This window comes from Ostrinia nubilalis, chromosome 14, assembly GCF_963855985.1.
Source record: "Ostrinia nubilalis chromosome 14, ilOstNubi1.1, whole genome shotgun sequence".
NCBI lineage: Eukaryota > Metazoa > Arthropoda > Insecta > Lepidoptera > Crambidae > Ostrinia > Ostrinia nubilalis.
The window spans coordinates 5,038,644-5,313,330 of record NC_087101.1 but is presented as its reverse complement, the minus strand read 5'-3'; the positions used below and the strand labels follow the sequence as shown (position 1 = coordinate 5,313,330).

The following is a 274,687-nucleotide window of genomic DNA, read 5'->3' as shown; positions in this document are numbered from 1 at the left end:
GTGAGACTGACGCAAGATCCGCGTCTTCTCCGCAGATAAATAAATAAATAAATAAATAAAAATCATTTATTGTTTCCCACAACCAAAATTTAAAAGTTACAATTAAAATTAAAACTAGAGTAAATTAAATACAGGAAACAAAAGGCCATGAGGTTCAGCTCAAGCTGCCTCGAGAGCAAGTCCCGGGCTGCGCTGTTTTTCAACCTTGCCCAGCTCTCTGAAGGTGACAGTTGGAGCAATTCGAAATGGTGCTAGCTGACACAAAACTATGCATCACTGTGACCGTGTTTGCCTGTGTGTGTGTGTGTGTGTTTGTGTGTGTGTGTGTGTGTGCAATATATGATACGAACCTACATTGTGAAGAATTGACTCAGGGCTATGTCTTTGAGGTATCTAGGAGGCCTCTTATTATTTTATTTTTTATTTTTTGTTGCTTTCTTTTTGTTGTTTAAATTCAAAGTTGTAATTAGGTACTATATTATGTTATTGTATTGTGTAAAGTTCACGGGTTGCTTACATTATAATATTATGCATGCTGTGGTTATCGTTTGTGTGGGAGCAGTTAGCTAGAGACCTTTGGCTTAATTTTCAACCGACTTCAAAAAAGGAGGAGGTTCTCAATTCGACCCGTATGTTTTTTTTTTTCTATGTTTGTTACGCGATAACTCCGCCAATTATGAACCGATTTGAACAAATCTTTTTTCGGCGTATAGGTCCCATTTAAATTTAATAATAGAAAAAACAACCCCCAAGGGTGGAAAATTGGGGATGAACTTTTTTATACGCAATATCTCCGCCGATTATAAATCAATTTGAACGATTATTTTTTTGTTGAATAGGTATTATCAAAAGGGTGGTTTCATGCGAATTTGAAGAAAATATTTCACCCCCAAGGGTGGAAAATTGGGGATGAACTTTTTTATACGCAATATTTTTAATTTTTAGTTTTTTTTTGTGTTCACGCATTTGAAGTCGGTTTTATTTTTTTAAAAGTTATTTAATTGTGTTTAATACTGTATCTCATGTTAATAGCCCAATAAAATAAATAAATAAATAAGTATGATTGCTTCAAATTCTCCGCAGCCAGCTGCCGCTTTAATAATGCTGTCTTATATTTCATCTTGAATGCTTGGTCAGACATTTTAATCCTAAGAGGTGGAGGTAAATCATTCCATATTTTGGCTGCATTGAACTTGAAATTCATTCATTAATTTAATCCTTCGTTAAGATCTAGTATCAAAGCCGAAGCTCTCATTGCAATTATTTAGTTTTGCCGTTCATCTGCATTATTATTTTCAGTAAGGAACGCCCTTTTCTTTTTTTCCACAGATTTTCGCATCATACCGGCGGCGCCAACTGCAAGCGCGACAGCCGTCAGTCCCCTGCCCAGTGGATTAAGTCACGACTTCATGTAGTTATTATTTATTTATTGTACATAGCTTAATTAGTAAGGATAGTAATCAATTTATTGTTTCATTCATAAATAAATAAATTATTTCATCTAAAACTCTGATCTACATAAATAAATTCATCACTGACAATACCTCACTCCCTGAGTACATTTTAATCCAATTGTTCGCTCAGAGTTTTCACATCTACACTTTGTCTTTCCTTTCATTATCTCTTAGCTCTATAGCCATCTCATCACAGTTTTCACTACCATAATAATATACAGTGTGAGTCACGTTAAAGTGTACATATGAAAATAGATGAAACTAGACCCATTTTTATCGACAAAAAAGAGGTCAAAAAATTTTTGAGATTTTTTTTTTAATTTTTTATAGAATTTTTTTTCTTCCAATTACTTATTATAAAGAAAACGGAATAACTTTTAAACTAAGCGGTATATCCTGATAAAATAAAAACAGTAATAATGCTAAATAACAGGCGATACTAAAAAAATACATAAAATACACAAAAAAGGCCAACAAATAATAAAAAATGATACTTTTTGAAAAAAATCGGCTTTTAAATTCGTGTTTTTTTGGTTACTTGATAAATTTCTCCAAAAAATGCCCCTATAACAGGTGGTTTTTATTACTTTGTATTATTCTCTATCGTATTAGCTTTGTAAAACCAAAAATCACATGTCTCTATCCCTATCACAACATTTGCTACGATCGTTTGAACAAAGGCCTGCCACAACATTATTCTCCGCTACAGGTAGACAATTTTAATTTTAACTAAAATGGTTATTTTACTTCGAAATATTTTGTTTTTATTTGAAATCTAACTTGTCTTTATCAAAATTACAAATCTAGAGCCATTTTCAGTTTCGTTGTTAACGAAGCGTTGAATGGCGCGCCCGGAGAGGCTTAGTGCAAACGATCATTGCAAACGTTGTGATAGGGATAGAGACATGCGTTTTTTGGTTTTACGAAGGTAATACGATAGAGAATAATACAAAGTAATAAAAACCACCGGTTATAGGGGCATTTTTTGGAGAAATTGATCAAATAACCAAAAAAACACGATTTTAAAAGCAGATTTTTTCAAAAAGTATCATTTTTTATTATTTGTTGGCCTTTTTTGTGTATTTTATGTATTTTTTTAGTATTGCCTGTTATTAAGCATTATTACTGTTTTTATTTTATCAGGATATACCGCTTAGTTTAAAAGTTATTACGTTTTCTTTACAATAAGTAATTGGAAGAAAAAAAATTCTATAAAAAAATTAAAAAAAATCTCAAAAATTTTTTGACCTCTTTTTTGTCGATAAAAATAGGTCTAGTTTCATCTATTTTCATATGTACACTTTAACGTGACTCACACTGTATATGGTATATTATACTCGTAGTCGTAGCAGAGAGCGAATAAAATCCAAGAAGGTAATAGGTACTTCTTACAAAATTTTATAACAAGGAAATCAGTGTCCAAATCACCGCCTACTCGATCAATTGGGACAAATTGTCCCGGCCTTGCGACTTATTTGATCTCCATTGGAATTTGCGCCCATTGCGTAGTGACCTTCAAATATTGTGACCTACGCTTGGAAATGGGTTCCCGTTGGCTTCTTTCATTTGAGACCGTAGTAGTCTAATGCCCGTTATCACCATCAATCCTTAATTTTAAGTGATTGATGGTAAACACATAACAGGAATTTTGTTATCTTAGGGGTCACTTAAAAATTAGAGATTGATGGTGAAAACGGGCATCAGTTTCTAGTCCAATTCAACATTATTGGTTGGATTGGAGCACCCAGCAACGTTTCTCAGATATGGGCGATGGTATAAAATATAGATATAGGCGTTTATGGGATATCTACTGACAACATGATCACATGGTGTAAAAATAATAAAAATAGCAGTCAAAAATAAACAATTAACTAGGTAATTGATAAAAATATATATTATAACTATTTACCTAGGTTTCACAGAAAGACTGTCAGGCGATCGTCTCGTGGCCAATAATACTTATTTTCAGCAAATATTATGGTTAACTGATTCACAAGTTATAAGTAAACAATAATCTGCAATTTCTTTTATTTATCAGTAACCCAAGTCCACCTTGTAACCTATAATGGTACAAAGTAAATATAAACTTAGACCATTTCATTGCACATTTACCTACTTAATCGTTAGCGACAGCTTTAAATCAATTAGGTACTTGTGTCAGTAAGCGGTTCATTTAATTCAGTAATTACTAAATTGAGTGCATTGAATATTCATTTCCTAATTTACTATCTTATCATAATATCTATCTTTAGAATCTATATAGAATAAATACTTGACAATTTAATGCAATGACGATACAATTTTATTTAATTGATACAGCTCTCTTATTTACTTATATATTTTACTTTATTTGGGATAACAAACAATTGCGCAATATTGCAAATACAACTACTGAACATAAATAAACTTATAAAAACTCTAAAATTTAGGATGGCTGTAAAGTAGCACCCAATGTACGCCAATGTATCCTATTTATTATAACTTATTACTAATGAATGTTATAAATTTTCTTTAACACTACTATTTATGTTTGCTTAGTTACTCCTGTTGAATTCAAATGCTCATAACTTAATTCTCCAAATCTTTTCAGCTACGTATATTAAATAGTTGTTCCAGTTCGTCATTAGGTAAGTATATCTGCAACATTAACCCTACGGAAGCGACACTACTTTGGCTAATAAACAATTCAACTATTCGATCCCAGCGATCCACTCCACACATCCTGCTCTCCTGAACAACCGCGAGTGACACCCCGACACCTATCCTATTACCATTTAGTGTCACGCACTCTGGCCGATCGGATCTTGATTCCTGCAGGACTGCTCCCAGTGACACTTTATAATCTTGAGTGCTACAGAACTGCTCCCAGTGACACGTTAAAATCTTGATTGCTACAGGATTCTGTTCCCAGTGAAAAGTTATAATTTACCGAAACAGTTTTATTTTGATTCCTACAGGACTTTGTAACACGTTAGAATCTTAAGTGCTACAGAACTCTGCTCTCAATAAAACGTTCGTTATAATATTCCGATAGTTTCAAAAAGTTCTCACGCCAAATTAAAAAGTTTTCTAAGCTTAAAAGCTTCCAGTGTACGCAGAAGGACTGTGCTCCCAGTGACAGGTTAGAATTTTTCGAAAGTTTCAACGCTGTAGTGAAACAGTTTCCTAAGCTTAAAAGCCTCCGGAGTGACGTGGTACCTAACTGTTGATGAAGTTGGTGGAAATCGTTTGTTCCGGAGTGTTCCAGGAAATATCTGCATCGGGATTCGAAGGTGGAATAGTGTGGTGAATCAATCACGTGGTTTCAGGTAGGACTTTTTCCGTAATTTTTTTTTGCAATGCCCTGAACTAAAATTATTACTATTGACAGTTTTTCCTACAATGGAGTTGTAAATTATCTAAGTTATTATAAAAAATACCTGTAAAAAGTAAGTAAATAATGAATTCGTTCGTAAGGAACCATATAAATATTTTTAAAGTCTAAAGTCGAGTCATAGATTTTAATTTATTTATTTATTATGGTATACCAACAACATTACATACAAAGTAATTACATGAAAATCTTACATATAGAAGTTTAGTGAATTACTTTAAGATAATTAATACTATTTCCAGAAAAATAGAAAATTAAATTTGTATTGCTTATCTGTAATTTTTTGGCTCAACTGTGTGATTAGCTTCAATCAAACGCAAAGCTATTACAAGTAGGTAGATAGATATTATGTATACCAACACGTTTGTGTTCGAGTATTTTTTAATATCTTAAAAGAAAAAATAATAATGGGTGTATTGATGTAGTACTAGACACTTACTCAACTCATGAGTAAGTACCTAATCCCAACTATAATATTATAAATGCGAAAGTAACTCTGTCTGTCTGTCTGTCTGTCTGTCTGTCTGTCTGTCTGTTACGCTTTCCCGCTTAAACCTCGCAACCGATTTTGATGAAATTTGGCATAGAGATAGTTTGAGTCCCGGGAAAGAACATAGGATAGTTTTTATCCCGGTTTTTGAAACAGGGACGCGCGCGATAAAGTTTTTCTGTGACAGACAAAATTCCACGCGGGCGAAGCCGCGGGCGGAAAGCTAGTTACTTTATAAAAATCGACGTTTTGCATTTTGAAAGGCGAAATAAACCAAATGTCGAGGCCAAATTCTAGATTACATACATTTTAGTTGACTCGGTTAAATGCATTTACATAGCATTGTCACGTAGCTTTTATTTATTTTATTTTAGACTTTAATGACAAAGTTCGATAATTAGAAATCTTCGAATTTTTGCTAACCTTACTTTACAACATCCTGTATGAAAATCTAAATATAAGTATATAACTCAAAGGTGATTGACTGACTGACTGACTCATTGACTGACTGACTGACTGACTGACTGACTGACTGACTGACTGACTGACTGATATAGTGATCTATCAACGCACAGCCCAAACTACTGGACGGATCGGGCTGTTAATTTGGCATGCAGGTAGATGTTATGTACGTCTTCCGCTAAGAAAGGATTTTACGAAACTCCACCCCTAAGAGGGTAAACCGGAATCCACGCGTAAGTCGCGGGCGGCCGCTAGTTGTAAGATAAGATTAAGAAGCATTTTGGCCAGCAGAACAAAACTTCTTAAAATGTTGATTACTTAATGTACCTTATAGTAGTTTTAATTAATAATTACAATATCCGAACTAAATAGTATTTGAATTTGTATCTAGCTTTTCCGACATTATTGTATAGTACCTACTTGTAAGGATACTAAGTAATTACGATATCCTACCATATGCGATGTACGCGGAGTCAGGAAATCCTTCATAGAACTATCGATTCCATAATATAAATCAATAGCTTTGTTCCGCATAAATCCCGAGTATGTACAGTCAGTATCGAAATGTGGTAGGTATATAGATAAAGACAACTAGGATATTGACCATTCCTTAGGTAACACATAACGTACCTACACACAGGCTCCTACATTTGAGCTTAATCCTTCACGTATTTTCGGGTGGTTTTATCAGCTGCATTCACTTCTACAGCTTCTCATTATGAAAAATATAGTAATTAAGTACCTTATTATGCTTTTTTGTAGTGACAACTGATGGACAAATCGAAAATATGGTCATTTTTTTGTCCACAACGAGGAAGCTCTTGGCCTGTATCTCACCTGATGGTAAGTGATGATCAGGCCGAAGGTGGAGGCGAGCTTCACACGGAATCCTCAACCACGGAGGAACTGGCTATCTTACCTCTAACTGCTGGAACCCAACAATGCTGTTGACATTGTTGTTATGGCGACAGATTTAGGTAAGATGGTGGTTTGGTGGTAGCTAGCCAGGCGGACTTAGAACAAGCCCTACCACCAACCACACCGAACAGAAAAATCTGCCCCCACTGGGAATCGAACCCGGGACCTCTGCGTCTGAAGCAGGTGGTCTTACCACTAGACCACAGTGGCGGTTATTAATGTAGAGATCAATATTTTCGGCTTCGAAAGCAGCGCTTTCGCATGCTAATGTAGTCAGTATCATAGATCATGGCAACTGGCTTCGGCCTAGGTCAATAAATACTATGTATTCCGTGGGCAGAGCTCACTAGCTACCTACATAATGATATAGGAAACAATATGTCAATATACGATTAATTTTACCTAACATGTTCAAAATTGTTTACTTATAAGTGGTGACAGGCATTGAAGTGTCATTGACTCTACGTCTAGTTATACCTACTCGTACCGTAGATAATTGTCGATTAAGGATCTTAATTGAATGTTTCTCAAAGTTTAAAATGTTGATAGAACTATCTTGCTTGGTAGAGCAATATAGGATTAGTCTTAGGCTTACTTTTGATAAAAACTTTACCTGGAGGATGAAGAATGTAATCTAAGATGAAGCAAATACATCAATCCAGAAGATGTATATTCGTTCGTGTCTTGGGTCTTCAATAGATGTACCAACACATTCGGAAGCACTTATGTGTGTAGAAAATTGCACATCTTTTCCATATTGTGTGATCTCTTTACTATTTATGTAAGCTGTAATATTTTTGACATCAGAATCTCTAAGGTTTTGACATAGTTCTGACATAGGTCGAGTGACCGATACACAAAAGGTTGGGCATCTCTGCGTTTAGCAGTCGTGCCCATGGCGGCATTGGCCTGTCAGGCTTTCTTAGGAAGTTGTCTATTGTCATCAGACGGAAACTAACTTACTATCAGCATAGGAAGCCGAGACCACCTAGACTTTATAGTCTTAGTTATCTGATGGTAAAGTACATTCCCATTTCTGATTGATATATTGATTTAATCGCTGGCAACTGCATTAAAAAGAGCCTTTTACTTCGTAAATCTATCTACCACATAACTACACACATAACTACTTACATATAATATTTATAGTTCTTGCAACTCACGAAGGCGAGTATGAGCTTTAGTTGTGTGTGTATGTGTAAATGCAAATAATGATTTTGTAACGTCTATCAAAACTTTTGAAAAACGAACAGTAGCGAGCCACCACACATGTAGGTAAAGCTCACGGAAAACAGAGACTGATCCTGAAAACAGTTTACCAAGATTTAGCCTCAAACTGATGTACCCTGAAATTAAAAATAAACAATGTTGTAACTGTGCGTGTGCTAATGAATCGATGTTAATTAATTAAGCGGTAATTAGCACCTTCATATCTGATCGATTAAGCATGTGAGGACTTGATAAATCGATCGTTATGTCGGTCAAGAACACTGAAGACACAAAGAAAATTGATGTTTACTTAATTTTATTGTCTTAATCTTAATTTTTTCTGTACAGAAGTATAGAAAAAAATGAGGTTTTTGAATTCAGACACGATTTTTTAAACTTTACTGTAATAATGTACCTTATAGGTAGTCTACACATCAAACTCGCCGACATAAGTCGTTGACTTTTGACCATGTTGTCAAAAGTCATAGATACAAGTCGTCGACATGATCCTTTTGAAATGAAACCGCTATAGTGCTTAGTGTCTAGAGTCCATTAACCTACAGATTATAATCTATCTCGTATACTGTGAAATATTGCATGTGTATAATAATAATCAACTTGCTCATATTATAGGTAAAGTAAGATTTATTAGATATGTCGTCACTCTTACACGCACGACGAGCATTTGAGATGTGATTCTAAACGTGTGGACTGGTATAAAAAGTCTTACTTCCGTTGTTGACTGACCGATCAAAATGTTATGATAAATGTTTGAATTTATAATCAACGTACCAATTTTGGTAAGTTGACGTTGGTAACGTAGTGATCACACATCAACAAGCATTTACCATTCGCCTATTTTAATTTTTTCACAATTTGATTAGCCACTTAGTACCTAACTAGTCCAAAAGCTAATTCAAACTAAACACTCATTTCATTTCAAAAACCTTGAACGGTTTAATTTTTCATTGTCTCCCAGAGAAATTACATTGGCGTCCACGTAATTATTTTCATTCATAAATGTGGCGTGATTACCCTTAGTTACATAATTAGTTACCACCATCCATCGTAAGCAGACACCGATAAATGATATTTTTTATATTATTCAGTAAGTACTTCTTACAAAATAATTAAAACAGACAGTCTCTTCAAACAGGGTATACCTAAATGCAATTGGGAGAAAATCAGGCGGTAAAACCACTTGCCCTGGGTTCTATTTGGGACAAAATTTCTGATCGGTTTGAAAAAGAAACGGAGTACATAGCCGTATATTATCATTGAATAAATACTAGTACTAAGTAGGTCTACAAAATAAAAAGTGAAAAATATCGAGTTCATTGTGTACCTACATTAATCACAGCTTAAGCTTACAATTTATGACTTTACAATAATAGTTGTTTCTCTTCGTGATAGCATTTAGCGTAATCGAGCAATCACATTCTGAGTGGAGTTTGTGCCACAAGTTTGGATATTTTAGAAGTTTAGAAACCAATAGTTACAACAAACATATTAGAGGGGTCAGTGCTTGAAAGTTTATGTAAAAAAAAATTGTTAAACAAGGAAACGAAACATAATATTAGCAACATTGGCAACCTCACATGGCATAGAGGTACAGTCAGTAGAAAAACATCTGTTATTATAATAGTATAAAGTAATAAATGATGGTCAGTCAGCTCTACTACCAAAATATGCCACGAGAATTAATAAACCGCTAAATATTCACAAATAAATCATAGTTTAAGAAAGTGCTATTAATAAGATAACGGTAAATTACATCCTGAAACAATTTATATTAAATGTAACAAAGAGTTACATACACGTGTAGTTCTACTTTATTAATTTAAGAAACAAACTACCTATCCGGTTTTGAATTACGGCTCCGCATTCCGTTTTTTTGCACTGACGTAGGTACAATCACCCACTGTTCAAATTACAAAAGCAACTGATAGACACTGCATTTGTGTCAATCAGAGTAGGTACGGTTACCAATTAGTAGCAATTCGCATAAGCGAATCGGTAGTTGATAGGTATTAATATTTCTGTTGTGTGTGTTTTTTGTTTGAATGTAATGCACTTGCTCACGCACACAATGTTAAAGTAACTGCACAAAATATGCATCACTTTGATGACACATACGAAAAGTTATTGGGGTTCTGCATCTGAAAACTAAAAAGGTCATTCCCCTGTCTCCGTGTTCGTTGGTTTTTCAAGAAAACTAAAAAAGGGAATAAAAACCTATAGGATACTAGGTGCTTCTTGTTTACTTACCTTGCTAGAAACATGAAAAATCTATCAAAATTCATTTAATACATATCCAGGAATTTATAAACTTAACTTTGTTTTTAAATAGATACCTAATGGATTTGAAAAGTAGAGATGATGTTTTAAGCCTTTAGTTTAAGGTAATGTAGGTTAGGAAGAGTGGTAAAAAAGAGTAATGTATCTACCTGATAATATGATGAATGAATACAGAACCCAGTGATGCACGAGTCCCACTCACACTTTGCTAGAGAATTAATAAGCTTTGTAAGCAATACCCAACGCTCCACATAGACATGGAACATTGCTTAGTATGTACTACTAATTACAGTAATGCCACTGCTTAAGTTAGTTTAAGTCGCATTCAAGTAGTGTTAGGCTGCCCAAGTTACAAATACATTTTCTACTTTAATTTCGTCATCGTCATTTAATTGGCGCAGCCGGTAGGATTCTTGTAGTCGGGTTCGCGATTTTTCCAAGTCTCGAAAATAAACTTTGTACACTTCGCAACGCAACGTCTGTTTCAACGAAACTTAGATCGCTGAATCAAATAATCACGTCAAGGGACACAGTAGGTGAAATTAAGCACATCATGGGAAGAACTGCGGGTTTGTGAGTGTAAAACGTAAAACTTTTAACTTTCCTGTATCCTGTGAGAAGATAAACGGAAACTCTCTCAGTAAAAGTAACTCTACATTAAACAACAGGCTCCTGAAAAGCAGTTGCTTTTCTTCAGGCTCTTGATGCTACAAGTGAAGTCAAGATCGAAAAAATAAGAGTCCAGCTCATCACCGACAACCAATGGATGCTGTTCTGCAAGACAAACACAATAAATGTCACGATGAAACTGGAAACACACTACACGGCACATTAATCCTGTCACGAGGCCAGAACTGCGAAATACAATAGATCTTCTTCGCAGTCGTTTCGCCAGAGAGCTCGTATCGTGCTTACGTTGAGGCCACCACGATTGTAAAAGATACAGGTCTCCGCACAATCTCCCGCCATCTCTCCCTGTTGGCGGACTGCCTGATGCCATAAGAACGCGGTTTCGTACTGTGGATTTCACTTGGTCAGTCATAGGTGACCTGCTACATGATACTATAAAAATGGCTCTACAATCTACATTATCATCTCTGATAAATGCATCAACTAGCAGAACTACAACCAGAATTGGACAAGGAGCAACCTCGTTGGACATAACATGGACCTCAGAGACATAAGTGCAGTGTTAAGTGACGTAGGAATGGACTACCGTGATGACAATAGTTTCAGTGTTACCACTAATATAATAAGTATAATTGTATGCACATGTGTAGTTGTAAGGCCTCAGCCTCGAACTTAGCGGGCAGCGGGGCGGCGGCGGCGGCGGCGCGGGAGCGGCAGGATCTTATGCGTAAAATCAAATAGACCGGTTCTCGAAAACAGCGGCGCGGCAGCGGCGCCGGAGCGGGCAACGAGCGGGCAGCGGCGAGGGAGCGGGCAACGAGCGGGCAGCGCACTCCTTCTTTTGCCCACAATAAATCGAGCGTTAGGAATAAATTTGAATCGAAATAAAATTGTCGCCGTTGTTCAGTTTCATTTCGTTTGCGAATAAAAACAAATATCTCGACAACACAACCCCGAACACAACACTTCGCCGCTAAAGCGCCGCGCGAGCTGCCCGCTTGTTTCGAGAACGGGTCTGCGTTGCCCGCCCCGCTCCAGCGCCGCCGCCGCTCCCGCCCCGCTGCCCGCTAAGTTCGAGGCTGAGGCCTAAGTCATACTTACTATATTTTTTATTAATTAATTGAATTTTCATAAGACTACAGCTGTGTTGCCCTTAGGTAAATTCCTCAGTTCTGGACGAGCTACGATGGACAAGACAATTTGGTAGGTGGACAAATGTTACTAACTTTAATTTATTGACCTGTTACTTCTAAGATCATTGTTACCAACCCTACTAACATAGTCTCTAAGAACAAATTGTAACTAATCAAAATATGGACTGCATTTTTTGACAATAAAATTATTTTATTTTATTTTATTATTAAAATGTATTTTATTTGTTGATAAAAATAATAGACAAAAGAATGAAATCAATTGCCAATAGGAACCATAATTGTTATGAATGTTGTTATTTACGAGTATTTTCATAGTTATGTATTATTATTCTTTTTTAAATGGGGGAGTATTGTGCCGGGTGTCTAAATACTAAAATCATAATTATTAGAATAAGTAAATAAGACATGTAGAAATTGAATAAGTAGTATATAAGCTAGAATTAGAATAGGTAGGTAATTAATTTGAAATCCTAGAAATATCGTCTCATTTCGCACCATATCCATTCGTGGTTATACGTAGTATGAATACATACTTAATAAATTAATAAATTATAGTAATTATACTAGTGCATAAGTTAATTTAAGTTGAATTAATTGTAGTTGTGTAAAATTGTAAGTTGTAAATTGTGTTTTAATCATTGTCTCTGCATATTTTTTAAATTATCTTGATCACGTTCAGTGTCAGCAGATTTACCACATAGGCTGGGTTGCACCAACTTACTTTAACTTTGACAAACGTCAAAAATCTGTATTCATAAAGCACCGGTTATCGTCAAAGTTACCGTTAAAGTTAGGTGGTGCAACTCAGCCATAGTGTTAAAATGCTGTGACGTTATTTATCTTTAATCTCCTTAGGGCCGATTTTTCAATCGTCGGATAACTTATAACTGAAGAATAAGTTTGACAAATTGACAGTTTCAGAATGGGAAATATGTCAAAATGACAAGTTTATTCTTCAGTTAAAAGTTATCCAACGATTGAAAAATCAGCCCTTTCTTAGTGTAATCTGAGGTGGAATTGTGTAAAGCAATCGTAATCATTTGACAGTTCATAACGTACGATAAAGTCAGTTATACAAAGCGTTTCACAGAATAATCGTACGTTATGAACTGTCAAATGATAACGATTGCTTTACACAATTCCACCTCAGACTAATTACAACTTTTGTCTCACTTATACGTTCCCCTACTTGTTGTGTACAAATTGGTGACCCCAATAAAATATTTTTAACTTCAATTTTGTCGTTGTTCTTTAATGAACCCGTGTTCGCGATTGAAAAATCCGCCAGATGGCGGGACGTGGATGTAGGGTCTGACTGCTGCGTGATTGGTGGATTCATGCAGCATTTGGACCTCGCGTCTGCGTATTGCCATCTGGCGGATTTTTTAATTAACCCTCATTACCTAAGAATAAATTGTGCACGTGCAATTGCATACTCTATTTTTTGATGCAATTCAAAATGAGTGGGTGATAGGTAAATGAGAGCAATTAAAAATCTATAGCGCTATCAATGTTTTAAAAAAGGAAATGCTATAGGTACTGTCCTTGTTTTAATGCCGTATCCTGTTATTTGCAATGATTATTTTTTTTAATGTTCTCTATCTATTCAAAATTGCAATTGAAAATTATAGAGTGCATGCAAATTTACATACAGAGTGCTTGAGAGAACATGTAGGTAGGTTAACAAAGGTGGTTTAGGTTATAAAAAATATGACATTAAAAACATAATAGAGTAGGTATACCTACGAGTATTCAAAGAGTTCTCCCATAGAATAAATTTTCAATTTCAATGCAAGTAATAAAACTGTAAATAAATGCAGTTGCTTGAAAACTAATTGAGTTTTAGAATCCTCTTTACTTTTTTCTTTGGAATTTTATTATGGTGTTAAATGAATTATGACAAAAACTATGAAAAAGCTGAAAGTATGATCGTGAGTTTTATTTTTGATGGCTAGAAATTTGCATACTTCTGTGCCAGATTACTTACAAGGATCCTGATAAATATCTTTTTACATTTTTGTTTAGGTTTTTACATAGGTACCAATTAATGTCGACAAAAATATTAAACATCCTGTATAGGTCCCGTCAGCGCTTTTATATTATTAGCGATGCCTTTTTGTCTTACTTTCATAAATATTTTGCTGTTTCATGTTTACGAACTACACTCGGCGTCAAACAAATCGCACCTCCCGCGACAATAACTGAAGATTTTCTTCTGACACAATCATAGTGTTCCACTAATATTGGTGTTCTTTGAAACCCCAATAAACTTTTTTTTTTTTTTAACAATTAACAGTTACCATAAATGTGACTTGAAAAAAGCCAATGTTAGGGCTTACCTCTGGGACCAATTTTTGTGGTTATGAAACCAAATAATGATCTCACGTGCCCTCTTTAACAGATGGATAGCGATTAATCCCAATTTAACAGTTTTATAACCACAAAAGTTGGCTTTAAGAAGACACTAGATCCTTCTAAAGACATATTTTTGGGATAAAAATCATTCCTTCAATGAAGTTTAGAACTAGGCTTTCTATCGAATTATATCGAATCTAATTTTTTAGAGACCTAGGATGCTTTGAAAAAGTCGTCTTCTGTCTTATTCCTTCCCTCTAAAAAACGCCTGTGCGATCTGGTAAAAGAGTGCATTTTCCGATACATAGATTCTGTCTGGGTTCGATTGCTAGACAAAATAAGACACACAAAATCCAACAGTCAACTTTGCATTATTATTACTAGTTTCAAAAACTCCTACACATCACAATTATAACTTTATGAATAAGCAATATAGCAGTTTTTCAAAAAGCATTTCAAAGTTCATTCACTATTCAAACATTGTGCTCGTAATTAACAAAATTGTTTCAAACGTCATTTAATCGGTCATTTAACCAATTTGCATGATTGATTGATAGTTTATTTCCTAAGCTGCATTTGAATGTTCTTAAAAAGGCAATTAAAAGTTTGCAAGTTTTTTTTGCAATGCATCTAGCACCGCAAACATTACATTTAATCGTACGAGTATTATAATTCATTTTTTGGGGTTCCGTGAAACACAGAATACAAGGATTTTAATTATTAGATAAAAAAAAGAAAGGCACATGTAGACATGGAGAGCAAAACAATCACAGCAAAATTTAATTTGCTATTATTAAAAAGACGTCATCATTAATTAATTAATTAATACTCTGAAATGTAGAGTGTCGTAGAACATACATAAATACCTAAGTACTTGGCATTGATTTTAAAATAAAAAAGCTTTTTTACGTCTTATAAACTAATTCAAAACTTAGTCTCATTAGACATTATTTTGAAAATTATTTAAATTAATATGTAGGTAATTGCTATACTGCAATTACATATTAATTAAGCCTTGGAGGAGGCCTTTGTCCAGCAGTGGGCGTCATTTGGCTGAATCGAACGACGAAAACGAGATTTGGGTACATCGAGCATTCTTAAAAAATGTAGTTCCCAAAATCAGTAGAGTGGTATGATCAACTTAATTATTCTGTGGTATGATCTCAAATATTGTCAGCAAGGAAGTTAAGTATTATTATTTATCACTAGGTTATCCTTAGAATTTTTAATTTGATATTTTAGATTATGTTCGCAATTTATAATGTAGGAGGTACCTAACTAATTATTATTGTTGTACCAACTGTTGACATTTTGATAGTGTCGTGACATTTTGAGTCTTGTTTTTCGATGCAAAATTTTAACTAACAACCAAACCAATCACCTCCAGATAAGCGGTAGCTACACATAACACATTTTTTTTTCTACACTTATGTTTAGACTGATTCCTTTCAGGTGGTAACTTAAAACTATTATTGTCAAATCTCGATTATACCGAAAAGTTACAAAGCAGTAATATTCCTTCCTTACCCTTGATACCAAACTATGAGCTGCCAATGCTGTCATAGAGATCTCAAGCTGCCAACCGGGCACTGGAAATCATTGGGGAAGGTCTATGTTCAGCAGTGGATGTCCTGTGACTGTGATGATGATGATGATGGCTTAGTAGCTGCAACGGTTTACCTATACGAGTATGCCTTCATATTATTTGTTTTCAAACAATAATAACGCATTGAAATTGCCTTGAAGTGGGCATGCTCTTGAATCTTTTACGAGTAAGTCATGTCTGATAAGATAGATGGACGAGTTCCGTAAATGATTCACATAGTCAGACATCTGGTGTCTGCCACCAGGGTTGCTACAACACTCTACACACGACTTCGTGACTAACTATAGTTACACTATGTCTAGATCTAACTGGCTAATTATCAGAACAAACCTTGAATACTGGTTACCAGCTGTTTGCTATCTCTGCAAATCGTTGGAACATTTCTACCGGCACGTATTCTGAAACAGTGTGCAAAATTCATTCCAAACTTAAGCTTATGTGTCTAGCAACACAATTTAATATTTCCTTCTGTGTAAATTCACACTTAAGCTTAATTTTGTGATACTTTTTAATTAAACCACAATAAAACCAAAGGTGGAAGCGAGCTTCACTCGGAATTCCACCAGAGAATAACTACTAACATTGTAGGAACGGCGATAAACTTAAGTGGTACTTAGCCAGCCAGGCGGACTTAGAACAAGCTAAAAACACCGAGCAGAAAATCTTGCCCCCACTGAAAATCGAACGAAGGATCTCTGGATTAGAGCCAGGCAGTCTTACCACTAGATCACAGAGGCGGTCAATACAGGTGTTAGAAGTATTGAATACTGAAATTAATTAAATTAAAGTGGTTTTAGTTGTTCCATTCCATCGAGTGGTCGCGGTAGTGTCAATTATGCTCCGGCGCAGCGCATTGAGTTGAAACTACTAATCAAATATGACGTTAAATGGCTCGTTCAAATTTCAATTACCTACCAAATAGATCACAATCTAGCTAGAAAAAGTTTTAAGACAAAGTAAAGACAGGAGATAAGATTTTTTTGGAATTATTCTATTATGATCTGATACTTATCTTAAATTCAATGCTACTCGCAGATTATGACTATTTACGCCGAAAAAAGAATAAACTAGAGCTAACATTCTTTAAAAAGTAGAAAACTTACCTGCGTGTAACATCGTATCAGCATCATTAGAGTTTTGTACCTACTTATAATAGCTGACGAACTTTAGCATTGGTTTAAGCAACCGTTTATGTAAAAACCTTAATATTAAGGCACTAAAAATGTAGAAATGCATACGAATACCTACAACAAAGAAAGTGCCTACATTTTAGCTTTTACCCACCTGCATCCGAAAACTGCGCTCCAAAATGATTTACAATCAGTAGGGACGTTTTCAAATAAGTAGTGGGGTGTTTTCACTGCTGGGTGGATACTCCCCAAGCGAGTATAGAAATGAAACGACTAAGATCTACGAAAAGAAAGAGATGGCAGGAATTATTCAAATTAATCTGCATTTATAAAAAAGGTTTATTTGGATAGATGGATAGAAAGTTTTTATTTGCCTCAAAACAGGTTAATTCATTTTATTTTATTTATTGGGACCATTAACAAGAATCATTGCAACTAAAAAAGGTAAGTATCTAATCTAAGTTAAGCTTTTCTCTTTCAGGTTACCTTTTTTGGCGCATTTCTGTATAGTTCCAATATACTGAACTGTCCTATCCATGACATTGACAGCGGGGCGCGTCAATACCGGATCGCTGGTTCCGATTTTTGCCATGTTGGAAACCATATAGTTGAACGATGGTAGCGCCCCCTTGTCATTGAGTTTGGTGGGACAGTTCAGCGTGGGTCATCTATAAGTACGCATAAGAGTACGCGCGTCATTGTGTTTTTGCCAGACACGCCTGTCACCTGTACCTAATAAGCTCTTTTAGAATAAAATAAGCGTGATACGCCTACAATGCTTCAGAGAACGCTCACGTCCACGCGAATACGCTTTGTTCAAGCGTGAAATATAGCGCGCGTGTAAGCAAATGCAAAAACGCGCCGAAAAACTTTAAAACAATAGTCATAAATCAATGGACTTCAAGAAAGAAAGAATCCTTATAAATAAGTACAGACCAGTACTTACCGTATACATAAACTTGTTTTTAAATAGCTTCACCAGGTTTTGCCTGCTTTGCAACTCTACAAAAGTAGAAATAAAAGCTGAATGCATTCAAAATACTAATTTACCCTTCTTAAGACTTTAAAATAAGGCATAAGTATTAAATAATACTTGAATATATTGCATGTAACCAACAGAAAGTTTTATTATTTTATCGCATAAAACACTTTTCAGGGCTTCGCAGCTCCACCCCGTGGGGGATGAAAATGGCCAGGGGTGGCACGCTGCAGCGGGCACTCTGAAAGCCGCTAAATAAAGCAACACGAGCCTCAGAGTACTTTCAGGGTTGTCAAAAGGTGAAAGTTATCTTATAGATTAAATACAAATTAATGCTGGCAAATAAATAAAATAAAATATCACCCAAAGCATTGTACCGTCGATAGGTATATACTCAACGAAACTTTCGCGTTGCATGATATAACTAATTTAAACAGATTTTAACGCGATAAACGGTTACTCGTAGGTGAAATATTACCGGTATTTGCCTGACGTTTCGACTGGGTTGCACTGTAAGGCTCAAAAACTGAACTCCGACAAACGTTACTTCGACATTACGTTACTCCGACACTACTGAATATCGACATGACTTTACTTCGACACTACACTACTTAGACAAAGGCGAATATCCTTTGTCGGAGTAGTGTAGTGTCGTGGGCTCAAAAACTGAACTCCGACAAACGTTACTTCGACATTACGTTACTCCGACACTACGGCTCAAAAACTGAACTCCGACAAACGTTACTTCGACATTACGTTACTCCGACACTACTGAATATCGACATGACGGCTCCCGACATGACTTTACTTCGACACTACACTACTTAGACAAAGGCGAATATCCTTTGTCGGAGTCATGTCGATATTCAGAAATGTCGGAGTAACGTAATGTCGAAGTAAAGTTTGTCGGAGTTTACTTAGGTAGCCGTTGATTGTACAGTACCTATGTACTGTACATATTACTCTATAGTAAATGGAATTCAATTTACACTCCGATTAATGATAGATCGCCCGGTGCTTTGTCCTGCTGGAAGCTCTTCTGGAAGGACTGGTCTTTTGTTCTAAACGTCCTGCCAGAAGATTATCGCAAGTCCTGCCCGCAGTACGCAATTTGTACGTGTTTGCTTGCTGGTCCTTCCAGCAGTACGGTGACCTTCAAATTTGAACTCATCCTCACCAGAAGTAGTAAACACTTGGTTAGTGTTTATTAAATAAAAAGTCATGTCGTAGAATCATTTTGTTTAACCAGTATTTTACTTTTCTTAATATATTATAAACTTGTTTATCTTCTTTCAACTTAACTAATAGGAACTATAATAAGGAATTTTAAATTAATTACTTTGGTACGTCACTTTGTATTAGAAATTACACCTATCACTTACAAATACACTACAAATTAAAAACAAAAACAAGAAATAAATTATAAATGTTTGATTAGGCTGGAATACTTCACATTCATTATAATATTATCGCCAAAATGTTGCCGACTCCACGCCCGGCGCGTCAAAATGTGTCGCGCGAGCGCGAACGCGCTGCCCCCGTGTATACTCGTGCGCCATCGGGCTCCGACTAACGGTTAGTCGCGTTTTTCGATCTTGGGCACTATTGGGTGAAAGAGAGAGAAACACTCTATTTTTTTGTGTAAATTTGAAATTTGTACAATGTATACTTACGAAACTGTGATCTTTTAATTTTGCGTCCTACCGGAAGTACTTTAAGTCCTGCTGGCAGGACTCCGGGCGATCTATCATTAAAGTTGAGCATAGCACTTAATTTAATACAGGCTAGTTTGTTTACAGTTAGTACATATGATTATACTCCACTGAACTCTGGTTCCATGTTTTTAACTATACCCGAAACATTAAACTAAATAAGTAGAGGAATTCATTAACCCAAGCCTTGCCAGGATTATTCTGGCTCAGACTTTTTATTTTTTCGTAGACTGAAAATCGTATACCTACCTACTCATAAGCAAAATATGAATCAGTACACCTTAAGTACTCTACCAAATTTTATAAAAAATACAGCAATATTTTTGCAACGATTTGTTTGTGACCACCAAAAACTGCCTTGTTAAGATAAGTTGACAGCCCTACGGAGCCGTGTTTATTAACCGTGTATCTAGTAAGCACGTGTGCCTTTCAGAGCAGTTTCAGTTAATTGAAACTCTACTTTTTGTCGATGACGTCAATGTGGGTAGTTCTTTATTTCTATAGTATTAGTAAAGGATACTTATTTTTGAAGCAATAGAATGAGGACCACAGCATCTTCTTATTCCTGGATGTTACTGGCAATTAAGGCTCCGGCACTCGCAACTGGCGCCAACTTGTGAAGAAAAATAAAATATACTAGGTACCACCACGAATCAGTTGACATTTTACTTTAGCAATACGAGTAACTTAGGCTGGGTTGCACCATCTTACTTTAACTTTGACAAACGTCAAAAATCTGTCAAACTCCATACAAAAAGCACCGGTTATCGTCATAGTTACTGTCAAAGTTAGGTGGTGCAACTCAGCCTTAGTAATCTGTACTTTAGCTATCAATCAAAGCCCGCGCTCGAGCTAAATCGTTCGTTTGTTCGTTTCAGCCGAATGACGTCCACAGCTGGACAAAGGCCTTAAATTGTATGTCAAAGACAGAGAATAAGAATGTATTCTTTTTAGAAAAGTTGTGTTTGCTATTATTATAGTAAATGGCGTCAAAAATAAACTCTGTTAGTTATTTATTTACATTGTAGAAGAAAACATTTTTGAAGTGGCCAGGCGCTTAACATTAACGCCAAAAACAGGATATTATTATAATCAAAACATTATTATTAATTGGTATTATTCATACCTAATACTCGTATAAAAAATTTCCGCCTACGTTATTCTCAATTTGGCCCTAAGGTTGACTGGAGGAGAATGCTGACTGGCATTAAGTCCGCCTTATGTACAGTGATATGTTCATATACCTAAGTTCTAAATAAATAAAAACGCCTAAGAAATCTTATAAAGTTTCGTATGCGATTAGAATTCGTATGCTATAAAAAAATATTTTAATAACAACGTCTTATCAGTGACTGACGTATTACATAACAGGCTCGTTTAATAGTATAATGACTTACCCGCAAAGTAATTAATTCATTGATTGCATATTCCTAGATTCTTACGAACGTAATATTCCATCAAGCGATTATATTACAAGACAGTGGTTGTCGTTAAAAAAAACCCAGCAGTCAAGCATAACTTGCCCAATTTGCTTTACATAGAAACGCAAATGAATGGAAACATCTTAATGTTTATTAAAAAGGTACAATACCTATTATTATTACATAATAAATAACTGGAAGTATTTAGATATTACAACATAAGAATCACAATAATATTGAACATACCCACAATTTCTAAAAATAGAAAACACAATAAGTTATACTGGTTATACTGACTGATTCCATTTGTTTAAAAATCTTTTAATTTTTACATACTTCATTTTCAGCAGTTTTCATGAATTTATTTATTATTTTCTAAGTAAATAACATACTTAGCCATGTTTATAATGTTTATTTCATGTTCCATCCTGTATTTTCTTTTTAATTAGGTATGTAAGGGCTGTGGGTCTAGACAAAGTGCAAATTATAATCGCAAACCAGTCGCAAAGTGGTCGAAAAGCCCCTTTTTTGTATGGAGTTTTGACGGATTCGATTTTCGATTCGATCAAAAAGTGCGTTTTGTCTAGGGCCTCTGATTTTTCAATCATTAGATATGACTTTTGACTGAAGAATAAACTTGTCATTTTGACTTTTAATTTCCCATATTGACACTGCCAATGTGACAAACTTATTCTTCAGTTATAAGTTAGGTAGGTATCAGACGATTGAAAAATCAGCCCTATCAATTACCTAATTAGGTACCTCATTCAAGCCAAGGAAAATACTATGGATATGCGGTGCCAAAAAGGCAGACAAAGCACTGACGCTGATTTTCAGCGGATGTAGGTATAGCTAGGTACTGTCTAACTTGGTAGATAATTTAAATGAGTGCAAGACAAACAGCATGCGTAGAAAATAATAATATTTGAATTAAAACGATCATAGCTTTAGTCATCAAAACACCATGATCATGAATATTCTAGATCTACGCAGATGCCACGGGCCCCGTTGCAGTAAATGCCACTGTTAAATTGATGACGATGATGCTCAGCATCTTTATGACGTTGTTTGCAATTAAAACTATGCATAAGGTGACACTCATGCGCACTCTAATAGAGTATTTGTCACACGACTGAAATAATGTTACGACTCAGTGTTTATTTCAGTAATCTACCGCGCAATATACTTACAAAACTACACAAATTGTAGGATTCTCTTACATCTAAATCTAATTGAAATTTTGATTTCAGGATTTTGTTCTAGATGCAAGGCATCTATCTATTTATATCAGCCTTTGGGGTCGCCATCGAACATAGGCCTCCTCTTCAACCCTCCACCGACTTCTGTCCCTGGCCACACGCATCCAGTTCACTCCAGCCTGCTGCCGGATATCGTCTGTCCATCGTTTAGGCGGTCTTCCCCTGCCGCTGGTGTTGTTGCGGGGTCTCCACTCCAGGGTCTTTCTGGCCCAGCGATCTTGAATCATCTGTGCAATGTGCTCTGCCCATCTCCATTTACGGGTCTCAATCTCTTCCACCACGTCGCTGATCCTCGTCTTTTCTCTGATCCACTCGTTCCTTTTGTGATCTTGTAGGGAGACGCCAAGCATCTGTCTTTCCATTGCTCGTTGTGCAACTCCGAGTCGCACAACGATGCAAGGCATAAGTCGGCATAAAAAATATAGAGCACTAAGATCACTGACCTAAATGTCTTTCTCTCCAAATTCTCTCTCCAAGGTCTTCAAAGCACGTAAAATAGGTATTAGGGCTCTCTTTATTCTATAATAGATCACATTTGAACCATTCAAGTTATATTATGATGTGATCTAGAACAAATAAGTACGAGTATAATAGAGACTTACTTGTATTAACTAATTTGCAAACTGAATTCAAGTAATTCCTAAAAACAAAAATTGGACCCACAAAACGACTTTCCCTCATATTAACGAATCCTTCATCCCTATTTAAAATGGACCATATTTTCAATAGAAATTCAAGATAAGTAATAATCTAAAGTTCAAAATGCAAAGTTCCGGACTTGTCGGTATTAATTCAATAAAATACAAAACAAATGACGCAGATAATCGTATGCAATAACTATGCGTCCAACTTACATCCTAGTGGGTTTTTAACGCTCTACCTCCGTTATATGGAGAGTGTAAATGTTTGCACACAGTTTTTAAAAAAAATCTAACTGTCAAAAGAAAATTGAAAGTATGTGTAAACTCTGTATTTGATGAAATAAACGATATTAATAAACTTAAGTGCAGATTTATAATTGTAACAACGGATTGTTTTCTGCGATAAAAAGATGTCTTTTTTCAACGTTCTTTTTATAGATTTTTTATTATTTACGCTTATAATAAAATTATTATCTCTTGTGACAGCAAAAAATCCGTTGTATGACAATAGAGCTCTGAACCTATCGTTGTTTAGGTTTGTTAAACTCGTGTATTAGTGAAATGCGACCTAAATCCATGTTTATCATTTCTTTACATCACTATGTAAAGAAACGATAAAACATACTTTAAAGATAATAAACTGAAAACTGCAGTAAATATTTAAGTCTGCAATTTTTAATTTTTTCTCGACCATTCTAGAAGTATATTTTTCTTTTCTATTTCGCATATTACCTACTTAGCATATGAAAACTACTTGTTTAAAAGGAGTTAATGAAGCGAAGAGCAATATAATACAAGGATCACCATGAATACTAAGTAAGTATGACTATGACAAACAACCATTGTCAATTAACAAATTCAAACAACTAGTAATAACCCGTATCTACTGACAGTATTGAGCTGAAAGTCTAGATATACGTACATGATTAGAACATTTATCTAGCAGTTAAAGCAAGACGCATACATACTTATCCCTACTAATATTAGAAATGCGAAAGTAACTCTGTATGTCTGTCTGTGTCGCTTTCACGCCTAAACCACTGAACCGATTTTGATGAATTGAGTTAGTTTGAGTCCCGGGAAAGGACATAGGATAGTTTTTGTCCCGGTTTTTTCAGGAAAAAATTCACGCGGTCGAAGGCTGGGTTGCACCATCTGACACAAACGTCAAAAATCTGTCAAACTCCATACAAAAAACATGTCGTAGTCAAATTAAGGTGCTGCAACTCAGCCTGAATCTTCTTGTTTAAATTAATAGGATCTTAGGATTCTCTCAAAAAATCATAAAATACAAGTTATCGATTGTAGAGCACGTTATTGTTGCATGCAATGTTTGTATTGCTTTTGTTTGAGAGAATCCATTAAAACCTAGGTAATAAAACGTTTTTATTATTTTTCTTAACTCGAAATATCGGAAACTCGGTCGGTAGTAAAAAATTCTTTCCGTGGTTGAAATCTAGGTTTAGATTCAAAGGTTTTATTGTTAGTCGGTAGTTTAAAATACCTAAATACCTAATAGTTTTATAAAATTTATTTAAAAAATATTCTGATGATGATGAACAGATGATGAGGACAAAATTGCAGATGAACATGGAGCAATAAAGAATTTGAATTTGAACAAGACCTAATTTCATAGAATCTTCCATTATTAATTTGCTTCTTATCAAGACACAAGTATACCTACTTACCTACTAGTTGTACGATGTGGTGTTCGAAAGGGAAGGCGCGGGGGCGCGTTTCTATCGACAGTGTATCAACGCTTTATATAAAACGAAAACGTGCGCTATTTCGCAACCATTCAAAGTCGGAATCTCGACGCGGTCCTACCGGCACGCGGGAGAGCCGTTTCTGAACGCACCCGATTTTTCGCGCGAAAAGTGACAGAGCGTTTGTTTTTCTTTTTTCAAAATGGCTGTCGCTAGTGCCAGGAATATTGTGAACCTGAAGGAGGGCCACTTCAGTCACGAAAATGCGCGGATTGAAAAATATACGGTGGGTACCCTTTGATTTTTTTTTAAACTGGACATGGATAAAAAAAAATACTATAAGGAGTTTGAAAATCCTCTAAACACGATTAAACAAAGAAAGTTAAATAACGGAATTATCATGAGATGAATAACTGCACCAAGATCACTTATCTCCGTGTAGTTTATAGTTCAACTATTATCGTAGTTGCAAATTTTGCACAGTAAATGACACTATGTTATGTTATGTAATTATTAACATAATTATTATTATCTCTAATTTATTCACCGTATGTATACCTAGCCATTATTTCGATATAAAAATTTTATTTTCTTAATTCTTCTTGGTTTATTTATTTAATTATTTTTGCTATTTAAACATTCATTAAAATCAATCTAAGTATACAATCTAATGAAAATTAAAGAAAGGGAGCTTTTCAATTCACAATTACGACATTCTTCTCCGTGAAAATAGTTATACTGAAAATGAAAATGCATTTCCCTTCCATTGCTCGATACAATGAATATTTATTTTCTTATCATGTTTCCAGAACATTAGAGTTTATATTGATGCCCTTCCATTTAAAACGAAGTAAGACTTGATTGTGAAAATTATAGGAGTTTTCATCGCATAATTTCATTCAACAAAAAAAATTACTTACTTCAATATTTCTCGAATTTATTTTTTTATATTTTGTTTAATTTTAAAAACTAAATATTGTATGACGCCATAGTCTCGAAAAATGCACATAAAAAGTCGGCTATTACATACAAGACTTATCTATTTCATAAGTAAAGTATAATTAGGTATTCTTCGCTTAACCCAAACAGGATTTTCAAAATCTAATTGACATCAGATTCGCACATTGTTTGAATACAAAACGCTCCAGTCCCGATCATTTAGACTAATCTGACCTAGACCTAAATGCATACACCTACAAGGATGGTCTTTAATTTGGAAATGGTAACACGTAGACCCATTACGCATTTTTCTGCGAATTGTAATAGATTCTAACCAAAACGTTTTCTTGCGTCGACCGAGTTTTCTCCTGCGTGCATTTCGATCTGTTACAAATAATCTTTATGATAAACATTTTATTTCTGACTAAAATTATATGTTTTACTTCAGAAATTGTTGAATTTCCATCCCCCTTTTCAGGTATATAATGTTTTATTTTCTTGACAAAACGTTAAAAATACTTCATGAATTAATTCAGGCAATGTCGTATTTTAATCGTGTTTTACTCATAGAAGGTAACTTGTCATCAGAAATACATACAGTATTTCGCTCTTTAAAATAGTTTAATTCAAAATTATCAACATTTTAGCTAAATCTTATTTGAAAACTCGATTATCTAATGTAAAAATAATTATTATCATTATTATTAAATAGCATCAATAAAATGGCATAATCATATAAAATTTACATCGGTTTATGTCACGTTGTAGATGCAAATTGAATTCAATTAAATATGAACTTACAATTAAAAAAGTTAATCTTGAATACTCATAATAAATTTTAACACAGTAATCGTAATAAACATCGCTTATTATATACCTACCTAAATTGTTCCAAAGAAGGGTTTAAATTACTAGATAAATCTTATCTAATTCATAACTGAAAAGAATTCCGAATTTTTCACGAACTTTTCCTTGCTTCATCTCGTTATAAGTTAGAGTACTTAGGTAACTTTAGGAAGTTATTTTTAAACGGTTGTTGGCTCTAAATTTAACATTTAATACTTACCTAGTACGAGTTAAATTCTTAATTATAACACTTATAAGGTCTTCAAGTATAAATAATACACTCTTGAAAGTAATAATAATAATATACTCTTGAAACAAATAATATACTCTTGTCTGTTGTTTTCACGTCTAAAAAGCTTTCGCTAATTGACAAAATTAACTATGTAGGGTACTTACCTACTTCTTAAAAACACACTTCATTCTAACCCTGAAAAACGAATTCGTTTTCAATTTACAGTAAGATTTTATTATTGTAGTTTTGAAATCGCGTTCGAAAACTGGTGGACCTACGCGATAGATCAATTAAATGATACATTTGAATCAATATTTAATTTTACGATGACCAATATCATTATAATTGGAACATAAAAACCGAACTCTACAGGTCTGTGAACTGGGCATCACTAATTTGGTTTTGGTAATAAATTATGTAACACTGATTGCGGTTTGATTAATTACCTAAATAGTGATTTTACGGCCATTAATAACTTCATTCATTCATAAACAAAATGTGTCACATGCCAGGAAGTACCTGGATGCGCACAGCGCAGGAGCGGTCCTTGTGGAAATCCTTGAGGGAGGCCTTTGTCCAGCAGTGGACGTCTTTAAGCTGAAACGAACTAACGAACGAAAATTTTAGTAATACTAAAGTAAACATCAATTTCCATAATACACAGCCTACGGTGCCTACAGGCAACTCCTGAAAATACCTACTGCTATTTCTAATACTCGTAATATTGAGTGCAAACAATTCTCATTCTTTTATTTACGTCGGTAGTAGCGAATTTTATAAACACCCTATTATACAGTGTGAGTCACGTTAAAGTGTACATATGAAAATAGATGAAACTAGACCTATTTTTATCGACAAAAAATAGGTAAAAAAAAATTTATGATTTTTTTTTTAATTTTTTATAGAATTTTTTTTCTTCCAATTACTTATTCTAAAGAAAACGTAATAACTTTTAAACTAATAGGTCTATCCTGATAAAATAAAAAACAGTAATAATGCTAAATAACGGGCGATACTAAAACAATACATAAAATACACAAAAAATGCCAACAAATAATAAAAAATGATACTTTATGAAAAAAATCTGCTTAAAAATTCGTATTTTTTTGGTTATTTGATAAATTTCTCCAAAAAATGCCCCTATAACAGATGATTTTTATTACTTTTTATTATTCTCTATCGTATTACTTTTGTAAAACTAAAAATCGCATGTCTCTATCCCTATCACAACATTTGCTATGATCGTTTGAACAAAGGCCTGCCACCACATTTTTCTCCGCTACAGGTAGAGACAATTTTAATTTTAACTAAAATGCTTATTTTACTTCGAAATCTTTTGTTTTTATTTGAAATCTAACTTGTCTTTATCAAAATTACAAATCTAGAGTCACTTTCAGTTTCGTTGTTAACGAAGCGTTGAATGGCGCGCCCGGAGAGGCAGAGTTCAAACGATCATTGCAAACGTTGTGATAGGGATAGAGACATGCGATTTTTCGTTTTACAAAAGTAATACGATAGAGAATAATAAAAAGTAATAAAAACCACCTGTTATAGGGGCATTTTTTGGAGAAATTTATCAAATAACCAAAAAATACGAATTTTTAAGGAGATTTTTTTCAAAAGTATCATTTTTTATTATTTGTTGGCATTTTCTGGGTATTTCATGTATTTTTTTAGTATTGCCTGTTATTTAGCATTATTACTGTTTTTCTTTTATCAGGATATACCGCTTAGTTTAAAAGTTATTACGTTTTCTTTACAATAAGTAATTGGAAGAAAAAAAATTCTATAAAAATTAAAAAAAAAAACTCAAAAATTTTTTGACCTCTTTTTTATCGATAAAAATAGGTCTAGTTTCATATATTTTCATATGTACACTTTAACGTGACTCACACTGTATTAATGTATCATCTCTGTTTAAAAGATCATAATAGAAATAATTATAGGAGAAAAACAGTCACACAATAACAATGGGACTTAATTTGCTGTTAACGAGTACTTACCTACTTTCATGAGTTGTTTTGACGTCTAGCTAAATTAAATTAATGATTTAGTCGAGAAAATAAAAACATCGCAAGCGACTTAAACAAGTTGTTTTATAGATGAAGTTTATGAAAGACATAAACAAAATATTCTACATTTATTACAATGACCTAAATACTTCATTACAGAGAACCTAATCCGATATCTGTTCATTAATTGTGAACATTCAAGTGATTAGTCATTTAATCGTTGCGTTGGTTAATCAAAGCGTTGGATGCTGCAAAACATAACTGACTAAATACACGGTTAAAATTTGTATTAAAATGAAGAAAAACATTTATGTGATAAAAACTAACTAGGAATAAATAAACACTCACAGGACTCTACAAAAATACCATCGATATCCAACCCTAAAATTATCTATTCAAGTTTTGCTAAGAAATTTCTAGAAAATAATTTCAGGTTTAATAAAATTAGCATTGATGTGATGCCCAATCGAATAAAAACTATGGTTCATTTGGTGTACAGCATCTCTATCTATACTTATAATAAATCTGTAGAGAGGTCAATTCTGTACATGAAATATATTTTCAAAATAACTATCAGGGGGTGATTAGTGATCGATACTGATGCCAAAAATGCAATCAGTAAAATTTTTGTCTGTCTGTCTGTCTGTCTGTCTGTCTGTCTGTCTGTATGTTCCTTATAGAAACAAAAACTACTCGACGGATTTTAACGAAACTTGGTACAATTATTCTTCATACTCCTGGGCAGGTTATAGGATACTTAGGAATTCCCACGGGAACGGGAATCAGCGGGAAAATCCTTTTGTATGAAAAATCTAAACCGCTTAAGTTAGACGCTTGAAATTTGGCATGCAGGTACTTCAGTAAACTTAAAGCTTAGTTACAACAGGATATTGCAAAATTCCCACGGGAACGGGAGTTAGCGGGAAAAAAAATTGTATGAAAAATCTAAACCGCTTAAGTTAGACGCTTGAATTTTGGCATGCAGGTACCTTAGTAAACTTAAAGCTTAGTTACAACAGGATATTGCAAAATTCCCACGGGGACGGGAGTTAGCGGGAAAAAACATTTGTATGAAAAATCTAAACCGCGTAAGATAGACGCTTGAAATTTGGCATGCAGGTACCTTAGTAAACTTAAAGCTTAGTTACAACAGGATATTGCAAAATTCCCACGGGAACGGGAGTTAGCGGGAAAAAACATTTGTATGAAAAAATCTGAACCGCGTAAGATAGATGAAGGGGGGGTAAAACGAGATCCACGCGTACGAAGTCGCGGGCGGCCGCTAGTACTTACATAAATACTTAGAAGACAACTACTCGTACTTGTACTATCTTTTTATTTAATTGAAAATGTTTATTTGATTTTTACGCGTTACTTTGGGTACTTTTGTTAGATCACAAGATTTCATCTAAAGATCCATTTTACAGAGTTTTGAGTTACTTAACTCTTAGCCAACAAATAGAGTCTATTGACACGAAAAAAAAATGTGCAATTATTTGTAGATAAGTATGTATGAATACCTACATACATTCAATGTTGCATCGTGACCTCTCTCGATTCAAGTTCAAGTTTAAAGTCAAATCCGCGCCACTTCCACGCCGGCGGGCGTTCGACTCGGTTTTTGCATAACAATAACGTCCTTCATTTGTTTCATTTTTTTCAATCTAATTTTGAGTGACATGAAACCTGCTTTAATGTCTTTTTTTTTCTCTTTATGGTTTTTGCATAACAGTAACGTCCTTCATTTGTTTTATTCTAATTGTGAGTGACAAGAAGCCTGCTTTAAATGTCTTTTTTTTTTCTCTTTATTGTCGTATACTTTTTGGCAAGGAAGGATTTTGGAAAATATTTATCTTTAAAAAAAAAGATTTTCGAAAGATAAAGAAAAAGATTGTAATCTTACAATAATATTGAAGCATTAGAACTCCAATTCGCATACGATTTGCGTACTATAAGATTAATGCAGATTCGTGATTGCAATTGGAATGCATTTATACGTCTCCAGGACTCGAACCGAAGACGGCTTTGTAGACCAGGCGGCCGTCAAAATACATTCTAATGAGCTTAGGGTTGCCAGGTGTCCGGTATTAGCCGGACATGTTTGGCTTTTTACAGTCTTGTCCAGCCTGTCCGGCTTTTTATTTGGCTGCCGCGAAAGTCGAGTCACAGAATAATATGAAACGCACGCATCAGTATGTTGGGCAACCGATGATGATAGTACTCACACGTGAGCACCGTGACACCTTACATCGTAATTGCACATTGTCATTGTCACATGTCCGGCTTTTAGGGTAAAATGTCCGGTCAAATGAAGCACAGAGTCCGGCTTTTGTGTTTTTGGACCTGGCAACCCTAAACGAGCTCGCCGTGACTGGCATCCTTTCAAAATGCTAGACATTTGTCTTGGTGCATTGATAAAGGCGCCTAATTGTTATAATGGTTCACTTCCTTAAGCTTAGTAATTGTAGTCTTTTTTTATCGCTAAAGTAGTTGATGAAAAGTATAATGTCAGACTTAATGTTCGTCCTTTAGTAAATAAACTACCTATGTAAATTAGTAAATATCCTCGTACCTAACTCGTATTTTACTAATTTACATAAATAGTTTATTAAGCGCGCAGTAAACTTTCAAAACTTTGGTTTCGCGGTTACGAACTTTTGACAAATCCTTAGTGGATTTGGATAATTCATTATTGATGATTGTATAGACCTATATCAACAAAGTGCACTAAGTCTTTATATTAGTTGAAATGCAGTACCTACATTTTTAATTCGCTAGACTTAAGATAGACAGATAGGAGATAAGAAATCTACTACACTAAGCTGCTCGTACTTCCTTCCTATCGCAATTCGCAGCATTGTTCATAAGGCTCACATTTAGCACATAGCGAAATCAAATTGTCACCCGCTTCCTACTCTAGTCGGCCTCGCTCCAGCTCAGATCTGATCAACATCGTGATTCACGGATCCGCAATGGATATGATGACGTAGACAGATAGACATAGAGACCGCAACTTCTCAGAATGACGTCCGGTTGTGTTTCAGGATCAAGACTGACAGTTTCCCATTTTTTGTTGCCACCACGCCTTATGTAATACGGATAATAATTTGCATTGTATTTCAAGATCAGTTAAATGCTTTAATTAGTTTTTGTCGACACTTTTTCTAAGATTTGGATCGGAAAAAGCGGGATCCGGTTCATTAACATTTCAGCCAAAGGCTTTCTTATGTCCCTCAAGCCACGCCACAAAGCGCGATCTCTATATTTTTATCTAACTTTTCTTGTCGAAAGTAAATTAATCAAAAACCTGCCTAATATAAAAATGTTGCTTCTTCCAAATAGATATATGATCAATATACATAGTTATCTACTTGAATAGCTCATACTACTGCATCTATACACAGCTCTTGCTTATAGTCCCGAAGTCCCCAAGGTTTTCGGGCATTTTAGGCGCCGCCCAGGCGGGCGCCGTGCCGCCCTAGGTGGCCATGGCATATCGGCCCATCCCATTATTTGCTATTAAACATTATTATCGTTACATCTAATCTTTGTTTTGTTGACAAATATATTTTTTGATTCAATTATTTTATAGATGAATTTATTTAACTTCTGCATTCTGTTTACAAACACATTCTTCTGAATAAAACCCCAATAATTTTATATTTTCTAGTCACGTGTATGTGCAGTAACTATTAACACTGTGAACATCTAATTGCTACGATTTAATTACCATAAATACTTGCTAACATCGTATTTTCATTTAAAAACATACTATTTAAAATATTTTATGTTTCCCTCTCATAATTTGATGATTTCAAAAATTAAAATGGATTATTTAATGCGTAACCAGTAACAATGTTTATTGTTTTGCTCTTGAATATGTATTAGCAAGTTCTTGTGTATGGTCTATGTGACCCTGGTCATAGCTTAGTAATCAGAGGTCACTTGATATTGCAATAAGTGATGAATTACTGTAACAACAATAATGCTATCAATTACGCTATACATCTATATCAAATAAACATGTATAGTACTTATCACGATATAACAACTATATTAAGATCAATATGTCTCGTACATAAGTATGGATATTAATATTATTACGCTTTATGTCCTTTATGTGACTTTGCCCGCTCTAAAAGACTAGAAAAATGCAATAAGGAATTTTGGAACTAATAATGGCTAACGATTGTTATGTTCTCCAAATAAAACATTAAGCTTTTTATTGGCATTTTAATTTAGAATACTTTAGATAGTGGCGTAGCCTGCATTTAATTAAATAATACAGGATCACGACTCTACATCGTGCATCGTAGAGAAAAGACCTTCACCTTTAAATTTAATTTGCAATACAGTTCATTTGAATGTTACGTTACTTTCATTAAAAAAAAAATAGATGGAATTATGAATATACCTGCATCATCATATTCATCATCATAATTTCAGCCATAAGACATCCACTGCTGAACATAGGCCTCCCCCAATAATTTTCACAATGGCCAGTTGATTCCTGCATCCAGCGCCTTTCTGCTACCTTTATGAGGTCGTCGGTCCACCTGTATCGGACGTACCGGAAATCCCAGCATAGGATGGGTAGGTTACCTAGCTATAAGTACCTTCATAGGTATTTTTCATGGGAGTTCTTTATTGTTAATTAACTTTTTTACGAATAGACAATAAAAATTGAGGTCATAGCCTGGTGTCAGATTTTATGAGCCACTATTGACGTCCGACACGTTTTTATTTAATGGACACAACATAACACGAATATCGTTACAACCTAGGAATCAAACCCAGAACCTACAAACGCAGAGAAAATTCATTTTTTTATCACTTGTTTTGTACGATGAAACGTTTTGTATGATGTTCAATCAAACAATAGATGACGAAGGGATTTTAATCGACTACACGTGCCATTCATCTATTAAGGAGATTTATTTTGACAATTGATTGATATATTTCACCAACAAACATACAAGTTTGAATCGTCATAATTATTATTAGCATTCGTAAGTAATTACGGAAGATAATTATCATGATAAGACGCGCGGCCGGTGAGGGGACCTCGCTCACGTTCAATACCAAGGTCCGGGGTTCAACGATCGCCTTTCGCTCGAGTTACCGGCAACTTTTGCTTTTGTTTGTTTTTGTAAATCACCGGCCAGTTCTAGTGACATACTTCTCGTATGTTAATGTTTTTTTTTTCATTCAAAATGCAGCTTTGAATTTGGAACGCTGCGACACCTTGAAGGTCGATTTTCTTTTGTTTTTGCTCATTTGTTTTTCGCTGGACGTCTCTTGTTTTAAAAAGATTGCCTAAAGCTGTTTATAGATGCAACTATTGACCACTATGCTTGGTGCAACCTTGCATTCAACGAATTTTCCAGATGGCCAAGATGGCAAATAATCTGTATTGACAGACAACCAATCAAGTTTTACGACTAGGTATGCAAAAAATTTAAAACAATTAAATTTTTTGCACTGTCGTAGAACTTGATAGCATCTTGAAATGCAGTTTGTCATTTGTTGCACAATGAATACATAGCATGTACCTACTTAGTCTTGGAGTTACTAGATAGATCTCTATGGCCAACCCGGAAAATAAATAGTTTTCAAATTAGCCGTGGTATTGCTTAAAAAGCTTTAGAATACGTTTTCGTGAAAGTTTAGTAGATTTATTTTTACGCGAATAATAAATTCATATGAACGGACTGTAACTAAAACTATTATTATTTTAATTACTAAACACCACTCAAATACATAATCTGCATAAGTCTAGTGCCAATAAAACGACAGTAAAATATGTACTTTTGTTATCTTTTATGTATATTGCACTCATATTGTTTACTTACATATTTAAATTTATACCACCTAACTGCATAATGTACTAGAGTGAAACCTGTTCTTTTATATTTAAAATTCACTTCTTTTTGGGCTGTTAAAGACCATAAAATAAATGAGATACCTAAATAAATAATAAGGCGCAAATTAAGAACATTAATGCAATAATAATTTTCCTGGTTTTATTTCTATAGACAATAAATAAAGCTGACTTTAGACTGTGTTTTGACTATATTTAGCTCAGGTAGTAAATTGAGACGCATTTAAGTTTAGTTTTTTTTATATCTTGTAAAAACAATATAACTTAATTTACATACTTAGCACTTTTTAATACAAACGGTCAATATTTTATAATTTTTATGTGTCCAATTAGAATGTCGTTAAATCATTCCTATTACTCTATCGTTTATTATGCAAACTCTACTTATAAGTGCGCGTACGCATAGCAAAATCGTGACATTTATCGCTGCACTTGATAGTTGTACACTTCCTAGGCGTATAAATAATAACGACCTCATATAACTTATCTTGAGTAGATGCTGAATAAAGAACAAGGACAAGTCCTGTAAAAAAATGTATCTTCCGGGTCTAATGTAAAAAAGAGCTTTCTACGCTCGATCTTAAAAGTACTACAGCGACATTCTGCCACACACAATATTTATTTCAGTAGATATCTTATGAACTCTAGTGATTCGTGCTCTTAAAGAAACATGAAAGTTTATTTCACCGCTGAAAATTCAGATAATTTTATTACCGACGGCACGGCACGTTCAGTTATACATTGTGGCATCTTTACATAGTTGTAACAGTGGCAATTTTGCAACAAAAATAAATAGTCGTCTCGACATGGACAGTATTACAGACTTTTTAAATTTTGTTGCAAAGATGAAACTTAATATATTGTACAAAAGATGTCACAGTATTAAACTTGACGTGCTGTCGTCTGTCCATTTGCCTTGAAATCGTTATGCGCCGGCGCAACATAGTCTGTTGTCTTTATAACAAGTCGCGGAAAACAATCAAGTTATAATAGTCGTAGTTAGTCTCAGTTAAACATAATCCGAATTGCTAACATGCAATTTTTACATTTCAAACTGTATGACATAGTAATGCAACTATTTGAACGCGGTAAATATGTTAAACCGATAGTTGTATGTTTCCTAAATCATTTATTATTAAGTTGTAGTTGAAAACTGATTAAGAAACATTTTATGAAAACTGCAAAACTGCCTGAAAAAATGTTCCAATACAAAATCTATGCAAATATTGTGTTTGAAAGTAAGCTCATCCATCTTAAACCTAAGAATCCATTTATTAATCTGACCTTTAGAATTTGTTCCAAAAATCACCATATCGTCATTTGTAAAAAACACTGTAAATGTTGTTTCATGAACAATGAAGCGACTAAGGATTACTTCACCTTATGTACGACCGTAGAGCATCTTATGCAGTTCTAATAGGTAGGTACCTACTATTTAGCAAGAAAAAATTCGTTCGTTCGTTCCTTCGTTTGTTTCAGCCGAAAGACTAGACGTCCACTAATGGACAAAGGCCGCCGCCAAGGTTTTCCACAAAGAAAGAAAGTACAATGTGTGCATGTTGCTCACAGAATGCAACAATTAGCCATATCAGATTTTTTCTACCGCAAACGCCTACCAGTTGGATTGGTCACTGTATGCCTACTTCTGGTTTTTAACTATAGCTATATCTATTTACAATTTAAACGATAACCTATTTTAATATCTCGTATTAGATCACTATGTCCTTGCCCAGGTACATTCTTAGTCGCTAAATGTTACTATCTTATACGAACAACTAATGAATAACTTAAATTACGAGTATTTTCTTTCATTTTGAAAATACCTTTAAACCTTTACCTGGCAGAATTCTTGCCACCATATTTTGAGCCTTATTGAGAAAACATAAGGTACAAAACTAATGAAAAATATTTTTCTCTATACCAGTTAAAGGGTTAAGTTACCCTTGTTCTCGTAAAGGAGACTACATAACAGGTCTCTCATAGTCTTTTTACCTTACTAGGACTTCAGGACAAACATTTGGCAAAAGCTGAAGCACAGCGGCAACAAACTCTGTCACCATTTACTTATGTGCTAGAAATAAAACTTATCTAAGACAAATTGTGTGATAATCCTAATCATCAAAGTATCTTTTCTTAAAGGTTTTAAACCTTTGTTTGTCACCTGTCATCCGCTTTGCAATGGAGGGAAGTCGAAACTTAATTTCGAACTCCTCCTATGTTCTTCTGATTAATTTCGTTGCGGGTCCAATGACAGTTTAACTTTCCCCCGGGACAAACTTGACCTTCATTGGTTGGGTTTTTATGGCGATCAAGCTGTAGATCCTGGCTACACAGGAGTTGCAGTGGTGGGAACGAGAGGTGGGAATAGTCCCGTAATCATCAAAGTACCACAATTTGCTCATCCAAAGGATACCTACTCTTGGTAAAAGAGTGTTAAATATTGTGCAACGTACTTGACCGATTTGAACATAAACGCAATTATTAAATCGGTATTGATCACCATCGTCTAATTGAGCCTAGGTTTGCTTATTAGATCAAGAGACATTTCATGACACTTACTATCACGAAAATTAAGCACGCTTACCATTGAGCTGTCGCTTGCAATAATTAATCCTGTTGATTCATTATTAACGTATTTTTTTAAATAATAACGAGCTAATTGTTTCTTGAAGAGATAATTTATCGGTAATTGTTTTTGGAACGTGCCGTCAATTGTTTAGCGCGTTTGTTCGCACTTCGAATTGTGTTATTTGACGATGACGAAGGATTTTATGCAATTAATCACAATTACACTCCGTTTAAGCACAAAAGTATCGAAGAAAACAAGTGCTCGTGACTTTATTGGTTGTAATAACCATGAGAATGCATCAGATTCTGAAGCGAGGATGGTGTTCGGTATTGAACTATATAGTCGGCCGTTTGGTGTAGTGGTTCGAAACGGACTACTATTCCGGAGGTAGCGGGTTCGATTCCCGCACAGTACAAACATTTGTGTGCATGAACATATTTGTTTGTATTGGACTGGGTGTTTTCTATGTATAATAAGTATGTATTTACAAAAAAAAAAAAAAGTATTTAAGTATGTTTATATCCGTTGTCTAGTACCCATAGTACAAGCTTTGCTTAGTTTGGGACTAGAAGCGCAGTGTAAATGTCCAAGGATATTTATTATTATTATTTATTTATTTATATATGTTTTAATATGTAAAAATGTTGAATGAACTACAACTAGTAGGTACTAGACTAGATAATTATAATATAATAACGTTGAGAACAGTATTGAAAAGAACACGCGCATTAAAGACCTAGCTAAATGAATTTATAATCTCAGAAACATAAACAAGCGGGAAAATATGTTTCAACTAGCATATAAAATGATTTTCTTTTCAATTCTATGCAATTCTGATACCTACTTCCATATTGAACTATTAATTAATTAAATTATAACACTGGTATCGAAACAGGAAAAATATTGTTGTCATCTATTATTGTCATTTTGTGTCCTACATTCATGTCAAGAGCAAGGACATCATCATGAGGTCTGCACTAGGTCAGCAATGTCAGCATAATTGAATCCAGTGCTTACAAGTTCTATATTTATTAGGGGACAACTTGTAAAATTGTAATTTTATAGCCAGTCGTGACTATTATGGCGTTTAGGCCAATCACAATGGATAAAGCACCAAGTACGTATTAGTAAATCTTAGGCAAAATATCTATTTAATGCAAAACTTAATTTATTTATGAGACTTTGTCCACACTGTTATCGTGATTGGTCCAATTGCAGTAGCTAGACTTAAGATTTTAAAGGGTCAAACCTATTAAAGGCAGAACTTTTATTATTGCGTTTCTTAAAAAGTGTAGGTACAGTATACTTCCAAAACATTTAGTTGGATACTTGTAGCTTTAATATCCAGTTCTTAGTATCCTTATGCATTCACTTTGCTGAGATGTGATAAACGGGATCGTGATTTTTCGACGGTAAATAAGGTGTAAGATGATTGCTAAATATACATAACTTGATACTTAATTAGTAGATACAGTTCTGTATGAATCTAACAAAGATCTATAATGATGTAATGATGATAGAACATGTTGTTTAAAAAAAAATGTCCTGAAACAATGCATTTTGTGTAGAACTAAACAATGCATGAGCTAACAATAACAAAATGTTTTCGATGGCAACAGACTACTGATTTGCTATAAATAAGAAAATCGGCGAAGCGTTTACGCTTACCAACATTTCGTGGAATCGATCTCATTTACCTTAAAAAGCAAGTCAATGAGCTCTCATTACAATTTGTGAAAATTTCATTAAAAGGTACCATAAAAGTTTCAGCTGAAAACACAAATAAAATGGCGTACAACTTACGTAACAATAGTGATTGAGTTTCTTGCGCTGCTGCTTCTCAGCACTGGCCCATTTATTGTCCCGAAGCAGTGGTAGGGTTAATATTGGGACGTGTATTGTGCCTTTTAAAAGCCTATTTGCAAAAATAAATGAGTTTTATGAGTTTTACATCTCTATTAGATACACTTTATAAAAATTATCAATAAGGTTTTTGGAAATCGAATTGTCTACAGACTTTATCTCAGATCATTTATTGCGTCTATCACTTTACCACCTGGAAAAGAGACTACTTAATTAGATCTGAAATTCTGTATTCGACTGAAACTGTCAATGTGGTACCATACATACAAATGAATAGACTAGACAAAGCCTCTAATCTCAGATAAAAACCCACCTACCGCAACTTCGCAAGTTTTTTCCATGAATTAATTCATAATAGGTTGATAATAGTTTAATCACTGTGTTCTAGCCCTACGCACAGCCGGACAAGATAACATTTACATTGTGTTCAAGGTGAACCAAGCGGATATGCTTGACGGAGGCTAAGTCCTAGGCTGGGACCATTCCTAACCTAGATAGGAATAAGAGCGGGGAGCGGGTTACATTGTGCCATAGTTGCAGCGAATTCAGTAGCATTAGTCGACGCGCATTATCCGTAAACGAACAAACTATAGTCGCTGACATAGCCCGACGGATTAGCAAGCTGAAGTGGCAATGGGCAGGGCACATAGTACGAAGAACTGACGAGCGATGGGGCAGCAAGGTTCTGGAGTGGAGGCCGCGTACCGGAAAACGCGGCGTGGGACGTCCACCCACAAGGTGGATCAACGACATCATAAAGATAGCAGAAAGGCGCTGGACGCAGGCCGCTACCAATCGATCAACATGGAAAGCATTGGGGGAGGCCTCAGATCATAGAAGGGAATAGATGTGAAACGGGGGCGTGGCGCGTGTCTCCGCGATATGCCCAGAAACGAACATCGGCCGCGTAGCTAGGTTAGTCGCGATTCAGTCGTACTAAGGAAATGTTCTCCGATATTTTGGATAATGCGTCGTTACGTGCAATAAAGCAAGTGAAACGAAGAACTACAGGAACAATGGAGTCATTTACTACATGTAAGTATTGCAAATCCATTGGTATTTTGGTTATAAATAAAAAAAACTTAACATTTTTACGAACGAATTCAGTGCCGTAACAGTTACTGCGATATCGAAATCAGTGGTGATAAAAATTCTAACACACTTGTACATTGACGATTTAGTTAGCAACCACTTTATGTCATGCTTAACTACTGCTCAATGTATTTAATTTCTTCCGATATCCACTGTCGTGTGAAAATACACAGTACGGCCGCATGTGCCGGTCGTATCATAGTGCCGTGCTCGTGTTCTAATGCGGTTTCCTATTATCGATAAATAGAAGTAAATTATAATTTTCTATTTTGTAATTTTAAATAAAAATGATGTGTTACTTGCGATTATAAGATTTTACAAAAAAAATAATAACAGTAGAAGTAATTAGTAACTGTCAACTATGTAATTACTGTAAGAGCTAGTTGAAAGCCTAATATAGGCATTATTTTTGATAAACATATGCGGTACGCAGATCGCCATAATTAAAAAGTAAATGCGTGATAGTAGTTAATAATAACGTATAATAATAAAAAGGTTTTCATACATAAGCATTTTGTTAAACCAGTTTCGAGCCTTGCCCCTAGCGATTTAAAGTATCGATATCTTGTCGACTCCATTTTATCTTTGTTCTCTCACTAGTTTTCAAAGTGTGCGTCACGTCACGCGGCTATTGATTGGCCATAGGCACGCCTTCTGGCCAATCACAGCACTTTTAAGCCGGTTGCACATGTTGTCGTAAACTCTCAGTCGCTTTGTTTTTACGCAGTTGAATGTGTGTGTGGGAGCTGTGGTGGGGGAAATGTGGGGACACTGGTTCTCGTTGTAGTTACGTGCGACTTCATATCTATTCTCTTTCTATGATCTGAGGGGGAGGCCTATGTTCAGCGGTGGACGTCCTACGGCTGAAATGATGATGATGATGAGTCGACGCGCGTCTGTCTAAACTTAGCCTCATATTCGAGGGTAGATCGTCATCATATCAACCATAGGACGTCCACTGCTGAACATATGCCTCCCCCAATGATTTCCACAATGACCGGTTGGTAGCGGCCTACATCCAGCACCTTATGAGGCTACCTTTATGAGGTCGGTAGATATGTGCCGTGGATTGCACCTCAAGACTACTTGTACATGTTCATTAAAATCTTATTGATACTTAATGTTATCGTTCCTTATATTATACCAGCTACGTTCTGAATAGTAAAAATTCTATAAACGTGGGGTCTGCCTGTCATCGCCATTATCGGGAACCTCTTCTAATTTACCAGAAACAAACAGGGGATCAATGGAGGAATCTGATTTAATAATTACAATTGGTAGATCATTGGATTGGCTGTCTAAGGATTTTGGCAATGAACTAGGTAGGTATAGGTACTATAGGAGCCGAAGCCTATCAAATGTCATAAAACTCCTATCAATTATGCTATAAAATGTGAACCTTCTGTCTGTTCCTGCATTGTAATCTTGTGGCTTGTAATGTTTTCTGCGGTTTAATCAATCAATCATCATCTAGATGTGGCAACAATACAAGTACATCGAGGAGGACGAAGTCATGGCGAAACAACAAGCTAGGTAAATTAATATGAATTAAAGCATGATGTACAGACAGCATGAAAAGTAATGCAAACGGAATATAGCAAACATCTCTTATCTTATGGAAATACATAAAAATTATTAGTAAACTTGATGGAAAAGTCGCCCTTGTTACTTCGGATGGGTCAATGAAATTTTAATATCTGCAAATGTTTTATTCTACTTTTTTGCTGTCTGTACCTAAATCGATAAAAATAAGAAGATAATATTGGATATTAGGAATGTAAATTTCTTGAATACTCTTAATTATTTGTTTAAGGTAAGTTTTTTAAGTCATTTCAACAAAAAAAAACTTCCACAAGTATCTATTTTTAAACATTTTTTGCTTTAGTTTTAATCTAAAAAAGATCATGACACTCTAAATATATCTACTGAACTTTATGGAACCTTTAAATGACCGTGATAAGGTGCAGACTAATGGCGTCGCTTATTTACGTATTATTACCTAAAAATATATTTTTGTGGAAACAAGTTTGCCTTAGAGGGCGAAGAGGCTACAAAAAAGTATAGTTCCATAGTCATACCAATATCGGAAATGCAAAAGTAGCTGTTTGTTACGTATTTGCCCTGAAACTACTCATCAAATTTAAATGAAAGTTACAGAGAGACCCAGGGATAGAAATATACTCGAGTTATTAAAATTTCTTAGCGATTAGAGTCGCTTCTCATCCAGTGTCTAAGTAGCTCAGATTTCCATCTGTCGCCCGGCAAGCGAAAGGTCGTGGGTTCTATTCCCGCCTTAGGCAGTGCGGTTGTTTATTCTGAATACAAGAGTTGTTATCCTGGTTTTTGAAAGAGGGACATGCGCAAGTGTCCTCCTATGTGTCTTAAGTGTCAAGGGAGGCCTTGATATGATATAACCCTTAGTAACCTTTTTCGACATCTGGGAGAGCATAACCAATTGCGTAAGCTCGAAATCAAACTCTAGCTCACACTGAAATTAGTATTAGTACCTAGTAAGTATCTGAACCACTAAGCATAAGACAACATACAAATAATGTGGGTACAATAATAAAATCACACGATAATATCTCGCGACTAGTTTACGATCTTCTTCCTATTAGATATTATTGCATATTTGTAACAAACAGATAATATGCATCGCGATAACTGCAGTTGTATTGCAATTCAAACGAATAGACGACATAAAATTTATATTACATTACGTTGACTAGACTCAATAAAGTTATTTACATTTTTCTGGTGTTGAATTTCAATGATGCAGCTGTACAGTGAAACAATTGAAGACTCCATTAGATCAGGAGGTATAGTTAGTGTTGAGTCATTAAAGACAGGACAGTGTGTGTTAAATTAAGAACGTTGTTAGGAAAGAGTAATAAATATAATTATTTCTACCATTAGAATGGTTAAATATTAAGCCTGAAAAAAATATTTTCTTTCATGATATCAGAACTGAAAAATTTTTGTTTTGTATTTGAGTAAAAGTCAAACATTTTACCTGTATTGCAGTTATAAGCAAAACCTAGGTACCTATGCATTTTGTTTAAGAAAATCAATCTTATCTCGTTATACATAGTATAACATTGTTGTCAGGTAGGCTATGGTTTGTTTTAAATAGTAAGTAGGTAAATAGTGTTCCATCATGTCGACTACAAGGACGTTAAGCGTTTCAAGAGTTCTTGTAGAGTTCCTTAATAGTCATAGTAACTATTAAGCTGTAAAGTTTAAGAAAACGAAGAAAAATAAACCTTACCTGGACTAAATAAAGTGTAAATTTGCAGTTGGCGGACGAGCTCCCGGCCCAGCTGTCGGAGCTGGGGCTGCGCCCCCGAGCGATGGCCAAGCCCTCCTTCACAGTCCGCACCCTCACCAAAGACGATGAAGAGAGGGCCCTCAAGTTCTTGAGAAGGTATGTTTCTAAACTCAACTCCGTATAAAATAACCTGGTTTCTGCATTGAGATTTTTAGCTTGTAATCAAAATGCGGAAATCTTTTCATTAGTAATATTATAAATGCGAAAGTAACTCTGTCTGTCTGTGTCGCTTTCACGCCTAAACCTCTGAACAGATTTTGATGTAATTTGGCATAGAGATAGATAATTTGAGTCCCGAGAAAGGACATAGGATAGTTTTTATCCCGGTTTTTAAATCGACGCCACCCGATAAAGTTTTTCTATGATATACAAAATGTCACGAGTGCGAAGCCGCGGGCGGAAAGCTTTTTTTTTAATGGCAACCAAACCTCTCTGGGAGGTTTATTTCTGCCAATGTCGAGTGAAAATTGATATAGTTATCAATAGAACGTTGGTGTTTCAGTTCTATTGATTTTTCATGGATTCCGTGGAGTTAAGTATGCCCGTAAGCAGGTTTTAAGACGCCACCGGGTCCAAAGCGGGTTGTTCATACGACAACCCACTCGACACTCGATGCGCGCTCAAATTCGTCGGAAAGCTTAGTAGGTATTAAATAAATCCTTGAGTGGAAGATGAGCACGCTCAAGACATATATCTCAATTCAGAAACCGGGCCAATATAATTGAATTTTACTTCGTTTCGTCAAATCCACCACCATGATCATGATCAAGTGGTTACTGAATCACATTGACTCTCCCATGTGTGACTCAAATTGGAAATTCACTTTATGGAATTTTTCGTTAAGTTTAAATCAACTCTAAAACCGAGTTCGTCCTCCAAAAAAGTGCACTAAAAAGTGGATAAACCTGTATTCAAACACAGGTATTAAATTTATTTATTCTTGATGATAACATTGAATTGACCTTACATAGTAAGAATCAAAGTAGCTGGTATAATGCCTTCTAAAGAAACCAGAAACGTGCTTTTTATCTTTGGTACCTACAATAAAAGGTTAAAAAGGGCCAAAGTTTATACAATAAACTATTTTCAAAGTTCACTAAACAACCTCGCACGACAAAAGTTGTCATCGTGGTCATTTTATTACTTAACAAAGTACCTACGAAGTGATAAAAATTTCAAATTCACCTCATTTTATGACTGAGCTTCAAGGTAAAGCAAAATGTCATAGAAAGGTCCAAACAAAAGTCCGGCTTCTCCTGTCCTGTGATTACCTACTAGTAAGCAAAGTAAAGCACTTAATAAATGACTCACAAGGAAGTTACGCGTCTTTTCTTTAAATTAAGTATAATAAATGAATAAGAAACACTACACTCAGCGACTTCAAATGATTTTGTTTACTTTTTTTACTACTGGAAATTAGAAGGGCAGTTGATGCCTAGGAAAATCTTTCCAAAGCAACAAAAAAATGCGACCAGCTGAATTTTCATTATTTCAAAGTTTTTTACTTACAATTCACTCTAATTGGTATAGAGCCAAATAAAGTTTGATATCAACTTGGACTTCATTGATTTTCATCATATATTTTTCGCTTTTCACCAGGTTTTTCTTCCGAGACGAGCCCATGAACCAGGCTGTGAACCTCCTGGAGACTCCTGACTCCAGATGCCCAGAGCTGGAGGAGTACTCCGCCAGTTCCATCGACCAGGGCAACTCCGTGGTGGCCGTGGACGAAGCAGGAGAATTCGTGGGGCTGATCATCAACGGAATCGTTAACAGAGAGGTGAACATTAGCATATAGTTCTTGCAACTCACGAAGGCGAGTGAGCTTTACTTGTGTGTGTACGTGTAGGTATGCACATAATTTAACGAAGTGTAATGCCTATCAAAACTTTGAAAAACGAACAGTAGCGAGCCACCACACAAATGTAAAGCTCACTCGACTTCGTGAATTACAACAAATATACCTAGTAGGTAATACCTAGTAGTAACTACTAGTCCAAAAAGTCCAAAGCAAAAAGTGCACATTAGCCTAAAATATGTTGTATTTTTTTATGGGACAGGAGGCAAACGAGCAGTTACCTACACATTAGCATAAAAATATGTTGACAATGCCTGTGTAAGTTTTTTTAAATAAAAACTCATTTAAATGACACCAAGGATACAGCAATTTAAAATTAAAAAAATAAAAAGCAAAAAATATGTAAGTACAATTTAAATAAACAATTATAAGGCAAAAATAGTAGGTAGCTCTACCTTTTTTATTCCAATTTGGAAACCTCTAGCGTGTCCTTGTGAAGCAATCAAGTTTCAAGATGGAAAGATCTCGATTCAAGATTGATCGATATTGCTTCCTTTCAAAAAGTTACTGCTTGTTATAACATTACAATGTATTCAGTTAGATATATCTAACTGAATACATTCAGGGTGAGACTTCAAGTGATTGGAAGTTGCAGGTACCGATACGTGGATTATAGATCGAGAAACCTCTTATAAGATATATCATAGCGTAATTGAATTGCAATTTAATTGTCTGTATTCACTTCCGTGCAGGTGTGCTTGAGCCACTGTTGGCATAGGCTCTGATTTTTAATTACACTTGATCACTTGGTTTAGTCACGCTGTAGTAAATAAGTTTCAAGTATGGCTGGTGATTAGTACCTATACCTACTAGGGCAGGCTGCCGACTCATTGTGGTCTGAAGTCTAAGTACTAGAAAATTCTAAGCTTCTCTATCTTGTAAACTTTCTTGTGTACCTATCTACTGTCCTTTAACTGTGATTTTAGTGAAATATGAATAGGAAAATTAGAATACAATGAAATGTATTTTAGACTAGAGACTGATGAAGACACGTTTTAAACAGTTACAATGTGATCACTGTACTTATCTAACTAGTAAGATCATTTTTCTCTGCTCTCCTCTAGACAAAGTTACCTTCGTGACAGATTAAAATTTTGTGATCGTTACACGAAGCAAAGCACTTAACTATCTACAAAAAATATAGCGATCATTGCAACAATATTATTATTATGTAGTACCTACTCGTATTTATGTGAGCTTAGGTTTAAATCTAGCCTAGCTGACTAACTGTCAGAAATCTGTTTAAGTTAAAAATAAATAATTGCTAAGAAATAAGTAATTACGATACTGATAAGTATTGAAGTCATGTTAATAAATTAATATTTTTTGTTTAAAAAACAATCCGTAATTAACAATTCCGTGGATACAACCAAGAACTATCGACAAAAAGCTGTATGAAAAACGAATAACAGTAGTACCTAATTCAAACAAAAAAACCCGTACAAAACGGCTCCTGGTGTTGACTTAATATGATTTATAACGAGAGCTTGAATACAACTTGTAAAATTAACCGTATGATCAATGGACAAGAGAAACAGCTATTATTAATCAAGTTATGTGATTAAAATATTTGTTCCTTCGTACATTAGTCGAAACGTTAGATATTTGGAAGATTATAAAACGTCCTTCGAAACCACCAGCCTGAAACTCGTAACAGCGTTTTTCACAACATACCTACTTACTTCTAGACTGAGAATTATTGTGAGTAAGTACCTATAGTGTTGGTACGGGCAAGAGCTGTAAAGAAATCTGTGGTTCCTATGGGGCTATCATCTACCACACACAACCATAAATCTCATGATACATAGATAAAAAATTGTTCCCGGGTGATCCAGATCGGGCGGCTAGTCTTATAACGTATAATAAACGAGCTAGCTAATATGTTGATATTGTCTTCTAAGTTGCTTAATTGCTGACACTCTATAACCATGGTGGCTATAAATAATTCTCCATTGTTGTGTTAACAATAACGACTGAAAACCCGTTTTTACAACAGTGCAACAAAGTTTAATCTCGCTTGGCGAACAAAAGATAATAAATGCAATTGCAGTGGACGCACGTGTCTCGGTATACAAATGACAAAGAAACAGTAGGTATTTCTCTAAAACTGTATTTTGAAACTAAATTCCAAGCTCAATTTAATAAAATTGATTGAAACTTGTTCATAAATAGGTAAATGTAGTTTCCGAAATAAGTAAATTACTTAAGTATAGTGTGAATGTAGCAAATTGAACATGCTGAATCACATTACAATTGGCATTTTGCTCCTCTTTTATTTGAAACATAATTATCGTTAGCACGTTTTATAAAATGAAGCAAACGACCAGAAATAAACTGTACTTACCAAACTCACTTAATCCAATAACAATAGGAAAGCTTTAAAGCTTTATGTCGCTGAATAATTCAGTTGTAACCTTGAAAAAATATCAGCCCAAATACGAGGACACTTCTTACAAAGAAATCGAGATTATCCTGCTTTCTGTACCTGACGGGAAATCAATACGTAACAATAACATGGCACACAAAGCCCTATTCGAGGAAAGCTTCAATTTGACGACGAAAGATATTGAGGTAAAAGAAAATGTAATATTAAAGCTTTTTCACTTTCAACCATACTATTGTTATTTGAAGAAAAGGGAATAAAAGAAGCGTACGAAGGTTACATTATAAACTGAAAAGAAAACCCGGAAGTAGGTAACAAAGCAAAAAAACTCATTTATTTTTGCAAAACGTGTTGATAAAACTATAGGCATAAAACCATAATAAAATTATGCCTAATGTTACGATAAGTTCGTTAACAAAATCTTAATCTAAAAACCATGCCTAGAATGCGAACAATAGGTAGTTAATAGTGTTTTGAAAATAAAATAAAATTACCTACTTTCATTAAACTTATTCTGATACTAGCGGCCGCCCGCGACTTCGTACGCGTGGATCCCGTTTTACCCCCTTCATCTATCTAACGCGGTTTAGATTTTTTCATACAAATGTTTTTTCCCGCTAACTCCCGTTCCCGTGGGAATTTTGCAATATCCTGTTGTAACTAAGCTATTAATTTACTAAGATAGGTACCTACATGCCAAATTTCAAGCGTCTAACTTAAGCGGTTTAGATTTTTCATACAAAAGGATTTTCCCGCTAATTCCTGTTCCCGTGGGAATTCCTAAGTATACTATAACCTGCCCAGGAGTATGAAGAATAATTGTACCAAGTTTCGTTAAAATCCGTCAAGTAGTTTTTCAAGTTCTATAAGGAACATACACAGACAGACAGACAGACAGACAGACAGACAGACAGACAAAAAATTTACTGGTTGCATTTTCGGCATCAGTATCGATCACTAATCACCCCCTGATAGTTATTTTGAAAATATATTTCATGTACAGAATTGACCTCTCTACAGATTTATTATAAGTGTAGATGAAATTCAACACCTAATAACCTCATTTTTCAATTACTATAAACCATATTCCCGACAATATTAATAAGTCTTTTCTTGAAATTAAAAAAAGTAATGACTATTATTGAGCAATTTAGTTCCACGAGGGAAAATTATTCAATCAGGAAAATTACCCAAGGATCAAAAGGAAGGTGTCACGGTTGACTAACTGATCTGCTCCAATGCTCTGCACCATAATACCCATGATATCTTACTCAGCACTTATTACAGGAAACGTAAAAACCAAAACAAACTGGTGATTGACAGAAAAGTACAGTCAGTTAATGACTGATTTAACACAGCTCAAACGTATTTTTCACTTAAAATAGGCGAAAATTTGTTGTTCCAGCGTCTCTCAGTATGTTCTTGCAAATCACGAAGGCGAGTGAGCTTTACTTGTGTGCGTACGAGTACATATACATAACGCTAGTGTCAAAACTTTTGAAAAACTAACAGTAGCGAGCCACCACACATGTAAATCTCACTCGCCATGTGTCTGGGTGGACTTGTAGGGCCCAAAAAGTAAGGAGCACATGTAAGGATCCCAATTTTTTATTTATTTATTGATGTACATTAAATGGTGTAGCTTTTAGTTAAAAACTTTTCTTAATGGTCATGTTTCTTACAGGATGTGGACTACTCAGACAAATCCGAGGATTGCCCCAACCCGAAGTTCAGGCGGATCCTCCAGGTGCTGGGACACCTGGACAGGGAAGCCAAGATCTGGGAGAAGCTGCCAGAAAGCTGCCAGAAGGTCATGGAGGTCAGGATCGCGTCTACCGACTCCTCTTGGAGGGGGAGAGGACTGATGAGGGTGCTTTGCGAGGAATCTGAGTAAGTTTTTTTTAAGCTCTTTCTTTGCTTTCTTTCAAGCCGACGTTGTAAGCGACATAATGCAACGCCAGCTGGGGTCGCGGTTTGAAATCCGGTGGGGATTTTTTTTAAGTGACATCTGTTATGAAACCTCAATGTAGAAGCTCTACTTATTATAAAACCACAGTAAAACTAGGTGTTGGGTGTGATATTGGGTGTGATATTTACAAATATCATAACTTTCTAGGTTTGTTTGATTCTCTTACCAAGTTTTAAGCTTTGTTCGAGTTGTGCGTTAGAAAAAAACAATAATTATAAAATAAAATAATTTGCAACAAATTATTATTTTATAACACTCAGTCATTTTTAAAAAAAATATTTCGTTTTCGTGCCTTGACAACATCATTGTCAATGATTATAATGGCAGAGACATTTTTTTTTCAATGACAAAAAAGCAGACTGAGTATGCCGAATCAAGACCGATACTGATACTCAACAAAAAGTTATGTAATAGATATAATTAACAATATCGATTGTTGTATGAACCAGTAAGTTCAATTCCTGCATGCATATAAAAAAAATTGATTGACTTTAGTTCCAGGAAATATCAAATAGTGCAAAAACCAGGCACGTGGGTAATGTGATCTGGAAATCAAAAGCATTATATTTAAATAACAATATTCAATAGCTTTAAAAGTGACATGTAGAGTTCGATTCGATTTAAGATCCGTGATCGCTCTCTTACATCGTTATACATCTCAAACTTGTAATGAACAAAAAAGTGCATTATTCAAACAAGTTACACTGGTAGGTTAAAAACGTTAGGACTTAGGTACACCCGTGTGCATTAAAGTATGGATTTAAACTCTACAATAAATAAATAAACAGCATTGATCCTAAACTTTTACATAATTAAATTTCGAATTTATTAGGTTTTCGCTGATCTTTAATTTTGAACGTATGTAATTGCAAGTGGTTATTATGATGATGCTTTATCATGTGATGCAATTTTATCTTATCCATATAAATATTTGCTTTGTATTAATTAATTTACTTTTGCTTTTTCTCTTGTTATGTTAGCGGTATGTCACTAAATGTGATGTGACATATTATTAGTCTCTTAGCAATACATTAAAATAATTAAATGAATATTTTTTGCAGACCTTGACAACATTTATATTGCAGCCGTAATAATAAGCAACTTACTTATTCATTGCTCTGTAAACTAGAGTTCGCAAAAGCTTTTAATTGCTCGTATAATAAAGCGAATGTGGTTATAAAACAAAGGCGCTTAAATCTAATTTATTTTTGCAAAAAAAATATGACATTACATAGGCATTCCTAATAGTCTTAGTACGCTAGGAAATGATAATTATTTTTTACTCGTAGATCGTCTTTAGTTTGACTTTACGAACGCCAGAAAAAGATTTCTTAAAAACATAAAAACAAATGAATAAATAATATAAGTAATGACAGATGAGGACGAAAAAAATCCACGTAGGTATCTCCAAAATTATCATACCTCAAATAGGCGCTGAAAATAACTCGGAATAAATAAAAAGGAAAATAAAAAAGTTACGATCGCATAACACACATAAATTAACATACTAATGGCAATAAGTAGTGCAAGAACTCCAAATCCTACTAGTTTTAGTACTTATTGCAAAAAATAAATAGACCACCGGTTGTTAACTGAAATTATTTCGCAAAAAAACAATTTCAATTAGTCTAATTTACCTATAACAGTTTTCCGCTAGGAAACTAGGCCTACGAGTAGGTACCAGTTCTTTTGTTGAATTAAAGGAAATGATTAAGTATCATCCAAAATTCAAAGTAACCTGTACCTTAAGTTATAGAATTGCATAACCAAATTTAATTTTTCATCTATTCATAATTAATTGATATCGTAAAGTTAGTACTTCAAATAAATTGGGAAAGCTCCTCGTTGTTTTGAACTGTGACCAAAAAGCCGAGACTTTTGTAGACCATTTTTCCAAACTACACTTAAATAAAACCTAAATGGCTTAATTTATCAGCGTCCAAGCATTGTGGGAACGTTCGGCTCAAAGCTGTACTGCACATTGTTCTGTGACAACAAAATGATCTTAATGAAGACGCGTATTATTATGCAACTGTTGCAATCGCAGTTACGACGTCCCGCGCAATACTGCGACTGAAGGTCTTAATACTCTTAATTCAACGAGTGTGCATCAAAAGACTTGACTCTTATGTCTTTAGGAACAAGGTACTATGTGTGCATCAACTGGCATCAACTTATGAAAAACCATGCAATAGTAGTTAGAGTTATGCTATCTCAATCTATACCTACTTATAATTATAAGTATAGATTGAGATAGCATAACTCTGTAGAGAGGTCAATTCTGTACATTAAATATATTTTCAAAATAACTATCAGGGGGTGATTAGTGATCGATACTGATGCCAAAAATGCAATCAGTAAAAATTTTGTCTGTCTGTCTGTCTGTCTGTCTGTCTGTCTGTATGTTCCTTATAGAAACAAAAACTACTCGACGGATTTTAACGAAACTTGGTACAATTATTCTTCATACTCCTGGGCAGGTTATAGGATACTTAGGAATTCCCACGGGAATGGGAATTAGCGGGAAAATCGTTTTGTATGAAAAATCTGAACCGCTTAAGTTAGACGCTTGAAATTCGGCATGCAGGTACCTTAGTAAACTTAAAGCTTAGTTACAACAGGATATTGCAAAATTACCACGGGAACGGGAGTTAGTGGGAAAAAACATTTGTATGAAAAATCTAAACCGCTTAAGTTAGAAGCTTGAAATTTTGCATGCAGGTACCTTAGTAAACTTGAAGCTTATTTACAACAGGATATTGCAAAATTCCCACGGGCACGGGAGTTAGCGGAAAAAAACATTTGTATGAAAAAATCTAAACCGCGTAAGATAGATGAAGGGGGTCAAACGGGATCCACGCGTACGAAGTCGCGGGTGGCCGCTAGTCTACAATAATATTTGCCTCTGAAACGATAAGGAATTAGATCATGGTTTATCAAGATCTTGTTAATTCGCAAACATTTACAACAATACATAATAAACAGTTGTTTATTTCAGTTAGTGACATAACTTAATCCTACCTACTATACCGTGAAGTCTACCTAATTGCCACTGTCAATGGAAGAAACATAGATAAGTGGACTCTTTTTAGGAAAGCAATCCCTGCTTTCCTAAAATGGTATGGTAAAAAATTATAACTAGGTAATAATATACCTAATGGACAATTAAATGCACGTTTAAGAACGGTTATAAGTAGTAGATAAGTGTTTATTATAATTATCTAGGCCTACTAGTATGATAACTAGGCGCTCGCGCTTGGGTGCAATTTTCTTTAATTTTACGGAGTAAATGAGCTTCATAATTAAATTAGTTGTTAGGGTAACAAGTGTAACAACACTTGAGGATAAATTAAATTATGGCAATTTAGATATTAGTTGCAGCCTGCTGTTGTGTCAACTAGGTAATCACGCAAAATAAAACTAGGTATACCTGCGCCATTATACACATTCATCAATGGAACTTTTTTTTTTAAATACTAAGTAATAGAGAGGTGGCAACCGAAAAAAAGCATTCCAATTTTTGTTTCTAAATTAAAAAGAAAATAATAAATAAGGAGATGGCAAACGAAAAAAAAGAAACTCGATTTTTCTTTCCAAATGAAACACCAAGTTGCGCTGCCCTGAAAATAGGTAATAACAGTTGTGAGGTATTAAAAAGGTTGATTAGATATCAATAGAAGAAGAACAATGCTAATATTATATGACCAGCAAATATGACCCATAGTCATCACGGAACAGGCTGTGTAACTGGTGTAACCCAATATTAGTGACGGCACAATGCTCTCAAGGAAGTCCAAATTATTTTGAAGCCTTTGTTTGAAACGTCATGTCAACTTTTAATGCACATTCTAACTTCAAGCCCGCGATGATATGATTATTTTGTAATTGCTTCCTACTGGTTGTCATTCAGTTTAGTTTACACGGATTGTCGTCAAATGCGGAAGAGTGCATTGTTTTATTCGACCATTATTTTTGAACGTCACAAAAAATTAAATTACTGCTTGACAACATAAAACGGTCACCCGAAATAGTTAATTAAAGCACAAAAATTTATTTTAAACATAATAATAAAAGTATGCACTGTTTTTATATTTAGACTAGCTTTCCGCCCGCGGCTTCGCCCTCGTGGAATTGTATCTGTCACAGAAAAACTTTATCGCGCCCCTGTTTCAAAAACCGGGATAAAAACTATCCCATGTCCTTTCCCGGGACTCAAACTATCTCTATGCCAAATTTCATCAAAATCGGCTCAGTGGTTTAGGCGTGAAAGCGAGACAGACAGATAGACAGTTACTTTCGCATTTATAATATTAGTATAGATAGCCAAAAAATCTCACTGTAATAAGACATTTGATGCGATTTGATATGATCAACTTTTTATAGAATTCATTTAATAGTTTTATTAGATGTCTATTGTATAAAGTCTATCGAAAGTTTTTGCTATTAGTCTAGTAGACTAGTTTTATTTAAATACAAGCTTTTGTCCGCGTCTTCACCCGCGTGAAATTTAGTTTGTCACATAAGTATCATCATAAATTATAGCCTATATGTTACTATAATAATACTGTAGTTTCATCAAAATCTGTTTAGTAGTTTTTGCGTGAAAGAGTAACAAACATGTTAACATCCAGCCATCCATACTTACAAACTTTCGCATTTATAATAAGTAAGAAGTAGGATGACCTTGGTTTATTCTAGACTAGACGATTGTTTTTTTTTTTGCTTCACATAGGTAATCCTCTATATAAAAAGCGAAAGGTGACGGACTGACTGACTCACTCATCACGAAATCTCAGAAACCACAAGTGCTAGGAGTCTCAAAATTCAATGGGAGTTCATTTTAGAACGTAGGTGCTTATTGAGCACCTACGTTCTAAAATGAACTCCCATCCAATGCAGGCAAACTTTACATGTTTCATAATCTTGGCACCGACTCCAGAAGTATCAATCATGGTATACCTACATAAATATTAATAATTCGTCCTAATAAATAAGTAGGTAATTAGTAATTATTTTTCTACGTTTTAGTGTAGGTTTTTTGGAGTCGGTTTTATTTTTTTTTATAAAATTTTCGAAGTAAGAAAACAATTCCATTTTCTTGCAGCATTCAAAGCGATGGCACTATACGTTGATCACTAAAAAGCATTAGGGACTTACTTTTTGAAGAAGTAAGTGGCTACTTTAAAGTAGAGTCAAGTCATGTGGAATTGTGGAACTTACGTATGATTAAGGTAGATTCACAAATAAATCACGCGGAATTTATACCTCATTTTCCGACTAATCACATTTACAAAAAAATACCATAATCATATTCACACTTACCTTTCCAGGCGTATAGCAAGAGCAGAAGGTGCAGGGGCTATGCGCATGGACACCACTTCTGCCTACTCCGCCGCAGCCGCCCAGAGGCTCGGCTACAGACCAGTGTACGAGGTGGCTTATGCTGAGCTGCCCTACGCGCCGCAGCCGCCCGCCCCACATGAAGTCGCCAAAGTATACATCAAAGAGCTGTGAAGTAAGTCTACCTAATATACAAGAAATGTATTTGTTTCAATGGTAACGTCAAGTTTGTACGAGGTGGCTTATGCTGAGCTGCCCTACGCGCCGCAGCCGCCCGCCCCTCATGAGATCGCCAAAGTATACATCAAAGAGCTGTGAAGTAAGTCTACAAAACTAGAAATGTATTTCACTCTCTTGTGGCGTTCATATTGTTGGCATACGACGAGTTGTCGTACGCGCCGCAGCCGCCCGCCCCTCATGAGATCGCCAAAGTATACATCAAAGAGCTAAGAAGTAAGTCTACAAAACTAGAAATGTATTTGACTCTCTTGTGGCGTTCACATTGTTGGCATACCCTGACCTTTGTTTGTCACCTGTCATCCGCTTTGCAAAAGAACCTTAACTTCGAACTTCTATGTTCTTCTGATTAATTTCGTTGCGGGTCCAATGACAGTTTAACTTTCCCCCGGGACAAACTTGACCTTCACTGGTTGGGTTTTTATTGGCGGTCAACCTAGATCCTGGCTACACAGAAGTTGCAGTGGTGGGAAAAGAGATGGGAATAGTCCGCCCGCACCGTATGATATCGCCAAAGTATACATCAAGAGCTGTGAGAGGCGCTGGATGCAGGCCGCTACGAACCGTGCGATGTGGAAGTCATTGGGGGAGGCCTATGTTCAGCAGTGGAAGTCCTATCTATGGCTGAAATGATGATGATGATGATGATGATGATTTGACTCTATCGTAGGGTTAAAGTAGCACGCTGAGTTGCTGAGTTGTCATAATAAATCTGTACTGCACTGCACAACAAAACGCTCCCTGTCCAATTTACACTCCAGTGTAGTGGAGGATTGGGGGAGGTTTTAAAGAGGAAATAAGTTTCCCCGATGGTTGTTAATTAAGGCGATTAGAGTCCTCAATCCGCGTCAAATGGGCATTTTGTAAAGCCTACTCCTCTTTTACTGCTGGACAGAAATAGTTGAAAAAAATATATGTTATACAACAGTTCAAGGACTACATTTGTGACGTTTGAATTTTCGCTACGTCTCTTTGTTTTGGATTAAAAAAATAAATACGGGACATCGATTTTTTACTTAAATTCCCTACTCCTCCAAAACGGCTATGTTAATTTAAAAGATTTTTGCACGAATAGATTAGGAATTCTTTAATCTTTAAATGACACGTTGCGTTTTTCAATCGAACATTACTTTCATTCATAAATTTTACTTTTGATAAATTCCGAACGTTTTGCTGTTGAGGGGGCCTTCGCGGGGTGCGGGCGGCAGTCGGCCGCTGGCCTTCAGACGGGGAGGTTGTGTTACTCGCTGCAAACTGACATTAGCGATCAAAATGAATTTTTTCTTCGGCTGAGTTGCACCACCTGACGTGACCTAACTTTGACCGTAGCTTTGGCGATAACCGGTGTGTTTTTGTATGGAGTTTGACAGATTTTTTACTTTTGTCAAATTTAAAATAAGATGGTGCAACCTAGTCTGTTTGACAATAGTTTTTATGTCAGAGTTGTTCATAGAGCACATTCAGTCAGACGATACGATTGAATTAAGGCATGCTCGGACGCTATTATCTACCTAAATAGAATCTATTAGTGTAAAAAAATCGACTCCAAAAAAAAACGGCACTAGATTAGTAAACGTTGAAAAAATATTCCGTTATTTATTTACTAGGCCTTTGCAATCAGTATCCAAATTAGGAGCGAGTCAGAATCAGTAACTTAATCGATTTACGTGAAGAAAACAATTTATATTTTTCATACTTAGGCTCGGCGCAAATGGGCCATTTAGAATTAGATTTTCAATTTGTTTCTTCGCGAAAATACCACAGTTAAAAAAATAAGATTATTTGGTATTGATAAATTGTTCTATAGAGCTTATTAAAAAACGTGGATACTGATTACAAATGCCCGTATATCATGATTGATATTTTTGGAGTCGGTGACAGCCTACCTTTTGGTGATTCGTTTTGGAGTTGGTTTTAATTTTTGGTGAAAATTAATTTATTTCATGCCTTTAGTAGACTATAGGTACTCAATAGACCTTGTTGTTGCCACTGAAGGTGCATAGGTACACAGTACACTGATACCATATTTTTCATGTTAAGTAAGTGCAAATAAACTTCCCTAAATTACCTAACCATGAAACGTACCTATAGGCTATAATAATTAAAAAATTTCGTCATTAAAAACTGAAATCCTCTTATAAGATGATGAATTTTGGGAGCATGTCATGAAACTAAAATTATTAGCATACAAAAACTTGTTTTTAAAAAAAAAAGGTTTTTTCTTTTAATTTATTTTTTTATTTATGATGCGGAATTGGCTGCAGCGTAGTTGCAAAGATTTTTCGTTATGTAGCTCGTAATAATTTCGAAAAATAGGGAAGTTTCCTGGGTAAAGCAAGAGTTTGAATTAGTCCGTCGGTCAACTTACCAAAAAAATACTTTAAATGTATTTTTCACTTTTTTAAACTTATGAAAATTTAAAGAGATATAGCGCGCCAAAGTTCAGAAGAGGCCCATGACGTTAAGGCGTGCTTAAAATTGTTGCGATTTGTGACGTCACGAGAATTTCATCGCATCATAACTTCGTAATTACTTGTTTGTTGACAAATGAAAATATCCCGTGTCCAATATTTTTTGATAGTGTAATTGATGGACTAAAAGTGTTTTTTTAAGAAACTAGCCTATTCCTACGGCCACATTCCAGCTCCATCATCAGACCCTGTTTGCCTTTGAGAATTGAAGTAGGAAGGTACTCGTGATTTTTAAAGTAGCTTACTTACATAATATTACTTACTTACATTTATATAAATAAATAAATACAAAACAAACGAGCCTAAACTCGATGGAATCGTTTAATCCCGGAGTTGCTATGGGGCATGGGGCCACTGGCATTCCAGCTCTATCATCAGATCGACTCCATGTCATCACAATATTGCATTGTCATCCGAATTACATGTATATCCAAAATTTTAACTCGGTCAGTTGTTGAAGGATTTCTAATAAAAAGACGAGATTAAACACATTTTCAGTTTTATTCTTCATAAGTGACACAAAGAGAATGACAATAGACAAAAGCAGAAACATTTGCTTTTTTAAACCATAGACAATACTACTATGTGTTCTAATACCTACAGTTGTCGTCAGGAAGTTGGTCTAACAAATTCAGCTTGCAAGATTCCACCCGAAGTTACCTACATATTACATGTTTAAACGAGAACGGCTGAACCGACAAAAACATTAGAAAATTTACGAAAAAATAAAAAAATAAAAATATCCCGTACAAAATGTTCATGGATTGTGTTATTTTTATTAAATACCTTTACGCCTGAGTTAAACACCGACATCAAGGTTCATAAATTCAAGTTTGAATTAATAGGCAGTAATGTGATGAAAAAAGAGCTTCTATTCTGTATCTACCTATGCCCGTGTAATTTTGATCGGTGTCAAATCGGAGTTTTCGTGCGGGGTGCGCGGGTGTTTCGCGCGGCGTGAAGGTCAAACGCCCAAGGTCATTGAGGACTCTAATCGCCTTAAGTAATTAGTCGAGCGATATACCTAGGTACTCGTAACTGTCGTAACATAGTGGTAGAGCCGCCCGCACTGATATTTAAAATACGAGTAGGTATTCAATAATACTGATAATACCTATTTATTTATGTAAATTAGTATTGACCTTATTAGTATCTTTAACTAGAGCAATTTATTGTCATGTACTTATATTATTATGATATGATGATAATCAAAACCTCCTGCTTTCAAGATTAATTGTCTGAGCTTAACTGTTGTAGTAGAGCCCTGAATCTACATCACATTTTGCCCTATAGTACCTACTTATATTGATAACTTACGATTTTTTGAGATATTGACGTATTTTTTCTTTTGTTTCAGAAATTAAAAACTACTACGTAGTCTCACCTACCATATAATATTATTACTGTAATATTGTAGCATTGTAGGAAGCACTAAGTATATTAGAGTTGGAAGCAGGTACTTTTTGGCTTTGAATCTAATCTTAAAGATGTTATTTGTATATTGTGTGATACCAAATTATTTAAAGTGGTGATAATTTATTGTAAATGTACAAATTCACAAACCATAGGTTTGAAACATTGTGATAACGTAACAAAATTATTCGAAAAATAATAAAAAATGGTATTTATATCAGTTATATCACCTATTTAATTGCATTAGAAATGTAATTGTATTCCTCTAATGAAGTAAAATGGTTGACTGAATATTTGGTATATTATCCTTAAAATTTAAACAAAAAGGAAAAAGGATATTGCCCTAATATCAACCTATATTACTATGATTACTTTCGCGTAATTAATGAATAATTTTCTTCAACATCTTGATAAATACTAAAAATAATAAATCAAATAATAACCAGTGAAAAATAGAAAATCAAGTAGATACACAAAATCATAATATCGATAACCTTTATAACGCCTACTTATTTTGAAACGAAGCAATCGCTGCTTCGCAATATTGCTAACAAAATACTGTAAGTAAACTTGGAAGCGTAAAACCACTTATTTTTACCTATTGTATTAGTGTGATGTGTAGTTCCTTATTGTTAAGTATTATTTAGTTGTGATAATAGATACTGTAAGCTGAATATTCTGAAAGAATTCATCAAGAATTTATGCGTGTACCTACTCGTACATATTTGGCGATGCAAAACAAAGTCAATTGTGAAAGTCAATGTAATTTGATCATTAAACTATGTGAAGTAGATTGCATTTTTTATTTATTGTCCCTACCCTACATAACTACTTACCTACCCTACATATAATTTGTTAAATTAACTTATAAAAAACACTAACCCATGTGCTTTAACTTACATATAAACACAGATAAACATTACTTTACTTTACTTTACATATTATATTTTAAGAACTAGGCTTGATACATAAATTAGACCTGTCTATTACAGTCGCTATAATTCATATTCTTCTGACTTAATTTTACACTACAATCGCAGGTTAACTTTGTACATACAGATATCTATCTTCTGTAGGTAGGTAGACCATTAATTAACATAATATAGCAGCAGTGCTAATAAATAAGTGGCTACGTAATAATCCAACAGTTTAACTACTCAATTCCCTGCAAATAATAACAATCACAGAGTCGCTGACAGTTAAATTTTACCTTTTATAAATAACGTAATCAATAGTATTAGTCAGGTAATCGTGTCTGGAGACTACATAATATAATCTACGCAATTTTACAGCGTTATGTAATGTGATCTGGGGGCACGGCAGTGCCTCCACCAAGTCGAGCAAAAAAGCGGCACGGCCGTACCATCCTTTTCTCGAAGCAATTCAGGCCATTTTCGACCCCCTGTAACTTCGTTGTGGATAAAACTAGAAGACTGAATTTTCAGTAACCATGCAGGCATTGTAAAGACACGGTATATTTCAAATTTCATTCAATTTGAACCAGTAGTTTAAGAATTATAACGGGTCAAAGTTTCTTAATTTTGTCACTCACTGACTGACTCACCGATCATCAAAACTCTAAGGCACTTCTAGCAGACCTAGAAGCTTCAAATTTGGAATATAAGTAGTGTTTGGTGTAGGAATCAAGGAAAAACTAAAATATTTGGGGGCACGGTAGTGCAACCGCCAAGTCGAGTGAAATTTTTCAATTTCAGTCCAGTTTTCTAGATACATAACTGCTGTCTACAAAATACAAAAAGAAATGAGATCCCATCAAAAACAATACTTGTCAAAAAAACCAAGTCTCGCACATGTCTCGCAACTAAGTTGTTCTACGGTAAAAAGTTGTGAGATCCATGTAATACCAAGTCCAGGCCAGGAAATCTTTAACGTTTTACATAAATTGTTGACTTGGCCATCGCACTAAATAATTTAATTTACACGTGTTTTCATGCGATGGCCAAGTCAACAATTTATGTAAAACGTTAAAGATTTCCTGGCCTGGACTTGGTATTACATGGATCTCACAACTTTTTACCGTAGAACAACTGAGTTGCGAGACTTGGTTTTTATGACAAGTATTGTTTTTGATGGGTAGACTTTATACAAGTAGGTAAATAATCTTTAAGTAGATATCTGTGAACTGATTTCAATATTTGTGAAGAATGAAGATTATGAAGCCCACTTTTCTACTAGGTATTATGCATGCATAATAAATCGATTGAAATATTTTTTTATAACTGACTGACTGAATGCCCGTTTTCACCACCAATCCCTAATTTTTAAGTGACCCCTTTAAAAACCAAATGCGTGTTAAATGTTACCATAGGGGTTACTAAAAATTAGGGATAGATGGTAAAAACGGGCATAAGTAAACTTTATCTGCGGAATATTATATCTAAAGACCTAAAACTATGATTTGGCACATTAAATAACGTCAAATCAGTAAATTGAATATTATGCTGTATTTTACGGTGACTACGCCTACGTGTGCAATCTACTGAATTTATAAATTAAGCCTGTAAACCGCCATGTTTGAAACAAATAAACACTACTTTGCACAAGCTACAAATTAACGAAATTTCCTTAAAGATGAGGAAAATGACTGAATTTACAACACATTTTCAAACATGGGCTTCATCTTGTATAGGTACTTAAATTATAAAAATAAACTCTGTCATTACACCAACCAAACACACCAGTTAGGTAGGCACTCATAAGTAGGTAAGTATTTCTACTAATTACATATTATGTTATTGTTTGCCCTCTTTCCTGGGTGTTTTTACATTGATAGCCTAAGTAAATTTTGCCCGAGCAATATTTAAGGCGAAACAATGTATTATTTTTATTATGACAAGTTTGACCAAACTACATTAAATAGGTTTTAAAAGGCATCATGATGATGTTAAAGAACAGTAGGGCGGGCTTTAGTTTTATTTCGAGGTTTGATTAGGTGTATTTGGGTTACAGATGATATTATTATATTGATTTTCATAAAACTATCTTGCAAGGTAGGCTCTCTTTCTCTACTATAGGTACCTAATTGGCTAAATGCATCGCACTGAAAAATATGGAAGTAATGATAAGTAAGCAGCATATTTTTGTCTCAACCCTCTCCCACATTGACAGATCAACACATAGAGTAGTTCTTTACAATCAAATACTATTATCACACTAGTGGGTGTGACCACACGGCACAAAACAATACGCGTGAACATGTGTTTGATTCGCAGTCATTCGCCTTATATAAATAATGTAGTATTTTTATCTTTCACCGTTATTGAGTATACCTACCTACTTATGTAAATGCGCGAGCGCCGCGCTCAAACATTAGTTGCCCAAGCGCATGTCAAACGTACGAAACGTATTATCGATTTTTATCCGCCGAATTTTAGAATCAATCCGTTTTAAGTGTTAAAAACATAACAGGTAAGTCTTTAAAAAAGATTTTATAGTGCAAGAGACAGAAACAGGATAAGTCAAGCTTTTAAAGTAAGTAATTGTTAGTTATCTTTTTATTTAAAATTTCAAATTGTATTGTTTTTATCGCAAGAACCGGTTATTCTAGCGGCGTCTTTACTGACATCTCAATGTAAACATGCCAACAAATGTTCTCATTCATAGTTTTGAGGTTTCCCAAAGTTACTGTAAATAAGTAAAGGATTTTTAAGCTACAACCAAAACTAGTTTTTAATACCTTACATAATCATAGCATAAGGTTTTTTGGTGGGAACTAGTAGACGCGATAGGAATTGTAAGTGTGGCATGATAGTTTCGGTTTATCATCATAAACATCTTCCACGAGTAGGTATTTATTGATTTGTATTCAATACTTACATCTACAGATAAACCAAATCGTTATGGTAAACAAATCAATATTGATGTGGTGAACCTAGTTACAAGTTATCATTCTATCTTTAGATTTCCCAGTAAATGGACATACGTAATGTAAATAATTTACTATAATATTAAAATAAGCTAGTATTTATATCATACTCCACGATAAATACTTAACAACATGTAAGTATTTGAATATATTACTTTACAGCAATTAAAGCCATAAAAATTAACATACTTTACGTTCTTTGACGGTTTCCTTGTGACATATTAATTGGTTCTTCAAATGTTATTGTTGTAGAGATACAAAAGCAAAATGACGGAAGAAGCAAGCAAGACGTATACCATTCATCCAGTCGTCAAAGAAGATACTGACAGTGTTATGGATTTGCTAAAACGGTTGGTATGTTTATCGTAACTTCATATTATTATAACCTACCTAAATATTTGAGTTTTTATTTCTTCACGAAGTTCAATTGTTTACTGACTGCTTCTTGACCACAGCGTTGTCTGTGTAAACTTTCTGTCACAGAAGATTTTCGCGCCTCAAGAATTTTAATATTGCCTATTTTAAGAATTTTGGTGATGACGATCATCATTATCTCAGGTAACCAAAATTGAGGTTTACTTGCTTCTAAAAATAATTTATCTGAAATTTCACATAACTCAAAACATTGAGGCCTCAATACGTAAAGAGGCGCCAACACAAAAACAACGATGCGGTCGACGGTCGACCACAAAATTGCGTACTATATGATTACGTTAATGATATTTCCGTTAATTAATTTCAGGACGTTTTACACAAAGGAACCGCTAAACGAGGCCGTGGAGCTTTGGAGCGAGAACAATCCATGTCCTGAACTGGATGAATACTGCATACATTCCCTCCTGGAAGGCCTGTCTTTCAAGGCAGTGGACCCACAGGGGAATATAGTCGGCGTCACCATTAGTGGAATACTCCCTTTGAAAGAGGTACTATTATTAAGATGAAATGGGCAGCACATAAGACTAAAAATAGTGTTGTGTATTATAGGTGCATATAAGATGGATGCTACAATGTTTAGCAAGAATCTTGCTAAATGCATTACAATGTCGTCTTTACAGACATAGGCTCCATTTTCAGTTCCTTATTGAATGTCTTTGTAATTTCGCATGCATTTTACACATTTGACATATTTCGACAAAGCGAAAACGCGAGTTACTCCGTTTGGTTCAGCTCTGTAAAAAAAAGAATACGCACTCTAAGACCATAAAGTCGAATTCGTATTAGTCAATACCACATAATTGTTTCCTCCATTGTCCAGGAAGAAGGCAACGCCATTCTAACGCAAGCAAAAAACTGCAAAAACCCCAAGTTCCAAAGGATCCTGTACATCCTAGCAGCGCGTGAGGAAGGGACCAAGCTTTGGGAGAAGTTCCCGCAAGAAGAGAGGCTGGTGGAGATCAAAGTGGCAGCCACAGATCCCAACTGGACCAGGCGGGGGATCATGAACAAATTGGTGCACGAAACTGAGTAAGTGGCACGACATAAATTCATTGCAAAATGATTCTTATTTACTGTAGCATTATTACCAATTTATTATCCTGCAATTTTAAGGACAGTTTTAATCAGATTTTACAAACATTTGAACCAATGTTTGACGAAATGAAACAAGAGAACAACTCACAAACCTAGCATTTTAGTACAAACGTCACGCAAGTGTAGCGAATGAAAGAAAATGCGCACAAGACAGTAATTGTAGCGCTTGTCTTTTTTACACTCACGTGTCTGTGTCACACTTACGGCCGAATACTGAAACGCCATTTAAATATTTGACGGCTTCTCAAATAGTTAAGCAGCTCCTAAACTTACATTTCGCATACTCCAAACAATATCTGAGCAGCTCTCAATTTTTAAGCACCTCTCAAATTAAGTTGCACTTAAACGCCACTCAAATGAATTTTCGCATACTGAAACGCCATTCAACGCTAAGCATTACTCAAACAACTGTCAAATCGTCTTAAGCAGCTGTTAAATTTGAGAGTGCTTCGGCCGAATACTGAAACGCCATTTAAATATTTGACGGCTTCTCAAATAGTTAAGCAGCTCCTAAACTTACATTTCGCATACTCAAAACAATATCTGAGCAGTTCTCAATTTGTAAGCACCTCTCAAATTAAGTTGCACTTAAACGCCACTCAAATGAATTTTCGCATACTGAAACGCCATTCAACGCTAAGCATTACTCAAACAACTGTCAAATCGTCTTAAGCAGCTGTTAAATTTGAGAGTGCTTGCCCGGTATCTTAAATCCTATTCTTATACCTAAATCGACCTAAATAGTGGTAAATAATGTGTGTCATCGTTATCATTTCTTTCGAGCCTTGAGGAAATACCTAGATCTAATCGCAGGAACGCAATTAGAGGTGGGCGCCACGCCGGCGCGCCGCCGCCGCCGCGAATTTTTTCACGCCGCCGCCGCCGACGACCAGCTGTCGGCGCGCCGATACTGATACTGTACAAACTATTTGCAATTTATTCCTCTCCTATACTGTACTAATTTGTGTTTCAAACGCAGAAGAACTATTTTTTTATTGAGTTGAGCGGCTATTCTAGTTCAATAAAGTCCTAGCATAACTGCGACCGGTACCGATCTATTGTGATCGCCACTATTTTTCTTAAGAGTTCGCCTCCGAGTCCTGCATCCATTAGGAATTGCAGTATCTTTTGGGGGGCGATATGTTTTACATCTTGTTGGCTTAGGATGTGTTTGCCCAGATGTAAGCTCCGCTTGCGCATCAAAGGTCCGCAGTCCGTGAGAATGTGTAGTGGCGTTTCATCTGCCTCTTGGCACATCCTGCACGTTCTTGATTCGGACAGTCCCATAGTGGACAAGTGCTTGTTTAAGCTGCAGTGTCCAGTGAGGGCTCGAACTAAGATAAGCATTTTGATCCTACTCAGTCCTATGATCTGCTTAGAGCATTTTCGGTCACAGGCTTTTATAAGAGCTTTAGAATGAGTTAATCCTGGCGTATCTGACCATGCCTTAAAGGATTTGTTTAAATAGATGTTCTCCAGGGTCATTCGAGCGAGACTTTTGGAAATGCCACAAAAGGGTTCTGGACCATCTCAGCGTTACTCTGTTACGTTTTCCTAGGGTATTCAGTCGACTCATGCAGTTTTCTACCAACTTTGAGGTGATTAAGATGGAGTTTAAGGTAAATCATATTATAACAGAAGAACTAACTATAATATTTATTCTTTAATGCCATATAAATTCGTACACAAGGCGAACTTAATGCCGTTGATATACTAATAAATTGATTGAATAACTTAATACTAACTATATTAACAGTTAATCAAGTACATTATTCAAGTTACTGCTTGGTCTAGTAAATAATTTATCGCGAGAGGCGCCGGTCACTCTTGCTGTCAAGAAAAAAATACCCGTCTTCATCTGGCAGATAACCCACACTATGGATAATTTAAGCGAATCACTCACACAGAGATTGGCAAATATGTCTCGGAATGCAAATGGGAACCACAACCTCTGGAAGGCAACAAAGTACCTCCCTCAAAGTGTTCTCCGCTTATTAGATCCGGTAATACATGAGTGGCGAGTGCGAACTGTCAAGAAAAATCTCAGACTTTTGCTACATGACAAGCCGGTTTATTTAAACCCATTGACACGGATAATCCCCTACTACCCTATACCTTAAAAACCTTCCCATTGTGATTTGAGAGGGCGGGCTCATTTTGCATCTTTTCGTATGCTACTTCTGGACATTTTTGTACTTGACTATCTGAGGAGTTGACCGCCATGTTTCCGCTTACCCTCCTCAAGTTCAAAGTAGAAGATTGATTCCTACTACGCTAATAAATTGAGGACGAAAGACGCAGGAGGAAAAATGACTGACATAGCCCACAGAATCGCTAAAATCAAGTGGCAGTGGGCGGGGCACATATCTCGTAGAGCTGATGGCCGCTGGGGCAGTAAAGTTTTTGTGTGGCGACCACGAGCCGGAAGACGTAGCGTGGGCAGGCCTCCCACTAGGTGGACCGACGATTTGGGGAAGGTCGCAAGAAGTGCATGGATGCGTGCGGCGCAGGACGTCTTTCGGCTGAAACGAAAGAACTAACGCTAAGAGAGATGGCTAAGCTAAAGAAATAGCCAAAATGGACCCTCGTAAAGCACTTGCATTTGATCTGATCAACATGAAGTCCATGGTCTTGACAATGACCACACTGAGTGAGAAGAACCTCGCAAGTCTCTTAACTTTGGAAATGATCCATAAGGCTGGCAAGTCGCTTAACGAATTCTCTTATCGCTCAATTAATCTGACATTTGTATAGTTAAAATTATGGAAAAGGATCATTCTTGCTCGTTTATTCCCTTGCGACCCATGTAATATAGTATACCCGACCATAAATTTTGGCAGAAACCATACTAACCATAATCAGTACAATGTTTGGAAAAGAAAGAATCCTGTACGTCTGCTTTCGTTGCGGCTTCAGCTGGGTTTATCATAAAGAACTACTCTATGAAATTAAAAAGTACCTTCTAGCACACTTCTACTACCTGCTGATGGATTCTTATCTCAGTGACAGACAGTTTTAAATCAAACTCGGTGACAAAATCTTCTCTTTTTAGCTGCAGAGCTGGAGTACCCCAGGACTCTGTACTTGGTCCGATACTCTATAACATCTACTAGTAAAGTAGCCCAGACACCAGAAAGCTGCGGCATTCCTCAAATGTAACTGTGATCTTAAAGTGACTAGACTGTTGCAAAGTCAGCTGCTTGGCTGACCAAGTGGCGCATGTAATTAAGCCCCGAAGTCTCACCATATTATCATTTAAGACGTGAAACTTATCCTCCGGCCAATCTAGACCTCGACACATTGCTGCAATCAACCTGCATTAAAATCCTGGACCGTAGGATGACATGGAAAGAACATAAATATAAATAAAACAGAACTGAATATAATATCGATACCTCTGGGCTCAAAGGTCGTAAAGGACAAAGTACGACTTTTTAGGAGAAGCAAAAAACGATTTTTTATTTTTTTATTCGACAATAACTTTTTTGTTTTTTGAGCTATTAAAATATGACCTAAGAAGAAAGTGCTTAGAATTCACAGCATTTTCCGAGGAAGTGAATTTTCTGAGATAGATTTCCTTTACGCCCTCAAAATTACAATAAAAAGACCTTTACACCCCTCAAATATTCGTCCTAGGCAAGTTACTCAGGGCGTAAGTCTATTTTTATTTTACGAAACTACAAAATCAAGGTAATAAAGGACAATTTACAGAGTTTTATAGGTTTTCATAGGTCGTAACGGAACACCCAGGTAAGGTATTATGCAAGGGCAAATTGATAATTTAGCTTAAATATTTAATGTTTTATGGTATTTGATATGTAATATACCATTTCTTCACATATCTTTAATGAATTATAGTATTTTAAATGAAATCAAATGATTTTTCGTGGCTTCATAATTTAATGCACACAATTTATGAAACTATTATTTAAGCAAGCAGAAGTTTTGATATCTTCGAACTAGAAGATACCATTTCCGATATAAGAGCGATTTTAGAAAATAAATATTATGACGTTTTTAAATAAAACTTCATAATAATGTCTACTTTACACGAAAATCCGAAACCAATTTAATTTTATTTATTTATTTAATCATTATTATTGTTTCGAAAAACTACAAATGGCGGACTTAATTCTATAGGGCAGTCTGTCAACCAGTTGACCTTATGATAATGCAGATAGGATAGAATTATTAAAGACAAACGAAAACCAAATTATGATTATTCTAAATTCTAAATAGATTAAACATTGTTATTCATAATAGCTTGAAATTATGTCGTTGTACTTGGTACAAAAGTAGAAATGTTAGGTAAGTAAGATTACAAGTAGAAAGTTTTTCATTCCAGTAAAGTATATCCACTTACTTTACTCTTACATAATACAGTTTTTAAAAGCCAATTATTTTTAATATAAAAATAACTATAACTTCGAAAAAAGTGCATTCACGCTTTTTAGTTCATTAAGTCTCAACTGACACTATAGTACATATCGTCACCGTCGTGGCAGAATTAAATAACTGACACTTTTGGCAAAAACCACTTTTTCCACTTTTTGTATAGTAGAAAGTGTTACCTATATTTTGGTCTTACTCTCGTGGCAATATCTATGATATTTCCAAAGATATCTTCAGTTGAGTGAAACTGTTGACCATAAATTACAACTCTATTTGTTGTAGAATTTACGTGGCAAAACTGAATAAGTGACTTTATTTAATTCTGCCACAACTCACTGCGAAACATTGCTTCAAAATACTTGTACTAAGAAAGTCAATAAGTGACTTTATTTAATTCTGCCACAACTCGATCCGAAACATTTCTTCAAAATACTCGTAAAATTGTGTTTTTGATTTATTTCATTTTTGTAACATTACTTTAAATGTTACTTTTAATTTCAATGTTCATTACTCAGATGTTGAATCTGGATAGTTACCTTCATCATCATCATCATTTCAGCCTTATAGGACGTCCACTGCCGAACATAGGCCTCCCCCAATGATTTCCAATATGACCGGCTGGTAGTGGTCTGCATCCAGTGCTTTCCTGCTACCTTTATGAAGTCCACGTTGTGCTTTCCGGTACGTGCCCTCCTCTCCAGAACCTTCTATTTCTCAGTTCTGCCTATTATTTGCCCTGTCTATTGTACAGAAAAACCGAGCATAACCCTCTTCAAAGCACGCTGTGCAACTTTGAGCTTATTTATAAACCCTATAGTAAGAAAGTCGCGTTCTCGAGCCGTATATCATCAATGGTAAAACACATACAGATTGTAGATTTTCGTCTTTAGGCACTGAGATATTTTGGACGAAAGGATGTTGTGTAGTTTCCCGAACGCTGCCCAGCCAAGTTGGATTCGACCTCTTTCTCTACCTAGCTGAAACGTTTGTCCGAGGTAGACATACTTGTCAACAATCTCGAGATTCGAGCTCCTAACCGAAACTGGGTAGGGCGCAACATAGACATTCGACAAAAGCTTCGTTTTTCCATGTTGTTCACCCGAAGGTCTACCTTTTGGGAGATTAAGGTCATCGTGCATTGTGCCGAGGTCTCCCACTGATTTTGCCATGACCACACGATATCGTCGGCAAACCGAAGGTGAGTGATGTACTCGTCGTTGATGTTTATGCCGGATCTTTTCTAATCAAGGAGTTTGAAAGCGTCTTCCAATGCAGCGGTGAATAGTTTCGAAGATCCGGAGATATAACATCTCCCTCATGCCTCGCTGCAGAGGAATCGCCCTCGTACTCCACTCCTGTACTCGGACCAACATGGTGGCGTTTCTGTACAAGCACTTCAGCACCTCGATATGTACCGATACTTTTCAGAAACCGGCTTGTTCGGAAGGCTGGAAGTCATCGAACCTACGCGCGAGATCATTCGTGACAACTTTCGAAAACAGCTTGTAGACATGACTCAGAAGCGAGATGGGTCAGTAATTCTTCAGCAAGGTTTTATCCCCTTTCTTGAAGAAGAGTACCACCACGCTTCTGTTCCGTGCCTCTGGCGTTGTTCCCTGGAGTAAGACGAAGTTAAATAGTCTCTGAAGGACTTGACTTCAATGTCGATGTTCCACCCGCGTTCAGAAGCTCCGAGGTTATTCCGTCATCACCGGTGCCTTGTTGTTCTTTAGGTGTTTGCGAGCCATCCTAATCTCGTATAGGCTGATAATGCTGATATCCACAATATCTTCGTCGAGGTATATAGCTGTCCATAAAACTTTTCAATCTCACCCAGAACCTCGGCTTTTGTTGACGTTAAACTATCTTCCGCAGTCTTCAGCTTCGTCAGCTAGCTTCGACCAATAGAGTTGTCTCTTGCGAACACTTTCGAGCCTTGGTTCCGCTCTATCGCCTCTTTAATACTATTTGTATTAAAGTTGCGAACATCATGTCGCAAGGACTTCCATATCTGTCTATTGAGCTGCCGATGTGCTTTAGCGTCAACGGAGATCTGCAGTGACATTGAACGTCGTTCTGCTATGACGTTGAGGGTAAGGGATCCCTATGGATCCCTAGGGAGAGATCCCTATTACAGTTTTATTGTTTTTGGATTATTTTAATTTTGATATTCATTTCGATGTTGGTTCTTTCAATTTAATTTCAATGTTATAGGAATCTGATGTTGATGGTTACCATACCAATTTGTTAAACATTTATAGGTATTAAATAAGTAGGTATGTTCTAGTATTATTTAACAATTTTACAGATTTTGACTAAAATCGCAATAACAAAACAAATAAAATAAAATGAATAAATTAACATTTAGGTCAATAAAAGTGTGGCAAAATTAAACAAGTGTACTTATTCAATAGAAATATTCGTTTTTGTAATACCTTGGTTGTGGTAAAACTAAATAAGTGACATACAAAAACTAAATAACTGCAACTTTGTTGTAAAATACGGTTGTGGCAAAACTAAATAATTACATTTTTATTTTTTTTATTTAAAATAATACAAAGTAACACCATCGAAGAATATTAAATTAATAAAGGTAAATTGCTGTATAAAATATCAAAAGACCGACAGTAAAAAAAATTTACCCTTAAAAGTTATCGTCATTTTTAACGAAAAAAAACACAAAAACGTGAATATCTCGCAACTTTGGTTTTGTCAGTTATTTAATTCTGCCACGACGGTGACGATATTTTCCCATGTTAAACGTAAATATTTTTCCTACTAGTTATACTTTATTAGCTGATCCAAATAACTTTAGAAACTAGACTTATTTATTATAATTGTTACAGTCAAAACTCAAAAGAACGTTAGTCAAAATTACTAGGAAATCATTAAAAACAATTTTTGTAAAGCGTAGCATTTGTGTGATTTATGCATACAAAACATACAGTCATGCACTCGAAAAAACATAACCCTCCTTCTGCAGTCGTGTAATAATGACACCTTATGGTACTACAGCAAGGTGACTTCTTTATCTCATCTAGCTTTTTCATTTTTCAAATTTGTATGATGACTATTCTAACTTAATTAAGTAATACTTTATTTTATAGCATTTTTTCATTTTGTTAAATCATCTTTTAATTATCTTTTACCTGAAAAATACCTAATTTCGTCAAATATGAGAAATAATAAAAAGCATCATTACTTTACCCGATGTGGATAGATGTCATCATTTTTAAATGTACAAATCACATAATCGTTATTCGTTACACTCTAAAATAGTTTTATTACATATTTTTGATGATTTTTTAGTTCTTTCGTTTGTTCTAAACGCACATACTTAAATACAATTAGAAACGTGTATAAAATTTACCTACTCAGTTGTTTTAATATCCTCTCTTTGTAGATTTTTAAAATATTTGTTTAGATAATCTAAGGGCGTAAAGGACAAATTATTTAGACTTTGGTATGAAAATTTGGGTTGTATAGGACAATAGATTATACTACATGTACATTATACGCCCAAAAATTTGTGTTTACTTGTTCTTTACTACCATGCTAACTGTACTAAAAAATCAAATGGTATTTACATCCCAATTTTCACGATGAATTCTGTTTAGCTTATCAAATATGATGGGTCGTAAAGGCACTTTTTTTGAGAATTTCGACAAACTAAATATACAGATCGATAGAGAATTAAATTCTGAGTACAACTGTATAAAAAACTCATTTTCGGTATTTTGTCCTTTACGACCTTTGAGCCCAGAGGTATCGATATTCCACCGACAGTCAGCTAATCCAACATTAACTATGTGCCTCCAAAGAGCTCAAAAATACATGTTAAAGGTACTTTTATCGGCACATTGTTACGCTCGCCTTTAGGAAGTACACGAGAACCTAATCTCAGCCAAACCCGCTATCCAAATATCAAAGTACCTATCTATGATCAAGAGAGCTAATTTACTAGGGTAAACCATTGCTCTAGTGGCTCAAACCCCAACCAACTGCAAATCAACTGATTAGTCTTGACGACAGATACTAAAAAAACCGGATTTAAAAAAAAACTTAATGAACAAAGGTCAAACAAGGTCACGCCGCCGACGCCGCCGCCGCCGAGGTCAAAAAGTCGGCGCGCCGCCGCCGGCCAATTTTATATCGGCGCCCACCTCTAAACGCAATAAGGCTGAACGCTATTGAAAAATATTATTATAATGACATGCAATTCCGAGCGAGGTTCCGCGTCTCTAAAGAAACGGTGTTGTTTCTGGATTCATAATTTGGAAGCTCTTTGAAACCCCTCACCAAACGCCATACAACCAGTGGACCAAATACTTATTATAACCCTACTGTTCTACGCAACGGGAAGTTATGAACGTGTACTAGGTGATATCTTCCACATCTAACAACCAACTGTGCATCGTATAGTGCACGAAGTAACAACCAAAATAGCTGCTATGAAACCGCAATACATAAACATGCCTATTTCTGAGGAATAAGGGGACATCGCTTAAGTAGCAGCATTTCCAAGAGTTGTTGATTTGTCAATTTGATGCTCTGTCAACAATGATAAATGTCAATTGTGGTTACGTTTCGGTCCACGATCGCCACTTAATAGATTTCAACAATAAAAAGTATCACCTTTAAAATTATTTTTTTAATTAAATAAAAATGCAAGCATTAATTTTTTTATATGACAAAACGAGATTTATATATAATAGAAACTAAAAATAAACTGTTCTATGTTAAGTTGATTGAGTATATTTCCATAAAAGACAATACATAAACAAACGATGCTGCGTGTAATGGATAAAAAACGCAAAGTTATCATTTGTGTAAATGAAAACATACTTTTTTTGGTAAATGTTGCCATTATGTAAACATTTGAGAGCTGCTTAGCTGATCACGGCTTCAAATCCGTTGAGTGGCGTTTGAGAATACCATTTAAAATTGAAGGATACCTAAATTTAGGAGCCCGTCAGCTGAGTGAAAGATTTGAGTAGCGTTTCAGTATTCGGCCGCTTGCCCGGTATCTTAAATCCTATTCTTATACCTAAATCGACCTAAATAGTGGTAAATAATGTGTGTCATCGTTATAATTTCTTTCGAGCCTCGAGGAAATACCTAGATCTAATCGCAGGAACGCAATAAGGCTGAACGCTATTGAAAAATATTATTATAATGACATGCAATTCCGAGCGAGGTTCCGCGTCTCTAAAGAAACGGTGTTGTTTCTGGATTCATAATTTGGAAGCTCTTTGAAACCCCTCACCAAACACCATACAACCAGTGGACCAAATACTTATTATAACCCTACTGTTCTACGCAACGGGAAGTTATGAACGTGTACTAGGTGATATCTTCCACATCTAACAGTCAACTGTGCATCGTATAGTGCACGAAGTAACAACCAAAATAGCTTGAATAGCTTCTATGAAATCGCAATACATAAACATGCCTATTTCTGAGGATTAAGGGGACATCGCATAGCAGCATTTCCAAGAGTTGTTGATTTGTCAATTTGATGCTCTGTCAACAATGATAAATGTCAATTGTGGTTACGTTTCGGTCCACGATCGCCACTTAATAGATTTCAACAATAAAAAGTATCACCTTTAAAATTATTTTTTTAATTAAATAAAAATACAAGCATAATTTTTTTTATATGACAAAACGAGATTTATATACAGGGTGTTAGGTAAATGGGTATATGAGCCGACACTAGCCCATGTTAACATGGGCATATAAATGGTGTGGTGAAGTCAGAAATTTGATATCATCATTTTAATTTTTTTAATTTTCATACAAAATAAATTTTATAAAATCCGATTTGTATGAAAATTAAAATAATTAAAATGAAGATATCAATTTTCTGACTTCACCATACCATTTATATGCCCATGTTAACATGGGCTAGTGTCGGCTCATATACCCATTTACCTAACACCCTGTATAATAGAAACTAAAAATAAACTGTTCTATGTTAAGTTCATTGAGTATATTTCCAGAAAATACAATACATAACCAAACGATGCTGCGTGTAATGGATAAAAAACGTAAAGTTATCATTTGTGTAAATGAAAACATACTTTTTTTGGTAAATGTTGCCATTATGTAAACATTTGAGAGCTGCTTAGCTGATCACGGCTTCAAATCCGTTGAGTGGCGTTTGAGAATACCATTTAAAATTGAAGGATACTTAAATTTAGGAGCCCGTCAGCTGAGTGAAAGATTTGAGTAGCGTTTCAGTATTCGGCCGTTATAAATGCTAAAATATCTTGGGAAATATAAAATACAAACAGAAATATTATGTAAAGTATATCGACACTTCAAACAGACAAGTGCATAGATAAACAATCCTTGATAGGTAGGTACACTACGATACGAGTTGCCTGAGGAACTATCATGTAGATTACGTCGAAATAAAATGAGACAACATCATTCATTTCAGCCAAATAACGCCTACAGCTGGACAAAGGCCTCCCCCAAGGATTTTCATAACGACGACCGGTCCTGCTCACATTCAGGTGCTTCCCAAGACCTTCACCAGATCTCTGGTCCAACTAGTGGACTATATACCACGTCTTCTGGTCCGGGATCGCCACTCGAATTTTCTGTCCCAGTGGCCATCCATCAGCTCTACAAGCTATATGCAGAGTAAATACTGACAAAATTTAGCGCGGATTAGCGGGGTGTTGCGCCGAATTTTGTCAGTGTGTGCGTGCGCGCCGCGTACCTATTGGCACGCTCACATACAAACCGCGCTCGGTGCGTTTCTATGAAGATGTCCTACTCATTTGTATTTACTCTGCTATATGCCCCGCCAATGAAGAATGTTCACTAATTTTGTTTTTTAGCTTTCTGTATTCTCTGTTAAAAATAAAAAATACACGTGAAAGAATTATTTCGATACGTCAATTAGTTTCCAAGATATTGAATTTTAAAAGTGCGGGCGGCGGCCGGCCCGCCATTTTATGCGCGTGACGTCATATTACAACGACTGGCTCATATTTGTATGGGTGGAATCTTGCAAACTGAATTAAGACCCACTTCCAGGCAACCGATTAAGCTGAAATTTCGCAAACACATGTGATTTGGATGACCATGCAATATTATGATGACATGGAGCTGATCTGATGATGGAGCTGGAAGGTGGCCATAGGAACTCTATAATAAAACGACTTAAATGCATCGAGTTTGGGCTCGTTCGTTTTGTATTGATGAGTATTTTAATTCTATATAGTAATCGGGGTCTAATGATGGAGCTGGAAGGTAATTCGCAATAAAACGACACAATCGCATCAAGTTTGGGTTTGGTTCAATTTTAATTTCTGTGATGGGTCTGGGTGTTAATATGTATAATAAGTTTGTATTTACAAAAAAATAATATTTAAGTATGTTTATATCCGTTTTCTAGTGAGCGGACGCTGTGAATGTACGTCACACGGGGTCACGTGACCGTCGGCGGGACTCAATATTTAAGCGAACTTTGAATGCCTATAAAATCATAACTACTGGGTATTTTTGAATGAAATAAAAACTAATGTATTTGTAAATGTAAAAGCTTAACTGTAACATAGGTTTCAAGTGATTTTGCATACCTAGTAACATTCTCACTGATCAATGATCATTATGCTTTCAGAATAGCAACAAAGCAACTTGGCATCCGCCTACTACGGCTTGACACATCCAGTGCCTACTCAGCCAAGTCAGCCGAAAGGCAGGGCTTCACGTGCCTCTACAAAAGGCTCTACACGGACATCAAGAAAGACGGCCAGCCCCTGATTGTGCCGAAACCGCCGCACGTCGACGACCGAGTGCACATAAAGATATTGTCGAATGGAAAATAATGAACGACTAAAGTTTTAAGCACCTACAATTTGGCGTCTTTTTTTTGCATACCAAATTAGCATGGGCGTATCTTATCTTATCTTATTTTAGGGCCGCGCATGGGCGCAGTGCACGTCGACCCATTGGGATCTTTTGTGCTTCCCTATACCTTTATCCCCCCTCATCCGCAAAGATCCTATCCATATAGTGGATCAAGTGCTTGGGTGAGAAGGACCTATATTCTTCTGGTGTCGGATAAGCCGACCCATTCTAGTTCTAGCTAGCGCGTCACATTCGCAGAGTAGGTGTTTCATGGACTCCGCATGTTCTCCACATGCTCGACAGCTGTCATAGTGTCATCCGTAGTTAGGCCCATTTTGTGGAGCATGTGGTTTGTAGTGTAGTGTCCTGTTAGCGCACCCGTGATCACTCGGGCTTGCCTTCTGTTTCCATTGAGTATCACTTCAATGACGGCCGATGGGGCAGCAAGGTTCTGGAGTGGAGGCCGCGTACCGGAAAACGCAGCGTGAGACGTCCACCCACAAGGTGGACCGACGACATCATAAAAGTAGCAGGAAAGCGCTGGACGCAAGCTGCTACCAACCGGGCAACATGGAAAGCATTGGGGAGGCCTATGTTCAGCAGTGGATGTTCTATGGCTGAGATGATTATGATGATGATGATGATGTATCACTTCAATACAAGAACCTTCTTCACTAAACTCTCATAAAACCGATAATAAATAACGCAACCAACAATGCAAGGCTGTGGACTAAATGAATGGAGCGCCATAATGATCAGTTTGCATTGCTGCATTTTGTGTTCTTTAACCGAATTTGCAAAGTTAAGAATTAAATGCTGCCCAAGTATTACCAACAATCTTAAAACTTTAATGATCCTGTTATTTTTTTATTCTTCTAGCTAGCTAATGATCCTGTTATTAACTAATGTCTTTTTCAGTAGGTTTTTTTTTTAAATCTCCGGAGTATAGTTTACGAAAGATAAAAAGAAACATATGTAGGTAATGTCTATCTACTTTTAGTGAAACAAAACATAAATAATTCATTTTAATGTTACGTTACGTTCAAAAATATACAAGATTCGAATAACAACGGATTGGCTCAATATCACGTTTGTCAATTTAAATACCATCTTTGATACGAGTATGCTCCTCGGTTGTCCTGTAAAAAAATATATTATGTAGGATTCTAACTTTGACAAAGGAGACTAAGTACTACGCTACTTGTAATAAAGTTGGAATTCCCACCTCCATAAAACTTCTGTGCGAGTTACACGACATTTCGTCCGCTGTCATCTCCTTTATTCCAAACTCATTGAGCAGATTCTCAGCTGCATCTCTATAAATATAAAGTCCATATTAGATTAACGCTTAGATAGGCTTCCATGCATCGCAGCAAAGCCGAATACAACCCGATTGAATTAACTGTGCATCTCGCTGAAATGCGACTCTCCCTCGCACTCACTCGCACACCGTTCACCGTTCACCCCGTCCGACCAGAGCGTCTATGTGACGTCACGGCTGCCAGGTACGCAGTAACTCGATCGGATTGTAACGTATAATAGCGGCAAATAGCATTAAATGGAGGCACTTCCAAGGGATGCGTTTTTCGTATCCCTTGTCAAAATTGCAGCATTTTAGCAGGCAGCAGCGAATAAATTAAGGGAAAAATATTTAAGTAAGTACCTACCACGCCGCAATTTAAGTTAACTTGCCAAGTAAAGATCACGATGTTTAAAGTAACAGTTAAGCTTCAACCACACCAACGCGGCAACGCGTGCAAATCGCCATCGCCGGCGCGATCATAGGCCAATGACAGGTCGCGCGGACGGCGATTTGCACGCGATGGTGTGGTTGAAGCTATATTTATACTCATGGGGTGAGCTGTTTCTACAAAGAAAATTAACACTAATACTTACTGATAAATTTTATTAAAATCTCAATAGTCAACATATCAAAATTTTTATTTACAACTGCGAGGTAGCTATAAAAATAAATAATATACTCTACAGAATCAATTGTTCGAGTCAAAAGATTTACTTATGATTAATATGTAACAACTTTTACTCTATATTTACAAAATATCACTGTAGGTATTTATTGACCAGATCTACTAAATTAAATAACTTCATTATTATATTATGAACTCAAATATCTACTTTTATGACTTTAATAAATACAGGGAGACACATTTTGTTTTACTATTGATTACTGAATATGAACCAAAAAGAATTCAAAAACTAATGAACACACTTCACAGTCTACCTACAAAACCATAAAATGGACAACAAACTAAACAAATAACACAAAATTCTGGTCAATTTTAGTAAATTGAACTAATAATCCACTAATTACTACATACTGTACGCGCACGAATTGGTAGGTACTTTTTTAGTACATTTAGCAACATTATTATCGCTTTATCACCGAGTTGGATAACAGACAATAGATGAGTTTTAAAAATTTTAAAGCAATAATTTTCACAACTCTAGAACTTGGCCTTCACTGTTTTGGTGTTTGGTTTTGTTTTCGGTTCAAAAAAGGTTTTTTGTCTGATGTAAGCCGCAGAAACAAAAATAACCATTCAATTAGTTCACGTACAGCGTCTACATTCGAAACCTAATCTCAAACGTTTATTATTGGCACATTTAAACACCTTTTAATTTTGTGTCTATAAAAATATAACAATTTTAACCGCTCCAAAAGGAATACAGTTCGTCAAAAAATACAATCACGTGTCTCTTAAAAATATAAGTAAGCAGCCTCAATTACGGCTTACTTCATTGTTTTCACTCTCGAGTTTCGATTCGATATTCTAAGGCCCGGTTTCCACCAAAGCGGAGGAGAGGAGACGAGACACTGGCAGGGCAGGTTATTTCCACCGAAGCCGAGACGAAAGTAAGCTATGAGTGCTCGAAATGACGCTTTCGGGTGTCAAAGGAGCAGAGAGAAATGAATCTGACCAAAGAGGGGAATGTGCAAATAACGAAATCTGATTATTTAATTTACGCATCCCCTTTCGTCTCTTCTCCTCTCCGTCTTGAGGAAATCAAGCCTTATGCTGTAATTTTTCATTGAGACTACTATACAGGGTGTCAGGTAAATGGGTATATGAGCCGACAGTAGCCCATGTTAACATGGGCATATAAATGGTATGGTGGTCAGAATTTTGATATCGTCAATAAATTTATTTTAATTTTCATACAAAATAAATTTTATAAAATCCGATTTGCATGAAAATTAAATTATTAAAGTAAAGATATCAATTTTCTGACTTCACCATACCATTTATATGTCCATGTTAACATGGGCTAGTGTCGGCTCATATACCCATTTACCTAACACCCTGTATTGGGTCATGTAATAAACGTTTGAGACTACTATAGTCTGGTCCGTGAGCACGTAGAATTTTGTCCAATGACCCCAAGCTACCCATCCTTATCGCTCGCGCGTAATTATGTTGCTGTCGCGACTGTGCGACGGCCGCCCGCAGTGAGTGTGCGAGCGCGACAGCAACATAATTACGCGCGAGTGATAAGGATGGGTAGCTTGGGGTCATTGGACAAAATTCTACGTGCTCACGGACCAGGCTTTAGCCAATTGAACTAAAAGAATCAAAAGATCACTTTTTCTCGCTGGCCAGCGCCTGGCCCAGTGAGGCGGTGGCGACCGTGGGGTTGGCAGCCGTCACTATCTTCTCTAGCAAGAGTCGCGACTGCACCTGTAGTCAAAAACAAACCGTATAAATTTATATTACGGTTCAAAATGAAGTGATGATTGAGAGAATGGTATGCACGAGGGCGGAACGTATGGTCAACAAGCCTTAGGCGGTTATCACACGGTTCATATAAAAAAATCCCGCGCGCAGACGCGTTGTCAGTGTGTTGTGCCGCGCGTGTTTTCTATACAAACTGAGGTACTTGCATACAATTATTAAATCTGTCGTCCCGCGTACCGCGACGGAGCCCGGCGCAGTGTGATAACCGCCTTATAGATATTTGACTTTTTGCGTTGGATATAAGGTCCAAAATCAACTGAGGATGTTAGTCACTTCGTAGTGCAGCCGACACACATTAAGCAAAAAGAGACGCAGGGAAGTTAGCTTAAAGGACATAATATTATTATCTCGTCGATCCGAGTTGCCACGTACTTACTACATGGTGGGTGCTTAATTTTTTACTAACACTTAAAATACGAAAACAGATTTTACTGAATGTTATGTAAATGATGTATTAACTTACATCGTTCCCATTGCCTTGTGCCGCGCTGCGCACCCTCTCCAGTTCTTCAGCGAGAAACTTGGACTTTTCATGAGCCTGACGGCGTTGTACTACGTATAACTCACTGGAAAGTAAACATAAAACATACTTAAATAGATATGAAGAAACAACCAATCTTAATAATAGGTATGAAGTCTATTAAAACAAAGAGTTTTTGGCAACAAATCTCTTGAAACAATCTATTTCTGTAAATGTCGAGTGACATTGCATTGATAAATTGCATTTCTAATAGATTTGTGAATAGCATCGCTCTGAGACAGAACGGGAAGGGAAAAGGCACCAGACGACTATGATATTAAAAATCGTAAAGATAAAGTATTTATTAAAGGCAACAATTGGCTTGATCTAGCCCAGGACAGGCAAAAGTGAAGCAAGTTGGAGGAGGCTTTTGCCCACACAGGAATTAGCAAAACAAATATTTTTAATAATTCATTTATTGTAACCAAACTGTTTTTGTGGAAATAAACTTTTATTTATTCATAAAAGATAAAATAAAAACCGTAGGCGTAAGCGATGCTATCCAAAAACAGCAGGCGTTTTGTAGAACCCACAGCAATAATGTGTGAACGCATCTCTCCAAAAACATAATGGTCCACTATGTGTGTTTTATTAAATAATAAATTACTGGAAAAGTGATTCTTCAGATATAATAATAATAATAATCCAGTGCATGTAAGACCTTAGCAAACACCGATTATAAACACCGTCACGACCAAGTCGCTGCAATCATACACCAGGATCTAGCACACCAATACAATTTTATCAATCAAAAGACACCTTATTACAAATACAAACCGCCACCAGTACTAGATAATAGAAAGCACAAAATTTACTGGGACCGCACAATTTTAACCGATAGGACAACTCATTACAACAGGCCCGATATTACCATCCTCGATAAAGAACGGAATATAGTATACCTTATAGATATTGCAGTACCAAATACCCATAACATACAAAGCACAATTAATGAAAAGCTCACAAAATATACAGATCTAGCCATACAACTAAAAATACAGTGGAAAGTAAAATCAGTCCATATAATCCCCATAGTACTATCAGCAACAGGCGTAATACCCAAATCCTTAATAAAGAACCTGTAGTAGGGAATTTAGTGCAAGAACCCCTCCACTTTGGTATAGAAGGCTCATTTTTGCAACAGTGGTTCTTTGGGTCCCCCTGAGTGGATTTCCGTCGGTAGACATCGGTAGCCCCCCCTGTGGTAGCAGGGGGAGGGGGGGCAAGTTTCCTTCTGCCGCGCTTCACTCTAAGGCCCATATCTTCAAAACTATTAGTATTAGGGCAAGTGTGGTATCATTTTCAGATAACTAAAGGATGGCGAATTCATTTCTAGAACAAACTTTTTGCCTTTTCATACAAAAAAATAGAAATATTGAGCAAAATTCACAAAAACCAAAAAGTATTTTTTTAAATAAACGTCGTTTACTTTTAAACCACTAAAGATAATCTAATAAAAAAAATACGTCCTGAAAGCTACATTTATCAGGATTATAAATATATACCATTGTATGGTACTTTTTTCGCAAAAAGTAGGTGAAAAAAATTTTTTCTTCAGGACACAGCGGGCGAATTTTATTGCGCATCGGAAAAAAATATTTATTTTATCAATGAATTCATACTATTTGGTTCATAAGCAAGTAAGGATTATTATTTTAGAATTTATTTAGAGTTGCTGGCACATCAATCTACCATGATTAGTATTTTTTCTTCAATTGATTTTGAACTCTATGTGAGAGACATAAGGTTGAAAATAGCTTAAATACATTTTAATATTGAAAATATCATAAGAAGAAAGCACTAAATAAAGAACTTGAATATGTCTAAACGTCTAATGATTATTATTGTTTTAATTAACACTTTTATTTCTACATACTATAGTACAGTGATTTAATGGAAAGGTAAGTGTGAGGAAAATGAGGATTGACAATCATAGTACGGGAGATATTTTAGCACTAAGGCTACGGTTGTGATCATTTTAGTTGATTTTTCAGACAGCACCAGCTTCACCAGCACTACTTCTTGCACTCACATCTTATCATTTCCAGGCAAGCTTTGGCAGCTACGGGCAAATCGGTCCATAAGTATAGGCTCCATGTTGCTATCGACTCTGGTCCACCCCCAACTAGTCGGATAAAGGGAAGACTGAGTCGTTTGTTTGCAACTGATCCTATACGCGAAGCCCTTGATATACAAAATTTTGAATAACTTGAAAAAATCCTAAGGATAAGATTACTGCCCTTGATATACTGCCAGAACAAACCAAAACCAATGGATTAATAAGATAAGTGGAAAAAAAACAGTGGATTGTTAAATGGATCGATCTTGAACAAGAGACGACGAAAAGAGGACCAAAATCCCAACATAACAGCCTAATCTGGTTTACTGACAGCTCCAAGATGGCCTTTTTAACGGGAACGGGCGTCTACTGAAACACTTCGAATACTGTGAACGCATAAGGAGGAAGAAGAATTCTACGCTATAATTATGTGTGCACTAAAGAACAGGGGCGTAAAAAACGCAATATTTACATCCTGAGCCACAGCCATGGCCATAATATAGCATGAGGTATGCTTTTAGATAAAGGTACTATCAGTTCTGACCCAATAGGTATGGTCCTGACCCTTGTCTCGCTAAACTGTCGGCTCTCTCATTGCATTCGATCCGTGTATGTCCAGGTATCTCACATCAGGTCCCCCTTCCGAGTTTGTTCATCTTTAAGATCTCAACGTTCACTGAGGCGATGGCTTTGCTTGAGTGCTGCCTGGCTGGCTCAGGATGTAAATATTGCGTTTTTACACCCCTGTTCTTATATCCAAGAAGCACAGGGCTGAATGGGAAAGCTCCAACGATATAAGCCTCTCCAAATCATTCCTAAAGGGAAATACAAGGTTATGGAGAAAACTCATTAAGCGGAAATAAAAGGTCAGCCCAAGCAATTACGGGTACGCAAACTGGGCATTATGGAATGAACCACATATCCACAAAATGGGCCTAACTACAGAAGACAGCTCTCGAGCATGTGGAATACATGTGGGGTCCATGAAACACTTAATACTCTAAGGATGAGTCTGCTTGGGTCAGCATATCCGGCATCAGAAGACTATTAGGTGACTTCCACTCAGATGCTTAATTCACCTAATGGATAGGATTTTTTTGGATGATAAGGAATAAAAAAGGAAACATAAAGATCCTAATGAGTCGCTGTGGACTACGCTTAGGTGTGGCCCTACATAAGATAACCCAGACAGCTTTGTATCAACATTGGCTACTGGCAGTATATTAAGGAGTTCGCGTATAGGATCAGTTGCAATTGCAAGCAACCGACTCAGTCTTCCCTTTACCCGACTGGTTGGGGGTGGACCAGGGTTGATAGCAACATGGAGCCTACATGGACCGATTTGCCAGTAGCTGCCGAGGCTTGCCTGGAAATGATGAGATGCAAGTGCAAGAAGTAGTGCAGAAGCTGGTGCTGTCTGAAAAAACAACTAAAACGGTCACAGCCGTAGCCTTTGTGCTAAAAATATCTCCCGTACTATGATTGTCAATCTCCATTTTCCTTACATTTGCCTTTCCGTTAAATCACTGGTACAATAGTATTTAGAAATAAGTCTTAATTAAAATAATAATAATCATTAGACGTTTAGACATATTCAAATTCTTTATTTAGTGCTTTCTTCTTATGATATTTTCAATATTAAAATGTATTTAAGCTATTTTCAACCTTATGTCTCTCACATAGAGTTCAAAATCAATTGAAGAAAAAATACTAATCATGGTAGATTGATGTGCCAGCAACTCTAAATAAATTCTAAAATAATAATCCTTACTTGCTTATGAACCAAATAGTATGAATTTATGGATAAAATAAATATTTTTTTCCGATGCGCAATAAAATTCGCCCGCTGTGTCCTGAAGAAAAAATTTTTTTCACCTACTTTTTGCGAAAAAAGTACCATATAATGGTATATATTTATAATTCTGATAAATGTAGCTTTCAGAACATATTTTTTTTATTAGATTATCTCCAGTGGTTTAAAAGTAAACGACGTTTATTTAAAAAAATACTTTTTGGTTTTTGTGAATTTTGCTCAATATTTCTATTTTTTGTATGAAAAGGCAAAAAGTTTGTTCTAGAAATGAATTCGCCATCCTTTAGTTATCTGAAAATGATACCACACTTGCCCTAATACTAATAGTTTTGAAGATATGGGCCTTAGAGTGAAGCGCGGCAGAAGGAAACTTGCCCCCCCTCCCCCTGCTACCACAGGGGGGGCTCCCGATGTCTACCGACGGAAATCCACTCAGGGGGACCCAAAGAACCACTGTTGCAAAAATGAGCCTTCTATACCAAAGTGGAGGGGTCTCCATACAAATCATTGCACTAAATTCCCTACTACTGGACATCCTCAAATTAAAAAGCAACTCATATCACTTAATGCAGAAAGCTGTTATTTTAAATTCATGCCGAATCACCCGAAAATTTTTAGCCGACGCGCGCTCCACATGTAACGAGTACTAAATTAAACATCATATCAATGCTATCCACTTGGTCTCGACCCGTGGATAACATTAATACCAGCATTAAATGCTGAGAATTTAAAACAACTCAAAATAATAATAATAATAATTTATTTATTTCTCTCACAACATAAATTATGAAAAACATTTCTTATAATATATCCGTTAAACTATAGATTGCATTGTGAGAGCTGGTGCCTATTGTAGATTTTAAGAAAATCTGTATTACAGGTCACCAGGCCCACTCTGCGGAATCTATTTTATTAAATAGTTATACATTTAAATAATTAGAAGATTCCTAGAGGTACAGAGTGTTGAGTTCTAATTAAATAGACAGGCTAAACAAAAAATAAAATAAAAAATACCATAAAAATACAATGATATGAGAGTGTGAGTGTGTGTGTGTGTGAGCGTGTGTGTGGGTGTGTATGTAGATGAGTAATTGGTGTAAGGGCGTACTATTCCACGATATTGTCATAAAAAAAAAAAAAACACAAAAATGGGGCTTTTCAGATAATAGGCAAGATGGTAGATAGATAAGATGGATATAGATATGATATCAGTGTTGGCACTAATCAATTAATTTTTTAATCAATTAATTAATTTGATTAATTTTAATCATGATTAAATTAATCCTGATTAAAATAATCATGATTAAAAAAGTAATCATAATCATGATTAATTTGTTAATCATTAATCAATAATCATTAATTTGATTAACTTGATTAACTTCTTAAAAATGTTCTATCGAAAACAATGTTAAAACATTGAATTCTAATATTAGATGTTTGGTTTTAGGCTACAATTCTATGACAGGTCATACCTAGATAAATATAAGGTAACCTAGACTGCCCCCCGCCCCCTTCCCTCGCTGAAACTTCCGGTGCAGTCTTCCGACCTCCCGTAGGAGGATATCAGTCCACTTCCCCTACCGTTCCAGCACTTACTTGCAAGCCCACACTCCCACCACCTGCCCCCCACCCCTAGCCTCCGCTGAAACTTCTGGTACGAAGTCTCCTGCACCTCCCCAACACGCAAAACCTCCTAGCTTAGCAACCCCACCCTTCTATTGAATTGCCCACGCGTGGGCCTCCCCCCGAAACTTCTGTTACGAACTCTCCTGCACCTCCCCAACACGCAAAACCTCCTAGCTTAGCAACCCCACCCTTCTATTGAATTGCCCACGCGTGGCCCTCCCCCCGAAACTTCTGGTACGAACTCTCCTGCACCTCCCCAACACGCAAAACCTCCTAGCTTAGCAACCCCACCCTTCTATTGAATTGCCCACGCGTGGGCCTCCCCCCGAAACTTCTGTTACGAACTCTCCTGCACCTCCCCAACACGCAAAACCTCCTAGCTTAGCAACCCCACCCTTCTATTGAATTGCCCACGCGTGGGCCTCCCCCCGAAACTTCTGTTACGAACTCTCCTGCACCTCCCCAACACGCAAAACCTCCTAGTTTAGCAACCCCACCCTTCTATTGAATTGCCCACGCGTGGGCTTCTCCCCGAAACTTCTGGTACGAAGTCTCTGCACCTCCCCAACACGCAAAACTTCCTAGCTTAGCAACCCCACCCTTCTATTGAATTGCCCACGCGTGGCCCTCCCCCCGAAACTTCTGGTACGAACTCTCCTGCACCTCCCCAACACGCAAAACCTCCTAGCTTAGCAACCCCACCCTTCTATTGAATTGCCCACGCGTGGGTCTCCCCCCGAAACTTCTGTTACGAACTCTCCTGCACCTCCCCAACACGCAAAACCTCCTAGCTTAGCAACCCCACCCTTCTATTGAATTGCCCACGCGTGGGCCTCCCCCCGAAACTTCTGTTACGAACTCTCCTGCACCTCCCCAACACGCAAAACCTCCTAGTTTAGCAACCCCACCCTTCTATTGAATTGCCCACGCGTGGGCCTCCCCCCGAAACTTCTGTTACGAACTCTCCTGCACCTCCCCAACACGCAAAACCTCCTAGCTTAGCAACCCCACCCTTCTATTGAATTGCCCACGCGTGGGCCTCCCCCCGAAACTTCTGTTACGAACTCTCCTGCACCTCCCTAACACACAAAACGTCCTAGTTTAGCAACCCCACCTTTCCGTTGAATTGCCCACGCTTGCGCCTACCTTGGGGGGGGGGGGGGGGGGACTTCTCCCCTATCGTCAGCCAGCCCGCTTAACTTCTATCCTGACCTAATTTTGCTGGAGGATACCGGAAGAATAGAAGGAATTGTGAGAAACAAAACTAGTGCGATAAGTGTTTTGAGTAGTGAAAATTGACGCAGTTTTTTGGGAAAACGACAGTACAACTCCAGATCCCCCCTTTGCTAGATATTTTATAAGTCGCGGGAACCTTTTCATACACTCCCAACCCTTTTCTTATGAAAATAGTAGATAGTTAATCAAATAATCAAATTAACGATTAATGATTATGATTAATTAATCTTAATCAAAATTTTTGATTAATGATTAACTAATCATAATCAAAAAAATTTGATTATGATTTTAATCATTAATTTTTAATCATTAATCAGATTAACTTTTTGCCAACACTGTATGATATAAATATTTTTTGAAGTCAACAGATTACAGCTATTTTCACTTTTATAACTAACTAGCTTTCCGCCCGCGTCTCCGCCCGCGTGGAATTTTGTCTGTCACAGAAAAAAAAACCGGGATAAAAACTATCCTATGTCCTTTCTAGAGATGAAACGGATATCCGGCAACTATCCGGTAGGCCGGATATCCGGCCTAAATTTACTATCCGGCCGGATACCGGATAGTAACTCACTATCCGGCCGGATACCGGATATTAAAAAACTACGACAATTTTCTATTAATAAAATGAAATACATTAATCTTTGAGGTAAATATAAATAAAATGGCTTATAATAATGACGGCTTTTATTTAAAGTCCAAAAAGTTACAAAAAAGCCATTCTTCAAAAAGCCTTTCAAAAAACTCATTTCTTTTTCTGGGCTGGCTTTTTCACTCTAATGACGAATACATAAATACAGGGTGGCCCAGACAAAAATTCACTTTTGAAAATTGAAGGAAACGAAAACTGTACATTTTTATAGAACTTTAACTATTGCAATTTGAAGGAAAGGATGATGGGCACTTTTCTTTGGAATCTGGGCGTAAAACCAACAGAAATGTAACTACTATTATTTGTTAAGACTTAATTTCAGAAATATATTTTCATATAAATAACTACCAAAAACTCCCGGGTTTGCTTGGAAATTGACATAATGTGTAATAGTAATAGGTGCTTTATTGCGCAAACAAAAAATATTATTAATTAATATACTTATCTACTTACATTTTATATACATTAAGTTATTTATCCATTATTTTTTATGTCCAACAGTTCAGGAGTGGGGCCAACAAATGGTATATTTAAACCATGTTCTACATTATAAGCGTAGGATCATACCTAGGTACCATTTAGAGAAATGACATGAACACAGCCATGTTTCAATGGGATTTCTACCAGTTAAGTTGTAGTGTTGTCGCATAATCGATCACGGATCGATTATTAATCCATATTGCCAAATAACTATTTATCGATTAACAATTCGATTAATCGATTTTATTGATTACCATCATAACTATCATTTGATTGTTAATTCAATTCCTTATTTTCAGCAATATAATCGATTATTGCAATCGAATAATCGATTATGATTTATTCGGTATACATACTTACTAAATCGATTGAATTGATAGTAAAATATGATACAATACTCTCAATATGATCGATAAAAGCAATTATAATTGACTTAATACTATTTGTATTACTAGAGATGAAACGGATATCCGGCAACTATCCGGTAGGCCGGATATCCGGCCTAAATTTACTATCCGGCCGGATACCGGATAGTAACTCACTATCCGGCCGGATACCGGATATTAAAAAACTACGACAATTTTCTATTAATAAAATGAAATAGTTACATTAATCTTTGAGGTAAATATAAATAAAATGGCTTATAATAATGACGGCTTTTATTTAAAGTCCAAAAAGTTACAAAAAAGCCATTCTTCAAAAAGCCTTTCAAAAAACTAATTTCTTTTTCTGGGCTATTCACTCTAATGACGAATACATAAATACACCTATGGGCCACCCGCCCAAAAGAAAATTCACTTTTGAAAATTGAAGGAAACGAAAACTGTACATTTTTATAGAACTTTAACTATTGCAGTTTGAAGGAAATTTAATGCAATTTATTTTTAAATTTACCTTTATTAAATTACATCGCCCAGGAGATTTCCTTGACGCTTACAACATTCGATCAACATACATCAAAATCTTAAAATGCGTTCGTTAGAATTACCTCGAAACCTATTTTCAATTTTTTGCCGAATGCTCAGCTTCAGTTGCTGCATGTTTGTTGGATTATAAAAGTTGTATACTCTATTCTTAATGTAACACCACAAAAAAAAATTCTGGAGTGAGATCAGGGCTTCCTGGTGTCCAGGAGATGTCACCCCTGCCTGAAATTATTTTTTTGTGGGAACATGTCTCTTACCATCTAAATGCTCTCATTTGAAATGTGACACGTAGCCCTATCTTGGTGAAACCAAGTGCTCCAGTCATAGCCTTGCGAATCTTGCAGCTTTAAAAATCAAAAAGCTTTTCAGCCTACCAGTATAGCATTCTTAAAAATTAATCATCCTTTCAATGCAACAAACCAATTAAGCAGGGATGAAATCTCACTGCCTCTAAGAAGCGCTAGTCTCAATCCAGCAGATTTCTTTTTGCGGGGTTACCTAATGAGCAGAGTATACTCTAATAATCCAAAAACTCTGCAGCATTCATCCATCCTGAATCCATTTCGAGGTAACTCCCAACGAAAGGTTTCCAAAATTTTGATGTATGTTGACCGAATGTTGTTAACGTCAAGGGAATCACATGTACGATAAAATTTATAAAAGGAAGTAAATTTTAAAATAAATTGCACTAAATTTCCTTTAAATTGCAATAGTTAAAGTTCTACAAAAATGTACGGTTTTCGTTTCATTGAATTTTCAAAAGTGAATTTTCTTCTGGGCCACCCTGTAGTAAATAATATCTGTTAATGCGAAATATTGCCAAATAAAAAAGGCGATCTTTTTTTCACTGATGGTTTTGATGACATGATGCATGCAGTTCAGTCAGATTACGCAGCAAGTAAACTAATTTAATTTTCGCTATTCAATCACACACTCACGATAGCAACCGAAATCGTTCGAATTGATCTGCCCCCTAGACAAGTGGCAAAATCTGACATTCTATTCGGACAGATTCGATTTTCGAAAAGTGTGACTAGTCTAGTCTACTAATAGACCCACTAATCGCGTTCGAAGCACCTGTGCGGCGCTAAGCTCGTCACGACATGAAACCAGACAATGGGCCAACTATCCGGCCGCCGGATATCCGGCTATCCGGCCTAGCAGCTGGCCGGATATCCGGTATCCGGTATCCGGCCAAACAACTATCCGTTTCATCTCTATTTATTACCCTAATGTGATGTGAAATACTATGGAAACTTTGCATATTCAACGACCTCTATCTCCATATCCCCGCGTATTTCAGGATTGTTGTTATACTATTAAATGAAGTACTAGTATTAAGCTTTAATTTAGTATACTTTTTGTTTCTGTTGGTTTAACGCCCAATATGCCCATCATCCTTTAATGCAATTTATTTTTAAATTTACCTTTATTAAATTACATCGCCCAGGAGATTTCCTTGACGCTTACAACATTCGATCAACACACATCAAAATCTTGAAATGCGTTCGTTAGAATTACCTCGAAACCTATTTTCAATATTTTGCCGAATGCTCAGCTTCAGTTGCTGCATGTTTGTTGGATTATAAAAGTTGTATACTCTATTCTTAATGTAACACCACAAAAAAGAATTTTCTGGAGTGAGATCAGGGCTTCCTGGTGGCCAGGAGATGTCACCCCTGCCTGAAATTATTTTTTTGTGGGAACATGTCTCTTACCATCTAAATGCTCTTATTTGAAATGTGACACGTAGCCCCATCTTAGTGAAACCAAGTGCTCCGGTCATAGCCTTGCGAATCTTGCAGCTTTAGAAATCAAAAAGCTTTTCAGCCTACCAGTATAGCATTCTCAAAAATTAATCATCCTTTCAATGCAACAACCAATTAAGCAGGGATGAAATCTCACTGCCTCTAAGAAGCGCTAGTCTCATTCCAGCAGACTTCTTTTTGCGGGGTTACCTTATGAGCAGAGTATACTCTAATAATCCAAAAACTCTGCAGCATTCATGCATCCTGAATCCATTTTGAGGTAACTCCTAACGAAAGTATTCCAAAATTTTGATGTATGTTGACCGAATGTTGTAAACGTCAAGGGAATCACATGTACGATAAAATGTATAAAAGGAAGTAAATTTTAAAATAAATTGCACTAAATTTCCTTTAAATTGCAATAGTTAAAGTTCTACAAAAATGTACAGTTTTCGTTTCATTGAATTTTCAAAAGTGAATTTTCTTCTGGGCTACCCTGTAGTAAATAATATCTGTTAATGTCGAAATATTGCCAAATAAAAAGGCGATCTTTTTTTCACTGATGGTTTGATGACATGATGCATGCAGTTCAGTCAGATTACGCAGCAAGTAAACTAATTTAATTTTCGCTATTCAATCACACACTCACGATAGCAACCGAAATCGCTCGAATTGATCTGCCCCCTAGACAAGTGGCAAAATCTGACATTCTATTCGGACAGATTCGATTTTCGAAAAGTGTGACTAGTCTAGTCTACTAATAGACCCACTAATCGCGTTCGAAGCACCTGTGCGGCGCTAAACTCGTCACGACATGAAACGAGACAATGGGCCAACTATCCGGCCGCCGGATATCCGGCTATCCGGCCTAGCAGCTGGCCGGATATCCGGTATCCGGTGGCCGGATATCCGGTATCAGGACTAGAGATGAAACAACTATCCGTTTCATCTCTAGTCCTTTCCCGGGACTCAATCTATCTCTATGCCAAATTTTATCGAAATCGGTTCAGTGGTTTAGGCGTGAAAGCAAGACAGACAGAGTTACATTCGCATTTATAATATTAGTATAGATAAAATTATTGAATACTAACTAAATTAATAAATAACACAAAAAACAAATATTTTGCTCTTTCATTTCTACTTAGTTTGACATTAATTAATTGTGTTAGTCTCATTTTTATTGACATTTATTATTTTTTTAATTAAAAGATAAATTCAAGTAACCAATTATGATTAATTGAATAAGTAAATAATGTTAATGACCTAAAAATGTTTCTATAATTGTATAATTCTAGTAATTGGTATTAATTTTATAGAATAAAAGAAAATTACAAATCTTAATAGACAATAAATGTGTGGTTAATTAATTTGATGAGTTTAATTTTATATCTCTACACACACATAAATGTAGTATAAAACAATAAGAGAAAAAATAAGAGTTGATGACAGTTTCATACATTGCTTTTATATTAAAAGTTATTGTTGAAGTTTCATTAATTTCTGATTTTGTTTGATCGATTTAGATTTTTTTATTTTTTCACCTTTCAATCAACTAAAATTGATCGAGAGTGATATTGTTTGTGTTACTTGTCTTTCCTGTCATACACAGTTGTCAACTTACTTGTCATGTTTTAATGTAAATTTATCGAATGCAAATGTTTTATTACTTTTATTAATGTAGGTACCTCTTGTAAAATGCCTAGACCAATAAATGATCTACTTCCATTCTAAGTATGAAAAGAAAACAGTTATTGATCTTGACTTAAAAATTATTGATTTACCTTATAACAAACACCTGCACAAAAACACCAACCAATGCCAGTCCACAGCACATCAAAATGATCACATAGTTCGGCACCTTCTTCACTCCACTCATGCCGTAGTACGCTTTCTGATCTGTGGTGCTTTGTGTCTTTTGGGTGGGATTCTCGTAGTAGTAGCTCTGTTGACTTCTTCGTATACTGAAAAATTTTATGATATCAATAAGATAAAATAAAATAATTAATTAGATTACTAGAGAAATCACAAACTAAATAATTAATATCTTTAGTTAAATTAATGTGTAATGAATAAGTCGACTGCCGCAGCAAAGTATTGTGTGTTGTGTTGTGTATTACACAACACACAACTATAAAAATGTTCTTAAGAGTCCACTTGCAGTGCAGCAAATAGAAATTCCTGCATATCACAGTTAAGAGGAACTATGGATATGCTGCTGTATAATATTGCTGAAGTGAAAATTCAAATATAAATGACTATCTTCTTATAAAAATAAATTTAATTTACTTGTATGGCACATGTGTTTTATAAACATAAGTGGAGCCTGAAGTTTCGTTTATGCTGTCGTAGCGGGCACGGCTCCCAGGCTTGCTGAGCACATTGTAGGCCTCCACAATCCGGACGAACTTCTCTTGAGCGGCTGAATCTTTGTTCTTGTCTGGATGATACTAGAATAGAATAAACAGAAAGTTATAGTGCATTAACAGCTTCCCAGTCACTAAATAATAGTAAATTAGATGCCAATATACCAGTTAATAATATGACACAGATGATTTTGAAAACAAACCTCTTTACTCATTTGAATAAACGCTTCTTTGATTTCTTTATCCGTGCAGTTTTTGCGCAACTTTAGGACATCGTAGTGAGTTTTTCTAGCTAAACTGTAAACAAGAACACGTAAAAAAACAAAGCTCACAAACATATTTTTTGTTTTTCTAAAGCACAGATTCAATACATACCTGTAAAATCGTATAATGGTGTTTAATGAATTAAAATCAAGCTTGCGTCTTAAAAAATACATGGCGAATTTATCTAAAATGTTGAAAGTTGTTCATGGTATCATTGGGCAATTTCCATTTTTACAGCGAAAAATATTCGAAATGTCAACATGACACGACTGACAGATAACAAAACAAGTTGGCAGTGTTCCGATTTGGACTAGATGTCTATTATTCTTGTTGCGTTACTCACATTTTATGTGCGATGATGTGCCGTTTGTGATATTTTAATGAGTTCAATAAATATGTAGTAGTGAATTAATATTACTTTATCAATAAGAAACATTCAAATGTTAATTATTTAAATACATTTAAGACAAGGAAATTGTAAGTTAGGTCTAAGTTCGGAACACTCTAACATAAAAAAAAACAAAAGACTATTTTTATACTATTGGCAGCTTTGAATGTCACAGAACTGAAATGGCGCGAATAAAACTGTATGTATCACTAAAAGTTAACAATATTCCAGGGATTTGCAGTGTTAAAATTTTTTGCGATAGTATTTCTCCCAAATGTTTAATATAAAGTGCATGGTGAACAGTGTAATTTGTTTAAGTATAAAAAATTGGTGTTATGTTTTGTTCGGCAACGTAAGGCACATTTATGTTAGTATTATTACTTTTGCTTCTAATTAGCTACTCGTAGTATAAGTAGTTATATGTATGTTTCATGTGTTATTGCTATTTGCTATTGTAATAATTAGTCTGTGTCATGGTGGTGGTGCTTCTCCTTCTCCTTGTTTTTGAGTTATAGCTCTTACAATACAATTCTTTGGTGGCTTCATTAGGATGTTGTTTTTCTTATTATTTTTCAATAAGTATGGATTTTTTCAAAACCTCAATTACTTTTTATAAAAATATAATTCTTTCTTTCATCAAATCCACAACCTCATAGTGCAGCGCAGTGTTAGCGGGTGGCGGGTGGGTGCGGGTGGGATTCGACAGACGAACGCGGCGGCAGTGTTCCCGCGAGCTGTAGCGCCCGCGGACGTACGGTCATGCGAGAAGCAGCTGGCAGGATGGCCGAACTCGAGTTCGAAGCACCGCTCGCGCAAATCGAAGAGGCTGACGACTGCCTCACCACGGCGGACTACCCGCAAAAAACTATCAACGGCAACGACATACGCCTCAACAACATTATCAATCTCAAAAGTGAAATGGTCAAAATGAAAACCGACTCCAACAAAATAAACGATAATGAAGAACCAAAACCGGTGAAGTGTAAACAGGATAACATGCAAAATGGCGAGGGAGACAATTTCACGGAGACTTTCTCCGGATCGCTGGAGGACTTGGTGAACACTTTCGACGAGAAGATCACAAAGTGTTTCGGGAACTATGAGGAGAGCGTTGAAAAGCTGGCGCCAGTGCAGGTTCGCTCGCAGGAAGAGATAATGAACGAATGCCAGTGAGTATCAATTAGCTCCAAATAAGCACCTAATTAATGTGTGTAAATTATGATATCATCAAGCCTATTCAGCGCAATGTTTGTGAATTTTTTCGCTTTTTGAAATTATGTTTAATTAACTAAACCATATTCGAAGCATGTAGGAGTTGTTTTAGATTGGTAAATAAATGAAAGAAAATTTTTATACAAATATAAACAAAAAGGGCGGACTTTGCGCATGGCGTTTACGGTCTTGTGATCGATCGATGGCACGGCCAAGGGGGTGCGTGCGAGGGTGGCCTCGATGACGCATCCACCCGCGCCCCTGCTACGTCCCCTTTTTGTTTCCAACTCAAAATGACGGGGTGGCGACATAGTATGGCACTCGACTGTTACGGTTTTATCAAAAACATTCGACACAGACATCATAACAGTTCTTTGCGGCAAACTTTATGTCTGCGACCGCTTGCATAAGAAGAACAATGTCATCGTCAGTATAAATGTATTACCTACAGCATTATCGCATTCAATTGCGTATCTATTTTTATTCTTCAAATTATTTCTTCACTCGTTTTCTATGTACGTATTCTGTTTAAAATTTTAATAGGTAGTAGACATAGCTTACTTACAAGCATTCCTACGCAATAGATGCCTAGTACTTATTATTAATTTATCGTTATTGTATGTGAATGTATCAAATATGTTGGCTGGTTAATTGGTGTTAGATTTTGACTTAATTGCTGCAAGTACGCCTACATTTATTATAAAATGCCTTGTCTTGAAAATCATCATTTATTGTGTAATGATATTAACTTAGATATTATTTTTATGAACCTTTTTATAACGGCAAAAGTTTCTCACATTTGTTTGTTGTCTCATGTATTGTCTTGAAAAATTCTCAGAAAGCACTAAGCTTTCTTTATTACGACTACCATTTTTCTTGAGCTTTATGAGAACAAAATGGCATTTCAATGCATTGTTTGCAAAGAACCGACGAGAAATAATTACAAACTGCAAGTAGATTTCTCTACAAAGCTAACTTTGCAAGTATGTTTATCGCCTATTTACTTTAACTGAGTATCATTTTGAGTACCCAGCTAGCGAGACATCAAGTCATCGAGTCTGGCAGTTAAAGAAAGAACACGCACAACTTTTGTTTTATCTTAGATCTTACTTACCAACCCAGCCATTAGAGCTTTTTAAAAACGATCCAACTGATAAAAGGTGGACTTGTGTAAACATAAGTTTGTTCTTTGTGTGTCAAACTGAAACATTTGGACGCGATCCAGATGACCCAAATGCCAGAAAGTCTGAGGAAAGCAATAAACGGAATTTTACGTGATTATCCACAACCAAACAAAAATCATTATTTTTTATTAAAAAACGACTACTTAACTAAGTACTAACTAGCAATGCGGTTTATGTAACATCATCTGCACAAGCATCTGTTTTTATAAAAAACATTATAATCCAAAAGTATCACAAAATACATTAATATGTTTCGTTGCAATTTCCATTCCTTCTACGCTTACTTCATTATGCGTCTCTTGAACACCTGTGGTTGTAAATTTCCAAAAGCCCAAAAGGACGACAGGTGCTTGCATTGATTTGAGACCAGTCCGAGATTCGAGGACCGCAGCAGGTGCTACCCCACCTTGTACATTTTGTATTGTAAACACCTTACCTCGTATCGAATATCTGCCATAAGCGGATGTGTATTCAAATTGGCATAGGGGCATACGATACGAAGCCCCTATCAATTCCTCGCAACGATTGATTATTTTAAGTATTAGGTATAAACTATACATGGCATATTAACATAAAAGGTCTTAGTGTTTTCAGTATGTTAAAAGACACCGCACGTTTCTGGTGTATATTTTCTTGGGAAGGTATCCAATTTAGCCTCAAAAGTAAATTTTAACTTCTCATTATTCAACGTAGCTTATCGTCGTGACTCTGTCATGAGCTGTTCACTTCCTAAAGTAATCACAGTTTGATTCATTGATTTATTATTTACTTTAATAGTTATAATGTAACCAGTTTTTTGTATTTGTTGTTTATTACATGCATTGAACCTTGCTTATTTATTTAGTTCATCAGGCCATGAATTGTTTTAATTAATACGAATTACGAATATAAAAATTACCAGTTAACGTTAATTTACTAAAACATGAGTTTTTGCTCAATCTTTTTGAAACCGTGTTATAATAGGTAAATCAACAATAATAATTAGGGTCTTTTATTTCTCTCGAGCACTTCATATTCATGGGGCAACGTATTTGTATTATAATGAGCTGCGGCACACGACACACGTCTGTCCGTGTACAGCGCTTGCATAAAAATGAAGTGCTTAGTGCAGTATAATCTTTTTCACGATTATTGTTGGGATGCTACTCACTGATTGGTAATTGTACAACTGATTGTACAGTCATCGAGAAAAGCAATAAAATGTAATTTATTGTAGCTCTACTATGATTAGCCTGGGCTGCTTCTGAATAATACAATATTTTGGGGTAGAAAATGCCTTGCAAAATAAAAATGCGATGTCACAATTTATACCTGAAGTAAAATTGGGAAACATCTGTAACAACTAAAAGAAAAGTTTCGTTACATATGACGATTATTTTTATACGCTACGTGAAAGTAAGGCAAGGTTAATGCAGTGTTATAACGATCGATACACATGCTCATATTGACAGGCTTTATAACATAAAAGTAATAGAAATAGCCTTGAACTTATTCTTTAAAATGGCTGCTTTAGAATTTTCCATACATCATACAACAAAACAATCGATATTATGTGTTAAATTAACTACGTAGGTTGCATGTATGAAAGAATCAACCTGTGACCTTACGTACTCGCGTGCTAGAAATTAGATTTCATAACCGCAACTCTGGCCGTCTCAGTTTCCCAACGGTAATTATTTAAAATTTGTTAAGTGTAGATACCTGAAAACAAGAATTCGTGTTGGTATAAAATATTCTCGTTGAACTATATGAATCGAATATTCTAAGATTTATAAGCAATTCTCACTAAACAAGATAACAATAAATTCTAATAAAAAGAAAATTATATTTTTGTATTCAGATTAACTAATTAGAAGTCAGTTAGGCATTTTACACGAATGAAAGGCGCATGATGGGAATAAATTGTGATCTGAAGAAAGTTTAAAAGAATTATATAAATATACAGCAAAGTGGAACAAGTCACGGAAAGACTCATTCATATGAACCACTGATAGTGAAACTATAACAGCGTAGGTAATTAATCAGTAGTTGGTACAAAAACAATGCACTTTGGAAACGCTCTCAATAACAAAGTAAAGAGTTTGCAAAACTTATCTGTCGTGATCAAAAATTGGCCTCATTTAAATACAAAGAGTTTAACAAAGTGTTGTAAAACTTATCTAGTAAACTGTCAGTCAATTTGCAAGTTTATCAGCAGTTCCTCTACGGAAGCACGCCCTAGATCTCTTGTTGTGCCTATTAGCATAGAGTCTGCAGCGGACTTTAAATTTGCATGTGCAGACTTCAATTTGCATGTCCCAGCTCTGTATGAGCTAATTGATTGTCTCCACTTTCCTTCCGTCATCGATTACGATTCCAAGTGCTTCCTCGAGTGTTCATCAAACTGTTACTGCCTATCAGTTAATCAATTCAATGACGTATTTACTCGTTGCGTTTATTACACTTTCGATTCTACTTCGGTTGAGTAGGTGATCTTTTTATTAAGTAATTTATTTATATTCTGCTCTGCATGCACAACAAGCAAGCAGTTCGTTTGGTTGGTCGCTTTTTCTTACTTTCTTACTTTATAAGATATAGCAATCACGTCCTTGGTCTTCCATCTGATCAACAAATTCTGATTCTGAACCGATTCAATCAAAACATAAAATTGAGTCTCTGAATTTTTTGAGCACCATCAGTTAGCGATTTACGCAAATAGACTCCGTTTGTGAATTTCCTACTCAAGTTCCACTTCCTCCGCTTTCTCTTTGATGTCATATTTCCTCTTTGGAAAATCTTATGTTTTATAAACACGATCTTTATCGATGCTTAATCGAGATTTGCAGATGTCTCGCCATCCCACGCTGATAGGGTGAATGTTCTGCGAGTTCTTACTTCCCACGTGACTCCTTTTAAGATTATGACCATAAATACGTATTTCTTTTTAATTGAACTGAATCATCCACTAAATAATTTAATACCACAACACCAATTTTATCATAAAAAAACTAGGTGGATTTCATCCGGTGCGTGCGGCGTTTAAAGAAACTAATGATAAGTAGGTATGATTTAACCTAGGTACTCATTATCCAAGCCTAAATCAATGTTTACCATTTCCAATAAAACCTAAGATGGTGGGTTTGAAATCCCGTTTATCAAGTAATCTAACCATTAGAAAGTCAGTGCGGCATTGTTAGCTCGTCATCTTGAAGGTTCCCACGCCCTCACATGGAGTCACATGTAGCACTCGTACAAAGAAAATACATTTTATTACATTGGTTAGGATAGCGGATCCTTTTGAAGATTTGTGAAGCCTAAATATTTACTACCTACATTATATCTAGTAGGTAGTACATACGTGCTTGCTTAACTTATTTCTAGTACGAGTACACATAGTCAATTAAACATGATGAATTGTACCTTAATTAGGTACGTAAAGATATTGGAAACATTCTTGATCCCGATATTAATTTACGTAATGTAAGTAGGTAGGTACGTAAATTAATTTCTAAATTGATGGAAATTATAACTACTAGCGGCCGCCCGCGACTTCGTACGCGTGGATCCCGTTTTACCCCCTTCATCTATCTTACACGGTTTAGATTTTTTCATACAAATGTTTTTTCCCGCTAACTCCCGTTCCCGTGGGAATTTTGCATCCTGTTGTAACTAAGCTTTAAGTTTACTAAGGTACCTGCATGCCAAATTTCAAGCGTCTAACTTAAGCGGTTTAGATTTTTCATACAAAAAGATTTTCCCGCTAATTCCCGTTCCCGTGGGAATTCCTAAGTATACTATAACCTGCCCAGGAGTATGAAGAATAATTGTACCAAGTTTCGTTAAAATCCGTCGAGTAGTTTTTGTTTCTATAAGGAACATACAGACAGACAGACAGACAGACAGACAGACAAAAATTTTACTGATTGCATTTTTGGCATCAGTATCGATCACTAATCACCCCCTGATAGTTATTTTGAAAATATATTTCATGTACAGAATTGACCTCTCTACAGATTTATTATAAGTATAGATGATGCCCAGTATGCCCACTCGAGGTCATCACATGAAGTACAATTTAAGGCACATGTAGAGTCATTCGGGTCAAGAGCACGCACTTTTTTTTTGATGGCCTCCCAGACCTATAAAGAATTGTATAATTGGCATGTTATGATATTAAATCTGTAGAATATTTAATAAATTTTCACTATTTAAGAAAAATTTCCATCAAGATTAATTAGTTTTAGCCCTACATAGGCTTAACTGAAAACTTTTCCAATGCGTACTCTTGACCCGATGTGTGGGTAAAATTACGCAAGTCTTAGGGTAAAGTTACGCACGCGGGGTAAACGTAGGTACGCATTCAGATTTCTAAGAGAATACAATTAAGATTGGCAATAATCAATATTTATTTAATCTTGTAAATAACATTTTAAGAACTTTAACATTAAAAAAAATAAGAACTCTTTGTATTATACAGGGTGGAATTTTGTAATGCCACCTGGAGGGAAAGTACTCTTAATATTGTAGATAGAAAATTTTACTCAAATAAAACTTTCCTTAATTTTTGAAAACAAAGAGAACTCCATTCAAAGATTTTTGAAAATTTTACGAAAATTCACTATCATACCATACAATTTTTTGTAAATAATTAAAATAATTTAAGATTTCATGGTTTTCCTTTCATTTAATTTAAGCAAGTTTGTTAGAGAGATTTCATCCATAAACCATAACCCTAACGATCGATGCAATAAAAATACAGGGTGTAATTTTTAACAAATTTTAGTTGGTTCGATTCCTCTACATTACTAAGAGTACTTTCCCTCCAGGTGGCATTACAAAATTCCACCCTGTACCTATCTAATAATGTGAATCTTGTCTTAAATTATTTATATTGGCAATAGTCACACTTTGAGATCAAAATAATTGGCCTTCATTATTTGGTCATCTGAGATGAGATGAGGATCCGCTGAGGGGCCTTCCTTATGTAATTTCTCGGCATTTTGGTGTAGGTATTCTGAAAGATTGAACAATTTATGATATTTTTATTTCATTTGGGGTATAAGTACGCAACGGGGGTAAACGTACGCGTGCGTACTATTAATCTCGTACTCTTACCCCAATCGGCAAATATACCAAATAATCAGTCACAACACACACGTTAAATACTTTTTACGAATATGATAAACTTAGATCAAAACTACATTAAATGAACAATAGAAATATAGTATACTTACTGGCACAGAGCTATCCATTTAACTACAGCACACTTTTCCGTGGCATAAAAATTAAACGAAATAAGCGTGCTACAAGTATTCGGCGACGTGTCGCGACCAGTACTTAGATTGCGTCGGCGCGGCGCGTGGCTCCTAAACGGTGACAGTAGCGCCACTCTATTTTACAAACACAGACCTCGGCTCCCCTACCCCTGTCGGAGATCGGACCACCGCGTACTTTTACCCACCGCGTGCTGTTACCCCGAATGACTCTAACCGTCATTAATCAAATTATAATGATCATGAATGGAATGAAATACCTTATACAATGAATAAAGACAAATGGTAATGTGCTATATGACAGTGGAGTACGAGACAGGTTCCTGCTCGTGCACTTGTTGACGCTCAATCACTGTCTTCTGGGCGAGTCTTTGATGCAGCTACAAATGCCTGCACCAATATCAGAATGGTTTTGCTTCAAAGCTTATTTAGATATTCTTGCAACGTGAGCTGGCCAGTCAACCGACAAATTAATAAATAATCTGCAGTCAGCCAGCACATATTTATGTTACAGTGAAAGAATATAATTACTGTACTTACTCAATATCTTTCATAATGTTGTTAATTAAATTACGTACTTTAGGTATTACAAATCCTAGGAAACCTTTTTACCTAAGTATGACGTCTTTCATTTAGGTTATAGGTCAATAAAGTTAATGGTTATCCATTCCATGGGTACTTGTGGTGGTGGGCGATCACATTAAGGGCCGTTGTCTTTACGCATGGATGACCCAAGTAATGAGACCATAAAATGAGTATGGGTTCGCGGAAAGGTATCAACAACAATGCCTTTGTCATCCAAATTGCTGTAACGTTGATAAAAAGAAGTCGTTTAAAAGTTAAATATGATAATAAATTTAAGAAAATTGCCTACTTTGTGTATCATATTGAAAACTTGCTTCCTTCTAAACTTTTATCTAGATTCTCGAATAACCAGTTTGACTGTACATCATGCTTTGTTTCTAGATGATTTGTAAAGTTAATATTTTACATTACCTAATCAATCAATCAGGCAGGCTATTAAAAAAACGTAATTTATTAAGGCTGTGCACACCGTTGATCCAGTATTCGAATCGGACCGAATCGTTACGATTGTGTTGATTTTAGTTTCCGACACAGGCAAAACTGGTAGCGGTTCTAAAAAGTGATTCTTCCTCATTATATAAACGGCTCATTAACAACAATGCATCGATCCTGGACAAAAACTGCACAAAGGCACGACCCGCACGGCGCGGGCGCACCGATTGCACGCTCGAGTAGTCCAGTGCAACGACCATACAATCGTTATTAGTGGCATTTACTATGAGGCTTTGACGCGGCTGTTTACATCCACGCTGTAGGTCTTGGTCCACTGTTTTTTGGGGTTTAGTGCATAGATTTAAAAAAAAATAAACGAAAAAGTACCAGTAACCAACATTGAATTTTGCTGCATCTCTGACTTCACTTTTGTATAGTATTTTGTGCAACAACAATATCAGACTTTATCTTATTGACTTGACTGCGTTTACAATGAAAACTTTCAGAGGGTATCTCGTCGCTAAACAAAACCAATAACACTACTAACACTGTTAAACATTAAACCAAAACCCATGGTTACCGTCATTGCGCACTTGCTAATGGATAGACAATGTAACTCAAATAGAGCGGTAGAGTTTAGGCGTGTCGTTTGATAATACATTGCACGCAAGTGTAACTACGTCGGTGACTTTATTGACTTGGGCTCTTCGTCAGTGTCGTAATGATAAAACCGATATTTACAAACACACTGACCCATTATTTTCCTGTGAGACCACTAATGGCCTTCATCTTGAAATGATTCACGCTGATACCTATGAATCAAGCCCTTTTCATGAAGGTTTGGATGAAAATAAATATTTTGAGCAAGTGGCTGTATGGAATGCAATGAGACTGATGTGACAAATTGGTGACTAAACTGACGCCATAAATAAATTAGCATCTTTATTATAGCGATAAAAATAGCTATCTACAGTCCAATGAACTTAGGATTAGGAGTTTCTGTAAACGTAGCTTTCGGGGGACTGTTGTTGTAAAATCTGTTGTTAAGCTTGAAAACGTAAACAAAAGTTTGGGTAATTGCCCTGCCTATTTTTTCTTCGTCATCATTATTGATAAAGTTACCTCTATTTTGAAAGATTGTACGATGTAATTTCAACTGACTCAACAAATGCCCAATTTAGATATCGCTGGATTGAATAGTTTGGATGCAAATAATTTATTATCATCGAACAGGACAAGCGTCGTCCGTATGACGCATCCCACGCACGCCATATGTCGCGTCGCGGTTTCCTTGAATCGCGCATGTAGCATGTAGCTTGCCCTGGCGCAGATTGGGTTTCGTTTATTGATTCTGATAAGCATATAAGACACAGCTATCTTTGATATTGGATTCTTTGTCAAATACTTTGCAAGTTTTGTTCGAAGAAAGTAACCTTAACCATTTTCAGTGAAAAATTTTCACTGACATAACGGAACTTTAGTATTTAAAGGTTATTTAAGTAATTATAATGACTCAATTATTATCTGATATAAATAAAAGCAAGACTACTTTTTAAATATTTTGCTCGTCTCAAAATTATTGTTAACTGCAGCGGACAGCCGGTCTTCGTCTCAATACGATGACCTTCCATCAATTTAAAATAGATTATACCTACTGTTGCTCTCTCTACCCACACGCACTATGTCGGTGAGATCACATTTAAATGCTGTTTTGCATCTTTAGTGACCTGTAATCAGCTAATTTTTACCAGACTGCGCAAAAAGGAGGGTTATGAGCATTAAAAAAAGGTTAGGTAGATGTCTGTTATCTGTGTAAGATCCAGTAAGAAATAGACCTTATACTTACTGAAAGTAGGAACATTTATTTTCAATGTGATTAGAAAACTAAGGGTGACACGATATTGAGGTGTGAACTAAATTCCATGATTGATGATGATGACACCAAGATGAATCGTGGACATAAATCTATGGTTTTTGCTCACGCTGTATTGTCTACTCGAGTACCTGCCTGCCCATTTCGCTCAGCACGACCGTTATGTCACTCACCACGACAGTTATGAAAGTTATTGTTAACTGAACCAGAAAAACAAAAGACCGTTCTGCATCGGCTTAAATGTTGGAAAAAATGTTTACTGTGTTTTTTTAAAACCTTACTCATAGGTTCAACCTTCTTGGATAAATAAAATTCCCTTTGAACGAAATGTTCATCTGGGTTTCTTCAATTGCCATCGTTACCTCAGACTGGGTGGTGTTGTTTATAAATACAGCCATCGCTTGGTTCATTCAAATTATTTTCGCAGGATTCACGTCATCCGCTCTGGAATCGTTGTATGACTTAATGTATGACTAAATGTAAATCATTACTAGGCTTAGATGTGAGTAACACTGTAAAGGGGTTCTTATGCTCGTCTAGAGAATGTTTCCTTGCTTATTCAGACTACAGTAATGACGGGCATCCGTTTATAATGCAAAATGCGAGATAAAAGGCGACAAAATTATCTAGAGCAGCGTCAGCTCTATGCATAGCATCAAACACACGTAACCTTGTCAAAACAACCTTTCAAGGACGACCTCCGGCGGCGTCTCATCCGGGAATCTTTTCAAGGGACCTCCCTCCCCATCCCAACCTGAAACCCCTTTTTAGTACGCATGCTCGTTATTCTCCTCGCGAGAAAGACAAAAACTGTTCTCAAAGGTTTTATGTACTCGTGTATACCGTAAAGTTCACATAGCTACAGTTATGATCCGTGAAGCGTACCCCGTTACAAAAACTCGAATATGAAATATGTGCTGTTACTGTCACGGCTCTCCAGATTATCTTCAGGATGTAAGAGCGGTCACGCGTCGTCCTCCGTCCCTTTTGCTCGCATGCCTAGTAACTTGAGAGTTCATCTCTTTATGGCTTTGGTTTGAATAGTCTTTTTAAATATGGTGAGGGGACGTAGCTCTTTCTTTCGCACGCATGGGACGTGCAACTAAACAGTTCACATGGAACCTATAGATATGCCTGCACATCGGGACACTTTTAACCAAGCTCGTCGACGCGCTATAAGTGGCGTTACTAATCGTGTCTTTCTGAAAATAGCTTGGAATTTCCTCAACAGAGGATAGGTTTGACTTCGATGACCTGAGTTTAATTAAAATTCCTAACTTGAAAGCGTTTTAAAATATTCATCAACTTAATGACTTACTTTTATCATTAGGATCTGCGTGTATTCTTTTGATTGGGTAGTCTTATTTTGTTAGGTTGTAAAAAAATATCGCTTACTCTACAAAAGTTGCCCTTAAAAATATTGCACAAGCCTCACTGGAGGCTTTAAAATGTTTCACATCGAGATTTATATCGGTGCAAGTCAAAGAAAGCCAGGTCGGTTGGGTCGGTCAAACTGGATCTATACATTCTCCGGCGACCGGTTTGGCCGGCGCGAATCCTGGCTAACACCACCCATGTACTGGAGATTATGTGCCCCGTCTCCACGAGCAAGTATCTTAAAAGACACTGCTGACTGACTAACTGACTGCACTACACTACTAAATTATGTATTAGGATAACTAAAAACGTTCATTACATTTGACTCTACTTTTTTTTTAATATTTGACATCGTTCGTTTCGTTTCAGCCAAATGACGTCCACTGCTGGACAAAGGCCTCCCCCAAGGTTTTCCACAATGAACGGTCCTGCGCTGCCCGCATCCAGGCTCTTCCCGCGACCCTTACCAGATCGTCGGTCCACCTAGTAGGAGGCCTGCCCACGCTACGTTTTCCAGCCCGTGGTCGCCACTCGAGAACTTTCCTGCCCCAACGGCCATCGTCTCTACGAGCTATGTGCCCCGCCCACTGCCACTTGATTTTAGCAATTCTGCGAGCTATGTCGGTTACTTTGGTTCTCCTACGGCATAACTTTCAGTAATGAGACAGTAATGGGACCTATAAATACTATTAAAAACCAAAATATTCTTAGAAAAATGTATAATGGTTATTGATAAGCGCGCTAGTTTGTTTTACAAAGCTTGAACTGCGCAATGCGTTTAAATATAAACGCTTAGTGAATCAGCTAAAGGCCGTTGGGGACCGGTTGGTACTCTACCTACTGCTTTACATATACAAGTATGAAGAAATAATAATAAATAGTAAAATGTCGTAACGTTCGGACTCGGAGAGCATAGGCGCTCACCGCTTAATATCATTCATTATGGTCCTAACTTTAAATGCATACAAAAAAGGTCTCTACTAAGTTCCCTGCAGTGATTGTAACCATTCATAGTAATTTTAGTAAGCAACAATCCACATTTTTCTAGAATAAGTTTTTGGACTTCATTTTGACTTTCATGAAAGAAAATTTTCTTGATTATGCAATTTATTAAATGTTAACTTTTTATTACAATAAGATCTTAGGCGGTAGGTTATATGAGGAGATCCGCAGGAGAACCAAAGTAACCGACATAGCTCGCAGAATTGCTAAAATCAAGTGGCAGTGGGCGGGGCACATAGCTCGTAGAGACGATGGCCGTTGGGGCAGGAAAGTTCTCGAGTGGCGACCACGGGCTGGAAGACGTAGCGTGGGCAGGCCTCCTACTAGGTGGACCGACGATCTGGTAAAGGTCGCGGGAAGAGCCTGGATGCGGGCAGCGCAGGACCGTTCATTGTGGAAAACCTTGGGGGAGGCCTTTGTCCAGCAGTGGACGTCATTTGGCTGAAACGAACGAACGAACGAAGATCTTAGGCAACATATACCTCAAACTTTGTCAAACAGAAAAGACCTACTTCATATAAAACGTGTGTAAGTAAGTACTATGGTTTTTTAACTTGAACCTTCAAGTGACCTAACGACGTAATGCAACTATAAGCTCGGCGGTTTCGACATAAATCGAGTAGTAACATTTTACAGCATAAAGTTATTACGGACCTTAATATTCCCTTAAGACGTAACAGACTCGTTCCGACCAAGTGATTTTAATGTTATTAAGTCTAACCTTTTCCGGCATAAATTACATTCACAAAATGTGATTTTTGTAATCACGGATATTGAAGTACTTTACATAGAGCAACCTGCTGAGACAACCTTCCATTTTAAGACTAGTGTTCCGTATCTAGTGTGCAATTATTTTGTGATTGTTAATTGGTTAGGTAGGCGTCATTTCATGCATATTTTGATGATAGTTTAGAAATAGATACTATAAATAATAGTACGTAAGCACGTATTTTTCCGAAGCAGTGGTAGAGTTACTGATAGATTTTGGAACGTAGAGTTCTTAAAGCCAGCTTGCTGAAAATACTTTATATTATAAATATGTATTTTATATCATTAGGTATAATACCAACAGACAGACTAAGTATACCTACCCTAGAAAGGTTTTTTCAGCTTCCAGCAACTCTACTTGGCTAGAACTGCTGAACTTGTAATCTTCTTCGTTTCCGTTTTGTATGTTGCACTATCTGTATTCCTTTCAACATAATTGTTGACTTGGAGCTGCAAATTGTTGACTCAGATAGGCTCATCACGTGCACCGCTGAAGCCCGAGCAGTGCAGTCTGCCGTCAGTGCCGTCACACGCACTGATTGCAGTCACGACTCACGACTCACCATAAACCACCCTTTTACGTTTTCTAGAACCGCATAATAGGATTTACTACGGTCAGCTCTTTGAATGAATATGGAAATAGATATACAGTGCATTATTTAATCTGTGTCACGCAGGTACCCGAGTACTTCTGACTAGTTTCAGCAGCTTTTTAGTTATTTAGAAACTATTCGAACCTCTGGATGTAGAGTCGAATCCAAATACAATAGTTTTTTAGTTCATTATGAGCAGTGCAGCTATAATAAATAATGGGTCTAATTTGATACGGTCTTACATTTTTTCACCACCAACACCACTGTTTCATAACCCTATTAAAGATCGTTTTAATTGAAGTTCCAATCACCTAATGCCTCACTTATAACTCGGGTAGGTACTAATTAACGCGTACGCTTCTGCTTTCGACCTAATCATCGAGCTCATTATAACTTTCTGTCGATCTTGACAGCCTTTCAGAACTTTCCAATGCGTATCGAAATAATTTTCTGTTCAATGATCAATACTATAACATAGTGGGTGGTTAAAACTTCTTAATTAAGCTAGAAAAGCATGTTATAGAAATCTTCTGTTAGATGATTAAGAAAAGTACAATGATTGATGTTGAAACGAATTTGCTGTATAAATATGAATAAAAAACCGCGTGGTAAAGTGAAAAGGAAAAATTTTATAAAAAATATCCGCTACACGTTCTCATAATAATAATTAGACTCATAGTGCGCAAGAGTAACATGCGTTGACAGCGTTTTACATGGTTTACGTTACCTTATCAAATTGCAGCTTTCTCGGTATTGTGAACGACTACAGCTTAGATTTTATAGCGTGTTTGATGTGATCGTTTACATGAACAGATCGGTGAAAGTTGACTTCAATGATCTATTGAGGGTTTAACGTAAGACGTTTTGGTTGGACGAAGTGGGACGACCAAACAATAAACATTTTCACAAAAGCATCTTCGTGACGCAACGCAACTAATCAGTACGGAACAATAAATATTTCCTTTATTTTCACTGTATTGAATTACAATAATTTCTTAAAAAAAGTTGCTCACTTCCGTTTGATCAAATAAATGTAGTTAACCGTAATAACTTTATGAATACCTACTTTCTTACTTGTTAAAATGTTAGAAAATGTTCGCATTTCCTTTATGATTAAACGATTACTTAGTTTACTTACATACAATAATAGGCATGAAAAAGAGTTCAACAACCTGCTTTAATCGCGTAAATAACCTAGAATTTCTCATTTCCTTTCGTAACGAAAACGTGATAAGCACTTTTTTCAGCGAAATGCTAAAATGACACTTGTGTTGGTGTGCAGAACAGTTAAAGACATGATAGTATTTATAAGTCCACAAGGGCCCATTAAGATTTTTTCCTTGGTTTAAAAAACACCGTGTAAGTACTGTTAAATTGTATGATCATTACATAAATGGTACCCATTACCCATTACTATGAAGAGGCGTGCCAAGGGCAATACTCCTACACCGCGCGATATCATGTCGGATTGCGTGCACGCATATTTTACTGCCTTGTCTGATACAAATCATTCCGCACGCAGCCTATGAATGTCAATAAACATCTCGATGGATAAAATCTTATAAACAAACAGCCAAGACCGCTCCTCGAACGCAAGAACAGTTACAAGCTTGATTGGTAATTGATACCGTAAGATAATGTTAGAGTTTTAGCCGCCTGCTAATGGATACGCTGGATTTGATGTTTAGAAAACACGTTGTTGCAGCTTACACCGATATTAGTTTGATAGTTTCCTGCAAATAAATTAAATTACACAAGCTGCTTGCGTCAGTAATGAAATACCAAGTAAATAGCTCGTCGTAGATATTAAATTTCGACGTTGCAAACCTATAAATAGGTGTGCGTGACGCTTTCGCTGGCAACAAAGCTTTAGTACCCATCCTTATCATAATTATCTAGTTCAATGTCGAAAGCGCTGAAGGAGCGTCCTTGAGATATCCGTATCTATATTTAATTTTATGCTTTATCGACCGCTTACTGTATTGAAAACATGAAACTTTTCAGTGGCGTTTTCGTAAAATAAATTGTAGAGTCATTCACTCACTATACTGTAATACTGGATCGAAAGAATGTGTTTGACAGTAACAAGTATCAACTATAGAACAATAGACATTCATTATTGTGCCTTCCAGAGCCATGATGTTGGACATTCGAGACAATACATTCATCCCCCGCTGGGATGAGTGGCTTTATCTTCCATTCTCCTACACTTTTCAATGTATCCTTATCAAGTAAGTAATCAGAGACCACTATTAGCATTAGTAGTTATTTAAGATGTAGAGGAATGGTTATACCTACCTACTTATGTAGGTACAACTCCAGGATCGAATGAAATAGAATTTGAAGAAGTCTCACAACCCTGTCTTGTTCATATCGTGTGGCAAGCAAGCACTTTCAGAATTATTGAGTTAATGGTCCGACGTTCGATGATGAAGAGGATACTAATCTCGTCAGCTGGTGTACAGGATGGCGCATCAATTACTTCGATGTCAAGCCAGCCACTTACGTCCGGCGTCACAGCGGCGACGGTAGCGACCTACATTATGATACGAATCGGGCCACTTACATAACTTTGACTCGTCCTTTGCTGCAGGCACACAATAACTGCGCAGAAACACGAAACACCACTATACTGGCAATAGATAACAATAATATGTCAGTTTTACGTAGTTCACTGTTACTTTGCAATGTCATTAATCGGTTTTTGGGTCAGTGTCGGCATTTTATGGACCCTAAAATATTTATTGCCGTCAACAATTCTGCGTAAAGGTATTTTCGGCGAAAAGCTGGCCTAGTTTAGTTCTAGGGCTAATTAAATTCCTTTGGGAAGAGAATACTATTTTAAATTAAAGTTTTCAAAGTCCTTATCAACCCCAGCGACTAGACTTCCGAAAGTTGCAAAATAAATGACACCATGCTTTTAAGCACATACATCCTTCTTGCTCCCTAGTCGTACCCTCAAAGTTAAGGGTTGTGGTGCGTGACTCTTCCATTTAGTGAACTCTCTAATGAGTCGTCTGTATCCTTCGCTTACAATGTGGCACGTAATAAACAAGATGAAGCCTTGGATAAAACCCTTAAATCCTCTTAAATGTAGAGACGTCTCCAGACTACATAAGTAAGTTAATTTTATGTACCAAACGTAACACACGTCATATAGGTAGGTTACTTAGACAAAGCAATTATAAAAAATTACTCTTCAAATGTGACGAACAAGTAGCAAATGTATGATGATGACATAAACTCATGATCACTGTCGTGCCATTAAATATTGACATGCATAAGGAGATCGTTATTTTTATCGACGTCTGTTGGTTTGGTTAGTTTACTCGCCATTTGACCTACAGACCAATCGTTAAGTTTAATGTTAAACAAACTATGATTCGGGTGTGACCTTGTGTAGGTGGAAATTAACTGCTTTAGCTATGTTTTGTTTCGTAATACTTAAATAACCTACGATGCAAAGTGAATGTTTATTTATTTATGTTAATTAGGTGTCCATACTTCATAATTCAAAAATTTGGAGTTCAAAATATCTCGACCATTAGAATAGATTGATGATTTGAATAAAATCTAAGTAAGACTGACTGTATAATTAATTTCTACTAAAAAAACAATGTAGCGTGAAAGACTGTAAGTGCAAGTTCTTTGTAGGACATGTTTAATATTTGTATAACTTTACATATTATCAAGACAAATGCAGCACTGTTTGCTTACAGTCGCACTATTTACCTTCCCAGATTTGGTGTTGCACCGACTGTAATGTTTGTCTTAGTTGCCCAATGCCTCAACTTTGTGCCACTGTTCTACTGCATGTAGGGTTACCGACTGTCAGAATTCATACGGACTTCTACCTTCGGACTAAGTTCGCATCGGATGCAATTTTCCATAATTTTCCGTTAAAAATTGACCGATTTTCCATAAAAGCTCCCGACCCGTCCGACCAGCATGGGAATTGGAGAGGGCCTTCTCCTGCAGTGGAGACTAACGCCCGATTCCCATATTCAATCCTTGTCCAAATCCGGATTACAACTGTCAAATTGAATTCAGTTTTAGATTATATTTCCAAAATTTTCGATGCATTTACACTTTAATATTGTTTAAATAGTCTTATAAACAATATAAAAATGTAAAAACATCAAAAACCGCAGTTATTTTGGCCAAAAACATATTAAAATTTGACAGTTGACAATCCAAATCCGTATAATTTGGATTAGGATTGAATATAGAAATCCAGCATAAGTGATGATGGAAAAGCTACCTCATGCACAAAGCATGTAGCAAAAAATATCTCAAAATTACACTGTTACTGTTTTTAGTTTTTCTTTTCATACTATTTAGACAATATTATAATAATAGCAATCTTTATGGGTAGAGTGAATCGGGGTTCTTAGTATCGGAATTAAGAATCGCAGTGTCATTATTTTTTATAGGACCTTCAAAATGTCTTGATGAAAGCCCTATAAGTTTAGGTACGTAGGTGGTCGTCTTGATGACCGGCTCGGGAGCGCCAAAGGCCGTATGCAAATGCAGCGCTCTTGTCTCCAATGTTGACAAGCGGCCCACGTAAAGAGCTACCGTCTGACACTTTATGCTCACCGAATTTATTCAGACCTTACTATGAAGGTTTTCGATCGTAGTAGGTATTTAGGTACTTTTCGATAGTAGAGATAGTTGCATCATTTTTTTGCTATCACTGTAAAAATTGTAAACACTCATAAACATTATTAACCTAGAAGCTAAGCCAACCTAGAAGAATAGCATGACTCTTCAAGAAGTCTGTAAAAACACAATGTTATTTTAAAACCAAAACACAACGAGCAGAAATTAGCTCACCTCTCAAAATGTTGCGTTTTCCTGTAATTCCTGAAAACTGTCGCCTAATAAGTTATTAACTATTGTTTTAAATACACAAGTCACAAAATGACGCGTATTGTTGTGGTTACTGTACTGAGTTACTGAGTCACTGAAGTGAAACGCAATTTGTTAATGTGCTTCCCGATCACGTCATGGGATACGTGTGTTTAAATTCTAAAGAATTCCTGTTTACCTGTAATTGCATATATTAAATTGTACTTTTTTGTTTCAGGTAAGTATTCAAGACGAATTTTAAACACATATAATAAAGACCCAGTATGCAGTAAGTATTTACTTTCCCATTTCTTCTAAAGGCCATCTTCTCTTTGTCGCCAAAACTGTCGGTGTTACAAAATTCTTGGAACAAAATTTTTACTTCCATGGTCGTTTTATAGAAAGAAAAGTGTTCTATATTATTAGTATAACGAAAATAGCTGCGGTACTTCTAACTAGCCTATTCCGACGTTCATTCGGATTAAAAAAGACTCGTATCTCTTTCACCGTCCAATTACCGGGCCGGAGCGATAAACTTTCGGTCCTTCTTTTATAAAAAAAAACCTAAAGAATCCCACACCATTAATCACGGCTATATGGCGTGCATTCGGAGATCCCGCTTCCTATTAAATTAATGTTACACAAACAAACCGAAAAACACGTTCTCGTCGTACCATGGTTGCCGGAATACGCTATTTATAATAAATATGTTTTAATTAGTCCCGTAAACGTTTTTACGCTCTAAAAATTAAACTTCACCCTGACTTTACATTTTAACACGCATCCATTATGGAGGGCGTTGCTATTAGTTGTTTTTTATAAATTTTTTTATTACGGAAGTGGGCAACGAGGATAGTCTGGCTACCTGCTCTATGGGTTAGTTCGCACCTGCTATCCACAAAAAAGGTAAACACCATCTATTTTGAGGCTACGGTCTTCTGAGCCAGTGAACTATGTAAATGCTGCGTCATTTTCAAAGCTGTTAGTCACAAGCGCAACGCCTGTTGGCCATTTGCATTTTCATAGGCAATCTGTTTGAACAAGTGTTTTAAGTAGCACTTAATTACTTGTCTGAGTAGCTAGTAATGGTTAATTTGCATCTATAAACATAAACTTTCTATCTTAATTTAGTTTTTATTAAATTACTTCTTCCGTAAGTTAAAGTGCGTGTTCTGGGCCTTTATTTAATTAAAATGCACAGTAAAATATGGTCGATGAGCCGTCCGATACAAATTCCGAGGATGTGAGAACGCTATTCAGGTCAGCCTTCTCATTCACATTAGGTTAGTGACATGAGCAAAATAAAAAAGTGTTTGTGTGCGGGACTGATATAAAATTCTAAATTTGAATCTCCCCCACTGCTGCTCGACGCCGTGTTATATCATTTCACGCTTTTTTGCAGCAAAAAATATCTCCATGTGATGACGTTCATAGATACGAATGGCTCGTAGTCGTAGAGTATTCACATGGTCCAAATGAACTAAAGATTTCTAAAACTGCATAAGTAAAGCTATTATTGTACATTTCGACTAATTTTTTAAATCTGGAGATCACATCTTAACTTAGGTACTAAGGTAGAGACCTCTAGAATATCTTTTCAATAACATCGAAGCGAAGGCACTACTTATTTCTCCGCTGATTGAATGTGCGGTCTCTCTTGTCCATCAATGTAGGCAAGCAATTTTCAAGATTCTCATCTCATCTCATCACTCACAGGAATTATAGGTTACAACGGAAATCTCACGATATCTCCAGAATCTAAAGAAAATTAAGCAGCGCTTTCTTAACTTTGTTAAGTTGATTACAATTAGACAGTCTTTTGTTAAAGACTGTCTAATTGTCCAAATTAGCGATGTGTGTTAGTTGAACGGCTATAATTAAGAAACGTGTTTACAACCCAAGATAACATACGCGCTCGATCTCCATTGTCGATGGCGTCGGAAATTGAGATTATCTCCGCAATCTTCATGATAAGGACCCGTTATAACCACAAATGCTACGGTCAACACACGAGTACATTGCTTATTCTCCTTATATCTATAGCTGTAAGAACTAAATTGTTGCCGTTCATTTGAGAATTTACGCCCGACCAATGAACTCTAAACTGTTATCGATAGAAACGATCGGAGCTAAGCTTTACAAGCGAGCAATGAAAATAAAGTCGCCGATTAATGGCAAGAACTTGTAAAATTTCATAATGTTAACCTTTTAGAACTTGTTACTTCTTTGATTACTAGTTTCTTAAACAAAACTGGGACTGCTTTAGATGTTTAAGTAATAGTACAGCCTACTCATATCGTCAAGAATAATTATATTTTTAAGTCATATAACCCACCGTAGTTTCATTAGCCCGTCCCCTCGCATAAAATGTCTGAAATTTCAGGAAAAGCTAGCTTTTAGTTAAAGATACGTCTATTTCCAAGCTCTACCTCTCCTACTCTACAACAACGCTGAAAAAGTCCATGATCACTAAACACTACCCATTAAAACTCCATTACACTATCAGTTGCCAGTGTAACTTAATTAGCAGTTCGCAAAAAGGTTTCCGAAGCAATAAGAGTAAAACCGCATGAATACCGGCGCCGGCCGGCCGGGGTTACTGGGGTAAACCGATAGGTCGATATCGCATCGCCTTTTAGTGGTCCAGCCAAGAAAATTACACTTAGCTTGAGATAGGTCCTTTTGAATAAATTTAGCTATTGTCATGTTCTATTTTCTTTTCATAACAAGACCTAGTTGGCAACAGACGATCCTTGAAGACGTTTTGAGAACCACATGACTTACCCTGACACCGCCTGGCCGTGGTTACTGGGGTAAACCGATCGATCGATATCGCATCGCCTTTTAGTGTTCGAGCCAAGTAAATTACACTTAGCTTGAGATAGGTCCTTTTGAATGACTTTGCCGATTGTCACGTTCTATTTTCTTTGATAACAAGACCTAGTTGGCAACAGATGATCCTTGAAGACGTTTTGAGATCCACGTGACGTACCTACCCTGACGCCGCCTGGCCGGGGTTACTGGGGTAAACCGATCGGTCGATATCGCATCGCCTTTTAGTGTTCCAGCCAAGAAAATTACACTTAGCTTGAGATAGGTCCTTTTGAATGAATTTAGCTATTGTCATGTTCTATTTTCTTTGATAACAAGGCCTAGTTGGCAACAGATGATCCTTGAAGGCGTTTTGTAAACCGCATGATGTACCCTGGCATCAGGCAGCTGGGGTTACTGGGGTAAACCGATCGGTCGATATCGCATCGCTCTTTCAGTTTTTGAGCCTAGAAAATTACATTTAGCTTGAGATACCTAGGTTCTTTTGAATTAATGCCTTTTGTCACGTTCTATTTTCATTGATAGACCTAGTTGGTAACAGACAATGCTTGAAGATGTTTTGGTACTTTGTGTGTTTTCGAGTCGAAAGCTTCAATTAAAAGCTTTTTGAAATTTTTAGTTCGAAATTGAAATTTAAGCCGATCATCGGCAATTTAAGAACTCAAATAATTATTTTTAATTTTATTAAACTTCTTTTTGCATAAAAACCCACATATAAGGTAGAAAGAAACTTCTTCACGGCTCGATGCTTCTAGTCGATAAAAAAAGCCATAACTCTACAATTAGGAAAATAAATATTTAAACTCAGCGTTAAAGATAACAACGCCATGTACCTACTAAAGTATTAATGATTAAATTATTAGTGACTACTAATTTGTGCCGATGTGCAGTCATTCGGAATTGTGAAACTCGGCAATAAAACAGCAATAGTCCAGTAGAATTAGCTTTTAAGTCGGAAATAATTCCTACAAAAGATTTTATTGTTTTAACGGCTTCATTAGTTGCCCATTAAGACTCTCCTAAGTTTTCGACTTCGACGGAGTTGTGCTTAAGTGGTGGGGGCCCCCGAAAGGGGCATTTTTTCGGTTTTCCGGTTATACCGCGTAAAGGACTTACCCTATCAAAAAGTGATCTTCATGACGGTTGAAGGGCACTTAATCCTGCATTGAATAAGACCAAATTCATATGTTTTGGACAAACCGTTCTCGCGCTAAAGTTCGGCAAAGTAGAAAATATACGTATAATTAATGACCCTCTCCACGTCCAATGGTTTGTTACCCACAGGCTTCCAAGTCTTGAAAAGGGCCACCTCAACCAGTGTAACCCTATCAAGGCTTACGAGCTTGATGCGCCTATCCTTGTTGGTCCCAGCCGTTCCTTAACTGCGGTTGCTGCACCTCTTCCTGGCACTCACCTGAATGACTCTGTGTTACCTACTGTGGCTGCCCCTCTTCCTTGTGTCCTCCTGCATGACTACGTTGCCTAGCCGTATGCCTGGTCTAAGGTTCGACGCCAAAAATCAACAACAACAAGTTCATATTAAAACGCCGAAGAGTTTTTTGTTTGTTTGTTTGAACGCGCTAATCTTAAGAATTACTAGTTTGATTGAAATCATTATTTTTGTGTTGAATAGCTCATACATTGAGGAAGGCTATAGGATATATACAATCACTCTACGACTAATAGAGGCGAAGCAAACGGGACTATTCCCACCTCTCGTTCCCACCACTGCAACTCCTGTGTAGCCAGGATCTACAGCTTGACCGCCACAAAAACCCAACCAATGAAGGCCAAGTTTGTCCCGGGGGAAAGTTAAACTGTCATTGGACCCGCAACGAAATTAATCAGAAGAACATAGGAGGAGTTCGAAATTAAGGTTCGACTTCCCTCCATTGCAAAGCGGATGACAGGTGACAAACAAAGGTTTAAAACCTTTAAGAAAAGATTATGCACCACGGACAATAAATTAAATTAAGGGGGCCTATCTTATGAGCAATTAGCAACTACCTGCCAATAATATTTTTCACAAAATCGCTTAAAAGCACGGAAATTTTTCCTTGTCGCGACAAGATCGGTGTAATAAATTGCGGAAACAGATGTATGTTGTATTGAATTAAGCATTATATCACGTTCATGTTTCCAAAGATCACACTCCCACAAGATATGATGGGCAGACTGCTCATGACTGACATCATCAGTGGAACACTCGCAAAAAGGAGACGGAACTAGTTTGAATTCGTGAAGTTTATGTTTAAAGTTGCCATGTCCCGTGAGGAACTGCGACGAGCAATGGTCGATTTCTAACCATCGCCTAGTTAGACGTTCGCGTACATTCGGGAAGAATTTATATAAGTGACGTCCTTTGACTGACGTATCCCATCTTTTTTGCCATTCATTAAGTAAATCTTCTTCAACGACTTCTCGGGAATCAAATAATCGACTTATTTTAGAACGATCGCGGCTATTTAAGAAATCGGAGGTTATATTTTCCCTTGATGCGAAGTACATAGCCGCACGCTTTTGTACCTCTAAGTCGACCGGCAGTACACCAGCCAGGACTGGCAGAGCCTCCGTGCTCACAGTTCTGTAAGCTTTGCAAAGAAAAATCAATGCAAGGCGTTGACTTTGGAGTAGTTTCCGTCGAGCGGCTCCTATAGTAGCTCTGTCAGCCCAAACTGGTGCACCATAGCAAATGGAGCTTAAGTAAGTGGCCGAATATATTACTCGGAGGATTTTAAACGTTAGACCCCACGTCGAGGTTGAAATGTGACTTAAGGCATAAAAGTTCTTTTTAGCTTTTTCACCGATCTGTTTAATGTGCTCGACAAAACTAAAGTTTTTCTCTAAAATAAGTCCGAGATAGCAAACAGATTCCCGTTTTTTAACAGTTATTTCATTGAATTTAATGCGAGGCAAAACCTTAAGATTACCTTTTAATAGAAGCTGATAAGTTTTGTGAGGGGCAAACTGCAAACGATTCCTGTCTCCCCATTGAGATATTAAATTCAAGCATGTATCCGCTAGATTTTCAAGCTTTGATCTAGTGTCAGCCTCTATTAAAAGGAGACCGTCATCAGCGTACCCGGTTAACGAACAGCCTTCGGGTAATGGTAATGCTAGAAAATCATCGAAACCCAAATTCCAAAGGTAGGGCCCTAGGACCGATCCTTGGGGACAGCCGCGCGTGAGCACCTTTGATTCAGCATGATGGCCGAGTTTTAATTTAGTTGTACCGTTACAAAAGTACGAGTGCAGTAGTGAATATATATTACTATAGCATCCACGAACTTTCAGTTTTAAGAGCAGGATCGGCCACCAAGCATTGTCGAAGGCACCTGAAATATCGAGGAATATTCCTACAACGTACTTTGCCACCGAGGACGTCACTTTTTGTCTGACAGATATTACTGCATCTGCAGTAGACTTCCCGGCGGTGAAGCCAAACTGCTGCTCGTGAAAAATTGGACCACCCGGTAGCAAACGCGGCACTACTAATCGCTCTAATAGTTTACCTAATGAGGGAAGTAATGTAATAGGTCGGTACGATTTAGGATCTTCGGGCGGTTTGTCACCTCCCTTTGGTATAATTTTAATAAATCCGCGACGCCATATACTCGGAAACACGCCCTCCGAGATACAACGAGTGAAAACATTAAGAATATCCGTTCCGGCTGTTTTACACGCTGCTTTAATCATTTTATTTGATATTTTATCTTCGCCCGATGCTTTGTTTAAGGGTAAACTATTTACTATATCGTAAAACTCATCAAGGCTAGGAATAGAAGACACAGGCGACTCAGGCAGCACCGCAATAGCATTTCTGACGTCCCGATGATAATCGTTATCGTCAGACACACTATCGCCGGGGATAAGCGCGTTAAGAAGAGCACCTGTTGTTTCCTCTACACCCACCGTATGAGTGTTGTTAATTTTTATGTTAGAAATATAAGCAATATCTAATTTACGGTTAGCTTTGAATTCATGATATATCGGAGACCACGGACCCTCCTTTTCTAATCTCTCGACTGTTTTCCGCAGTAACACGCCCTTGGCTTTAGTTACAGCAGCTCGATAATGGGACCTGGCAACCCTCAAAGAACATAAAGCATTTTCATATGCATCCCCAGTAACATTTGCCTTTCGAAGTGTGTTAAGCTTACGGCGAGCCCGGCGAAACTTTTTCCTAATTTCTACCAGCGATTCATTCCACCAATCACATCTACGTACACCTCTAGTTGGAGCGCGACCAATCGCAACATCTGCACAATACGTAAAAGTATCAGACATAATTTCTGCACTATCAGTCGCGCTCAGGTCGGCACGAGTAAAATCTTTGGCATGAGACGCAAAAAGAGTACTGAAAAAAGCCCAGTCGGCCCCACGACATTTATATCTATAGTTGTTGTTGCACTCATGAACTGTGTCTTGTCGCGACATTGGTTTAAACTCGTACACTATCAAGCGATGATCACTACAAGACGCGTCGGGGAGGACACGCCACCTATCCAGCTGGACGTCTGCGCTAGAAAGCGTGACGTCAATATGAGACTCGCCCGTTGGGCTACTGTAGGTTGGTGGTGCATTAGGGGTGTTGTGAATAACTAAGTTCATTTCAGCTATGAAGTCTTCCACGGCTGAGCGACGCTCCACATCAGTCGAGCGGAGCTTGCCGTGCCAAAGTGGAGATGACGCGTTCGCGTCAACTCCAATGATAACCTTACGCCCTGTTAGGGACTGTAATACAAAGCGTAGGTGGTGTAGATGAGGCCCAACCGGGTCAGAATATTGAAAGTAACAACTCACGACAAATATGGAGAAGGATGGGGAGGATACTTCCGCAACAGCGCAATGCGACGAAGAAAGGTTGGCAATAGACGTTATTGTGAGTGTAGACGCGCGTGACACATAGATACCGGCGCGTGCACTGTTATTAATTTGAATAGTTTTGCAGCGCACGCCGACACGCTGATATTGTTCTTGTACTAACACGAGATCTAAGTTGTATTCTACAATAAGTCTGTCCAACTCCAACGTAGCAATTTTATCGTTATGGAGGTTTAATTGGCCTATGGAGACTTTAGCCATAAACAGTATTTAATATTAGTTGTTCTAATTTTGCCTTATAACTCGGACAGTCGGGCGAACCGCTTAAATGGTCGTTTGGTTTTTTAAAACGTTTACATGCCGCGCAAACTGGCTTAAAGTCTTTGGCGGTATTTTTAATACAATCTTTCGTATCGTGGGCCTCGGCGCAATACCCACAACAGCTAGATTTTTCCGTGCAAAATTTCGCAACATGACCATATTGCTGACATTTCATGCAACGAACTATTTCTACGTCATCGTTAAAGCGACAGGTAGCCCAATCAATAAAAATTTTTTCCTTTGTATTTATCAAATGTTTACGGATCTCGGGCTCGAGCTCTAAACCGATCCATTTTCTACCGTTGTTTAAAACACGACGACGAACTATTTTTGTTGACTTAATAAAATTGTCTTCAGAAATAGACATTTCATCCTTAATATTTTGCCTATACAAAGCTGACATAAATGCGGCGTCTTCTAATGTTGCGGGTACGTCTTTAACAAGAATTCTAGGTCGACGTCCTTTCGGTTTTTCTAAACGTAAGCCCGCGGATTTAATACCGGCGACGGATTGTAACTTTTTAATTTGGTTTTCGTTCGTTACGCGAAGTACTACACCCGCATTTGCCGTCTTCTTTAAACCTACAATTTGAAACCCGTCGTCCGTAGGATTGATCGCTTTCATCAACGCTTGTTTTGTCGCCGATGATGAGCCGAACTCGGCCGAGCGCTCACTAGTGGGATACGCAACGACACAGGGAAGGGGCGTGCGTGTTTCCATTGCCGCAGCGGCCGGAGCGACTTTAGGCATTTTTAGCTTAAGGCTTTCTGCGTAGGTGGGCTTTGAGACATTGCCAATAACATTATTTTGACTACAATTTTTATTGATTTTGGCCTCTAATAAGTCACGTTGCGCGATGGCCAATTTTGTCTCGGTTGATGATGATTTTAATGCCAGTAAAGATACGATTGCCGTGACTCGCTGTGTCATATCCATAACTGTCGACCGATTTTTAACGTCAATTCGCGAACCGAGTGAATTAATGACGACATTTATTTTTGTAAGATACGACGCGGCTTCATTTACTAAGTCGTACTGTGTTTGATCCGGTGCCGTCGAATTATCGTCTAGACCGGGCGAATCCGATAGTTGTACGCGTTTACAAGACGATGGCGACACATTTGTTGGAGATAAAGCTTCGCTACGTGTCCTTTTTCCTACACTAGGCGGAGAACGTTGCGTTAAATTGCTACGGAGAAACACTTCGTTAGCGACGTCGACGGGTTGATCGTTGAACAGAGGCATGACGGACGAGTTTATAGTCGGGCGCAATGGAAACGCGCACCGCTGACGCAGCGCGCTTACGGTCGACCCGCCACCTCGGTTGGCGCGGGCCGATTTTATCAAACACCCGCAACGAGAAAAAATATAAAAAAAATAAAACCGACTTCAAATGCGTGAACACAAAAAAAAACTAAAAATTAAAAATATTGCGTATAAAAAAGTTCATCCCCAATTTTCCACCCTTGGGGGTGAAATATTTTCTTCAAATTCGCATGAAACCACCCTTTTGATAATACCTATTCAACAAAAAAATAATCGTTCAAATTGATTTATAATCGGCGGAGATATTGCGTATAAAAAAGTTCATCCCCAATTTTCCACCCTTGGGGGTTGTTTTTTCTATTATTAAATTTAAATGGGACCACCCTTGAGGTATTACCTATACGCCAAAAAAAGATTTGTTCAAATCGGTTCATAATTGGCGGAGTTATCGCGTAACAAACATAGAAAAAAAAAAAAAAAAAACATACGGGTCGAATTGAGAACCTCCTCCTTTTTTGAAGTCGGTTGAAAAAAGATGTTTACTCACCGAATATTTAACCAGAAAACACAAACGAGGCGATAAATAGACAGAATAACTTACAGTTTCCGTAGTTCGTGTCACATACAAACCGATTATTACACTCACAAACACTTATAAGCGATTTATCTATTTTTATAAGCAAAAACTCCCGAGAGCTCCGTACGCTAGCACTACACCGTGCGGGACGGGGGGGGGAAGTGGCGAATTTGGTCTTATTCAATGCAGGATTAAGTGCCCTTTAACCGTCATGAAGACCACTTTTCGATAGGGTAAGTCCTTTACGCGGTGTAACCGGAAAACCGAAAAAACGCCCCTTTCGGGGGCCCCCACCACTTAAGCACAACTCCGTCGAAGTCGAAAACTTAGGAGAGTCTTAATGGGCAACCAATGAAGCCATTAAAGCAAAAAAATCTTTTGTAGGAATTATTTCCGATTTAATCAATTTTTGTGTTTAATTCTACTGGCCTACAATCGCTATTGACATTTATTGTAGAAGGCAGCCAGGTTGTCGTACGATACGTCATACGATGCGTTGTAATAAAGTAATTAAAGTCTTTTTTTATTTTATTAGGCTTTTATAATGTGCTTTTACACGCCGCAAAATACGCAGTTTTAAAGGTTCCAAAACTCGGTCACTATTCTCAAGCTCTTTTTCACCAATTTAAAATTGATTATCGAATTTATCGATGCAAGCTAACTCTTTATTCTCTGCCATAAAATTGCAGAAAAAGATATTTCCAAATAAATCTATAGATATATTGTCTACGGTCACGCTACTGCAAATTGTCTGGGCATGCGTATCAAATAATGATAATTTATATTTATTTGTAAGAAAAAGTACATAGTAAGTGCGTAAATTAAACTATACCTATTATATTTCCGACTAAAAACATTCATTCTTATGAGAGCATGGTATGGCGCCGCACGCAATTCCAAACGTAGGTATTTTTGAATCATTGCATTCCAATGCACAATATGAATCTGCACCCATATTATTCTAGATCGGTAAGACTTATGTAGGTACGAATTGTGCGTATGTATTCGATTTGTAGGTAATTCTAATGAACAAAATGCTTTGCTGAAAAATAGCAACGCTGATTAACAAAACATTATGTAGGTAAGTAAGTATTATTTTAATCTCATTATGAAAGTTAAGTATTGTATGAACCAAAATAAAAACAGCTTAAATGGAGTAGTAAAATACAAGTTAAAAGTAACCTTTTTTTAAATCTTAACTACTTATCTCAATCTTAAGTAGAAGCACTCTAACTTAGAAGCGGCTTTTATGGATTAGATACGTACTCATCCACTTATCTACGTGTAATCCCATAATCCTATGAAAGCTTAGTTACTTTAAAGTTCTATTGAAGCTAAACTACTGGACATAATCCTCACATTTTATACGTCATTACGATTTTATACTGATGGGCCTAAGAGCTTTAGGATCTCAAGATTTTCAGGACCACAGGCTTAAAACTAATAGACTATAAAAAGTTGAAAAGAAAAATTAATTAGGAATATAAATAAGGAAAATCTTCTAAGTAATATTCAATTTTATAAACCCACTCACTCTACCGATATGAGTATTGTCTAGACAACAACAAACTACGAGTATAACTATTGTTTTTTCCTCTCTATGTAGGCACAGAATCTAGATATCTAGATATTTGTATCATACTTTTCCTCAATTCCCAAAAAGTTCAATTAAAATAAACAGTGACAATAAGCGATGACAGTAAAAAAAACAACAGTACTAAACTTAATTATTAACATTTACAATTCACTTACCTTGATTAATGGCAGTTTAAAGGTTATACAATCTGGACGCCATATTCCCGCACACTATAGGTCACTAAGCACCACTATATCACCATAATAATAGTTTTCCAAGGACAAAAGCTCCCATTAGGGTTCTAAATACCAAAGGTCTGTTCATTGAGTAGTTTTACCTCTAGGGAAAACTCTAATGGATATTGTTTGCGGGAAAATGCCGGGAAATTGAACTCTATATCTATAAAAATAGTTCAGTGTAAACATTACAAGTCTTGGTTGTGTGGGTGTGCGTTTTGTAAACAAGTGATTAATAAACATAATGTTTCTGTGTTTTAGAATAAAATATTGCTTTGTAAAAGTATTAATTTACATTCAAATGTTGATATTACTGTGATTAGTGAATCATTCAGTATAAAGTCCCACCTTACACCTTATCTCTTTCTCCGTGACCTCCTATCAATCACAGTTTATAAAATGAAATGTCACCGATAATAAGGTTATCTTTAACCACCTTTATTTAATTGCGTCTTAAAATGTTGCCTGAAGTCAACAAGCGCAGTGCATTATCTCTTCATTTAAACACGGTTATTATTAAAATTTAAACCATTAATTGAGCAGTTGTAACCCAAATCATAAACGATAATTATTTTAATCAGCTTCAGTCATTCATTAAACAATTATTCCACATCAGCTTCATTTCACGATTCCGAATTCTTTATTTTATTATTATCTGGCCACCATAATTTGTACCTTATCATAAATTCGAAAAGCAATTTTAACATGCTGTTCCCTATAGAGAGTTAAGTCCGAAAAGTTCTTACCAATATCCGAGTAGTCACCCGTTCCCAGTTTTCGGCGGCCGCTGGAATGCAGTCAAATCCAGTCTTCACGATTCTTGGAACTTCATCCCGACTTTATGACCAATCTGGTTTTGGCATGTTTTACCTCTTTCTTTTTTATCTACGGGCATTGAAGGTGAGTGACTGAATGAGTTTAATAATGCGTATTCTTCACCATATTATTATGAATGGCTAGCAGAAACATTACAATGCAAACTAAAATTTGCATAATGTTACAGTGTTAATTGTGCTGAGTCTATAAAATGTAACTCTAGGCCACACAACGATTTATTATTATTATTCTGTTTAATGGCGTCAATGGTGCGTATTTGAAGCACACTGGTTTCGCCAATGTCGAGTGTTTAACGGTGGACAGTGAAATTTGAAGATTGCCCAAACGCTTGGAAAGTATAGAAGATACACAGGTTTTTGTTTTTCATAACTTTGACTTTCCTTCTCCCATTTTTATTTTTCATGACTGATAGTCTGAGATTAGAGTTCAAAATTTATTTTCATTAGGAAAAATAATGTGTCCCTCCTTTAATTTAATTAACTAATTACAATAAAACCTGCAAATTAATAAAAAAACTTACTTTTTATCATCATAATTTCAACCAATTACCTCCAACTACCTCGTTAGACGAGTGAATTAAAAGCACCATATAGTGGATGTAGAGCACGATCTCCCACTTTTTATCCGACTGCAAAAAAGAAGAAGGTTTTCAGTTCATTGTATATTTTATCGCTCATTCACTGTTCGTTACAAAAAGTCGTTGCATGTGTGCAACCGTCTTTAGTTTGCTGAATCTATTGAATGACTTCTACTTAGATGTTTTATTACGTAATACAATTCAAGGTGCCTTAATAGGTAATGTTGGTAACATAGTAATACAGTAGGTAGGCACTATTACGTAATTTTATATCTATCTAGGTAGCTTGTGTTTGTTTTACACTTGCGAGTCAAAATAAAACAATTATTGTATTTCTATTTCAGATTAATTTGCAAAAAATATACGGGTTTTTTTTTTACAGAGCAAAGCAATAAATATTTCTATTATTGAATAATTTTCACAAATATCTAGGTTTACCTGCACATTAAAGCCAACTTTCAGAAACTCCGGTTTGTAAATACTGGTCCCTCTTTCTCGTTTCTGCAAAAAGACGTGACATTTTCATTATGTTTATTTGCAAAGTTTTCAAAAGCTAAATCTAGAGTCATGTAGGATGCGAATTCATAGCTGATGTAACCTTCGATATCTTGTATGTGTGGGCATTGTGGGCAGAAATAATTCGGCAAACACATTGCATTGGTGCCGTTCTTAGAAATCTTATTTTTCAGTTGTATAGGAAGATAAAATCACAAGATGAACATGACTAGTAATCACGCACAGTACATCTTCTATATTTTATCCCACTAGTGGCAAGGTAGTATGGAAAAGACGGGACTATTCCCACCTCTCGTTCCCACTGCTGCAACTCCTGTGTAGCCAGGATCTACAGCTTGACTGCCAACAACCCAACCAGTGAAGGTCAAGTTTGTTCCGGGGCGAAGTTAAACTGTCATTGGACCTGCAACGAAATTAATCAGAAGAACATAGGAAGAGTTCGAACTCCTCCTATGTTCTTGTGACAAGGTTCACATTCCTTTTTCGAGTCTTCCAGCGAACCATTTTAAAACCGACTGCTAATCATAACCAAACATGATAACGGTATTTCCAAAGATGGCAAGTGTCGATGTCATAGTGAAATCAATATTTGGGGCCAGTGGACCGACGCCATATCTGGGAGGCATGCTTGGCGCATATTGTGTTTTAATATTCATACACTACATACCATTTGCAAGTAAAACCTGTGGTAAAACATACATTGTGATACGCTCCGTCGAGTTATGTGGGAACAACTTGTCATTCAATCTCTAATGATCGAAACCAATTGCGTGTTAAATCGTCCTATTGTTTAATAACAATTACACTAGATTTCAGGTGGTCATGATTATTCAAAAGTCGCCCTAAAGTACACTTATGTTACGTGTAGCTACAGCATTTAAAATAACGGTTATACCTAGCTATGTATTTACATAAATATTAAAATACAGCTGAAATGCCTATTTACAACGGGATGAAAGCTATATCCATATAACCAAAAGCTATGAAACTGCACTGTAAACATAAATTATACATTATTTTTACAATGAGTGTCATCCATCATCGTTGTAATTCCGGAACAAAATTTTTGATTGGCAGTTAATTTTAATCGATGTTCCAGCAACCGTCAACGTTAGTGCCTTGTTAATGTTAATTTGATTATCAGACCATAAAACACTGATAAATACCTGTCAGCAGATACTAAAAAATATCTAGAACAGTCATTGAGAGTCTATAAAATTGTTAAGAAGCAAGTTACCATAGTGCTCCTTCAAAACCTAACTGAGTAAACTCAATAAATTGAAAATACTTAAAATATTCACTTTCCACTTTTATTTTTCTATGATCTGAAATTCATCTACAATCTACAAACATAGGTAAAATCATGTAAAATGTAGTTAAAGGGTACTGAAAAAAAAAGACGTTACCAGCCGTTTCTCTTCTTCTTTGAACTGAAATCATCCTTTTTACTAATAGGAAAAACATAGCTCATCACTTTGCAATCGGCTAAAATGACCAAGCTGCTTATCACTGACCAAGTGTCCTAGGTGAACCAGTTTACCATATGGCCTGTGATGCAATCCTGGCTGACGAGCCGACCAGAGCTGTTATTGATATCGCCCGCCATTCCGGTTGACACATCGCGCCAATAAAAATAATGACAGCGAACTGCGCGTTAGTTATGCTCATTCATCTGGAGATATGACTAAGCCTCAGCACCATTTGTTTGTATATTAAAAGTATATGTACAATAGTCTTACGAGATCAAGGATAACCTGTGACCCATCGTCCCATGGTTTCAATTAAAAGATACACCATTTGTTTGTAAGTAAGTAAGTACATTACATAACTTTTCTTGAGTGTAGAAGAGGATATTACAAGGAAAAACCTCTTTTGGGTCTTGATGGTCTTTTAGTTTAATTTTAAATTACAAATATGTACCTACATTCCTACCTACTGTAATCGTTAACAAACAATTATAATTATTAGGTACCTCACTATCAACACTGCATAATATGTTTGACCTTTTAAGTATTTCTGTGAACAAAAATAAGTGCGATTATTGGGTTAATTCCTATTATCATCAACCCAGTCCAAATTACATGTTTCCATTTCATCTGCATAACTACTGCTAAATTGTCTAAATGCACTAATAGTAACAATTAGTGACCGACCGAAACATGTTATTTTGCCGAAACCGAAACCGAAACCGAAGGTTCGGTTTCATTGTAATTTCGGCCGAAACCGAAACCGAAACCGAACCTTTTATAGAATAAAAAAAAAGTCCTTAAAAAGTCGAAAAAATGTTATGTGTACCAGAATCTCATGGCAAATAGGGAAAATAAACTTTGTTGAGAGCAATACTGGGGAAATTGGAATAAAGTACGATCTTGATATTGTTTAATTTTTTACTTTTATGACTTTAATATTAATGAACATGAAGTACGAGTATACATTTTAGGTAGGAATGTGTATGAAGAATGTTGTTATACATAGGGTTTTTAACATAGGAAAATGTCTTGAAAAATAAATAAATCGTATATTACTTTAAGTAGGTAACTAATTTTATTATGAATCATACTTTTAACTTATCACTTCATTCAAAACTAGAAAACGATTCTAAGAACTCCAATTGCATTTCTTGTTCTTCAATAGATGATCAAGATAAACAGGTATTGTAAATAAATTGCTCTTCCAGCATTTCAATGGAGAAGTTTCCTGATGTTAAAAACACTATATTTCTCTGAATGGGATTAAAATATATACTAAAACTAAAAAGACGGTGAATTTTTTTTTAAATCGATCAAGATAAGTCTGGGAAATTAATTATTTAAATTACCTACATATTTTCGCGTGGAACTGAAACAGGCGGTGCCGTTCTTTTTGTATATGGCCAGGTCTGGGATATTTAAAAAGGTTACCAAATTTTACTAAGAAAGAATCTTGAGTGACCCTAGCTGAAAAATTAAAAACTGCTAGATTTAAAAAAAATGGATCTGTCAACAGCACCGGATTAGGGGTGATTTACTGTTTGTACTATTTGTATTGTACTGTTTGTATGCGCAACTTTAGGGCCCTGTAACTTATTCATTTGTAGAGATATTTTCATGATTCTTTCACAATTATTATTAGTTTTACTTATATTTATTTCAAGTTTATTTAAAAAAAAAATTGGAAACTTCTCCATTATTCAATCTTGCTTGATGAAATCTTTTTCATTTTTCTTTACATGGTCATAACATTTTCCTCTGCACCAATTAGTGAGATATACCTGAAAACCCCGATAAAGCAGCTATTAAGTAAGAATAAATAATAAAAAACATAACCCTCCTTCTGACGCAGTTGGGTAATAAACTAAATGTATCAAAACATTTCAGTCCAACTTATTGTCAACTCGACGACGCGCTTTAGAATCAAAGATTGACTTTGAATTATGCCTTATTTTACAATTCACATTGAAAACAATATGACCTGCTTGAGCTTTTTCGACTTTTTCACAAAAATAAGAAATAGTCAAGAAGAGATTACAAATTTTTTGCAGCGGCTGACAGATTTCATAATTTTCATTGACAGGTGACAATTAAACCATAGACAATTGCCATAATATGAAAAACACACTTTTCCAATATTTTTGTTTGCCATGAGATTCTGGTAGACCTATATAGTAAGCCCATTTTTTCTAAAATTAACATCTCGCCGACCTATAATTACAGGTTTCTACTTTCAAAGATTTATCACAATGAAATTTCAGCACAGTTACAGAGGTTCTGTTTGAAAATTTAACTACCCTAAGGTACGATGTTGTAAGTTTCGGCGCGGCCGAAAGGTTCGGCCGTTTTTGGCCGAAACCGAAACTCGGACCGAAACTTGATTTTTTGGCCGAAACTGGCCGAAACCGAAACCGAAACCGAAATTTCGGTCGGACACTAGTAACAATCAACGTGTCAACATCTGTCAATGTGGGCTACATGACCATACCCAGATTGCGTGACCTTATGCGACAAATAGGTAATTTTGACGACAGCACATCAAGTGTATCTTATGCATTTGTATTAGGTGCGATTTTACAACAATTTTGTGACTGTGCGAAGTGTCGCTGATACCGTGCGCCCGCGCAGTTTATCTGGCTTTCTCAAGCCTCTGTCGGAAAACGTAGACTTATAAATTACAGCTTGTAAATATCGCGCCAGATCTATCAGTGACCAATTATGTCCAACGCTATGATTATTTCAGGCGAGACGTGCATGACTGACGCATTGCAGTTTTTTAAGGTACTCGTATGTTTTAAGTATACACGGTTAATTTAGAAGCTATAGTTAAGTCGGGTTGCACATGCGTTACTTTGTCATGCCAGTATTTAATCGTTAATCTCCAAGTAGGTATAAAATTATAGTGCAAGGAAGAACTGGCTTCTGCAAGTGGTTATTAATTCTAACTGGATTCACTTTCAGTCCCTACTTGTATACTTACTGACTGACCTATTTCTCCTTTAGTTTTCTTAAGTACATATTTGCTTCTTTTCAATTCTGTTACAAAATCTGAAAGTTCCTGTTTCTAAAATGATCACAGACATCTTCATCACTTAGCGCCATCTTGTAGACGTGTAAAACGTAAAATTGTCTAATTAGGGTCAGTCCAAGGTAAAAAAGCGGGCAATTGATCCTGATTCGAAGATGCAGGCGTGCACGCATCTCACAAATAACATTTTTTGGACTTTATACCATGGAGTTAAGGACGATAACGAGTATTGATGCTTCTGACTATACCATACGTGATGCAAAGTGACACATTCCTCAATTGAGCTGTGGCATACCGCGAGATCTCGAATTAGCGCCAATTTGAGTCTCCGGCTGACTCATGGCAGGGTACAGCTACAGACTGGTGGGGAGAATACTACCACCAGACACTTCATCATATTGCTCAAAACGGAACAGAAAAATAACGTGGTGTTTATATTTTCTTTGTCACGTTTTTCTGAAATATACTCGTATCTCCACTCACACCTTTCCTCCTCCTCCTCGTATTACCTTTAATTGGTTCTAAAAGGTTAATTAAAGATATTAACACTATTTAGAAATAAATAAAAAAAGCATGGGCAGCCTGCGAAACGAACGAGAAGAATCGAGTACAAACTAACCATAGCATAGATAAACTGAAATATGTACCTACAACATGAATTTATTCATCTTTTATAACTCAATCCAAGTGGATTGTATTCATATCTGCCAAATTGCGACCGGCTAAAAATACTGTAATATCAATCAAACGCATTTCAGGCGCCATTTCAGTTCCATCGACCTTGCCGCGTGAATTAGTAGTCGGGGTTACTTATCCTGTGCTCTGACGCAATTGACTTCTTCCCATCGGATTATGGACTAGGGTTTGCAATAGCCAAGGCCCGAATTTTCCAGAATTTGTATCCAAAACTGTAATCTTTTCTGACAGGAAAGGACTGATCTCGCAGAATAGCATTCTATTACTATGTTAACTTAAAGGTAATAAAACTTGAAAAATATTCTTCAGGTCGATCCCACTTTTCTCAAGTCATGCTTTCTTAAATAATGAGATAGCAATTATGTTTGAGTTTTGGCATAAACAACAAAGAAAAAATCCTATCCCCTTTTCGTAAATTCACCTAAAATTTTGACTGAAACTTGTAAGGCTTTTATTTAAACAAAAAGAAATTTATATCGCTTAAAATTTTTCGTTATTACGAGTAAATTGACTTTACTAAAGACGACAGAAATGACAACCCTAGCCTGTTACTCATGCTTCATCATAAACAGTTGGGTCATTACGACCTTAAGGAGCCAAGGTCGTAACAGACGTCGACGAGCCTGCAAACCACATGTGGTCATTTACTTTTTGCCACATTGTTCTAAACTTAACAATGATCAATTTATTTACAACCTAACATGAGCACTTAAAATCACGTCATTCGTCGTCTTATTTACCTACTTATTATTACATACTCGTAGATAATTTTAAGTATGTAGTACCACAAAATGTAGTACCTACTCTAATTGGATGCATGTACTTCTAATCAAAAGACCTATTAAAATTAATTTATGTAATTGTGTTAGTAATCAAAGACTATAAACTATAATTGCATTTAATTTAAAACTTCAACTAATAAAACTTATAATCCCGCCTAAATTCTGACCGCTTTTACATAATCGGATCATTACAGACGCAATAAAATTAAATAACCTTTCGAAACGGTCACAAATGTTTAATTTATAGTTAAACTGTTAAATAAACTCGTTCTACGGAGATTAGTGACGATTTTCGTTTGTTTCTTTTCCAGAATGTGGTGGACGATCACGGGAAACTTCGGGAACATCCTCCCCATCGACTGGACGAAATCGTTTTCGAGGAAGATGCACATCCCCACGTTGAACCTGAGCGATAAGAAGGTAATAAATCTAACTACGACCACAGAATAAGTAATAGTACAGGTACAGAAGGATTACTCCGCAAGACGATTTAAATAAATGCGAGTCTTGCTACGACGCGATACAGTGGAATTCAGCTCGCACAGCACTACGTACCTACAATTTTATTCACCTACAAGTTTTGTCTCTTTCTATCGCGTGCCTCTGAACTCTTCTTACGCTGTTAGGGTTGCTGTCTAGTGAAAAAATAATTAATCTACTTATTTGTAATGAGGTACGTATGTAGGTAAGAATGCATTCATTATGGAAAACCTTGGGAGCGGCCTTTGTCCAGCAGTGGACGTCATTTGGCTGAAACGAACGAACGCATTCTGAGCAGTAGTCATAGTAAGTTAGGTTCCTATACTATCCTAAGAATTATTGATTACCTACATGGCCAACATACCTTTCAGCATCTTTGGGAAGCGAAAAAAAAAGATAAATCCGGTAGATTTCTTTTCGAATTTAAACACCCGAACGCCGCACAATATGTCTTTCTCTTTATGTCCATTTTTAAATAATACTTCGATCATAGAATTATAATCATACTACAACGCACGCCAGCGTCCTGACGGGCGCGCGCGTGACACTCGACTGATATAATACCCGCCGGCGGGGCGCTTCGCTGTAGGTAATTATCGGATGTACCGCGCGGAGTGAGCCAGGCCTGCTACGACTGTCTGAATGCAGTTAACGCGCTTCAAAGTGAAGAGTGGAACAATCTTCTGAATGGATGAGAAACATGCGTTCGTACAAGATTTCATGGAGCTATTAGACTTTAGAAGAAAGTTCCATGGAAGCTTTTTTTAAGCAGTAGGTATTCTGCCATATCTAGTCTGAAAAGATCTTCTAAAGTGTGACTGAAATACAGTGTGGTCTTGATAAAGTGCACATATGAAAATGGGTGAAACTAGACCCATTTTTATCGAAAGAAAAAATAAGTCTAGTTTCACCTATTTTCATATGTGAACAAGACTCACACTGTATTATAGGTAGTCTAGTCTGCTAGCTCCGTCCATCAATTTTATTCAAGTGCTAATAGATACTGACAACACATGTGGACCAATCTAAAATGGGAGACTCATGTTCTACATGACTAGTCACCAATTTAAAATGGAATTGTCATGTTTCTGGCTCGCAATTAGACGGCGTTATCATTGGAGCCCAATTAATAACATCATCACGACCGCCTCACAAAGTTCAACGGTTTTGTTCTTATTTCCCAGTAACTCAACACCGTCTGACCGCACCGCAAAAAGAGAAGTATCAGTTGACGCGCATTGTTCAACGAGAATCTTTTTAACCTCATTAAAATTTGTCTGTTCACCGTGAAATTTAACATTGTATTGTATTTCAAGACACTTTATCAAGTTTGGTGTTAGCTTGGTATTAGTATAATTTTAAAATCATGCGGGTAGATCCCTTTAACAATTGTCTTAAATTTTGCATTTACATTTGTCACTTAACAGTCTTTATTCTTAAGCCGTGGCATGTGTAGGATGGGAAGTAAGATGCAGCGAACCCCCTTTTATAGGCAGGATATGGTCACCAACCACTCAAAAATTCTACAACAATAAAAACTTCACTTATCATGGTTAATCTCCACTTACCTGACATTTATTGGTGTGCAGGGCTCAATGACGCCAGATGACGAGATCCACAGTTCCGAGGATGAGGCCGTGTCTTCAGACCTGGACATGCACGCGCTGATCCTGGGAGGATTGCACCAGGACCACGAGTGCCCAGTCAAGACGGCTGACGAGGTATGTAAATTACTCTTGACAGCAGCACATGCTGCGGAAACCTGAAAGTGTTTATAATTCTGTTTAAAGTGTGAAACGATTACTGGTTTTCTTAATTAATTGCTATCAGGAATAATAAAATAGATACACTTATCATACAGAAGCTTTACCTATGGTAAAACGCTTCCACATTTGGCCTGATCATCACTTACCATCAGGTGAGATACAGGCCAAGAGCTTCCCCGTTGGAGATAAAAAAAAGATTCTGATCGTGTAGACAGAAACTAGAAAAGTTAAAGAGGAAATTAGGAAATTACACACAATTAATTAGTAATCAACGAGCCAATTTTCGAGGTTTCCGTGCAAGAATTTTGCAGGCGCAGAAAAATTCACTTTTTTAAAGGATTTCTATAAAACTAACGTTTGTCCTTGTATTCCAGGTGATCCAAGAGATAGACGACATGATGCAAGAGACGCCCTCCTCGGAGGGAGACATCATAGAGTATAACGAGGCCCTCGAGAAGGGCAAGGAGGTGCTCAGCTCGCCGCTTTACGAAGACAGTAAGTGTCCTTCAGGCTTAAAGGAAAACTTTAGCTCTGAAAATTTTCCGATAAAAATGTTTGGGTCTTGTTTTAAAGTTGTTGGTCTGAGTTGCACCAGCTAGTAATTTTAACAGAAACTATAACGATAACCGGTGTTTTTTGTATGAAGTTTAACAGATTTTTGACGTTTGTTAAAGTCAAAGTAAGATGGTGCAACCCAGCCTTTACTGTACATAGGAAATTTTCGTAAATGTAAAGCATTGGTAAACTGGGTTGTTATATTATTTGCACGGGAATTATTGTGGAAAAATTGTTATGAATATTGCACTAATATGTATAGTTCGAAGTGGCGCAGCTTCTGAAACTTAAACAATAAACCCATTTATATAATGTTTTGGACTTAAGTGTATAGTCACTGGATACCTCAGACGGAGGAAATCGAAGTCAGTATAGGGATAAACGCCTCTCTCACTAAGCACACTGTAAAATTTACATTATAAATGCTTGCATAATGATCGTACAACTTAATTTCGTGTACATAAATCATATCGGCCTGGCCCTGGACCTATATGGAGAGAAACTTTTAAAAGGCGCAATATTAAACGGACTTCGTAACAACTCGGTGCAGATTATGGAAACCGGTCTCGTACGGCGAAGCAAAGTTCATTACATTGGAACCTCGACAAGGGAACTTTTTGCCGCATAACCCCTACTATGACATAATGAGGATTCGTACATTTCCCGCGATTTTTGTCGACATATTACGCGACTTTTTTGCCGTGAGAATTTCATTATCTCGACGTCAATTTTCTTCGGTGTTAATCAAGGCTGACCTAATATTATATCGCAAGCATCTTTATAACCACGCTTGATTTCTTGTTGATGGCAAAATATGTTGTAGTGCACTGGTTTTACGTGTTTGTTAGTTTATTTTCTAGGCTACATGTTTAAAACAACACAACACTCATTAAAATTTTAATAATCAATACGTATTATATTTTAATAAGGCGAATAATCTGCGTTGGCTCACGCAAATGGCCTAGATTTCGTTTAATTTTATCACTTAATGTCTTAAAAAGTAAATTTTTAGGTTTTCTTCAACTACGCTCAAAAAAGTACACCAGTATCACTAGGTACCTAACCTAGGGAAAACTGATTTATCGTTGTTTAAAACCAAATGAAATCGGTAAAAACGATTCGAAATCGATTGGCATTGAGGGAACATCGCGTTCTCAAACGCTTAATTAATTTAGAGTGACGTTACCCGCACTTCGTGTGCCAGCGCCAGCAGTTAGTACGCAGTACCTACCTACCAGCTGTTACTGCACCAATTTATCGCAGGTCACTCACCCCGGACGCTTCGATTGATCTGCCGCACAATTTATAAACGCAGTAAGTACCACTTACTGCATTTATGATTGTTTTGAATATTCTGAATCCTGACATCGCGATCTATAAGAATCAAAGACCCGTTTTTTTCTATCTATCTTAGAACGGAAGATACATGTTATCATAAACGCAGTAAAGAGCAGATTGTAGGTTTCTTCACATACTATGTTAGCAGTAAGAGCACATAATAACTTAATATTACGTGAATACTAGCGCTTACTTAATTTGCTACACAGTAATAGTGCAGTATGTGCCAATTACATCATTCTTATTATGTTTCTACAATTGTTAAGTTCACCTTGCACATAGTATATGTGCAGTAATTCCACTTAAACACACACTGATATTATGTTTCCATAGGAAAAACAGATGACTCGTACTTAATATTAATGCAGTAATTACAATTATACTGCGTACATACTAAGGATTGTCAGAGTGCTGCCTAGGTGTTAACATGTTATGAACGCAGTGACTGACTCTTACGTTATTGGAAGAAGTTGAAAACCTGTCACAAAAATCTAGCCGAAGACCCAAGAGCTAGATTGACCCGACACTATCCTACCGAAGATATCCCGGACGTGTCTGTACGAGATTAGAATGGCTCTCAAACAGCTGAAAAACAAGGCACCGGGCGATGATGGAATCACGGCTGAGCTTCTGAAAGCAGGCGGAACGCCGGTACTAAAGGCTCTTTAGAAGCTATTCGATTCTGTCATCCTTGAGGGAAAAACGCCCACGGCATGGCACAGAAGTGTGGTGATACTCTTCTTCAAAAAAGGTAACAAAACCTTGTTGAAGAATTTATTTTATACCCATCTCACTTCTGATTCTGTATTTGAGAGCCATCATGAATGGTTTCACGCGACATCTAGCCTCCCGAACAAATCGGTTTCCGATAAGGCTTTAGTATGATAGACCACATACTTATCTATGGCAGAAAACTGAGGAGAATAATTAGCAACTTTGTCTGGCATTTGTGGTCTATGAGAAAGACCTCTCTTCAAGCTACAGTCTCTCCAACGGTGCCAAATTTACTATAGATATAATCGTTGAAGGGCTTGTACGAATAGGCCACAATGTCAGTCCGTCTCCGGGATCAGGACTTCAGTTGCAGCGAGGGGTCAGACAGGGAGATGTCATATTTCTAAAACTGTTCACTACCACTCTGGAAGATGTTTTCAAGCTTCTGGACTGGAGCGGATTGGGCATAAATATCATCAGCGAGTACATCACCCATCTTTGATTCGCGGACGATATCGTAGTCATGGCTGAGAACGTGGAGGATCTAAGCTCAATCCTCGATTGCCTCAATAGAGCCTCTCAACAAATGGGTCTTTAATGGATAAGACAAAAATCATGTCAAATGCCGTGCTGTACCCACTCCTCTGAAGGTTGGAGACACTATAAGTTGTTTGATGGCCGCTGGGGCAGGAAAGTTCTTGAGTGGCGACTATGAGCTGGAAGACGCAGCTTGGGCAAGCCTCACACTAGGTGGACCGATGATCTGGTGAAGGTCGCGTCAGGTGCCTGTATGCGAGCGGCACAGGACCGGTCTTTGTGGAAATCCTTGGGGAAGGCCGTTGTCCAGCATTGGACTTCTTTTGGCTGAAACGAACGACCGAGTCTTTATTTTATTAGATTGGTATATTTAAGATCTAAAAGTGGGTGCCATATCTTAATTTTTGATTTAATAACAAGCGATCACAGCAATTATTTTGTAATACTTGTTTCATTTACCCCTTGGTCATTTGGGAAAGTTCAACATGAAAGCGTTATTGCCTTATGATAAGCGCAGTATAATTGTATTATTACTGCGCATTTAAAGTTTTGATTAATTATTTTGATTCACACTCCCACTCATAAATGCAGTAAGTTGTAAAGATACGGCGCATATATTACGTTGTAAGAACTAAAATTTAAATCTATCATTTAACACATGCACCGTAAGTAACGAAAACTACTGATAAACGCAGTAAGGAACAATCATACTGCATTCATGGGTAGTAAGTATCGAACGAAAACTTAGTTAATCCATAACATAAACAGTTTTTTAATAATTTTAAATACAAAATATTAATTAAAATACAAAAACCTCATATCAAAATAAACTTTGAGTTTAGCTCTATAAGCCCATATATTTTTTTTTACAAATATTTGCGTAATTAATTGTAGACACCCCAAAATAAAATTTCAACTTTGATCGCGTTTTTCTCGAAACTGTTCACGTGTTACTTACTGCGTTTATAAATTGTGCGGCAGTGATTTGCACATCACTTTGTTATCATAAATTTTGTTGCGCTTTGAAATTTTAAAATTAGAACGTTAACGGTTCAAGGAATTCTGGAGGAAATGCCAGCAGGAACTAATTACTGAAACGAGTAAACTGAAAAGAAGTTTATTCGTGCGAATGTTTTTTTTTGTTTAAAGAAAGCGTTAGCGTTCCTCTTGAAAGACTTTTCCTATTTATCTATAAATTTAATATTAACAGAGAGAAAAAGCACATTAATAAGAAGAAAATACCAGTAGTTTTTACCAGAAACGGATTTATTTAGAAAAAGTCGCAACTTTTCATCTTTCTTAGGACGGTTTTAACGATTTTATCCTCTGACATGGCTTAATCAGACCGAAAACTTCACGTTCCAAAACTTAGAAACACATTTTTTCCGAACAGCCATCGTTTGCCTATACAGTCGTCGTCACCATTTCTAACCCAATTTATTAACTTTCAGAGCTTCGCCAACTCTCGCTCGCTCAACTAAACGAGATATTCATGGAGCTAGAAGTCTTGATCCGCGAGTTCTCTGAGACGCTGATCGCGGAGCTGGCTCTCCGAGACGAGCTTGAGTACGAGAAAGAGCTCAAGAACACGTTCATATCTCTGCTGTTGGCTGTGCAGAACAAACGGCGTCAGCACCATATAGAGAAGAAGAAGCGGCCAGGGCCCCCGCGCTCGCCCAACCTCAATGGTAGCAGTTCGGAACCTAAGGTAAGTTAGTCCCACCCAGTTAGTCTCCACTGCAGAAAGAATCACGGCCTTCTTCAATTTTACCAGAGGCAGATGGACAATTTAACCTACACTTCGCACACTGTCCAGACGGATTAGCGAAGCCTGATATTAGCATAGCATTTCGCACTTTATTGTTTCTTTTAACCACAGAAAGTGGGTGTTCCTATTCTGCTCTAAAGTGACCACTCGGTTGTACTAGTTTGAGTGGTACTTATAAAGTCATAACATAAGAGTAATTTGTTTCTTGCAATTAGACTTTTTAAAGCACTTAAATGTTCCAGTTAAATCGTATTTCTACAAAATGTGTTTCTTCAGCTGAAACTATTTTCATAAATTTATAGACGTGTATTTTTATTTTCAGTATTTAACGACTGTGATTCCTTTCCACCTCGACAACGGACCACCAGACAACCAGTCTCTTCAAGTGCTCATCAAGAGTAAGTAACGACTTTTAGCCCACCATTAACTTACTTCAAGCCTGTCTTGCTTTAACGTGCCATTCTTAGGCACGAGGTTGTCCTCATAACTTTTAATTGATAAAACTTAGAATTTGACTCAAAACACATCATTATCTGCTGCATGAAGTTCAAAAATGTATGCTGCTTCATAAGTATAGGTCGCGCAACGAAAGTTGAGGCAAAGGAAATTCAAACTGATGTAATTTATTTGAATTTAGAACACACAAATGAGTCAGAATACGCAAGAGGTCAGCGCGACAAGCTTATACATTTACAAATCTTTCCGAGTGTTGATAACCTTGCTTACTTCAATTTATTGTCTTTTCTTCCACAGTTCTAAAGGCGATCAACGAAGACAGCCCCACCGTGCCGACTCTCCTCACTGACTACATCCTCAAAGTACTCTGTCCTACTTAAACTCCCAGACTCTAGCCAATTTCTTCATTGAACATTTCAATATTGCGCACTAACATCAAATCTAATATCAAAGTCATTTTAAACATAGAAATTATTGAGACGAAATTTTATTTTAGATTTTTTATCATTAAGAAATCGCTTCATAGCTGTTCATGACTATGGGGAGACAGTTTAGTAGTAAACAAATTACAAACAATGAGTTTAAATCTCGTTGTGTCATCGATTCATTCGTTTCTATAAATCGATTAAGTCGATTGAGTTGTAAAATCACGTCAATCATTGTTGAACTTAATCAACCGACACAAATCAATGAGATTCTTGATTCTAAAGCCCGAGTTACATAAGTTGTTGATCATTGCCTCTTAATTCGAGACATTACTTGAGCAAAGGCAATTACTGTTTCTACAATAATGTAATAATTTATTTCTGTCTGATGTAGAACCCCATAGTATAGGTCACGTCACACATTAGTATAAAAATCAAATACACATCTTACAATTAGACAATTGATATTATTACATTTGATATTGTTTTAAAACGTGTTGTTTATGTTGAAATATTTATGTGAAAGTTTGTGATATCTAAGCGTTGTTCTGTCTGTTTAACCAATATTTACTTACATAATGGCGTTGATCAAGATTTTTAATCTTCAGTGATTTTTATAACAGGTAACACCAGATTGTAATTGAAATAGAGAAGTCACGTGACTTATCGTTAACATTTAACGCCATAGCGATTATTTGGAAGAGATGCGTTGTCCCTTCTATAGCACGGAATATTTACAATAACTAGGAGAATAGTCACGAAAACGCTGTTAGATACAATTTTGTTAACCCTGCCATAACTTCTTGACCGCGCGTTTGTAACGAGCTGTCTTTATTAATTACTTTATTTGCATAAATGAACTGTGATATCGTATGGTAGTTAATTAATGCTTCCTTTTAGATTTAAATACGTTATTTTTACTGATATTACATTTATTTAAGTTTATCTGGGATTCATGGTGAGAAGATTATCTTGGTTGGTGTTGAATTTTTAACTAATTCATAATAATGATTCGGTTAAATCAATTTAACCATAAAAGGCAACCTTTCTAACTTTCTGAAACCCTGAATACCAGAATATTTATCATTATTTTTGTCAATTGTCTCTGTTAGAATGTGAGTTCGATAAATAATGTAAATATTAATAAAATTATAATGAAAATGGAATTGTCCTTTCGAATTAAATTTAAATTTTATTTAAGGCAACACCAGCTGCTGCAGAGGCTTGTAAATAGTTTTAATCAGCTTCTAAATTATAGTAGTTTTTATTTATTTTAAATAAGATATTTTAATTTTATACTTCAAAATGATCTGTCTTTTTATTTGTACATCGAATATTTTTGTTTCTTAGTTTTTCATAGTTCTAGCATTGTAGTGAAAACAGCCGGTGAACCAGCTATTATAATATTCCACTTACACAGAAATACATAATTAACATAGTTGTTAACAATTTATATGTAAGTTACATCTAGTCTCAACATCTCTTAGTCATAATTTGTTAATTTAATAATGTCAGTGAAGTTATTATAAGAGAAATATAACCGATTATAATGCATGGTACGTGTAAAATTTTATCTGTTGTGATTTCAAAATTGTTTCAATTGATATTCGGTTCGCTAAATTACTGTGAAGCTTTGTCGCACATTTTGAATTTTATAGTGATGGGACACCTATTTGTTGTGCAAAAATAATAAAATATGGACTGATGGACGAATGGCGATGGCTTGAAGAGAAATATTGTAAGACGTCACACCTTTTCCGTTAGGCAGCTATTATTATCGTTTAATTCAATGAATTTTATTTATTTTCGTATTTATTGGTGATGTTTATTTTATTTTCTTAATGAAAAAAATGGGTAACTTATCCTTATTATTCTACTGCACGAACTAAGTACAGAATGCATATGAAAAGTGTTTTGTGCTTTTGTTGTTAGGAAAAGGTGTGACGTTAAGCCAAAAACGATTCAAATGTAAAAACTAACTGTTGCTAGATTTAAACCCGTATTCTAAAACGACGCTCAAACTTAATTCAAACTCAAGCGTAGATTCAAGGACTGTGATTGGTTATCGCTGAATATTTGGACCAATCGATCTTGAGCATTAATACTTGAGTATCGTTTCATAGTACGGGTCACACCTTGGCGTCCGATCGGTATACTGACGGGCCGTGTGAGGACCGGTACCTGGTTGAAATAAAGGAGCTTGAAAGCGGAATTGCATTTTTATTTTTGACAAAAATATTTGAAGAAACTGAGGATCGATTCCTAGTAAATTCTAATGACTGATGGGGACACTATTAATCAAATAATTTCTTGAAATTATGAAAAGAAGAACATAGTTTTTCTTGCTAATTCTTGCCAAATTCAATCAATCAATGATTATAATAGGTGATTGATACATAGGATATTGCAAGAAAGTAAACCAGTAAGTAGTTATTGTAATTGAGCACAAAATTCTGACAATAACAAGATTACACATTTTCATGGGATATGGGATGCCCAAATAAAATACCTATAGTTTCCGAGTTTTACTACTCCTTAGATAAGACAAGTAGCCTATAAAAGAACTGTTGTATCAAAAATCCTCGACTAAGCATTTGGGTACCAGCACTAACGACCTAATTATTTAATCAAGGACTAGTTAAAGGTCACTTTAATCTATTTTAATAGATACTTTGATGGTTAAGACACAGATAATGATGATAAGCATTGTTATAAAACTGAAACCTTTAAAATTACAGTTTAATAAACTACCAATTTAGTTACAAAGATGTATTTCGGCACCGTGATTTTCGTGGCCATAGTAGCATCAGCCTCCGCATTGCTGGAGGTAACACCTTCTCGGGGTTACCATGAAGCAGTTGGTATACCACTGGCAGCTAGTATTAAAAAGGCCGAGGACGAGGCTTTGGCGAAAGCGTCCGAGGCTGATATACACAAAATCGTCGGTGGAGTTCTGGCACCAGCTAATGAGCACCCGTATTTGGTAAGTTTTTTTAAGGAATTTACAATTTGATATATTATTGTCAAGCGTGGTCAATACCCTTACATTTCATTGCTTTTAAACGATTTGTTGTTTTGCGAAAACCTTTTTCTCTGAACACGACTTGATACAAGCAAGCATTTAAGGTGGTCATTCTGACGACGGAGACGTACCTCCCTAATCATGGTTCATGCACAGTCTTAGATATAACGTTCTTCTCATATCATCTTCTACTCGTAATACGTATTTGAAGGCTTCTATATCTAGGAGATTCATGTGAGCTACCACATGAAAGTAAGTAAAGTGGAGAAGAATACCACATGAGTTCGCCTTTTATGTGTTCTTTTCAATATGCAATTATAACCTATAGGTTTTAAATAGGTAAATAACAACATTTGGCTTACCAAAAGATCGTATGGCTGCTCCTTCACAGGCAGGTCTTCTCATCGACCTGGTAAACACTGCCGGCCAGTCAGTATGCGGGTCATCACTTCTCTCGACCAATCGCCTGGTGACGGCAGCCCACTGCTGGTACGACGGAGTGGGCCAAGCTTGGCGTTTCACGGTGATACTTGGCACCCAGTTCCTCTTCTGGGGAGGACGGCGCATCTCCACTTCTGAAGTCTTCATGCACCCGCAGTGGAACCCTTCAAACTTGAGCAACGATGTTGCCATGATTTATTTGCCTGTCGACATTACGTTTTCTAGTAAGTTATTTTCTTTTAAGGTTTAAGAAATCTACGGTTGCAAAAAAATCTCAGCAAAACTTGATTGAGCCAGCTCATGAAGCCCAATACCTGATTTATGACCACAGTAAAGTTCTGCTGTAGCAAAGTACCGTTGCTTAAATATTGGCTACTGGGGGTAGAAATTATAACTCTGGATTGAAATTTATATAAATAAAATTATCTTTTATCTTTTTCATGTAATTACTTTGTATGTAATGTTGTTGGTACCTATAAATACCGTAAATAAAAAAAAACCGGCCAAGTGCGAGTCGGGCTCGCACACCGAGGGTTCCGCCGTACAAACGTAGCGGTTTACAATTTATGACGTATTAAATCAAATTACTTACTTGATTCCGTTGCGAGTAGTGGCGAATTTCAAAATATGCGGTATGATTATTTTTTATTTATTTATTTTTCCTATATTTGCATTATAGATAGGTACCTACCTCAGCGTTTTGAATTTTTGCGTTGATTTAGAATTTCTCACAGTTTAGAGGCAATTAGATTTAAGAAGTGTTTGATATGAATTTCAACTTTAATATCTCTACGCGTTCATGTGAAAAAGGGTAGGTAGTAAGTTTATAATTATTAAAAAAATATTTTATGTCATGTAAGCAAAAATAATATTTTAAATTTTATATAACTTCAAAGGACAATGGGCAAAATGGTACCCGGCTCCAATAGATATGCTTCTAGTGTCATTTGAAAGGTCTTACCAAGACGAACAACTTTTACTATGACCACCAGCCTCAGATCTGGTTGTGTTCAAAGATAAACATACTTTTTTGCAGAATGGTACCCGGCTCCAATAGTTATGTTTGTAGTGTCATTTGAAAGGTCTTACCAAGACGAACAACTTTTACTATGGCCACCAGCCTCAGATCTGGTTGCGTTCGAAGATAAACATACTTTTTGTCCATAGTATGGTACTTACGTTATGCGAGGCATGAAGGGTTTACTTGCTCCTGCATCCTTCCTTAACTCTATAATTATTTATAGGGATAATTGTGAAATAAATATTTTTATTTGAAGAAACCCTTATTAATAAAAAGTTACACCTAGGATGAACCATGGATTAAAATGACATTTCCATACCAAATGACAATTTAAGCCAGAGTTCAACTAGGGTGTAACTTAATTTTATTAATAAAGGGGTTAGAATTTTATTACTTCTTAAGGATTTTATTATGGGTTGCTAAAGTGAATAAACCCACAAGACCCAATAAGTCCACCCACAAGATGTACCGACGACCTCATAAAAGTAAAGGGAATACGCTGGATGCAGGCTGCAACCAACCGGCCATTGTGGAAATCATTGGAGGAGGCCTATTGTTCAACTGGACGTGCTATGGCTAAAATGATCATGATGATGATGATGAAAAAGAATCAAGGGCTAATAGCTTGGGTAGTTCGTCGTAGGTATAATCCTTTCCTTTTCAATGCTTCTTTTAGTTATATTAATAGATTGTAGTCATAGTACATACTCATATACATGGATGATTGTGTTATACTTTCTTATAATACTTACTGGAATTACTGCTTTCAAAACGTGAATTAGAACTGGCCCCATAGCAGATATTTTCCTACATCTAAAGGCCTTTTGAAATATATATTGGTTATGGCTATTGGAGCGGGTACCACTTTCCATACATTTGTGCCCATCATCCTTTATCATTTTCGCAATTTTTCCTTTATCTGTACTATATAACGTTGCTTCGTGCCGAATTTCAAGATTCTGAGTTCACAGGAAGTACCTTGTAGGTTTTGATTCCCTAGCGTGTGACGGAAATTCGTCTAAGGTGTCGGTATAAACTGCTGTATCTTTTGATCGCGTTAACTTAGAAGTTTGATTTTTTTACTTCTTAAAGGGACAATAGATCTAGGTATTTGGTATAAATTTCAATTTGATACCTTTATTCGTTCGTGAGAAATAAGGTAGTAAGTTTCATTTTATTAAAATATTTTTATTATATTATATAACAAAAAAAATGAAATTTTCGCAATTTTTCCTATATTTGCATTATATGACAATGCTTTATGCCCAATTTCAAGATTCTGAGTTTACGGGAAGTATCCTGTAGGTTTTGATTCCTTTGCGAGTGTCGAAAATTTGTTGAAAATATCGACATAATCGGCTGTATCTTTTGATTGGCTTGGCTTAGAAGTTTGATATTTTCACAGCTTAAAGGGACAATAGACCTGAGTGTTTCATGTGAATTTCAGCTTGATACGTTCACGCGTTCTTGAGATAAAGGGTCTTGACAGACGGACGGACGGACAACAAAGTGATCCTATAAGGGTTCCGTTTTTTCCTTATGAGGTACGGAACCCTAAAAATAAAATAAAATAACTTAAAAGTATAATAATATAAAAGTAATGTGTAGTGAATTAAAAATGACCTTATAAAACAAACAAAACAGTATTTTTAAGTTTATTTAGGGCATAGGTATTATTAATTTTACGAGTATTATTTGATTTAATAGTATGTTGTAAACTACACTGATTTATTACATTATGAGGTTTCTGATAAAGAGGATTACGAATAAGATAAATACGTTAATAACGATTGTGGTCACTGATATTATGTAGATAAATTATAATGAATAAATATTGATATGTTTAGTGTTTACCTATATGTAGATTATAGCTATTTTGAAAAATTTTACACTTACGTCCAAGTAAATAACTGTCGCGTCGTGGCACAGTAACTTACGCCCGTTTTCACAAACATTACTATGAGGTCTCACAGTGCGCGTGGACGCACAGGGTGACACACGAACCAATCACAGAGCTCTAATCAACGCTGTGGGTTCGATTTGCTGCTTCACTTAAGCAAGCATCGTTTGTGAATACGGGCGTTACCTACCTTGATATGCCTTGATGTACCGTCGGCCGCACTTAGACACTGCCTAAGTTTTAGTTCCTTTTACCAGACAACATCCAGCCCATTCCTCTGCCCGACGCTTCCCAGCTCAGGAATACATACACTGGGCAGTGGGCAGTCGCGGCAGGCTTTGGGAGAACCAGTGATAGTAAGTCTTACTTCAGTATTGTCTGAATATCCCTTTCAGAGCATAGTATCAGGCAGGACTCGTTATGATTTACTGAGCAGGAAACCTCGAAGAACTTTAGAATTCAGTAGGGTTTAGATTTAGAATTCAATAGTTCAATTTTGACACAAGACCAACTCAGCAAAAAAAAAAAAAATAATTTTAATAAAGTCCCTGATAGCAGGATCTTAAACCTGTCAGACTTAACATACTTTCCGTTTTATAATCCTTGGATAAAGATAATTATCTTGGAGAAAAAAAACCCATCCCTGTCAAGTTCTTTACTATCTAAACAGGATGAAACTGATAATTCTAAAAGTGATAATTAAATACAGGCCAAGTAGGTGCGTCGTCTGTCATCAGCCACGTGACCCTGCAAGTCATCTCCGAGACCCAATGTCGTGTGGTCTTCGGGGAAGGCTTCGTATTCCCCAGCACTCTTTGCACCAGCGGGATTGGAGGCGTCGGGTTATGCGGTGGGGACTCCGGAGGCCCTCTCGTTGTTACGCAAGATGGACAGAAGCACTTGGTGAGTCCACTTTAGCTTTACCCGGTTCTTTGCCAAGAATGAAGAAGAATTCACTCGATAAAAGAGGGAATTCTTGACCCTGCAAATCATTTCCGAGAGTCAGTGTCGTCTGGTCTTCGGGGAAGGCTTCGTGTTCCCCAGCACTCTTTGCACCAGCGGGATTGGAGGCATCGATTTATGCGGCGGAGACTCAGAAGCACTTGGTGAGCCCACTTCGGCTTTAGTTCTTTGAAAAATTTGGCAGATCCCGATTTTTCCAGCTTCTCTCTTGTTCCTAATTTCCATTTCATCTATTGATCCCGCACTACACACACAAGTTGGGCGCCAATAAAGCTTATTAAATTAATTACTGGAACCTGCAACGAATTAACAATTAAGTCATTAATAGACTATTTAATTTTTGCCTTCTTCCATTAATTTACGACTTATCGCCGTTGGAAATTAATAAAATAATTTTATAACTTTTTTCAGATCGGCATCAGCTCGTTTGTAGCCAGCGCTGGCTGCCAGCTTGGATTCCCTTCGGCCTTCGCAAGGGTCACCAGCTTCGTAGACTTTATCAACCAACATAGTTGAATAAACGATTATTACTGTGATAAATTCGAACTGTTTCATTTTTAACCTTTAAAAGATATGATATATCAAGCAAGATCGATTTATTCTATAAATAATACTGACTGATCTTTTGTTGTCATAATCATAATTGACACGGTTATAATCGAATTATTTCTAAAGAAGCATATTAAAAATATCAAAACAAATTATTATTTCGAGTCTAGACTAGACTGGCGAGAACGAATTGGGTATATTGGATACGATAATTGCGATTAAGTGAGATTAACCATTAAGAGATTAAAAAAACTAAGTGATCTCACTCGATTATTTCTAAACTATAGGTACAAGATATCGATAAACTGGTTACTGATCCTGCAAGTGCTTCACCAGATCTATCCAACGGTACCAATAATAGGTTACAAAATAAACTGGATCTATCCGAAAATTCAATGTCTCCAGCTTCCATACATTTAGTAAAACCTCTTAATATTTAAAATTATACACGATATCCAAAACTGATTACAGATCCTGAAAGTGCTTCACGAGCTTTATCCAATAGTTTCAATAATAATTTACAAAATAACTGGATCTATCCGAAAATTCAATGTTTCCAACTTCCATACATTTAGTACTGCCACAGTCATGGCACTCATGTCTTGATAATATTATAGCAAGTAAAACTGACTGACTGACGGCCGAATACTGAAACGCCATTTAAATATTTGACGGCTTCTCAAATAGTTAAGCAGCTCCTAAACTTACATTTCGCATACTCAAAACAATATCTGAGCAGTTCTCAATTTTTAAGCACCTCTCAAATTAAGTTGCACTCAAACGCCACTTAAATGAATTTTCGCATACTGAAACGCCATTCAACGCTAAGCACTACTCAAACAACTGTCAAATCGTCTTAAGCAGCTGTTAAATTTGAGAGTGCTTGCGCGGTATCTTAAATCCTATTGTTATACCTAAAACGACCTAAATAGTGGTAAATAATGTGTGTCATCGTTATCATTTCTTTCGAGCCTCGAGGAAATACCTAGATCTAATCGCAGGAACGCAATAAGGCTGAACGCTATTGAAAAATATTATTATAATGACAAGCAATTCCGAGCGAGGTTCCGCGTCTCTAAAGAAACGGTGTTGTTTCTGGATTCATAATTTGGAAGCTCTTTGAAACCCCTCACCAAATGCCATACAACCAGTGGACCAAATACTTATTATAACCCTACTGTTCTACGCAACGGGAAGTTATGAACGTGTACTAGGTGATATCTTCCACATCTAACAGCCAACTGTGCATCGTATAGTGCACGAAGTAACAACCAAAATAGCTGCTATGAAATCGCTTTACATAAACATGCCTATTTCTGAGGATTAAGGGGACATCGCATAGCAGCATTTCCAAGAGTTGTTGATTTGTCAATTTGATGCTCTGTCAGTCAACGATGATAAATGTCAATTGTGGTTACGTTTCGGTCCACGATCGCCACATAATAGATTTCAACAATAAAAAGTATCATATTTAAAATTATTTTTTTAATTAAATAAAAATGCAAGCATTATTATTTTTATATGATAAAACGAGATATGTATATAATAGAAACTAAAAATAAACTGTTCTATGTTAAGTTGATTGAGTATATTTCCATAAAAGACAATACATAACCAAACGATTCTGCGTGTAATGGATAAAAGACGTAAAGTTATCATTTGTGTAAATGAAAACATACTTTTTTTGGTAAATGTTGCCATTATGTAAACATTTGAGAGCTGCTTAGCTGATCACGGCTTCAAATCCGTTGAGTAGCGTTTGAGAATACCATTTAAAATTGAAGGATACTTAAATTTAGGAGCCCGTCAGCTGAGTGACAGATTTGAGTAGTGTTTCAGTATTCGGCCGTGACTGACTGACATATCAACGCACAGCCTAAACGGCTAAACGTAGGCACTTGAAATTTGGAAAGGACGTAGCTTAGGCTTAGGTACCGTAGAGGTGCACTAAGAAAGGAATTCCCGAAATTCCCACGGGAACGGGAATTAGCGGGAAAATCCTTTTGTATGAAAAATCTAAGCCGCTTAAGTAAGTTAGACGCTTGAAATTTGGCATGCAGGTACCTTAGTAAACTTAAAGCTTAGTTACAACAGGATATTGCAAAATTCCCACGGGAACGGGAGTTAGCGGGAAAAACATTTGTATTAAAAATCTAAACCGCGTATGAAGGGGGTACGGGATCCATCTCGAATAATAACCACAAACATCATGCAAGCGCCATTTGTTGGTGAGTGTATATGCAGTCTCCAATAGATGGCACTGTGCTCCTTTAGATCGCGGTATCATTTGATTTTTTCCCGACTTTGAAGACAAACGAAGATTTTTCACCAAGTAGCAAATACTTTACAACGTTATTTACCTATTTTATTATTTTTGAAAACGTTCACTTCTTTACAAGTGGACGTTACGTGATTACTATAGTCCCAGGATTCTGAAACGACAAGTGGCAAAATCTTGAACTAAACCTATTACTGACAGCGGCGACCTCATCTTACTTACTATCTTCTATAGCCTGACCAGGAACATAAAAACCCTGGCATAGAGGCGCTTCAATTGCATTTGATAGTGCAACACTGAGTACAGTCGTATATGTGTTGAATTAATAGGCTAAATTTATGTATCAGGATTCAGGATTACGGGCTAATTTGATATTTTCATAAATTAACGAAAAATATTATTGAGTATTTCTCAAAAAAAATGTACATTTTGAAAAAAAAAAGTGTGCTTTGAAACAGTTCAAAAGTTTTATATTTATAAATCATCACACAATAAAAACACACACACAATTTTGAAGGATGACTATTAATCTTTAAGATAACGAAGAATTATAGCTATAATCCTGCTTATTACCAAATATTTAGATATTTTAAAAATAGTCCTTTTTTACCTTTCATACAAAAACCTGTTTGCCACCCTAGCTTTTTCATGTATTTTTGTTTCATAAAATGCGATACGTAACTAAATTATTGTAAATTTCTTTGTATTATCGTTCTACAGTAATCGCAGTTTCTGTATCAAATTGATTTTCTATGGGGTGTCATAATGAATTGGCAATTTAAAGCAAAAAAACAAAATGAGTCGCTCTCATTTACTATTTCGTTATTTACTCTTTAGTTACGATTTATTTCTACTTTCCCATGGTTTCTGAACAATACCGTATTTATTTTACACGGACCACAATAGCTGCACTCTGAATGGCTGTTGGCCTGACGTCTCCGCCATAACATCTATCGCGAAAATTAGTGAAAACGTGTGTGTTTTGTGGGATTACTTTTTCGTAACAGGCAGTAAAATCAGCGATTTTATATAGAACGGTAAGTCTTCATTTAACCATTTTTTGTAAACCGTGTGGTACGAACATTTAGTAAGCTTTTATATTGGCTGTAACAAATTTTATCAAAAAAATACTTGTTTCTGATCTCATTTTGTCTAATATTTCGTTACGTTTTTTACGAATTTCGTTACGTTACGAAAAAGTACAACATAATGCTGAGTGTATACTGTTATTACCTGACTAAGCATAGTAATATTCACTACTTAATTTATTTCAAAAAATATAGAGCGTTAATAACAAAAGGATTGGATACTATCTGCTTTACAGAAGTGCCACCAGCAAAAAATTATCAAATCATTTAGATTACGTTTTTATGTGATTACTTCTTTTGTTTTTTTAGGAATGCCGCCAAAAACCAATGCCGAAAGGCAAAAAGCTTACAGAGAACGACTCAAAATGGATAAACATGATGGAACAAAAATAATTTTATTAAAATTGTATGAATGATTACTCCCTTATTTTATTTCTAACCCCTTAATATTACCCCGTATTTGGGTGCATACTTACAAATATTTCGAATTGAATAAATGAAGAGCATTCACAATATTTCGCCAATGTATAACAAGCCTTATGGCCTTACTATTTCGTTACTACCGTTTCGTTACGTACTTACATTTTTTTTGAGAAATACTCTATTAAAGGTAACCTGGTTTAAATAAATTAAATGAAACCATCAATCGAGCTAGTAGGATTTATTTTATTATTCATCAATAATCAAATTCAGAACTTGAATATTCAACTGCAATGTCTGCTAATGAACGCTTCAAACTCGGTACTTCTTTCCCAATTCCATAAAATTCAAAACTTAGAAAGTGACAAAAAACTTTAAAATAGGTAGTTGAAACAGACTACAGCTAATTTTCATAGTGGACTGTACTATACGATAAACATGTCAGTCAATTTGACAACCTTTGTCGGAAACATTATTCAATGAAAATATTGTCCGAACCCTTAGTATTTCTCTTCGACAAATACATTAACACATCGTGAACCACTTTTCTTTCACGACTATAAAAATATTTTAGCAATTTAATTCACAAAATCAATTGCACACATTTAAAATAAAGTTTGTTTACACTTTGACAACAATAGACTGACATGCAAGGTGACATGTCAATGAAGTTTTCAGTTACTGTTGCCATTAAAAGAAATTAGTACCATTAGTTTTCCGCAACATGGCGAGGGTTTTTATGTTCCTGGTCAGGCTATAATATTATTATAAATGCGAATGTTTGGATGTCTGGGTGTTTGTTACTCTTTCACGCAAAAACTACGAAACAGATTTTGATGAAACTTTACAAGTTTACAGAATTATTGTTTCAGTCAACGAAATAACGAATCACATGAATTTCATTCATTCATTCGAGTTCGAGCGAAGTCCGTGAGCACAGCTCTACCAAGCGACAGAGCGAGTAAGAAGGAATGATTTGATCATGTGCGTGTTAGAAAAGGACGAGAAGTGTGATGACGGACGAAATTGGGCATTTTAAATATGAACTTTGAGCTCAAGGTGTAAGGTTTAGATTTCCTTGTCATGATTCGTATGATTTCATTAGATAGCAGGCAGATGAAATGAATGATTTTTCATTAGCAGTCGCGCGGTTATTGATTGTTGCATACCTACATACTGTGCTGTGAAACTGTTTGTTTTTTGTTGTGCGACATAAAATGAAACCGATATTGTTACATTTCATATTTAGCTAATTAGCAATCGTTCATCATACTTCATTAAAAGTAGCACATTATATGAAAGAGCTACATTATAACACTGCGAATAAAAATCATTGCCTGTGAAATTTCGCATGTGAAATCATATGAACAAAAATCATCATTTCATAGAATGAAAATGAATGAATAATAACAATCATTTCCATGCCTATTTATAACCCAGAATAACATTATAGGCTATAATTTAAGACGATCTGTGACAAACTAAATTTCACGCGGGTGAAGCCGCGGGCAATAGCTAGTTTTTCATACCATACAATTTCCTGTACATAATTAAAATAATTTAAGATTTCATGGTTTTCCTTTAATTTGATTTATCAAGTTTGTTTGAGAGATTTCATCCTTATACTTAACCCTAACGATCTATGCAATAAAAATACAGGGTGTAATTTTTAACAGATTTTAGTTGATTCGATTCCCGGGTGTAGCAAGCAATTTTTTGGAAATCTTTGAATGCAGTTCTATTTATTTTCAAAAATAAAGGAATGTTTTCTTTGAGTAAAATTTTCTATCTACAGTATGAAGAGTACTTTCCCTTCAGGTGGCATTACAAAATTCCACCCTGTATATGTAGATTAGATGGACATTATAATCTATTTACTAAAGGACGTACGTGAATGATAACGTACAGGGACTGGGGAGAATGGCGAGAGGAAAGACCAAATCTTCCATTTGCCTCCGGTAAGTAAATTGAAGAGGATCGGTTACTGCAATGGGGACCAAATTACCTGATGATATAGAATCAAGCTGCTCAACCCCAGGCGCGGGCCACAGTGTAATTTTATGTGACTCGCGCCAGTATGGTTTGATCTTATTGAGTTTTTATTGCGCTTGTCCTGAGAGTAAGGCCCAGAACAGACGGTGAAACGCAACTGCAACGAAACTGCAACTTTGTGATGATTCTGATGAATGAAACTGAAACTGAAAGTTTCAAACTGGTCGCGTCATGTGTGGTCTCTCAACGGACGCTATGGCAGAAACTTGATGCAACTCAAAAGTAACTAGCAGTTGCAGTTTCGTTGCAGTTGCGTTTCACCGTCTGTTCTGGGCCTAACTGAAATAGGAAATGTAAGTGGCCCGTCGTTAACGACTGAATCAAACGTTTGGCCCGACGTTTCAAAAGGTTGAGCAGCCTTGATAAGTAGATGATGGTAGTTGAAATTCACTAAGAAGGTTTCTTTGTCCACAGATCGGCATCAGCTCCTTCGTAGCAGCAAACAACTGCCAGGGCGGTCACCCATCAGCTTTCGCGCGCGTCACCAGCTTCATGAACTTCATCCAGCAGAACTTGTGGTGAACTGAACTGCTAAGAAAATAAACAATAGGTTTAAAATGTAAATATTAATTGTAAGAATTAAAATTTTAGAAAATTAGAGATACGATTGAAGATAATAATTAAAAATAAAACATTCTTAATCCTCACTATAATAATAATGATAAAGCTGTATCAATTTGTTTTATTGTTAGAACCGTTTAAGGCTAAGGTGTCTCAGCTTTTACATTGTTTCAATTTATTTAGGTACACTACACGTGATTTTAGCAAGTGAAGAAAACCGTAACAGCATAAGAAAATGAACCACAAATTATCATGCACTTTCATCATGGCAGTAGTTTTATGGGTTTATCCAGTAGGTTATCTTTAAATTATTATATTGCGATTGATAGATTTGTGTGTATGTGATAGGTACATAATCTAAAAAGATCCTTAAAAGTAAATCAATCAAAAAAGACTTAAAATTCTGATCTATCGCATAACACTTGTGGGTATAATACTGTATTCTTAGACACGTATTATACTGAAATTTTAAAACGGATTAAGAAGATAACGCCGAATTATAAATATGGATTTCACTATTCTAACTTGGCAAATCATTGGTGACTGTAGTCGAAATGCGTCTTATTTTGGTTGTCGTTGTCGCATTGGTTGTTTCTGCTTCTGCCTTCGTGGAAGTGTTTGGTCCTCGGGGGTACCATGAGGAGATTGGGATCCCTCTGGCTACGGCCTTGAAGGAGGCTGAGGAGCAGATGATAGCGAGCATGGCGCGGCAAAACTTCGACAACAGGGTCGTAGGCGGAGTCATCGCGCCCGCTAACTCCCACCCCTATTTGGTAAATAGTTGAATTTTACATGATAAAGCAATTAATTTATGATTTATATCACTAACAAGGCTTTTAAAACTAATAAAAACATTTGTAAATCAGATTGTTTTCTTGAAAGCTTTCTTTAACTTCCATTCGATTGACCTTGATCTTGTCTAATAGGACTTGGACATTCGGAAACACGCTGATTGTTTTGGCAACTTCTTTTAAAAATGTTAATCGTTTAAATTATGTCGATATTTATCTAGTTATCTGGGAAACCGAAATTTTTCAGACCAAAGTTATTAATATTAGGGAGAGGGGGGCAGCTTTGGACAGGGGCAGCTTAGAACAAATGAATTTAAAAATCACTGGTTTAGGCTACAATGGTATAAATCATAATTTATATTGCCAGCACTGATGCGCATAGCTGTCACATCTCATTTTTAATATTTAACTGTAGGTTAACCGGTAAAAGTGCTTTTTTGTTTTTGACTACCAGTTTCGCACTTTTTTATTTTGGTTCTAAGGTTTTTGTGGACGTAGTTTTATAAAATAGTGAGTGGTTTGTTTACTATATGGAAGTTTAAATAGTTTCAATGAATATTTGAGAAGAAATTGCAACATAAAAGTATGTTCCGTTATGAAATTTATGTTTTTTTCTGGAAATATACCCATGGGGCAGCTTTGAACGAAATGGCTGGGGCACCTTTGAACTTTATCAATTTTCTTTTTTCAGTGGTATTATGAAACTTTAAGTTTTCTAATACTTCGTAGAAGGTTCTTACATAAAAAATAAGCAGATTGCTTTACTGTAACAGATAAAATTTCAAGCTGGGTGAAGTCCGGGCAAAAGCTAGTTTTAGTAGTTGATTGATATTTTTAAATTTATGCAGTTTTGTCTTTGATGTGTCATTAAACAGAAAGTTTATTAGTATTTAGTTAATTGATATATCTTATATTTACTTTTTTTAATAATATCCCTAAGTTTTGGGTTACTTTGTACAGAGTGATTTAAAATAAAATAAACATGTTAAATTGATCCCAAATGACACTGATCATTTAGAATTTTGTTTACTAATTATTTAAAAAATACACTTCATAAATATTCAGTTTTATTTCATTGAAAAAAATACTAATTCAAAACTGCCCCAGGCGTGTTCAAGGCTGCCCCGACTACGGGGCAGTTTTGAACATTTACAGGTCTGTGCAAAAATCTAAATATCTTAATAAGCGTTCATGAACAATTAAGAAGAACATCATTATTTTGTTGTGTGATAACCATGACCTCTATCTAGGAAGAAAAAATTAATGAAATCAGTCAAATTTAGAAGATATTTAATAAACTATGAAAATTGTTCAAAGCTGCCCCCCTCTCCCTATACGTGAAGTGAAGTGATTGTCTTTTCCAAATATCGTGTCCTCCACGCAATGGAGACTAAATGCCCTAATGATGACGATGATACATTATCATCGTCATCATTAGGGCACCTACGCGTAAATATTGTTGGTGTCTGTCCAGTAATTGATCTGTAGTGTTTGTATACAAATACTTTCAGGGTGGCTTGCTGATCAACTTCGTCAACATCGCCGGTACATCAGTATGTGGCTCCTCCCTGCTGTCCCCCACCCGGCTGGTGACCGCCGCCCACTGCTGGTTCGACGGGAGCAACCAGGCCAGCATGTTTACCGTCGTCCTGGGCACCCAGATGCTGTGGGCGGGAGGCCAGCGCATCACGACTTCCAACGTCATCATGCACCCTCAGTGGAACCCGTGGAACTTGTCTAATGATGTTGCCATGATCTATCTGCCCTTCGGAGTCACGTTCACAAGTAAGTGCCTTACTTGCAGATTCACTGGAGATACGAAATGTTTTTGTTTCATTTCTGTTGAAAGACTATCTATGAGAGGAAACTACTACTAACTATTCTATGAAAGAATATTCTAAGATCAGGTATCTCATCTACTGTTGATGCAGGCATCGAAGGAATTTCTTGGGAGAGGCCTTTTTCCAGCAATAGACGTCAATTGGTTGAAAGTTCTACTCGTATGTGAATCTAGTTTAAAGAGTATCGTAAGTAGGTACTATTACCGAAAAGTGTTGATCTAATTATTGAAGTTTTTCATGTTAATTCATCTAAATCTACATACATCTTTTCGGAAAATATGAATTTCAAGATTAATAAGCAGTGAAGCAACACGCTTAATTTATTCCTAATATTTTCAGCGACCATCCAGCCAATCGCATTGCCGAACAACTGGGAGCTGTCCCAGACCTTTGTCGGGGAGTGGGCGGTGGCCGCAGGATACGGCAAGACCAGTGACAGTAAGTTTAAAGTAACTCTATGATATTGAACACGTTTTCCTAATAATTCATTTTGAACTTCAAGCCTCTACTAATTTGTGACAAATTGAAGTGATACCTTCTTCAAGTTATTATATCTATCTATAGTCGTCGTGTGTATCGTTGATGATCTAAATAAATAAACATAAAAAGTGCCATCGACCGTACTCTGGTAAACGGAGTAACCACCAACCAAAATTTTTTTACAGACACCAAAACAAAAGTAAAACATAAGATATACCACTTCTTCCCATTAAAGTTCCCCCTTGAGCTTGATTACCCTTAGGTATTTGAAGACTTCCTGTTCCTTTACGATTGCCCATGGAGAATAGTGGCATACTTTAAATACTTAACCAAAAATCTCCATTCTTCACTTAGTTACCATTGACTAATAACTGCAGGTCAGGTGGGCGCATCCGCGGTGGTCAGCCACGTCAGCCTGCAGGTGATCACGGTGCAGGCGTGCCGTAACGTTTTCGGATCCACCTTCGTCTTCGATAGCACCCTCTGCACCAGCGGCGCTGGTTTCGTCGGCGTCTGTGGTGGAGACTCCGGTGGACCTCTGTTCGTGGAGAGGAGCGGGCAGAAACTTTTGGTAAGTTTTGAGAGAACCAAATAAAAACTATCTCCTAGGAACAGGGCCAGTGATACTCTTGTGTCTTGGATCTTGGTTCTGCAACGTCCAGTAAAGATCTTTAATAAGTCCAGTAGGAGTAATTTGTTAGGAACATTGAGGCTAGGTCCCAAAATTATTTTTGCACGAACTTCTGCATTGCTGTAAAAAATCGAAGTCATACATTTACTTAAAATCTTGGGATGATTTGGTACAGCGACTGCTGTGATTTTGGTCCGCTACAGAAAAAAAGGAACATCAAACTTGTGTATAATCCAAAACAAATTAAAATTTCGATTGTAATTATAGAAATAAAACATACCTACGTACCTATAAAGCCGCGTTATATCTACATGATTAAGTAATTATATAGACTTTTATCATTATCGCACGATTAGACGCCTGCTTGATTAGAATTGTTTTGTTTGAATCTTAAACTAATTTTATATCCACAGATCGGCATCAGCTCGTTCGTAGCTGCCAACAACTGCCAGGGCGGTCACCCATCCGCTTTCGCGCGCGTCACCAGCTTCATCAACTTCATACGTCAGCACATGTAGTAATAGAACAAGAGAAGTTAAAAGATATCCCAAAACCACCTCTATGTTTTGTAGACATCTGACAAAATATCCACCTGTATTGAAAATTGTAAATATAAGTTAGGCCAATAATAAATTATACGTTTTTGTTTTGAAATTATTTTTTCATTTGTTTTTTATCTCTACCATAGCAAATGCACAGTACCTACCTACTTACTACACTATAGGCACCCATCCAAAGTGAATAGTATAACATTGGTAAAATTTAGTTATTTAAAAAGATGGAAATAGAAGTTAGATATCAGTTAGATTTTCCCTTTGAAGTGAGGTTCTAAAAACTGTTATAATAAATTAATTTCAAATAATACTGAACTGACGCGTGAAGTTAGTAAGTTACGATATTAATCAAAAGATATCCAATGATTGGAAATTTGATTTGGGATTTCCGTTTTAAATATCTAGTAGCCTAGGAAATTCCTAATCGAATAAAAGATAAGGCCTAATTTATAAAAAGGAGTTCCGCTAATTGTTACTCTAATTTGATACGGTTTTGGTCAAAATGCGTTCGATTTTCGTGGTGGTTGCGTTAGTGGCGTCAGTGGTGGATTCCGTGGAGGTGTTCGGCCCTCGTGGGTACCATGCAGAGGTCGGAATCCCTCTGGCGAAGGAGCTGAAGGCGGCTGAGGAGCAGAGGATCGCGAGCATGGCGCGGCTGGCTGAAACAATGGATGAAAAAGTCGTAGGCGGAGTCGCTGCACCCCTCCACGCTCACCCCTACCTGGTAACTTGAACTTATAAATAATCATTATGTAGGTTGGTACTTACCTACAGGTAATCTTGAAAACAAACAAAGCCGAATAACATGACGGATCTGTAATTCTAATTAATCTTTCAAAGGGTGGCTTGCTGATCCATTTCTGGAACACCCTTGACCAATCAGTCTGCGGCTCATCTCTAGTGTCTGCCAACCGGCTGGTGACCGCCGCCCACTGCTGGACCGACGGCTTCATCACCGGCAGAATGCTCACAGTCGTGCTGGGCAGCGAGGAACTCTGGGACGGAGGGCTGCGCATCTCCACGTCAGTCGTCGTCACCCACCCCCAGTGGAACCCTTGGAACTACTCCAATGATGTTGCCGTGATCTACCTGCCATGGTCGATTTCCTTTTCGAGTGAGTGTTTCTAAAGACTAATATCATAATTACAACAAATTCACACCCATATGGTTACTAGATACATAGACAGATCGAGGTCATTGTGAGATGTTCAGATTTAAGTGGAAGTTTTAATATTGAGTCGCAACGCCACTTTACATACAATAAATTGTTTTACTACTTAGATGTTATCCAGCCAATTTCGCTGCCCAGTGACTGGGAGCTGCACCTGACCTTCGAACATGAGTGGGCTATTGCTGCAGGATACGGGAAGACCAGTGATAGTAAGTGTACCTACATTTAAACCTAATAATTACTTGTACCCAAATTGGAATACACTGTCCATTTTTCGTAAGCTGCCGTGGAATCAGATGCCAGAAAACAATGGTACCTGTTGTCATAATAATTGCTTTACTTTTGAACCAAGTTCAACTAAACTTGTTATTTTGTGAAATTTCATCCTTATTGGCTTGGCTTTATCCGCATTTAGCCTTCTGATTGCGCCATTGCGTGTGGGCCGAAACTCGATCATCTTGTCTTGTCCAGGTCACTGCTGGCTTCTGGAAATAATGCTGGGAAATGGGCGCTAATTCTTATTCATATAATGTATACCCACAGGTCAGGTTGGCGCCTCGAATGTGATCCACCACGTCAACCTTTGGGTTATCACGGAGGCGGCCTGCCGCAACGTGTTCGGTGGAGAATACATATTCCCCAGTACCTTGTGCACCAGCGGCTTTGGCTTCGTCGGCGTCTGCGGCGGGGACTCCGGAGGACCCCTCTTTGTGCAGAGGAACGGGCAAAGAGTCTTGGTAAGCAACTCGGCAACATTATTTTAACTACATCAATTCAAAATTTTGCAGATCAAAAGTGATGTAACAATTAAATTAAATATCATCGATGTTGACCGATAGACAGATAGGTTTACCCCTAATTGATATTTCATAATTATGATTAACCAATCTAGTCCAGATACGTCAAAGTTTCAACTCACACTCGACGTTTTACAATCCAATCTTGTAAAACGTCGAGGGTCAGAATACAAAATCTAAAAATCTTTTGTCTGGTACCCATTTCATAGTTTGAGACTAGCTGGGGTTGTAAAAAGAAAGTTTTGAATAAAACCAATCACTAAGTATAATGACTTAAATGTTCCTAGATCGGCATCAGCTCCTTCGTGGCCAAGGACAACTGCCAGGGCGGCCACCCATCCGCCTACGCGCGCGTCACCAGCTTCATCCCCTTCATCCGACAGCACATGTGGTGAACGGATCTGACAACCAGCAATAAAAGCTAATAAAATATCCCAAAATACTTTTTACTTTTTGCAACCTACAGTATAGAGATGGGTTATACTAGGTAAATTTGATACTAGGTGCACCTATTCCAAGTATTTATTAATACGTGATCCAAATACCTGTTCCACTTAGTACGTAGTAATTTACCATACTTGACGCGACTAGTGCGGACTAATCCACGTATTATGACTTTAAAATACAATTTTCTTTGAAAAGATCCACTCATAGTATTAATAATGCAATTTGAAATTGAATAATTATGTTTTTGCTGGTTGTTGATTGATTGATATCCTCCCTTCATACTTCAACAGGCTTAGGACTGTTAACTTAAAAGTTGGCGTATTTAAAAGATATCAATTTCATAAAAATATTTACATAATTTTTTCTATTTTTTATTTATGCAATTATCACGGACGCGTGACAACAAACCAAAACAAACCTGTCGGAAGAATAAAAACTGGTTTTTTACCGGCTAGTCAACAAGGAGTGAGCTGGATGAGAGAGAACAAAAATTAAAATATTCAAAACCTTACCTGTGTACAAATAGAGTTTAAATTACGTAATACATCAAACACCTATTCCTATCTCACACCTGCCTGCGCTCAAATTTATTTGTCAGACAGAGACGGAGTGAATCTCTACGTTCGCACATAAGCTTAGCGAGAAATACGCGGTGCGCGCAATACACGACTACGGATTATGCAATAATAACCTCTATTACTTTGATGGTAGGGTCGGAAATCGTGTAATTTAAAAAATACTTAGCGAGAAATACGCGGTGCGCGTAATACACGACTACGGATTATGCAATAATAACCTCTATTACTTTGATGGTAGGGTCGGAAATCGTGTAATTTAAAAAATACTAGGTGGATCAAGTATTTTAAAAATTGGAATAGGTGCCAATTAGTACTGTAAAATACCTAGTGTGTGGATCTGTTCTAGTAAATACGTCTCATCTCTACTACAGTAGTTAGGTAGTAACTGCATGTAAGTACCTATGTGTACTTTCGGTATGAGTTTTCTGTCAGCGTCCACCATCATCTGCTTTGGAGAACGCAATTAAATTATTGAAATAAAAATGTGTTTTTTTTTTCTTGAACATAATATTAGTACCTACATATAAAAATTCTGTAACTTACATAATTAGGACAAGGAGAGAAATACTCGTACCTACTTAAAACCAATTGAAATGTGGGAAGATAAATTCAATTCCTAAAAATTCGTATACTGAATTTAATGCATTGTTAAATATACTTATGCACAAAGTTAAATTATATTTTATGACTAGCGGCCGCCCGCGCTTCGTACGCGTGGATCCCGTTTTACCCCCTTCATCTGTCTTACGCGGTTTAAATTTTTTAATACAAATGTTTTTTCCCGCTAACACCCGTTCCCGTGGGAATTTTGCAATATCCTGTTGTAACTAAGCTTTAAGTTTACTAAGATACCTGCATGCCAAATTTCAAGCGTCTAACTTAAGCGGTTTAGATTTTTCATATAAAAGGATTTTCCCGCTAATTCCCGTTCCCGTGGGAATTCCTAAGTATACTTTAACCTGCCCAGGAGTACGAAGAATAATTTTACCAACTTTCGTTAAAATCCGTCGAGTAGTTTTTGTTTCTATAAGGAACATACAGACAGACAGACAGACAAAAATTTTACTGATTGCATTTTTGGCATCAGTATCGATCGATCACTAATCACCCCCTGCAATAGTTATTTTGAAAATATTATATTTCATGTACAGAATTGACCGCTCTACAGATTTATTATAAGTAGGGGAGAGGGGGGCAGCTTTGAACAATTTTCATAGTTTATTAAATATCTTCTAAATTTGACTGATATCATTAATTTTTTCTTCCTAGATAGAGGTCATGGTTATCACACAACAAAATAATGATGTTCTTCTTAATTATTAATGAACGCTTTTTAAGATATTTAGATTTTTGCACAGACCTGTAAATGTTCAAAACTGCCCCGTAGTCGGGGCAGCCTTGAACACGCCTGGGGCAGTTTTGAATTAGTATTTTTTTCAACGAAATAAAACTGAATATTTATGAATGTGTATTTTTTAAATGATTAATAAACAAAATTCTAAATGATAAGTGTCATTTGGGATCAATTTAACATGTTTATTTTATTTTAAATCACTCTGCACAAAGTAACACAAAACTTAGGGATATTATTTAAAAAAAGTAAATATAAGATATATCAATTAACTAAATACTAATAAACTTTCTGTTTAATGACACATCAAAGACAAAACTGCATAATTTTAAAAATATCAATCAACTACTAAAACTAGCTTTTGCCCGGACTTCACCCAGCTTGAAATTTTATCTGTTACAGTAAAGCAATCTGCTTATTTTTTATGTAAAAACCTTCTACGAAGTATTAGAAAACTTAAAGTTTCATAATACCACTGAAAAAAGAAAATTGATAAAGTTCAAAGGTGCCCCAACCATTTCGTTCAAAGCTGCCCCATGGGTATATTTCCAGAAAAAAACATAAATTTCATAACGGAACATACTTTTATGTTGCAATTTCTTATCAAATCTTCATTGAAATTATTTAAACTTCCATATAGTAAACAAACCACTCACTATTTTATAAAACTACGTCCACAAAAACCTTAGAACCAAAATAAAAAAGTGCGAAACTGGCAGTCAAAAATAAAAAAGCACTTTTACCGGTTAACCTACAGTTAAATATTAAAAATGAGATGTGACAGCTATGCGCATCAGTGCTGGCAATATAAATTATGATTTATACCATTGTAGCCTAAACCAGTGATTTTTAAATTCATTTGTTCTAAGCTGCCCCTGTCCAAAGCTGCCCCCCTCTCCCCTACTTATAGATTAATTTAAGATTAGGTATTTTGATTGTGATTAAAAAATGTATGGTGCTTGCCAGGGTATTTGGACCACTATTATTATTGTTCTACAGGATTTTTATAATTCATGTGTAGTACACAGAAACTTTCTTCGGTTTCTTCATAATCGAAATAATTAACATGGATGCGCCATTTGTATCACAAAAATTTACGTAATAAATTAAGCCCGATTGTCATTCGATTAGGTCGATCCGATTCTTCGGATTATGACTGCTAGGAAAAAGCTAATCGCATCGAATAATGATGATAAGGCCTAATTATAAAAGGGTGATCACCTAATTGTATAAGTACAATAGTGGTGACAGTCCCAATAATGCGTTTGGTTTTCGTGGTGTTTGCGTTGGTGTCGTCAGTGTTGGGTTCCGTGGAGGTTTTCGGACCTCGCGGGTACCATGAGGAGGTCGGAATCCCTCTGGCGAAGGAGCTGAAGGCAGCTGAGGAGCGTAATGTGGCGAGCATAGCGCGACTGGCTAACGAGTTTGAAGACAGAGTTGTCGGTGGAGTTGCAGCACCTATTGCTGCTCACCCCTATTTGGTAAATTGAAATTGATTAAAGTTATGGTAGTAGTTACCTATTTGAAAATTTGGTGATAGTGATTGTGTGTGAAGTTTTAACTCTGAAACCACTTAGAATGTCGCATCTAGTATTATGAAAATTATGTTTTTCCGAGGGCCTTCTTTCTTGGGCCTTGGATATATACTTTACTTTAAACCAGTGTTCCGCAAAATTTGTTCAAGGTACCTACATCTAGGAAAACAAAATTTTTTGGAAGTACACCACACATGAAAAATCAATTTTTAAGTGATTACCTTTAATACTCTTTTCCGAGGCACACCATTCAATGACCACGGTACACCGTGTGCCGCGGTACACCGTTTGCGGAACACTGCTTTAAACTTTACCCTGTTTTTTGGACTCGAAAAGTATACATTGTAAAAATTCTTTACACTTATCGTCTATTTATATTTCCGAAAGTTCTATAAAATCTTTTAGTAGCAAAGATGCTTACTTACCTATTTTATCACTCCAAGGGCGGCTTGGTGATCAGCTTCTTCAACATCGCCGGCAACTCGGTATGCGGCTCCTCCCTGGTGTCAGCCACCCGCCTGGTGACCGCCGCCCACTGCTGGTTCGACGGCGTCAACCAGGCCAACCTGTTCACTGTCGTTCTGGGCACCAACTTCATCTGGTCTGGTGGCCTTCGCATCTCCACGTCGAGCGTCTTCATGCACCCCCAGTGGACCCCATCGAACTTATCCAATGACATCGCTGTGATCTACCTGCCCTGGGCTATATCTTTTTCGAGTAAGTGCTGGTTATCCATTTTACAACTTGAGTACGTTTTTGTATTCTGCGAATATACTCGTACCTACTATGGGAGTTATCACAATTTATTGATAAAACGGTTTATCATTCTTAAACGAAACATCAAGCCAGCACTGTTTTCCAAATTCTAGACGTCATCCAGCCGATTGCGCTGCCCAGCAGTTGGGACCTTCACCAGACCTTCGAGGGACAATGGGCTGTGGCCGCCGGATTCGGAAAGACAACCGACAGTAAGTGTGCATAGAAATGATGATTGCAATGTCAACAACCTTTATCTCGATCTCATCGTAACTTTACTGTGACCAGGATGAATAGTTTAGCAAGCATAACACCAATACCTACAACCTTAATAAACTAAGAATTGAGTCATATCTCTGTAGGAAAGTTTAACTGCCATAAAATATACGAGGAATATGCAAACAGATCTGGTCTAAAGGTACAACTAAAGCAGGTAAAACTGAAAAGCTATTTGTGGTGTAATTTGTAACAGTATTTCATTTTACTAAGATATCCAACTCCCCATTACGGTTTTGGTCAGGGAACCGTTTCCTAAAATCAGTAAATTCTTACCGCTCTTAATATTTCTATATCCACAGGTCAAGTGGGCCCCTCAGCACAAATCAACCAAGTGAACCTGCAGGTGATCTCCGAACAAGCCTGCCGTAACGTGTACGGCGCGAACTTCGTATTCCCGAGCACCCTGTGCACCAGCGGACTCGGCTTCGTCGGCGTCTGCAGCGGTGACTCCGGTGGACCTCTCTTCGTGACGAGGAATGGCCAAAGAACGCTGGTAAGTGTCAGTGACAATGACATTGATAAAAATCATTTTGATTAGACATTGATGGGTCTCGGGTTCTTATTTTTGGGTTAACCATTGCTGGACAAAAGAAATCTTCCAAAGAATTTCCACAACGAAAGGTCCTGCGCTACTCGCAGATTCCCCACGATTTACATTTCAGGCCCGTCATCCGTTCAGTTGGTCATCAAATCTTTCACTTAAACAATAAAAATATAACTACGTAGCTCAACTTAATTATTTTCTAACATCGATAAAAACAAATACATCAATAATGTAATACCTACTAGTTATGTTCAACGTCATAATTATGATAAGTTCTCACGATAAGATAAAATTTTAATTGCTGATTTTTTTTTAAAACCCGCAGATCGGCGTGAGCTCATTCGTAGCCTCTAACAACTGCCAGGGCGGTCACCCATCTGCCTTCGCGCGCGTCACCAGCTTTGTCAACTTTATCCAGCAGCACATGTGGTGAAATGGATCTGCCAACCAGTAACAAGAAAACTAAAAACTTAACCCATGAAATCAAAATTAGAGTTGATGAATAAAAATGTTAATTAATTTGTTTGCAACATGGAGAAACTTGCTAGTCCGTATGGCTGAATTTAACTGATTTGGAACAATGTAAATATGCGTCAATTATAAAATAACTGAACGAATTATATGATCGTAAAACATCTGTGTTTTTATTGTCTTAAATTCAATTAATTTCACTGTTCACTGCATAAACAAACATCTACAATACTCCATTTAGAACCCAATGGTCTGTATGACTAGCACGAAAAACTTTCGAGTTCAAATCGTTTGCGTACTCGAATCGCCATCTAAAGATTTAGTAAGAAAACTACAACAGCGCCCTTGTGAACGTGTCGTAGTAAAGTGAACTTAGTATGAGATGTGGTTGCACGAAACTTATTTTGAGAATCAAAATTGTCACGTTATCGTTTAATTCGAAGATTGAGTATCGAATTTTATCGAGTACGCAAACGATTCGAAGACGAAAGTTGTTCATGCTAGAGGTACTGCACTGTTTATTGCGGCAATAATTATTAACTTTACCATTATCAGTGTGAGTTGTATCCCAACTAATATTATAAATGCGAAAGTAACTCTGTCTGTCTGTCTGTCTGTCTGTCTGTCTGTCTGTCTGTCTGTTACGCTTTCCCGCTTAAACCTCGCAACCGATTTTGATGAAATTTGGCATAGAGATAGTTTGAGTCCCGGGAAAGAACATAGGATAGTTTTTATCCCGGTTTTTGAAACAGGGACGCGCGCGATAAAGTTTTTCTGTGACAGACAAAATTCCACGCGGGCGAAGCCGCGGGCGGAAAGCTAGTTACTCATAAATGAAAGTAATTTTTATTTGTATACCTATCCGTAAATATCTCTGACGATATGTACAAATTTTATCAATTTCGATAGCATCAATCTTATCAAATACCAAGATAAGGAACTCTCACTAGCACATTTCTACAATTATCTTCTCAGGAGATGCTTTAAAAATGTCGGGGAAAATTATATTTCTGATACTGCCAGTGGTTTTGAGTGCGACAAAGTTTTGTGCAGATGAATCTTGTGGTAGCAGTAGCCAGAGGATAGGTGCCGGAGTGATTACAGAGCGGAACTCCCGACCTTTTCAAGTAAGACTGTGTATTTCACTAAGTTTTTTAGTTATTTAGTGAGCCTGTACATTTTTTCAATCTCAAACATAAGAATGCTGTTGAAACATTGTTAAACAAATAAAATAAAATAAATAAATAAATAAGTAAGTACCACCTAAAGCAAAGTCCTCGCGTAGGTGGCGCTGTATTCGAGGGTGGGAACGACAGGCGAGCTGGGGTTCTGCGGGGGCGCGCTCATCGACCAGCAATGGGTGCTCACCGCCGCCCACTGCTGCTTCCACGGTGGACAGCAGGTTGACAATGTACAGGTAAGGCATAGCAATAAACACTATTGCTATCTGATACCTTCCCCATTCCCTACCCTAGTCTTCGGTACAGACTTACAACTTTTCAAATCTTCAATACGCCATTGGGCCATTGCCACTCGCTGTAGCGTTCTATGGGGAGACCAAAGTAGAACAACAGCTACAAGAAATACAAAGCGTCGCTTTTAATTATCTAGCCACAAGCAAACAGAAAAATACGAAAAATACTACTACTATGTAACGTAAATACCTAAGGTACCTCTGTGTCGTAGGTCGTAGGTAGCAATGTCAGATTTATTACCAGTTGTAGTAACGAACTTCTGTTTTGGACTGGATACTAATACTCAGCTAAATACCTTTCCAGGCTATCCTCGGCGGGCACTCCTTGTACGACCGGTACGAGAACGGCCGACGGGTGGTGAACGTAGACTCCATCACCATACACCCCGACTGGGACCCAGACACCTTCGCCCACGACCTGGCACTGCTGCATCTTGCCAACACCGTGCAGATTACTGGTAAATTAGCTCCAGCTCTTGCGACCACTTTTCTTCAGTAAAAGTCTTCTTTCGTGATATTTGTAGTACAATTAGGTATTACACTTTTCTGCGGCTAGTGGATTAAACATAGGTAGGAAACCTGTAGAAAAATAATATGATTATCCAGGCAACTCATCAGTTCCCCTACACAAATAAGAACTTATTATTATTCTGTGGTATAACTGCTTCTCAAGAGAAATAAAATGCTTCTCAAGAGACGGAATCCATTTCGTAAGCGTGTCGTACCTAATTGGAAATTTAAAATCATATTTTTGTAGATGACTGTTTCGCTAATCGTAAATTAAGTTACATAATATATAACACGCCTTAAAACTTGCCTTTACAGATATGATTGATGTTGTGCGTCTCCCATACGGCACCATGATAGCAGCCAACTTCGCTGGACAGGGTGCGACGGCTTCTGGGTGGGGTATCGCTGCTGAAGGTAAGATCTACAAAAAAAATTTAGAAACAACAGCTACTTACCTAGGTCTAGCCTAAGAAAATAAATCCTACTTAGGTACAACAAAAGTAGAAAACAAAGACTCGTAAATAAATAAATATCATCTTATCAAAGGATATAAAAAATCACGACAGTTGTTACGATTAGTGCGATACTTTGCCTAATCGTAAGTTTTGTCTTAGATAACAATAGTAATGCCGTAATCATTATTTATAGTAGCTACAGTGTGCTGTGATTTATTACCTATACAAAGTTTAAACCGAAAACCTACATGATTTCGGCTAGTTATGGTCATACCAGCAATGTTACTTTGAATGTTACTGGTTACGAACCAGCAACCACTCGGCTGACCGTCGGTACAATTCTAGGTCCAAATGTGTTTTAGTAGGCCAGCTGCTTCAGTCTATGCAATTGCTTTCTTCCAGGCGTTACCTTCATATCCCCCACGCTTCGACAATTCTTCATGACGGTGATGACGGATACACTATGCAACTCTTTGTACGCAAACATGCTGCCACCCAACACTGTTTGTGGGTTCTCTGTTACTTCTGGCACGTGCAAGGTAGGTTATAGTCTGAAGTCATTATTTACATCATCATTACAGTCTCAGGACGTCCACAGCTGAACATTAGGCCTTCCCCAATGACTTCCACATCGCACGGTTGGTAACGGCCTGCATCCAGTGTCTTTTTGCTACCATTCGTCGGTCCATTTTGTGGGTGGACGTCCCACGCTGCGTTTTCCGGTACGTGGCCTCCACTCCAGAACCTTCCCTCGGCCGTCAGTTCTGGCTCGTGTCCTGCCCATTGCCACTTCAGCTTGCCAATCCGAGTCATTTGTGAGTGGTTTTTTATAACTTAAAAATACTTACTCGTATCTAATTCGCGATAGTGATAGTCTGTATAGACTTACCAAGCTTGTTTTTTAGCGCTCTCTTTACGTTCAAAAGTGAACTGCAAAAAGCTGAAATATTAACTTTTACACTAAGAAGGAGTTCCAGACTAGATTAAAGTTACTTCATTCAACTTTTATTTCAGGGTGATAATGGCGGCCCTTTGACAATTTTCAACAATGCTACCGAAGAAACGATTCTGGTAAGATCACCTTCTATAATTATTTTAACGTATAATTTTTAGTTCGTTCTATAAGTAATTCTATATAGTTAATAATCTGCCTAGATTTTACCTATTCAACAAGCTTGCATGCAATACCTAAACTGTTACCTGATTAGTCAGGTACGAGTAAAAAGGTAACTTAAAAATATGTTACCTATGTTTTTTCTTATTTATTTTCCAGATTGGGATTACGTCGTTCATTGACCTTAGCGGGTGCAACGTCGGCGTGCCCTCGGTGTTTACGCGGGTGCAGATGCATCTGAACTGGATAAACGAGGTCACTGGAGTACCTTTGTAAAAGGCTCTTTGCGTCAGCGACTAAATACGACGTTGCTTCGTGAAGCGACTATTGACACTTTAAGACTGGGTTGCACCGTTCGCGCTAAGTTTGCCGGTCCGTGGAATGCGCGTCCCCTCCCCAACCGCGATTAAACGCAATTAATGTGTCTTATTTTACACAAATACACAATTTTTATCAATAATAATAAATAAAAGATAATTTAAAATAAGTTTCATAAAGTCATAGACGCTTCCCTTCGAGTGACGTCATATCGCCAGCGGCAAACTTAAAGCGAACGGATAGCTACAGGTTTATACGAAACCCTCGGTGCGCGAATCCGACTCGCACTTGGCCGGTTTTGTTTTATTATGTTATTGTTCATTTATCCAGTTTGTGGTGTAATCTTGTTGGTGATCCTTTTAAATAAAATTAAAAAAAATTTTTTTTTTTTTTAAATAATATCACTGTGCCTTATCAGCCTCGACTTTTGAAAACAGTGAGATACCTATTTATTTCTTTATGTTTTTAATCCTCAATTACCTTCTATTTTGTGAAGATTTGTTAAGTACTTTTTATTTAGCACGGATGTGGATTTTGGTATTCAGCAAGTAATTGAAAAGACATATTATTTGAAAACATCTTTATTATATTTTCATCAAAAAAGTAAAATTTTAAAATAAAATATTTAAACACAGGTTTACATGCAATAGTGCGCGCGGTGCGGCCTCGCGTGACGTCAGAGGCCACACCGCGCGCGCTCATACAATCGTAACAGAACTAAAAATGTGTGATCGTAATATTAAATGTGAAATTTAGATAAGGATCGCTTAGAAACATTAACACTTTGTGAAACGTTGGCAGTAAAAATAATTATAATTTAAAATTTAAATATAAAGACACGTTACTTTGTAGAAGCACTTACGAGGCGATCAAGCATACTTACAGTCCGACGCTAGTGGCGCCGGCGTTGCTGCATCTACACTACTCGCTCTTACGACTAAGAGTCTAAGAAGAAATGTCGGAATTATTAAATGCGATATCAATACCAACAGCAACGCCGGAGCACGGGAAGAAGACACGATAATGGAAATTAACTCTAATACAATTACGTAGCTTACGTTATAACTGTGAACGTTACCGTACTGCTGACACAGCAAGCCGTCGAATAATAAAACATCGAACACCGGATAACTAATTAATAAATTGGATGTAAATGCGGTTACAATCCGTCGTCTTAGCTTATTATTATTGAAATATCAAATGAGATACTCAAATTCCGTCGAATTGATATTTGATTGGTCAAATAGTGCTTAGTAAACTTCAAGATCGAATTATTTTATTATTGTTATACGAATCGAACGACATACATTTCTAGTACTGAATTTATATTACACTAGCTCCATTTAATATATATATATATATAAATAATTAAAATATATATAATATATTCTCAATCTGAATTTAAACACTAAAATCATCTATTCATAAATAGCGTCGCATTTAGAATTTAATAATATGTATTTCATTTAATAGTTTCATATTACAACAATTATACATATTCGGGGGTGGGATCATACATACTCGGTCGTGTATCTATAAATATTTAATCGCCGGTACCGTCACCGTACAACAAATACAGACGAAGGCAAACGATTCAAACACTCAGTTACCATACAGTCTTAAATAACGTATTTGTACGCAACAAAATAATAATAATAATAACATTTATAATTTTCGACAGTCGATAGGTGCCGCCGGTCGACATAATTTCGTCATTAGCAAAGCTTACAGCAGCAAGCGTCGTGAGAAATATGCTGCGTCCTTCGGGGCGCGTGTCTGACGTGCGCGCGACGCGCGCGTGACGCGCACTACACGCGGGCGAGGACGCGTGCGTAATGAGGAAACATGACGGCGTAGGGCGCGGTGGCAGCTCGTCTCCAACTCCCACGGTGTTTAGCTGCAGTTGGAAAACATCACATTAGCTTTGATAATTAATATACAGATGTAAAATTTATTTCACACACATTCGAATAGCCATAAAATCCCTGACCGATTCGAAAAGTGAATCAGCTCGCTCCTATGCAACATCTTTTATATGAGACCAAAATCACGAACTCAAAAATGACTTTCCCCACATACAAAACACGGATCAACTGATTCCATCATGAGTGGGAAAACCAATATTTAAAATTAGTTTCGAGGTTAGTCCGATAGCAAAAGATATTACATATTATATTTTAAGCAACGGATTAACTTTTCGGATCAAACAGGATTTTTTACAATAAGTAAAAGTCAAGTTTATCTTCGGATTAAGATAGAATATCAAAAATAAATAAACATCCGTAAAGTTGATAATTACACTGATTGTTAGTAAAACTGCAAATGAATTAATTGTTAGTTCTTGTATTAAATATAATGTTGTATGATTAATGGTATCATTGCGGTGCAATCATGTATATCTGATGAATGTAGTGAGAAAAGCTATGAAATGTATAGTAAGCAACCCCCTATCGAAAATAGCAAACGTTGAAACATTTCCTTACAAAAAAATGTAATCTGATAAGGCAATCAACCCTAACACATAGATCTGAAGCCTATCACAAGACAACTTAAGATGCATAAAAGTGACTTGATGTTTCAGTTCAACATGACATACTAAACCCAGTTGGCCAAAACAAAATAGACTTTAGAAACTATAGGTGTACCAGAATCTCATGGCAAATAGGGAAAATAAACTTTGTTGAGAGCAATACTGGGGAAATTGGAATAAACGATCTTGATACTGTTAATTTTTTTTCTTCTATGACTTTAAAATTAATGAACATGAAGTACGAATATACATTTTAGGTAGGTATGTGTATGAAGAATGTTGTTATACATCGGGTTTTTAACATAGGAAAATGTCTTGAAAAAGAAATAAATCGTATTATTATTATAAGTAACTAATTTTATTATGCATCCTACTTTTAACTTATCACTTCATTCAGAACTAGAAAACGATTCTAAGAACTCTACTTGCAATTTCTTGTTCTTCAATAGATGATCAAGATAAAGAGATAAAATATTTTTAAATTTTCTTTACATGGTCATAACATTTTGACCATTCCTCTGCACCAATTTGTGAGATATACCTGAAAACCCCGATAAAGCAGCTAATAAGAATAATAAAAAAAAACATAACCGTCCTTGTGACGTAGTTGGGTAATAAACTAAATGTATCAAAACATTTCAGTCCAACTTACTGTCAACTCGACGACGCGCTTTAGAATCAAAGATTGACTTTGAATTATGCCTTATTTTACAATTCACATTGAAAACAATATGACTTGCTTGAGCTTTTTCGACTTTTTCACAAAAATAACAAATCGCACCTTCGGTAGAACAAGGGCACAATTGCACTTATTGCAATTTTACAGGAGAGCTATTTTAAGATTTTTATTGGATTTAATATGGTCTAGCTCTGATAATATTACCATATTAAATCCAATAAAAATCTTAAAATAGCTCTCCTGTAAAATTGCAATAAGTGCAATTGTGCCCTTGTTCTACCGAAGGTGCGAATAGTCAAGAAGAGATTACAAAATTTTTGCAGCGGCTGACAGATTTCATAATTTTCTTTGACAGGTGACAATTAAACCATAGACAATTGCCATATGAAAAACACACTTTTCCAATATTTTTGTTTGCCATGAGATTCTGGTAGACCTATAATACCAAACCGTGACGTCACGCTTAATCTTTGATTTCGTCGCGATATTTTGTTGACGAATTGTAAATGATTAGTTGACTTATCAGTTTACGTGTGCTTATTGTTCATTTATCGTTTGTAATTCTAGAATTATAGTTGGCACACGACATTGGTGATAACATATAATCAAGACAAATTAATTGTAGTTGCTAATAAATAACTTTATGAATAGTCGACACTTCATAACATATGGACAATGATAAACTCACCCAAAAAAGGGAAAATGAAACACCGAAAATGAGAAACAGAAAAATAGTAAATGAGAAATCGAAAAATAGGAAACGAGAAACCGAAAAATGGGAAATGAGAAACAGAAAAATGGGAAATGAGAACCAGAAAATTGGGAAATGAGAAACAGAAAAATGGGAAATGATATGAGAAATGGGGAACAGAAATATGGGAAATCAGAAACCAAAAATGAGAAATGAGGAATCGAAAAATGGTCACGAAAAACAAACAAGTCCTTATCCCTGCGTGAACACCACATAGCCCAGAAGCTGAACTGTGAGGTGGTGGGTACAAACATGCTACGGCGCGAATATGAAGCTAATCGGTTTGACTGACTTCTTCTTGAGCGTGAAGAAGGATCGGCGCTTGGGCTCGGCATTGGCGGACGCGAGAAAATAGGAAATGGGGAAGCAAAAAATAGGAAATGCGAACTCGAAAAATGGGAAATTGGAAAACAAAAAATTTACAAACAAGTCCTTATCCCTGCGTGAACACCACACATAGCCCAGAAGCTGAACTGTGAGGTGGTGGGTACAAACATGCTACGGCGCGAATATGAAGCTAATCGGTTTGACTGACTTCTTCTTGAGCGTGAAGAAGGATCGGCGCTTGGGCTCGGCATTGGCGGACGCGAGAAAATAGGAAATGGGGAAGCAAAAAATAGGAAATGCGAACTCGAAAAATGGGAAATTGGAAAACAAAAAATTTACAAACAAGTCCTTATCCCTGCGTGAACACCACACATAGCCCAGAAGCTGAACTGCGAGGTGGTGGGTACAAACATGCTACGGCGCGAATATGAAGCTAATCGGTTTGACTGACTTCTTCTTGAGCGTGAAGAAGGAGCGGCGCTTGGGCTCGGCGTTGGCGGGTGCGAGAAAAATGGGACATGGGGAAGCAAAAAATAGGAAATGAGAAATGGGAAATGAAAAACCGAAAAACGAGAAATGAGACAGAAAAATGAGAAAGCGAAACACAAAATTTACAAAAATAAACCCTGCACACCACATAGCCCAGAAGCTGACTCATGAGGTGGTGGGTACAAACATGCTCGCTAGGTGCTACGGCGCGAATATGAAGCTAATCGGTTTGACTGACTTCTTCTTGAGCGTGAAGAAGGAGCGGCGCTTGGGCTCAGCGTTGGCGGGCACGAGTTTATGATTAGAGCTAATTTTTAAACACTCAAACGATATGAGAAATGGGGAACAGAAAAATGGACACGAAAAACAAACAAGTCCTTATCCCTGCGTGAACACCACATAGCCCAGAAGCTGAACTGTGAGGTGGTGGGTACAAACATGCTACGGCGCGAATATGAAGCTAATCGGTTTGACTGACTTCTTCTTGAGCGTGAAGAAGGATCGGCGCTTGGGCTCGGCGTTGGCGGGTGCGAGTTTGAGAGCACTCAAACGATATGAGAAAAATGCTAATGGAAAATAAGGAACACTAAAATGAAAAATAAGAAACCGAATAATGAGAAATGGTAACGAAAAATCCACACACCACATAGCCCAAAAGCTGACTAGTGAGTCATGAGGTGGTGGTACAAACATGCTACGGCGCGAATATGAAGCTAATCGGTTTGACTGACTTCTTCTTGAGCGTGAAGAAGGATCGCCGCTTGGGCTCGGCGTTGGCGGGCGCGGGCAGCGTGTGCGAGCGCGGCGCGGGCGCGGCGGTGCGCGCGCGCAGGCCCTCCAGCCACCACGCCATCTCTGTGTCGTCGTGCGCCTGCAGCAGGAACTCCGCGCCGCTGCTCAACCTGTAGATACACAAGAAAATTAAGTTAATACGTCACAAAAACAAATGCGCAATGAGCATAGATAGGTATACCTAAAGATCAGGGGTAGCCAACTTGATTAAAAATAAGATCTACTGTTTACTAACGAAACCCTGGGCGATCTATCACTTACATAATTCCTGAAATCTTAAATGAAACAGCATAGTTTAGTACACAATCATGTAGTATTTTTTTTTTTGCCTTGCCACGATCGACTGGACTATTATTCGCGATCGACCGGTTAGCCATCCCTGCTGTAGATATACGCGGGATTAGCGTTAATACACGTAGGATCTTTGAGATCAGGTCAGGTCAGGGTCAATGGTTGCATTCTTATGTGAGTTTTAAAGACAGTTTTTGAGTCATACACTAAAGAGGAAACAAACGGGTTAAATAGAATCGCCCCACTTAGGCCCAGTTTTTTGATTCGTAGAAAAAGAAACCAATAGTCAAATTTGACAGATGTCAAATGACAAGTGGTAAAATATCAGAAAAAAACTTTTCGTACATTTTTTAACTATTAGCTTACATTTTGTTAACAAAATTTAACAATTAGTTATTTTCCATTAGTAAACAAAATTTAACAATTAGTTATTGTAACTATGAATCAAAAAACTGGGCCTTAGATGTTGCAAGAGGCGACTATGACCGTGTAAATCTTCCCTTTTGCTGTGGCGTAGTCCTGTAGTCGAGACCAATAATAATCTGATGATGATGACGATGAGAAGGATAAAACACTGGCCACCATGAGGAGTGAAAACCAAATCTTCCTTTTTGCCTCTGATAAATGAGAGGGTCATCCTCCTGCAGTGGAGACTATGACTATGACCTTATGATCAATCACTGACCTGAGCCGGAACACGTGCTTCTTCTTGGTGTAGTTGGCGGCGACCTCGACGACGGCGCCGTTGAGGTCGAGAGGCGCCTCCCCGCGCCAGTGCTGGTCCGGCGCCGCCTTGTACGATTTCTGGTCCTTGAAGAACGACATGCGACCGTCCTTTGCCACCACGTACACTTTGTCCCATGATCTGGAGAAAGAAATAGACGGTTCTCGTGATTGGACAGTGACAGCATAAACTTTATAAAGAACAGTCTCAAAATGAAAGTCTTATTTTTAGTATGACGAAGATTCTGACATGAATTAACTCTATACTTTCCCTTAACACTTTATAATACTTTAATCCTTCAAGCTCCGCGAATCTAGACACAATAGATAATCAATTGTTATGACATTAATTAATGCCGTCTGGGACTCAATCGGTTAAATGCAGTCAATAATTGAGATTAGGTAGGCACGGAAAAAATTACAAATATAACATGATGGCTGCAACAATATTTATTTAAGTAAATAATTAATTATGTTTATCATCAGGTTTTTCAAAAGCTAATCGTGATGTAATATCAAAACAATCGTACACAAAGAATTTATTTTATCATGTAAATGGATAATTATTCCATTAAGCAATCTAAAAACGCGTGTAGGAAATGAGTATCTTCGGACATATGTTACGATAGAACATCATGCACAACCCGATCGAGCTAGCTGAGCAACTCGCTGGAACTCTCCCTCACACTCACACACTGTCCCGCGTTCGCCCCTTCTGTACCAGAGCGTCGATGTGACGTCACGGCCGCCAGGTAGGCCGGGTTCCCACTATGCCGGACCGGCATTTCTGCCGGAAACCGGACACCGGACAAGGGTGTTCACATAACACCGGATCACCGGATCCGAAATCCGAGCCGAATGAAGTGCGGGGAGCACGGGCGGGGCGGGGTGGGCCGCAACTCGTTCACATTACTCCGGTCCGGTGATTTTGCCGGCATTTTGTAGCGACAAAACGCTCGGTAAAAATGCCGGGCTCGGCAAAAAAGCCGGATCCGGGATAATGTGAACAGCTTCATACAATGAGGAAGATGTAAATCAAAATTTATTCCCCTTTTTCAGCCCTAACAAAAACTTTAAGCTAAAATAAGACTAACTGTGAAAAAATTTTGTTGATATCACGAAAATTGAATATTTTATAAGCAAATCAATATGGGAACGCACGAAAACTGATAGCACCCCTGGAATACGGGCGGTGACGTCACACCGCTCGTTGGGCAACGACGGACGGGCGGCGCGGGTGCTAGCTGCGCTCTGTAAACTTATTTTCGTTCATTTCGATACATTTTTTATTTATATTAACCGTATCTGATGCCAACCAAATAATCTTACGAAAGTAGATTTACTTATAGTTGTGGATACTTTCAGAAAACATGCAAAGTACCTTTATTATTGCAGAAATCCAAGGGCTAAAACTTGCAAGGTAAGTGAACCTATTATTATGGATGCAATAAATAATTGAGTATTTAGTATTTACGCTTTTTGTAGTACCTATTTGAGGTAGATTATAAAAGTTCTATCTAGTTTAAAAGTAAAAGTACTAGTGCTGTCAGTCAGATTGCTGTGGGTTATCGATAAAAAATAATACCCATCAATAATTTAGCAACGTTATGTCTTAATATTTTATTTTTACAGAGTTGGACGATCACGTCCAGTCGTGTTATAGACTAACTATCCAACTATCGAATTATGGACATATACTCGTAGGGTAAGTTCATTTGAAAATACTATATCCGCAGTGTACAATAAAAACAAGAGTTACACCTGAACACAAAGTTAGAGCTACGGCATATCATTGTACATTTGTTTGTGCTGAAGATAACGAATAAATTGGAAAATCTGGAATGCGGAGGTTTTGCAGCAAGCAATGAAGAATGCAAACATACAATGGCATTAATTGGTTTTAAGGTTATATGTATAGACGTAGTGAAGATCCCGCTTGTACCGAAGTAGCGTGCTATTGGAGGAAACCAAAACTGTTGTGCAAGTTGGATCTCAGCTAAAATTTGAACTATACAAGGCAGTATAAAAATATATGTGTCAGTAGTACTACCACCATAACCATCTGACACAAAGATCAGTCCATCGGGCTTGATGATTTTTTTGTTCACTTTAAAAAGTTATTAGTAGGTATACACTTTGTAACTTTCTATGGAATCAGTGTACGATCATGAATCGCAAGTAAGGTACAGTCAGTTTTGTCACAGTTAAAACTGGTTTCTAACTCTATCGAGGGTCGTCAACGTTTTTCCTGATTTTTATAGTTTGAGTCTGTTACGTCTTTCTTTTTCTGTTCTACTTGAATCTTCGTATCTCTCGTCTTTATTTCTATTGCAGATAACTCTATTCGGCGTACTCCGCTACGTGCCCTAGCTGCCCATTGCCATTTCAGCTTGCTAATCCGTCGGGCTATGTCAGTGACTTTATTTGTCAACAATCTCGAGAATCAAGCTCCGAAACGATACTGAGTAGGGCGCAGTTCGACATAAGCTTCATTTTGTTCGTATTCATCCGAATGCCTACCTGTTCCGATATATTCGATTAAGGACTTTGAGCATTGTGCCGAGGTCTTCCAGCAACTCTGCCATGAGTGCCATGACCACAATATCGTCAGCAACGGTAGCGATAATTAATATGGCACCGCTGGAGAGACTGCAGCACTGCCCAAGTTTCGATCGAATAGAAGGCCTTCTTCTCATATTCCACGAACGTCAAGCATAGTGGCAAGTTATACTCCTTCCATAGTTTTCTATATAACCTGCCGCAGCTCTGCCCCAGGCAGAAAGGTTCTGGAGTGGAGACCACGTACCGGAAAACACAGCGTGGGACGTCCACCCACAAGGTGGACCGACGACCTGATAAAGATAGCAGGGAGGCGCTGGATGCAGGCCTCTACCAACTGCGCGATATTATGTGGAAGTTATTGAAGGAGGCTATGTTCAGCAGTGGACGTCCTGTGGCTGAGATGACGATGATGATGACGATAACTCTATTCTAGAGTATTATTATCTCTTTGACTTCCACAGGCGGATTGTCACAAGAATGAGAAGTATGTGTTAATACATTTTGTTCGTATAGATTTTTATCGATAACTCGATGAAGCGACAACATTATTTTACCACCATAAAACATAGTCAATAACAAGGGATAAAGTAGGTAGAGAGTTTTTAGTATTGTCTTATTGTCTTTAAAGTTTCAAAGGATTCAATTTACTTTAAGGAACCCCTCTGCGTGCGTACCTCGTGTTTTGTTTCTCTATTTTTTGTCCACTGTTTCAAATAAAATGTCACTAAAATACTTTATAAAAAATTTGTAATGAAAAATATACAATGGTAGGTGTTTTGTCTTTAGGTAGGTACTCGCATTAAAATGGTCTTTGCAATAATATCGACTGGTTTTTGTAGATAACGTTTTCTCCCTTTTCGTTAACTTACACCATTTATGTATTTCTCAACTTTTCTTAGCTTTAAAAGTGTTTTTCTGGGGCACTAACCATTGTATTAGTATAAAAGGGTTATTATACAATATCTGCATGGTATTTTTTTCTCCATAATTCTATAAAACTCGAAATGATTGCACGAGTCTATGAGCGCGCGAAGGAGCAATGCCATCCCGGCGGAGGTAACGGGCGGTGTGACGTCACGCGCTAAACGGTCAAGTGCGAGTTGATTTTTAAAACATCCAACTTTGAATGCCCATAGAAAATTCAGTTTTTGAGATATCGAAAAAATTCTTTTACAAATATTTTTTATATTTTATGTTTGATCTTTTTACATTATAAAATAATTACACTCATCTTCCTCATTTGTACCGCCGCTAGGCCTTCCGGCGATTTTACCGGACCGGGAGATCTGCCGGTCCGGCATAGTGGGAACCCGGCCGTACGCAGTTAGCTTGACCGGGTTGTAAAGATAGAATCGTGAGTTCTTAGTAAAATCAAACTACGTAAAAAAAATACAAACCTGTTGGAGGCTCGCTTGGCGGCGGACTCCCACTCGTGCTTGCGTACCAGAGTGCCCTCCACACCCTCATCCTCTCCCGCGGGGCTAGCACCCTCTGTGCACCACAAAACTCACGTTATAACACCACCCTACCCTCTTACATAGCAACACCATTCATTTTGCGCGCTCTTATAACAATGAGGGCTATCGTTTTAGCGCTCACCAGTTAGCGCCACTGTAGAGTAAGGTCCTGTCACTTGCTAGTAGCGAAGACAGTGGCACCAACTGGTGAGCGCGAAAGTGGTAGGAGGACTATCGCATTTGCACTCATCAAGATGGCGCCACTGTAGAGTAAAGTCCTGTCAATCGCCAGGGGTGCCAACTGTTAAGTAAAAAAAACGATAGCCCTCATTAAATCACACTAAGGCTGGTTTTAGTCTGTATCTGTATGAACTGCTAGGGAGCGTTTTAGAGTAATGCGGTCCGGAGGGTCTGCACCGGACGGTCCGCGTGACACTAAAACCAGCCTAACACTACCAAAGTTACGTTTGATAAAGGAATGTTGACGCTTTGAAATGAAGTTGCTATGTATTTATCCTTCTCATAATAAACATGTAAATTTTTCGTTCTAAATGAATACCTCTAGCATGCCTTAAAGGCGATTTATAGTAACAAAAACTAGCCTATATCGCTAATATCACGTGATAGGTTTGATACGTATCGTTGCCCTACATCGTCTAATAAAAGCCACATGTTGGTGGGGGTATTTATTGAATAACAATCAAACGCAAATGTTTACGCATGCGCGCACAAAACACATCAGCACACTCAAAGCTAATTTGACAAAGTCAAGTGGCAGTTGGTAGTGGATGGCAGAGTTATTATTATATTTTGCATTGTAATCTCAAGAAATATATTTTTTTTTATTCCACCCAAAACATTTTTGAGTTTTTATATGGCAGAAAATGATTGCTCAAGTTTGTTCCGAACTTACTTCTCAGCATTTTGCAAATACTGCTACTCGTAAGTGTTGAAACAAAAATTTGAATTACATATCAATTTAATCTAAGATTTGCTTTTACACTTTAATATAGAAATCATGTGATATGAAGTCTAAATCCTATTGAATTAAACTAAAATTATTGCACATATTCGTTCCCCATCTCTACCCATGTTAGCTCAACAATCCACTACCACAGTTACCTTCGTCGTCGCTATGATGCGATCCGGCCAGTAGCTTCTTCGCAGTGCGCCACCGGAAGCTTCGGAACGGAGACTTGCTCCGGGACCGCGACTTCACCTTACCGGAGCTCGACGGAGTGGCCGGGGTCGAACTCGTCCCGGGCGCTGTTCGCGTGAGGACCGGGACACGTGCGTGATATGGATAGGTGCGGGACAGGCGGGGATGTTACGTGATACGTGATATACAACATACATACGGGATGGGTATAAACAAATAGTGAGTGCGTTATTATAATTTATAATAAGGATAAGGATGATCGCGGGGGAGAAAACAAAACAAAAAATAATTTCAAAGCAACACAAAAATCGCAGCGACTTACAAAAGCATTTTCTTTTTGTCATGCTTTCTTAAAAATCGATAAAAACGGTAAAGTAAAAACACAGATGTTAATAAAGGGAGGTATCATGCACAAAGGGATACCAACATGTAACATACATAGTTAACACTACAATACTTAAAATAACAAACAAGTGTTAAACAACTACCAAACTAAAATCAGTTTCCAATCGTGATGCACATCCTTTTTTTATTTTACTATAGTTGATTATTTTAAAACCAATTTGAATTTTAGCACTCTTTAGCATTGACACAACACGACTAGTGTCAATATCACATAACTATCACCAGAGTAAATACAAATGAGTAGGTCATCTTCATAGAAACGCACCGGGCGCGGTTTGTATGTGAGCGTGCCAATACGTATACGGCGCGCACGCACACACTGACAAAATTTAGCGTGGATTAGCGGGGAGCCAGTCGTGGTTTCGCCGAATTTTGTCAGTGTGCGTACGCGCCGCATACGTATATTGACGCGCTCACATACAAACAGGGCTCGGTGCGTTTCTATGAAGATGACCTACTCATTTGTATTTACTCTGCTATCACGTCATATTACAGTACATGACGATTGGAACCAGACCACTACCATACTCACTGGTTAGACGTGCATACTCACTAGAGAGGCGTGCCGGTTTGGCTGGCGTCTGTTTCGACGTGGACGGGGCGGGGGTGGCCACTGGGACAGCCACGGGGGTGGCCAATGGGGTGGCCGGGGAGGCCACTGGCACGGGGGCGGGGGCGGGACTACTGGCCTCTGCATGCGTACATCTACGTGCTAGTTACGTCTACACTACATGCTTGCAACTACGATACATGCGACCGTGCATCCGTATCACTACTTTTTACAGGACGAGCACATGAAGAGTGGTCATCGCCGTTGTTTTTTAAGGTTTTTTAATACAGGAATACACATACACAGTTTTAGTACTACAGATCATGCTACTAATAGTTCAGTAATATTAGACCTATATTCGACAGTTTTATTATGCCTATAATAACACCCCATTAGAGTCTTGTATCTGTTTTTGAACGCCATATAACGGCAAATGTTTTAGCACTTGATTTCATTATCCTTTTTTATATACGTTCATATTAAACCCATTGAAAAGCATTAAACAAAAGCATACATGAACATATAATTATGTGAACGGAACCCCATAAGTTGCAAGCTTTAGACAATGTATGGTTTCAATTACAAGTATCAATACATATTAATAATTAAGAATCATTGAACCCACACACGAATCTAAATGATAAAAAGAAGCTATCAACAGCATGGTGCATACGATATAAAAAGCAAATAGAAAAAAGCAAGTACAAGGGCAAGATACCTACCTTTATTGAAGACAGCTTCTTTATAGTATTAGAAGAACAATATACGGCACACTTTTATAAATATAATAGTTTAATAACTAGCGTGTATCAACATAATATAATTATTTAGAAAGACATAAGACTTATGGTACAGCTAAAATGATATAGAGTATCAAACCATCACCGTGATTAGAGCTAGACGACACATGTATAATAATACAATAGATATTATTAATAATTATAAAATAATCTAATGACTAATAGTTGAAAATGAACAACAAGTGTATGCACGTTTGAGCGTGAAATGAGTAGAAAATCGGAGTTCATAAGTTTAATATTATTTGTTATAAAAAATATTGAACTCCGATTTTAGATGGGCTGAAGTAGTGTGATGACGTTAATGCGTGTACGGACAGAAGACCATCACCTAAGAAATAAAAATGGTATTGAAGACATTGAAATCGTGCAACAGAAAAACAGTGCTATAGTCCCAACTACGTTGATACGGAAATAAACCTACTAAACAAATCGTATACGTTCAATAACTCCGTGTTCACATCAACAAGCTTTTAGGCTAAAAAATTATTCACAATCTACCCCCAGAAGAGTGGAGTTACTATCGAGCGCAGTGTTCCGACTATATTAAATAGACCCATCAAACTACCGTGGAAGCTCATGCCAAGGCTTCGTTCACACAGTGACTCTTTCACCGCACCGATATTTTGCCGTACACATTTTTAATCTTTAGTGACGTAATCAAGATGTAATTCTTTAATGAAACACAACACATGTGTTGTTCAAGATGAAGGCAAAATATCTCGCACGGCATACAAGCGTAGCGTGAACGGATCCTTATAGCTGGGTACTGAACGGTAGCTGTATGAAGCGCTCTGTTACCTGGCTGGGAATGCGGTCGCTCTTGGGCCTTCTCAGCCGCTTTAGTGGACGTTCTCCTTACGACTACGCGTGTGCATGTGTGGACAACACATCGGTAAGTAACGGACATTTGTGTCTCACACGCAACGCTCGGTCGGCGAATGAAACTACAAGTCGAACTGTACGAAGGTATTTTGACGTGTCCTAAACTTCATTTGTTATGTCCCTTTAAATTGAGATAATGATTTTATAGTTCAATATTTTATTTATAAGTTCAGTTTAGGAAACGTTGGATAGGCATACCATGGTCTTAAGTTTCATTGGTCGACTGAGCAAGCGATAAAAATGGGGCACGGTATAAAATTCACACGGAAAGCGGCAAGCGATGCCGTATAAGCCGTCTTGGCTATCGCTGTGCGATGTGCGAAATCTTTCAACTGTCGTAATTCCGTCTGAAATCTCATCCTACCCTCAAGATCAGTGTTATTGCAGTATTGCAAGATTCGCAAGCAACATTCACCAGTTAACGGTGAAAGTTAGTGGATATCTCTGTCTCACTTTAAATAACTTCGTTTTAGTGCTAATAGACAATACACATGCGTGCTTACATTGCAATCCGTGATTTGAAGTGATGTTAATTTAGAGAGAAATATTTTTACTCTGTGTTTTGATCGAAAATTGATCATGTTAATTTACTAAAGATTTTTACGATATTTATCAACAAATTAATCTTATATTAAGGTAAATCTTAAAGTGTCATTGTTAAGTTGCGCAATGTGGGTGTCTATGACAATCGATATGTAAACGTAGTGCAATAAGTGTTTTAATGTTTGATGATAAATCCAAAATAAAAAGTGCTCTATACTAATACATCAACCTTTTAGATATTATGTCACTCCTTCTACTTTGTTCAGTTACGAGGGCTTGCCAATCTGTCGATGGCTATACTTCTGTTTTACATTATCGTCAATAACGTATCACATATCGATTACCAAAGACAGCTACCCGGTATCGTATACCGAGTAGAATCCACTCAATTCCAGACTCTCAGTATCTATCAATAGAGTTCTCATTGCTTTATAATTACCCTGCGGCTGCGGTTGTTCCTGCGGCGAGGCGGCGCGGTCGACGGCGTCTTGCGCAGCGGCGGCGGCGGCGGCGGCGGCCTCGGCTGCTTCCCGTTCGCGTTTCTCACGCTCGGCCGCTTCGGCAGCTTCTTGGCGTCTCTTCATCTCTTTCACTTCGAACTGTGAAGGTGGGCATGTTAATATTTGTGTGGTATGTTGGGGGTAAGGTGTGGCAAAGGCGAGGAAGCTGCGAGCTTTGGGACAAGGCAGCTGACGCAAACTCGAAATTAACTATTTATAAACATTTTGGATGGCAAACCTGACAAGAACTCCGTGTTGTTAGGTTTGCTTAAGATATGTTAAAAGAAAACTGGACGCAAAACTGGAGATCAATCGATTTTTAATTTTAATGGTCAGAAATACACTCGACATCAAATAAATCGCACCTCCCGCAACAAGCACTTTCAAACGTATGCATCCCCACTTCCCACCAATATTGGCACCATTTGAAAGCCTAGTTCTAAGCATCATTTCATTAAAGGAAAGATTTTTACCCCAAAAATGTGTCTTTAGAAGGATCCAGAGTCATTTCTTCAAAAAATAGGTAGTTACGCTTGAGCCAACTTTTATGGCTATAAAACTGTTAAGTTGGGATTAATCGCTATCAATCTGTTAAAGAGGACACGTGAGATCATTATTTGGTTTTATAACCATAAAAATTGGTCTAATTGATCCCATAGGTGAGCCCAAAGTGAGGTCTTTTTTCAAGTAACATTTATGGTATATGTTAATCATTTATTAAGAAATTACATGTGTTTTTCTTTAAGGATATTTATTGGGCTTTCAAATGACACCAATATTGTTGGGGCACCATGATTGTGTCAGAAGAAAATCTTTAAAGTTCGCGTCGCGGAAGGTGCGGTTTATTTGATGTTGAGTATATTTTATCATGCAATAGATACAGGCATTAGAAATTCTCTTTATTAAAAATTCCGATGTCCACCTTAAAACTAATGAAAGCATTCTTAAGTGTCAAGCCTGCTCCAATTCAATTCGAAGCTGCAAATAAAATGCATTATAAAAGCACATGCACTACACCAAAATACACTTACACCATCCAAGTAGTTAAAATACCATGCACCATCCGGGAAAAGAAGAGATCTGGTTTGGGAGAGGAGGAGCAAGGAGGAATTTAAAGGGATAGTTTTTACTTCCTTTCCTAAATCATTAATAGTGTTCGTACTGCCGGTCAATGCGGGCATAGATAACACTGCCACTTCGCCTTTAGAGTCTGTGTCAGAAGATTTACTTTTCCTTGACAGTCTATTAATTATTCGTTTTATACTGCCAGACTTCGAAGAGCTGTCGCTTCGCCGTCTGAGTAGAGAAACGTTTGGAAATACTAACTGGCTGGCTAACCTCTCCCAGAGAATGAAATTTATACACGCCAAGTGGTCATTCATTTGATTCGACAGATCTGTGCGGTCTGGATATTCAAAGAATACGGGACTGTATATTTCTGGCGACATTGGACTCATAAGCGGTGTCGAGGGAGGGGTGCTATTCTCTGATATCGTCGTTAAACTATTCCTGGTAACAGCCGTCCATAGGTAAGAGTCATTCTTCTTGCAGTCCGAATAGTCTAGTTTGAGAGTTCTTTTATATTTTTCCGGTATTTTTATTTTGTCATTGTTGACTACTAGATCTTGGACTACGTCGTGAACGGACCGTTTTTCAGTTACAATGGTGAGGGGTGTTAAGGGTATGTGGGAAGGGGGTGGGGGGTGGTAAGTGAAACTGATATCATCAGAGTTCTCCCAAGGCTGGGTACAAGGCCACAGCTTCGACTCACGAAGTTCAAGCTAGTTGTGAAAGAAGAATAAGATGAAATAAAAACAACAAGCAAAAGTAAGAAGTGAAATAAAAATGTACAACTAAAACTTTGAATAAGAAGAAGGTATTATGCAACTAAATGAAAGGTAAACCATCACCATGCAAGACATGACTGTACAGAATGCAATGTGTATTATACAATAAATACATCATCCATCACCCACTTAAAATGCATTTTGTTTAAAAGTGAACATTAAATATTTCATGCCCTGTAAAGATTTTATTTCAGACAGAAGAAACTTTTAGTCCAAATATTATTACTAGGAATTGATATACCCACGTTTGACGGCTATAGGTTCTGTTTTTCGAAGTCAATTGCCCAAATGTATTGATGCAATTTAGCGACAAACAAAATTATATTGTTTTGAGTTGTCATCATACTCATAAAGCTCAAAGAGTCAAATCAATTATTTCTGAATTGTTTCCGATCCCCATTTTTGTCCATAAAATCTTCACATGTCAATCCACACCAAAAAGATCAACTAAATTCACATGTAACCTATACAAAAGCTACTAACTACTAAAGCCCTGTCTGTGAGCACGTAGAATTTTATCCAATGACCCCAAGCTACCCATCCTTATCGCTCGCGCGCAATTATATTGCTGTCGCGACTGTGCGACGGGCGCCCGCAGTGAGTGTGCGAGCGTAACAACAACATAATTACGCGCGAGCAATAAGGATGGGTAGCTTGGGGTCATTGGACAAAATTCTACGTGCTCACAGACCAGACTATAAATAGTTCTCTAATGCCCATACAAAATCCACCACCCTCAAGTTCAACAAAAAACTCACCGTTGTAAGTCTCTGTAGCGCGCTGAATCTGTCCTCCTGCGCCGCCGCACTCTTTTCGAAAGCCTCGTGCTTCTTGATGAGGCTCTCCACCTCGTCGATGGTGTGGCCCAACTCTTGGGACATGAGGTACGGTTCCTGGGCGATCAGCCACGCTTCGGCCACGGCCGCGTCGCGGGCGAACTGGTATACTTCCAGGACTGAGGGAATAAATAGTCAATTATGGTATCTATACTGCAGGCAGAGGTCATAACATATTTGTAGGCCTAGGATACGCGCCATGATAAACTATCATCGAAGTACTTTATCGATTTTGCACGATAAGCCGGATACACTTTGTGGTCTAAGATCGTCAATACGATTTTATCATGGCGCGCATCCTATCCCAACTGATCTGATTTGATACCTCTAAACAAAATTAAAAACGTGAACAGATAGACATAGAATTCGTGATAGTTTTCGAATTCGCTTTATGGTGTGAAGTAACTTAGGAATTAATTCGTCGTTTTTGGGTTTTAAGTCCAAAGATTATTTCCTTTTATAATTTCAGCGAGTCTATTGCTAGAAGTCGACCTCAACCATTAGACCAAGAAACAATAAAACTGGCAATGCCATCTAGCTATCAGGTGACCGTTAATCCATCGAGCATGTGGGCCATAAATTCTTAAATGAAGGCGTCATGGCAAACTTAGTGTTGTTCTACTTCTTCTTTCGTCGGTTCACCGAAAATGATAAATTAAATCAGTACAAATCTAAACTATTCGAAGGCAAAACCAGTGAAGTAACTCACTAAGCTGCAAGTTCTCCCAGCGCTCCTCCCAGCGGCGCAGGAGTGCGTTCCTCTGGTTGGTGAGGAGCAGCAGTTTGTCCTTGATGTCCGCAGTCGCGTAGTGCAGCCTCGCCAGCAGTTGCTTGCTATTAGAAGGCAGTGTAACTCACTAAGCTGCAAGTTCTCCCAGCGCTCCTCCCAGCGGCGCAGCAGTGCGTTCCTCTGGTTGGTGAGGAGCAGCAGTTTGTCCTTGATGTCCGCAGTCGCGTAGTGCTGCCTCGCCAGCAGTTGCTTCCTATTAGGAGGCAATGTAACTCACTAAGCTGCAAGTTCTCCCAGCGCTCCTCCCAGCGGCGCAGCAGTGCGTTCCTCTGGTTGGTGAGGAGCAGCAGTTTGTCCTTGATGTCTGCAGTCGCGTAGTGCTGCCTCGCCAGCAGTTGCTTCCTATTAGGAGGCAATGTAACTCACTAAGCTGCAAGTTCTCCCAGCGCTCCTCCCAGCGGCGCAGCAGTGCGTTCCTCTGGTTGGTGAGGAGCAGCAGTTTGTCCTTGATGTCTGCAGTCGCGTAGTGCTGCCTCGCCAGCAGTTGCTTCCTATTAGAAGGCAGTGTAACTCACTAAGCTGCAAGTTCTCCCAGCGCTCCTCCCAGCGGCGCAACAGTGCGTTCCTCTGGTTGGTGAGGAGCAGCAGTTTGTCCTTGATGTCTGCAGTCGCGTAGTGCTACCTTGCCAGAAGTTGCTTCCTATTAGAAGGCAGAGTAACTCACTAAGTTGCAAGTTCTCCCAGCGCTCCTCCCAGCGGCGCAGCAGTGCGTTCCTCTGGTTGGTGAGGAGCAGCAGTTTGTCCTTGATGTCAGCAGTCGCGTAGTGCTGTCTCGCTAGCAGTTCCTTGCCGAGCGAGATGCAAGCCGTGAAGTTGTCTTCGCGCGTGTCAATCTCGGCCTTCAGCGATTGGTGATTGTTCATTAGAAGCTCGACGCCGCTTACGTCTCTGTGGGAGAATTAGTCGGTAAAGTTACGGAAAATAACTGTAGATTTTAACTATTGAATAAGTAAAGACCTAAAAAAATATGTCGAGAAGAACTCGAACATAATGGTCAAAGGCACAGTAAAAGTTGTTACACAGCGAATATCAAAGGAGGTGGCAACTTGAATATACAAACCTGTAACTTAAATTGCAAAATCCGTTTTTTAAGGGTTTACGCTTTAGAATAATCTCACCCTGGGAGCGCAGGAGTGACCTATGATGTAGCGAACTTGCACAAATGCCTATATTCCCTCGTGTCTTTAAGAGCTTAGGAACTTAACAAGGACATACCGTGGCTTCTCTCCGGTGTTCATCTGGCGGACCACATCGTCCATCCAGAGGGTAAGCGTGCGGACTTGGTTCAGGAACCGGTACAGGTCATCAGCGTCTTCAAGCTTGGCCTTCCTGGCGCGGCAGGCGGCCTGTAGGGCTGCCCAGGCGTCGGCGACCTCGCCGGCTCGTCGGGTGATCTCTGCGGCTTTGTCACCCGCGTACGACGCGCCGAGGCGGCTGCATTCCGCTGTGATGGCTTCCACCTGTGTCAAAGTTACAGTTGTATTTTTTTTTAATGCAGTAGAACGCCGATTATCCGAATCGCCAACTATCCGAATCGATCCTAAGCGTAATATAAAAAAAATGCCACCAAGTAATTTTTGATTTGTTTCGTTTTAAAAAGTTGGAACTCGCTGGATTCCAGATATATTTCGACTGAGCGTTATTTAGAACTGTGTTTGTTAATTTAATCAAGTTTATTATATGTGTGACAGTTCGTTTTTCTTTATTACCAGTCTATGACCGATTATCCGAATTTTCGATTATCCGAATCGACCCCGGTCCCAATTAATTCAGATAATCGGCGTTCTACTGTGCTTATATAGGGCTGTGTTCTGTGCCGGTCACTATAGTATACCGTTCTGCTCTGCTAGACCAAGTAGCATACATAAAGGAGTCGATCGACATTGCAAGCCTGCTCGCAAGGATGCATCAAACTCGCATGCAGCCTTGCAATGTCATCGCTCACGCGCACGTCGCGAATCCTACGCGCGTAGAATCATACGCACTACGCCAGACTCACGACTCGCGCGCACTACGCGCGAGTTGAAATACTAGTCCCTAGTAAACGCGCCTCTGTGTTGCGTCCAGTAAACGCGCGAGCATGACGGCGATTGCACGCATATGGGGATCATGGAGCGGCAAAATTTTGATACGAAATTATTTTGCACTACTGAATCCCTCCCCAAACGCTTGCGTTTCGAATTACTTCTCTGGACGCAACATAATATGCTCGAGTTCGCGCGAAGACATTCGCGGCGAATTCGCTCGTCGCTCGCTCCGTGCCTTCTGGGCTGGCACGCGAGACTGGACCTTATCCCCGGGGGGTAGGGCACACAGCGGGCACACAGCGGCTCGTACCTGCTGCTGCAGCGTGCTGAGGTCCTGCATGAAGTTGTGGTGCTTGCGCTGCAACGCGCCCACGCTGATGGCGTCGCGGCCCAGCTCGTCGCTCGCTCCGTGCCTGCTGGGCAGCACGCGAGACTGGACCTTATGTCCGGGGGGTAGGGCCCACAGCGGCTGTACCTGCTGCTGCAGCGTGCTGAGGTCCTGCATGAAGTTGTGGTGCTTGCGCTGCAGCGCGCCCACGCTGATGGCGTCGCGGCCAGCTCGTCGCTCGCTCCGTGCCTGCTGGGCAGCACGCGAGACTGGACCTTATGTCCGGGGGGTAGGGCCCACAGCGGCTGTACCTGCTGCTGCAGCGTGCTGAGGTCCTGCATGAAGTTGTGGTGCTTGCGCTGCAGCGCGCCCACGCTGATGGCGTCGCGGCCAGCTCGTCGCTCGCTCCGTGCCTGCTGGGCAGCACGCGAGACTGGACCTTATGTCCGGGGGGTAGGGCCCACAGCGGCTCGTACCTGCTGCTGCAGCGTGCTGAGGTCCTGCATGAAGTTGTGGTGCTTGCGCTGCAGCGCGCCCACGCTGATGGCGTCGCGGCCAGCTCGTCGCTCGCTCCGTGCCTGCTGGGCAGCACGCGAGACTGGACCTTATGTCCGGGGGGTAGGGCCCACAGCGGCTCGTACCTGCTGCTGCAGCGTGCTGAGGTCCTGCATGAAGTTGTGGTGCTTGCGCTGCAGCGCGCCCACGCTGATGGCGTCGCGGCCCAGCTCGTCGCTCACTCCGCGCGCCTTCTCGTTGACGCGTTGTAGCGTGTCTTTGCAGTCGTGGAAGTATTTGTGAAGCTCGCGAGATGCCGCCAGCATCTGAGGGGTTAAATAAGTCATTAATGATTAAGAAGGATCAGAACAAAAAAATTGCACCAACATAGGAGTATGTATAATTATGTTCACATGCTATTTTAAATACGTATGTCAACTTTAAGTGGGCTAAATACAGTGTTAGAACTTGAGCCCTACCTGAAATAGTGATATGACTTCTAGTGCTATCAATTACTAACTGATCATCTGATTTCAAACGCCCTTGGGCGGAACGAGGATTACGCCCGTATTCACAAACGATGCTTGCTTAAGTGAAGCAGCAAATCGAACGCACTGCGTTGAATAGAGCTCTGTGATTGGTTCATGTGTCACCTTGTGTCCACGCGTACTTTGTGACCTCATAGTAATGTTTGTGAATACGGGCGTTAGACTAGAAGAAGTCGAGTTTGATTTAAGATTCAAGATATTCTCGTGACGAAAACTGACACTAATCAATGTAGACAAACTACACTCAACATCAAATAAACCGCACCTTCTGCGACGCGAACTTTAAAGATTTTCTTCTGACACAATCATGGTACCCCAACAATATTGGTGTTATTTGAAAGCCCAATAAATATCCTTAAAGAAAAATACATTTCATTTCTAAATAAATGATTAACATTTACCATAAATGTGACTTGAAAATAGACCTCACTTTGGGCTCACCTCTGGGATCAATTAGACCAATTTTTATGGTTATAAAACCAAATAAAGATCTCACGTGTCCTCTTTAACAGATGGATAGCGATTAATCCCAACTTAACAGTTTTATAGTCATAAAAAATGGCTATAGCGTAACTACCTATTTTTTGAAGAAGTGACTCTGGATCCTTGTAAAGACACATTTGTGGGGTAAAAACCTTTCCTTTAATGAAATGAAGTATAGAACTAGGCTTTCAAATGGTACCAATGTTGGTGGGAAGTGGGGATGCATACGTTTGATAAGTGCTTGTCGCGGGAGGTGCGATTTATTTGATGCCGAGTGTATATGATATTTAAGCTTCAGATCTGACTGGACCAATATTCTAGTAATATCCCAGCCATACCTGTGTCCTGGTCTCGATGAGCTCCAACAAGTCCTGCCAGGTCTCCTTGAGCCCTTCTTTCCACTGCGCGATGGTAGCGTTGTCGGAGTGGCCCATGGCGATCATCTGGTCGGCGATGCGTTCCGCGGTGGCCACGCGTTCAGACCCAACCGCTTGGGTCTCGCGCGCAAACTCCTTGAAACGCTCCCATAGAAGCTGGAAAGGAGAATAAATGTTAGAAACGTTACAGGAATGGTAAAGGTTGAGTGTGAATTATTTTTAGTGGTCTCTACATTGTTACAAGTTACATCGGTTAATATTCTTCAATGTTGCTTTACTATAACATGATAATAACATGAACAAATGAAGGTGTTGCCGATTTGCTTGAATGAAAATGTAAAGGAAGTTGAATGACTCAAACATAACGGTTCGGTAATTTTCAATCTACGAAGGTAAATTGACTTTGACGAGGTTCTCATATTGCTTTTTACCTGTGGCTTTCATTGCACATATCGGTAGATGCAACGCTTCGTCGCGTTCCAACTTTTAAAATGCCGCCACTAAAGGAGTTACATCTCTATGGCACAGTATCTAAGGTTCAAATTCCACTTACAGTGACATGTTCGTAGTCCTGTCCAAGCTCCTGTGAACTAGCCACCAGCTCTCGCTCCGTGATCCATTGCTCCAGGTCGTCGACCTCGCGACATACCTTAGTAGCTGCAGCAATCGACGCACTTCCAACTTCTATTATGCCGCCACTAAAGTACTTACACCTCTATGAAACAGTCTCTAAGGTTCAAATTCCACTTACAGTGACATGCTCGTAGTCCTGTCCAAGCTCCTGTGAACTAGCCACCAGCTCTCGCTCCGTGATCCATTGCTCCAGGTCGTCGACCTCGCGACATACCTTAGTAGCTGCAGCAATCGACGCACTTCCAACTTCTATTATGCCGCCACTAAAGTACTTACACCTCTATAATACACTATCTAAGGTTCAAATTCCACTTACAGTGACATGCTCGTAGTCCTGTCCGAGCTCCTGCGAGCTGGCAACCAACTCTCGCTCCGTGATCTATTGCTCCAGGTCGTCGACCTCGCGTGACAGTTGGAAGAGCCGCAGCGCTTCGTCCAACTTGGCGCGGGTAACATTAATGCCTCTCATCTCATCACATACCTTAGTAGCTGCTGCAATCGACGTGCTTCCAAATTCATAAATGCCGACCCTATAGTAATTACACCTCTATAATGTAGTAGCTAAGGTTTAAATTCCACTTACAGTGACATGTTCGTAGTCCTGTCCAAGCTCCTGTGAACTAGCCACCAGCTCTCGCTCCGTGATCCATTGCTCCAGGTCGTCGACCTCGCGAGACAGCTGGAAGAGCCGTAGAGCTTCGTCAAGCTTGGCGCGACGCTCGCCGGCCAAGTCCTTAAGTCCAGCGTACAGTTTGTCCACTTGCGATTGCTTTACGGAGATTTGTTCGCTGTGGAGAGGAGATATGCGTGAGTAAATTGGCTTCCAATGAACTTTTCGTTTCGCTAAGATACGATATGACGCTAACATACGATTTTTGTATGATGTGAAATCTGCTACCCATACACAAAATACATGTCCAAGGACAATAATAAAATATGTGCAGTGTGCACAATATATAGAATATATAGATATATTTTAAGGTGCAAAATATGATATTGTTCCCTTTTGATAGACTTGCACAGCAAACAATTTAACGATAGACCAAACATTTTATTATATTAACATGTCAGAAATTTTATTCTTTTGCACTTTGATGAAATCATTAATCCAAATGATCACTTGATAGTGCGATTTCTGTAAGCCAAGGGTTCTTAATCTTTTTCATCCCGCGGCGCACTTAGAAATTTAGAATTTTGTCACGGCGCCCTACCCTTTGAAAAAGATACAGTTGAAAGACGCGCGAGTAAAGACGTGGGAGTGGTATCCCGAACAGTATTATGCTACAAACTCACCTCAAAGGATGTTCCTCGCTGGTCAGCTGCCTGACGGTCTCTCCCAGCTGGCGGATGGTCTGCGCATAATCATCAACCGCCTGCTCCAGGATCTCGTGCTTCTTCATCAGGTTCTGGGCAGAGATCTCGTCTTTACCACGGTCTTCTACCATCATGTATAGCTCCTGCTCGCTCATCCAGGCCTCCGCTTCGTTGGCGTCGAACAGATACTGTTGGGCCTTCTCCCATTGGGACAGGTTGTTCTTGCGTTGTTCGATGGCATCTGATCAATGAAATGAAAAGTAACTACCATTAACTATAGAAAAAGTAGTAATGTTGCTCTTCAGGGTTATACATTAGTTACAATGAAGAAATGACTGCTTTAATCGAGGGCAACATTAGACGAGTCACGCATGACTCGCATAAAATACAGATTTACGAATGTTATTATGTGAAATGCTTAGTAAAATGTTTTATATTGGAGCCGCCAGGCGACCACAATAAAAGCGTCTTCGAACAGAAACAGTGAATGTTTACAGCCGAAGCCACAAGCAACTTTCTGCACAGAAACACACTCGTCTTAGAATAGAAACAGGAAGATGGCCTTGACAAGAGCCGTTGCATAGCCCTGAGAATAGCTGTTTTGTGGTCGCTGGCAGCTACAATATAAAAGAAAGAAAATAATATTAAACTGGACTAACGCATACTATTATCTTGTGAGCACTTCATTCAATAGTTACAAATGATTTTTGTATTTAAAATAGCTCACCTTTAAGTTCTCGCCACCGCGCCGTGAGTTCGTCGATTCTCTGCTTGAACTCGGGCGCGTCCTCGTGTCCCTCATCAATGAGCTTCTGTCCGTTGGAGATAACCGTCAGGATACGCGGCTCGTGGTTGTCAGTCTCGGTCTTGAGAGACTGGTTCTTCTTCTGAAGCATCTGCACGTTGAACAGCGAGTTGCCGTAATCAGTGCTGGTAGCTAGAGGCATCTTCTCATGTATCCATAACTTCTCGTCCTCGATGTCGCGTCTGAACTGGAACGCTTCCTTCTTCTTCGCCAAGTTTTGTTGACGCTCCAGTAGAGGAGCTTTGAGCTGCTCGAATCTTTGCTCCACAGACTTCTTCTTTTCCTTAATTTCCTCCATTTTGTCAGGCACGGTCTTCTGCAAGTATTCCGCTTGGGTCTCCAATTCCGTGACCTGCTTCGCCTTGACGGCCATCTGAGTCTCGATCATCTGCTGCTTCTGCATGAGAATGTTGACAGACGCCAGATCAGTGCCGGTGTCGGTGTTCTCGATCTGCTTCTCTAGCTCGTTCATCCACGAGTCGATGTCGTCGCAGGTCTGGTGGAGGAGCACCTCGCGGTTGGCGTCGAAGAGACGCTCGCCCTTTTCTTTGGTTGTCGTCTGGAGGTTTTCGAATTGATCTTCTAATTCGGTCATCTTGGGGGAGATGATTTCGACGAATTCGGGCTTCTGCTTCATGAGTTCTTCGGCCGCGTTCTGGACGGCGAACAGGCGTTCCTTGTTAGCCGCGATTTCGGCCTCGAAAGCTTGATGGCGGGTCCATTTCGAGTGGATGGTCTTTGCTGAGCGGTAGGTGTCGTCTTGTGCGGTGACGTTCTTCTCCTGCACCCACTCGCCGAGTTCGTCGCAGTCTTGAAGGAACTGGTGGAGTTGAAGCTGGTCCTGAAGCTTTTCCATCTGCTGGACAGCCTTATCTCTATTTGCGTTGCGACGCGCCTCGATGCTCTCAGCCTTGCGTTGGATCTTGTCCGCGTCGAAGTGACGCTCTTCCACCAGCCGGTTGGCAAACTGCACGACGGAGTTGATCTTGTCGTCGTTGGCTTCCATGGTCGTGAGGAAGGCCTCGTGCTCCTTGATGAGGTTCTCGGCTTGCTCCAGGTTCGTTGGAGGCTCGGTCTTTGCCAGTCTGCAAAGGAAATTAAGGTTATTGCATCGAACTCGAGCGTACTTTGAACACACTGTCTTCCCAACCCAGTCGAGTAGTACAGTAACAAACTTGCTGCAATTAATTTTGAACCTTCTTACACAGACACAAAGTCCAAAACCCTTCATACCTGAGCTCCTGGTGCGCCAGCAGCACCTCAGCCTGGCGCGCGTCTCTCTGCAGCAGTTGCAGTTCCAGGCTCTGCGCGAGCAGCTGCTGCCTGTTCTCCCACATCTGAGCCTCGTGACGCTCGCGAAAGACCATGTACTAGCTTTCCCTAATTGATTTTGAGCCTTATCCCACAAACACAAAGTTCAAAACCCATCGTACCTGAGCTCCTGGTGCGCCAGCAGCACTTCAGCCTGGCGCGCGTCTCTCTGCAGCAGCTGCAACTCCAGGCTTTGAGCAAGAAGCTGCTGCCTGTTCTCCCACATCTGCTGCAGCTCGGCCCAGCCTTCGCGGAGGGCCTTGAGACATGTACTAACTTTCCCCAATTGATTTTGAGCCTTATCCCACAGCTACAAAGTTCAAAATCCATTATACCTGAGCTCCTGGTGCGCCAGCAGCACCTCAGCCTGGCGCGCGTCTCTCTGCAGCAGCTGCAGCTCTAAGCTCTGTGCGAGCAGCTGCTACCGGTTCTCCCACATCTAAGCCTTGTGGCGCTCGCGCAGACATGTACTAACTTTCCCCAGTAGATTTTGAACCTTATCCCACAGCTACAAGGTCCAAAACCCATCATACCTGAGCTCCTGGTGCGCCAGCAGCACCTCAGCCTGGCGCGCGTCTCTCTGCAGCAGCTGCAGCTCTAAGCTCTGTGCGAGCAGCTGCTGCCTGTTCTCCCACATCTGAGCCTTGTGGCGCTCGCGAAAGACTATGTACTAGCTTTCCCCAATTGATTTTGAGCCTTATCCCACAGCCACAAAGTCTAAAACCCATCGTACCTGAGCTCCTGGTGCGCCAGCAGCACCTCAGCCTGGCGCGCGTCTCTCTGCAGCAGCTGCAGCTCTAAGCTCTGTGCGAGCAGCTGCTGCCGGTTCTCCCACATCTGAGCCTCGTGACGCTCGCGTTGAGACATGTACTAACTTTCCCCAGTTGATTTTGAGCCTTATCCTACAGCTATAAAGTTCAAAACCCATCGTACCTGAGCTCCTGGTGCGCCAGCAGCACCTCAGCCTGGCGCGCGTCTCTCTGCAGCAGCTGCAACTCCAGGCTTTGAGCAAGAAGCTGCTGCCTGTTCTCCCACATCTGCTGCAGCTCGGCCCAGCCCTCACGCAGAGCCTTAAGACGCTCGCGCAGGAACATGTATTGCGGGTCGTCTTGTGTGGACGGCTCCTGAGAAACAAATGACGGTCAAGAATATGTTAAGACAGGCGCAGACCACCGATTTTTATTTCGTAAATTCCAAATCAAATCTGCGTAACATGCGCACTTCCATACATGCCCATACTGATCAACTGCCCGACTAAACTATCGGCCGACGAAAAATCGACGGTCTGCGCCTAGGCTAAACGAATACATCAGACTGCACATTTTGCTGTAAAATAGATCCTATTACAAGTGCATATTCTGCATAACCGTTATGTGTCGTCGTCTGTAGATGACGTCACGCTGTGACAACTTATAGGGCTATAACAGATGCGATTTTGCACCAATGTATGTGTATGACATCATAACGAATTGTCACAGTAAATGCTGTCGTATCTTATATGGTTGTGATAGATATGATTTTGTACCAACAATGTTATAATTTGACGTGCAATCGTAAAAAGTTGGTAAGAATTTTGTGACTATATGATAACAGGTGGAAACCATCAGAACTTTATACTCTAACCCTGAAAGCATGAGATGCGATTGCCTTATCTTTGGCAAGGAGTGCCGTATCGCACATTATAGAAACAAACTTATGGGGCCAAAAGAATTTCAAAAAACCGAAGTAGAGCTGGCGACGACAAAAATCATCTAGTTATCAAAAACAAACTTCTTTTTACATTTAAAATAAGATAGAACTATACTCACGGCAGTAATCTTCTCGCCATACTCCATCATCTTGGCATACTCGTCCTTGTAGTTGTCGATCTCCTCCTTGATGGTCTGGTGCTGCGACAGAAGCTTCTCCGCCTCGGCCAGGCTTGACGGCGTGTCTGAAAGGCAAGGGCAATAATTATAAAGATGTGATATAAAGGTGAGTATAGGATAGAAATAAAGGTGAGTATAGACTTCTAGCATTTACTTGTAATAGGAAAACGATCTATGAAATGTTCTAGTGTTCGCCCTTTCACGAACCGTCTATACTCACCTTAAGAGCATCTTACTATAACCGCAAAAGAGACTTGTAATCTGGAGGACGACTAAAAGACCCACAAGACAAGATCCACGAGATAAATCTTCTGTGGTAAGCACATTTATGGTTTTGTACGTTTTCATTTGAGATATACAGCAGTTTGAAGTAAGCATTACGGCATCTTGTGTAGTTGTAAAAAAACACTTTTGAAAAAATAGTCGACTGGATGTATAATAACGTCATCCATGTAAACATGTTTTGTTACCTTCAGAAGCCACGTCCGTCTGCGTCTTGGTGAGCCAGGCCTGGAAGTGGTCGACGGAGCGCAGGAAACGGTGCAGGTCCCCGGCTTCCTCCAGTTTTGAGTCGCGTTCTTTGAGCTGCGTCAAAGAGTACACTTATTTACTCTATCTTTCTAAAATTAAAATTTCCTGGAAGGAATTTAAGCCAGGTAATTAAGTAGCATTTATTTACAAGTCTGTTTATTCTAAAATCCAATAGTCATATAATTATCATACCTCACATTCAATCATACTTTTTAAATGTTCGTTCAATGGCATGACATTATTTACGTAAATAATACAAAAAATGTCAAGAAGCCAGATAAGTGTTATATTTTTGCATAGTATAACTGGAATGTGGGATACACTGGCATGTGATTATTATGTGTTTTTTTTCATCCCTTAAACTTTGAGCAACGAAAAATTAGATCCAATAAAGCCTGGTCCGTGAGCAGCAGGATGGGTAGCTTGGGGTCATTGGACGGGATTCTAAGTGCTTACGGACCAGGCTTTAGAACATCTATTGTTCGAGGATCACCCATGAACCACGCAGCGTTTCTCTTGATAACCGTGATCGAATCTAATGTATCATCAGCCAGTATTGATTTTTTTCTCAGAAACAATAGAATGGTACTCGAAACAGAGGTACATCATAACCATCAGTCCCACTCACCATCTGCGTCAGCTGGTCCCAGTTCTCGGTGATGTGCTGGACGCGCTCGCGGATGAGCGCGGCCTCCTCGGGGTGCGAGCCCTCGATGGCGTTGTCTCGTCCTGGATGGCGGCCAGGTCACGCCCCATGCCCGCCAGGCGGCGCTGTAGGGTCACCACACACTCACCATCTGCTCGCGTTGGTCTCGTTCTGGATGGCGGCCAGGTCACGCCCCATGCCCGCCAGGCGGCGCTGTAGGGTCACCACACACTCACCATCTGCTCGCGTTGGCCTCGTCCTGGATGGCGGCCAGGTCACGCCCCATGCCCGCCAGGCGGCGCTGTAGGGTCACCACACACTCACCATCTGCGTCAGCTGGTCCCAGTTCTCGGTGATGTGCTGGACGCGCTCGCGGATGAGCGCGGCCTCCTCGGGGTGCGAGCCCTCGATGGCGTTGTCTCGTCCTGGATGGCGGCCAGGTCGCGCCCCATGCCCGCCAGGCGGCGCTGTAGGGTCACCACACACTCACCATCTGCTCGCGTTGGTCTCGTTCTGGATGGCGGCCAGGTCACGCCCCATGCCCGCCAGGCGGCGCTGTAGGGTCACCACACACTCACCATCTGCTCGCGTTGGTCTCGTTCTGGATGGCGGCCAGGTCACGCCCCATGCCCGCCAGGCGGCGCTGTAGGGTCACCACACACTCACCATCTGCTCGCGTTGGCCTCGTCCTGGATGGCGGCCAGGTCACGCCCCATGCCCGCCAGGCGGCGCTGTAGGGTCACCACACACTCACCATCTGCTCGCGTTGGCCTCGTCCTGGATGGCGGCCAGGTCGCGCTCCATGCCGGACAGGCGGCGCTGTAGGGTCACCACACACTCACCATCTGCGTGAGCTGGTCCCAGTTCTCGGTGATGTGCTGGACGCGCTCGCGGATGAGCGCGGCCTCCTCGGGGTGCGAGCCCTCGATGGCGTTGTCTCGTCCTGGATGGCGGCCAGGTCGCGCCCCATGCCCGCCAGGCGGCGCTGTAGGGTCACCACACACTCACCATCTGCTCGCGTTGGTCTCGTTCTGGATGGCGGCCAGGTCACGCCCCATGCCCGCCAGGCGGCGCTGTAGGGTCACCACACACTCACCATCTGCTCGCGTTGGTCTCGTTCTGGATGGCGGCCAGGTCACGCCCCATGCCCGCCAGGCGGCGCTGTAGGGTCACCACACACTCACCATCTGCTCGCGTTGGCCTCGTCCTGGATGGCGGCCAGGTCACGCCCCATGCCCGCCAGGCGGCGCTGTAGGGTCACCACACACTCACCATCTGCTCGCGTTGGCCTCGTCCTGGATGGCGGCCAGGTCGCGCTCCATGCCGGACAGGCGGCGCTGTAGGGTCACCACACACTCACCATCTGCGTGAGCTGGTCCCAGTTCTCGGTGATGTGCTGGACGCGCTCGCGGATGAGCGCGGCCTCCTCGGGGTGCGAGCCCTCGATGGCGTTGTCTCGTCCTGGATGGCGGCCAGGTCGCGCCCCATGCCCGCCAGGCGGCGCTGTAGGGTCACCACACACTCACCATCTGCTCTCGTTGGTCTCGTCCTGTATGGCCGCCAGGTCGCGCCCCATGCCCGCCAGGCGGCGCTGTAGGGTCACCACACACTCACCATCTGCTCTCGTTGGTCTCGTCCTGTATGGCCGCCAGGTCGCGCCCCATGCCCGCCAGGCGGCGCTGTAGGGTCACCACACACTCACCATCTGCTCTCGTTGGTCTCGTCCTGTATGGCCGCCAGGTCGCGCCCCATGCCCGCCAGGCGGCGCTGTAGGGTCACCACACACTCACCATCTGCTCTCGTTGGTCTCGTCCTGTATGGCCGCCAGGTCGCGCCCCATGCCCGCCAGGCGGCGCTGTAGGGTCACCACACACTCACCATCTGCTCGCGTTGGTCTCGTCCTGGATGGCGGCCAGGTCGCGCTCCATGCCCGCCAGGCGGCGCTGTAGGGTCACCACACACTCACCATCTGCTCGCGTTGGCCTCGTCCTGGATGGCGGCCAGGTCGCGCTCCATGCCTGACAGGCGGCGCTGTAGGGTCACCACACACTCACCATCTGCTCGCGTTGGCCTCGTCCTGGATGGCGGCCAGGTCGCGCTCCATGCCTGACAGGCGGCGCTGTAGGGTCACCACACACTCACCATCTGCGTCAGCTGGTCCCAGTTCTCGGTGATGTGCTGGACGCGCTCGCGGATGAGCGCGGCCTCCTCGGGGTGCGAGCCCTCGATGGCGTTGGCCTCGTCCTGGATGGCGGCCAGGTCGCGCTCCATGCCTGACAGGCGGCGCTGTAGGGTCACCACACACTCACCATCTGCGTCAGCTGGTCCCAGTTCTCGGTGATGTGCTGGACGCGCTCGCGGATGAGCGCGGCCTCCTCGGGGTGCGAGCCCTCGATGGCGTTGGCCTCGTCCTCCAGCGAGCTGATGCGCGCCTGGATAGCGGCCAGGTCGCGCTCCATGCCCGACAGGCGGCGCTGAAGGGTCATCACGCCTGGGAAATGATGGTACGTTAATTTTATGGACATAAATCACTGCTGGAGAATACAGCTAGGTCGTTGAAACTAAAACTAAACACAGTGGTCGTAAATAGGCGAGTTTGGTCGACTACTCTCGCGGTTTTGGAATACGTAACGCATTTTTTGATGCGCGCCTGGATGGCGGCCAGGTCGCGCTCCATGCCTGACAGGCGGCCCTGCCACGCCTGGGAAATGATGGTACGTTAAATTTGATGCACGGCAACTGTCAAGACACTGCCGCTCTGGTCAAAACGGATAGGCTCCGAGTCGTTGAAACCCGAACTAAGAACTCTCGGTAGGTAGCTTTATTGTGTAGGTTTCGGCGGCAGTATTACGGTGCGGGAAGGGTTACAAGTGACGTAACAAAGCTGTCAAGGTATACATGTTTGAAGCACATCTCTCGCTGACTTTTGGCGTAAAAAAACACACTCCCGCACCGCTCCATCAACACAAAAACTTAGGTTAAGCGCTATACATATAATTGAATAAACCGAAACATACAGAAGCATTAACTATTTAACAATAAAATGATGATGACAACATCATCAATTTATTTAAAAAAAATCGAGATGGAGGCGATTGAGGTGCTTATTCAGTGTTGGAACCTATTGCAAAATCAGATAAGATGTTACTCTTACCGTTGAGGTCCATCTCCAGGTTGTCGGTCTGCTGCAGGATGCGCTTCTTGTCCTCGATCCACGACACCGTCTCGCGGCACTCGATGTGGAACGTCTGCACGCCTTGCGCGGACTTCAGCTCGTCCTTCTTGGCTTCCGCCTGGTGGAGAAAACAATGATTTTAATAAGAGCTAAGGTAGTCACGTGATATTTGATGATAGAAATTTCCCTACTCCACTTGTTTCAGTAAAAATGATGAACCTTACTGAGACTTCACGCGGACTTTTGTGAGAATTTCACACAGTTCCTAAACAAGCTTTCAGAAATATTCAGAATAGAACAGCTTATTTGGTAAGAAAGAAGTCTTGAGTTACTAATGTAAGTCAATTGTGTGATTCCGATAGGGCAGAATAAGAACACTTCCATTGTTCACTTTGATGTCGTAAAAGTCGATCAAAGGATAAATATTAAGTGAACATCGAGGCTTCCCAACCCGTTTGGCCAGTGTGGAAAACTGGGAAGTGTTCTCGATTTGCCTCTGGTAAATTAGAAGGTCGAGCTCCTACGGTAGAGACACATGACCTGATGATGACCGAGTTTCTTCCGCCACTTCTTCTCAACATCAGCCAAAATGTTGTATGGAATCGGTGGTATGGCCAGCTATATTGGGACGTGTAAAAGGGCTTACATGCTAAAACAGAATTTGAATTCGATGATGATGATAGGTAAAGGTGGCAGGGAGGCGCTGGATGCAGGCCGCTACCAATCGATCAATGTGGAAAGCATTAGGGGAGGCCTATGTTCAGCAGTGGACGTCCTATGGCTGACATGATGATGATGATGATGATGATAGGTTACCTCCTCAATCAGCGCCCATTTGCCTCTAGTAAATTATAGTGACGTGCTATTAGCCTATGTGCAGACCATTTTTCGTCGGCCGATAGTTTAGTCGGGCAGTTGATCAGTATGGGCATGTATGGAAGTGCGCACATGACGCCGATTCGATTTGGCCGATTCTTCATACAATTTAAAATCGGGCACAACTATCAGCCAACTAAAAATCGATGGTCTGCGCGTAGTCTTACAGCTCAGACCATATGACCTGCTGATGACGAACTAGTGTAAACCGTTTACCTTCTCCCTGAGCGCTCCCCAGGCCTGGTTGAGGGCCTGCTGCCGCTGCTGTATGGCGGGCGCCTGCGGGTGCTCCACGTGGATGAGCTGCCGAGCCAGCTGGTTCACGACCGCCACGCGGGACGCGTTCGCGTTCATCTCCTTGTCGAAGCCGTCGTATCTGTGGGAATTTATGACTTGTTACAACCACTAGGACTTTATTTGCATTGGTAAAGATGTCAGATGAAGGAAATTCGGATTCATTATCTTGTCGAAGCCGTCGTATCTGTAGGAATTTATGACTTGTGAATATCATTTTAGAACTTAATTTGCAATAAACAGTCAAGTATAATAACTGTTTATGACATCGATGAGGGTTAAAATCAGGAATACATCTCTATTTGTTACGAAGCTTAGATCAGTGCATCTAGGAGCCACAAAGTTTCGCTGGTTTCTAACTCTAAAACAGTTCCATGAAATCTTAACATATCTTTTCGTGACAGGAATAGGACAAACTTCCTAAAGTCGCCATGATAAACGAAACGCGAGAAAAGAGAATCGATACTTAGATATGATGGCAGACATAATCCTTTCCCGTATGTGGATCTTCATATCAATAATATCTTCAAGTGCAGCTGCAGTACATCTGATATACCTTAAAATAATACTAGGCTGGACATCAGGCTATTTTTACAGTTTAAAAAAAATGACGTCATGGTAGTTGTTGACGTGTGATTCTTACCTGTGCTTCATAATCTCCACATCATCGATATCCTTAGGCGGCAGCATGGTATCTAACATGCGGTCCTTCTCAGCGATCCATTGGTCGGCAGCGTCAGCTTCTCCCAGCAGTTTGAACAGCGAGAGAGCATCGAGCAGCCTCTGTTTACGAAGACGAGCCAACTCGGCTAGTTCTCCGTGACGCGCGTCGATGGCGGCCAAGCGCTCTCGCACTTCGGGGCTATTGGCGTCTTCTGGGCTTAGCTCGCTTGCCTGGAAATAAGGTCAAAGTTTAGAACTCCTGAAATATTAGCTTAGTACAGACCATAAAGTTAATATACCTAGCGGAATAGAGCAACAAAGAACTGAGCGAGGGAGATGTCACTAGCAGCAACACTGTGTGATAAAAAGGGATGCGTCATGCCGTCGCCGTCACGTCAAACAGAACCGTTTTTTACAAATATTTGATAGTTCGGAGGCACTTATTGGCACACTGAAAATTTAAAATCTGCGATATTTTCAGTGTGAGTGAAATCGTGGATGTTTATGAGAAATAGTTCTTCAGAAACGTGGTGACTGGTTCAGTGATTGATTATTGTACAAAACAGTGAAATAATCCTGACACACAAATGAAATGACACTGACTTTATTACAGCAAGAATACAGTTCAAAATCGTTCAAAGCTTACTTGTTGCTTGAGCTGCTGAATGACACTGGCGTAGTTCTTGAGCTCGTCGGTGACGTCCTTGTGCTTCTTCAGCAGGCTCTGGACTTGCGCCTCGTCCACGCCCGTGTCTTCCGACGACACCAATCTAAATTGGAATGAATTTGTTAGAAATAAGATTCATATTCACTTATCTTGTTATATTATATTTATGTGTTCTTAGTGATGAAATAGATAAACAGAGTGTCACATATTTTTTCCCGGGAATTTGCAATGACACGAAAATGTATTTCACAGTGTAATTACTCGTACCTGCGCAATCTATTTATTATTATTTATACAAACAAAAGTAACTTTTTTTTCTTGGTACTACTCAAAAATGGACCGCAGAAATAGTGAGACTGAATTTTGTTATTGTAAAATACTGTTTAATGTATTTTTAACGTTGAAGTTTGAAAAAGATTTTCAAATACTCTGGGGTTGTCATAATAAATTATTACAGCATCTTCTTGTTTTAAATAATTAAAGATAGGAAAAATCTTAGAATGAAGTCCAATATCAATAGTAGTCCATATCAAACCAAATTTTAACAATCAAAAACCGAACACAAACCTGAGCGTGTCCAACATCCAGTTGTCAATGTCATCGGCGTCAGCGAACAGTTGGTGGTAGCGCACGGCTGCGTCCAAACGGTTCTTGCGGAGGGACACCGCGTCGAGTAAGTGGTTCCATTGGGACAGGATGTCGCGGAGACGGTCCTGGATATAACAATAATGGTATTAAGTATCAGTAATAACAAACACCTAAGCTAAAACTAAAGCTTGCATTAGTAGGAGTCTACTAATCAACTATGACACACCAAGTCTTCAAATAAGCTTGCACTAGTAAAGGTCTACTGAAAGATGTCAAGCTGGTAACTCGTATACATCTTTATTTTGATTTAGTTGTAAAAGTTGTCTGATTGGTTATTGGTTTAGTTGACAAATAAATTCAGGTCAAACGTCACAAAATAGGTTTTTCATGATTTGTCTATTTCGCGATACTTTTTTTTGTTACGGACATGAAATTTTAATTTTACAGGTATTTGATTTTTATTTCTGTTGCAATTTGTTGTCCCTTGAAGGTAAACCCTTCATTTCGACGTTTCAGCCAAATGACGTCCACTGCTGGACGACAAAGGCCTCCCCCAAGGTTTTCCATAATGAACGTTCCTGCTCTGCTCGCATCCAGACCCTCCAAACCCTCCATTTGTCGCTGGTAAATTAGAGAAGATCGTACTTCTGGAGTGGAGACTTAACAAATTGAAGATGATGATGATGTGTACCTGTATCCTGTCAGCACCGAAGTGTCCGCCGGAGATGAGCTCGTCACCCACGGCTGCTACGCCCATAAGTTGAACCTCGTGAGCTTGTACGTCCGCTTCCAACGCTTTGTGCTTGGAAATCAGCAGGCACACTACAGCAGCGGGCTGATGATGATGATGATGATGTGTACCTGTATCCTGTCAGCGCCGAAGTGTCCGCCGGAGATGAGCTCGTCTCCCACGGCCGCTACGCCCATAAGTTGAACCTCGTGAGCTTGTACATCCGCCTCCAACGCTTTGTGCTTGGAGATTAGCAGGCACGCTACAGCAGCGGGCTGATGATGATGATGATGATGATGTGTACCTGTATCCTATCAGCGCCGAAGTGTCCGCCGGAGATGAGCTCGTCTCCCACGGCCGCTACGCCCATAAGCTGAACCTCGTGAGCTTGTACATCCGCCTCCAACGCTTTGTGCTTGGAGATCAGCAGGCACACTACAGCAGCGGGCCGATGATGATGATGATGATGATGATGATGTGTACCTGTATCCTGTCGGCTCCGAAGTGTCCGCCGGAGATGAGCTCGTCTCCCACGGCCGCTACGCCCATAAGCTGAACCTCGTGAGCTTGTACATCCGCTTCCAAAGCCTTATGCTTGGAGATCAGCAGGCACACTACAGCAGCGGGCTGATGATGATGATGATGATGATGTGTACCTGTATCCTGTCAGCGCCGAAGTGTCCGCCGGAGATGAGCTCGTCTCCCACGGCCGCTACGCCCATAAGCTGAACCTCGTGAGCTTGTACGTCCGCCTCCAACGCCTTGTGCTTGGAGATCAGCAGGCACACTACAGCAGCGGGCTGATGATGATGATGATGATGATGTGTACCTGTATCCTGTCAGCGCCGAAGTGTCCGCCGGAGATGAGCTCGTCTCCCACGGCCGCTACGCCCATAAGCTGAACCTCGTGAGCTTGTACGTCCGCCTCCAACGCCTTGTGCTTGGAGATCAGCAGGCACGCTACAGCAGCGGGCTGATGATGATGATGATGATGATGATGATGTGTACCTGTATCCTGTCAGCGCCGAAGTGTCCGCCGGAGATGAGCTCGTCTCCCACGGCCGCTACGCCCATAAGTTGAACCTCGTGCGCTTGTACATCCGCCTCCAACGCCTTGTGCTTGGAGATCAGCAGGCACACTACAGCAGCGGGCTGATGATGATGATGATGATGATGATGATGTGTACCTGTATCCTGTCAGCGCCGAAGTGTCCGCCGGAGATGAGCTCGTCTCCCACGGCCGCTACGCCCATAAGTTGAACCTCGTGCGCTTGTACATCCGCCTCCAACGCCTTGTGCTTGGAGATCAGCAGGCACACTACAGCAGCGGGCTGATGATGATGATGATGATGATGATGTGTACCTGTATCCTGTCAGCGCCAAAGTGTCCGCCGGAGATGAGCTCGTCTCCCACGGCCGCTACGCCCATAAGCTGAACCTCGTGAGCTTGTACGTCTGCCTCCAACGCCTTATGCTTGGAGATTAGCAGGTACACTGCAACCAAGGCACAATGGTTACAAACTACCCCTTACTGATCAGCAGGTACACTAACTAAGACACAATAATAAAACTCCCCTTCTTTTTAGCCAAAAGATGTTACTCCATTCTTCCCGACTGAGATCCTTACTAAGAAGGATCTCAGTCGGAAAAAGTCTACTACTGGACTGTATGCAATGTTATCCAGCCACTCAACTAATGCTCGCTAATCACTCAAAACTAATCCCTCTTTCTCAACCGAAGTTATAGAGTCCACTCCAAACTATCATCCCCATTTCATGTTTTATTTCCACGATGAAATGTAAGCGGTTCCGTAACATTATGTACTTACGGCTTTATGTAGTATACGGCACGGCATTATGTACTCAAGCCGTGAGTACATAATGTAACTCATTCATAAACGTCGCGTTAGGACCCGTGTCTTTCTATTTTAGTTGTAATAATCTCTCTAAAGACCATTGAAAATAGTAGAGGCGTGAGAAAGTTACAGACACTATAGTCGTCTGGTCGGCGAGCATGTAGAATTTTGTCCAATGACCCCAAGCTACCCATCCTTATCGCTTGCGCGTAATTATATTGCTGTCGCGACTGTGCGACGGGCGCCCGCAGTGAGTGTGCGCGCGAGCGATAAGGATGGGTAGCTTGGGGTCATTGGACAAAATTCTACGTGCTCGCAGACCAGGCTTTAGTCACTTTAAATGTCAACTCACCAGTAGTGAGGTCGTGGCCGATGTCGTCCACGGACACAATCTGCTCTTTCTCCTTGATCCAGTTCTCCTCGTCGGCCATGTCCCAGTAGAACTGCCACAGCTTGCGGCTGTCCTCCAGGCGCTTTCTGTACCGAAACAAACAGCCTTTAAGACGACGCGTTATACACATTTTAACCCATTAACCGCCGCAGTCGCGTATGACCGACAACAGAATTTGGGGGCACTAGCGCCGGAGTCGGGCATAGCAGACTGAATTTTTGCCGCTCTATTCTAAGGGAATGAGACGATCCATGAGAAAGATAATAATAAAAAATCCAATACTTTGAACACATTGTTTTAATTCATGAATTCGGACTTCATTGCACCTATTAAACGTGACATATTTAAAAAAAACTAACACCATAATTTCACATCGCATAAAGCAATATTATTTTAGGACCTCAGCGCCGCAGTCGTTAATAAAAGACCATAGTGTTGTAGTAAAATCTTCCCATCATTTTAATGAAATGGAAATTAATTATGATGAAAATGTATAAATTCGTTTTAGTTTATGTAGATTTAAATACAGAAAGATAAGTACAACGTTATGAATTAAACAGACGAATTATTTAAATTGTAATACGATATAAATTTTAAGTAAACGATGATAGAAAAACGCAAAGATTTGGAAACTTGCACAACACTAGCAGTGCGGAGTATTCAACGTTTTCTTAACATGCTCCAGCGCCGGAGTCGGGAATACACGACCGCTTATGACGTCATAGACGCACGGAAGTTTGGAATAGTGAGGGTAAGTTGATAATTTTATCGTATGATGAATATTAACTTACAAGTGGGTAGTTCGTGACTAATTGCTAGTGCAAAATAACGCAAAATAACAAACCGATACTTTGTAGAATAACTAATATTATCAAAGTAATAAAAAAATTAACTGACTTCAGAAATACTGATTTTTTTTTCTGATAGTTTGCAAACAAATGTCCATGCAAAACTGAAACGGGCTGAAAATAAATAAATAAAATCAAAATCTTACTTACTCGGTTGCGTTCTACGTATGAGCATACAAAATGCAGGTAGCGAATAAAATCGTACAGTACTTTTAGCCGCATTTGATTATTTCGTGTCCATGAACTTCTTTAATAGTTATAAAACATTAGTTAAATAATAAAGAAAAAATTACTATTTTAAAGCTAATTCTATTAATTAAATCAATAAATAAATTATGCAGTGGTTGGAATTTATTCGTTAAAATTCATCAATTTATCGACATCCATTTGATCGAGTTACCTCGTCACTAAAACTAATAAAAATAACGCGTCTTACTGCGCCAGGGTCGTCTATACGCGACGTACTGCTTTGTCAAGGTTAAATAGGGATTGAAAATATCGATATTCTGCTGAATTTAAAAAAAAAGTTTCGTTTTTTCTCAACCTGTTTTTTATTGATTAAGCTATGAAATAAATATCTATTTATTGAAACTATTCTTTTTTTTATATTTATTTTACAAATATATAAATAAATACATACATATTACACGTTTTTTACACCAAAACGCATCTTAAAATAAAACTATCGTAAAGCAGGTTCCCCTTCACTAACGTCAAAGAGTTGAAAAAGAGTTGCGGCGCCAGTGGCACGTTTTGATAACAGTGGGCCCGGCGGCTAAAAGGTTAAATAGCCTTTTCAGCCGAAAGCACTCTGCATTGGTAGGCCTCTCTCAAGGAATTGCGTCTTCCTAGAAAACTTACAGTGTGGACGCCACTTGAGAAACTTTCTGTCACAGCGGCCATGAAGAGCTATGTGCCCATTTCTAACATTCGAACTTCATTTCTATAATTTTATTTCATACTATTGCTTTGAAAATAAATTATTACAATCCAGTTTGTGTGATGGATATGAGTCGTTTACAGTGTACGTACAATCATAAGGTCTTTTGTTTGTCACATTTAGAAATGTTGTCATATTCACTAGCCGCAGACAAATCTTGCGCTATATTACCATGAGGTAATATACAAAAGCTCTTCAGGCTATACATTCAATGCAAAGTCACACTTATAACAACGACTCAAGGTTCATCATCCGTACCTCCTCCACGTCCAAATACATGAACTACTGGATCGGTCCTATGATCCAGTCGAAAGCTGGTCAGACTAAAATCATACCTATCACAACTAGACAAGGTTCATCATCGTACCTGCGCTCCACGGCCAAATGCACGAGCTCGGCGTAAGCGTTTTCTTCTGCTGGATCCGTACAATGGAGAACACGTGAGATTCTACGTTCAGTTTTTTGCAAAATTGTATCTATTACAAGTACATAAAGTTTACCCGCGCACGACGTCCAAATGCATGAACTGATCGGTCTAGTGATCCAGTAGCTAGTCAGTCTAAAATCGCCCTTACAACAACTACACAAGGTTCATCATCCATACCTGCGCTCCACGGCCAAATGCACGAGCTCGGCGTAAGCGTTCTCGAGCAACTAAATCTGTACAATAAAGCTACTCAGATCCTAGGTTCATTTAAATATTCAAAGTAGTCAAATGCACGAACTAGTGGTCTAGTGATCCAGTAGCTAGTCAGTCTACAATCGCCCTTACAACAACTACATAAGATCCATCATTCGTACCTGCGCTCCACGGCCAAATGCACGAGCTCAGCGTAAGCGTTCTCAAGTTGCTGGATGCGCTCCACCGTGATGGCGGGGTCGCAGGGCCGGTAGCCGCCCTCCTCTTGTTCCAGGAAGCGCTGGGACTGACCCACCACCACCTGGGAACGAAATACATGTTATAATCCATATAACTAGATTACAGGTCCTATTTATGGCGTTACTTTTACAACTTTGTTATAAAGTTGTAAACGTAACGCCATAAATAGCACCATAAACACTGATGCATGTTAATGCATCAGTGTTTAACTTACGGATTTATAAAGCTATCTTTATATTACTGTTTTTACTGGACATCTTTACAAGTTAAAATTGTCTCAGGCTCTATGCCATACATTTCATAAAGAATTTTAAATTTTAAATATTCAATGATTCTGCATGTCAATTTTGGAACCCATGCTGTCACTGAAACGACTAAAGGCTTTTTCAAATATGTCGTTTTAAGCCGGCCATTAGTTATCTGTTTAAAGGACTAATGTTTTGTAGAAAATTGTCTTGAAAAGAATGATGAGAACTACTTAATCATAGACATCATCAAGAATCCTACTAATATTATAAATGCGAAAGTTTGGATGTCATGATGTCTGGATGTTTGTTACTCTTTCACGCAAAAATTACTGAACGGATTTTGTTGTTGAAACTTTACAGTATTATTGTTTATAACCCAGATTAACATATAGGCTATAATTTATGACGATCTGTGACAAACTAAATTTCACGCGGGTGAAGCCGCGGGCAAAAGCTAGTCCAAAATAAATAAGCTACGATCAGTATTTTTATCACGCACCTTGACACGCTCGCCCAACACGTTGATATCGGCTTCCACCAGCGCATGCTTTTGCAGCAAGTCCTCGACGCCCATCAGATGTTTGCCGTAGTCGTCCGTCAACAGACGCATCTTGATCTCTTCCATGGAGTCCAGGATGTATAACATTTCCTAGGAATAAGATTATTATATGGTTAATGACAATTTTAACGTTGCATTTCATTGTATGATTAAGCAGGTTACTGCTAAGTAAAACGTAAGACGTTACGAATCAGGAATGAGGAAATCAGTAAAAAAGACCAACTGTTACAGTCAATAGCAGAATTTCCAAACTTAAATGGCAGTGGCAGATACATTGCTCGTAGAACTGATGGCTATTGGATTATAATTATTCTTCTCGAATAGCGACCACAGACCGGATGACGTAGTGTTAGCAAGCCTTGCACTCGGTGGCCCGACGATCTGGTGCAGGTCGCGGAAAGCATTTAATCTAAGAACTTCAAATAATATCAAAAATACAGGTAACCCTCCTCACACTTTATTGTTACGCCAACGTATTAACCGCTTGAGTCCCAGACGGCATTAATTAATGTCATAACAATTGATTATCTATTGTGTCTAGATTAGCGGATCTTGAAGGATTAAACTATCTAGGATTATAACATCTAAGAACATCTTAATAAGGTCGTAAATACCTGGAAGTTCTGTTGCAGCTGCAACGACAGCTCGAGACGAGCGCGGCGCGCGCGCAACAATTCGAGCAAGTACGCCCACAAACGGAGAACGTTGTCTCGGCGCGCGCACACGCGCTCCATGTCGTGGTATCTATGAAAGACAATAAGTATTGTTAGATGTACCTAATACCAGTTTAGCCTAAGTGACTTTCGAGGGTTTATCGGGCTAAAGCTAAATATAGAAAGACTCGCAAGTTCAAACTTTAGTCAAATAAGAATTATTTAAATCAAATAAACATCTTCACTCTAGCTAACGCTTAGTTTACAGATGTTTAAGCATGTAATCGTTTCTGTGGCAGCCACTGCTGGCGTGGCTACGCCATCTTTCTACGGAGTAAAAACTCAGGGACTCAGGGTAGGGTAAAACTATAAGTACAGTCACGGAATGAAAAGGTTCGTCAGTTTTCAAATTGATTCCTTCAACGAATCGCGAGCACATATTACCTTTTGAAACTATGTTACAGAATAATCTCGAGTTAGAGAAAATAATCTTTAACTGTTGCTTAGTAAAGTTCAAAATTATTCAAATCGAAGTTGTTTGACGATTTATCTTGTCAAGAAGATTATTATGATTGATAAACTAAAACCTTCTTGTTGGTTCAACCTGCCATTATTATTTCTATAAAAAAAACTACATTTTGTAACATTGCACTGATGGGATAGAAAAATAAACAAGCAAAACCTTATTCGTTAGCAAACGTCATATTTATTTAAATGTTAGCAGCACTGTTTCTTGCACTGTAATGTTGGTAGGTTTGACTCTTACAGTATCTAGTGCAAGCGAAAACCGACACTAAGGTGACGAACCTTTTCATTCCGCGACTGTACAATCAAAAGCACATCTATTTTATAATACAATTTTGTAACAAAATAAATAGCATCATAAGATGCACCAAATTTTAACTTGGTGTGCAGTAGACAACCGCAAGTCACGTTACCTCTCGGCCTGCAGCTCGGAGCAGACGCCGACGACGGCTTGCACGCGGTCCTCATAAGCGAAGATGTCATCTCATGGCCTCGTGATTGGCGGCTGCGGCAATGTAGCACCTATCACAACTACATAAGGCACTGTACAGCTTGTTACCTCTCGGCCTGCAGCTCGGAGCAGACGCCGACGACTGCTTGCACGCGCTCCTCATAAGCGAAGATGTCTGTCTCGATAGCCTCGTGCTTGGCAGCTGCAGCAATGTAGCATCTATCACAACTACATAAGGCACTGTATAGCTTGTTACCTCTCGGCCTGCAGCTCGGAGCAGACGCCGACGACTGCTTGCACGCGCTCCTCATAAGCGAAGATGTCTGTCTCGATAGCCTCGTGCTTGGCAGCTGCAGCAATGTAGCATCTATCACAACTACATAAGGCACTGTATAGCTTGTTACCTCTCGGCCTGCAGCTCGGAGCAGACGCCGACGGCTTGCACGCGTTCCTCATATGCGAAGATGTCGGTCTCACTGGCTTCGCGCTTAGCGGCCGTGGCAATGTAGCATCTATCACAAGTACATAAGGCTCTAAGCTTGTTACCTCTCGGCTTGCAGCTCGGAGCAGACGCCGACCACGGCTTGCACGCGCTCCTCATAAGCGAAGATATCGGTCTCGATGGCCTCGTGCTTCTTAGCAGCGGCCTCGACCGCGGCCAGGTCGAAGCCGAAGTTGTCCTGGCTGACCAGGCGCTGGTTCTCCGAGAGCCATGTCTCGCGCATCTGGGCTTTGCGGTTGAATCTGGGGATACAAATATTAGATCAGCATCAAGGAAATGGTTGAAGATTGTTGATATGTATGTAGATAGTCTTGGGCATTTCTAAAGGTTTGGGCTAAAAAATCTTGCAAATAGCAACACTTGATTTCACTAAAACCGTTCGAGCACCACCAACGCGGGGTGGCGTGAAACTATGCACTTCAAGGGACAATAGCATGCTTTTTGCTATTTACTGTACGATGTTTGTTTAGAACTGAATATGGACTACGCCGTATCCAAATGTTGGTTTCATATTCGTCCATCCCTTTCGCTTGAACTTTTCACTTTCAGCCCAACAAACTGGGATCAACAAGCACAATCTAAGAACAACTCCCTAATAACTTACCTAGCAGCCAGCTGTTCCAGCTTCTCCTGTCTGATCAGTTCCTCTCTCAGAGCAAGTTCTCTCTCGTGCTCTGCCTTCTCCAGACGCTCCCAGGCGCGGTTGATGTCGTGGATCATCTTGCCTTCTTTAGGCGTGTAGGGCTTCTGATTGGCTGCACGCATGCGGGATTGCAGCGTGAAGAGGAGCACCTCCAGATTACCCTTCTCGACGAACCTGAGGGAGAAAATAGAATACTCGTACTTTGTCGAACATTACGAGAACGGTTTGTCTAAAACAAGGCTGCTCAACCTTTTGAATAGTCAGGCCAAACAGTGCATTCAATCGTTAACGACGGGCCTGTTACAATTGCTATTTCCATTAATCTCAGGACAAGCGCAATAAAATGATCAAACCATACTTGCGCGGGCCACTTAAAATTCTTTCCGCGGGCCTGGGGTTGAGCAGCCCTTTTCTAAAATATACGAAATAGGTCTTATTTGATGGTGGATTAAATGCCCTACAACTGTTATGAAGGTCAGTTCTCGATTCTGTAAGTTCTTTACGAGATATAACCGTAAATCCGCAAATGGGGTCCCTCAAAAGGAGCATCCCCAACACTTAAACACAACTCCGCCGAAGGGGAATAGTCCTATTGGGCAACAAATGAAGTCATCAAAACAATAAAACCCTGTTTAGGAATCAAATCCTAATTGATTTATTGTTGCGTTTTATTCTACTGGCCTATGAAAGGAATAGCAATTCGTGAGAAACTTACTTAGGCGGCTTCTCGACAGTGCGGTAGTTGGCGAACTGTATGAGCTGCTGACGCACGCCCTCCAACGAATTAGCGAAAGTACGGTCACCCAGCGCCTCGATCGTACGCTCGATCCATTGCAGGAGGTCGCTGAAACAATACAACAGTGGTCAAATAACTTTCTCAAGAACTAAACGCATACAGATAGATGACAGAAAAAAAATAAATGATAATGCAAATTCTTATAAGAGCATGTGGCTAATCATTTTTACTTTCAATTGAAAACATAAATTGGTGATGTAATATTAGCATCTGACATTATAAAGTGAAATCGGAAGTGTGTAAAAGTTCAAACAGAACTTTAATTTTAATTATTATTATTGTATCATGTCAAAAGTCAGACTTTTGCATGGCGCATGTTGCAAAATCGCTCATATCACAAGTACATAAGATGCCACAGTATTTAGCATGAAGTGTCGTTGTTCGGTTGTTCACAAATAAAAATCAATCGTTTTGAGCTCGTGATTATTAGATACGGTATTCCAATTAATCCAATAATAATTTTCCTATGACTTGCAAAAGATATTATCTAGGGAAAAGGTATTTAAAAGCACGGCCAATACATGTTTTTTCCGCATTTTATCCTGTTTCCAAGCTCACCTGGTAAGCGACTCATACTCCATCATCATCTTCTCGTTCTCCATAGCAATGCCGACGACCTTGCCGATCCTCTTGCCTTGAACGGTCTCCTGCTTCATCTTGCTGAAGTAGTGGTAGTACGTCACCACGTACGTGATGATCGACTTCTCGTCTGGGTGGTCTACGGCGATGTCTGCGAGAATAAACGTGAAGGTAAAGAAAAGAGGTTTTAATAGACAAGAGGCGGTAGAGAGCTTCACGAATCATTTGGAGCAGCAATCATAGATATAATTATTGTTTGCATTCCTGCAAACTAGATTTCCATCTAAGCTGAATATTAGAATATTCTTTTGATAAAATTCAAAACAGACCTTAGAAACCATTTTGCAATGATTACAATTTCATTTGCAAAGATGCATTTCTGGTAAAAGAACTCTTCAATAGAAAAGATCAGAAAATTCGATTATATTTCAAAAACATTTAAGAAAAATAAACATCAAGTGACGTCACAAGTTTGTATTCTATACAATATCCACGGAAGAATAGTGTTTTGAGAGTTCGCAAAAGTATATCATTAATTGGTAATCTAATATATCCTTCTCACCCAACCTGTGTATGACTCAAGAAAGTGAGATATCCCCCATGTTTTGTAACTTAAGGTAAACAAAGAAAATTCACATAAGAAAACGATTTTTTACCTTCAGCATCCAGCAGTTTGGTAAGTCCGAGTTTCTCTTCCGCGACATTAAATGCATTGTTCAAATTATGAATGGGATTGCTTCTGTGTAATCTCTCAAACTGGATCAGGTCAGGTCTGTGCTTGTGTATGATGGCGTTGAAAGCCAGGCCATCCCTCCAGGAGGTCGTGAAGTTGCGGACGTTTACGTTGTTGTAGCCAGCTGTCTTCATCTGACACCAGAGGAGCAGGGCGTCCTTGGCGGACTTTGTTTCTTTGTTGTCTGTCTCTTCGATTGTGATGTCTTGGATCTATTAGAGAAGATGATGATTGAATAAAATCTACTGATCATAGAGATGGTGATGGTTTAATGAAAGTTTACTGATTATCTATCATCGGCATATTGATTGCCAAAAGTCTTACGACTCAATAACACCACCCCTTTCTGCTCTTAAGTCACCTACAGTCAATAGACTAGCAATCTTGTAGTAACATTTACATTCATGAAAATATCTTTGATAGATGAAATACAGGTGATATCAATAAAATAATTCAGTCCTTACTTTAATTAAAAACATGTCTGCATACTAAATTTTATAGATTTTGTCGTGATCCTCATTTTCTAGGACAGTTTACATTATTTTGCCAATATCAAAGACTTTAATTCTACACAATAGGGACAAAAAATAAACGAAGTACTTTTCGCCACTATCACAAGCAGATTTAATAAGCTGTATATGTATAGATTGCAATTTATTCTATTGGATCATATAACACATACACTGCATCACTGCACTTGTTCCTATTCAGTGATTTCTTTAGTAGATTATCTCATGTCGATACCACTTCGTCGTGAATTATCGATACTGCCGTTTTACTTCATTGAGATGGACAATGGAGTTAGCTTGCATCCAATCGTCTTTATAAATAACTTGTAAGCAGTCCGTCTGTTGTATCTCGTTTGTCCACTTTAAATGTGTTAGTAAAAACTTAAATAAACTAGCTAGCTCGTAGACAGTCAAACTACTTACCATCATACAACACTATATTAATCACTTGTGTAACCCCATGTGCAACTGTCCTAAAGGATGATAGTCCAGAACACTGGTTCACAACTGACCAGCCAGGCTAAGATGTGCGCCCGAAGATTTTAGGCGACAAAATGTCCCATACATTTGTCGCCTTACCGTGTGAAATCAATAAAAGTTTACCGTGGCGCGTATCCTAGTCCTACAGGGAGAGCATTTATTATTGAGTAACTTGGTGGTTTCCCAACTGACCTGGAAGCGCAGGATGATGGTCCAGATAAGTCCCAGGTTGAGGCGCGGGTTTCCATCCACGATATCGTGGGATCCCATGTTCTCCAGATGCACCCGCTGTTCCCGCAGGAACTGGAGCGCCTTGTCAACGTTCTCCAGGCAGTGGATACGCATCTTGCCCTTTGTGGGGCGCGGCTGTGGCAGACAAAAGTCAATAAGTATACAGTTACGAAATTAAGAGTTGGGTTGAGCTATGCAACCGCATTCGTTTTAAACCCTACTTCATATTAATTAGGTTTAAAATATGGCGACAACAATGCAGTCAACAAAAGGTAAGGTTAAAAGAGAACACTGGTCCGAAAATATGACAACAGCGTTGGGGATAAGATCTCTTGTGACTTGACTGTCTCGTGCATCAGTTTTGTGGTGACTGACCATTTAAGTTAAACGTCTCGTGAAAGCTGCGGAAAGATTTCACCAATCAAATTAATTATTAATATTTAATTTGGATAAAATGCATTTTCATCAGCTATACTTGTAATATCTGTCATTTGTCTAGAATAAACCAATAAATCATATCGTATTGAAATGAAAATCTGGTGAGCGCAAAATAAATAATCACACGCAAAGCAATTAATATAATTATTGATTTTAATTGATATTCATCATTAGGAAGAAACACGAAAAGAAATTTCGCTGAGAATTATTTTCAGAACCTTGTCTCATAATGGTACTCGAGTTTGAAGAGTCGCTCGGCCTATGTAAAAGGAGGACAACATAATTTCGCCACTTCTAACCGCAGTCAGAAGTCGCCAAGTCAAAAATTATAATTCAAGAACCACATTAATCACCCCACTGGGGTATATTTAGAGAGTGATTTGTATAGCATTGAGAATGTGAAAACCGTAAACAGTGGTGAGCCCGCATTATGCACACTTCGCTAATTTTAACACCAGAGAGAACGGTAAAATAATATTGCAATTCACAAGCGTCGAGTTATTAATAATATAGGAAGTTTATTACAACAATAATAATCTATTTTCCCCAGTCTGCCATGACCGTGTAACAATTAATTTGAGGGTCAATAAAACAAAGTATGTAATATGATATAATTAAATGGCTTTACACATCATTTGTCGTCCTTGGCGTAAATTTATTAGCAGTAAATGATGTCGATAAGGCTCGTGATACACATAAATTCGTATAAAATCATGCATTTATACGAGGAAAATATGCATTAAGTATTGCATATTTATTCCTGATTGATAAATATGGAATGCCAGTATGAAGGCTTGCAAAAGGTGATCTTTGGACCGAAATAACAAGAATAGTTCTTCGGATCTGTAAGGTATCTTCCAAACTTCTTAACCTGTGCAGTTTTGTTTGAGTTTCAATTCAAGCACTCTTAGGCTGACTTGCACCACCTAACTTAGACCGTAACTTTAACGATAACCGATGTTTTTGGATGGAGTTTGACAGATTTTTGACGTCTGTCAAAGTTAAAGTAAGCTGGCGCATCCCAGCCTTAGTGCTATACGCTATGCTTTGTCATAAAAAGATACTAACTACTGATAGACTGTTTTAGTTTTTATGTTTAACAGTGATAGAGCCTAATATCTCTAATGCATCGTAAAGTCTTTAGTTACAGGTACCCACCAGTCTTTCTCCTGACAGCACCTCGAGGAGTTTGAGGAGCATTTTGCCGTCCCTCATGTCTACGTAGAGGTCGCCGATGCGGTGCCCCACGCGCACCAGGTGGGAGTTCACCCATTTTTGGAAAGTCTTCTTCTGTACACTCTCTCGTTCGTCTGGAAATGCAAGGATATTGAGTTAGCTTTGTATTACTATCAGAATCTTGTCCATAAATCAATTGATTTCCCTTTGATATCCCGTGGTTAGATAAATGTGTTCTCGTCCCAAAGAAATAAGGTGTCTTTTGTAAATGTAAGTCAATGGGGCAAATATAGTGGGGGAACCACGCAAAACTACCGAAGGGTTAAAAAACAACAGAACTGGTGAAGGGAAAATGAAACGTACAAAGAGGAGGCTCTTGTCAGGATTAAGGGTGATACTTTGAACGAAATAAAAGGAATTTCTGCAATGATCAAACCAGAAAAATACATGAAGGAACCAAGAAAACCAGTCAAAGGGACCACAGAATCGACAGACCTGGCAAAGGGAATATAAAATGTACAAAGAGTACGCTCATGACCGAATTCAAATACTTGTTGTAAAAGAAGGGAATGTTAACACATTAACCGCCAGTGGGGCCGGCCGCGGCGCGGAGACCAGATGGGCGGTCTGGGCGGTATGGGAGGTGTGGTGCTGCGCCGGCGCGCGTCCTGGCTCGCCAGAGACATCGTAATAACTCCGGTACGGCACAGCCGGTGTTAAGTTCGGTAATTGATATAGTAATAAGAGACGAGGATTGGATTGCTGGTCGCAGTTCGCACGCCTTGAAGCGGAAAGTCCTAGATGTGCAGGGTGTTGCAGGTGTTTGCAATCAAATATTTTTTTTATTATTATTTCAATAATAACTACACATATTTAGGCGCACAGTTAAAAATGCAGTAATCTATGAGTCAACTCAAAAAAGGGAAAGTTAACGGAACCAGTTAAAGCACACCTCATTGTAATTGATTCATTTGTAGCACAAAATTTTACATGTACCTAATTTAACTAGTTATGTAAGTTAAGGTAACGTAGTTTCCTGTTCATTTTTTTTCTTTAGCCAAATACTATGGAATTTACATAGCCTCTTTACATCTACATCATACGGTTCTATATTGGCTCACATAAAATTCTAAATCCTATTCTTTCTCTTACTACCGATTTGTGTTCATAATAATCTCTCTTCATAATTTTATTTTTCATACTTTTTTTATTCATACATTTTTATTACTACCATCGGAGCTCATAACAGTTAGTAATCATAATTTTTTTATCAATACTGTTACTACCAAGAACCATTTAAAATACATAATTTTTATTTTCAGATCTTTTTTCTTCATAACATTCATTGATCATATTGTTTTAATTAATAATGTTGTTACTAAGAACATTCTTCAACTCATAATGTTGTTGTTCAGAATAATTTACTTTATAACCGACATACTGGTATCTTTAAAAAAATCATATATAATTTAATAGAGTAGATAAGCATGCAGAGCATGCAGCATGAAAGCAAGCATGCAGCATGCATTGGTATCTCCTCGTCTCCGGCGCTGCGGGATGTGCAGCCCTTCCGCCCTTGCGTAACGAGGCTCAGGCACCCACGCTTGCTTCCGCAGCTTCGGCTTTTTGGATCGCCATCGGCGCCTTCGGCGCCTCGGCGACCAGCCTCAGCCGCTCCAGCTCACCCGGGCGCCTGAGCCTTGTTACAGCGGGCGAGGGCTGCCCTCCCTCCGCGCCTCCGGCTTTTAAATTACACTCTAGGGGTAGGGCAGACAAGACTACGTGGAGTCGGTTTTGCAGCGATTCGTTTCTGTCACGTTAGTTTTGTGGCACAATATATTGCCTGTTTTGGACCATTTCAAATTAATTTAATGTTAAAATACGATTTAATACGAATATAGACATCATGATTTTCAATAATATGGATAAATACACTTATGAGTAATAAATTTATGAAAACAAATATTAGGATAAATCACATTTATGAATATTATAGTTATTTATTCGAATGATTATGAGTTTCGATCATTAGTATAGAAAAATATATGTAAACAAATATTAGTAAAAACTAAGTGTATGATTAGTGATATTATGAATATCAATGATTATGTTTTTAAATATGTAGGTTTTAAATTTTTTATGAAGAATGATCATTATGGTATCAAATTGTATGAGAAATATTTTCGGACCTCCAATGATAGGAATTGAAAAGTTATGTAAGAAAATGCGTTACCACATCATACATATGAATAAACGCTAACAGATACAAAATTGACAAGGAAAACGTTGATCGATTTATATTTAGAATACAGATCAGCATATAACCTAATTTTAATGGGAAAATTACACCAACCATTAAATAACCGGGCTCACCGCATTGATACAACGAAGATAACGGGTTATCATGTATTTTTTTAGTTATCTTATTTCGACACATGGTATTTCAATGGTTTTAATAGAGAGGAGTAAAAGTTTTACCTTTTTAAATATGTTACATAGTAAACACAAATTAATTCTCATATTAAAATTACTTTGCCTTGAAAACCAGCTTCCACAAAACATGCAAGGAGCAAAATAACCTAAACCAATTCCCAGGACAACCTCCCTGGATTTAGGGTCAGACCACACTCACGGCACATCACTGCACTGTCACAAAGCACTACGAACCTCTCAGTTCTACCACGACCTTATCATAGTAGGCCTCCAGGCCCGGCACCTCGATATCCACGCCCCTCTTGATGAGGTCGTAACACTCCGTGGATGTCATGTCGCCAGCACATAGGCGACTGAGCGAGCCCGGTCAAAGAACGGGCACAATTAGAGCACAAAATTCAACTGCCCCACGGCACAAGGATATTCGATACTAATGCTCCAGATGTCGGCAACCGGTTTTAATTATCCTACATTAGTTATCGACTTATTGACCTGTTAGTTTTTTTAAACGCAAACTGTGAACAGTAGGCAAAATTTTGTGCGTTACGGAGCATCGCTAGTAAAGATTTAACCGAGAGAATTCTTTTGAAATCTGATAGCAATGTGTCAGTGATAACGCTGATATCAATGGGAAGATCGTCAACAACCATGAGCAAGACGATTGAAAAAATACAAATAAATATTAATTAATAACACTATCATTTTTACTTTCAAAAAGTTAATGCGACTAAAGTAGTAATTGGAGACCAATCTGTAGATTCAGGCTGCACAAAAGTTGCAGTGGTGACAAATTGTGGTGGGATAATCCCGTTAGTCATGGCGACACAGTTTTTAACTTTCCAGGGGTCATCGTATTCTATTGTTACTTGTGCCTTTTGTTAAAATATGAAATAAATAAATAAATATTGTAATTGCCAAATGTTTGCGAAACCTGAATTAATAGGAAAAACGGAAACGGTGGTTTGCACCAACCGTGATAAGAACTAAACAACAGTAGATGATACAAACCAGAATAATATACATTTGTATATTACAGGAATGGAGTAATCTGTACTGTGTGATGTGTGGCAGTTTAATTATATTTTTAAATCATATTCTGAACTCATATAGGTAAGTCATTTATTATGAAATCAAGTGCTTATTCAATAAGTTATTAAAAAGAGTAAAAAACTAAAGAAATTATTACTTATATTCAATTAATTTATAGTCGTGTTAAAACATGCATTTATTGTATAATTTACTGCTGTTACTGTAATTAAAGAATCCATCATAATAATTTATTGTCATGTTATAGTCATGGATGTCTGCCAGTGCCAGACGTATATTATTGTCTATCTGTAGGGGATCAGATATTGAAAATATGGTATGTATAATAAAATTAAATCCATTTGCCATTCATACAATAATGTTCAGGTTTCAAAAGTAAATCAGCGCTTATCTTGTTGTCACCCTTGTGGTATCATAATCGATTTGGCTATCTATCACACTTTCGATGGCATACTTTAGCGTCAATACATACATATAATATGATGGATACGTACAACAAGTTACAATATGAATTGCATGTGACTTTACTTGGGTAAATTTTAGTCATCACAAAAAGACGCCTTGAATTATGGATATGTCCGTAAGAAACGTTTATAAAGATCGCGACACTGGTAAAACAAACACTATAAGTGAAATGAGATACATAATCTGAGTGTGTTTTAAGACGGCCAAATAAAATTAAGATATTCCTAGTATCAAATTTATCAAAATATCATAGACATAACCACGCGGTGAGTGCCAAGCCAATAAAATATCTAATGTAATGTAATATGTATATTCTATGTGCAGCCAGCCGTTCTCAGCAATTAAGCATCCAATTTCTAATTACACAACGACGTAAACCACTAACATCTGTTGTTTGAATGTTGAATGCAATCACTGGCTGCACATAACAATGTCTACTGTTTTGAATAACTTAACTTCACATAACTCAACATTTTTTACTTGGTTTCATTCAGACAAAAAGTTGAATCAGCTACTGAAAGTGGAAGTGAAATCAAATTGATTTGAAAGTTTTAAACAACTGCAGAATAAATGAGCAAAGTTTAATAACCTTTTAATTAGTCAGGAGCGGATTTTATAACATAGGTCAGACTCGCACGGTTACCAATTAACTAGTAATGTCAGCTATTTCTGATCAGTTATATTATATCCCAAAAGGGTGGGTATGGGTATGGTGGGATGGTTTATACTTTATACGTTTATAATCCTGAGGATTATGAAGTCTTTGTTTATCCTTAGTCTACATATTAATTCAAAGGACAGTGCCAATCCATGTATGGAAGTTGGACCAAGTGCTGCCCAGAATGAAACTATAGTGCATTTTGTTCCTCATGTCAATACTAATTTGTAAACCGGAGCGCACTGAAATCTATCCCTGGAGTTAGGAGAAAAAAAGAGTTTTGTTTGGAATTATTTACATACAAAATACCATCGATGTATACCTAGTACGCATTAGATTTCGCGATTTTGGCATTAAATAACACTCGCTATGTTGGACTTAACCATACTGCATCCGTACACCTTACTTTAGTACGACTTCGACATTATTTATAAGCGATCAAGCGCTGTTGCAGTAGTTTGGTTAGTTGACCGAAATTAATTATTTCCAAAATGGAGCAAGAAGTTTTAGCTTACAATAACTTCAATAATCGATTGTAATACACCAATAAATTGATTTTTCGCAAGGATAGAGAACTAAAACTTCTTGCTTCATTTTGGAAATAATGATTTCTGTCAACTAACCAAACTATTGCAAGAGCGCTAGATCGCTTATAAATATTGTCTAAGTCGCACTAAAGTAAGGTGTATGGATGCAGTATGGTTGAGTTCAACATAGCGAGTGTTATTTAATACCAAGATCACGAAATGTTATGCGTAGTACGTATATATCGATGATATTTTGTAGGTAAATATTTCAAAACAAAACTCTTTTTTTCTCTTAACTCCAGGGATAGATTGAAGTGCGCTTCGGTTTACACATTAGTATAGGCCTGAGGAACAAAATGCACTATGGGTTGATTCTGGGCGGCACTTGGTCCAGACCCTGGCACTATCCTTTAAGCTTGTTATGTCTCTACCTACTGCAAGAGCATGAACCTCTCTAATTTACCAGAGGCAACTAGAGCTTTTCCCTACATTCCCTTATGCTGGTCAGACGACTGGGAAGTCAGGACTCAGTCATCTTTTACCACATCCACGGGAGTGTTTCATACTCTGTAGTAATCTTTGCCGGATCCACGCGTCATTGGTTAATTAATGACGGCGCTAATTAGATCAAAATAATCAATGGAAGACCCACCAGCTAGCGCCCTGATGCGCGATCGTTCGAATAGCATTGACGATGAGTTGCCGTCAATTTAGCCCCAATTTACGACATTCACGGGAAGATTGCGAGTGTTTTTTTCTACGACGCCGGAACGATATGAAGGATTTTACCTTACTGGTCAGACGTTATCATATTTATCCCTTAGTCGCCTGTTACGACATCCACGGAAAGAGTGAATGTTCATGAACTAGAGATGGGTTATACTAGGTAAATTTGATACTAGGTGTGTGCACCTATTCCTAGTATTTATTAATACTCGATCCAAATACCTATTCCACCTAGTACGTAGTAATTTAGCATACTTGACGCGACTAGTGCGGACTAATCCACGTAATAATATTAAGTGGATTAGTCCGCACTAGTCGCGTCAAGTATGACTTTAAAATACAATTTTCTTTGAAAAGATACAACCGTAGTATGAATAATGCAATTTGAAATTGAATAATAATGTTTTTTCTGGCTGTTGATTGATTGATATCCTCCCTTCATACTTCAACAGGCTTAGTTGGCGTATTTAAAAAATATCAATTTCATAAAAATATAAATGGTTTGACTATGTTTGTGTGCGTTTGCTTCGTCGCGCTCAAATTTGTTTGGTCAGACAGAGACGGAGTGAATCTCTACGTTCGCACATAAGCTTAGCGAGAAATACTCGGTGCGCGTAATACACGACTACGGATTACGCAATAATAACCTCTATTACTTTGATGGTAGGGTCGGAAATCGTGTAATTTATAAAATACTAGGTGGATCAAGTATTTTAAAAATTGGAATAGCTGCCGCCTAGTACTGTAAAATACCTAGTGTGTGGGTGGATCTGTTCTAGTAAATACGTCTCATCTCTATCATGAACTCTGCGGCAATCTCTGCCGGGTGCACGCGTCATTTGTAAATAAATGAAGGCACCAAGGGATCCCTGCACTAGCGTCTTTCGAGGGTCGTCGTCTTGCCAGCGCTCGCACAGCGTCGAAGTGGCGCTGATGTGGCGCTGCCGTGACGGCGCCGGGCGATTGCAAAACAATGCTCGAAATATTACTAATGGTGTGGGGGGTCCCTAATTAAATCAAAGTAAGACCCACCAGCTAGCGCCTTGATGCGCGATCGTTCGAAAAGCCTTGAGGACGAGTTGCCGCCGTCGTACTCGAACTCCTCGATGAGCTCCTGCCCGTGGCCGATGGACGGGTCCCAGCGGGACACCGATATGTCGGTCGTCATCGCGACCGCTCACCGCCACGCCACACTCAAGATCTGGAAACGGAGAAACGGCATTGTTAATTAACCAGAACCAGTCAAAGGTAACATAGTAAAAACATTATTTAATGTGTTAAATTGCTAGACCGATCCAGGGTTATTATTGCATAATTTTATTAGCAAATAAATAAAATAACTTTGTTTTTTTTTTTTTCAACTATTAAAACAACAAAAATAAAGTCTCACTGTGTACCTAGATAAAAAATGTACAAAGTAGTAGTTAAAGGAAGTATAAGTCGGGAAAGTCCCTTGACACTAAGAATTGATGGGAGTCCCAATCGACTCAAACATTGGACAGGGAGACATAATGTTATTTAAAGGTCTTTAGGCCTAATATTTTTCAAAGGAATTCCAGACAAAAACATGCCACACAACTTTTTATAAGAATAATAGCTGACTTTTAAATGACATCTTCATTCTCAAGGCCGCGTAACACGATAAAAAACCGGCCAAGTGCGAGTCGGGCTCGCACACCGAGGGTTCCGCCGTACAAACGTAGCGGTTTACAATTTATGACGTATTAAATCAAATTACTTACTTGATTCCGTTGCGAGTAGTGGCGAATTTCAAAATATGCGGTATGATTATTTTTTATTTATTTATTTTTCCTATATTTGCATTATAGGTAGGTACCTACCTCAGCGTTTTGAATTTTTGCGTTGATTTAGAATTTCTCACAGTTTAGAGGCAATTAGATTTAAGAAGTGTTTGATATGAATTTCAACTTTAATATCTCTACGCGTTCATGTGAAAAAGGGTAGGTAGTAAGTTTATAATTATTAAAAAAATATTTTATGTCATGTAAGCAAAAATAATATTTTAAATTTTATATAACTTCAAATTTATCATTTTCGCAATTTTTCCTTTATCTGTACTATATCGCACGTTCATAATCAAACCGTCACTATACGAAATTGGGAGAAATTGAGTTAACAACGCCATCTATCAGAGCTCCGCGAAAAGTGCATGCTGTAAAAATCCCACGCTTAAAACTCAAATAGTTCGGCAGATATCACTAGTGTCGTTATGGAGTTTAATGGGGAAACCGGCATATGTTGTGAGTAACAGTGACACGTTTTTAGTAGTGACGGGAACTGGATGGGCACGCCGTGAGAGTTATGTGGACTCTGTGTTGAAAAACGTCATTTTTAGCATAAAGACGCTTTTACTCCAAATCATTAAGATAAGTCACAATAAAGTAATACGAAAAACGCCTTAAAACAAAAAGTGACAATATTTCTCTTACATTTTTAAGAAGATTGTTCCATCACTTCGTAGAATATTGTGTTTATCCAAATTGTGTAATATTAAAACAACAAGAAAGATTTTTAAATGATTAAGAAGGTAGTTATAATTTTTTTTAACAGCTAACAAAAATGCCACCAGTCAATCCAAACACTAGTAAAATCAAAGAAATTATCAACTACTACTTTATCTAGCGTTTGTGGATTATTTATTTATTTATTCGATCACCAACAAGGTTACATTGAGGCTTCACAAAAGTAACTATAAAGAAATGAAAATGCCTTAGATTCGATCGAGATCTGTTCTACAGTCTCTCCAACGGTGCCAAATTGACTATAGATACATCGAAGTGTTGAAAGGCTTGTACGAAAACGCCACAATGTCGGTTCGTCTCCAGGATCAGGACTCGAAACTCATCCAGTTGCAGCAAGGGGTGAGAGAGGGAGACGTCATAATATCTCCGATACTGTTCAACACCGCCCTGGAAGATGTTTTCAAGCTTCTGGACTGGAGTGGATTCAGCATAAATATCAACGAGTACATCATCCACCTTCGATTTGCTGACGATGTCGTAATCATGGCTGAGACTGTGGAAGATCTAGGCATAATGCTCGATGGCCTAAGTAGAGCCTCTTCAACAAGTGGGCCTGAAAATGAATATGGACAAGACAAAAAACATGTCAAATGTCCACTCATCTGGAGACTCTACACTCGAAAGTTTGTTGACAATGACAAAACCTGGGACAAACAGTCCAGTTACGTAGGTCCAACTTCGAGAAAAAGGTCAATCGTCAATCCAACTCGGCTGGGCAGCGTTCGGGAAGCTTAGTGATATTCTCACGTCCGAAATACCGTAGTGCCTCAAGACAAAAGTCTTTGATCAGTGTGTGTTGCCAGTGATATTTTATGGATCTGAGAGGTCACCCAAAAGGTGATGGAGCGTGCGATGCTCAGTTAGTTTCCCTACGTGATTGAATCAGAAATAAGGAGATCCACAGGAGAACCAAAGTGGCCGACATAGCCCGCAGAATCGCTAAAATCAAGTGGCAGTGGGCGGGGCACATAGCTTGCAGGGGTAATGGGCGCTGGATAATTATCCAGAATTTAAACCTACTTCTCTGAGCCCTTTTCCCATGAAAAATCACTATCTAGTTCGTCAAGTTCATCGAGGTCATCAAGTTCTTGTTGTTTAAAGGCTGCCTGAACAAAAGAGTACCTTATTTTCTAAGAAGTTGATTTATGTGATGTAATTTTATAGTAATTTCATGTGTGTAATTTATTACTGTTACCATAGGTACCACTTAATCCAAATTATAAAGTTTTAAGTTAATTAAAATTACTGATTTTTCTATGTTAGTTTTATTTAATAATAATCATTTTTTAATCTTTCATCGTCAAATTTATATGAAAATAGTGACATTTCTACCGGAATTAATAATACAACATTAAGATGTTTTTAATTGAAAACTGTCACTGTCTCAATTTTAGTGGAAAAGTGACACTATTTTTAGGGAAAAAATTAAATATAAAATAAACCATTATGATAATTTGAAAGATAATTATATTCCCGTAAAAGCCAAACAAGCCACTACTGGTATTCAACAAAAAACAAAACATTTAAGAACATTTTGCACACTATGCAAAGGTTTTAAAATTTGAGTATTTCAAATGCTTTTCCTGAAAAATCGACTTTTTTGTATAGTGACGGTTTGATTATGAACGTGCGATATAACGTTGCTTCGTGCCGAATTTCAAGATTCTGAGTTCACAGGAAGTACCTTGTAGGTTTTGATTCCCTAGCGTGTGACGGAAATTCGTCTAAGGTGTCGGTATAAACTGCTGTATCTTTTGATCGCGTTAATTTAGAAGTTTGATTTTTTTACTTCTTAAAGGGACAATAGATCTAGGTATTTGGTATAAATTTCAATTTGATACCTTTATTCGTTCGTGAGAAATAAGGTAGTAAGTTTCATTTTATTAAAATATTTTTATTATATTATATAACTAAAAAAATTAAATTTTCGCAATTTTTCCTATATTTGCATTATATGACAATGCTTTATGCCAAATTTCAAGATTCTGAGTTTACGGGAAGTATCCTGTAGGTTTTGATTCCTTTGCGAGTGTCGAAAATTTGTTGAAAATATCGACATAATCGGCTGTATCTTTTGATTGGCTTAGCTTAGAAGTTTGATATTTTCACAGCTTAAAGGGACAACAGACCTGAGTATTTCATGTGAATTTCAGCTTGATACGTTCACGCGTTCTTGAGATAAAGGGTCTTGACAGACGGACGGACGGACAACAAAGTGATCCTATAAGGGTTCCGTTTTTTCCTTATGAGGTACGGAACCCTAAAAATAGACTGGATAAACACAAGACTCACTTATTTGGATAAAGTATTGACACGACAACGGTATCATTCAAAATAACCAAACGATATAACTGCACAGATTTAACGCAATGCAAAAAAACTTTTTAAGGCTAATTTTTTATGCTAAACCTAAACTAATCGATAAACAGACCACTGATCACCTTGAATTTAGTCCCAATCAAATATTGCAACAAGACTCGACTTTCACACAACCATTTTAGCACAATCCTGCACGAATGCTATATTTTGTTATTCTGACATCACTCTTGCCGGTGATAAGATATCGATACATACTTTTGAAGAGGTTTATCGTATCGCCACTCCCAAGTGATACTAAGTTTCTTTCCTTCATTAAAAATAACTCGACGCCCTATAACAATATTGCTTACAAAACCATAAACCGACGAATGTATGCCACTAACTCTCAACCCAAAATAAACGGTGATTTCAGATTCTCATATTATTATGGATGGATTTCTCACAAGATTAACACGTCCGAAGCAAAAACATGATGACTAACGTTGTTTATTCAGCAAGACAATTAATGTTAATGTGTCATGTATGTAGATACTTGATGCCATAAGAAAAACTCTTGTAATAATACAAAAAATATAAGAAAAAGTATTTTACAAGGTTGATTGATGAATACATTACCCACGCTATACTATGGTTAACACGTACCTAAAGTTTTTAAGTAAATAACATAATTAATTCAAGACTGAGCTAATTAATTAAGAGTTAGCAAACTTTAAAGATCAGGAAAAGATTAGACTGTATCACACTCTTAAAATTGTATAGCTTTTTATAAGTACAAAAATAACTTTACGTTCGTGTTATAAATATAAGTAACATCAGTTCGCAAGTAACTTCATTAAGTAGTGAGTCAATGTTGACTTAATGAAACAAACATTTTTCTCAGTGAGATTCTAGATTTTCACCTAATGGCTGCCATTAGTTTAGGAAACCAACATAAAATCCAACAACTTACGATGAAATTGGACAGGAAACATCAATTTAAATGTAATAAGAGATTTACGTTTCTACAATTTCACTATTTTATTTTAGTGAAATGACTCCTTTCTACAATTTATTGAGAGTTACCAATAATTTACATTTACTGGAAGTAATCAATCAACGAAGAAAATGTGTTGTGCAGGCAGATTATGACTGCAATAATGTGTGTATTAAACTCTTGGTTTTATAAGTTTGTTGTCTTCGAAAAGCTCGAAACACACGTACGGTTTGACTGTTAAATTAGTAGGTATGTCTAGAAAACTGTAGGTAATTTACTGATCACATTAGCATTAGTTGACAATTCACAGTTAAAACTGCTCGTGTGTAGACCGCTTTATTAAACGCATAATCTTGTGAGAAATCTCCAGATGATCTACAGAAGCAGACGGTCAGCTCACAATAAAACTTGGTACCGTTTTAGACACAGTCACTAATTAGTTACAATGCCTGTGATCCTGTCAATTAGCCATGACCTTTGAATGTGCTATAAAAACTGCAACTACTTATTTTGAGTAAAATAGACCCTGCAAAAACGTGTGTTTATTTGTAGAATAACAGTTGGAACAATCTTCAATATAACCACAAAATAGGTTAGCATTATAAACTGCAAACTGCTCTTTGCATCACCTATTGCTTACTATAAGTGAATGAATTTGTCACATCACATTCATACGCGACTGTAAAATAAAATATCCATCTAGTCATCTCAAAAACCTTTGAATAATCCTAGCTGTTTAGTAACATTGAGGGTTGCACCAATGTCAACAAAGAAACCAACAATCAATAATTTCGTGTTTGTTTCACGAAGGTCAAAATGCCACAGACACCAATGCGGTATTTCACTCCAGTCATTAGAATACAGGTTTGCTCAGCCAATAGAACAAATCGTGCCATTGTATCTACAGCAGTAGTATAAGCGGAGTAGATTAGCACCACAAAGTCGAACGACGCTTGATATCGAACAGGCAAGAAGGGCGTTGACCTGAGGCATGCAGACATGGCGTCGGCGATACACCATAGGCCGCCATTAAACACCATCGTAGGTAGACCTTGGCTGTGCTTCCACGAACAAAGCACGCAATGCTTTAGTGCCGCCGCAAAATAGAATCTAACAACCGTACGGATAAGGCCATTACGTCGATGTCACATTTCAGATCGCAGAACGTTTTATTTTAACAATGGCCAAAATGGCAATGCCCGATCACAAAGATTAAGATTCCGTTGTCGCGACTGTGAAAGCTGACGTTGTAGAGCTCTGTATAAAGATACAAAACTGAGCTATAGATTCTAACATGGATAATGAAAACTTCAATAAACAAGCAGTTTTACGACATGACGAAACCCAAAGTGAAATCAATGGTACAATAGATTAGTAACATTAAGTGACTTCCACTAGCCGACCTTCGAGGGAATAAACACTGGCCATTATTCAAATCGAGCATTCAGAGGAATCAAATCAAGCGTGGCTTTGAATGCTGTAATTCTGTAGCTGGTACTCTTATGTAATCCTGATGTCCTAGGTCGCGTGTTGTAAAATTAAATGGTCCCTAAGTGGCTTTACACGGCTAGCTACTGCTAGTTGGTATAGATAGATAGGCAACTCATTGAACGTCCCCCGTCATTTATAACGTCTAGTATACGGCTAGACGTCACGCTATCATTATGAGGGGACATGACGGGCAAAGTAGCGTCGCATAGCTAATACTCGCCAGGCTGCTTTAATAGCGGATATCCTATTCCTTTTTCGCTATGTAACGAAACTGCTTTAGGATAGTTTTATTTATAAACTGCTGCTACTTGAATAAGCTTATATCAGAAGATACCACATAATGTTGAAAGTCTCGATGTGGGCACGTATAAAAACCATAACCGTATTACAGTTCCTATTAGGAACTTCCTAATAAAGATACATTTTGCAGTAATCAATCCATAACGCCGTTTATAACATGAGTTCAAAACACGCTTTCGTATCTTTTACGTGCCATTACGTACACGTACGTATGTTATATATCTATTCCACGCTTACTTTTGCGTTATGTAAAGTGTAATAAGAGCACAACCGTTATACAGTGGAAGCCGACCGGTCGTCTTCCGCTAACGCACCATGACGGTAAACTCCTGCTTCGTTCCATCGAAATTATTGTAATCAAAAATACATGTTACCAAGGTACAGGTACCAAGATATCGAAATACGGACGTATCGAACGGTGAATCTACGCATATCGAATTAGAAAACGAGTTCAAATCGATATCAGTAAATGCATCGGCTCTTTAATCAATCTCCATGCAAGTTCTCCAGCCAAGCATTTATCTGAACGACTGCAATTTATCTCGCGAATTTATTTACGTCACGCAGATTTTATTTATCATTGGCCTAGATAAGCGCTGCGCGACAATCAAGTCATCGCAGAATACAAATAGCACATTTCATTACTATGTGCATTTCCAATTCACAACCGCAGGATGCTATGTGATTTCTATCACAACCCCATAAATTGCGTTTGACAGGTCGGGCAGGCTTTATGTCATGGGGAATAGAGTTGAGTTTGAGGTGTCGTTGTAACGGTTAATTATTTTGTGCGGATGTAGTGTTTACGGGTCGTCACAGTACGCCGCGTGCCGATCCAGCCTGCTGACAGTCAATGCATTTCTAACCGCAGTGAACCTTTTGTTTGTTTTTATAATCACTCCACGGCTTTACCCAGGCGAGATTCTCGTACAAGGTTTCCTATACAGTTATAAACAAGAAAGCAATTATAGTGGAGCATCTAGTATCAAAACAGACCATGACCATGAAGGATCTTTAGAATCTGTTTCGAAAGTTAACGAGAAATACGCTATGCAAATTTTAAGTTGTGCACTATTTCTTGGAACTCAACAATTTGCTAACAGGGATTTTTGGGAATTGGAACATAGGTATTGTACGATTAAACATGATCCGAACTCTACTATCATGGGTTTTAACAACTTCCGGTGGCACTGACAAAACCATAATTTCAAATATGAATTGAACATTTTCTGAAGGCCAATGTACCTAAATTCATTCATAAATTAAACAAAATATGGAAGCTATCAGAGCTGTCCAATAAACCTATTTAAATCAATAACAAAACATGTAGACCGGTGTCAAATAACTGTTATGGTGACTGATGCAGTGATGAACTGATGGCATACTGAAAGAAGAAACCTAATGTAACCAAATACACTACTACAAATCGTTCCCGGAACGGTTACCATCTCAACAGGTAGCTAATATCCCTAATTTCTGAGCACATTGCATTAGTTAAAATAACAAGAGCCCGTTAGCAGGGAAATATTGCTGGAAGATTGAAGTGACGGATGTAGAGAACTGAGAAACGGCTTGGAAATGAGCGACGCTTCCCTTGCCCTAGCTAACGTAACCTGTCCTACTACTTAGCACCATAGTTCTCATAGCGACTGGCGCTGTGGAACTAGCTGAAGCGGACGAACTAACAGGCACTTCCCATGCTCGATCCGCGGACGAATCCATTAACCCAAATATAGAACCGCGCCCGAACACCTCGCGTGACTCTCAATCACAAAAACATTGAACAAATCACTAATGTAACGTATAACAGACGTTAATTTATTTATTGTAGCTAATTATTGCATGTTTACGGCTTCAATCGTTAAAGGCGACGGTACGTGTGTCCCAATCCCAATGGAAATGTGGACAAACGATCATGTATGTATGCTATACTGAATGCAATTCAGTATGATACGATGCTAAAAAGTTTAAGATGCTGATTTGTATGAATTTACGAAGAATGTTAATGATAACATGCTTTTTAAACATTCACACTCAGCTCTCACGGAATACTGTGATTTAAACCATCTGAATATAGATTTCCATGATTTTCGTGGGAAATTTCAGTGAGTGACATAGGTTCAAACATTTTACGCAACATGGTTTTTATGTTCGCGTTTCTAACGGCCAAGCCGGCAAACGTACGCCTAATTAGCTGTCGTAATCAAAAGGCTCCCTCATGTGAAAACATTCCCCTCACAGACCACAACCGCCCGTAAAAAATAATAAACAAAACGATCACTGACACGAAACATGACGCCTCTCAGAAACAAAAGGATATCCGTTGTGTATAGCATCAGATAATTATCTAAACGCGAATTTTAAATTTGGAAATTTGGTGATTGTTGAAATAGAAATTTACTTAATTGTGTCAATAATAGACACCGTGGCGCGGGAATCAAATCGCTGTGACGAATTTTAGCAATGATGAGTCGTTATTGACCCACACCCCCTTCCAAGTCCTTGAAAACCCCACCCGTTTAGAGGTGGCGCTAGCGTTACAGGACCAGACGTCATTGACCGGACATCGGGCAACCCACGATTCTTGGCAGTACAATTTATTAAACACGCGTATGTTTGCTATAAGCCGAATCAGATTATTTATAGATCTTAGCATGTACTCAACTTTTAAGATCGCTGGAAATGGGGCCAGCGAGTTCAGGAGTTTACGCCCAATTTTATGTTTGCTTAGTTTAATGGGTGATGACGCATTTCAAACTTTGGCCAACTGCTTCTGGTGTGAAATTGAAGTTAGTTAGTGCGTTGACAGTTGGCTACATAACATTGACAGTGCTTGCATTGCTATCGGTAACCTATTGACCTAGAGCATTTTCAACAGTGACCTAGAGTAAGACATTATCAGTCGCGAACATTTTGCTGATTGGCCCGAGTCACGTATCAAAATAGAATTCACGTCACATTGCACAATCTCTATTTCTTCGGATGATATAGGAGTCAATGAGTTTGGCGCGTGGGCGTCGGCACTGAACTTTAGAGTAGGATGCGCCTCATTTGTTGCCGTCCACATACACACGGCTTGATTTTTGTCTCTTGGGCAACATGGGAAACAAACTCTCTATTGTTTAATCATATCGTCATTTAGATTCGTTCTCTCCAGGAGGAAACTAAGAATGATTCAGACATGATTGTCAAGAACCTGTTTACTTTGTTTTGTACTAAAACTGATTGACTCAAAACACCCAATTGATCGTACAGTATTCTCGTCACATGATATAAACAAGATGACGTAAGTTAACGTAATTCGTATGGCGCTCGTGTCGAGTATCTTGTCCAATAACCTATTGTTCTAAATACACTCTCTGGCGTGACTCTTCAAATAGTCATGCAGAACGAATCATCTTTACTGAGAAGAAAATCGTTCGTGACTATCATGCGATGCGTGAAGGCGTAAGTGAACAAACCGATTTATCAGCGGCATCTTCATCAGAAGAAGACATATTTTTGAAGAACAGAAAAATTCCAATTAACAACCAATTTACTAAATCGTATCGGAATTCGTGTACGAATTCCGAGATATCGCAAGCAAATTGGACTTCTAAGCCACGTCTCCCGATTGGATCAATGACTTGGCTATTGCTATCAGTGCGTCCTGAAGGCTACGTAGTCCGTCTATTTAGTGTGTAGCGAACGCGGATTGTCTGATGGCATGACATAAGCGTGATGACGTCACCGGGCGTCGGCAACGGCGGCGAAGGCCGGCGGTTGTTTGTGCGCGAACGACCGGTTTTACAGCAGCGTATGCACTACGCGCCGCGACGCGAGTGAAGCACGCGATACCTATATCTCGAGTAGACTCGACACGAGATCCAACGGCATTTCACTCAGGATTACCAATTTCGTTCTACATTGGATTAATTTCGTTTTTACAGAACTTCCTCATCGGCATGCCACTAATCAATCTCGACACACAGACACAACACATTATTAAATCTAGCACGTCTCAAATCAGTAGATGTACCTATTAATTGATGATTTCATTAATCGTAATCAACGTGCAAACGATATTAATGGAATTGAGTCAACAAGACACGAGACTTCAAACCTTGCTTGAATAGATGGCGCATTGTGCATCGACCACACCCATATGCAAGCTCCTCGGTACGATGGAGCGATGACGCTATCGGCTCATATTGAGGTCAGCAGTGCTTGCTTGCCCATAAAAATTATGAGCCGACTGGAAAGGTTTCGAGACAGACTAACTAGCTCTAGAATAACATGTTATTAAGACATTGGGGACGAATCAATCCATGACACAGGCCAAAATTAAGGCAAGTGGGAAGCACGAAAACAAATCGGTCAATGTTTGAAGAATCGATGCAAAAAAGGTTGAGATTGAAATAATTTAGCAAAAATGTATTGAATTCATACTGGATAGCCTTGGGCGACTGCCAAAATATTCTGATGACTCTAGAGATGTTAGCATAATATGGCTAGATTGTAAAAGCACAGGATGCCAAAGCATTTGAATAATAAAGAAATCTGAAACTAATTAGTGGGCAGCTGAGCTGCCAGGATGAATCAATATTCATTTACTTAATAAGCGGTCGTTTAACCGCAGGCTATCGTTTAAGGAAACTATAAGAGGAATAACGTAAGTAACGTAACATAATCTTCAAAACTTAAGTGGCTTTCATATCCAGTTACATTTAACACATATCCGTTTCTTTTAGGTTGGGTAGATCATGGATGGTAGCCCCGTAAGAAGCTTAAATTTTTTTCTTTCTTTTTTTCTGAAGCCAAATTAACATTATAAATGCAAAAAGACATTACATAATGCTGAAAGACATGTACACGGTTTCTTAGAAAAGAAAATAGGTGACAATTGTGTGCCACTCGTTCGTGTTAATAACGCAATATGAATTATTCACAAGCCTTGCCTTCACAATGAAATTCTCTGAGCAACCGCACGTAGCTGAGCATTACTTACCATAATACCAATAGAAAGGTTGCTGATTGAGAAAGTTACCATAATATGGCATTCAAAATTTGAGATTCACTCAACATTTCATTGGATCAAACCACAGATGAAGTTTGTTTTTACTGCTATTAAAAATACAAACACAGAAATCCTAAATAAGGTTAAGCTTGCATGAGCTTAACAATTCCGAGAGAAACTGGAGAGAATAAAAGAGCCCATTGTTTTGTAAAAATAAAGCACGACTGTGTTGTGGCCTCACTTCGCTCTCTTCGTAGGCTCTGGCCTTAATTTGTTTCAACTAATGAAGCAGTTAATGCAGCATTTTAAAACACACTGGATTGAGTTGCAAGAGGATATTCATGTAAATTAAAATGTGTGTTGACGATTTTTCATAATGTTAAGCATCTTAAATTATGGAAATGAGAATCGGACCCTTCTGTAGGTACAAATTTTGGTAAAAAAAGATTCTTCAAGCGTCGAAAACAGATTCAGTAATTATAATAGAAGGCTAGTGTTACAATAACATGTTAAAGCAGACTGAACAACTTGATTGCCACAAATTGGTGCCCAACGACCGACAAATTGTCCGTGCGAATCAACTGTTCTATTCACTGAATGAGCCTTATTGTGATTACGACCTTCTTGTAGACTGGCGCTGTAGGCAAGATTAGAGATGAAATCATTCGTAGACTAAATATTCGGAGGTCGGATGGTACCTGGTAAACATCACATGATAACATGGACATAGTCTCAACAAGTCGAATAGTAAAATCGAAATCTTATGATGTTATTTAAAGAAGACAATCAGGTAAGAGACATGAGTAAGTGCATTTGCGAGGGATACGAACGACACATCTAGTCGCATTGCTCCAAATATAGCTAAATCAACTAATAAGGTGCAGCTAAAGGCGATACACATTCACAACTGGTTTCTTGCAGCTAAATGAAATTTTACTTTATAAATAATAGGGTTAGCTCGTCTACAGATTTCATCAACGAAGGATAGGAGTTTTCTAAAAGCATTCACTTTATTATCTATCGTTGTAACATCAGTAGTTCGGACTGAACGTTGCATAAAATGCACAATAATCGATGTAAATAAAACACCCAGACGTTCCTCTATAAGCCAAACCAGTCCAATCGTATGTTACTTTGGCGACCGCTTACAGAAGAAATGTTGTATGTATATGTACAGAAAGCGGTTATTACGTGAGTAGTCGCCGAGTGCAAGACATGGACTGGATTCGAGTTCGTCGACCCCGATAGAGCGGGACTCAGGACTCCTCAGCCGGAATATTAAGTGCGATTCATATCGCTTGCAACTGAAGTTTCGACCAATCGATACTATAAACGGACAAAATTATTTACATTAACATAATTCATTGCCATGAAAAACAATAAGTAAGCAAGAACGGTAAAAGGATCCCATCCCATGTCCCAAATTGCTTCATGTTTTTCCTCAATGTGTGTGTTGCATCCACAATTTTGCACAAGTTGTGAAAATGAAACAAAAAATCTACTGTAAATAAAACAAATGACAGTTAGCTCTAGCTACTGACTATGATCATTGCAACGGATTCTGTTGTGTAATTTCGAGCGTGAAACCCCAAAACAATAACATTCCATTATTATACATTTCTGACAATGGTCCGGCTTTGACTATCGACTTTGGAAAGGCATTTCTCGAGTTGCGTGCCCCTTTTGTTAGCGCAATTAAGGTAGGCTGGCCAGTAGCCGTGAAAGGGCCACGAAGGCCGGCAATCTGTACTCTCGGACGATTTGAAATTTCTCGTGATTCAACGAGAATTGAAGGGAAAGTTTTCCGAATAGTCTACAGAAAGAAATAACATAACATCGAGTATAAGAGTACATTCGAAAGATGAACAAGATGAGATGACTAATAATGACGGAAGAGTAAACAGACCACAAGGACGCCTCAAAAACTATTTAGTATCGATCAATGTCTAAAGCGAGTCTTCGACTATTTCTATTCTGTATTTGCATGACCAACCAAATATCTTGTACGGGGAAATAGGAAAATTGAAAGCTAAAAATAGCTCTACAGTCAGACGTCTTTGTCCAGTAGTCCACCGTTTGGCTGTTACCGACCCATAACTCTAAATTTAGTTTTCTATAAAAAGTACTACTACTGTCGAATTCCAGAGGAATTGACTGGCAACAATTTACAGCAGGCATGGGCTAGGAATCAATGAGAGCAAATTATGATTTGGAACAGTACTGTAACCTGTAACAGATTAAGGATTCAGAAGATTTAAAAAATAGACTCAACGAACTATGGAAAAATCTGGTTTACCCAGTTTTGCGAAATCTTCTAACTACAGAAATTAGGATATCCTTTGAAAGATACTGCTGTTCTGAATTAAAATAAGGTCTTTTTTAATCTAGAAACATGTTACAATGGAAAATGCAATATTTTACAATGGGAACCTTGGTCCTACTTTGTCGTAATTTTTAAAGGTATTCTACCAGTCAATATTAGTCTGTCGTATAAACATTTTAACGATGCATTGTGATTACTAATCGTCTCGCATGTGTGCTATCGCGTCGAAGGTTATAAACACTTGTCCCCATTACGAGAATAGTACTCAACTGGAAGTAATAGAAAAACTATTCAACAGTATTGACAGCGGCATCATCAGCATCATTTGGAACCCAAGATTTTTAGCATTTGCTAGATCTTAAGATTTCTCAATTTTTATAAACTAGCTTTATTAATAATACTGCAGGAAATGAAACTGGGTTAAGATATATTTAAATTTTTAGTGTTAAGAAATTTCATAATACCTCGATAAGACATTTCGTAGGCTAAAACAGTTTCATTTCGATCTCAAATTGGGCGCCTGTGTACTGCGTAACCCTACTTGATTTGATTATGTCACAGAGACGGTATGCTACGAGGTCAATTGAGGGGTCATACGAATAAGTAGGGGAGATAACTGAACTTCTTAATTGCTTGATAACGTTCTCAAATTCGTGAAAACGGCTGACTTTAGTATCCTTGTAAACCAGTTACTGTATGCAATATTACGCAAGATCTGCACTAAAAGGTCGTATTTGACTCACAGTGATCATATTGGCGCAAAATGTACAATTACTATCGTAATCAACGTTTAAAAAACGATAAGATAATAAGGTAACATTATCAGTCAGTTTGGACACAGCAAAGATTACATTGAAAAGGAGAATTTACTCAATAAATTCACTTTTTATTCAGACGATGCTAATTCTTTCAATGCCGTGACCGTCCATTGTACAGATTTAGCCAACATACACCCACAGTTTGTGAGAAACATCAACAAACAGTCGGAACTTTGAACAGAACTCAAATCAGGCGCTCGTTCATAAATGCGAGTGGTCACTTCTGGTCACCTATTGTGGACAGAACAGAGCGGTGACATCATCCATATTTTTTGTCATTATAACAGATGCGAGCCGCTATGAGAGCATTATCACGGTGGGCAAGTACCTACATCTGACTCACAACTCACTACACCTCTAGAAAAAGTAAGCTGATGTGTTGATGTTGTTTTACTCGAGGCAGACGGGCGTGGCTTTAAGTATTATCATAATGATAGTTACGCAACCGCGATCAAGAACATTATACACTCATATTTAGTGTCCAGTAAAAAATTAAAGACTCTTTTATTGTTTCGAATGGGTTAATCGAGTTACAAAATCCATGGTTTACAAATTACGAAACCCATTAACCTTGAAGAATACGTTAACTGAATGGATACGTGTAAATGTTAATTGTTAGTTTGATTTCGGTTTATAAACTTTGTTTTGCCAATGTATTAGAACCAAATGTGGGTTCAGTATCGCAAATTGGTAGATGACCTCACATTTAGCAAACGCAATAAAAATGGACTTAGTATTATGCTGTATGATATCATCTGCACAGTTGAAACAATCAACATGGCACTAATCTTTAAAACCTTGGGAAGAACTAACTGAAACCAAGCAAGATAAAACTTCTTTAGCAATACAAAATCTGAGAGGTTAGCCATTACTAACCAATGCGTAATTTGTAGTGTAGCTTGAAATATGTAGACAACTCTGACACTAGAGCTGGAATAAGCCACTTACTCATCTACTAATATACGGCTAAATAGATTAGGCAATTGCCAAACCTAATCTAATTAAACTACTGAATATTCAAATTTGAGATGATAGAGAAGAATTTCAAGGAGCACTGACATCAGAAATATTTCCGAACATTTCAAAAAGAGATTCTTTAGTGAGTGGGTGGGTAAGTTTGTACTTAAACCATAGAAGATGTTGATTTAATGTGAGGTTCTAACTTCAGATGGGCATGTTTTCCGGCCGTCAAATATTATTACTAGTTGACAGTACGTCTGCGCAAGTGACCTCAATGACAGAGGGGGCGGGCCGCCCGCCGCGTTGGTTTAGATCACATCCGACAGGTTCTGTCGGGCAAAGTTTGTCTAATCTCCGGGAAAGGTAGGTCATGAACTACCCTGGATAAACTAGCTTTATTGACCCAAATTCTGGATTCATGGCGCCCGATTGGAACCAATATTCTGCTGCGATAATGGATACATTATAAAATAAAAGATTAGGCTGTTCTGTTCACAAACCTTTACTGTTTTGTGAAAATTGTGGCTTATTTTTTCTTGCAAAGCGCTAAAGCAATACAATTCGACGAAGCCAAGTTACTACCCATTTAGAGTGTTTATTCATTAAAAAAACATGTCTGAAATTTTCGTCACAGAAGTAAGCAATAATTTGAAATCGTTTGAGCCTTATGTACGCATTTGAAGCAGAGTTCATATAACTTATTAGATGCCCGAATGTACCGTAGAAATCCGACGTGACATCACCGGTCAAATCTCACTATTGATTTGATCCTGAAATAAGGCCACTAAACCAGTAACTTATCTGTAACCATCTTAACACATACCAGTAAGAATTGAGGACTATCTCATTTCTGCACATCCAATAGGGTAATCACTACACAGCAGTCTAATGACTAAGGGTATGAACACACTGGAACACGGAAACGATTGTAACGCTAGCGAGATTGGCACGTCGCGTCGACGTCGTACCCCGAACTCAGCGGAGTGAGCAGTGGCCGCAATATCGATCGGGCTCCTGGCGGCGCCGGCGGGCCGCATATCCCTAGTGCACGCACGCCCCTCCCCAGGCCTGCCACACTGCCACCCCAGTGAAATACACTTTATACAGGGGAATTATGAATTAATACCGCGTTACGAAAGTTGGTGTCAACAAAATATGATCCTACGCACGCAACTTCATGATGATTCCATTTTAATTTTGAAATTTACGAGGTACAGGAAAACGGGAAAAACTTTCTAGCGAAGCCACATAAACCCTATTATACACGGGAAAACTTTCTAACCGAAATACAAGGTTGTATGATGAAAGATTTAATATACCTTTTGACCTCTGACCTTAATATGCGTAAACGATTTTCACGTTGCGGTTTCTCTAATTTCCGAAATTTTTGGACGAGACACGTTAGAGATTATCCCTGTAATAACTTAGTCATTCAACCCATTAATATGAATGATACCTCTACTACTATCATGAATGAATGAATGAGTAAGCAAACTACATGAAACATATTCATAAACTGGCTTGAATTTGGACGAAGCAGAGATTTCCCGATGTAAAGTTTTTTTAAATTTCGTTGATGCTCCGATTTCAAGATTCGAAGGACTAGCTAGATGAATCCTTTAAGTTTCGATTGGGATGATCGAAGGCTGATCGGGCGATAAGATTTTCGTGAACGTTACGAATAAGGTCCTTAAATCAGGAGTCATTATGATGGCTGATTCTACAGAGTGTAAGAGTTTCAGGAGCTCTTCCACACCGCAAGTTTCACAGTTTTTTCATGACGCGAACTTAGCTGTTGATGATGCCATGATTCTTAATATCCAGCTAACTCTGCTACTGGAAGGTCCATTTATTCGTGATCTTTTTTGCCCCAAACTAGATAGGTACCTATTCTAAAACTAGTGACCGACCGAATATTCGTTTTCGTTTTCGGCCAAAAAATGGACATTCGGCCATATTTTCGTTTTCGGCCAAAAACCAGCCGAAGCTTCGGCAAAACCGAATATCAGAAATCCGTGAATAAAATGGTGACTTTTATCGTTCGGATACCTTCGGAGTTAATCGGGTGCACTCATGGTTCCAATCAGACGTGAACGGATTCAGTATTGTCACACTGCTGCACTGTTTTGAAGTTGTGAAGTGAGGTTTCTCTGTAAAGGGTGTCAAGCGGGAATTTTTCAAGTTTAAAATGAAATGTAAATAAAGCCAAAGTTTAATTGCTTCAAAAAAGAGACTAATAATGCGGGTTTGAAATACGCCATGAGTCACTAGTCGGGAGCCCACAGAACGTTCACAGTTGAGCAATATTTGAATAATAACTTGAAATGTACTCATGTCCAGAGGGAATTTTTCAAGTTCAAAATTAAATACATTTAAACGAAATTGCCTATAAAAAATAAAATCCGCATTATTAAACTCCAGTTTACATTAAAAAATAGAAAATCATTAGTTTTATTTGTATTTATTTTTGAAGTTGTAAAATTCCCGCTGGGCACCCTTTATTTCTTCTTCACTTGCTTAAATAAACTGAAAAAACAATATTCCAGTATACACCGGAAATAATATCCCATTAAGAATTTCATAATAATATTTTCAATTTTTAATGTCTAATGTCGGTTTTCTTTAATTAATCCTTATCCAAATCCATCCGTCAACTGTCAAACGTCAATATGTTTTTGGTCAAAATATTTATAATTTTCGAAGTTTTTACATTTTCATATTGTTTTCAAGATTACGTTTACAATTTGAAAGTGTAAAAGCATCTTAAATTATGGATATTTGATCGGAAACACATTGAAAATTGATAGTTGAAGGTCATTTTCGTTTTCGTTTTCGGCCGAAAATGAGACTGCAGCCGAAGCTTCGTTTTCGTTTTCGGCTGAAAATCCATTTTCGGTCGGACACTATCTAAAACCAGGGCCGGATCTACCTATGGGCTGATTGGGCTGCAGCCCAGGGCCCCGGGGTTATAAGGGGCCCCCAGATCCCGCTAAAAAGTAGGCCATAATTTGAAGAAAAAAAAGTTGTCTGTAAAGTCGGTTTACGGACGATATTTTTACGTGACAACGTCATAAGAAGTTTCAGCCCAGGGCCCCACAAATTCACGATCCGGCCCTGTCTAAAACACACTGGACGTTAACAGACTGTCTCCAGCTAGCATACCTTGCAGCATTGTTATACTTGAAGATTACTAATTCGGATTTTTAATGCATAGTAACTCTTAAATAACAAACAAACCAGGTATTGAATTGGGAATCCCAGTGAGAAATTAATGTTTAATAGCAAGTTCAATTCTTGTGTAAACAATATACTATATGTGCTGGCTGAAGCACCATTGCAGTGAAAATTTATAATTCCTCATGTTCTTGACGTTGTCCCTTCTTGCTCTGATCTCTGTGTGGTTACACAACAACTAGATTTATAGCTGTGTTAATGAAATTGTTATTGATTTATGAATTGAATAATGGCACTCCATTCACTTCTCTGTTTGCACACTGACACCCTGCACAACAATCTGCTAAAGTTAGTACTTTTCCTTTTGCTGATGTTTCATCAGAATCATAAACAGTCTTTACAAAAGATCAAAATACATTATAGGGTGTGTCGTAAATAGTGGTCCAAAGCAAAGGGGTCGATACACTGTACACTGAAGTATACATACCATGTTCAAAAAAAGTTTTTTTTACCTTGCATTACGAATCCCAACTAATATAAGAATATAATAAGAATAAGAATATTTATTTCAGTAAAAAGTATACAGTACACTGCCTTATATCATTAGGAACATTATCAGCTGTAGCTAAACATTATATTGTAAATGAGTACAAACATTATCTAGTAATTATTGAGGAGTAGGTACAAACATGTTGCAATATGGGGTACGGTGTGAAGCCGCCGATTTTCCCTAGGTAGGTATTAGTTTATTACAATAGGCTATGTCCATTATTATTTCTATTTTATTTTAATTTTAAGAACTACTTAATCTATATCTATAAAAGCGAACGGTCACTGCTTGAAAATTTTCATTTGTTTTAATTTACAGGTAGCAATTTTCTAAATTTTTCTTATAATAGGTGATTAATGTTGTCTCAGTCTGCCCAAAAAATTATAAAATCGGTATCTCCAAAAATCGAAGCAAAGTTCACTAAAAGATCGCAAAAATGTTTGCAAAAAAATTTGTTTCCTTTAAATTTCCCATACAAAACAACAATATCATACCACAACACTCTAATTAATTATTATGGTTAACCCCTAGCTTGTAAAAATATACAACAAATGCAACTAATAAAGTAAACATCTATTGGCGGTATACCGAAAAAAAGTTCCCCACCTTCCGTGCTAGTCGTAACTGTGTTACGGCAAGGTAGGATTCTCGCCTCCCGAATACCAGCTTTAACTAATTAACATAAAGACTGCTTTGCAATGATGCGATTAATACGACGACACACTAAACATGACGATACTAAGTGACGAGTAAAGCGTAAACACGTAGTATATGCAAAATATTCAGACAAGTTTTGAAGTTATTACAATGTGGAGTTAAGTTTGTTTTTGTTGTTAGTGATTTATTATTATTTAGACGTTTGTTTAAGCGACAAGTAGTAATATTCTTGATATTCTAACAAAACCTTTAGCCACTTAAAAACATAAGATGCTTGACCATTTTTTAATTAACCCGGCGAGGATGTGGAGGGGTCAATTTGACCCCGTGCTTCATATTTTTGTGTACAGTTATTTATTCTGTAGCCGTGTGCTGTTGAACGTCTCAGTAGCTGGAGTAAATGAACTCTGCTACCCTTTGCACGCCACTAGTGAGTCAACCATCGCTGGTGAAAGAAAATAGACGTGCGAAAACGTAAAAATGACGAAATTTTGCCAAAATCACATTGCTCTATTTTGTTAAGAATGAGCTAATTTGTACCTTAGAAGACTAATTATGAATAACTAATGATATAAGATATTGATTACCAGAAAATACTAATTAATATTATGAAATATGACGAAATTGTTTTTTTGTTACAAGATAACGCAAATTTCACTATTTTTTAGACTTTTAAAATAGCTCTATTATCTAAACATGTATATGGCTATTGGTGAATTTTTCAATTTAAATCCATTAACTACTAACTATTACTTAAGTTTCTTGATAAATATTACTTTAACTACCGCTTAGTAGGGAAAAATCTACAAATAAAATACAGGGTCATAAAGACCCTCCACATCCTCGACTTATACATTTTGTACCACATCCTCGCCGGGTTAACTTAGTAATAAATAGTATTTTATAATAATTGTAGAAATTTTGGATAGGTAGTTTTACTGATGATATACTTATATTTAATTATCTATTGCATATTATGTATGTAGTAAATTAGTATATAAATATATATTTTTATATATAAACATATGACTATTATGTATATTATTATATGTATATATTATTTTTATTTAAGAATAACAAATAAATCCTCAGTCCTTGTGTAGTCCAAACCTTTTAAAAACCCTTCCAGCGTCCTTCCACACAGATATTTAGTCATGTCCTTAGTAGAAATAGTTTTATTAATGCGATTATATAAGAAAGGGGCAAGGAAGAAAGGAAAACTTTTTGCAAATACGGTTTTACATCTTGGAATTTCATACACCTCATGCTTTCTTCTGGTTGGCATATTATCACGTTGAGGATAAGAATGTTGTCGAAGTAATATTGTTTTTATAAATAACTGTCTAATATTTAGAACATCAAATTCTTTGTACAGTTCAACAGTAGGATATCTAAATTTTTTGAAATTTATTATTTTTATGATACACCTTAAGGCCCTTTCCACTTTTATAAGGTAAGTTTTCTTAGCGCCACCCCAGGCAGAAATACCATACGTAGCCACTGATTGACACAGCGCTAAATATACTGTTTTATTAGTTTTGGGATCTTTTAGGTTTCTAATTTTTTTGAAAATCGGTATTAACTTACGTATTCGAGTTTTCAGATTGGTGATATGTTGGCTCCAGTTAAGGTTTTTATCTATCTCTACCCCAAGATATCTGATACTAACGGTTGAAGACAAAACAAAGCAGTTACATATTTCTGGATCGTTGCAATGAGTGTTATGTGCTCTTATACTAAAATTACAGTTAGGTTGTCCATTTTGTCTTATACTGAAAGTCAGATATTTGGTTTTTGTAAGATTTAATGTTAACAAATTAGAGTCGAGCCAGTTAGTTATTGTTTTCATGCCTTCTTCAGCTGCCATTCTAACCCTCGACCATGTATCATCATGAAAAAGTACAACTGTGTCATCTGCAAAGGTGATCACTTTAGAATTAGGAAGTTGGGTGTTGCATAAGTTATTTACGTATATCAAAAATAGAGTAGGCCCAAGCACTGATCCTTGGGGAACTCCGAATTGTACTGTTTGCTTAGAACTAAGTGTTTCTCCTAGTTTTACAGTTTGCGACCTGTTATTGAGATAGTCCTTGAAGAGGTCTAATGGAACACCTCGTATACCAATCGATTCCAGTTTGCAAATCAATAGGGGGTAGGGCATGGAATACCGGAATAAGTTTTATACCGGTATTGATACCGGTATTGAAATTTCAATTACCGGTATACCGAAATTTTGGTATTTTTTCGGTATTTCTTGAGATACTGCTATTTACTGTTTAAATGTTTCCAAGAACGATTAGTAAGTCTCGTTTGCGAAAAGTTATTAATAGGCCAGTAGAATAAGACGTGAAAATTTATCAAATCGGAAATAATTCCTAAAGGTTTTGTTTTAATAGCTTCATTTGTTGCTCATTAAGACTATCCTAAGTTTTCGACTTCGACGGAGGTGTGGTGGGGCCCCCCGAAAGGGGCATTTTTCCGGTTTTATGGTTATACCGTATAAATAAAGGACTTGCAGTATAGAAAATTGATCTTCATGGCAGGTGAAGGGCATTTAATCCTGCATTGAATAAGATGAAATTCATATATTTTAGACAAACCGTTTTCGTGCTTATCTTCGACAAAGTAAAAAATATGCGTATAAATAATGACCCTCTCTAAGTTCAATGGCTCGTCACCCGCTGGCTCCCAAGCCTTGAAAAGGGCCACCTTAACCAGCGTATTCCTATCAAACCTCGCGAGTTGGATTCGCCTATCCTTATTCATGGCTTCACTCACATCATATACACTCACTATCGCACACATAAATAATATATACACACACATACACTCTCATAAAACACACACTCCTAGTCTCCTACACATAAAGTAAAGACTTTCTTATTGGGCATATTATTGGGTTTTTTTTTTTTGTGTTTGCGATGGCATAGGTGGCTTTTCAAACTTAAATTCAAACTTAAATTGTGTTTAATATTTACTTATTTTTTGTTACTAGTATAAAGTGCATTTACAACGCCATTTAACTTCAAGCCTCGTACTCCAGTCCCCAAGAGACAGGTGTTACCTAGTTTGGGGACCACTGGCAATGTTGTCTAAGTTGTTAACTTGGTTGAATAAAGGTTTTTATTATTATTTTTTATTATTTATTATTTATTCATCCCAGCTGTTCCTTTACTACGGTTGCTGCGCCTCTTTCTTGCTCTCTCTTGAACGACTTTCGTGTTATCTACTGTGGCTGCCCCTCTTCCTTGCACCCTCCTGTACGACTGGGTTGCCTATTCTTATGCCTGGTCCAAGGTTCGACTCCAATAATCAACAACAACAGTTTCATATTAAAACGCTGAAGAGTTTGTTTGTTTGAATGCACTAATCTCAGGAACTACTAGTTTGATTTAAATAATTATTTTTGTGTGGGATAGCTCGTAAATTGAGGAAGGCTATAGGATATTATACGATCACGCTACGTCTAATAGGGGCGAAGCAGTAAAGAAAAATGTTGCAAGCACGGGAAATAGTATTCAAACTATTTTCACGCGTACAAAGTTGATTTCGTGGCGTCGAACCTTGGACCAGGTATACGGCTAGGCAACGCAGTCGTGCAGTAGGGTGCAAGGGAGAGGAGTAGCCATAGTAGATAACACAGAGTCGTTCAAGAGAGTGCTGGGAAGAGTTTCAGCAACCGTAGTTAAGGATCGGCTGGGAACAAGGATAGGCAAATCCAACTCGTGTGGCTTGACAGGGATACGCTGGTTAAGACGGCCCTTTTCAAGATTTGGGAGCCGTGTGGTGACGAGCCATTGGACGTAGAGAGGGTCATTAATTAATGCGTATATTTTCGTGCTTATTAAGATGCTCGTGCTCGCTTCAATGATATTATCAGCAGAACTGACTTGACTCAATCGATTATTGGAATCGATATGATGATTCGAATCATTATCATCTGAATCAATATTAAAAATAAGTATAAAAATAAAAAGATATGGTGTAAAACCTATCAATGACTTTCCATTAGTTAAAAAACTGCCGATATTGCAAAATTAGATCACTTTTTTTTAAAAAACCGAAATACCGGTATTTTCCCCTTAAATACCGGTATCAAAATACCGAAAATTTTGACCGGTATACCGGTATTTCGGTATACCGGTATACCGGTATCCATGCCCTAATAGGGGGATAGAGACAGTATCGAAGGCTTTAGCAAGATCCAAAAAGATTCCTAAACATTTCTTTCCTGAGTCTAGATTTTTGGCTACAGTATTTACAAGTTCTTCAATTGCATCCATGGTTGATTTATTTATATATATATATATACATTAATATTATAATTTTTTATCAGTATTAACACAAAAAATCAAAAATACAGTATTTTTTTTTAATTATAACCAAATTTGTAAAACAAGGTATGAATTTAAAAAAAAAAAATGTAAACTTTCTTACATTTTTTTTTAAATACTAGTATGTTATGGGGTACCTACGTGTACAGTGTATCGACCCCTTTGCTTTGGACCACTATTTACACACACACTGTATACAGTCCTGTGCAAAGGAATTGGATAGAATGGGCAGAACTTCATGAATCACAGAACAACGCCTCAGGCATTCTCCAGAATGGCATGTTATGCTCACGGAGACAGTGTTTGTTAGGGGAAAACTGGGCCTCATTGGGTATTCTCTTTGGCTTTAATTGTGCAGTCAGCAACGGAAATTACAAGAATGTAAGGGAAAAAAAATAATTGAAACACTTGTGGCATGTCACAGTCCTATTTTAAAATGTGTGGGAAGTAAAAATGGAGATTTAATTGGGCAAAAATTGTTGAATTATTATTATTTAATTTTAGAACTTTGACTGAACTTAAAATTAAATGTGCCCTTTTCTTTAAATGCGAAGTGATAATGATGAAAGTATGAAGGTATTAAAGCTTTTTTTCTTAGATAAAAAATATAAATACTGATTACTGGCAACATTTACATTTTATATCTCTTTCTGATATCTGAGAAACTAAAACTTTTAGTTTATCTGACGAATAAGTTTGTAACAGGCAATCAGGGACTTACTCAGCGAGTGGTGAAACTGGCCGCATAAATAATAAGTCAATTCATTGGAAATCTTTAACCTAGGCACAGACCACCGACTTTTAGTTAGCCGATAGTTTAGTTGGACAGCAGAACTGCGCACATTACATCGATTTTGATTTCATAAATTAGAATCGGGCCCAACTATCGGCCGACAAAAAATTGGTCGTCTGCGCCGAGGCTTAGAGGTCTAGATAAAAAAGCAAACACAGCCAATAAATTATCAATAAGTGTCTGTAACAGGTGCTTACTGAAATTTATGGAACCCCAATTCACTGTACCCCAAAGGAAAGATAATAAATTGTACAAAATCATTAACTAATAGTAGATCATCATGGCAACTTCATTGATTATCTTCATTAAATAATTACTTTAACCTGGATTTGTTATAGAAAGTTTGATTTACAGATCTTTTTAATTAATCTTTTTATTTTTAGTTTAGAGTGCTTAGAAGATATTGGAAAAAAAATAAGAAAGTAAGTAATCATTTTGGCCATTCTTAGTAATTACCTTAGTGAAGGTATGGATTCTAATAACTACACAAATTAAAAAAACCGGGTCAAAACTCATAATAGGGAATTCTGATAAAAATTATATGATTTAATAAGTATTTCATTTGAATTCATTTACCACAGCTGTGGAAGATATTAGGTTTCACTAAAAGCGATAGCAAAGAATGTTCCTGGCTGGTACCTACCTACCTGGTTAAAATTTTCAATAGGATTTAGGCCGCCAGTAAATCTAATTAGTTTCTTGATAGAAACTGATAAATTTTGGGACTCACCTTCAAGAATAAAATGAAGATACGCTATTCCCGGTCGGTTACACACATAAATTCGTCGGCACACACAAATTCACTCGATTGCGGGAACTATGACCAATCGTTCCAAATTCACGTCTCACGGCACTAACACTTCATCAACAGTCGTTTTACAGGTTTTATGTAGCAAAATCATAACCCACATAAACTTCTAAATTACGGGAATTCACGCTTCATACAGGAATAGTTAAATTATCATCCGTGACTGCGAGTACGAACACGGCTTCGAAGGCAAGGCGAAAAGATCGTTCGTCGCGATCGCGAACGAAAGCATCACGGCATCACCCACCTTTCTGGCTGGCCATAGATAAAACAATTATACAGATGGTACAATACTTGAATGACACGGACTTTGTGATTTTCTTTGATTGTTGTCAAGCTAGATAATTGTTACAATCAGGAAAGTGGTATTTTCATAGAATTAATTTAGTTTATATACCTACTTTTTAATATCGATTTTTTTAAGAAACAACATTGGCTGCGTTTGGCTGAAAATAGCGCTAGTTAGAAATTGATAGCAAAATGGCGATCGCCCTAATGCAGTGGTTCTTAACCTTTAAGTCATGAGGGACCATTTTACCAAATTTCTGTCTTGTCAGGGACCACCTCATAATCGGTCAAAACCAGTTTGACTGCAAAAATCAGTTAAAAGTGGTTTTGACCAAGGTGTGCAAGTGCACTTCGTGGACCACTTGGAATGCCTCCAGGGACCACCAGTGGTCCGCGGACCACCGGTAAGAACCACTGCCCTAATGCAACCGCCGAAACTTTAGCATGTTTTCGGCGAGGAGGACACATTTGCAAAACTTCAAAAGTGACGTTTTCCCATACATTTTTATTACAGTGACAGCACTTACCGCTAAAAGGACGCCATTTTTCTTACTAGCGTTAGCTAGCACTTTATTGTGCCAAACGCCCCTAATATCAGCCGGGCTAGGATGCGCGTCGTGATATACTCGTATCGATGATTGTACAATTTAGACGTAAAAGTCCCGTTTTACTGAATTTGCAGCTCATAATTTGCTTCATATTATTTTACTAGCTTTCCGCCCGCGGCTTCACTCGTGTGGAATTTTGTCTGTCACAGAAAAACTTTATCGCGCGCGTCCGTTTCAAAACCCGGGATAAAAACTATCCTATGTCCTTTATGCCAAATTTCATCAAAATCGGTTCAGTGGTAAAGGTGTGAAATCAAGACAGACAGACATACAGAGTTACTATCGCATTTATAATATTAGTATAGATTCATGTTTTAATATAAAAGAAAAAATTAGGCAGAAACACCGGCATCCACACAGTATTTAAAACCATCTAATTATTGCCTAATCTTTGATGAGTATGATGTCATTCGACAAAATTGTAATCTGAGTGCCTACGGATTTTCTGTAAAGAGACTCTCTCTTCGAGTGTGCAGAAGGAGACGTCAAGTATTATTGTCAAATATCTTACAATTTGCATAATAATTCACATTTGTCAGTATTAGATCTATAGTAAGTGTCTAAAACCGCCTTAAACATTATAAGACATTTGTCCAAAACAACATAAAAAGTATTGAGACTAGAATTTGACAAACTAAACAAGAAGAAATAAATGGCGGGGCTGCGCCGTGATCCACGTCATGATTAAAATATCCCTCCCGTCCGTAACGGGTTCAGTCTTAGATTTCAGTACATGCAGAAGAAGAAGAGATTAATCACATTGGCACACGTCAAAGATCATGGTCACACATGTGATCAGATGCCGTCTCCATAAAATGTTCTAAGTCATTAGTGGTGTTGCACTTTTTTAAACGAAGCTTATTTTGCCTGTGGATTTTATAATAACTACGCTATTGGCTAAAAGAATTTAACAGGCGATTGCCATTGGTTGGCTTGTCTTGTTTAAAAAAAATGCGGAAAAAACGCGGCCCGCGCTGACAACTTCTGTAAAAAAGTGTTTCGTTCCCTCACTTTCCGCTAGATGCCACTATCACGAATGTAAAATTACGCGCTCAACGAAAGTTTTAAAAAACTTTTATAAACTGTCCGATGGATTTTGAGTTTTTCATACTATGAGTCTGACTTGATTAGCATAATAAATAGCAGCCTTTCCCGCCTGGGATTCGAACCCAAGACTAACTTCGCGCGAATCATTAATTTGTTCGTTGGTCTCTTTTTAGGACAAAGTAAGTTTAAAAGTTATGTAGAGTCAATTAAACAATAGTAATTCATTTACTCCCTTTATTAGGTATCATTGTATATCATTATCATAAGTATAAATTAGTACAAAATTTATTTCGTTCACATATCACAATAATACAATCAATCATTCTTTATTTCTTACTTATTCAGTAATAATAGTTATCTAAAAATATGAAATACATTTAACCTATTGTGTCGAGGTAGTGCTAATGATACTAGCATAGTATGATTTTATTATCTAATCATTTTTCCATGCCTTTATAATAATCATCTACCTACATTGATCCTTATTTTAAAAGGGACTAACGTTATTGATTGCAACAATTGGAAAATGAACCGATTTTTATTTAGCCCAAAATCATAAATGTACCTTCAATAATTTAGATTTAACTTAGTTGCTCTTGCCAATGCTTGAAAGAAAACTGAGTAATATCCAGTAAATAAATAACTTAATACTACTTACCAAATAAAAAGTTTAACTAAGAAAGATTACCCTTACCTTTACCCCAAGTGACCAGCTCTAGAAGCCGACTGATTGATCAATAGCACCACCTCAAATTGTACAAAACTCGTTGTATCGTAATAAAATAAATAGCGTCTAAGTATAAAACCTAACGTAGAAAAGCTTTGGAGGTAAGCACGCTTCGAAGCACAGTCTTGTTTATTTATAAAACAATGAAATTTGATAATTAACTCTAATTAGTTTTGTTTGACTTTTAAATAGGAGCTCTATCTCTAGACTCTAATAAATTCACCATTTATTTATCTACTTTGTAAATAGAGTTTAACTATCAAAGGTACTAAAAATATGTCCGTTTTTTTGTCTTGTCAAACAAATTGAAATAGAAGTTGAATCCTATTGACTTAACATGATTCATTTTGAAACCATGAACTTAGTTTAACTTAGTTTTAATAGGCTCTTGAATATGGCCAGTTATTGCTAGACGACGAATGATGATCCAGGTAAGGGCTATCAGTTAGGAGAAGTTTGCTGCCGCTTAGACCTGAACTAGAGCTCTCACTGGATGAGAACATGCTCTTACTACCAGTGTAGAACGACAGAGAAGTATGTAAAGGCTCTCTGCCCAGTCGTCTCCTGGCTCGTACCAGAGAGACAAACGCAACGGCGATAGCGCACAGGAATATAACTCCTAATACGCAGAACGCTAAAGCCATTTTTCCTGGTGAGAGACAAATCGTTTTGTCTCCGGGAGAGAACGTCCGCACGAATTCCTCTTCTTCTGATTCTACCCTTCGGGATCCTGAAAAGAAAAAGAAAATTATGTTTATTATTCAATTTACGTTGAAGTAAAATTAAATTCCATAACGACGCCTTCGAGTAAAAACCTCTTAAGTAAAAAAAAAAAAAACCTCATTAACCAGCTTTTATATCCAGAAATGTTATTCTGTAAGATTGACCGAAATGCATAAAATGCACAAGTATGAGAAAAAATGTATTCCCGAGGTTTTCACTCTAAGGCGACGATAAATCGTTTTGTACTTACCTCTTATTGAAGCTTCATCTTCTAATTCGATGTTAGGTGCCAGTACCTCTATGCTGTTATAGACTTCGAGCCGATCAATTACTACTCCTTTCGCATCTTTATCTAAACGAGCCTTCCTCACCAAGCCGTCTTTCGTCTGCTGCGGTCTTTGTAGCATTTTGCAGTCTATCGGCGGACAGTGCCCTTTGCACAACTCAATACCACAGGTCAAATGTAACTTAGATCGATCGGGAAACTTGAAAGCAGCAAAAGTAGTCAAAGCGTGTTGATACGTCATTATATTCTTGAATATGTATTCAGGGTTAGTCTTCAATTGTTTGATGTTGCTGTTCTCTTCCATATTGCGCTGAATGTCGACTGGTTCCAAGTCCGAGAAGTCGATTTCGGAGCTTCTGAGTTTGTGCTTGTGTACAGTCGGTTTGCTGAATATCGTCTCATCTATGGGGCACCCGGCTTCATCCAGCAGCCGTTGGGACGCTTCGCCGAGACCATCATGGGCGACACAGTTTGTGACGCGTAGCCCAACTCCAACTGAAAGTAGCATAGAAATGAAATGATTTGAAAATGAAGCATAGAAACAGGAAAGTGACTGGCTGGTATCAGTGTAAAAAGAAAAGTTGAGGTTTGGTCTCCAGCAGTAGACTATTATTTAATCGTTTCAGTGTAAGTTCGTTCGTTTCAGCCGAAAGACGTCCACAGCTGGACAAAGGTTTCCCCCAAGGATTTCCACAAAGACCGGTCCTGCGCCGCTCGCATCCAGGCTCCTCCCGCGACCTTCACCAGATCGTCGGTCCACCTAGTGGGAGGGGCCTGCCCATGCTACGTCTTTCGGCTCGTGTTCGCCACTCGAGAACTTTTCTGCCCCAATAGCCATCGTCTCTACGAGTTATGTGCCATGTTCAGTATTGTTCAGTGTAAGTATTTGACAATTTCAGAGTGTGGGTGACCGAAGAAAGAATGATTCCTGTATTGTGCGTATTATTAAATGAAAATTACAGCTTTAACTAACCAGGTAAAGTGCACTGTATTAGCAGTCTCGTGGGCTGACCGACTTCTACAGTAGAAGGGTCGATGGTAGACATGGCTGGGGACAGATCCATCCACGCCCTAGCTGCTTCCATCAGCATCTCCCGCTGCTCCATCATCGCTGGAGAGTCGAAGCCTTGGCGGTTGCGACCCGTCCTGGAATTAAATGATAGTCTGCTTAAAAGAGATGTAGATACATTTTACACACTATTTATTTATTTATTTATTCATGAACAGAACGGTAGTACCAATTACACTATTCAAACAAGACGTAACAAAGCTCAGAACATTTAAGTACTTATAAACAATTTAACTTAACTTAATTTAGGAAAAGTACATAAATCAGATGCGATCATTTTCACAGTAACCCAAACATTCTGCTAGTAACGTACTCCACCCCTCTGCAAATACGTCACATTTTACTCACTATACCTATGAATCTATCAAATAAATGATTGAATTTGAATTTACCGAAGAAGTTTTGATGGGTTTGGTACTACATCACTAGAGTCAGTTTACTCAAATGTTTGGGCCATCTTTAGTTAATATGTATCGTGTTTGTAGTTACTAGATTGGATAGGATAGATAGTGATTGCTGGCATGGATGAAATACCTTATTCTCTTTGTTTCTTGCCCAACCAGTTCTCGCATCTTCGTTTGTATGATACCCTCTAGTGCTGTGCTGACTATCCGTACCGCTCGCGGTAGTAGTTTACACCTGAAAATAATTTAGAATTGATTAAGATTATTATAATTAAGTACCAATTAATTTGTACCGCTTGTCAGTGTCCACTCTAACCGGCAACTGCTTTTAAAACCCTTTCAACAACAAACATTCGTGACATTTAAATTCGTCATCGTTTTACGCGACGAAGTGATTACGTATAAAATTTAAGTAGCGAAGCCATAACAAAATAGAAGATGTCACGATGTTACTTTGTCTGGAGATCCTGTTTATGACCGTGTCCAGAGATCATACCAACATAATATTAAAGTAAGTAGGCACATCACATACGAAATAATTACTTCCACCCACAAGGTGGACAGAAGACCTCATAAAGAAAGCAGGAAGGCGTTGGATGCAGGTTGCTACCAATCAATCTGAAAATCATTGGGGAGGCCTATGTTCAGTTGTGGACGTCCTGAGGGTTTAGTGTGAGTTTACATCCCACGTCGTCACTAGTAAACGCGTTAAAAAGTATGTATATGAAAATTTTAGTTCTTGAAAGTTTCCGCTAGGGGCGTTGTACAATCCGTCATACATTAAAATGTCACTTTTTTGCGCGCTCACTAAGTAGTGACGACATTTTGATGTAAACTCATACTAAGCCCTCTGTGGTTAAAATGATAATGCTGATGATACAATAACTTACCTAACAAGCAGTTCCTGGTCTGAAGACTGCTGCAGCTTGCTGTCCATCTGCACTACCAGCTCGACGAAGTAGTACAGGTCCTCCTCGTCCTCAGGCTCCTCGGAGGTCTCGTTAAGCGTGGAGGTCCTCACGCCGCACGCGTTCGATGGTAGGTGCAGAGAGATCTTTTGTTGTAGATTTCCTGGAATTAAAAACGTAAAGTTGGCTTTTGAAAAAGCTCTAAGCTGAACCTGTAAAATCTTTGTAATTTTTACGTTGATCAAACCGCTGCCTGAGTTTTGTTACGTTAAGATCTCCGATCCTAGAAGGGAAGAATATGATCTGAGGTTAAGATACTTAAGTACTGAGTCAGAAGATTAGGTTTCTCACAGTCCACCTTGAATGCGACACTCCCTGGACCTAGTCTTTTTTCAGGACCTTCGGTTACTTTAGCTATCTACTAATAGGTTGTGATACTAGCTAGTTCCTATCTTGAACGCGACACTCCCTGGAGAAGTCCTTGCTGAACACGAGCCCCTTGAAGGGCTGGTCGAGCTCCACGTGGACGGTGAGCGAGCCCTTGTCGCAGGAGGTGGCCACGTCCAGCACACGGTTGGGCCGCGCCTGCTACTCGAGGGTCGGTGTCGCGAGGCACACTATAGTCTGGTCCGTGAGCACGTAGAATTTTGACCAATGACCCCAAGCTACCCATCCTTATTGCTCACGCGTAATTATGTTGCTATCGCGCTCGCACACTCACTGCGGGTGCCAGTCGCACAGTCGCGACAGCAATATAATTACGCGCGAGCGATAAGGATGGGTAGCTAGGGGTCATTGGACAAAATTCTACGTGCTCACGGACCGGGCTTTAGTAGTAGTGGTTTACATCCTGATGCCACTTCTACTTACTGTGACTGGCTGCAGGGACATTGTTTACTTTGCTATGCTTCTGGGTGGGTAGCTGTACTAGTTCCTACCTTGAACGCGACACTCCCTGGAGAAGTCCTTGCTGAACACGAGCCCCTTGAAGGGCTGGTCGAGCTCCACGTGGACGGTGAGCGAGCCCTTGTCGCAGGAGGTGGCCACGTCCAGCACGCGGTTGGGCCGCGCCTGCTGCTCCAGCGTCGGCGTCGCGAGGCACACCAGCAGTAGTGCGTTACATCCTGGTGCCACTTCTACTTACTGTGACTGGCTGCATGGACATTGTTTACTTTGCTATGCTTCTGGGTGGGTACTAGTTCCTACCTTGAACGCGACACTCCCTAGAGAAGTTCTTGCTGAACACGAGCCCCTTGAAGGGCTGGTCGAGCTCCATGTGGACGATGAGCGAGCCCTTGTCGCAGGAGGTGGCCACACTCTCCTTATACTCTTTGGTTACTTAGCTACTGATAGGTTCTAATTCTTACCTTGAACGCGACACTCCCTAGAGAAGTCCTTGCTGAACACGAGCCCCTTGAAGGGCTGGTCGAGCTCCACGTGGACGGTGAGCGAGCCCTTGTCGCAGGAGGTGGCCACGTCCAGCACGCGGTTGGGCCGCGCCTGCTGCTCCAGCGTCGGCGTCGCGAGGCACACCAGCAGTAGTGCGCGCCACATCCTGGCGCGCTCTGGAAAGATAGAGGCAATGATCAGAAGTTGAACTAGTAGATCGAAGTAAACACCTGTAAAAGAATAACGTGCCCCTGTGATAGTGCTTGAGTTTTAATTCTCTCGATTCTTGTTTAGAAGCCTAGATGGACACGTCATTAGATAAATTGTAATAATAACTTTCTTTACTTGTTTCCGATTTATTTTTTTTATGTGACAGGAGGCAAACGAGCAGACGGATCACCTGATTATTATTATGTAACTTTGTCTCAAAAATGTTTCAGCACTTCAAAAAGTAAGTGCAACTCCGTTTGTTCAGCATAAAGTTACCCACTGAAGTCATTTAAAGGGAGTCTGATAGTATAGTTATATCCCTGAGAAAATCCATATGTACCTACTTACTAATCTACGAATACAACCTTATAATTAAATCAAAAATGAATACAGACACAAGAACGAATGTGCTTTCTATTCCAAACATTCCATTAGGTACATCATTATTGACTCTTCAAACTCTTCATGTCGTAGTAACGATGTAAATAAACACGCATTCGTAGCAAATAAAAAAGTTATAGGCGAAAATAAACTTAACACGTTACGTTACGACATAAAACCCGTTTCTACCTTATATTAAAACTATTAACAAATAAATGGACCAATTACCTACGACTTCTTTAATTCTACATTGAATCTTATGTAGGTAATATTTAATTAGTGGCAAAATACAATAGATGCCTTGTAAAATAAGAAACAATGGGTCAAATCAGCGCCGCTACGAGACCAAGTAAGTACTTGAAACAATACATTCGCCCATTTCATAATATCCCGCGAAACCTACTTACTTAGTAAAGAGCTCATATTGTCAGATACCGCTACGCTTCCGTCCGTTCTAGTGATCGCTGATACTCCACTTTGATTAAACGGCAGTGATTCCCAAAGTGGTCTATATCGAACTCCAGAGCTTTCTTACGAATGAACTGAATGCAAAATGGTCAATTATAGAGTCCACAAAATTGCAATGTCCTATTAACAGGACTCATGGCTATGAACTCTAGCTACATTAAAGGTATCTATGAACAGGACGCAATAATAGGTTGACCATTAAAATTGTAGCCTATTGAATTTCGTCCTCACTAGTGAGTTGTTCGTTTGAGCCAAAAGAGGTCCACTACTGGACAAAGGCCTCGACTCATAATATGTCTACGAATTCTAGCTACATTAAAGATCTCTATGAACATGACGCAATAAAGATAGGTTGACCATTAAAACTGTAGCCTATGAATTTCGTCTTCACTGAGAGTTGTTCGTTTCAGCCAAATGACGATCACTGCTGAACAAAGGCCTCCCCTAAGGATTTCTATAACGACCGGTCCTGGTGAGTACCTAATCTAAGTCTATCATCATCGTCTGACACTTTTATAAAGTTCAATCTGCCCAAAACCGTGGAATACGAAAACTTCATTTACGAGACTATATCTTTGGGGATCTCTGGTTAGAGTACCACAATTAAACTGTCTACAGCATTACCTGCCTATCGCAGGATCGGCTGAGATACGAGAGAGATAGTAAGCGATATTGTATTGTGATTGTAAGTTATTTCAATTCAGCAAAATGTAGAGTCGAACACAAGCAGAAAGTTATATTTCTAGTTGTAGAGACGAGATTTTATGTAAAGCTTTCAGGTTTAATATTTTGATTGGACTTCAAAACACAGTTATTGATAAATCTTCAATTAAATTACATAGTCAGTTTAAGTAGGCAAGTTTAACCCTATAGGTGAGTTCGTTATCCACCTAGAAAATACAGACCAGACCGGGTTGCTAGTAACTTTAATATAAAAAAGTTAATGATCAAAATTACGGCAAATTTACTTCCATAACAACTTATTTAACCACAATTCCAGCAATACATCCTTTTCCAGGAAAACGGTGGCACTCAGAGTTAAGTTACTAATCTCGCGTTTTAATTTAGTTAGTATCATCGCACAAATAATTACATAAACAGCTACGCCGCATTGCGTAATAATTAAATGCAATTAAAACTGTACACAGTGTGGGACTGGCGCATGGCGGCGGTCTGCGTGTGAATGTATTGTAAATTACACTATTTTGACGGATCCTCAGCGAGCTTGCGATTAACGTTAAAAATAAACAAGACTTAGATCTTTGTTTTTAGTGCTTTTAATTATTTTTGTATAAACAACTGCATTGTTAAAGCCTATTAGTCTAGTTGGAGTATAGGCAATAAAGTCAGTTCGCTCCATTCCTAATTTTCTGCAAACTCTACAAACTTTTTATCGTAAGTAAGATAGTTAAACATCACAAGTTTACATTTACAAAATCACTGCAAATAGACAAATACTTAGTCTTAAGTGGATTTGCATGTAGGATGTTTGTTCGGTTACCTATTTATAGATGTTAGATATATTATGGAGTTTAGGGACCTGCTTCAGAATGAGCGCTAATTTTGAATTTTTAGTGACAAGTGCAAGGCAACCTTGTAATGACATGACAATGATTTCAATACGAGTAAGTACCTACTTCCATCATCAACTTCGATTCAGCAACTGCAGAACATAGTCCCCCCCGCAACTCTACACAAAGCCAACAATAGAGACACCCCGACCAATACAAACGACTGTACCCAAAAATAGACTTATTGAGGCAGTAAGTAGGGAAATAGGCACCGTCACACGAATTCTTAGGTCAAGGCGAAGTCTACCGTGAAGATCAATCAGGCAAGAGCCATATAAGCATTGCCCACAGTCACGGAATGACTACGCGCTCCGTAAAAGGTCGGAACTTAATACATTGCGTGAATGAGTAGCGAATTCAGGCGAAAGTCATGCCCAGATAAACTTAATCTAACCAATCCGACTTTCCAATATTGATAACGTCTCGTGAACGATATGAAATTGTATCAGATTATTGTGATACTAACCCAAATAACACTTTTACCCAAAATGCGTGACAGAGATAAGTGTATTAAAACAGTTGATCTCTGAGCTAGTCCGTGTATTCTCAAAGACGACATACTCGTAAGATTTATTTAAAACAAAAAGTAATTATGACCAATTAGTAAATAGGTTGCCCAGATGTCTTAAAGTTGATGAAGATGGATATCAAAAGAATATTTATCACCATTTGTAACAAAGAACAGTTGGCACTCACATGCGCCTACGTTACAACGAGTCTCGGCAAATTGTGGATTATCTAGACAAGCAGTGTGATAGCCAAGTTGGCGAAACAAAAAGTTGAAGCTGTGTGTTGCTGTTAAATTGCACATTCTACGTTCCCTATTCGACTGCCCCATGTAGGTAGAGGTACTTAATTATCTAACTTTTATCTCATCATCATCATCATTTCAGGGGGCCATAGGACGTCCACTGCTGAACATAGGCCTCCCCCAATGCTTTCCATGTTGATCGATTGGTAGCGTCCTGCGTACTCTTCGTAGACAAGTTTTATCTACTCATATTTAATTTTTCGTAACACTCCTATGTTTAGCAATAATGGACGTCCTGTGGCTGACCTTTCCTATTACTTAGGTAATCCTGAATTTCAATCGCTGACATGTTTATGGTTCCCAAAACTTTAAATAAATGCTTTCCGGTTGCATTTCCATTTTCCTTTTCAAACACCTCCCGCATCAAATGGCTCATAAGGCTTGTTACTAGGGTTGTGAATATGTGACCCCTGCCTGTTACTAACCAAACGATAAAAACACCTAACTAAAATTCACCAAATTTCTTTCCCAACTTGGCTCTACCACATTCATGTTTCGTTGTGTTTCATTTAAAAGTACATAACATTGTTTCAAACAGCCACAATAAATCCAAGAGGTAATAACATGTCAAGAGATAATAGCATTTATAATTCTCCCGCTCTTGGTGTTTTGTGCACCTCCGAAGGTCGTTGACGTCTAATTTTGTACGGTATGGTATAATGACCAATTTTCTAAGGTTAGAGTGTCCGATCATCGATTTACACTACGTAAGTGCGATAATTTCGTAATAGCGCACTAAAATTATACTGCTTCAAATAAATTACGACGTGCCGGATATCTTGGCGTGTGCAAGAACATTTTATAGAAAACCAAGATCGAGTATGCTGCTTTTATGAAGATTGATACGGAATTTTATGGCGAAATTGATATTATTTGTATCGTTAAATTCATTAAGCTGGTAGTTATTGTCACTTATCTTCTGTGAATTTGTTGGAAATTTATGTAATACTACCATTATTATTGAGTTTAAATATCAAACGAACTCTGTTACAGTAAGATGTAATACTTCCTTATGACAAGAAATGGTCAGGATGGCCATTATTTCTTTCACATCCAAACTTAATTGACCCGGCAGAATCTCAAGCTTTTCAAACTGCAACAACGGGTTCTACCACTGGCCAAATAAATAAACTAGCTTTTCGCTGTAATTTAAGAAATTTCGGTTCATCAAGCATCTAACTCCCTCAAATTAAATGTCCATTACATTATCCACGGCGAATTAAAGCAAATTGGTGACACAAATAAATAAACGCTATGCATTATGGCGATCGTTAAGCCAAAACGCATTACAGACACTGCATTACAGATAATGCAGTGTCCCGTTAGTGGTCGTTCATAATAAATTATTGCAAAGACACGTGAACACACAACACAAAGACACCAAGAGAGAAGTCCTCTGTCTATAGAAACGAAACACTTGAGACAGATTTGGCGAAGTCGCCATGTCTAGATGTCTACGCGCCGCCATGGTTTTCTTTAGAATATAAACTAAACGAGTTTGCATTGCAAGATCAATGACTGGCGAGGACTGCCTTTCATAGGAGCTGGCCTGGGGTCTGTCTGTTAGTCGCTCTTCATAATTTAAATTCTACAACTCCAGTTTAAAAATACATTAGACATCACTTTCTACGATTCCTCATGACTGAAATGTGGGTATAGGAAAATTATAACGGTTTATGTCTTGAGTTTTATTGGTTTAAAATGAAACCAATTATACTCGTACAAGAATTTATCTGTAACATGTAGGTTATGATTAAAACTTGGCTATGGTAGTTAGGTAGGATGATGTTAAAAGGAAATGCGTTATTTGATAGCCGATACTTCCCGTGCTTACCCTTACCATGATTCGATCGAAACCTATGCTATTACTGGCAGGTCGTAAAGTTTCCATGCTTGTTTAATTAATCTTGAATAATTTATAATTCCGAATACATACAATGCAATCATTTGTTCACATAAATCTATGAAAAGTCTTTGATTTGTCATCGAATAATCTGATTTCTTTTTTCCCGTTTTCCCAGCCTTATCTTCACATTGTCTATCAGTCTAGGCTAGGTTAGCTCCATCCATTTCTCACACTATTGTTGTTCGAGTTTCCTCTACGCAAATAAAAATCGATGAGTTTCACTTCACTTCATTGTTTCATGGCTATTCGGAAAATAATGTTGTCGGAAATTACCTTCAACGTATGGCTCAAGTGGGGTGCGAAGCATTAATTTCCATGTTTTCTGCAATTAGATTATCATAATTGCAGCTCATTAATTTACATCATATAGGATCCCCGCGAGATCATTATAATCTTCATACAACTTTAGTATCTTTCTTATTGCCTTCCATGTTGTACAGAGTTCATAATTAGACAATTAAGTGTCAAACATACTTTAACTCTTAATGAACAGGCTCAGGTCAGGTAGAGGCTGTAAGTTCGGATTATGAGTCAATCTATGTGTGAATTTTGCTCGATATAATGAACCTTTTATGTGGTTGAAACTAATACAAATCGGTACGACATTAAGCCGATTTAAGACTTCGTCGGCCGAGATAGAGGTCGCTTGATATCATAAAACGTTTTAATGTCGCCACATAGCGATCTTTATGAGCTGCAAAGCGTAAAATCCCAGCAGGACACGGAACCGTGTCAACGAGAGTTAAATAACGTACAAGTTACGTTTTGGGCCAACTAACCAACTGACCTGAGGAATTTATATGTTCCGTTGCAGTAACGTAGCTATGATAGAGTCGCAATTTTCACGAAATTGTCGAGGTTATAAGGAGTAGAAAATGTAGCACGCTTCGCTAATCGCGTACCACAGTAACCCAATGTTTTGGCAGTTTAATAAAGCGTTGGAACAAACCCATTAAAAGCGCAACTGGTACGCGAAGCCCCGGGAAGCTCCACAACAGTTAGAGACCTCCGTTAGTCGGCTACACGACACCACATAAGAAGCGACATAGAGACATGGGAATGCGGACGGGCACATAGAAAATAAGTTTTTCCGCCATAGTTTATCATATTCGATATTAAATGAAACTCGCGTGAGCGGATGTAATTGGTTGGCACTGGCGCTTATAATGACTTCAACTGCACAAGCTGAACGGCTTACCTATATGAGACTCGTACCACCTTTGTAGTCATTAAGAGAACCGTTAGAGTTTTGAAAATGTGTTCAATAATAATTATTTTTAAGCATTAAGAAAGCTGAAGAAGTCCTGTAGGCCTAGGATGCATGCCACGATAAACGATTAAGCGATAAGGGCATTTCTACAGCACGGCGTATTTTTTCTCAATTCGGTGCTAAAATTTATATTTAGTTTTTGAAGTAGTTTCAAGACAAAAAAATTAATTTTACTCCATTCTGAATGTAAAAATAGCATTGTCACTAAATATTGTGAAGTGGTTTATGAGAAAAGTTAAACACCGAATTGAGAGAGCACCGAATTGAGAAAATGAATCACGGAATTGAGAATGAATCTCCAAATATAAAAATCGCTCCGCAAACTTAGAATTGATGACATTATGAAGAAATACCTAATGTATTTCAATAATCAATATAATAAATACTTAAAACGTTTTGATATCTGATTGCTGGTCTATTAGTTAGATGGTTCATATTAGGTTTATGTGTCTGAAATACCAATGGAATAAAACAAAAATCCTAATCAATATGTTTAATTTTTTAATAAGGAACTATAATTAATTCTTGATTTTTACATATTATTTTAATTTTATTTAAATAAAACAAATAAATACATAACACAGGGTCTCTTTGTTTAGTTATTTTCAACCTTAAACATAAAACAAATATTGCAAGACCCAAGAGCTAGATTGACCTGACACTATACCGAAGATATATTGGACGTCAGTTTGTACACGATTAAAATGGCTCTCAAACAGCTGAAATACAACAAGGCACCGGGTGTTACGGCATCATGGCTGAGCTTCGCCGGTACTAAAGGCTCTACAGAAGCAGTTCAATTCCGTCATTCTCGAAGAAAAAACTCATCTCACTTATGACGCGTGTTTACAAGCTGTTTTCGAGAGTCCTTACGAATCATCTCGCTCGCAGACTCGACGACTTCCAGTCTTCCGAACAAGCTTGTTTCCGAAAAGGCTTTAGTATTATGGTACACACACAGGTACGCTGCGGCAGATTATACAGAAGACCAAGGAGTCGCGATATCGCGGACGATATCAGAGTAATGGCTGAGACCTTGGAAGATCTAAGCACAATGCTCGATGGCCTCCGCAGAGCCTCTCAAATGAACATGGACAAGACAAAAATCATGTCAAATGTCCGTGTTGAAACCACTCCTCTGAAGGTTGGAGACTACACTCGAAGTTGTTGACAATTGTGTATACCTGGGACAAGAGTCCAGATAGTTAGGTCCAACTTTAAGAAAGAGGTTTCGCTATTACGTCTGAAATACCGCTGTGTCTTAAGACAAAAGTCTTCGACCAGTGTGTGTTGCTAGTGATGGTGTATGGATGTGAAACGTGGTCGCTTTCTATGAGCCTAATAAGAATCAGAAATGTGAATATCGGCAAGAGAACCAAAGTGACCGGCATAGCCCGCAGAATTGCATAAATCAAGTAGCAGTGGGCGGGGCACATAGCTCGTACAGATAATGGTTGTTGGGACTGAAAAGTTGTCGAGTGGAAACCACGGACCAGTGAGCAGGCCCCCCACCAGGTAGACCGACGATCTGGTGAAGGTCGAGGGAAGAACCTGGAAGAATTATTTTGATAAGATAGCAATAGCAGTGTATTCTTTTTAATGAAACCTCAAAAATAAGTTTCTTAATATTGTCTTCTGTCCAATGACTAGTACGGTCCAATGATTGGTAGTTCACCCTATTATTATGCTCTATTGATTTTATTATTTTTTTAAGATACACAAACAATTTACAGCACAATAAAAGTCTCTAATTTTCATTTAATATCAATTCGGTGTACGTGTTTTCTCAATTCGATGCCCCATATTCCGCGGAATTGAGATCCACGGAATTGAGGAAAAATCACATTTCATCAAATTACTCGAAAATATTATAAATTCCAACAATTTCTACCAAACGTAATGGCAGATATCAGTTAAATACTTAATTAATTCAGCAGTAATCTCATTAAATACTTCATGAACATTATTAATGTCGCACACCGGTTTGAGAAATGTCACTGACCAAAAATTCTGAGTGATTTCAAACCTCTGAAAAATGCTCCTCAAAGCGACAGATCCCTCTTCTATACTGCTCGACCACTCGAGTGCAACTGCTAGTTTATGGGAATCAGTCGTGGGTGTTCATACTGTGCGTAGTTAGTGATATAGGAGCACAAAAGTAAAAATCACGGAATTGAGGCATACACGTCGGACAAAATTTAAATGTGTTACTGTATTAAAACCCAAGGACTTACAATAAATAAACTCATTTATATGGCTTTATTAACTATCCCTTGTTCTGTGAATGTGGGTATCATAATGGGGAAGTTATTATTTCAAAAGTTATGAAGCAAAAACGAGTAAATTCTGGAAACCGGACACTCCATTTTAGGCCAAATTTCGCCCGTTTTTGAACTTTCGGATTTTTTTTAAGGAAAGACTTAAAACCTGGCGGTCTTCTAAATATGCTCTCCATCAAGTCAAGAGTCCTATAATTACGTGTGATTTTTTCCAAGTTCGTACTTCAATTTTAAAGGTACTTTTTTCGCCCCAGTAGGTCGATCGGTCGTCCCCGTAGAAATGCCCATAAGCTAAGATAATACACGTGTCGTCTAAAATGTCGATAAGATTTTATCACGGCGCGCATCCTAGCCTTATCCCGCTGGAGGCTACTTACAGGTCTAATGTTTATTATACTTATGAATCGAATTCTACATATCAAATAGTGTTTGGTATATTAGTTCAAAATTTCTTCGTTTCCTCATCATGTAACCAGATCTGTTCCGCTTTTTAACTTGAGTGCACAACTTATGTCATCCGATGAATAATGCGTGGCCATTAGCGATCGCACGCACTTCGACGCGGGCGCAGCCAGCCTCGCGGTGCAGTAAAAGGCCGGGTACCAGAGAAAATGGCGAAAATGAGGTTTTCATTTTTCATTTTTGAGGTACTAAACAGTAAAATTAAAGGCTAAGATTTTTATTGGGCATAGTTGAGGATATTTTCTAGGGCTATTAACGGATGGAAACACGATTTGATGAAGTTGACTCGATAGAATAAATTCCCAAAGTTACCTCTATTCGTTTTCTATTTATGGTTTTATTTTTAAAATAAGCGATTTGAGATTCTAAATCTTTTACTAAACTAAAGTTCAGAAATAACTTGAGGGCTTTTAACGGATGAAATTTTTATATTGCGTCTTATTTAGTTACTATGTTAAAAAATGTGGAAAAAATCGTCCATGACGGCTTGGACAATCTCAATCAGTCGCGCGGTGGCGCTTACGGAGGACGGACGCGTGTCAGTTTTTTGGCCGTGACAGTTCGCGATTTGTCAATATTTTTGACAATGATGACTTTGATGAGTCACAGTATAATAATATCAGTGTTACTGGAGAAAGCTTAATTTTTTTATAATTAAAAATTATCAATTTTGTCTACGTATTGAAATTTAAATCGTTCGCATCCTTTTAAACGAAGACTACTCATGATGCATAGTACATTCCTCAAATATGAGACAAAACCAATGAGTTAAAATTACATTTTAATAGTACCTACATACAATCGTCTTACACACTTTAGAAGAGCACACTGACACAAAAAAATAATAAAAAATACTGTCTAAGGTCTGTAGCTAAAGGTCTAAGCTGTAAGATAGAAGAATCTTCTAGCCAAAAAAATGGCAGATGCAGCAGATGTCAACAGATTTAAAACTGGAGTTCATATGACTCCTTGTAGACTTGAGTCTCTAGAGCGTCCCTTCCTCCACCATGCGTAAGAATTTTCACAAAAATACTGTCTAAGGTCTGTAGCTAAAGGTCTAAGCTGCAAGATAGAAGAATCTTCTAGCCAAAAAGATGGCAGATGCAGCAGATGTCAACGGATTTAAAACTGGAGTTCATGTGACTCCTTGTAGAATTGAGTGTCTAGAGCGTCCCTTCCTCCACCATGCGTAAGAATTTTCACAAAAATACTGTCTAAGGTCTGTAGCTAAAGGTCTACGCTGCAAGATGGAAGAATCTTCTAACCAAAAAGATGGCAGATGCAGCAGATGTCAACGGATTTAAAACTGGAGTTGATGTGACTCCTTGTAGACTTGAGTGTCTAGAGCGTCCCTTCCTCCACCATGCGTAAGAATTTTCACAAAAATACTGTCTAAGGTCTGTAGCTAAAGGTCTAAGCCGTAAGATAGAAGAATCTTATAGCCAAAAACATGGCAGATGCAGCAGATATCAACGGATTTAAAACTGGAGTTCATGTGTATCCTTGTAGTTTTGAGTCTCTAGAGCAGTGGTTCTTAACCTTTAAGTCATGAGGGACCATTTTACCAAATTTCTGTCTTGTCAGGGACCACCTCATAATCGGCCAAAACCAGTTTGACTGCAAAAATCAGTTAAAAGTGGTTTTGACCAAGGTGTGCAAGTGCACATCGTGGACCACTTGGAATGCCTCCAGGGACCACCAGTGGTCCGTGGACCACCGGTTAAGAACCACTGCTCTAGAGCGTCCCTTCCTCCACCATGCGTAAGAATGTTTCAAAAATACTGTCTAAGGTCTGTAGCTAAAGGTCTAAGCTGCAAGATAGAAGAATCTTCTAGCCAAAAAGATGGCAGATGCAGCAGATGTCAACGGATTGAAAACTTGGAGTTCATGTGACTCCTTCTAGACTTGAGTCTCTAGAGCGTCCCTTCCTCCACCATGCGTAAAAGTTTTCCAAAAATACTGTCTGAGGTCTGTAATAAAAGTCTAAACTGCAAGATAGAAGAATCTTTTAGCCAAAAACATGGCAGATGCAGCATATATCAACGGATTTAAGACTGGACTAGAGGTGGGCGCCACGCCGGCGCGCCGCCGCCGCCGCGAATTTTTTCACGCCGCCGCCGCCGACGACCAGCCGTCGGCGCGCCGATACTGATACTGTACAAACTATTTGCAATTTATTCCTCTCCTATACTGTACTAATCTGTGTTTAAAACGCAGAAGAACTATTTTAACTTCAAAATTCCAATTGTAAATCACTATTTAACAACGATTGTTAGATGCACTAAAACACTAATCGATACATTCATGCCACATAATATCCATACTCGACACTCACACACATTAATATACTCTCTGCAAAAAAATTTTACATACCTATACATAACACAAACTCCTATTCATAATACTACTACACACAGTAAATACACATTACCATTTCACAATCA

The 274,687-nt window shown here is 38.1% G+C and overlaps 12 protein-coding genes across 14 annotated transcripts; 8 read left to right on the top strand and 4 right to left on the bottom strand.

The window, feature by feature from the left end:
* The first annotated feature begins 24,869 nt into the window (after positions 1 to 24,869).
* LOC135078016 (arylalkylamine N-acetyltransferase 1-like) lies at positions 24,870 to 60,023 on the top strand. Its single transcript, XM_063972562.1, has 6 exons — positions 24,870 to 25,083; positions 43,528 to 43,655; positions 45,159 to 45,339; positions 49,485 to 49,690; positions 55,100 to 55,284; positions 59,175 to 60,023. The coding sequence occupies exons 1-5, from the start codon at positions 25,000 to 25,002 to the stop codon at positions 55,281 to 55,283; spliced, it is 783 nt and encodes a 260-aa protein (XP_063828632.1). The 5' UTR covers positions 24,870 to 24,999; the 3' UTR covers position 55,284; positions 59,175 to 60,023.
* Positions 60,024 to 62,444: 2,421 nt separating this feature from the next.
* Positions 62,445 to 76,911, top strand: LOC135078018 (uncharacterized). Of its 2 annotated transcripts, none has more exons than XM_063972564.1 (5): positions 62,445 to 62,659; positions 63,369 to 63,466; positions 63,859 to 64,039; positions 64,372 to 64,580; positions 76,675 to 76,911. In XM_063972564.1, exons 2-5 carry the CDS (start codon positions 63,384 to 63,386, stop codon positions 76,880 to 76,882), a joined length of 681 nt encoding a protein of 226 aa, XP_063828634.1. In that variant the 5' UTR covers positions 62,445 to 62,659; positions 63,369 to 63,383; the 3' UTR covers positions 76,883 to 76,911. The 2 variants fall into 2 exon arrangements, with proteins under 2 accessions (XP_063828634.1, XP_063828633.1); XM_063972563.1 differs by lacking the exon at positions 62,445 to 62,659 and adding an exon at positions 63,136 to 63,250.
* Positions 76,912 to 77,916: 1,005 nt separating this feature from the next.
* On the bottom strand, positions 77,917 to 94,611 carry LOC135077998 (dnaJ-like protein 60). 2 transcript variants are annotated; one of them, XM_063972539.1, is made up of 8 exons: positions 94,458 to 94,611; positions 94,286 to 94,379; positions 94,006 to 94,166; positions 93,501 to 93,680; positions 81,123 to 81,225; positions 80,508 to 80,602; positions 78,130 to 78,220; positions 77,917 to 78,043 (listed from the first exon to the last, which is right to left on the bottom strand). In XM_063972539.1, exons 1-8 carry the CDS (start codon positions 94,517 to 94,519, stop codon positions 77,999 to 78,001), a joined length of 831 nt encoding a protein of 276 aa, XP_063828609.1. In that variant the 5' UTR covers positions 94,520 to 94,611; the 3' UTR covers positions 77,917 to 77,998. The 2 variants fall into 2 exon arrangements, with proteins under 2 accessions (XP_063828609.1, XP_063828610.1); XM_063972540.1 differs by lacking the exons at positions 77,917 to 78,043; positions 78,130 to 78,220 and having other exon boundaries at positions 78,794 to 80,602; positions 94,458 to 94,610.
* Positions 94,612 to 95,444: 833 nt separating this feature from the next.
* On the top strand, positions 95,445 to 143,652 carry LOC135078011 (fasciculation and elongation protein zeta-2). The gene is made up of 7 exons (XM_063972557.1): positions 95,445 to 95,903; positions 133,713 to 133,821; positions 135,471 to 135,602; positions 136,022 to 136,142; positions 140,243 to 140,499; positions 140,882 to 140,957; positions 141,313 to 143,652. The coding sequence occupies exons 1-7, from the start codon at positions 95,494 to 95,496 to the stop codon at positions 141,393 to 141,395; spliced, it is 1,188 nt and encodes a 395-aa protein (XP_063828627.1). The 5' UTR covers positions 95,445 to 95,493; the 3' UTR covers positions 141,396 to 143,652.
* A 555-nt stretch (positions 143,653 to 144,207) lies between these two features.
* LOC135078022 (brachyurin-like) lies at positions 144,208 to 155,697 on the top strand. Its single transcript, XM_063972569.1, has 5 exons — positions 144,208 to 144,423; positions 144,854 to 145,127; positions 148,082 to 148,180; positions 148,534 to 148,727; positions 155,589 to 155,697. The coding sequence occupies exons 1-5, from the start codon at positions 144,208 to 144,210 to the stop codon at positions 155,694 to 155,696; spliced, it is 891 nt and encodes a 296-aa protein (XP_063828639.1). The 3' UTR covers position 155,697.
* A 564-nt stretch (positions 155,698 to 156,261) lies between these two features.
* On the top strand, positions 156,262 to 160,132 carry LOC135078013 (brachyurin-like). Its single transcript, XM_063972559.1, has 5 exons — positions 156,262 to 156,508; positions 158,038 to 158,311; positions 158,707 to 158,805; positions 159,225 to 159,418; positions 159,892 to 160,132. Exons 1-5 carry the CDS (start codon positions 156,290 to 156,292, stop codon positions 159,994 to 159,996), a joined length of 891 nt encoding a protein of 296 aa, XP_063828629.1. The 5' UTR covers positions 156,262 to 156,289; the 3' UTR covers positions 159,997 to 160,132.
* Positions 160,133 to 160,360: 228 nt separating this feature from the next.
* LOC135078021 (collagenase-like) lies at positions 160,361 to 162,460 on the top strand. The gene is made up of 5 exons (XM_063972568.1): positions 160,361 to 160,756; positions 160,873 to 161,146; positions 161,314 to 161,412; positions 161,747 to 161,940; positions 162,288 to 162,460. Exons 1-5 carry the CDS (start codon positions 160,535 to 160,537, stop codon positions 162,393 to 162,395), a joined length of 897 nt encoding a protein of 298 aa, XP_063828638.1. The 5' UTR covers positions 160,361 to 160,534; the 3' UTR covers positions 162,396 to 162,460.
* Positions 162,461 to 165,600: 3,140 nt separating this feature from the next.
* On the top strand, positions 165,601 to 168,125 carry LOC135078012 (brachyurin-like). Its single transcript, XM_063972558.1, has 5 exons — positions 165,601 to 165,857; positions 166,355 to 166,628; positions 166,781 to 166,879; positions 167,246 to 167,439; positions 167,816 to 168,125. Exons 1-5 carry the CDS (start codon positions 165,636 to 165,638, stop codon positions 167,921 to 167,923), a joined length of 897 nt encoding a protein of 298 aa, XP_063828628.1. The 5' UTR covers positions 165,601 to 165,635; the 3' UTR covers positions 167,924 to 168,125.
* Positions 168,126 to 168,932: 807 nt separating this feature from the next.
* LOC135078015 (brachyurin-like) lies at positions 168,933 to 172,207 on the top strand. Its single transcript, XM_063972561.1, has 7 exons — positions 168,933 to 169,088; positions 169,247 to 169,378; positions 169,740 to 169,893; positions 170,261 to 170,359; positions 170,803 to 170,939; positions 171,415 to 171,471; positions 171,674 to 172,207. The coding sequence occupies exons 1-7, from the start codon at positions 168,951 to 168,953 to the stop codon at positions 171,788 to 171,790; spliced, it is 834 nt and encodes a 277-aa protein (XP_063828631.1). The 5' UTR covers positions 168,933 to 168,950; the 3' UTR covers positions 171,791 to 172,207.
* Positions 172,208 to 172,397: 190 nt separating this feature from the next.
* On the bottom strand, positions 172,398 to 255,686 carry LOC135078019 (spectrin beta chain). The gene is made up of 38 exons (XM_063972565.1): positions 255,359 to 255,686; positions 229,430 to 229,598; positions 222,524 to 222,675; positions 220,889 to 221,062; positions 219,631 to 219,919; positions 218,954 to 219,125; positions 218,315 to 218,443; positions 217,561 to 217,773; positions 217,001 to 217,198; positions 215,440 to 215,569; positions 214,766 to 214,915; positions 213,940 to 214,079; positions 211,312 to 211,436; positions 210,468 to 210,598; positions 208,354 to 208,499; positions 207,766 to 207,889; positions 207,100 to 207,350; positions 206,379 to 206,538; positions 205,266 to 205,404; positions 204,421 to 204,602; positions 201,405 to 201,519; positions 200,875 to 200,999; positions 200,000 to 200,190; positions 197,678 to 198,840; positions 196,930 to 197,191; positions 196,220 to 196,424; positions 194,965 to 195,159; positions 193,742 to 193,921; positions 191,961 to 192,205; positions 191,410 to 191,633; positions 189,878 to 190,074; positions 187,212 to 187,371; positions 184,551 to 184,688; positions 183,556 to 183,699; positions 182,374 to 182,467; positions 178,377 to 178,556; positions 177,340 to 177,510; positions 172,398 to 173,729 (listed from the first exon to the last, which is right to left on the bottom strand). Exons 2-38 carry the CDS (start codon positions 229,563 to 229,565, stop codon positions 173,726 to 173,728), a joined length of 7,134 nt encoding a protein of 2,377 aa, XP_063828635.1. The 5' UTR covers positions 229,566 to 229,598; positions 255,359 to 255,686; the 3' UTR covers positions 172,398 to 173,725.
* LOC135078265 (uncharacterized) lies at positions 188,217 to 189,259 on the bottom strand. Its single transcript, XM_063972864.1, has 2 exons — positions 189,233 to 189,259; positions 188,217 to 189,053 (listed from the first exon to the last, which is right to left on the bottom strand). The coding sequence occupies exons 1-2, from the start codon at positions 189,257 to 189,259 to the stop codon at positions 188,217 to 188,219; spliced, it is 864 nt and encodes a 287-aa protein (XP_063828934.1).
* Positions 255,687 to 257,599: 1,913 nt separating the features above from the next.
* LOC135078300 (uncharacterized) lies at positions 257,600 to 262,820 on the bottom strand (the record flags this gene model as incomplete). The annotated part of the gene is made up of 7 exons (XM_063972898.1): positions 257,600 to 258,836; positions 259,080 to 259,610; positions 260,089 to 260,261; positions 260,719 to 260,823; positions 261,479 to 261,659; positions 262,435 to 262,620; positions 262,703 to 262,820. Coding segments are annotated over 7 exons (1,647 nt in total), but the record flags the coding sequence as incomplete, so codon positions are not given.
* Positions 262,821 to 274,687: the final 11,867 nt, after the last annotated feature.

What these genes read in the sequence shown, in the direction of transcription:
- LOC135078016 (XM_063972562.1), top strand. Translation starts at nt 25,000, where the DNA reads ATGGCTGTCGCTAGTGCCAGGAATATTGTGAACCTGAAGGAGGGCCAC. An exon ending in CGCGGATTGAAAAATATACG is followed by an intron (nt 25,084 to 43,527) that starts GTGGGTACCCTT and finishes GTAAATTTGCAG; the next exon opens with TTGGCGGACGAGCTCCCGGC. An exon ending in GTGCTTTGCGAGGAATCTGA is followed by an intron (nt 49,691 to 55,099) that starts GTAAGTTTTTTT and finishes TTACCTTTCCAG; the next exon opens with GCGTATAGCAAGAGCAGAAG.
- LOC135078018 (XM_063972564.1), top strand. Translation starts at nt 63,384, where the DNA reads ATGACGGAAGAAGCAAGCAAGACGTATACCATTCATCCAGTCGTCAAA. An exon ending in GAATACTCCCTTTGAAAGAG is followed by an intron (nt 64,040 to 64,371) that starts GTACTATTATTA and finishes TCCATTGTCCAG; the next exon opens with GAAGAAGGCAACGCCATTCT. An exon ending in AAATTGGTGCACGAAACTGA is followed by an intron (nt 64,581 to 76,674) that starts GTAAGTGGCACG and finishes TTATGCTTTCAG; the next exon opens with AATAGCAACAAAGCAACTTG.
- LOC135077998 (XM_063972539.1), bottom strand. Translation starts at nt 94,519, where the DNA reads ATGTATTTTTTAAGACGCAAGCTTGATTTTAATTCATTAAACACCATT. An exon ending in AAAACACATGTGCCATACAA is followed by an intron (nt 93,681 to 94,005) that starts GTAAATTAAATT and finishes AAAATTTTTCAG; the next exon opens with TATACGAAGAAGTCAACAGA. An exon ending in CACAAGGCAATGGGAACGAT is followed by an intron (nt 80,603 to 81,122) that starts GTAAGTTAATAC and finishes TTTTGACTACAG; the next exon opens with GTGCAGTCGCGACTCTTGCT.
- LOC135078011 (XM_063972557.1), top strand. Translation starts at nt 95,494, where the DNA reads ATGCGAGAAGCAGCTGGCAGGATGGCCGAACTCGAGTTCGAAGCACCG. An exon ending in TGAACCTGAGCGATAAGAAG is followed by an intron (nt 133,822 to 135,470) that starts GTAATAAATCTA and finishes ATTGGTGTGCAG; the next exon opens with GGCTCAATGACGCCAGATGA. An exon ending in GTAGCAGTTCGGAACCTAAG is followed by an intron (nt 140,500 to 140,881) that starts GTAAGTTAGTCC and finishes TTTTATTTTCAG; the next exon opens with TATTTAACGACTGTGATTCC.
- LOC135078022 (XM_063972569.1), top strand. Translation starts at nt 144,208, where the DNA reads ATGTATTTCGGCACCGTGATTTTCGTGGCCATAGTAGCATCAGCCTCC. An exon ending in TGTCGACATTACGTTTTCTA is followed by an intron (nt 145,128 to 148,081) that starts GTAAGTTATTTT and finishes TCCTTTTACCAG; the next exon opens with ACAACATCCAGCCCATTCCT. An exon ending in CTTTGGGAGAACCAGTGATA is followed by an intron (nt 148,181 to 148,533) that starts GTAAGTCTTACT and finishes AATTAAATACAG; the next exon opens with GCCAAGTAGGTGCGTCGTCT.
- LOC135078013 (XM_063972559.1), top strand. Translation starts at nt 156,290, where the DNA reads ATGCGTCTTATTTTGGTTGTCGTTGTCGCATTGGTTGTTTCTGCTTCT. An exon ending in CTTCGGAGTCACGTTCACAA is followed by an intron (nt 158,312 to 158,706) that starts GTAAGTGCCTTA and finishes TAATATTTTCAG; the next exon opens with CGACCATCCAGCCAATCGCA. An exon ending in GGAGCGGGCAGAAACTTTTG is followed by an intron (nt 159,419 to 159,891) that starts GTAAGTTTTGAG and finishes TTATATCCACAG; the next exon opens with ATCGGCATCAGCTCGTTCGT.
- LOC135078021 (XM_063972568.1), top strand. Translation starts at nt 160,535, where the DNA reads ATGCGTTCGATTTTCGTGGTGGTTGCGTTAGTGGCGTCAGTGGTGGAT. An exon ending in ATGGTCGATTTCCTTTTCGA is followed by an intron (nt 161,147 to 161,313) that starts GTGAGTGTTTCT and finishes TTTACTACTTAG; the next exon opens with ATGTTATCCAGCCAATTTCG. An exon ending in ATACGGGAAGACCAGTGATA is followed by an intron (nt 161,413 to 161,746) that starts GTAAGTGTACCT and finishes GTATACCCACAG; the next exon opens with GTCAGGTTGGCGCCTCGAAT.
- LOC135078012 (XM_063972558.1), top strand. Translation starts at nt 165,636, where the DNA reads ATGCGTTTGGTTTTCGTGGTGTTTGCGTTGGTGTCGTCAGTGTTGGGT. An exon ending in TTGCTGCTCACCCCTATTTG is followed by an intron (nt 165,858 to 166,354) that starts GTAAATTGAAAT and finishes TATCACTCCAAG; the next exon opens with GGCGGCTTGGTGATCAGCTT. An exon ending in GGAATGGCCAAAGAACGCTG is followed by an intron (nt 167,440 to 167,815) that starts GTAAGTGTCAGT and finishes TAAAACCCGCAG; the next exon opens with ATCGGCGTGAGCTCATTCGT.
- LOC135078015 (XM_063972561.1), top strand. Translation starts at nt 168,951, where the DNA reads ATGTCGGGGAAAATTATATTTCTGATACTGCCAGTGGTTTTGAGTGCG. An exon ending in CAACACCGTGCAGATTACTG is followed by an intron (nt 169,894 to 170,260) that starts GTAAATTAGCTC and finishes TTGCCTTTACAG; the next exon opens with ATATGATTGATGTTGTGCGT. An exon ending in GTGGGGTATCGCTGCTGAAG is followed by an intron (nt 170,360 to 170,802) that starts GTAAGATCTACA and finishes GCTTTCTTCCAG; the next exon opens with GCGTTACCTTCATATCCCCC.
- LOC135078265 (XM_063972864.1), bottom strand. Translation starts at nt 189,259, where the DNA reads ATGCATTTTAAGTGGGTGATGGATGAT. An exon ending in TTAAGTGGGTGATGGATGAT is followed by an intron (nt 189,054 to 189,232) that starts GTATTTATTGTA and finishes TTTCACAACTAG; the next exon opens with CTTGAACTTCGTGAGTCGAA.
- LOC135078019 (XM_063972565.1), bottom strand. Translation starts at nt 229,565, where the DNA reads ATGACGACCGACATATCGGTGTCCCGCTGGGACCCGTCCATCGGCCAC. An exon ending in ATGGCGAGAAGATTACTGCC is followed by an intron (nt 200,191 to 200,874) that starts GTGAGTATAGTT and finishes TTTGTTTCTCAG; the next exon opens with GAGCCGTCCACACAAGACGA. An exon ending in AAGCACGTGTTCCGGCTCAG is followed by an intron (nt 177,511 to 178,376) that starts GTCAGTGATTGA and finishes GTGTATCTACAG; the next exon opens with GTTGAGCAGCGGCGCGGAGT.